Genomic DNA, 288,358 nt, shown 5'->3' with positions numbered 1-288,358 from the left:
TTATTGTCAATTTCTTCCTTTATGTCTGTTAATATTTGCCTTATATATTTATGTGCTCCTATATTAGGTGCATATATATTAACCAGTGTTATGTCCCCTTCTTGTATTGATCCCATTATCATTATATAATGATATATTGTCTTTTGTTATATACTTTGTTTTAAAGTCTACTTTGTCTGATAGGAGTTTTGCTACCCCAGCTTTCTTGTCATTTCCATTTGCATGAAATAATCTTTTTCTATCCTCTCACGTTCAGTCTGTGTGTGTCTTTAGCTCTGACATGAGTCTCTTGTCTCTTATAGCATATAGATGGGTCTTTTTTTTTTTAATCCATTCAGCCACCCTATGTCTTTTGATTAGAACAATTATTTTACTGACATTTAAAGTGATTGTTGATAGTTATATATTTATTGCCATTTTGTTACTTGTTTTCTGGTTGTTTTTGTAGTTCTCTGTTCTTTTCTTCTTCTGTTAGTTTCTTCCCTTGCAGTTTGATGATTTTTTTTTTTTAGTGATATGCTTGTGTTCCTTTCTCTTTAGTTTTTGTGTGTCTATTGTAGGTTTTTGATTTGTGGTTACCATGGGATTCATATATGTTGACCTATATCTACTTGTTTTAAACTGGTACTCATTTAAATTCAAACACATTCTAAGAGAGCTACATTTTTTTACTCCCCTTCCCCATGTTTTTGATGTCATAGTTTGCATCTTCATGTTTATCTCTTCACTGTTTATTTCAGTTATAGTTGATCTTATACATTTTTTTTGTCTTTAATCTTTGTATTACCCTATTTCAGTGGTTGATCCATAGCCTTCACTCTATATTCACTTTTAATAGTGGGATTTTTCCTTTCTTATAGATTCTTACCTCTTGTTGTAGTCTTTTCTTTTCCACTTAGAGAAGACCTCTTACCATTTCTTTTAGGGTAGGTTTAGTATTGATCAACTCTTTCAGTTTTTGCTCCTCTGAGAAGTTATTTTTCTCTCTTTCAATTCTAAATGATAATCTTGCTGGGTAGAGTATCATAAGTTGCAGATTTTTCCCTTTCAGCACTTTAAATGTATCATTCCATTTCCTTCTGACCTGCAAAGTTTCTGCAGAAAAATCAGCTGATAGCCTTATGGGTGTTCCCTTGTATATGACTCTGTCTCTTTAGAATTCTGCTGCCTTTAGAATTCTCTTTATCTTTAACTTTTGCCATTTTAATTATGATATGTCTTGGTGTAAGTCTGTTAGTTTCATCTTGTTTGGGACCTTCTGTGCTTCCTGTACCTGGATATCTGTTTCCTTCTTCAGGTTTGGGGAGTTTTCAACCATAATTTCATCAAATAAATTTTCAACCCTCTTCTCTCTCTTCTCCTTCTGAGTCCCCTATAATGTGAATGTTGGTAGTTTTGATGTTGTCAGAGAGGTCCCTTAAACTATTCTCATTTCAAATATTTTTTTTCTTTTTGATGTTCTGATTGAGTGATTTTCGTTTTTCTGTTTTCCAGATGACTTATGCATTTTTCTGTATCACCAAGTTTGTGGTTAATTCCATCTAGTGTGTTTTTTATTTCACTTATTGTAGTTATTCTGACTAGTTCTTTTTTATATTTTCCAGTTTCTTGGTAAAATTTCACTGTGTTCATCTATTCTTTTCCCTAATTCAGTTAGCATTCTCATTACCAATGCTTTGAGCTCTTTATCTGATATATCACTTATTTCTCTTTCATTAGTTATTTTTTTCAGGTGTTTTCTCTAGTTTTTTTATTTGAAATAAATTTCTTTCTCTTCTCATTTTGCTTATTAACTTTCTCTGACTCTACGAAACTAGGTGAAACAGTTGCCTATCCCAGTCTTAGTGGTGTGTCCTTGTGTGGGTGCATCCCTATGCAGTCAACATGTGCTTGGTGTTTTTGGTGAGAAAGTAGGATCTGAAGTGAGCATGGATCATGTCTTCCCCCAGGGTGTGCTGGCTCTTCCTTGGTGTGAGTTAGGGCTGGAGATGAAGGGATAAGAGCCAGAACCAGGTATGAGCTAAGGTTTCTCCTATCCTCAGTGGCTGGCATTATCTTATTGGGGTCAAGGGCAGGTCCCAAGTTGCTGGACCAGAATCCCTGAGGTTGGGTCCAAAGTGGTTCTGTTCCCTCTAGATGTGCACTCTCCCCCCCTACTAGCAATGGCATCTTTGTCCTAGAAGGGAGCAGTGCTGGAGCAAGATGGGCTGGAGTGGGCACTTTGTATGGGTCAGGATGCATACTATGCAGTCTTGTCACACCAGTCAGAGCTCCAGAACTTTCCCCATCTGTCACCTCCATGAACACCAGTAATGGCCACTTTTGTCCCATTTGGATGTTGTGCCAGGTCCCATATGGCTCCATCCTCCACAACTGGGCATTCCCTTGGCATCACCAGCCTTCACCCTAGTGTGGTGAAGTCACACCAGTTAAAGTCCTGGACTGCTTCTGATTCACTGCCTCCTTCAGTGCCAGCAATGGCTGCCCTAGACATGTTCAAATGCTGGCTCCATCCCTCACAACTATGTACTCCCGTTGACTGCAGCACCCCTCACCCCAATGTGGAGCTGTGTGTCAGAGCAAGAGGAGAAGAAGGGGCACTCTGCTCAGGCTGGGGCATGCACTGGGGCAGTCCAAGAAACTGGCCTGAGACCTGGACAGTTTCAGTCTGCTTCCTCTGCCTTGTTTCAGTAGTAAGCAAGCATGTGTGTGCTCTTCACAAGCGGAGTCGAGATTTCTTACAGCCCTGCTTTCAGTCCCACTGGTTTTCAACCAGCTAAGGGGACTCATTCTCACAGTGTTGGACCCCACGGCTCAGGTGCCCAATATATGGTTCATGCCACTTACTACCCAGGGAGGATCTCAAAGCCGTGATATTTCCCTCCACTTTTGTGTCACCTCCCAGGGGCACTGGCCCCAACCTAATCACGTCTCCACCCTTTCTGCCTGATTTTGTGTAGCTCTATCTCATACCCTTGTTGTATAAGTCTTTCTGCCAGTCTCAAGTCTGTTTTCAGTGAGAATTGCTGCACATGTAGATGTATTTTTGATGTGCTCATGGGGAGGGAGATGAGCTCCACATCCTCCTGCTCTGCTGTTTTGCAAGCCTCTCCCTCTTCTGTCAACAATTTTTTTTAATGTTTTGTAAAAGCCCAAGGTATTTATAAATACCCAGGTATTTATAAACAACAGAAATGTATTTCTCACAGTTCCAGAGGCTAGAAGTCCTAGATCAGGGTGCCAGCATGGCCAGGTTCTGGTGAGAAACCTCTTCTTGCTTGCAGACTGCCGACTTCTCCTTGTAACCTCGTAATATGAAGAGCAGAGAGAGAAAGCAAGCTCTCTGGTAACTCACTAATTCCGTTCATGAGAACTGTGACATCATCTAATTTTAATCACTCCCAAAGGCCCCACCTTCTAATATCATCCCTGGAGGTGGGGGGATGAGGGCATTGGCTTTCAGCAGATGAATTTGAAGGGGACACAAACATTCAGTCTATAACATACACCATTTTTTAGGAAAGCACAGCTACTCACTAGCCTGATGTCTCAAGTTTTTGTTTTGTTCTTGATACTGAGGTAAAATGTTTAGCTGTACCCAAATAACCTGTTTTGCTCTTCTCCATAACTATAACACTGGCCCCATGCAAAATTATGAGGTAATAGAGGTTTTATTTGGTGCCCCTGTCCTTTCCCAGATACCCTATGCTTGCTTGTGCTTAAGCATATTCTTTTGCAGAAGAAGAATCAAAGGACATCTGAAGCCACGGTATTCAATGGCAAAGCTTCAGAACCCAGTAGCTGGGTGGCAGAGCTTTCCCCTAGTGTGGTGAACTCAGGGCATGGCAGTAATCACCTCAGCTGTATTTGCTGTCAGTGAAGTTACTAGGATAGCTGTATTTGAAGTGTGGGGGTGGGGATGAACTCCAGCAACTCTCACGTCTTTGACAATCACAGCAAATCAAGGCATCATAACGTGACAGTAAGAATTAGCCTGTGGGATGTTAGTTCTGCACCATGCTCTCTGCTCTGTGTTTCTTTAAGAAGCTCACAGAACATTTTCCACGTGGCATCCTTCTGTGTGGCTTCCCTTCCTGCTGTATCATAACTGGTTGATATAGCTCATGCCTTTCAATTTGCTGTTGCTCTTTGCTTTGTAATAAAGATTGTTGCTTTCTGCTTGGTTAGGCTCCTGTTCTTGTGTTATTCCTGCAGGCTTTTGGCATCTCTTGTTTAAAGCCCACATTTTTTAGATTCTTCCTAGTTATTTCTGCTCCAAATTCACAGCTATGTTGGTGCTAAAGCCATTTATAGAGAGACAGGCTGCTCCTTTGCTTAGCTGTAGGAAACCACGCTGGATAGACAGGGTTTCTATGCTGGGATTCAGTAACCATTCTCTTCATATATCACCCACTCACGCTGCAGCCTAGGATCCCAGCAATCACTTCTGCAGCTTGTCTATGCAGGCCAGCCTTTTGGGCTTCAGGACTATATCTTTGCAGACAAGTACTTGATTCAGTGTTTTCCAAACAGATGCCAACAAGGAAAGCAGGCATATAAATTCTTATTAGGATTTTGGTGGGTGATTATGAGTAAATATGCCATCAGTTCTATAGCAGGTACCTCCTAAATTTTCTCACTTTTTGTCTTTCCTTGGGGCTCATTTCATATGCCCACTGAGACTGGCATAATAGATCATTTTAGTCAATGAGGAGGCTTTCTGGCGTCCTTCCAGTGGTACGACTGGCTCGTTATTAGAGTAGTCCTTCCCCAAACAACCTTGTGATAGTGTGACTTGGAAACTAGCGGTGGGAAGAGAGAACAGGACTACAGTCTTCCATGTCATTGACTTACTTGTGGAACCTGCATTTTGGGGGACTGGAAAGTGAGAAAGAACCACACACACAGATAACCCTAAGATTAGACTTACTTCACCATTTAATTCTTCACAGGTAAAATATTCTAATGGAAGTGAAATGACACATGGGGCTGGAACAAAAATGACATATTTTAGCAGAGCTTTCCTCAGTTTCAAAGTCCCCAGTGTGGGCATGAAGCTGCAGTGGCATTGCCCACACAAAGTTAGGGTCTTACCAAAGGTGAAACACTCTATTCTTGCTACACCAATGTCTTTTATATTTGAGGCTTACATCTCCATCTAGAAGAAATTACACTTAATTTATTCACTACAATTTAAAGGAATGTTTTAAAGCATTAGGATCTTGCAGTTCTCCAAATAAACGCAGAGGCAGTGAGGCCACATGACAGCTAAGGTGCAAAAGCAGATTCAGTGTCCAAGTGTTTCTGAACATACCTCTACGTCTAATTTCTCAGAATTCTAGAACATCTACTTCCCCCAAGAGAGAAAATTTTTCCCACATCCAAATGGTGACCATAGTTTTTTGTTCCTCATCAAAATACTCACAACTGTGACCTCTGAGTTCTCAGAGAATTATACATTCAGTTTTTCACTTATCTTTATAAAAGTGAAGGAAAGGGATATACCAGCAGTCACTCTGTAACCCTCTCAGTGGTGTTGATGCTATGGAATTTAAATTAAAATATAATACTTACTAATAGAAGCAGCAAAGTAGAATGGATGGAAAATTCCACAGCAGTAAAATACGAAGTAACGTGGATGATAAATTCTACAGAGAGATATAAACTTGAACTCTGGATCCACCAGAAAAAGTCTCAGTTCCATTGCCTTCTCCACAGATACTCTTGCTTTCTTATTCCCTTCCTCTTTTTCCTTCCTGTTCCCTACATCGAAGAGACTATTTGATCAACACTTACTGGTGAATCTCTACGAAAACTTAATAGCCCTTATCTGTTTAAGAAAATTTCTTTTTTTTTTTTTTTAAGAAAATTTCTTTCAAAGATGATTCTCTACTTCCTTGAAAGGTGTAGCAGATTCAGTGGGGATTGGCTTCTCCAGAGCCATTCCCGTATTATCCTTGAGAAAAGCAACCTAATCTGTTCAGAGAAATAATATTCACAGCCTCAGGCAGTGGCTCATGAATCAATCCTCTTCTCATCCTTTTGAGCCTCCATTACAGTGAGGGATGGCCATGGGATCCAGTTCTATTCAGTGACATGTCTGCTGAACTAGAGGTGGGGCAGTGTTTGGGGAAAACTTTTGCTTATGCTTTCCTAACTAAAGGGACAAAATGCCTTACTTAAAACCCTTTTCCCCTTCCCCTTCTTTCTGCTTGAATGTGGACATTAAACTAACACTACAAGAGCCATCTTGTGTTCATGATGTGAAACAATAAGAGATGGCTAGATTAATCACAGAGATGCCAGCCAGCTCTGATGTCCTAAGTCTAGTCCCCAAAACAATGCAATCAGCAGCATCCCTGGAGACATTCTGCATGTAGAAACAGCCTTCATTATTTAGTGTTAGTAGCCAAATGGTTCCTGAATGATACAGGATGCCTTCTATTTAAAGGATTAAACAGATAATAATATACACCCATTAGTGAACACCCAGACTGGATAGGGATAAACGTGATCAGAAACAGAGCAACTCAAGACCCTCTCAAGAAAGTTGGAATTTAAATAAATGAAGGGAAAGATTGGTTTGCCTATCTAGAGTTATCTGTCTCATAAATAATTTGTCTTAGAATGGGCTCTTTAGGGCAATTATTACCTGAATTAGGCACTTAAAATATTCCATTATTTTAGAATTAGCCCATGAAGGTCCCAGAGTTTTCTAGGATTTGTGAGGAGAAGTAATGAGCAGTGTGCCTAGCTTGTTATTCCAAAGATGTATGACCCCCTGCATTTTGATGAACTCAATATGGGAGAAAAGAAGGGGTTCCTACTGGGAAGTTAATTCTTTTGTTTCCCCTTTGTCTCTCCCAGACTACAGGTGAGGAACTAAGCTGTACTTTTGTCACATTTCTCACCATGACTTCCTGCTTTTTCAGTTATTTGCAAAAGATCATCAGTTAGAGGTGAATGTGGCAATAAAGTGAACATTCACTGTTGGCCTCCCTGCCTTTTACCCTTTGCTCAAGAACTGGATGGGGACAGAGCATGAGAACAACGATTAAAAAAGTCAGGAGAAACCTGTGTAAAACAGGAAATAAGTAAGGGGAAATGATGGGAGGAAGAAGAAAGTGAGGAATTATAAGGTCTGCATTTTGGGGAGGGAGAGTCTCCAAAGAGTTTTATGAAGATAAAGAATTGAAGAGAGGACAAGGGGTGTTAAGAAATATTTCATGAACTATTTGTTTGGAGAATCTCTTAGTCTTGAGGCTTTCAAGAAAATATTTGAGTTACTTCTAAATTTGGAAGCTAGACTGTTTTCCTTAATGCAACACCATCTGATATTGAATTACATGGGCTTATAATGATCCATTCATATTTTTAAATCCAATATCTAGATATATACATGAAATGGTAATCAATGGCCCAGGCCAATAATTAAGTATATATGTAAAGAAAATCTCTAAACAACTCACAGAGAAATGCAGAAACTAACCACTAGTGGCAACATCAAGAACTAGAGTCTTCGAATGTCACAGATGAAGGGATGATATTGGTTAACATGTGCATTGTACCAATAAAGAAGCTGAGGCCAAAATAGGTTAATGGACTTGTTCAAGGTTACTCCCAAGTTTTGTCCCCAGTTCTATGTCCTAGTCTTCTTGAACTGTTGCTGCAATAACCTCAGATAGGTCAGCAATTCAAGACTCAGGCTTGGATTTTATACACTTTAGACGAATGGGAGCTACAAGAAACCATGAGTGACATTTACTTCAAGAAGAACAGAAGTAAATTACAAGGAAAATACAGTTGAACGTGGCTAACAACACCTGCCAGCAGCAAAGGGAGCATGCCCTCCTCTGCCCTGACACCAGGAAATGAAACTAAAATGAAAGACATTAGTGTTCTCCGGGTGCTGTCATCCAACCTGGTTTTCCAGGGCACAAAAATACTGACTGTACAAGTCTGTGACTGCAGCAGTGTTGCAGAAGTGAAGAGTGGGCCTCCATTTCTAGCCTTTATAGACCCCCAAACTTGCACCCTGTATAAATCTCTAGATGCAGTAAAATGTTGGGATAGACTAATAGGAAAATAAAACATTTGTCTGCTGAGAAAGATACTGGTAAATGAGAAGGGAATCCTAATTCCCTGCAATCTGGACATATAGCACCACACTCTGTGTACTGTAACACTCAAATAAAGGGCAAATCCAGAACAAAAACTGAAGACACACAAGCCCTAAAACCTGTTTCTTTGATGCTAGGTAAGTTGAATAAAGCAAAGCCTCCACACTCATAATAATCACATTATGACACTATGAACATTAAAGAACGGTAAGATCGCTCTAGCACTGCTGACTTCATGGGAGCAGAGACCTAATTTACTTCAGATGAAACCACTTAGTGTCAGAGAAGTTAAGTAACTGCCCAAAGCTGCACAGCTTCACATGAAGAGGTGAAGAAAGAGGTTGTCAGAGCTAAGAAAGTAACTCCGATAGCCGGTGTGTTCACCACACTGCTTCTCTTTCCTAGTGACTTCATGCACTGAGGCTGGTATTTAGCAAGTGCATTTATAGAATAATCAGTCTTCATAAAGATTCCAACAAAAAGTTTTTTCTTTTAAATATTGGAGCTTGAGGGCTTCCCTGGTGGCGCAGTGGTTGAGACTCTGCCTGCCGATGCAGGGGACACGGGTTCGTGCCCAGGTCCGGGAAGATCCCACATGCCGCGGAACAACTGGGCCTGTGAGCCATGGCTGCTGAGCCTGCACGTCCGGAGCCTGTGCTCCACGACGGGAGAGGCCACAACAGTGAGAGGCCCGCGTACTGCAAAAATATATATATATATGTATTGGAGCTTGAGAAACAGTAAATTTCTGTTATCTTTAAAAATCACTTCTGTGGAACACCTCATACTCTTAGGAAATGAGGCAAATGTGCTGTTGTTGTATGCTAAATTTTTAGCTGCCACGGACAGATAGTTCACCCATTTCTTGCTCCTTTCGACTAATCTCGATGGGCCTCTGTTATGGAAGAAAATGAGATGGAGAATTTGTGACTGAGCAGTGCACACTTTGGTCCTCTGAAATGGATGGAGGTGACTTAATTTTCTCACAGCAGTCTGGGGGTGTCGATTAGAAATGAAGGAAAGGTCCAAGTGAGAAAGTAGAAATGATTAAAATAAAGGGAAAATTAACCTGAGTGCCAGAGACTCATCACTGAAGCTGAAAAAGAAAGTAGGCTGAGTGGAGGAGAAACAAGATGGGAATCACATTAATATTAAATAGGAAGAAAATACGGGAGGGCAGAGTGTGGAGGAGGAAATGAATCCCAGGAAGTGCAAAATAAATTAGAAAAGCTTAGATTCTTTTCTGCATAACTGTAACTATTATAAAGGCATTAGGAATTTTAAAAGGAAGGGAGGGAGGGAGAAAGGGAGGGAGGAAAAGGAAAGTAGCTATTGTTTTCCCTTTGAACAGTACATTTTCTAGACCTACCTCTGAGCAATTTCCCCAAGGAAATCGCTTTTCTAACCTGCTTCTCTCCAAGCCCCAGGCCCCTTGCCCTGCCTCACCATCTGGATTTCAGGCATTAGTGAAATGACTCTGTGGTCAGAAGTGTCATCAGAAGTCAGAATATCTGCCCAAGTGCTCTGGTTCTGGTCAGCTCTCCTGCTTTTTTTCCATAGTTCTTACTTTCACTAGAGGGTCACATACCTAAAACTCAAGCTGCAGGCAGGGCCACTGACAGTTATCAGGTTAAGTTGGAGTGTTAAAGCCCTAAAGGAAGGTGCAGGGAGAGAGTGAGGGGGGTGCAGGAGGAGAAACTCAGATCCTACACCTTCAGACCATAGGTATAAGTGTTCAAATACATGAGGTAGACTTGATTAAAATCAATCCGCTGTTAAAAATAGTGTAATTGTTCAAACTGATGAAAGTTCTATGGTGATCAATCTGTCTTCCTCTGCAGTTTTAATTTCTCACTCTCTACCCTCAGGTTTATTCCATCCTGGATTATCTCCTATATAAAAAGGGAAGAAAAGGGCTAACAACTTTTCTTTCCTCCTTTTAATGCCCTGCTTCCCTGGAAAACTCTCCAAAAATGTATCCAGTTTCTCCTCATGTTCTACATCCATGTTCTAACTCCTTTTTAACTTCTCAAGCCTTAACAATTGAGTTTCAGCACCATGATTCCACTGCAACTGCTTTTGCTTCAGATTGTATAGTCTCTTCGCAGACCTCAGTTGACCAACCCCTTCAACAGCATGATGATATCTGCCATGCCCTTTTTTCTTGAAGCTTTTTCTTTCTTACTTTCCATACTTGTCCTTTCTTCTGACTCATGTCCTGTCTCTTTGATTGACATTGCTCAGTCACTTCTAGAACTCCTCTTTCACACCACCTGTCAGTGTTGAAGTTCTCTAGAGTCTGGTTCTTTGCTTTCTTCTCTCACTTCATTCTCTCAGTGCTGAACAAATTCTTTGGGGTAACTTCATCCACATTGTGATAGAAAGATGATTCAGAAATTTCAAGTTCCACATTCAGTTAGGACAATGTTCAGAGGAAAGAGAGAACCATCTTTTCCTGCGATGCTTTTTCTTTCATATACTTTTTTTTTTAATTTTTATTGAAGTATAGTTGATTTACAACTTTGTGTTACTTTCAGGTGTACAACAAAGTGAATCTGTTATACATCTAGTCTTTTTTATTAATAAATTTATTTGTTTATTTATTTTATTTTTGGCTGCGTTGAGTCTTCGTTGCTGCGAGCGGGCTTTCTCAGTTGCAGCGAGCGGGGGCTGCTCTTCATTGCGGTGCATGGGATTCTCATCGCGGTGGCTTCTCTTGTTGCGGAGCACAGGCTCTAGGCTCACGGGCTTCACGCAGGCTCAGTAGTTGTGGCTCGTGGGCTGTAGAGTGCAGGCTCAGCAGTTGTGGTGCATGGGCTTAGTTGCTCCACAGCCTGTGGGATCTTCCCGGACCAGGGCTCAAACCTGTGTCCCCTGCATTGGCAGGAGGATTCTTAACCACTGCGCCACCAGGGAAGTCCCTATACACTCTTTTTTTTTAGATTCTTTTCTCATATAGGCCATTACGGAGTATTGAGTGGAGTTCCCTGTGCTATACACCAGGCTGTGATGCTTTTTAATGAGTGTATAAACTTTTCCCTGGAAGCTAATTAGATTTCCTATCCCATTTAATCGGCCAAAATTGGGTCACATGTCAACAAATATTTGTTGGATCAATGACGGAAAAGAAACATGGAATTTCTGTGGTGGCTAATACTAATCATCTTGAGAAGGGATGATTAGTATTATGAGTTGTCAGGGTCCTAGCAGGAGAGATTAATAAAGGACATTTTGCTTAAATGTGGCTAAGATGTAGGGTAACCACAAGGAATACTATAGTTCCCTGGGTTTCCCATGAAGGAGGCAGGAAGGTTTGCCATACTTAGATGTGAGTGGGAAAAAGGAAGAGAGCTGGGGAGGAGTGGGGTGGAATCCCTGAGTAGATATGTAGTCTTTGGCACAATTGTTTTTGATGCAATTTGTTGATATTTTGTGTGTTGATTTTTTTTATTGGCGTATAATTGCTTTACAATGTTGTGTTACTTCCTGCTGTACAGTGAAGTGAATCAGCTGTATGTATAAATATATCCCCTCCCTCTTGGACCTCCTCATCCCACCCATCTAGGTCATCACAGAGCACCGAGCTGAGCTCCCTGTGCTATACAGCAGGTTCCCACTAGCTATCCATTTTACACATGGTAGTGTATTTATGTCAAACCTTATCTCCGAGTTCACCCCACCCTCCCCTTCCCCGCCATGTCCACACATCGATTCTCTACATCTGCGTTTCTATTCCTGCCCTGCAAATAGGCTCATCTGTACCATTTTTCTAGATTCCACATATATGCATTAATATATGATATTTGTTTTTCTCTTTTTGACTTACTTCACTCTGTATGACAGACTCTAGGTCCATTTACATCTCTACAAGTGACCCAATTTCATTTCTTTTTATGGCTGAGTAATATTCCATTATATATGTGTACCACATCTTCTTTATCCATTCATCTGTCGATGGACATCTAGGTTGTTTCCATGTCCTGGCTATCATAAATAGTGCTGCAATGAACATTGGGGTACATGTGTTTTTTTGAATTATGGTTTTCTCGGGGTATCTGCCCAGTAGTGGGATTGCTGGGTCATATGGTAGTTCTTTATTTAGCTTTTTAAGGAACCTCCATACTGTTCTCCACAGTGGCTATATCAATTTACATTCCCGCCAACAGTGCAAGAGAGTTCCCTTTTCTCTGCACCCTCTCCAGCATTTAGTGTTTGTAGATTTTTTGATGATGGCCATTCTGACTGGTATGAGGTGATACCTCATTGTAGTTTTGATTTGCATTTCTCTAATAATTAGTGATATTGAGCATCTTTTCATGTGCCTCTTGGACATCTGTATGTCTTTTTGGTGAAATGTCTATTTAGATCTTCTTCCCATTTTTGGATTGGGTTGTTTGTTTTTTTGATATTGAGCTCCACGAGCTGTTTGTATATTTTGGAGATTAATCCTTTGTCTGTTGCTTCATTTGCAAATATTTTCTCCCATTCTGTGGGTTGTCTTTTCGTCTTGTTTATGGTTTCCTTTGCTGTGCAAAAGCTTTGAAGTTTAATTAGGTTCCGTTTGCTTATTTTTGTTTTTATTTTCATTACTCTAGGAGGTGGGTCATAAAAGATCTTGCTCTGATTTATGTCAAAGAAAACAGAAATATAGATCAATGGTACAGTATAGAAAGCCCAGAGATAAACCCATGCACCTATGGTCGCCTAATCTATGACAAAGGAGGCAAGAATATACAATGGAGAAAAGACAGCCTCTTCAATAAATGGTGCTGGGAAAACTGGACAGCTACATGAAAAGAATGAAATTAGAACATTCCCTAACACCATACACAAAAATAAACTCAAAATGGATTAAAGATCTTAATGTGTGTTGATTTTTAAAGTGATCTTGTATCCAGCATACGGATGGACTCTAATTTTTGTTTTAATAGTTTGTAGATTTGTGTGTGTGTGTGTGTGTGTGTGTGTGTGTGTGTCATTACATCATCAGTAAATAATCACACACTGTCTCATGCTTTCAATCTACTGTACCTTCTTTTTCTAAAATCACTGAATTGACCAGAATCTCTGCACTATGTTGAAAAGTAGCAGTGATAGCAGGTACCCATGGCTTACCCCAACTTTAAACGGAATGCATCTAAATTTTCTCCATTATATTTGCTATTTTCTGCAGGTTTTTATTAGATAACCTCATCTCCTTTCTATTCCCAGTGGCTCTTCTTAGTTTAATCCCTCATTATCTCCCCGCAGTATATTGCAGTAGCCTCCTAACTAATTTATCTGCCTCCAGCCTCATCCCCCACAAATTTATATTCTGCATTGTGATCAAGGTAATATTTATGAAGTGTAAATCTGATCATGACTGTACATGCTTAAATTATTCATTAACCCTGCAAAATATATAGAACACACAAGTCTAGGTTCCTGATGAAAAAAGTCAACTCTCCTATATTAAACAGAACTTCATCTTATATAACTTCCTGTTAGTTAGAAGAGTATATGGTCTCAGCAAAATAAAAGTACCTTAATGTTTACCACACAAGTCCTGTGCCTCTTCCACGTCTAAATTGTCACGACCCTTCACAGATAACCTTCTGAGGTGGGCTTTCGTTAAGATTTCTCTCCACAACTCTTCCCAAGAATCTCCCTACCCCCGCATCATGTTATACTTGCATCACCAATGTATCCTCAAATTTCTACTCCACTGCTGACAAAATTCAATTCTCAAAGGATCTTATGTTGTATCCTTATATAAAAGAAACTCTGTGATTAATTTTCTACAGTCTTATTGAGATATAATTGACATACAGCACTGTATAAGTTTAAGGCATACAGCATAATGTTTTGACTTATATATATTGTGAAATGATTACCACATTAGATTTAGTTAATATCCATCATTTCATATAGATACAATAAAAAGGAAAAGCACATAAAAGAACAAAAAGGTTTTTTTCTCCTTGTGATGAGAGCTCTTAGGGTTTACTCTCCTAACAACTTTCGTATGTACCGTAGAACAGTGTTAACTATAGTCACCATGCTGTACATCACATCCCCAGTACTTATTTAGCTTATAACTGGAAGTTTGTACCTTTTGACCAGAAAGTCTGTGATTTTGATGTGCAAAGGAATTGAAAAGTGATTGCATCCCAGCCATGAGCTGGTGAGATTTCCCTCCTTCCTACCTTGGTAAGCAACATAGCTTTAAATTCTATGTCTTTGGTCTTATTTTACACAACACCCTCTTTTCTAGCTTAAGCTATTTTCACAATCCTCTTTTGCATGTCAAGCTTCTATAATGTCAACATATGGATATTTCCACAACAAGCTATGTTTGGTCAGGCCTCCTGTATTTTCATATGTGTGTTTCCCATGCCTGAACTATTCTTCCCTCTAAAGCCTGTTCTCTTTCAAACCTCAGTTCCTATGTCATTTCTTCCAGGATCTTACAACCCCAGAGACTAAGAGTTCCTGTCTCTGTGTAATTTCTCTGTTTTACACATTTCACTGGACTTCTTCTCTGAGACTGTCACACACAACTTGGCCCAGAGGTGGCTTGCAATAGATTTTGATGAATAAATGAAGAATGCATGGATATCTCAACGAGTGTTTCTGAGGCACAGACCCGGCAGAGTTCTTGACACATGATCAGTATTCTGTACATGTTTCCTTCCCCTTGGTTCCCTGGGCAATAGCAGCAGGCTTCTCTCAACCAAAGCTATCCAGGGAAGACCACCAAGAGGACCTTCAGAGGCCAAGCAGCCTCAGTTACTCAGGGACCTACCAAACTGGGTCATGGAGACATTCAATTCCTCATCAGTCTGTGCATTGCCGGCATCTTTATTACTCTGAGGAATGAGAATAAGGCGGCTCAATTCAGTCCTGATGCTTTCACCACTGCTGAGGAGCTCTCATTTTGGAATCATCCAGTTGCAGGAGGTAAGAGCTCAGAGCAGAAAATGCTACCTGGCCTGAATATAGGGCTGGAGGGTGTCCTGAGCAGCACTTTGTACGGGAGGGTGTGGAGGCCTGGAGAAGCTATCAAGAGCTAAGAGAGAAAGTTTCTAAGTACACTAGCTTTGAAACAGGAGAAGCAAGCCAGGCATTTTACTAGATGAAGTGTGCGAAAGTGCCTCATTTAATTATCACAAGAGGCCTGCAAAGTCAATATTATTCCCATTTTATAGATGAAGACCCTAGGGCTGAGTGAAGTTAACTCATTTAATGAAGGTTATATAGATGGTAACTTTCTAGGCCAAGTTACAAAATTAGTTCTGGTCTTATTTCAAAGAATTCATTGTTTGTTTGTTTTTGTGGGTTTTTTTCTGGTACACGGGCCTCTCACTGTCGTGGCCTCTCCCGTTGCGGAGCAGAGGCTCTGGACGCTCAGGCTCAGCGGCCATGGCTCACGGGCCCAGCCGCTCTGCGGCATGTGGGATCTTCCCGGACCGGGGCACGAACCCGTGTCCCCTGCATCAGCAGGCGGACTCTCAACCACTGCGCCACCAGGGAAGCCCTTCATTGTTTTATAGTTGTCATTTTCTTAACTGTTTTGCAACATACTTTTGTCTGAGAGAAGAAGTGGCTTCTGTTCACACCATCCTCACGGCCACTCTACTCCCCAGTGTACCTTAGCTGGCAGCATATTACAGTGTGATACATAAGCTATTTCTATAAAAGAGGGAACTCAGCAAGCATTTAATGTCAGATGTCATACAAACTGACCACCCACCTCTCACATACCAAGAAGCACAAGAGCAATTACACTCTGATGACTGATGTAAAACTACAGAAAAGAGGCAAGAGGTGGTGCGATACTTTTTAAAAAGGATAGCTTTAGTTTAAAAACAACATGAATCAGATTTAAGCAAAACTGTAATTTCCATAATTTGGTGAATAAAAAAGAAATTAAACTTGTATCACATCTAGTTCAAAAAGGTCTTGATTGTCATAGTATATTTTTATGTTGCATAGGAATACAAAATTGCTAATTCATTCCAGATTTGCAATAGCAATTTGAAGCTCTCATGTGAAAGAGATATTTGATGTGTTTTGCTTGATCCCAGTGGCAGAACTAAGACCAATGAATGGAAGCTTCAGGGAGCATGATAAAAGAAAACATTCTGGAATAGATAGAGATGCCCAAAGATGGAATGAGTTGCTTCCAGTGAGATTGTCTCCTCAAAGACATTCAAGAATAAGTGGGACAGCACTTACTGGGGGTATTTCAAGATCAAAGACCCTAGTGAGGCTGGATCAAATGATCTCTGAGGGTCTCTCCCAACCAGTACTTATTTGGTTCTGGAACACTTGAAAGGATTTCCACTTTCCCTGGTATTGGTTTAGTATCTTACCTTTATTTGGAAATGCTGTAATATTATATCAGTAATTTATCTTTGCATGTATCCAAGTGCTTTGTTTGTGTCTACACTCTCCCTCCATCTTGCCCCTCATTAATGTTACATGTTAGTAGAAGGTCTTTGGACCAGTGCTTCCTAGCTGCACTTGATTTATCATGTATTATGGTGAGCTTTAACCATCTTGATGAGCAAGTCTACAGCTAGGCTTTACAAAATATTTATAATATACAAAGTCAAACTTGAAGAATCCAGGAATAAAGTTCTTCTTTAAAAAAAAAAAACAAAAAACGCATGGTACTTCTATTTTTTGACAGAAATTTGAAATTTATTTCTACTCCCATATTATTGTACATCACCCCAATTCTTATCTTATTTTTGAAAATCTCTGTTTACAACGTTTACAATTGATAAGACTTAGATTCCTCCTTGTTGTTTATTTTCATAGATTCACATAATGTTAAATCTGAAGAAACATAAAACTTTCTTCATCCTACCTTTCATTTGTACAGATGATAAAATTTAAACCCAGAGTATTTAAATGCCATATATAAAGCCATACTTTGCTTTTTAAGCACAGAATGTCATATAGAACGCTATTTTCTAGTTCTTAGTTCATTACCCCTCTCTCCCTCCCCATATTATATATGTCATACATATATACTTATTTATTCTTATAAATTATAATTGACATATCAATTGATATAAATGAAGAAAGGTCATAATGACTACAAAGGTTGAGAATTTGGGTCTCTTTGTACATTTGTTTTTATTTTATGTTTGCTAGATAATTTTAGAAATATTCAATTCTATTAATGTGTATTTAAGTTTTATTCTGATTCTTTGGGCTTAATTATCGGCAAGGCAAACATTTCTTCTGTTTTAGTTGAGCTTCTAATGTAGAGGTGAAGACAGACAGTTTCAATACTAGTGATAAGCACTATGATAGAGGAAGTAGAAGTACATTAAAGAGTTACCTAACATGGGGTTGGGAAGGTTGCGGATGGTGCAAGGAAGGCTTCTGGAGAAAGTGATGGCTAAGTGGAAGACTGAAAGGTGAATAGCAGTGACCCAAAGAAAGAGGGCTAGAGGGAAGGAGAAAAGCACTCCAGAAAGCAAAGCATATGTCTAGTCGCAGAGGTGAGATAGGGAAAGGAACATTCAAGGAACTAAAAGAAGTTAAGTGTAAGTCTGTTAGGGGATTAAGGAAGCAAAGCAAGTGGGCATGAAAATGTATAGAAAGAAGTGAGGCTGGAGAGACACTCACATAGAATAATAGTAAACAAGCAAACAAAAAATAATGGGGTCACAAGATTTGCACCACAGTTTAAGATTCCTATTGAATTTCATATGCAATTCTTATGTGGCTATGCTCCCCCAACTAACCTCAACCCAGCTAGCAATTTTTTATGTTTTTCTGGCTCTGTGGATGCTGCTGCTCTCTACCCAGTTGCTCAGGCAAGAATTCTCTGCTTAATTCCCACACCTGATTAGGTCACCAAGACCTTTTTTTTTTTTTTTTTTGTATCTTCAAATTTTTTACATCTCCATCATCACTACTTGCTTGGTTTACCCTGGTTTATTGCAGCAGCCAGGAGGTCTTCTTGCCCTTCATTTATCCTTTCCCTCGCCAATCCACTCTCCACATAGCACCCGCCTCAGCTGGAGCAGAATGGTGCAGTGGGGAGAACACTGGGATTCAAAAGTGTAGAGTGAAAGATTTGCCACCAAAATTCTGATATATGGTTTAGGGACCAACTTAATATTTAAATATGATTGATGTACCCAGCCGAGTACCATATAGGAAACATGAAGACACTGTCTCCCTGATATCTCTTTCCCTCCCTTCAACAGCTTACCCTGCTCCCCTCCACACATACACATATTCTTCTTTCTAGAAATGCTTGTTGCCAGGACACAGCTTTGAGAAAGAGCCCAAGAACAGCGACTTTTGGCATTGGGTTTAGCAGCAGGAGTAACCTAGATCCTCTCTGTCATTTCTTCCCTATGCTGCTGCCAAACCATCCTAATCGGCTGTAAACATTGTTAGGAAACTGTCAGCAACCTGGAATTGCCAGCTTTCCATAAGTGAGACTGTACTGAAAACAAGGAATGCCCATTGTCCCCTTTGCATTCTAGGACCTCTGGAACCAAAAATGGCAACTAGGAGTTTAAAGAAGATATCAGGAAGATTATTCACACTTTGAATTCCCAGAGGTGCTATTAAGATACACTTTGAATTTCTCATCCTTAAAACAATTGTCAAAAAAAAAAAAAAAAAAGCTTTGAGAATAGGTTGATAATAGCACTAGTCAAATGATTGCCTTTTGAGCTCTATTTGTCTCTTAATATAGACAAGTTATTTTCTGTGTCTCATGTTCACCCATTCAAATATCAACAACTGAGTTCTTTCTCCCTTTCTGACTCAGAGGGAGGACAGAAGACTAAAATAACACTCTGAAACAACTTCTTGCAGAAGCACTTTGTAACCATGTAAGGTACATTCAGCAAGTAGGATATCATATAAGAAGCTGGCCTCTACTTAGAACTGATCTGGGAACTGTGTTATTTGAAGCCCCACAGCCCATTAATAATTTCAGTGGGAAGACGTTTTACTCTAATTGAGTCATAAGACTGAGTCTAAGCAGATCTTAGTGTTTCTTGAGCTTTTTAGTGCCTGTGCCAAAGTATAAGCCTAGTTTCCATTCTGTGTCTTCATGTTTAATGGATTTTATACTACTGCAGTTTCTGTAATCATACTTGCCACTTTGCCAGAAACAGTACTAGGAAGAAAATTATACTTCCCCCAGAAAATAGATTCTGAGCGTGTAAAAACACATTCTCAATACATTGTTTTTAAAATTTGCAAAATCTGCCCTTTTAAAGTGTCTGAGTTCATGACTTTTGTCAAAAATATAGCTATGGTATTGCTACTACAGTCAGGATACAAAATATTTCCTTCATCCCAACAAGTTCTCATATGTACCTTTGAAGTCAATTGTCTCCTCCCACCCACTGAACCCTGGCAGCCACTGATCGGCTTTCCATCACTGTACTTTTTCCCTTTCCTAGAATTTCATATGAATGGAAGTATAGGACGTGTAATTGTTTGTCTTCCTTTACTTAACAAGATGCTATCGAGGTTCAGGCATGGTATAAATATCAGTAGTTTCTCCCTTTTTATTGCTGAATTGCATTTCATTTTATGGATATTCCAAAATTGTGTGTCCATTCTTGAGTTGATAAATATTTGGGTTGTTTCCAGTTTTTGATTATTATGAATAAAAACCATGAACATTCCCTTACAAGTCTTTGTGTGGGCATATATTTTTATTTTCCATGTGTCAATATCTAGGAGTGAAATTGCTAGGTAGTTTGAAAAGTACGTTTACCTTTGCATTCCCACTAGTTCCAAATCCTTGTCAGCACTTGGTATTGTTAATCTTTTTCATTTTAGTTATTTTAATGGGCATGTTGTGACATCTCATTGTGGTTTTAATTTGTATCTCCCTAATGACTAATAATGTTTAGCATCTTTTCGTATGCCTATTGGCCATCTCTATATTTTAGTGAAGTGTCTGTTCAAATTTTTTGCCACTGTTTAATTGGGTTGTTTTCTTATTGATTTGTTCCAATTGATTTTTTTTTTTTTTTTCTGGTTTGAAAAATAACCGTCCTTGAAATGCTCCCATCAAGGTTTAAGAAACTAGCTGGTGCAGCTTTCCAGGCTAAGCAGTAACACAGCAGCCACCTACAAGAGTGAAGGAATCAAGAAAAGCGCCATCTTCAACAACTGAAAGCCGTCAAAAATTCCAGTTTGTGGAGAAAGGTTCTACTTGGAATAATCTAGAAAGCCCCTAAGGAATAATTAGCATTTCCTAAAGAGCAAGTTTGTTTTTCAAGCAGACTAAATGATAACTTCACAAAACCACGGAACCAAGCTGAACTGCTTTGTAGCAGGATTGACAGTTCCTCATGAAGCTCACTTAATTATACTCTATAACACCTTATAGTAATTTCTAAATAATAAAGTGACTTTTTTTAAAAAAAGTTATGTTGAAAGTATCTAGTTTTCCCAAAATTTCAGCGTTCAGAGAACAGATCTAAAAATTCATCATGCTTCAAGAGCTTTCAATTTTTAGACTACAAAAAACAATGAGAAAAAGAAGTCCTTGCAGCCTAAAAAACACACGCTGGAAATAATACACTACTGAAAACATGTAGAACAAAAAGAAAGTAACAGATAACCCATTATCAGTTAAGAAGATACAGCTTTTTGTTTCGGGCAGTTCCACCAACCAGAGTTTTACATTTCTATTCCATACTACCTACATGCTAGCTATGAAAAATATATGCGAACTCCCAGAACCCCAGAAAACCTCAGCCCACGTGGAGGAAGAACAAGGCCAGATGTCGGGGATATAGGTCCTGGTTGTGGGGAGGATGGACAAGTGCTTGGGGTCGGAATGGGCCTCCGGGTCTGGGTCCTGTGTCCTGCTCGTGGCTAGGACCAGGTGGAGATCGTTGGCCGGGGGCTGGGTCCTTGCCACGGGCCGTACCTGGAGGGGCTGGTCAGGGCCCGGATCTGGGTCCTTCTGGTCGTAGGTGGGGGTAGGGGGTCGTGGGTCACGGTGGATCGCAAGTCGGTTGTCCGGGTCTTGGGACGGGCCGTGGTCGGGGTCCGGGTCGCGACGGCCAGGCCACACCCCCGCCCCCCGGCCCCGGCCCCACTCAGACGCGCCGCAGCTGCAGCGGCGGCGCCCAGCAGCTTTGGAACACGCCGTCCACGCACACGCCATTCTTGCCGAAGCAGCTCAGGTAGAAGTCGCCGCCCGCGTCGGGCCCGGGCTGCGCCGACGGCCCTGGCGCCGCCCCGCCATGGCCGCCGCCGCCCGGGGGCGTGAAGATCTCGAGGTGGCGCCGCGAGATGAAGTTCGAGTGGCCCATGCTCACGTCCGCCGAGCCCTGCGACGAGTTTCGCCTGATGGTCGCCGAGCGCTTCTTCACCAGGTACTCGAACTCGCGGCCCTCGAGGCGCGCCACTGCCCAGCCGCCCGGCGGGGACCCGCCGCCCGCGGAAGGCCCGCCCGCGCCCGGCAGCGCCGCAGCCGCCGCCATGGGCCTGCAAGGGCCCGGGCCGCCTTCCAACGCCGCCGCGGAGCTGAGGGCCGAGCGAGGCCGCCGGCCGGCGAGCAACGGGGCCCCAATTGATTTTTTAAGTTAAAAACATGTATGTATACATGTGCAATTAGATTTACTTTTTTAGATAAAATACAAGAATTTGAGTCTTAAATGATTACTGGATAACCCTGTTTTTCAATCACTGTCATGTTACTTATTTGTATTGCATATCAAATTATTTTTAGTATTTATTGTAGGAAATTTAAAACTTATAAGAAGTAAACAGAATAGTATAATAGTAGAGTGAAATCTCTTGGACCCATTAGCTACAATTATCAACACCCGCCATTCTTACTTTCTCTATGCTGTCATTCATTATCTGTCCACCACTTGATCAGTAGTAGTAGTAGCAGCAGCAGTAGTAGTGGTAGTAGTAGTATTTTAATTTCTTTTTCGTTGAGGTAAATTCATATACTAAAATATATAAATATTAGATATACAGTTCTGAAAAATGGATAAAACTGAGTAATCCACAATCCACAGCTCTATCATAATGTGGGGTATTCCTGTCTCCCTAGAAATTTTTGTTGTGTCCCAGTCCAGTCACATTCCCTTCATCCCAACCCAGGCAAATAGTATTCTGATTTTCTTCTCACTTTACGTAAGTTTTGCCGGTTCTAAAACTTAACATAAATGCAGTCATTCAGCATGTACTGTTTGTATATGTCCTTCTTTCTCTCCGCACATTATTTGGGAGAGTCATCCATGTTACTGAGTGAATCAACAAGTCATTCATTATTGTTGAGTAGTGCTCTGTTTTATGGCTATACAATAGTTTGTTTATTTTTCTGCAGATGTACATTTGGACTTACAGTTTTTGGCTAATGTGATTAAAGCAGCCGTGAACATTTTCGTCTAAGTCTTTATGTGGACATATGTGTTCATTTTTCTTAGGTAAATACCTAGGAGTGGAATGCTGGGTCAAAGAGCAGGCAGTTTAAAAGAAACGGCCAAACCTTTTTTCAAAATGGTTATACCATTTTACATTTCTGCCAGCAATGTATGAGAGTTCCAGTTGCTCCAGGTCCTTGCAATCTGTGTTGTTAGTCTTTTGTATTTTAGCCATTTTGCTGGGTATTTAGTGATATCGTTTTAATTTACATGGCCCTGATCATTTTCCATGCCGAATACTTTTTCATGTCTTTATTGACCATTTGGTAACTTAATTTGTGATGTGTCTGTTCACATCTTTTGCCCATATTTTTATTGGGTTAATTTTGCTTTATTATTGAGTCGTGGAATTCTGAATATATGCTGGATACAAGTCCTTTGTCAGATATGTTTTGTGAATATACGTTTTTGAATATTTTTCTCCTATATGTGGCTTGTCTATTCATGTTCTTTATGTTTCTAACAGTAATGATAATATTCTTGTATGTAGTCTTCTAAAAGCTATGTAGGTTCAGTTTATTTATTTATTTTTGGCTGTGTTGGGTCTTCGTTTCTGTGCGAGGGCTTTCTCTAGTTGCAGCGAGCAGGGGTCACTCTTCATCGCGGCGTGCGGGCCTCTCACTATCGCGGCCTCTCTTGTTGCAGAGCACAGGCTCCAGACGTGCAGGCTCAGTAGTTGTGGTGCACGGGCCTAGTTGCTCCGCGGCATGTGGGATCTTCCCAGACCAGGGCTCAAACCTGTGTCCCCTGCATTGGCAGGCAGATTCTCAATCACAGCGCCACCAGGGAAGCCCCCTAGATTCAGTTTTTATGTTTAGGTCTATGATCCATAACAGATTAAGTCTTATGTATGATGTGAGAAAGGGGGGGGTGGATTTTTGTTTATTTTGTTTCTTGTGAATATTCAATTGTCCCAGCACCATTTGTTGAGAAGACTGTCCTCTCCTCATTGAATTGAGTTGGCACCTATATTGAAAGTCAATTTTCTATATAATGTGGGTTCACTTGGACCCTCTATTTTATTCCATTGATCTATTGTCTGTCTTTATGACAGTGCCATGCTATCTTGATCAATATAACTTATAGTAAGTCTTGAAGTCATGAGTACAAGACTTCTAGCTTTTTTGCTTTTCTTTTTCCCAAGATTGTTTTGAAGATTCTAGATTCTTTGCATATTCATATACATTTTTGTACAAGTTTATCAATTTATATAAAAACATCTGCTGGGATTCTGACTGAGATTATATGCAATCTATAGATTAATTTTGGAGAAATGGACCTCTTTAAAATATTGCATCTTTCAAGATATAGATACGTCTCTTCATTTCTTTCAGCAATGTTCCATGGTTTTAAAAATAAAGGTTTTTGGGCTTCCCTGGTGGTGCAGTGGTTAAGAATCTGCCTGCCAATGCAGGGGACACGGGTTTGAGCCCTGGTCCGGGAATATCCCACATGCTGCGGAGCAACTAAGCCCGTGTGCCACAACTACTGAGCCTGTGTTCTAGAACCCATGAGCCACAACTACTGAGCCCACGTGCCACAACTAACGAAGCCCGCACGCCTAGAGCCCATGCTCCGCAACAAGAGAAGCCATGGCAAGGCGAAGCTCATGCACCGCAAAGAAGAGTAGCCCCCTCTTGCCGCAACTAGAGAAAACCTGCACACAGCAACAAAGACCCAACGGAGCCAAAAATAAATAAATAAAAATAAAGGTTTTGTGTGACTTTTAAAAATATATTCCTATGCACTTTATAAATAGTTTTATATAATTGTAAAAGGAATTTAATTGTTTTTTTTTCTTTTCCAGTTGTTTGCTTCTAGTGTATAGAAATATAATTGTTTGCATATTGTCTTGGTAACCTCAGGTCTTGTGAACCTCACTTATTAGTTTGAGAACCTTTTTTTATTGCTATTAATTCCTTAGGTTTTTTTGTTGTTGTTGTTGTTTTTACAAAAAGCTATCAGATTGTCTCTGAATAGGATGGTTTAACTTTTTTCCATTCCAATCCATATGCATTTTTTCCCCTTTTTTCTTCACTTATTGTGATGGCCGGGTCCTCCAAAAAATGTTGAATAGAAATGCTAAGAGCCATCATGCATAAATCCCAATCTTAGGGAGAATATTAGGTATGATTTGAGTTGCAGATTTTTCATGGATGTCATTTCTCAGAATGAAGAAATTGTGGTTTATTCCAAGCATCCTAGCAGATTTTCTTTTTCTGTGTCATGAATGGGTTTTATATTTGGTCACATGTTTTGGCTTTATGTATCAAAATAATGATATTCAACACATCACAGGATTTTCTTCTTTTATTTGGCACTATAGTGGATTTCATTGATTGCTTTTAAGTGTTAAAACAATCTTGAATTACTTGGATAAATACCACTTGGCCATGATACATTATCATTTTTCAGAAAATATTGCATTTTCTTTACTAATATTTTGTTAAAGATTTTTGCACTATGTTTATAAGGGCTGATGCTCTATAGTTGCTTTGTAATGTCTTTGTAAGATTTTCCTATCAGGATTGTAATAGTTTCATGAAATTAGTTTGGAAATATTTTCTCCTCCTCTATTATCTGGAATAATTTAAGATTAGTATTATTTTTCACTGAATGTTTCACAGAATTCATTAGTGATATATTGATACAGAGAGTGGTTCTATCAGAATAAAATTTTAAGGATGAATTTTCTAAATTTGTTCTGGAGTTCCTGGAATTGGCTCTCTAGTCTGATTAGATTTAAAGACATTAATAACTCTATTTCCACTATTGAAGTGAGTGTTGATAGTTCATGGTGTGATCTGGTTGTATAGGTATCACTGTTGAATACTCCTAAAAAGAAAAGGATGAGATCAGGGATTCAAATTCCCAGCTCAAGTGTTCACAGATGACCTGAAAGCTTCTATCTGTTCCCTAAAGGAGACCCTTATCTCTTATAGCTGAGGGCTAAAATTTCTGAAAAATCAAACCCAAAAATCTCATCCTGCAACTGACTGAATTACAATACAAGGGTGTCTACAATTAAAGTGAGGACTTTGATTGGGATGGGATGGTATTGTGAAAGTTGGAATAGGCTATATTGGGAGACCCTGATGAAGTGGAAACATTGAGCCCTAAATTCTGATGAATCTTCTCTGCCAGTGGAAACAGTCTTTCCAGCCATGGTGGAAGTGGCCTCTCTACCCAGCCTGAAAGGATTAACTCCAGATTGCCTGAGGAGACCATAATGGCCTCCCCTGAGGCAGTCTCCATGCAAAACAATGCTGATTCTCCTCAGGATACACCCCTGACACCTTTCTTTTCTTCTAGACCTAACTAGACTTAAGTCCCACCAGGCCCCTAAAGGGGAGGTACAAATTGTGACCTGTGAAGAGGTACAACACACTCCAAAAGAACTGCTTGAGTTTTCTAACTTAAACAGACACTAGCTCTGAGCTGATATTAATTCCAGGAGACCCAAAATACCACTGTGGTCTCCTAGTCAGAGTAAGGATTATGGAGGTCAGGTCTACTGCACAGTGGGCAGGCATAACGTGACCCTGAACCCATCCTGCAGTTATTTTCCCAGTTCCAAAATGCATAGTTTGAATAGACATACTCATCAGATGGCAACACCCCCACATTGGTTCTCTCATCTGTGGAGTGAGCACTACCCTGGTGGGAAAAGCCAAGTGGAAACCACTGAAACTGCCTCTACCCAGGAAAATGGTAAGCCAAAAGCAGTACTCTGTTGCTAGAAGGATTGCAGAGACAAGCACCACCATTAATGCACCGGTAGCGATTCCTACCACATCCTCATTCAACTTGCCTATGCAGCTGATGCAGAAGACAGACACATTTTGCAGCATAACTGTAGATTATCATAAACTTAATCAGATCATGACTCCAACTGCAGCTGCAGCACCAGATGTGTGTTTTTTTTTTTTTTTTTACAACACAGGGAATATAGCCAATGTTCTATAATAACTTTAAATGGAGTATAATCTATAAAAATATTGAATGATACACACAGAAAAGAATATATCTACTGCTCAATAAAGCAAATGCCATTTCCCCCTTATGTTTTTATTTATTTATTTTTTACACCTTTATTGGAGTATAATTGCTCTACAATGGTGTGTTAGTTTCTGCTTTATAAAAAAGTGAATCAGTTATACATATACATATGTTCCCATATCTCTTCCCTCTTGCATCTCCCTCCCTCCCACCCTCCCTATCCCACCCCTCTAGGTGGTCACAAAGCACCGAGCTGATCTCCCTGTGCTATGCGGCTGCTTCCACTAGCTATCTATTTACGTTTGGTAGTGTATATATGTCCATGCCACTCTCTCACTTTTTCACAACTTACCCTTCCCCCACCCATATCCTCAAGTCCATTCTCTACTAGGTCTGTGTCTTTATTCCGGTCTTACCCCTACATTCTTCATGACATTTTTTTTTTTTCTTAAATTCCATATATATGTGTTAGCAAACGGTATTTGTCTTTCTCTTTCTGACTTACTTCACTCTGTATGACAGACTCTAGGTCCATCCACCTCATGACAAATAGCTCAATTTCGTTTATTTCTATGGCTGAGTAATATTCCGTTGTATATATGTTCCACATCTTCTTTATCCATTCATCCGATGATGGACACTTAGGTTGTTTCCATCTCCTGGCTATTGTAAATAGAGCTGCAATGAACATTTTAGTACATGACCTTTTTTGAATTATGGTTTTCTCAGGGTATATGCCCAGTAGTGGGATTGCTGGGTCATATGGTAGTTCTATTTGTAGTTTTTTAAGGAACCTACATACTGTTTTCCATAGCGGCTGTACCAATTCACATTCCCACCAGCAGTGCAAGAGTGTTCCTTTTCTCCACACCCTCTCCAGCATTTATTGTCTGAGATTTTTTGATGAAGGCCATTATGACTGGTGTGAGATGATACCTCATTGTAGTTTTGATTTGCATTTCTCTAATGCTTCATGATGTTGAGCATTCTTTCATGTATTTGTTGGCAGTCTGTATATCTTCTTTGGAGAAATGTGTATTTAGGTCTTCTGCCCATTTTTGGATTGGGTTGCTTGTTTCTTTGTTATTGAGCTGCATGAGCTGCTTGTAAACTTTGGAGATTAATCCTTTGTCAGTTGCTTCATTAGCAAATATTTCCTCCCATTCTGAGGGTTGTCTTTTGGTCTTGTTTATGGTTTCCTTTGCTGAGCAAAAGCTTTGAAGTTTCATTAGGTCCCATTTGTTTATTTTTGTTTTTATCTCCATTTCTCTAGGAGGTGGGTCAAAAAGGATCTTGCTGTGATTTATGTCATAGAGTGTTCTGCCTATGTTTTCGTCTAAGAGTTTGATAGTTTCTGGCCTTACATTTAGGTCTTTAATCCATTTTGAGCTTATTTTTGTGTATGGTGTTAGGGAGTGATCTAATCTCATACTTTTACATGTACCTGTCCAGTTTTCCCAGCACCACTTGTTGAAGAGGCTGTCCTTTATCCACTGTACATTTCTGCCTCCTTTATCAAAGATAAGGTGACCATATGTGTGTGGGTTTATCGCTGGGCTTTCTATCCTGTTCCATTGATCTATATTTCTGTTTCTGTGCCAGTACCATACTGTCTTGATTACTGAAGCTTTGTAGTATAGTCTGAAGTCAGGGTGCCTGATTCCTCCAGCTCCGTTTTTTGTTCTCAAGATTGCTTTGGCTATTCGGGATCTTTAGTGTTTCCATACAAATTGTGAAATTTTTTGTTCTAGTTCTGTGAAAAATGCCAGTGGTAGTTTGATAGGGCTTGCATTGAATCTGTAGATTGCTTTGGGTAGTAGTAGTGTCATTTTCACAATGTTGATTCTTCCAATCAAAGAGCATGGTATATCTCGCCATCTATTTGTATCATCTTTAATTTCTTTCATGAGTGTCTTATAATTTTCTGTATACAGGTCTTTTGTCTCCTTAGGTAGGTTTATTCCTAGATATTTTATTTTTTTGTTGTTGCAGTGGTAAATGGGACTGTTTTCTTAATTTCACTTTCAGATTTTTCATCATTAGTGTATAGGAATGCCAGAGATTTCTGTGCATTAATTTTGTATCCTGCTACTTTACCAAATTCATTGATTAGCTCTAGTGGTTTTCTGGTAGCTTCTTTAGGATGCTCTATGTATAGTATCATGTCCTCTGCAAACAGTGACAGCTTTACTTATTCTTTTCCGATTTGGATTTCTTTTATTTCCTTTTCTTCTCTGATTGCTGTGGCTAAAAATTCCAAAACTATGTTGAATAAAAGTGCTGAGAGTGGGCAACCTTGTTTTGTTCCTGACCTTAGTGGAAATGCTTTCAGTTTTCCACCATTGAGGATGATGTTGGCTGTGGGTTTGTCATATATGGCCTTTATTATGTTGAGGTAAGTTCCCTCTATGCTTACTTGCTGGAGGGTTTTTATCATAAATGGGTGTTGAATTTTGTCAGAAGCTTTCTCTGCATCTATTAAGATGACCATATGGTTTTTCTCCTTCAATTTGTTAATATGGTGTATCACATTGATTGATTTGCATATATTGAAGAATCCTTGCATTCCTGGAATAAACCCCACTTGATCATGGTGTATAATCCTTTTAATGTGCTGTTGGATTCTGTTTGCTAGTATTTTGTTGAGGATTTTTGCATCTATGTTCATCAGTGATATTAGCCTGTAGTTTTCTTTCTTTGTGATATCCTAGTCTGGTTTTGGTATCAGGGTGATGGTGGCCTCGTAGAATGAGTTTAGGAGCGTTCCTCCCTCTGCTATATTTTGTAAGAGTTTGAGAAGGATACGTGTTAGCTCTTCTCTAAATGTTTGATAGATTTCGCCTGTGAAGCCATCTGGTCCTGGGCTTTTGTTTGTTGGAAGATTTTTTGTTGTTGTTGTTGGAAGTTTTTTTTTGTTTTTTTTGTTTTTTTTTTGTTGGAAGATTTTTAATCACAGTTTCAATTTCAGTGCTTGTGATTGGTCTGTTCATATTTTCTGTTTCTTCCTCGTTCAGTCTCAGAAGGTTGTGCACTTCTAAGAATTTGTCCATTTCTTCCAGGTTGTCCATTTTATTGGCATAGAGTTGCTTGTAGTAATCTCTCATGATCTTTTGTATTTCTGCAGTGTCACTTGTTACTTCTTTTTCATTTCTAATTCTATTGATTTGAGTCTTCTCCCTTTTTTCTTGATGAGTCTGGCTAATGGTTTATCTATTTTGTTTATCTTCTCAAAAACCAGCTTTTAGTTTTATTGAACTTTGCTATCGTTTCCTTCATTTCTTTTTCATTTATTTCTGATCTGATCTTTATGATTTCTTTCCTTTTTCTAACTTTGGGTTTTTTTTTTGTTCTTCTTAGTCTAATTGCTTTAGGTGCAAGGTTAGGTTGTTTATTTGAGATGTTTCCTGTTCCTTAAGGTAGGATTGTATTGCTATAAACTTCCCTCTTAGAACTGCTTTTGCTGCATCCCATAGGTTTTGGCTCGTCGTGTCTCCATTGTATTTGTTTCTAGATATTTTTTGATTGCCTCTTTGATTTCTTCAGTGATCAGTTCGTTATTAAGTAGTGTATTGTTTAGCCTCCATGTATTTGTATTTCTTACAGATCTTTTCCTGTAATTGATATCTAGTCTCATAGCGTTGTGGTCAGAAAAGATACTTGATACAATTTCAATTTTCTTAAATTTACCAAGGCTTGATTTGTGACCCAAGATATGATCTATCCTGGAGAATGTTCCATGAGCACTTGAGAAAAATGTGTATTCTGTTGTTTTTGGATGGAATGTCCTATAAATATCAATTAAGTCCATCTTGTTTAATGTATCATTTAAAGCTTGTGTTTCCTTATTTATTTTCTTTTTGGATGATCTGTCCATGGGTGAAAGTGAGGTGTTAAAGTGCCCTACTATGAATGTGTTACTGTCGATTTCCCCTTTTATGGCTGTTAGTATTTGCCTTATGTATTGAGGTGCTCCTATGTTGGGTGCATAAATATTTACAATTGTTATATCTTCTTCTTGGATCGATCCCTTTACCATTATGTAGTGTCCTTCTTTGTCTCTTCTAATAGTCTTTATTTTAAAGTCTATTTTTTCTGATATGAGAATTGCTACTCCAGCTTTCTTTTGGTTTTCATTTGCATGGAATATCTTTTTCCATACCCTCACTTTCAGGCTCTATGTGTCCCTAAGTCTGAAGTGGGTCTCTTGGAGACAGCATATATATGGGTCTTGTTTTTGTATCCATTCAGAAAGCCTGTGCCTTTTGGTGGGAGCATTTAATCTACTTATATTTAAGGTAATTATCGATATGTATGTTTCTATTCCCATTTTCTTAATTGTTTTGGGTTTGTTATTATAGGTCTTTTCCTTCTCTTGTGTTTCTTGCCTAGAGAAGATCCTTTAGCATTTGTTGTAAAGCTGGTTTGGTGGTGCTGAACTCTCTCAGCTTTTGCCTGTCTGTAAAGGTTTTAATTTCTCCATCAAATCTGAATGAGATCCTTGCTGGGTAGAGTAATCTTGGTTGTAGGTTTTTCCCTTTCATCACTTTAAATATGTCCTGCCAGTCCCTTCTGGCTTGCAGAATTTCTGCTGAAAGATCAGCTGTTAACCTTATGGGGATTCCCTTGTGTGTTATTTGTTGTTTTTCCCTTGCTGCTTTTAATATGTTTTCTTTGTATTTAATTTTTGACAGTTTGATTAATATGTGTCTTGGCATGTTTCTCCTTGGATTTATCCTGTATGGGACTCTCTGTGCTTCCTGGACTTGATTAACTATTTCCTTTCCCCTATTAGGGACGTTTTCAACTATAATCTCTTCAAATATTTTCTCAGTCCCTTTCTTTTTCTCTTCTTCTTCTGGAACCCCTATAATTCAAATGTTGGTGCATTTGTTGTTGTCCCAGAGGTGTCTGAGACTGTCCTCAGTTCTTTTCATTCTTTTTCCTTTATTCTGCTCTGCAGTAGTTATTTCCACTATTTTATCTAACAGGTCACTTATCCGTTCTTCTGCCTCAGTTGTTCTGCTATTGATTCCTTCTAGGGTATTTTTAATTTCATTTATTGTGTTGTTCATCGTTGCTTGTTTCATCTCTAGTTCTTCTAGGTCCTTGTTAAATGTTTCTTGCATTTTGTCTATTCTATTTCCAAGATTTTGGGTCATCTTTACTATCATTATTCTGAATTCTTTTTCAGCTAGACTGCCTATTTCCTCTTCATTTGTTAGGTCTGGTGGGTTTTTATCTTGCTCCTTCATCTGCTGTGTGTTTTTCTGTCTTCTCATTTTGCTTATCTTACTGTGTTTGGGGTCTCCTTTTTGCAGGCTGCAGGTTCGTAGTTCCTGTTGTGTTTGGTATCTGTCCCCAGTGGCTAAAGTTGGTTCAGTGTTGTGTAGGCTTCCTGGTGGAGGGGACTAGTGCGTGTGTTCTGGTGGATGAGGCTGGATCTTGTCTTTCTGGTGGGCAGGTCCACGTCTGGTGGTGTGGTTTGGGGTGTCTGTGGACTTATTATGATTTCAGGCAGCCTCTCTGCTAATGGGTGGGGTTGTGTTCCTGTCTTGCGAGTTTTTTGGCATAGGGTGTCCTGCACTGTAGCTTGCTGGTCGTTGAGTGAAGCTGGGTGTTGGTGTTGAGATGCAGCTCTCTGGGAGATTTTTGCCGTTTGACATTACGTGGAGCTGGGAGGTCTCTTGTGGACCAGTGTCCTGAAGTTGGCTCTCCCACCTCAGAGGCAAAGCACTGACTCCTGGCTGTAGCACGAAGAGCCTTTCATCCACACAGCTCAGAATAAAAAGGGAGAGAGAGAGAGACAAAGAGAGAGAGAGACAGAGAGACGGAGGGGGAGAAAGAGAGAGAGAGAGAGAGAGAGAGAGAGAGAGAGGAGAGAGAGAGAGAGAGAAAGAAAGAAGGATAAAAGAAAAGAAAATAAAGTTATTAAAATAAAAAAATAATTATTAAGAAGAAATTTTAAACAAAAAACGGACGGATAGAACCCTAGGACAAATGTTGAAAGCAAAGCTATACAGACAAAATCTCACACAGAAGCATACACATACACACTCTCAAAAAGACGAAAAGGGGAAAAAAATCATAAATCTTGCTCTAGAAGTCCACCTCCTCAATTTGGGATGATTCGTTGTCTATTCGGGTATTCCGCAGATGCAGGGTACATCAAGTTGATTGTGCAGATTTAATCCGCTGCTTCTGAGGCTGCTGGGAGAGATTTCCTTTTCTCTTCTTTGTTCGCACAGTTCCCGGGGTTCAGCTTTGGATTTGGCCCCGCCTCTGCTTGTAGGTCGTCGGAGGGCGTCTGTGCTTCGCTCAGACAGGACAGGGTTAAAGGATCCGCTGATTGGGGACTCTGGCACACTCAGGCCGGGAGGAGGGAGGGGTACGGATGCGGGGCGAGCCTGCGGAGGCAGAGGCCGGCATGACGTTGCAGCAGCCTGAGGCGTGCCGTGCGTTCTCTCGGGGAAGTTGTTCCTGGATCCCGGGACCCTGGCAGTGGTGGGCTGCACAGACTCCTGGGAGGGAGGTGTGGATAGTGACCTGTGCTCGCACACAGGCTTCTTGGTGGCGGCAGCAGCAGCCTTAGCGTCTCATGCCCGTCTCTGGGGTCTGCGGTTTTAGCCGCGGCTCGTGCCCATCTCTGGAGCTCCTTTAAGCAGTGCTCTTAATCCCCTCTCCTCGCGCACCGGGAAACAAAGAGGGAAGAAAAAGTCTCTTGCCTCTTCAGCAGGTCCCGGACTCCCTCCCGGCTAGCCATGATGCAGTAACCCCTTCAGGCTGTGTTCAAGCCGCCAGTCCTCTCCCTGCGCTCCGACTGAAGCCCAAGCCTCAGCTCCCAGCCCCGCCCGCCCTGGTGGGTGAGCAGACAAGCCTCTTGGAGTAGTGAGTGCCGGTCGGCACCGATCCTCTGTGTGGAAATCTCTCCGCTTTGCCCTCTGCATCCCTGTTGCTGCGCTCTCCTCCGCCACCCGCAGTCTCCTTCCGCGAAGGGGCTTCTAGTGTGTGGAAACCTTTGCTTCTTCACGGCTCCCTCCCACTGGTGCAGGTCCCGTCTCTGTTCTTTTGTCTCTGGTTTTTCTTTTTTTCTTTTGCCCTACCCATGTACGTGGGGGGTTTCTTGCCTTTTGGGAGGTCTGAGGTCTTCTGCCAGCGTTCAGTAGGTGTTCTGTAGGAGTTGTTCCACGTGTAGATATATTTCTGATGTATCTGTGGGGAGGAAGTTGATCTCTGCGTCTTACTCTTCTGCCATCTTCCTAGATCCCCAAATGTGGTTTTATTTCTTGAACAAATTAACACATCCCCTAGTACCTGATGTGCAGCTAATGATCTGGCAAATGGTTTTCCCCCATACCTGTTAGTTAGAATGACCAGAAGCAGTTTGCTTTCAGCTGACAAGGCCAGCAATATACATTCACTGTCCTACCTATCAACTCTCCAGCTCTGTCATACTTTAGTTCACAAGAATCTTGATTGCATTCCCTTCCATGCTGCAGTGGATTACATAATGTTGATTTGACTTAGTGAGCAGGAAGTAGCAATGACTCTAGACTTATTGGTAAGATATCTGCATGTCAGATGGTAGGACATAAACCCAACAAAGTTTCAGGGGCCTTACTCAGTGAAATTTCTTAATGTGGGGCACATTGAGATACCCCTTCGAAGGTGAAGGAGAAGCTGTTGTTCTCGTCCCTCCTACAACTTAAAAGAAAGAAAAAGAAAAGAAACACAGTGCCTAGTGGGCCCCTTTGGATTTTGGAAGCAATATATTTCTCATTGTAGTGTTACTCCAGCACATTTACTGAGTGACCTGGAAAGGTTTTAAGTGGGACCCAGATCAAGAGAAGGCTCTGCATCAGGTCCAGACTGCTGTGCAAGCTGCTCTGCCACTTGGGCCATATGATTCAGCAGATCCAATGGGACTTGAAGTGTCATTGGCAGATGATGTTTGGAGCCTTTGGCAGTCCCCTCTTGGTGAATCGCAATGCAGGCTCTTGGGGTTTTAGAGCAAAGCCCTGCAGTCCTCTGGCATCAACTACTCCCCTTTTGATAAACAGCTGTTGGCCTGCTACTAGGCCTTAGTAGAGCTTGAACTCTTACCCATAGGCCACTAACTTATCATGCAACCTGAACTGCTCACCATGAACTGGGTATTATTTGACCCACCAAGCCATAAAATTGGTCATGCTTAGGGCACTCCATCATCAAATGGAAGTGGTATATACATCATCAGGACCAAGCAAGCTCTGAGAGCGCAAGTAAGTGACATGAAGAAGTGGCCAAAATGCCCATGCCACTCCTGCTACACTATTTTCTCTCTCTCAGCCTGCAACTATGGCTTATGGGGGGTTCCCTGTGATCAATTAGCAGATGAAGAGAAGACTTGGGCCTGGTTTTCAGATGATTCTGCACCATATGCAGGCACCGCTCCAAAGTGGACAGCTGCAGCATTACAGCCCCATTCTGAGATATCTCCGAAGGACAATGGTGAAGGCAAATCCAGTGGCCAGAACTCTGAGCAGTGCACCTGGTTGGTAATTTTTATTAGAAGAAGAAATGGCTAGATGTACAATTTTACACTGATTTATGGGCCATGGCCAATTGGTTGGATGGTCAGGAACATGGAAGGAACATGATTGGAAAACTGGTGACAAGGAAATTTGGGAATGAGATATGAGATAGACCTTTCTGAATGAGTATAAATCCTGAAGATATTTGTGTCCCAAGTGAATAATTATCAAAGGGTGACTTCATAAAAGGAGAATTTTAATAAGCAAATGGATAGGGTAGCTCATTCTGTAGATACCAGTCAGCCTTGTTCCGCAGTCCCACTGTCATTGCCCAATGGGCTCATGAACACAATGGCCATGGTGGCAGGGAGGGAGATTATGCATGGGTTCAGCAACATAGATTTCTATTTACCAAGGGTGATCTGGCTATGGCCACTGGTGAGTACCCAATCCATCAACAGCAGAGACCAGCACTGAGCCTCCAGTGTGGCACCATTCCCCGGGGTGATCATCCAGCTCCCTGGTGGCAGGTTGATTACAACAGATGGCATCCGTCATGAAAGTGGCAGCAATTTGTTCTTACTGAAATAAACACTCACTCTGGATATGGATTTTCCTTTCCTGCATGCAGTGCTTCTGCCAAAGCTAGCATCCATAGTAATAGCATGATAGTGGATAACTTCCAAGGGGAAGTTGGACTACTGATCCATGTGGAGGAAAGGAAGAGTATATCTGGAATACAGGAGATCCTTAGGATGTCTCTTAGTATTACCAAACCCTGGAATTAAGGTCAGTGGAAACTATAACAACTCAATCCAGGTAGGATTACTAATGGCCACAGCTCTTTAGGAATGAGGGTTTGAGTACTCCACCAAGTAAAGAACTACATCAGCTGAGGTACTTGCTGAAGGCATAGGGAATACAGAATGGGTAATGGAGTAAATACCAAGTACAACCACATGACCAGTTATAGAAGCCTGTAATTGTCATGAGTACTTTTTCCTTATTTTCTTATGGATGTGTTTGTGTGTGTGTGTGTGTAACATCTTTGTTTTCTTTGCTATCTTATCCCCTTATCAAGTAATATAAGATGCATTGACTTCATATCATAGTATTTAAGTATCATTATCTTTACATCTTAGTATTTAAGTTACAGGATATCAAGGAGGAGGGTACACATCACTCAAAGACTTTTATCTCCTCTTCTGGGGAAATGGTTAATGCGTTTTAAGTTGTATGCAAGGCATTTTTATCACATTAAGCAGAATTATAACCTTGTTATTATCTTTATTAGGAGATTAAGTATGGTTTAAGTGGATGCATAAGGATGCCAAGTTGACAAAGGGTGGACTTGTGATGGTCAGTTTTATGTGCCAATTTGACTGAGCCATGGGGTGCCTAGATATTTGGCTAAACATTATTCTGGATGTTTCTGTGAGAGTTTTTGGATGAGATTAATATTGAGACCTTTAGACTGAGTAAAGCAGATTGAGCTCCCTAATGTGAGTGGGCTTCCAGTCAGTTGAAGGCTTGAACAGAACAAAAAGGCTAACCATCCCCTGAGTAAGAGAGAATTCCTCCTGGCTGACTGCCATCACACTGGGACAGTAGCTTTTTTCCTGCCTTTGGACTTTAACGGAAATCCCAGCTATTCCTGAGTCTTGAGGCTGCTTCCCTTCAGAAAGGAACCACAACATCAGCTCTCCTGGTTCTCAGGACTTTGACTTGGACTGGAACTAAACCATTAGCTCTATTGTTTTCAGCTTGACAGCTCACCCTGCAGATCTTGGGATTTGCCAGCTTCCATAATAGCATGAGCCAATTCCTTATTATAAATATATGTACATCCTTTTGGTTCCATTTCTCTGGAGAACCCTGAATAATACAGCCACAATGTGTTATCACTTTTAGACGTTATTGTATTTGATTTGTTAATGTTTTGTTAAGGATTTTTGCGCCATGTTTATGAGGGCTGTTGCTCTATAATTTTCTTGTAATGTTTTTGTAAGATTTACCTGTCGGGATTGTGTTGGCCTCATCAAATGAGTTCGAAAATATTTTCTCCTCTTCCATTACCTGAAATGATTTGTTTCAGATTGTTATTATTTTTCACCAAATATTTGATAGAATTCACTAGTGAAATTATTTAAGCCTGGAGTTTTCTTTGGAGGATTTTTTTTTTTTTTTTTTGCGGTACGTGGGCCTCTCACTGTTGTGGCCTCTCCCGTTGCGGAGCACAGGTTCCGGATGCGCAGGCTCAGTGGCCATGGCTCACGGGCCCAGCCGCTCCGCGGCATGTGGGATATTCCCGGGCCGGGGCACGAACCCGTGTCCCCTGCATCGGCAGGCAGACTCTCAACCACTGCGCCACCAGGGAAGCCCTGGAGGATTTTTTTTTAATAGCAAAATTATTTTCTTTCACAGGTATAAGTATACTCAGATTTATATTCTTGTTTCCTTTTTCTAGAGAGTTGTGCTTTGCAAAGAATTTCTCCATCATATAAGTTGTCAAATTTATTGGCATAAAATTGTTCATAATATTCCCTCATTACCTTTGTAATATCTTAATATATGCCCTGATAATTCCTCTTTTATTCTTGCTCAGATAATTCAGGTTTTATTCTTGGTTTATGCAATCAGTTTTGCCAGGTGTTTATCAATTTCAGTTAATAAATTCGAAGAATCAGTTTTGTGTTTTGTTAATTCTCTGTTTCTATATTATCTATCTTTATTGATATCTGTTCTCTTCTTTATTTTTTCCTGCTACTTATTTTAAATTCAATTTACTTGCTTTCTTAAAGTGGAAACTGATAGTTTATCTTAAACCTTTAAATATTTCCAATGTAAGTATTTGAAGCAAAATAGCAACAACAAAAAAATCATTTTAAATATTTTTCTTAGCTGAATCAAACATATTTTGTTATATTTAGTTTATTGCAATTTAGCTCAGAATATTTTATATTTTCTCCTACAATTCCTTCTTTACCTCATGGGTTAAAGTGTACTGTTTAACTTTCAAATATTTAGTGATTCATAATTCAACTCTATTATACTAAAAGAATAATTGTTCTATGATTTCAGTCTTTGAAATTTAATTATACGTGTTTTATAGCCAACATATGCCTTGACGAACAGTCCATGTGCATTTGAAAAGAGTGCATATTCTAAAGTTGTAGGATGTAGTTTTTTACTATTATCACTTAGGTCAAGATGGTTGATAATGCCACTTAGATTTTCCGTATCTTTTATATGTTCTTAATAATTTTTGACTTAACTGCTATATCAGTTATTGAGAGAAAACTACTAAAATATCCAGTAATGATTTTACTTTAATTGATTTCTTTCCTTTGCTGTTTCTCAGTTCTCTCAGGTCCCTTCTTCTACTTTGAAGTTGTTGTCATCAGGTGCAGAGTAATTCATAAATGCCATATCCTCCTGATGTATTGACCCTTTTATCATTATGAACTGCTCAGATTTATCTTTATTAATGTGCTTAGTCTAAATAGAGCCATTTTTTCATGGGCTATCTTCTTCCATCCTTTTACATTCAATGTATTTGTTTCTTTGTATTTAAAGAGTGTCTGTTGTAGATAACATGTGGTTGGGTCTTACTATTGTATCCAGTCTGATAGTCTCTGCCTTTTAATTGTAGTGTTTATTATATTCACATTTAATGTAATTAATAATATGATTGGATTTAAGTCAACAGTTAGGGAGGTTTTTTTTCCATTTATATCATCAATTTTTGTTCTTCTATTTATCCTTTTTTTGCTTTTGGGGGGGTTTATCCAAAAATGTAATATTCCATTGGCTTTTTAGCCATAGCTCTTTGCATTATTTCTATAGGTTGCTCTGAGTATTATAATATATTTACTTATAATAATTTACTTAGAGCTACCCCTGTACTAACTCAAATAAAATATTAGAATCTTGCAACAGTCTTGTTGCATTTATTGCCCCACCTCAATATTTTGTGCTGTTATTGCTATTATGTGAAATTATGCTTTGCATATATATGTACAAACATTATAAACTACATGAAAGAATGTGGTAATTTTCACATTAAACCATCTTAAGTCTTTTAAGGAAAGACTATCTATAGTCTATATTTATAAGACTATAGATAGATAGATAGAACTATATAGATAGCTCTAGATTTTATATTTATATATATATTTATGTATATTTATACACATATTTATACTTTAAAGAGGTATTCAGTCTTTCTCACAGATCCTACTTACTACTTGGTGTCATTTTCCTTCAGCCTCAACATCTTCATTTAGCATTTCTAGTAGTATGGGTCTCTTGGCAATAAATTCTCTTTTACTTTTTTAATTCTTTTTTTTTTTTTTTTTTTTTTTGCTGTATGTGGGCCTCTCACTGTTGTGGCCTCTCCCGTTGCTGAGCACAGGCTCCAGACGCGCAGGCTCAGCGGCCATGGCTCACGGGCCCAGCCGCTCCACAGCATGTGGGATCTTCCCAGACTGGGGCACGAACCCGTGTCCCCTGCATCGGCAGGCGGACTCTCAACCACTGCGCCACCAGGGAAGCCCTTTAATTCTAAAATACGTTTATTTCACTTTCATTTGTAAAGTGTACTTTTCTTATATATAATTCAGATTTAGCAGGGTTTTCTTAAACTTTTCCTTTAGTACTTTGAAGATATCATCAGTCTGTCTTCCCTACATTTTGAAAAGTTACCTTCATTTCTATTGCTTTACCTTATAGGTATTGTGTCTTTTTGTCTCTGGCTACTTTCAAGATTTTCTCTTTAGTTTTGGATTACAACAGTTTGACAAAGATGTACCTATGTGGGATTTTCTTTGTATTTATACTGCTTTCTGTCCATGAGCTTCTTCAACCTATAAATTGATGTTTTTCAGCAAATTTGAGAAGTTTTCAGCCATTATTTTTTCAATTTGTTTTGTTTTTGTTGTTCTATCCTATTCTCTCTTATCTTGCCTCCTGGGACTCAAATTACATGTATGTTAGACTTATTGCTATCATCTCACAGACAGCTGTGGCTTTGTTCAAGTTTCTTCTATCTCACTTCTCTTTGTTCCTTAGATTTAATAACTTCTATTAATCTTTCTTCAATTCCACTGACTCTTATACTATCTCAAACCTGTTTTGAAGCTCCTCCAATGACAATTTTATTTCCATTATTGTACTTTTCGTGTCTATAATTCCCATTTTTCTCTTTTACTAGTTTCTATTTCTGTGCTGAGATTCTCCATCTGTTCCTCCATTGTGCACATATTTATCTTTAAGAAGTTAAACATATTTATATGTTATTTTAAAGTCTTTATCTGCTCATTGCAACATCTGCCTCACCTTAGGGTTTTGTTTTCCATTGATTTTTCATGAGCTAGGGTCACATTTCCTTTTATTTTTACATATCTACTGATTTTTATTTGGATACTGGACATTATGAGTGATACATTGTAAAGACCCTAAATTCTGTTATGTTTATCTGTGGAGTGTTTTTTAAACAGATTTATTAAGGTATAATTGATATACAAAGAACTGTACGTATTCATTGTGTGTAACTCCACAAATGCAAACACCTGTGATACTGTCACCACAGTCAGTTAATAGACATATCCAGCAGCGTGATTTTTTTTTAAAATTCTAGCAGGCACTTAATTTGATAGTCAAACTCTCTTCTCTACATTGGCAGTTGCTGAACTCTCAACTGAGTAATTTCAGCTTCCACCATTTTTTTTGTTTCATTTTGTTTTTGTTTTTCTGGACCTCTCTGTTTCCCCTCCAGTTAGTGGTCAGCCAAATTACAGATTTAATTTGGGGCTTATCCTCTCTGTAGTTCCTTCCCTTTCAAGATTTCCTCCCAAATGTCCCAACTCTGACAGTACCAAACTGTAGTATCTCATACCTCAAGTGTGTAAAGTTGTGTCTTTCTGCTATACTTGACATTTTTTAGTCAACCACAAAATGGCAAGTTTCACCTCTTCAGGTCATCTTTCAAAAGTATTCTCTGCTCCAGTTTCTCCCATTTTTAGTCACTCTTCAATGCCTTCAAAGAGTTGGTTATTTGTTTTTTTAAATTTTAGGTTTGATAACTGTTACCAATGGGAGGGTTGGTCTAACTAATCTATCGCATAGAAACCAACCCCCAAAGCTTTTATTGTCACTCTAAAGGGTAACGATTCAAGAATCACAAGGGTCAACAGCATTTAACAAAAAGCGTATACCACATTTTTAACAAAACGTGAACAGCACAGGAGGAGTCTGAGGGACTTGGTTGTCTCTTTTTCATTAGTTTTCTTCAATCACAAACAGAAGAAATTTTACTGATTACTTTGTGTGTTTTTCCCTAGACATTTTGCTAAATGATTACGACAAATCTGATGAGGACAAATTTTTGTTGAAAGAAAAGTTTATGGGCAATGTATGAAATCCTGCCAAACACCAGTTACTCCCTACCCTCTATTTCCCAGGTGCAGGGAGTTAAAAGAATCAAAGTTACATAAAATTCAAGTCTGCTATTGTAATCGACAGGCATGACCTATTTCACCACTTTAAGTCCCCCAGTGTGTGGAAAAAGAATTGGGGCCAGCTGTCCCCTCTTTGTACCGAGGACCTAAAAGGAAGAAATAAACTGCTGCATTAGAGATTAAGATCGACCATATAAGAAAATATTTCTCAATGTTGAAAGTGATTAAACTCTTCAATGGGTAACCAATAACAGTGTCTGAGGGAATGTTTATGTGAGTGTATATGTGTGTGTGTGTGTGTGTGTGTGTGTGTGTGTGTGTGTGTGTGTGTGTGTGAACATGTGATTGACTGTATCTCTTCTGTATCTAAAAATGATAGTATATGCTTTACCTTATATGAGTTTGTAATCAAAGCTCTGTCATAAAAGGGTTGTTTTAAATACCTAAAAGATACCATTTAAAAATTGGCCTTATTTTCCAGGATGTGTAAGACCACCCAGTATAATAATGTGGCAAGGTCAGACATCTCAGTTAATTGGGACTTTGGATTCCTTCAGAAAAAGGATAAGTTCAACTAAGTGCCAATATTATTTCAGATCCTTCTCGTACTACCTCAAGCACTGTACTTACTAGTCACGTAATTAGTACTTAATACATACTCAAATGCCAGAATATTTAAGCCAGTGCAGTGAAAAAGTAAACAGTGGTATCAGGAGAGCTTGTTTCAAGACCCAGCTCTGCCAAAGAAAGGCAGGGCTATTGAAAGTTTATTCTCTGTGTTGTTACTGATCTGAGAGTCTCACTGTGAGTGGGTCTAAGGGTGTCCATGGCCATGGGTACCACAATGTCCAGTAGTTCCTAGGATTGAAGAACACTGAATGCTGCTCAGGCAGCTCTGTGAAAGTCACCCTTCTTCTGCTAGATACTCCCCATAGGCTTTCAGTCTTGTTACTAAATAACTAGGGCTAAATTACTTATGGAAATAGAGCTTGGGTCTATGGCTTTGACTGCTTTCCAGACATATGCTCTAAGAGCTTATTAAGACCTGTTTTTCCTCAATGCAGATTTGTCTGAGCCAATTAAAGGGGAAATAGCTAAATTAAAGATAGCTAACACCTGTACTTGTGCTCTGTGGCACTGTATTAGTCTGCTCGGGCTGCCATAGTATAATACCACAGATGGGGTGGTTTAAACAACTGAAACTTATTTTCTCACAGTAGTAGAGGCTAGAAATCTAAGATCAAAATGCCAGCAGGGTTGGTTTCTTCCGAGGTCACTCTTTCTGGTTTGAAGATGGCCACTCACTTGCTGCCTCTTCACATGGTTGTCCCTCTGTGCAGGTGCGTGTACCTCTGGGATCTGTCTCCATGTTCAAATATCGTCTTCTTTTAAGGATGTCAGTCAGATTAGATTATGACCCACCCTCAGGTACTTTAACTTAATCACATCTTTGAAGGTCCTATTTCCAAATACAGACACATGGGTTAGGGCCCATCCCAATGACCTCATTTAACCTTAATTACCTCTTTTAAGTCTGTACCTTCAAATAGAGTCACATCTAAAGTACTGAGGGCTAGGACTCCAACATATGAATGGGGGTGAAGGGGGGAGGACACACAGTAGGGCTCATAATAGGTGCCAAATCTATCACCAGCCATTTTGGCACATTCACAGACATAACAAAAGACCCATCAAAGAAAGACACTTACACAATTGAAACTATTGAGAAACTACACAATACAATATACTTTTCGCTTATCTGTCCTCTGCTATATCTTTTGAATCTTCTCTGCTCTTTCTTGCCACAGCAGAAATTTCCAAGCCAAGTTTGCAATATTGAAATGAATGAAGTTATATATTACCCAAATAATGGAATGTCAATAGCTTTTAAAAATCAAATTTTAAAAAATGATGTAGAAAAATGCAAACAAAACAATATTAAGTAAAATAAATACCAGACAAAACTATCTACATATTATAGTCCTACTAACAACCTTCTAAGGTTCATATGAGGATTAAATTAGTTATGTGTAAAACACTTAGAAGATTTTATAGCATTAGGTAAGTATTCAATATATAACTTTTATTATAGCTTTTTATTATTACTTGTATTATCATGTAGAAGAAGAATTTGAGATTTTTACTGTTCATCTGTTTGTCTTCCTCTGTACTACAGTACACGGCCTTTAGTTGTCATTCATACTCCACATTTCCTTGTATAGGCTCTGCTTTCATAAGCAACATCTCTATTGAGGCAAGAGTGTCACAGGTGAGTATGATGTTTTAAGTCTAGCCTACTTAACAGACTTGAGAATTTCCTTAGAGGTTGCTTTGTGATTGAAATTGAGAGGAATACTTTTCTTTAGCAGACACTATTAACCAGTCTGTCAAAAACACACTAGATACAAAGGACTTGAATTACAGGGTTGTTTGGGTAAGGCTCCTGCAGCCTGTAATATCATTAGTCAGGAAGAAGTGGTTCTTATATTAGTCAGGCCCCCTAAGGATGTTGACAAGGATAATAATTCTTTCCCAATGCTCTGATATTGTTTCATATTAAAACAAGAGAGGAAAAAGGCTTTGGGAAAGAATACACATCTTTAATAGAAGCTATAATTCTGTGTGAAGGATTATCTGAATAGTTTGCTCAAGAAATGAAATTATAGAACTTACTCCACTGATACAGCCATCGAGGAAACGAAGCCAAAGTCCTATCATTCTTTGTAGTAGAGGTTTGTAAGGACAGTTAGCCTTGTGAAACTTCTGTCCATAAGTCCACAGGCTTTTGCTTTGCTCTGAAAAGAACTGGTATTATTAACCTGTGCTTAATCTGACTACATAGCTTTATAGCCGCTGAATCCTTCAGGTATTAACATATATAGCTTTTAAAAATGACAAGTCACAAACATAAAAAAATATATAGCCTCGTGGATAACTTTCGCCACGTTGGGTATGGATGGTTAATAATAAATCTTAGTTTAATACAGTTTACTTGCCATCATCTTGACTCTATGAGATACATAAAATTCTGCCTCAATTTATTTAAACATATCAGAAATGTATAACTTTCCTGGGTAATTTTTGGTCCCTGCATTCTCCAGAAAATTACCAGAGGCTTGAGCGGGGTTGAGGTTTGTTGTAGGTGGAGCCCTCCAGGGGGCAGAACTATGTCTCCTTGTTTAACTCTAATTTTTTTGAGTACCTAGCTGTCACTGGATCTCATAGGGAAAAATATAAAATCCCCAATCAATTTAGAAATAGATTTAGACCCAGAAGATAGCCAATTAATGCATCTCAACTTTTCAGAAAGCCTGAGTACAAGCAAGTAGCCCCCAAGGCCCCAGGTAATGATTGCTATTTCCATCTTCATCCAGGAGAAAAAAAGCTGGAAACAGCCTTGATTCCAAGAGTGTTTCAGACCACTGATTTTTATCACCGAGGTAAGAGTTATTTGCAACTAATGTGTAGAATCATAGCCTCTTAGAGCTACAAGGATCCATAGGGAAAATCCAATCTAGTGCTCTCATTTTACAGATGAACAGACTGAGGCCTATAGAGGGTTAGGGACTTGTCTGAGGTCACATACTTGTTAATAGCACAGCTGGGCTATTGATCAAATGTACCGTTTCTAAAAGGCTTAATGGTGCTTGAAAAGCAATTGATTATCCTAAGTAACATAAATGCTTCCCCTTCAATGTTACTTGCACTATTGTTTGTAGAAAGTACAAAATTGTATTTCAGCCCAGCTCCCTCTTGAGATAAATGAAAATTAATACTAAAGCCAAAAGATTTTTGATTCGAATTTGATGCTGCTTCAAGTAAAGCAGGGCTTAAAACAACTCTACTGATGAGTGTCTCACGCTCACTTCTAGGAGCAAGAAGGATAGGAATGGGGAGAAAGATGCCTGCCAAGTTCATGGATAAAAGGGATTTCTGGGCCTTGAATGTTTTTCTCTCAGAAGCAGAGAGTCCCTTTCTCATTTTGAATAGCATGACTGCGACCGGGCTTGTTGGACTCAGGGGTACCTTCTCCCTAGTCTTCTGACTATGGCAGATCTGGGAGACTGTGGGTGGCACTCAGTGTCCAATCACTTCTTGTTTGTACCCCTGTTTAGGTTGCAGAATAATATAGCATCTGGATAGGAAAAAAATGGTAACTTGGTTGTTACCATTTAATAAATAACTATGGTATCTGGAGTCATAGCAATGAAATATCTGGGCATAATTAAATATATATATATATATATATGTAGATTGTATAAACCAGCATCTTTTACACAGCCTGGTTATAAATTGGTTGAGCCAGTTTGATTACTGGAGTCATGTTAGTAATGAGACTAGCAATATATTCTACAGATTTAGAGGCTGTTGATGAAGTGGGTATCTTGTAGAAAAGCAATGTATTGTAGAGTAATAGAGGTTTCGGCTTCTCTGTCCCATCTTTAATTGAATTAGAAATTTCGTTTGAGAAAGGAAGGTTAGAGTCTCAGTCTCACATTTGGTCTCAGGTAAGCATGGAAGCTGGAATGTTAGGTAGAATTTCACCATCATTGTTGCCATTGTCCACTGTCCCCTGAGCACACACTGCCATAGGCCAAAGGGAGGGCAGCTTATCCATGGTGAGAGGTCAGCAGTTTGCAGAGGAGGTGAGAAATTATTACAGCTGCTACATTGCATTGCTTTCTCAGCTGTAAATGAGGCTTCTCATTAATGAATCGTGCACACAGGCTGCCAGGGTCTCGGCATTAATTGGCACTAATGGGAACATCTTATGGTTGAAGGGAGAGCTATGGGAACCACTTTAAGTCTGATTGTATTTGGAAGGGAGCTTGGACAATTTACATTTTCCATGAAATTCTAGGGCAGCCTTACACAACACATTTTCATTCCAAACCACAAGTAGATCTGCAGAGAAGTGTATCGAATTCTTCATGAGAGACAAAGAATATCAACAAGTGTTTCAATGAGATTTTCCATTCTCTGTCAAGCATGGCACCTACAGAGAGTGTCTGAATCTGCTTTTTACTGCACCATGCATTCTAAGGCCTAATGCAGTGTATGTAATTTGCTTTATTCCTTTGAGATCATTCAGCAGGGATTCAGTGCAAGTTAGCCCTCAGGAAATTTTGACCAATAAATTTTGTTTAAAAAATGTGTCCTCCCATGATAATGTACTGTTATTCAACAAAATAGGCTGATACAGAAGTTTAATCTGAGCTGCCTAGAATGTTTTACCCCTTAAGTGGAACTCGTGTATTATTTATTTTTTAGCCCCCCAGAAAGAGCCCCTTGTAATTAGTTTTGTGATGTCTGGCATTGAGGAATGGATATTCACAATGTTGGTATAGGTCAGACCTTTTCAGATCATGCAGCAAATGGGTAAATCCTGCTTCCCGGAACACCTCACGCCCATACTACACCCTAGAGTGAATTGGAAAAAAGGCATGCCTGCCTTAAGGTGGATGCACCCACACAAAGGCACACTGCAGCCCCCACTTGCTCCTTCAGTTGGGTGCTCCGGTGCAGTGCACAACCTGTACAAGGTACAGCTACATAATAGCTTTGATATCATCCTTGTGAACGTTAGCACCTCTCTAACCCAGCAACAAGTCTGTGGGAGGGACCCAGAACAAGCAAGCTGATCTTATAAAGAAAAATATAGGGCCCAGAGAAGAAGACGTGGAACAGGTCTATGGGGAAGCCACAATAACGACATAATTTTTAGTGGAGGAGAATGTAATAGAAAGCTTGAGCTCCACATCCCTGAAAGCTATTTTTTTCACATGTTCAATTCAGTTTTTATATGTGTATATGTAAATAAACAATATAACAGCACCAAGGACCTCTGTAAAATTTCATCATACAGTTTCTGTGCAGGATGCTTCATCAATAAATGGCACTTAATGTGGTTTAAAAACATTTGATTTCAGAAAACTCTTTAAACTGTCCATCAGAAACTGGGTGGGATTTTCCAAAGACACTCCGGTACTCAAATCAATACGATCTGTCTTCTGAATATCAGCTTGAGTTACACAGGCTAAGCTGAGGACCCTTCACATAGTGTTGAAGATATGATGCAATTTGCGCTTAAATTGGCATTGCACTGCCTCAGACTTAGGCTGCCATCATCACAAGTATCTTTTATCCCTGAGATCAGCTACATCAAGATGGCTTATCATCTAAATCACATGGGTGAAAATACCTGCTAACCAAGCAGATTAATAAATTCAAATTCATCTTTGCTGTCCACTAAGAGCCTCACTTCAGAGCACCTTCTTGCAAGCTGCCAAATTAGTGAATGATCCTCAGGTAATAAAGGTTTTCCAAGAATAGCCAATAAAGCATAAAGTCATCATCCCAATTCTGTAATAATTCTCTTTCTCTAAGCCAGTTACTCATAAATTCCAAGACACTAGTTACTGTTGACTGATTTATTCTGCTAACAATAAGAAGCAAGGGAGGAAAACCAATCTGGGTATAATCCATCCCAGGACTTTAATTTGTAGCTGATCCAACAGCCCCTTCTGCATATAACATTTCACCCAGACAAAAGTTTTTACAGCTTTCTTCGTCTTCAGATTTTGGAAGAATGAAGGATATTTATCCCGGGAAAGGAGAAATAATTCCATAGTTGAAAGGCATGATCCTGTTACTACCCAACTGCTGAGATTTCCAGTGACTTCAGTATCTGTTCACGCTCTGTTGAACAGTTGAAAACGGTGCTACTTGTTGCTCTTGCCTCTGAAGTTTGGAGGAATATCCTTTAGGAACAGTTTTTATTCTGAAAGAGAAACATTCACACTTTGCTTCCTTTTCAAATTCTTTGGGTCGATGTGAGCTACCACATCTGGACATTGAGCTACTTCAATCTAGACTGGCCTCAGGGATTCCTGAGGCATCCTTGGGGATAGAGAGGGAGCTAAATTTTCTGCCAAGTTGCAGGGCTCCACTGGCAACATCTGAGGCATCAAGTCTTCCACTGCAGACTCCACTGGCACCTATGCCATGGTTTTCAACTCAGCCAGTTCCACCCAGCACATGTACCAAGTCTAGGTTGGTCACTGCACAGGCACACAAATAAGCACTTTTGGCAGAGAGATGAGCAAGAGATAGGCCTTAGGGGGCTAAATTATGTATGAGTAAGCCTGTTGATTGTATCAAAGTTAATGGTGTAATGAAGATTTTGAAGTTAGTTCTTTGCAGGAGTAGTGATCAACATCCCCCAAAGGTATTTTTATTTTTAACCAATACAACCTTAGAGTAATTTGTTCTACAGTTCATCCATTGTCAGAAGTAAATATTTTCTTTAGGATCGAGAAATTTATTGCTGGAAAATAATGTAGGAATCTTTTAATCCTACCCTTTCATTTCACAGATAAGAAATCATGTGTACAGTTCAGTGATACATAGCTAGTTAATAATGATGGAGAGTGGCCTAGAATCCAGGTCTCAGGACAAGAAGTCTATTTCACATTCCATCTGTGCCATGCTAAATGCCCCAAATACACGCCCATGTCCCAGGCTCAAGAGGTGCTTTTAAGTCTGATATTCTGCTGTTGGGTGACTGCATCTGATATAGCCTACCCATACCCTTCCCACATTAATACTTTTGACTTCTCTGCTCTCTGTCTTCATCTTTGCAAAATGAGGAATGATAATCTTCTGAACTATCCTTTTGAGGATAGTTGATACTCACAGATGACAATGGAAATGGCATTCCCCTTGGTTTAGGGAGTTGTATTAGCTGACCTCTAAGTTTCCTTTCATCTTCGGATCTAGTTTTGCCAGCATGGCAACCTCTTTCTCTTTTGCTTATTTAGTTACCTTTCCTTCTCTACTCTTATGTCTTTCTTGAGGGGCAATACCAAGACCTGTTATGGTACAATAAACAAGGTTAAAATAATGTTTTCAGTCCACCACGCTGCTCTCACATCCCCATCCCTTCTCCCATTTTACACATTATACACACATACCCTTGCTTACATATAATATTGTGCTGATATATTGGATGTAACGGTATATTAGAATTAGTCCACTGTGGCTCCTTAAATTAAGTCTAGTAGATCCAATTAGAATTTGGTGCTGCTTTAGTAAAGCTGTGCTTAAAATTACTCTACTGATGAAGGTCTCATACTTACCTTTGGGAGCATCTTCTATTTGTGACTGGACCACTCATGAAATTCTGAGCAACTGGCAGACCTACAGGCCTCTTCTGGGAAAAGCTGCCAGGGCAGGTCCTTATTGCAAAGGTAGCTAAGCTTTTTGGAATGTGACTTTAAGAATCTGGTCACAACTCACTGAACCAAGGATTGTTCATCACAGGAATATATTTAGTGACTGAACATTGGACTAGCAGCCTTTAAGATGACCAATAAGGTTTCTCTGTATTTTATAGTGAATAATAAGGTCTTCTGTCTAGAAGAGAGTTCATGCAAGATACACAAGGAGAAGTGGTAGATACCAGCATTAGAGTAAAAATAAAGAAAGCAGAAAAGTCACATAAATAACCTATTTGTCCCAAACATTTTGTCTCCAAGTCATGATGGTCAAGTAGGAAATATTTGGGTTTTAGAGTTAGGTAGATTTGGATTCAAACACTTCATGTCTTCTTTGAGCCTCAACTTCCTTATATTAAAAATGAGAACAGTAATACCTGCTTCAAAGGATCATTAAAAATATTAAATGATAAAGTATTTTAAAAGGCAGGACATAGTATATATATCAAATAGGTAAATAACTAACAAATGGCAGCAAATAAGGGAATAGCTCATGAATTTCTTGAAAAGATTAAATGAGGTAACATGTGCTGTGCTACAGACACAGCATAGGCATCTATTTATAATAAGTGTTCCCTTTGTCCCATGTGATTCCAGGAAGTATAAAGACTTCCTTTAAATATCAAAGTAGACTTGAATTTCTGGTCTTCATTTGTTCATGTACTCGAGAAATGTTTAGAGAGCATCTGCCATATGCCAGACTAGAATAGAAAGATAAATCAGAAAGAGTTCCTGATAACTGGGAGTGTGTAGTATGGGTTTCAGAGAGAGAGGAAAATAGGTAAATGACATTTTAATGTGGTGAGTGCTATTACAGGGTGTTATGGTAGTATGCATGGTTATCCGAATCCTTGAAGATTAAAATCAATACATCAAGAAGCATAAATTCCTCTCCCAGAAACCAATCAGAAGGATATTCAATGCCTGGAAACGCAAACCAACTACTGCATGCAAGAGGTACGTAAAAGAAGACCACAGTGTCTGTGAATGCCGAGAAGAGAGGAAACATGTCTGGTTAGCAAAATTCAAAGGAGATGCCCATCATCAAGAAAACAAAAGCTTTCCTCCAACACCATCTGGCGTAAGAAAGGTCTGAGTTAATAGTAAAATAGCATTTTGTGCATTTTAGCTTCCATTATGATGTTTCCTGTGTTTCTCCTCTTTTTAGATGAGACTGAAGTGAGAATATTAGCTGCATTAATCTATCCATTCATCCAAATCCTCACTCCCTGTAAAGCATGCCATATGTGAAAGAAAAGCTTTAAAAATACATAATGCTTCTATTTTGATCTCCTTCCAGAAATAAGCACTATAAATCATGCCCAGCCACCAAGTAATATTGAGCATCTGTTCATGGCATTTAAATGTCTAAAGGAGCTAAGGTTGTTTAGCCGAGAAAGGAGAAAACCAGAAGTAACATTTGTGACAGTCTATTATTCAAAGGGCAGTAAACAACTATTTATCATACCCTCTAAGGAATGAATAAGAGAAAAGAAGCTTGCAAGTATAAGTATAATTCAACTTCTTGAATATAAAGTTTAAAATGAAACAGTGAAATAGTTACTTCTACTTATCTATAATTATATTTATACATGTATACCTATATACATACAGAATTATAGAACCAGGATGTCCCAAATTTTATATCAAAGGCAAAAATTGGGGGAGGACAACCAGAAAGCTGTTTGAGAACCATGTTACTTCATAAATATATATTTTTAAAAGTTATCTACAAACCTGTTTTCCTCAATCAGCAAGTACTCATTGAGTAAATAAAATGTTATCAGACCAAATATTTTGAAGGATTACAAAAAGTCTAAATTGTAATCCCTACACTGAAGGAGTTTATAGTCTGGTTGGGAGACAAAGTGAGTAGATAAAGCAGTAGAAAATATAATGTTATTCATGATTATATCCTGTATTGGTTGTGTAATGTAGATGGCAATATTGCACGTGTTCTGAAGATGACAGACTTAGATTTGGAAGTCTTATATTAGCGTGGAGGCAGGGAAACTTGAATTGATACAGTTTTTAAAAGTTTTAAATTTTTTATACAAATTTTAAGGTTACACTTCATTTACAGTTATTATAAAATATTAGTTATATTCCTCATGTTGTACAATATGTCCTTGTAGCCTGTCTTACAACCAATAGTTTATACCTCCCACTCCCTCACCCCTATATCACCCCTTCCCATCTCCCTACTGGTAACCACTAGTTTGTTCTCTGTATCAGTGGGTCTGCTTCATTTTTGTTATATTTACTACTTTGTTTCTTTCTTTTCTTTTTTTTAACATTATATTGCGGCAGTCTTGGCACATCTTTGTTTTTATAAATTTATTTATTTATATTTATTTTTGGCTGCATTGGGTCTTCATTGGGGTGCGCGGGCTTCTCATTGCAGTGGCTTCTTTTGTTGCAGAGCACGGGCTTTAGGCACGCGGGCTTCAGTAGATGTGGCTCGTGGGCTCTAGAGTGCAGGCTCTGTAGTTGTGGTGCACAGGCTTAGTTGCTCTGTGGCATGTGGGATCTTCCCAGACCAGAAATCGAACCTGTGTCCCCTGCATTGGCAGGGGGATTCTAAACCACTGCGCCACCAGGGAAGTCCCACTAATTTGTTTTTGTTCTTTTTAGATTCCACATGTAAATGATATCATACAGTACTTGTCTTTCTCTGACTTATTTCACTTAGCATAATGTACTCCAAGTCCATTCATGTTGCTACAGATGGGAAAATTTCATTACTTTCTCTGGCTGTCTAGTATTGCGTTGTGTGTGTGTGTGTGTGTGTGTGTGTGTGTGTGTGTGTGTGTGTGTGTGTATACATATATATACCATCTCTTCTTTACTGATCTGTTAATGGACACTTACGTTGCTTTCCTATCTTGGAAATTGTAAATAATGCTGCTATTAACATTGGGGTGTGTGTATCTTTTTAAGTTGGTGTTGTTATTTTTTTCAGATATATACCCAGGAGCGGAATTGCTGTGTCATATGGTAGTTATATTTGTAGTGTTTTGAGAAACCTTCTTTCTGCTTCCCCAGTGGCTGCACCAATTTATATTCCCACCAACAGTGTATAAAGGTTCCATTTTCTCCACATCCTTGCCAGCATCTGTTATTTGTGTTCTTTTTTTTTTTACATCTTTATTGGAGTATAATTGCTTTACATTGGTGTGCTAGTTTCTGCTTTATAACAAAGTGAATCAGTTATACATATGTTCCCATATATCCTCCCTCCAGCATCTCCCTCCCTCCCACCCTCCCTATCCCACCTCTCCAGGTAGTCACAAAACACCGAGCTGATCTCCCTGTGCTATATGGCTGCCTCCCACTAGCTATCTATCTTACGCTTGGTAGTGTATGTATGTCCATGCCACTCTCTCGCCTCATCACAGCTTACCCTTCCCCCTCTCCATATCCTCAAGTCCATTCTCTACTAGGTCTGTGTGTTTATTCCTGTCTTAACCCTAGGTTCTTCATGACATTTTTTTTCTTAAATTCCATATATATGTGTTAGCATATGGTACCTGTTTCTCTCTTTCTGACTTACTTCACTCTATATGACAGACTCCAGGTCCATCCACCTCATTACAAATAGCTCAATTTCGTTTCTTTTTATGGCTGAGTTATATTCCACTGTATATATGTGCCACATCTTCTTTATCCATTCATCCGATGATGGACACTTAGGTTGTTTCCATCTCCGGGCTATTGTAAATAGAGCTGCAATGAACATTTTGGTACATGACTCTTTTTGAATTATGGTTTTCTCAGGGTATATGCCCAGTAGTGGGATTGCTGGGTCATATGGTAGTTCTATTTGTAGTTTTTTAAGGAACCTCCATACTGTTCTCCATAGTGGCTGTACCAATTCACATTCCCACCAGCAGTGCAAGAGTGTTCCCGTTTCTCCACACCCTCTCCAGCATTTATTGTTTCGAGATTTTTTGATGATGGCCATTCTGACTGGTGTGAGTTGATATCTCATTTTGGTTTTGATTTGCATTTCTCTAATGAGTAATGATGTTGAGCATTCTTTCATGTGTTTGTTGGCAGTCTGTATATCTTCTTTGGAGAAACGTCTATTTAGGTCTTCTGCCCATTTTTGGATTGGGTTGTTTGTTTTTTTGTTATTGAGCTGCATGAGCTGCTTGTAAATTTTGGAGATTAATCCTTTGTCAGTTGCTTCATTTGCAAATATTTTCTCCCATTCTGAGGGTTGTCTTTTCGTCTTGTTTATGGTTTCCTTTGCTGTGCAAAAGGTTTTAAGTTTCATTAGGTCCCATTCGTTTATTTTTGTTTTTATTTCCATTTCTTTAGGAGGTGGGTCAAAAAGGATCTTGCTGTGATTTATGTCACAGAGTGTTCTGCCTATGTTTTCCTCTAAGAACTTGATGGGTTCTGGCCTTAAATTTAGGTCTGTAATCCATTTTGATCTTATTTTTGTGTATGGTGTTAGGGAGTTAGCTAATCTCATACTTTTACATGTAACTGTCCAGTTTTCCCAGCACCACTTATTGAAGAGGCTGTCCTTTCTCCACTGTACATTCCTGCTTCCATATCAAAGATAAGGTGACCATATGTGCGTGAGTTTATCTCTGGGCTTTCAATCCTATTCCATTGATCTATATTTCTGTTTCTGTGCCAGTACCATACTGTCTTGATTACTGAAGCTTTGTAGTATAGTCTGAAGTCAGGGAGCCTGATTCCTCCAGCTCCGTTTTTCATTCTCAAGATTGCTTTGGCTATTCAGGGTCTTTTGTGTTCCCATACAAATTGTGAAATTTTTTGTTTTAGTTCTGTGAAAAATGCCAGTGGTAGTTTGATAGAGATTGCATTGAATCTGTAGATTGCTTTGGGTAGTAATTTTCACAATGTTGATTCTTCCAATCCAAGAACATGGTATATCTCTCCATCTATTTGTATCATCTTTAATTTTTTTCATCAGTGTCTTATAATTTTCTGCATACAGGTCTTTTGTTTCCTTAGGGAGATTTATTGCTAGATATTTTATTCTTTTTGTTGCAATGCTAAAAGGGACTCTTTTCTTGATTTTTCAACATTAGTGTGTAGGAATGCCAGAGATTTCTGTGCATTAATTTTGTATTCTGCTACTTTACCAAATTCATTGATTAGCTCTAGTAGTTTTCTGGTAGCATCTTTAGGATTCTCTATGTATAGTATCATGTCATCTGTAAACAGTGACAGCTTTACTTGTTCTTTTCCGATTTGGATTCCTTTTATTTCCTTTTCTTCTCTGATTGCTGTGGCTAAAAATTCCAAAACTGTGTTGAATAAGAGTGGTGAGAGTGGGCAACCTTGTCTTGTTCCTGATGTCAGTGGAAATGCTTTCAGTTTTTCACCATTGAGGACGATGTTGGCTGTGGGTTTGTAATATATGACCTTTATTATGTTGAGGAAAATTCCCTCTATGCCTACTTTCTGGAGGGTTTTTATCGTAAATGGGTGTTGAATTTTGTCAAAAGCTTTCTCTGCATCTATTGAGATGCTCATATGGTTTTTCTCCTTCAATTTGTTAATATGGTGTATCACATTGATTGATTTGTGTATATTGAAGAATCCTTGCATTCCTGGAATAAACCCCACTTGATCATGGTGGATGATCCTTTTAATGTGCTGTTGGATTCTGTTTGCTAGTATTTTGTTGAGGATTTTTGCATCTATGTTCATCAGTGATATTGGCCTGTAGTTTTCTTTCTTTGTGACATCCTTGTCAAGTTTTGGTATCAGGGTGATGATGGCTTCGTAGAATGAGTTAGGGAGTGTTCCTCCCTCTGCTATATTTTGGAAGAGTTTGAGAAGGATAGGTGTTAGCTCTTCTCTAAATGTTTGATAGAATTCACCTGTGAAGCCATCTGGTCCTGGGCTTTTGTTTGTTGGAAGATTTTTAATCACAGTTTCAATTTCAGTGCTTGTGATTGGTCTGTTCATATTTTCTATTTCTTCGTCGTTCAGTCTCAGAAGGTTGTGCACTTCTAAGAATTTGTCCATTTCTTCCAGGTTGTCCATTTTATTGGCATAGAGTTGCTTGTAGTAATCTCTCATGATCTTTTGTATTTCTGCAGTGTCACTTGTTACTTCACCTTTTTCATTTCTAATTCTATTGATTTGTGTCTTCTTTTTTTTCTTGATGAGTCTGGCTAATGGTTTATCAATTTTGTTTATCTTCTGAAAGAACCAGCTTTTAGTTTTATTGATCTTTGCTATCATTTCCTTCATTTCTTTTTCATTTATTTCTGATCTGATTTTTATATTTCTTTCCTTCTGCTAACTTTGGGGTTTTTTGTTCTTCTTTCTCTAATTGCTTTAGGTGCAAGGTTAAGTTGTTTACTCGAGACGTTTCCTGTTTCTTAAGGTAGGATTGTATTGCTATAAACTTCCCTCTTAGAACTGCTTTTGCTGCATCCCATTGGTTTTGGGTCGTCGTGTATCCATTGTCCTTTGTTTCTAGGTATTTTTTGATTTCCTCTTTGATTTCTTCAGTGATCACTTCATTATTAAGTAGTGTATTGTTTAGTCTCCATATGTTGGTATTTTTTACAGATCCTTTCCTGTAATTGATATCTAGTCTCAGAGCGTTGTTGTCGGAAAAGATATTTGATACAATTTCAATTTTCTTAAATTTACCAAGGCTTGATTTGTGACCCAAGATATGATCTATCCTGGAGAATGTTCCATGAGCACTTGTGAAAAATGTGTATTCTGTTGTTTTTGGATGGAATGTCCTATAAGTATCAATTAAGTCCATCTTGTTTAATGTATCATTTAAAGCTTGTGTTTCCTTATTTATTTTCATTTTGGATGATCTGTCCATGGGTGAAAGTGGGGTGTTAAAGTCCCCTATTGTGAATGTGTTACTCTCAATTTCCCCTTTTATGGCTGTTAGTATTTGCCTTATATATTGAGGTGCTTCTGTGTTGGGTGCCTAAATATTTACAATTGTTATATCTTCTTCTTGGATCGATCCCTTTACCATTATGTAGTGTCCTTCTTTGTCTCTTCTAATAGTCTTTATTTTAAAGTCTATTTTGTCTGGTATGAGAATTGCTACTCCAGCTTTCTTTTGGTTTCCATTTGCATGAAATATCTTTTTCCATCCCCTTACGTTCAGTCTGTATGTGTCTCTAGGTCTGAAGTGGGTACCTTGTAGACAGCTTATATATGGGTCTTATTTTTGTATCCATTCAGCCAATCTGTGTCTTTTGGTGGGAGCATCTAGTCCATTTACATTTAAGGTAATTATCGATATGTATGTTCCTATTCCCATTTTCTTAATTATTTTGGGTTCGTTATTGTAGGTCTTTTCCTTCTCTTGTGTTTCTTGCCTAGAGAAGTTCCTTTAGCAGTTGTTGTAGAGCTGGTTTGGTGGTGCTGAACTCTCACATTTTGCTTGTCTGTAAAGGTTTTAATTTCTCCATCAAATCTGAATGAGATCCTTGCTGGGTAGAGTAATCTTGGTTGTAGGTTTTTCTCCTTCATCACTTTAAATATGTCCTGCCAGTCCCTTCTGCCTTGCAGAATTTATGCTGAAAGATCAGCTGTTAACCTTATGGGGATTCCCTTGTGTGTTATTTGTTGTTTTTCCCTTGCTGCTTTTAATATGTTTTCTTTGTATTTAATTTTTGACAGTTTGATTAATACGTGTCTTGGTGTATTTCTCCTTGGATTTATCCTGTATGGGACTCTCTGTGCTTCCTGGACTTGATTAACTATTTCCTTTCCCCTATTAGGGACGTTTTCAACTATAATCTCTTCAAATATTTTCTCAGTCCCTTTCTTTTTCTCTTCTTCTTCTGGAACCCCTATAATTCGAATGTTGGTGCGTTTAATGTTGTCCCAGAGGTCTCTGAGACTGTCCTCAGTTCTTTTCATTCTTTTTTCTTTATTCTGCTCTGCAGTAGTTATTTCCACTATTTTATCTAACAGGTCACTTATCCGTTCTGCCTCAGTTATTCTGCTATTGATTCCTTCTAGGGTATTTTTAATTTCATTTATTGTGTTGTTCATCATTGCTTGTTTCATCTTTAGTTCTTCTAGGTCCTTGTTAAATGTTTCTTGCATTTTGTCTATTCTATTTCCGAGATTTTGGATCATCTTTACTATCATTATTCTGAATTTTTTTTCAGGTAGACTGCCTATTTCCTCTTCATTTGTTAGGTCTGGTGGGTTTTTATCTTGCTCCTTCATCTTCTGTGTGTTTTTCTGTCTTCTCATTTTGCTTATCTTACTGTGTTTGGGGTCTCCTTTTTGCAGGCTGCAGGTTCGTAGTTCCCGTTGTGTTTGGTGTCTGTCCCCAGTGGCTAAAGTTGGTTCAGTGGGTTGTGTAGGCTTCCTGGTAGAGAGAGGTAGTGCGTGTGTTCTGGTGGATGAGGCTGGATCTTGTCTTTCTGGTGGGCAGGTCCACATCTGGTGGTGTGTTTTCGGGTGTCTGTGGACTTATGATTTTAAGCAGCCTCTCTGCTAATGGGTGGGGTTGTGTTCCTGTCTTGCTAGTTGTTTGGCATAGGCTGTCCAGCACTGTGGCTTGCTGGTCGTTGAGTGCAGCTGGGTGCTGGTGTTGAGATGGAGATCTCTCGGAGATTTTCGCCATTTGATACTATGTGGAGCCGGGAGGTCTCTTGTGGACCAGTGTCCTGAAGTTGACTCTCCCACCTCAGAGGCCCAGCACTGACTCCTGGCTGCAGCACCAAGAGACTTTCATCCACACGGCTCAGAATGAAAGGGAGAGGAAAGAAAGAAAGAAAGAAAGGAAGGAAGAAAGGAAGAAAGAAAGAAAGAAAGGAGGGAGGGAGGGAGGGAGGGAGGGAAGGAAAGGAAAGGAAGGAAGAAAGAAAAGAAAGGAGGGAGTAAGGAAGGAAGGAGGGAAAGAAAGAAAGAAAAAGAAAGAAAGAAAAGAAAGAAGGAAGCAAAGAAGATAAAATACAGTAAGATAAAATAAGGTTATTAAAATAATTATTAAGGAAAAAAAAAACCGGACGGATAGAACCCTAGGACAAATGGTGAAAGCAAAGCTATACAGACAAAATCTCACACAGAAGCATACACATACACACTCACAAAAAGACGAAAAGGGGAAAAAATCATAAATCTTCCTCTCAAAGTCCACCTCCTTAATTTGGGATGATTCCTTGTCTATTCATGTATTCCACAGATGCAGGGTACATCAAGTTGATTGTGGAGCTTTAATCCACTGCTTCTGAGGCTGCTGGGAGAGATTTCCCTTTCTCTTCTTTGTTCGCAGAGCTCTCGGGGCTCAGCTTTGGATATGGTCCCGCCTCTGCGTGTAGGTCGCTGGAGGGCGTCTGTTCTTTGCTCAGATAGTACGGGGTTAAAGGAGCAGCTGCTTCGGGGGCTCTGGCTCACTGAGGCCGGGGGTGGGGGAGGGAGGGGTACGGAGTGTGGGGCAATCCTGCGGCGGCAGAGGCCGGCATGACGTTGCACCAGCCTGAGGCACGCCGTGTGTTCTCCCGGGGAAGTTGTCCCTGGATCCCGGGACGCTGGCAGTGGCGGGCTGCACAGGCTCCCCAGAAGGGAGGTGTGGATAGTGACCTGTGCTCTCACACAGGCTTCTTGGTGGCAGCAGCAGCAGCCTTAGCGTCTCATGTCCGTCTCTGGGGTCTGCGCTTTTAGCCACGGCTTGCGCCCGTCTCTGGAGCTCCTTTAAGCAGCGCTCTTAATCCCCTCTCCTCGCGCACCAGGAAACAAAGAGGGAAGAAAAAGTCTCTTGCCTCTTCAGCAGGTCCAGACTTTTCCCCGGACTCCCTCCTGGCTAGCCGTGGTGTACTAACACCCTACAGGCTGTGTTCACGCCGCCAACCCCAGTCCTCTCCCTGCACTCCTACCGAAGCCCGAGCCTCAGCTCCCAGCCCTGCCTGTCCTGGCAGGTGAGCAGACAAGCCTCTCGGGCTGTTGAGTGCCGGTTGGCAGCGATCCTCTGTGCAGGAATGTCTCTGCTTTGCCTTCCGCACCCCTGTTGCTGTGCTCTCCTCCGCGGCTCCGAAGCTTCCCCCTCCGCCACCCGCAGTCTCCGCCCGTAAAGGGGCTTCCTAGTGTGTGGAAACCTTTCCTCCTTCACAGCTCCCTCCCACTGGTGCAGGTCCCGTCCCTATCTTTTTGTCTCTGTTTATTCTTTTTTTATTTTGCCCTACCCAGGTACATGGGGACTTACTTGCCCTTTGGGAGGTCTGAGGTCTTCTGCCAGCGTTCAGTAGGTGTTCTGTAGGAGTTGTTCCACGTGTAGATGTATTTCTGGTGTATCTGTGGGGAGGAAGGTGATCTCCGCGTCTTACTTTTCCGCCATCTTCCCCTCGTCCTTGTCTTCTTTTTGATGATATCCATTCTGACAGGTGTGAGGTGATATCTCATTGTGGTTTTGATTTGCATTTCCCTGATGATTAGGGATGTTGAGTATCATTTCATGTGCCTGTTGGTCATCTGCATGTCCTCTTTAGAAAAATGTCTATTCAGTTCCTCTGCCCATTTTTAACGGGGTCTTTTGTTTTTTTGATATTGAGTTGTATGAGCTGTTTATATATGTTAGATATTAACCCCTTATCAGTCACAGCATTTGCAAATATTTTCTCCCATTCTGAGGGCTATCTGTTCATCTTGTTTATGGTTTCCTTTGCTGTGCAAAAGCTTTTAAATTTAATTAGGTCCTATTTGCATATTTTTGCTTTTATTTCCTTTACTCAAGGAGACAGATCCAAAAACATAATGCTGCAGTTTATGTCAGAGTGTTCTGCCTATGTTTTCCTCTATGAGTTTATAGTGTCCGGTCTTACATTTAGGTCTTTAATCTATTTTGAGTTTATTTTTGTGTATTGTGTTAGAGAGTGTTCTAATTTCATTCTTTTACATGTAGCTGTCCAGTTTTCCCAGCACCATTTATTGAAGAGACTGTCTTTTCTCCATCGTGTATTCTTGCCTCTTTTGTCATAGATTAACTGACCTTAAGTGCATGGGTTTATTTCTGGACTCTCTATCCTGTTCCATTGATCTATATGTCTATTTTTGTGCCTGTACCATACTCTTTTGATTACTGTGGCTTTGTATTATAGCCTGAAGCCAGGAAGCATGATTCCTCCAGCTCTGTTCTTTCTCAAGATTATTTTGGCTACTTGGGGTCTTTTGTGTTTCCATACAAATTAAAAATTTTTTGTTTTGGTTCTGTGAAAAATGCCATTGGTAGTTTGATAGGGATTGCATTGATTCTGTAGATTGCCTTGGGTAGTATGGTCATTTTAGCAATACTGATTCTTCCAATCCAAGAACACAGTATATCTTTCCATCTGTTTGTATCATCTTCAGTTTCTTTCATCAGTATATTACAGTCTTCAGAGTACAGGTCTTTTGCCTCCTTAGGTAGGTTTATTCATAGGTATTTTATTCTTTTTGATGCAATGGTAAATGGGATTGTTTCCTTGATTTCTCTTTCTGATATTTCATTTGTAGTGTATAGAAATGCAACAGATTTCTGTATATTAATTTTGTATCCTGCAACTTTACCAAATTCTTCTATGAGCTCTAGTAGTTTTCCGGTGGCATCTATAGGATTTTCTATGTATGGTATCCTGTCATCTGCAAACACTGACAATTTTACTTCTCCCTTTCCAATTTGGATTTCTTTTATTTATTTTTCTTCTCTGATTGCTATGGCTAGGACTTCCAAAACTATGTTGGTAAAAGTGGTGAGAGTGGGCATCCTTGTCTTCTTCCTGATCTCAGAGGATATGTTTTCAGCTTTTCACCATTGAGAATGGTGTTAGCTGTGGGTTTGTCATATGTGGCCTTTATTATGTTGAATTATGTTCCCTCTGTGCCCACAGATTGGCCAAGATGGTGGAGTAGAAAAACCCTGAGCTCACCTCCTCTCACGAGCACATCAAAATCACAGCTGTCTGCGGAACAACCATTGATGAAAAAGACTAGAACCTACCAGGAAAGATCTTCTACAACTAAAGACATAAAGAAGGAACAACAACGAGACAGGTAGGAGGGGCAGACTCACGATATAATTATGTCCCATTCCCCTGAGTGGGTGAACCACAAACTGGAGAATAATATTGAAGAGGCTTTCCCACAGGAGTAAGAGTTCTGAGCCCGACATCAGGCTCTCAGGCAGGGTCCTGCCCTGGGAAGATGACCTCCCAGAGCATTTGGCTTTGAAGTCCAGCGTGCCTTTCTTTTGGGAAACCCACAAGACTGGAGGAAATAGAGACTTCACTCTTAATGGGCACACACAAAATCTCATGTGCACCAGGATGCAAGGCGAAAGGACTAATTTGATAGGAGCCGGGGCAAGCCTACCTAGTAGTCTTAGAGAGTCTCAGGAGAGGCAGGGTGTGGCTGCAGCTCACTCTGGGGACACTGGTGGCAGCTATATTTGGGAACATTCTACTGCATGAACACTGCTGGTGGCAGTTGCCATCTTGGGATCCACTCTAGCTCATTAGTGCCAAGACCTGGCCCCACCCAACAGCCTGTAGGTGCCAATGCTGGACACCTCAGGTCAAACAACTAACTGGACAGTGACAGCCTCACCCATCAGCAGCCAGGCTGCCTAAAGACTTTCTGAGCCCACAGCCACCTCTAGACACAGCCCTGCCCACCAGAAGACCAAGACCCAGCTCCACCCATCAGTAGGCAGGCTCCAGCCCTGCTCTCCAGAAAGCCAGCCCTAGCCTCTGAACCAGCCTCACCCACCAGGGGGCAGATACCAGATGCAAGAAAACCATGATTCTGCGGCCTGCAATTCCAGCCTCCCAGACCCTATCCAGGGACAAGCTGGGCCCTTGCTCCATCCACTAGCAGGCCAACACAAGTTTGGAAAAACCCAGACCCCATACCCAACTGAGCTGATTTCTGAAGAATCATATTTTATAGGTGAACAAGAAAAGGGAAAAGAAAAAACAAACAAAAAAGGATATTGTGAGAAAAGACAGTGAAGTAGAGATTAATAAGGTATTTTCATGGAGTGAATAAAAATATAAACCTAAAAAGAGGAAAAGGAATGTGTTAGAAGGTAGTGGGGAGAAAGTTCCAGCATGTAGAGTGGGACAACCCAACAAACTGTCTTCCATTCATGGCCAGGATAATGCCCACACACCCTATTTGTCATGTGCCTTCTAGTCATTTGTAGTCCAACTGAACATTCTGTTCTCATCAACCTCATTACTAACCTGTATTCTCCCAGAACAGCACACATATCCAATCACATGGTCCACGTAGGATGACACTAGCATCAAAATCAATGTAGTTTTCTGATAAGATTGTGCTTTATCTTACCTTGTATTCTCAAGGTAAGCGCAGACGAGCTCTTTGCAATAGTACATCCCTTCTCATCATTATTTACTTCTCCTTTCCATTTCTTTTTCTTGTTCTTGGTGCTCATTTGTTCATTATTAATTCAACAAGCATGTTACTGAGCTTCTACTCACCCTCACGCTCTGGGCCAGACCCTGGAAATACAGACATGTGTAAGACTCTTTTTACACTTAAGAAACTTTTAGTCTAGAGAGAGGTACAGATAAGTCAAACATGCGACTCCAGTAGAGTTTGATGCATGCTCTTGGTTGCAACACCTCACCCAGCTCTCTGAGGAGGTTCGTCTAAACTGAACACTAAACAGAACAAGTAGGTAAAGGTGGGTGGAGAATGGGGTCTGCTTCAGTCAGAAAGAACAGTATGTGAAACTTGAAGTGAGAAAACACAGCACACTTGGAGGACCACAAGAAATATGACATGAGCTACAGCTTGATAGAGAACAGATGAGTGACAGAACAACGCTGCAGTAAGAGCCCCATTATCATAAGTCTTTGATAATTTCATTTAATCATTGATTCACTGGGCACACACTTAATGAGTACTCATTGTGTGTCAGGAGTTGTGCTAGAGACTAGACACAGAATTCCGCACAAGACCCAGACCTGCCTCAAAGGAGCTTTCAATCTAGCTGAGATGTTATAGCACTGGACTGGCAGTTTATGAGGGTTGTGATGGCTGTGGAGGAGCACGTGACTCATTCCAGATTCATTCTGTAACATTCTTTCTGCCTCTGATCTTTTCTTCTCTTCCAGACTCATTTTTAAAAATTTTTATTTATTTTTTTGTGAGATTTGTTAAGTTCTCCTGCTGTACTCTTTATTTTGTTCTTACTCCTTTTGTTGTTTAAATAACCAAAATGGACATCTCCATTAATATTCAGAAATATATCCTTCCAAATAAATCACATAGATGCATGTACTCAGGTTCATTTTATTGTTAAATTTGCTGAGAAATCTGTAATGGATTTTAAGCCTAATTTTTATCTAAACCTTTTATATTTTTAAATAAACTAGAAAGCAAGAATTAGAAATAAATGTAAGAAAGATAGTGTAAGTATTGTTCTCCTTCTGTCTATACCAAGCCAAATTAAAATGTAGAAATTAAAAAAATATTGAATTAAGGAAATAAACTTAATAGAAAACATTACAAGAGCACAAAGAGTTTATCTCTATAATTTAATTCAGCATTTCTTGAAGGAGGCAGGAATTTGTCAATAAGCAAGTTGTCACTAACAGTAAGTTCCTGGGGAAGGTTGAAGAGCTGGCTGAAACAAATAAAACAATAATAACACTACAGAGAAAAGGTAAATAGGATGCTGGAGCAAACAGTAGTAAAAAGGAATGAGATAGGGAAGAATAAATAACAGAAACACTGAGAAAGCAATGTTTTGGGATTGAACATAACAACAAGGAAATTAAATTCAGAGAGATAGGACATGAAAAAAGAGAATAAGCTTAGTTTTCGCTCTCCTGCTTCTCTATCCAAGAGAAATAACTGTCGGCTACAGATCATAAAGCTTTATGGACTCATGACCTCTGACCTCTGACCCTGTGATTTATTTTCTCTGAGCAGAGGTGCAACCCCTCCTCCTTCCAAGAAAAATGAGGCAACATGGCTGGGTGGCTTCTCCCCATCCATCAGGCAATGAAATGTGTCTGGGTCTCAATTTTCCATCAGCACTCTTGCTTCAGGCCAACTCAGGACCGGTTTACAGACCAATACAAAGAATCAGCAGACACATTTTATTTAAAATATATATTCCACTTATAAATCCTTTCTACTGAACCACAGAAGGCAAGCAGTTCCCAGTTTAATTAACACACTTAAATTGCTGAGAGTCAGCAGAACCAGTTCATAATTGGCCAGAGCTGATCTGCCCCCTTTGCAAAAAAAGTTAACTCAGTGTAAAGGAAGAAGAGTTCCTTCATTTGCATTGGCCTCTTCTATTTGATAAGTAGAGGTGTCCATTTGTAAATGGGTACATTTGCACATACAGGCCATCAAAAAGGTATTTCCAGAAGAGCAGTAATAATTAGAGTACACATGCCCTCTTTGATGCCATTTGAAGCAGCAAGGAGACTGATTGGAGTCGGGGTGGGGTGGGGGAGGAGACCTGGGGTAAAATGTTCTATTGTGAAGCGAAGACTGCTGGTAGCCAGAGTTGGCTCTGGCTTTTGGGGGCAAAGGAGACTGAGTCATCTTCCTTCATAGAGCTGATTTGTTGAAAGGGCACAAGAAATTCCCAGGGATTTCATGCTGCTTTGAAACAACCTGCATTTCAAATGGATGGGAAAGGGGGTGGGAAAAATGGGTTTTGTTGCTAGGTCTCCCTAAGACTTGCCAAAATTTTGCCTCTTTCTTTGTAAACCCAGTAACTGCCCCAGCTGGGCTCCCCATTACTCTAAACAGGAAAGGGATGAATATGCCCTGTCCTTTTCAGCTTGCAAATGTGCTTTGGTGAGGGCAAACATGGCCATGTTTGTTCTCCCTGGGGAACAAGTCAGGCATGAAGTCCCTTTTGTTCACGCTAAGAACAACCTTCTCTTATTTCCAAGTCTCAGAGGGGCTGGTGACTTAATCTGGAAATATGAACATGAATACTACCTGGAAAGGGAAAGGGCTGCACTCTCTGAAATTGTCTAGGAGTTGGTGTCTGTCTGAAGCCCCAGGAGATACAGAAATGTGGGTGATTCCAGGGAGAGTCCCCCTTTAGTTGGTGTACAGGTCCATAAAGGGAGTTTCCCTGATATGCAGGAGAACACAGAGCTGATCCTACAGTGTCTCTAGTCTTAGTTTACAAAAGGGCTATGAGCTGAAGGAGTGAGACATCTTAGATACCATAGGAATATAAAAATATAGCCATGATTAGTGTATTAGTGTATGTTTCCTAATGAATATATGCAAAGACGAGAGCAGAGGGATGGATGTTTCAGCAGTGAGTTCATGAGACCTTGCACATTACGTTGTGTGTGTGGTGTGTGTGTGTGTGTGTGTGTATATATATATATATATATATGTCCATGTATAAGGTGCTTGGGTAGGTTGATAATAAAAATAAGCCATCATCCTTATCTTCACTGAATTTACAGGAAGAAAATAAAAGGGTATTAGAGTCTTATTATGATTAAAATAAAGGGCAGGTACAATATGGTACTGATGTGTACCATATGAGAGAAACAAAGAACTCTGGGGGTTTAAGAATGAGAGATATCATATTTCATCAAGTGAAATCAGGGAAGGCTTCATGTAGGACGCAGCCTCCAACATGAAACTTGATGCACGAGGAGGCCTCCAACATATGGTGGGTAGAAAGGAGGGTATTTCACTAATGGGGAGAAAGTGATCAAGAGTGCCCAGGGAAGAAAGTGTAGGACTTCCTGGTAGAATGGTGTGGTTTTACTGCAGCATCCCATTCTTATTGTGAGCAAGAAATAGTAAGAAATAAAAATAAACAGCCAGATCAGTGTCATATTATTGAAGGCCTTAAAATGTTAGGCTATTTGTTTGTTTAACTAGATAAAGAATAGGGACTATTTGAAGATTTTGAACAAGGAAGTGATATAATTGGAACTATTCAGAAATTAATCTAATAATGGGATATATCAGAAGAAGATTGGAGTTTGAAACCCACAAGACTGTCTATTTTAGTAATCTAGTCAAAATGTACCAAATCTTTTATATTAGAACTGTGGAAGCAGGAATAGTGAAAGAGAGAGATTGGAGAGACTTTGAAAAAGTAGATTCTACAGGCTTGTCAACTCATTGATGTGGCTGGCAAGGGAGAGAGAAGAGCCAGAGATGATGCCAGGGTTTGGAGTCCAAGGGATTGGAATAACAGTGTTGCCATGGAGAGAAAAGATAATCTGGAGTTTTGGAGGAAGTGGATTTCAGTTTGGGGTATATCGAAGCAAAGGTACTAGCTAGAAACAGTTAGAAATGCTTAGCAGGCAGCTATATTATAGCAAACAGGCCAGGGCTAAGACATAGAATTAGGAGTCATTGATTTAGCAAATTGTTGGGGAGAAACTACTCTGTGCCAGGCACTGTGTTAGGGTACTGGGGTTACTGAGATAAATAAGGCCAATGACTTCTGGTGTCACAGAGTTTATAGTCCAGTCAGGAATAAAGACAGGTAAATCCACAGCCCCCTGAAAAGTGATAACTTGTATGAGGGAAAGGAGGGAAGCACAGGGTGTGATGCAACAGGAAAAGTTCCAAAATACCTCACCTAGACTTCGGGAGTCAGGAAAGGATCCTAGAAGAATGTGACTTATAACAGGCACAAGACTGGGGGCAGGGAATTAGGATGAACATTTCCATGAAGTATGAAAGTCCTGCTTAGAAACTGTTGCCAAAGAAGCGGAGGAAAAGCAAAAGAGATCTGTGTATTCGAATAAAAGAGAGGAGGGTTCAAGATAGCGGCATAGGAAGACCCTGAACTCACCTCCTCCCAAGGACACAACAAATCTACAACTATATATAGAATAATTTTCTCTTCAAGGGACCTGAGAACTGGATGAACACAGTCTCTACAGCAAAGGGTACAAGGACAGTGTTAGAGGGTAGGAGAAACAGATACACGATTACACCAAGGAGAAACACTACACCCTAGCTGCGGTCATCCACAGTCAGGAAGATTCACAAAGATACAGTTATTTTCCCTGAGGAGCGAGGGATTTGAGCTTCACATCAGGCACCCAAACCCTTAGATCTGCACAGGAGAAACCAAATCCCAAAACATCTATCTTTGAAAACCAATGGGGAATATGTCCAGGAAAATTATAGAACTACAAGGAATGGAAAACCTGCTATTAAAGGACTTGTGCACAGACTCATTCAACCCAAAAAACAGTGCCAAAACACCAGATTGAAAAGTGCGCAGATATGGTCCATGGGTCCATGGTCCTTTGCGGTGAAGGGGACCTACTTACTAATCTTGAAGCATCTTCCCAAGAATCAGGAACCAGCTGGAATTCTCCCTGGAGTTTGAGACACTGGGGAGAGCCATTTGTGCAATTTCAGGCCACCTTGCTAATATCAGCTTTGGCAGGCGCCATTTTGGAAATCTCCATCTAACCCGTTAGTGCAAGTGGGCAGCTTAGACCCCCACCCACCCAGACATCTCCGCTAGATTTCACAGCCACCTGGGCAATAATCCCTTCCACCAGCAGATGGTAGCCACTGCAGATGAGCCCTGCAGTCGTGCCAGGGGCCAGTCCTGCCAACCAGCACCCACCAGCCTCCTCAAGCTCCTACCACCTTCTGGTGTTGATTTTCATTGTCATTTACTGATAAGCACCTCGGTCATTAGAAATAATAACTGTTCACAAAATGTTTTAAATAGCCTGGTAGCAGAAGTAGCTTGGCATCCAGGACCATAAATAGACTCTGGGTTCTGAGATTTAGATAACCTCCCTGAAAGTAGACAAGACATAAAGTAGACATGCTTTATGCACGTCGTGGCAGAGCAACCATAAAGATGCATAGTTCCAAGTTAGGCCCACAGGCTCACAGGATACAGAACTTCCCTATGGACAGTATGGTGGTTGGTAAGGAGGTTAAATACATAGATTTTTTTGCTGAAAAAAAAAATGCATACAGTTGTCCTTCATTTAAATATAAATAAATATCTTACTAGTTCTAATGGTTTCTTTCTTCTCATTATTAGCTTCAGGGACAAGAAGCAAGGCATCTTAGTTTTCAGAAGCTCTCACATTTTGAATTCTCAGTAAATACTAAGAAAGCAATCCAATATGTGAAAATAAAAAGCCAGAATAAATCTGCCTCCTTTCTTGAATGCTTAACCTTTAAGCACTCAGCAGGGAAGAAGAATATTTCCTAATATAGAAATAGAGAGTTGTTTGTTACAAAAAGGGAAAAAATCCAATTAAAAAGTGGGATTTGTGAGGCCCCTGCTTTGGCATGAACCACAAAGCAGAGTCGATACATCAGCTCTAATGCCAAAGACACGAATGCCTGATACTGGAGATTATAAGCCAGTTTCCAGTTTATTGGCTTTCTCATCGTAGAAGGTGGTTGAATGTTCTGATATCAGTACTAAATATTACGGAATAAACTTAAGAAATAAAGCTTAAACTTCTTTTGCCTTAAATGCCTACATAAAATGACTAAAACTTGCCAAAGTGTTCAACTAAAACATGAAAAATTGTCATACTGGTTGTTTTATATCACACAGAACAAAAATGATCATTTTACTCAATGATCTATCATTTAAGCCCATTGGGTCCAGTAAGACCATTTCCAATGACACCTATGTCACTCTTTAAGAAAAATAAAATAATGCAATGAGTGCTTTTGGAGCAGACACCTTCAGTGTTCTGCCCACATCCCCTCCGATCCCTCTGCTATTCTCATATACGCCTGCTACCAGAGTGCTCATGCTCCCAACAGCCAGCACCTGCCTCTCTGTTGGAGAGCTTCCTTGATGCTCCTGGATACTGCTTTGCCTGCAGGCATTGAGACCCATAGGTGCCCTACCAATAATACAGAATGTTTACTGATTGTTTACTATATGCGGGACCTTGCATTAAGCAGTTTATCTGAATTATTCCATTAAATTCTCACAGTAAGTCTGCATGATATAAATGAAGAAATTATTGACTCAATAATTTCCTTTCCATAAAATTGCTATTCTAGTATTATTATACATGTATACTATGATGTATGTACAAAGTTGTTCACTGTAATAATTTTTTTTTAAAAAAACACTGACAACCTAAATTTTCATCAACAAGGGACCAGTCAAATAAATGTTGGCGCATCCCTAGAACAGAGTCCTATGCAACCAGGCAAAAGAATGAGGCAGCTGTATGTGAACTTAATGCGATGTATTGTTAGGTAAAAAAACAAGATGCTGAACAGTCATACATACATAGATTATGAGTGTGTGCTGATTATTTCTATAAAGAGAATAAGAAACTGGAAGAATTTAATGGGAAGATATACCTTTGGAGGTGGGGTTGGAGGTCTGGGGTAGGAGGTAGGCTTATTTTTTTTTACACTCTTCTTTAACTGGGTGCTTATAATTTTTTCAATTTGAAAATAAATAAATACAAAATTAAGTGCAGAATTCAGACAGAGAAGGAGTGAGAGAAGCTGATAAGCTCTCTCAGAACTTGTTTAGAGATCAGATATTTCAAATACATATATTTATTAATGATATTTACCCAGAAGTAAATAAGATTTACTTAGAAGTGGGGGTGTTATTATTTCCATTTTAAGGATAAGGAACTGAGACTGAGAATTAACTAAATTGCTCAAGTGCACACAGCTAGTGAATAGCAGAGCCAGGATTTCAATCTAAGACAGTTTGATTTCTAAACCCTGATCTTTTACTCTATATCATTTTGCTTTCAAAATCCAAAATAGACTAATGAAACTATTCAGTAACCTTACAAAAATGAGCTAAGTTTTAACAACAGAGAAATGCAATTGTAACTTTTTAATTTAATTATGATAAAATCTACTTGCTTTAAACAAAATTTAGTATAAATACAAATTCAGTCACAGGAAAACGTTTCTCTTTAAGTACTAGTAAAATTATAATTAATTAATTTCTAATGAAAATATAACATAAATTGACTAGAAAATATGGGAAACAAATGGAATGATAGCTATATATATATATATATATATATATATTTCTTTATCATTTTTTCCCAAAAGAAATAGGAAATTTATTTACTGGGTAAAAGAATAATTTCCCTGAAAACCTCAACTCTTATGTCTCACTTAGAAACTTTTTATAAAGACAAGTCATAAAACCAAAGCGGCACAGAGAGACCCAACCAGTGATATGCTGTAGACACTGATACAGTCTTACAAGAGCTAAATTTTTAGGAACTTTGATAATCAATTATTAAAGACAGCTGTTAATTTAAAATTAATTATATGAACTATAAAGAAAATAAAGGTAATATACATTCAAAACTCATTAATTCCTACTTAATTTAATATTTCCTATAAAAATATTGAGGTTACTCATCTATATGGTGGAAATATATATTATGGTGTGCCGCTACGACTCTCATCCCAACTCCATGTTTCATGACATCACATTGGTAGTTTGAAATCAACCTTGGTGGGAGTATTTACACTATTGCTTAGCAAAGGCTAACAACTGGGGCTTTTTCTTTTACATAAAATCAATTTTTAAACAATTATGAACGCATCACTAAATTCCACTCCCATTATTGGCATAAATGTATAAAGTTTGCTATTTATAGCCTTTTAGGAGGAAAAAAAACCCTCATGACTTTTGCAGTAAAAGATGACTATTAAAACATCTAGTGATGAGATTTGGCCAGTCATTCTCATGGTTGATCCTAGAAACTATTACCAACTATCATTTATCAAATGTACCCTTCTAAGTTCCTTTTAAAAAAAAGAAATCAAAAAGAAAAAGTAAAAGTCAAAATATTTCCTTCTTTCAGTAGGAATTGTGGTTCTAGATTCATAATCTCTTCTTTAGAAATTGTGTATGAGTCCATAGAATTGAGGGCCTATAAATGGACCTATTCTCTATCTTATTCATGTTTATAGGTCTTAAAAAAAGAAAATGTTTTTCTACTCATAAAGGCAATTTCTTTTCATATTTTCTGAAACACAATGATAGACAAAGACACCAATAATTGAAATGATCTTGAAACCCAGGAAACAATAATAATGGAATCCAATCTAAATTGAATGATGAATCTTCAAGGACAGTGATCTATAAGATGCTATAATGCATGGCTATCATATCTGCAAGGTATGTGGGGATGATTTCTAATCATCTATTTGTTAAAGATTTTGGATATTAAAATTTTTTTAATAATTTTTATTGGAGTATAGTTGATTTACAATGTTGTGTTAGTTTCAGGTGTACAGCAAAGTGAATCAGCTATTGATATATATATATCCACTCTTTTTTATTTTTTTATTTTTCCCATATAGGTCGTTACAGAGTATTGAGTACAGTTCCCTGTGCTATACAGTAAGTACTTATTAGTTATCTATTTTATATATAATAGTATGTATATGTCAATCCCAATCTCCCAATTTATCTCTCCCCTCCCCGTTTCCCCCGGTAACCATAAATTTGTTTTCTATAAACTTGCTAGAAAAATCAGTAAGTCATAAATACATAAAGTAAATGGTTTTATTGATACACCTCAGGTTTCCACATTATTTTTAGAGAAAAATCTAAGTTTGACCAATGGAGGGACCTGGTTTCTCCTCCATAGAATCAGCTTGCAACTCACTGCCCATAAGTCATTTGTTTTAAGAGGGCACTGTTACATATACTTATATATTTTAAACCATCTTGGCCTTTTGCACACACAAAAAGGAAGTTTCCAGTTAAAGTATTTGATTGCTCTCCGAGAACAATAATATGTATTGAGAGGCATAGTTAGAAGACACTGGATTAAGCTGATAGTTATCTAAGGATAACTCCCTAGTCAATCAGTTATGTTTCTAGAAGTTGTTCCGCTGACTAGGGTTCACTGATCTTATTAAACAGAATTCTAACTTCTTTCTTTGTAAGACGACCTAAAGGGAGCAGAGCTGAAGCTTCTCAGTTGGAAAAAGCACTTGTTCATGATTACCGGGCATGCCAGCTTAAGCACAATTAAATTTGTATTATGTATGCAAAACCAGCCCCAACCAGTTAGGCAGCTTGGTAGTCACCTGCATTATGTGATAGCAAGGAACACAAAAGAATTCCTTTAAACAATTGTTACGTACTTCAGCCTGTTGTTCTTAAAATTCCCACTGTTGGGGGCTTCCCTGGTGGCGCAGTGGTTGAGAGTCCGCCTGCAGATGCAGGGGACACGGGTTCGTGCCCCGGTCTGGGAGGATCCCACATGCCACAGAGTGGCTGGGCCTGTGAGCCATGGCCGCTGAGCCTGCGAGTCCGGAGCCTGTGCTCCGCGACGGGAGAGGCCACAACAGTGAGAGGCCCGTGTACCGCAAAAAAAAAAAAAATTCCCACTGTTTAAATTACTGCATTGGATGAACCATTGTCTCCAGAGGAAAGTCTTAAGAACAAAAGGAAAGCTTTAAATGCATATTTAAATAAAGAAAAAAATGAAGACTGGAGAAAATAAGTTAAGAATTCACCTTAAGAATCTGGAGGAAAAAGGACAAAAGATAAACACAAAGAAAACAGTAACAAGAAAATACAAATAGAAAAAGAAAAATTAATGGAAAGAAAGTTGGAAAGATACCATCACTAAGCTATAAAAGCAAATGAAAACTGGAAAAATATTTGGAACTCATGTCATGATGGGTTTATTTGCGATTAGCAAAGTGCAAATTGAAACAAAATGTTGAGTTACCATTTTATATCTTTCACGTTGACAAAATTTTAAAGTCCTGATAATAACACGTTTGGGTAAGGATGTGGGATAATATAAAAGTTCATACACCACTATATAAATTGTACAAACACAATGGAAGCAAGTTTTTGATCTAATAAAGTCAAAGATGCCCTTCTCAGCAACTCAACAATTCTTCCTCTAGTCAAGTTCCATAGCATATTTTTTGCATATGTGCACAAGGGGACATGTACAAGAATAATCCTTGCTTGATTGATTAAAAGAACAACAGATGTGGAAATAAGTGTCTATCAGTTTGAGAATGGACAAAGATAAAATGTTATACTTTTACAGTAAATCTTATATAGCAATTAATTCACTAGAGCTATCAATATAAATATGTATCAATGTAAGTAAATCTCAAAGACATAATTTTAAGCAAAGAAAGATATGTATGGAATGACATTTACAATAGGATTGTTATTTGCATAAAGTATAAAAACATGCAGATAAAGCATTATATGTTTAACATGATTAAAAAGTGCAAAATCATGAACCGAAAGGATACAAGACTTCAGGACTGACTACTTGTGGGGAGATAAGGACGGAAATGAGTTTCTGAAAGAGCATACAGGACCTCCTACTAAAAATATAACATTTTTTTAAGTTAATATGGTTAAATGGTACATTTAACTAAATCTGATAATAGCTGCAGGACATTTGTTTTATTTTTTCTGTGGACATTTTGTGAGTTTTAAATAGGTCATAATAAAAAAATTTAACAGAATAATAAAATGCGCTCTTTAGAGTGTCTCCTAAAATCATTTAAATCAGCAATTACTCCTCACTACTTTGAAAAAAATTGGAATAATTTTAGTTGATTTTGTCATGAATTTCTACATATTGTTAAATTCCTGTTTTTAAAACAAAATGTTTGATGTGATAACAGATCCTACTTTTGTCCTTAAAAGGACTTTAAGCAAGTTGCCTTTTCCTCCAAAGAAATATATTTATCAATTTTATTTGTACAGATCAAGAGCACACTTGAAAACACATATACATAACAGTCTTACATCTATGTAAACAAAACAGACATACATACACACATATGTACATACACATGCTCATACACATGTTCATTCACATATACACACATACTTCTAATTTCCCATAGTATGTGGTATTACTGTATTTGATTGTAATAAGATTGAATAACTGTCATGCTTTTATTTTTTAATTGATATATACATATTTGAGTTTCTTCATATTTATGCTATAGAATCATGTTGTAAGACATAAGTACCATAAGGTATGTCTCTGGCATTACTGGAACATCTGCTTACAGTTAAAACACCATTGGCATCTTTCACAATTTTACATTTGTTCGTGTAATTCATATTTAATCTGAAATCTCTTAGATTTGAATGAGTTTTGGAGGTCATCTGGGCTGCCACTTTTCTGATAAGTGGTTTGTCTTCTAATATTACAGTTCAATTTATTTCTTTTTAAGCATTTCTATAATCTATACTTACTACTCATTTTTAGCATTAACATACAGTTCCTTTTTAGAGAGGAAGTAAATAAACTACCCACAATGATTAATGACCTTAGAAATTTGCATATGCTGCATTAAGAATCAGTTTTAATAACAATATTCTCATGATAACATTCCATTTATGTTTCATACAAAATATGGCAGTAGTTCAATTTCTGTATGTAAACACAGTTTGAAATTTAGCAGAAAATTAAAGTATTAGGAAATGAGCTTTACTCCTTTTGTAAAATGGCCATCTAATAAGACCGATTTGTGGAACTGATATTGTGTTTAGTGATTAAGTTTTAGTGTTGCCTGAAGTGTTTCTCTTATGGCGAATGACAGAGAAAATAATTATAATGGTCTATGTCTTTGACAGAGTCTATAATCACTGAAATGGCAGCACATGGTTAAATTTATGTTTAGATTGTAGAAATCATTGCTTCTTCAGAAGAGGACAAGTGTATTGATCTTCAAGAGTGAAATAAGGCAAGATGAAAGGAATAATTAAATCTGGCGGTATTGGTGTTCCCATCAATAGAACTTCAGTTATACAAATTACATCTTTCCTCACCTTGCCCCTCCTTCCTCTCTTCCTTAGGTTTTAAATTTAAGTCCCCCTGAGCAAAGTTGTGAAAAGGATTTTGTTTTCTTTTGCCTCGCCAAATCAGCCTCTTTCAACAGAGAAACACTCTAGTCTGGTCCCTGAATAAGGTAATCTTGTAATCCCTGTTTGGGATGGAAATGTATACAGTGCTTAAACCTATTACAGTCTTTGAGCATACATCCTCTTTGGCCCTAAAAAGCCTGTGAGTAATCTAGGTGTTTGGGAAGGTAAACAATGAACTCATTTAGGCCAGAAAATACAATTTAATGCCAAGGCAGTCACTGAGGTACCATAGGGTAGGGGGAAACAACTGGGGCTATGATCCTTCAAGATGAAAGAAAGAAATCCTTATGGCTTCAAGCCAAACCTTGTTTGGGATGAAAAACTTAGCATCTCTTTCCAGCAACTCTCATCTATTGGATTTCACCTAAAATGTCTGGGAGTGACTTAGAATATATGAGGAATTCTAAGAGGTGAGTATTTTTTTTCCTAGGATTCCTTTTGATTGGAAAAAAATGACTAAATTTAAAGGGAATCAGGAGTTACAGAGCCAGAAGAGAGGTCAGCAGGCAGCAGCTTGACTTCTACGTTTGAAATTAACCCCTTGATTGGAACCAAGATGGCGGAGTAGAAGGACGTGCTCTCACTCCCTCATGTGAGAACACCAGAATCACAACTAGCTGCTGGACAATCATTGACAGGAAGACACTGGAACTCACCAAAAAAGATACCCCACATCCAAAGACAAAGGAGAAGCCACAATGAGACAGTAGGAGGGGTGCAATCACAGCAAAATCAAATCCCATAACTGCTGGGTGGGTGACTCACAGACTGGAGAACACTTATACCACAGAAGTCCACCCACTGGAGTGAAGGTTCTGAGCCCAACGTCAGGCTTCCCAACCTGGGGGTCTGGCAACGGGAGGAGGAATTCCTAGAGAATCAGACTTTGAAGGCTAGCGGGATTTGATTGCAGGACTTCGACAGGAGTGGGGGAAACAGAGACTCCACTCTTGGAGGGCACACACAAAGTAGTGTGTGCATCAGGACCCAGGGGAAGGAGCAGTGACCCCAGGGGAGACTGAACCAGACCTACCTGCTAGTGTTGGAGGGTCTCCTGCAGAAGCGGGGTGTGGCTGTGGCTCACCATGGGGACCAGGACACTGGCAGCAGAAGTTCTGGGAAGTACTCCTTGGCGTGAGCCCTCCCAGAGTCTGTCACTTAGCCCCACCGAAGAGCCCAGTAGTCTCCAGTGTTGGCTTGCCTCAGGCCAAACAACAAACAGGGAGGGAAACCAGCACCATGCATCAGCAGTCAAGCAGATTAAAGTTTTACTTCAACCTGATACGTTTTGCTCTATTACAAAGCTTATCATACTTTTCTGAAATGTAATAGTAAGAAGGTCTAGTAGTGGTCATTTGTCACCTGCATCTAAGCTCTCTTTCAATGTTTAGGAAATGCTTCATCTTATAAGACTTGGTGGAATAAGAGCTCATTTCTCTGTTATGCAGTAGACCAGCTGTGCCCGCAGTGTTTTTGGAAGATTTGGATATGCTTGGATCAATTCTCCCTCAAAAGAGACTCTCAGGGAAGTTCTGCAGGTTAGGGGAATGAAGCCACACATATTTGGGAAAGTGGTTAGACTCTTGTATAGTCAGCTTTTATTTTTGTAACTAAAAATCTGACCATGGATTAATTGGTGACCATATGATCTGAGCAATTCATTGTAAACTGGGTTTTATCTAATACGCTAGCCCATACAATTTGGCAGACCCTTAATCACTCTATCATCAGGTGGAAGTGTACATAAAAGTTCTAGCTTTAAGCAAGTCCTGAAAGCACAGCTATTTTACATGAACATGAAACTTTCACTCCAGTGCAGCTAATCCTACAACATAGCCAAACTTCCTTCAACCCCTACCTATGAGTCAGTTCCTAGACTAGTTGATTGAGAAGGAAAACACTTGAGCTTCATTTACAGATGGTCTCACAGCTTAGGTTCTCCAGAAATAACTAGATGGAGTTTGTAATGCAGACCATTTATTAAGAATCAACACCTAAGAAAGGGAGGAAAAGCAGGATTGAGCAGAGGAAGAAGTCAAATGGTGATGGAGGAATAACAAAACTTGGTCAGCCCCATGGGGAACTCTACAGCATAGTGAACAGCATTGCACTGCATTAGGCTAATGGCCAGGACTCTATACTTCCATCTCAATCAATCACTGGGTATGTGCTGCCCTGGGAAAGTTATGCCCTCAGGGAGGGTGGCTTTTGCAACTGAGGCGAACCCTCAAGGAGCCAACATCTGGGGCCTATCAGGTGATGGATGAGGCAACTAGTCTTTCCTTACAAGATTAAAATAATCCTCCTTGTAAGGCTGAACTTTAAGTGGTATATCTGAGTGTTCACTTTTCCTTGAAGGAAATATGACCTTGTAAAGAAGACTCTTCATAGTGGGATAACAAAATTGGAAGATTGTTGTCAAGGAGCTTTGATGAAGCATGGGTGGACATTTTGGGATTGGCTCAAAATGGAAGAACTTTGGTTCCAATGCAAATGTTAATAAAAAGGCCTCCTTGATGGGGAAGGCTTTCAATAATCGGGTGGACAAAATGACTCTCTTTGTGAATGTTGGTCAGCCTCTTTCCACAGTCACTCCAGCCTCTGCTCAACAGGCTGAAAAACAAAGTGTCCTTGGTGTCAAGAATAAAGTCATTCAGGAGCTCATTATGGACCACACCTCCCCAAGGCTGGCCTATTTACTTCCAGTGAGGAGTGAGCAGTATGTTAGCAGCAGGAACCAATGTTGGGTGACCGACTCTTCCCCATCCTAATATGGGATAATATCTCAGGGGAGCCAGCCAACCAGTTGAAGTCCAATTATGCTGGATCCTTACCATCATGGAAGGAATGTCAGTTGGATATTGGTGATAGGTTTGCTTTCCCTGCTCATATCAGAATTACAATCTGAGGAATCAAAGAATACCTTATTAAACATTACAGTGCTCCCAACTAATGAATAGTCACTTTATAGAAAAGAGGCAAAGGCAATGGACTTAGGACTGCATTCACTAAAAGCAGTTGGACATGTAAAATTATGGTATGGCCTATTAAAGACTCAGGCACTGCTGCGGAAGCAAATTCTCTGAATTGTATCTCAATATATAACGCTATTTCTTCCATCACCAGAATATATGGGTCTTGGAAACAAAGGTTAAAAGTGGGAGAGTCTTCTGTTAGTGTTAGACCTAGTCATCTAATGATCCACTTGAAAATTTTTGCTTTCCTTGCCCTGAAGCTTTGGTTTAGAGTTCTCAATCCCTAATGAAGGAATGTTTCCATCAGCACATGGAGCGCTTATCTTGGCTATCAATAGGTTTGCTGCTGCAAAATGGGAAAGGGGGGAGAATGGACAGGAACTGTAGAATTCCACATAATTATTTTTCCAGTGGCAAAATTTAATGCAGATCTGTACAAGAGTACCACAAAGCACTCAGATCCTTCAGTGATGACAGCTTAGTCAGAGAACCCTACTCAAGAGAGGTGGTGGCTGATAGCAAATGCCACGCAGAAATATTAATAAAGAGGGAAATCACACAAATTATTGCCTCCAAACCAACTTCAGAGATAACAACTATGGCTCTTACTCATATTTCTTTATTTGTTCTGTGTTGTATGTAATTATAATTTTTTTTTTTTTTTTTTTTTGCGGTATGCGGGCCTCTCACTGTTGTGGCCTCTCCCATTGTGGAGCACGGGCTCCGCGTCCATGGCTCACGGGCCCAGCCGCTCCATGGCATGTGGGATCTTCCCGGACCAGGGCACGAACCCGTGTCCCCTGCATCGGCAGGCGGACTCTCAACCACTGCGCCACCAGGGAAGCCCTGTAATTATAAATTTGAACTTATTTTCTTCTTTCCTCTTCCTCTCCCCACTATCTTGTATAGATGTGCTAGTCAGCGGTGAACCTTCCAGTCTAGTCCATACATTGTAGATAGACTCGTGACAGAACTAAGGGAGAATGGGACATCACACAGTCACACATGACTTGTCGCTGGCACCAAAAATTGTGAATTTTACTCCTCTTGGGAAGAGGGTAAGAGTGTGTATGGCTGTGTGAGATTTTTTGCATCATGTTAATGAAAGCACTTTCTAAAGTTTGTGTTTCTACTGTAGCATATCTACATGTTCCTAGAAACCTCATGTCCTGAAAAATCTTTTACAAATAGTTACAGGGCTTATCAGAAAAAATAGATTGGAGCAAGCATGTAAAATCTGTGCAATTTTGTAACCAGAGCAATAACAAGTACAACAGCTATTCTAGCCCAGTTTTTTTTAAGATGTTGTAATTCCTAGTAAATACCACAGAATATCTTGGACTTTATTTTTTTTTAATGGATTGTATGTAAGAAGAGGGTTGAGGCTGCTGATATCTGGAGACAAGGGCAAATGTACAAAGATTGGGCAGAAATCACACAATGAGCACTTGTTGAACAGAGTGCATGCCCAGAATAAACAGGAGGGAGCATGTGAATGGCCACCATGTACAGTTCGGTGCTCCTCCACAGCCTACTGTGTTCAGCTGTGTAAACAGTCGCTAGTTATCAGCTGATGACACGAAACATTTGTACTCTGAGAAAAATCAAAAGCAACTTCTGTGTTATGTTGACATCATTCTCTTATCAGTAAATCCTGTAAGCTCATTTCTTTATAAACATTCCAGAGCAGGCTGTGTAAATAAGGAAAGAAAAGCACAAATTGATTTTGGGTAACCAAAATCGGGGACTGTAATGGACATCACTGTGGTTGTCCTGCGTGCCAATATCATTCTTAAATTTGGAAAATTCCACTACAGAAGCTGAACATGGCAGATACTCACTTTGCTGACTTCTCTTTTTCATAGGCCCAGGCACACAGACCCACAGGACCTTTTAAACCAAGATTAATAATGCAAAGAAAGAAGCAGAGACTGGGAGGAACTCTTTCAGGTGATTATGACAGCAGTTGAAGCAATGTCAGGTCACCTAGGGCAGGCAGCAGGAGTAGAGGTGAAAGTGCCAGCCTATAGTGCCTGGTACCAGATGTGTTTCCAGGGCAAGCTGCAGGGTCTAGTGTTTGTGCCTGCAGCACAGACGCCCTTGCTGCTTCTATAGTGGTGTCATTTTGGACATTGTTTCTGGCGTCTATTGACTTGAATTAGATTCTCTTTCTTTCTGGATGATTCTTTGAACTATTTTGTGTCCTTTAATGAAATTATTTCCCTGCTTAACTCAGAGAGCAAAGCTTTTGTAGCTTGCAACTGAGAGGAGCCCTGACTGTCACAGCCGACTAGACTCTGAACAACTTGAGAGGAAGGACTGTGCCTCTTACCACTGAATCCAGAGTGTGTAACTTTGGGCCTGGAAGGCAGGAAGTGCTCAATAAATGCTTGTTGTATGAATAAATGAAGAGATGATGTGAGTGTAAGAAATAGATTTGCCCTAAAAGCAATGAGATCCAAGTAATTAAGATAACTAATATATTAAAACTGGAATAACATTAAGATACTAATATGATCTTAATTATTACAATAAACACTTTTTCTAATATTTCTACATAATAGTAATCCCTTGCACAAATGACAGGGATTACTGCCATTTTACCTTAGATAACATTTCATATTAGCTCTGTAGTAAGAAAAGAAAACTTGGTATCTTTTTGTTTTTCCTGCCTGATGCTAAGATGTTTATCATAGTTACCTTCACTATGCTCTCAGCTTCCCAGCATTCCCTTGGGAATTTTTCTAACTATTCAGACTATAAACCCCATCAAATAAAGAACAGTGATTCACTCTGAATTGTACAGTGTTCTGTGCAAACTAAAATCTAAATATCCTTAATACTTCAACCTTACATCTGATATTTTCAGAAAGGTAAAACAACTTAAAAAAGTAAGGGAATTCATAATAATTACAGAAGAAGAAGGAAGTAAAGAAATTATAGGTTATTGGGAGTTGATATTTACATGCAAGATTTCCTTGTCTTTTAAGTTTAATGACTGATTAAGCAAATTATTATTATTTTTTTTTTTTGGTACGCAGGCCTCTCACTGTTGTGGCCTCTCCCGTTGTGGAGCACAGGCTCTGGACAGGCAGGCTCAGCGGCCATGGCTCACGGGCCCAGCCGCTCCGCGGCATGTGGGATCTTCCCAGACCGGGACATGAACCCGTGCCCCCTGCATCGGCAGGCGGACTCTCAACCACTGCACCACCAGGGAAGCCCTGATTAAGCAAATTTAATTCAAGATATCTAATGGCTCCAGTAGCCCTTCCTCAGTATTCCAACCAGAAGAGTTTGGACAAGCTTTAAAAAGCCAGCCTTTCAGATCTCTAGACCAGAAAAGGTCAAGGTAAGAAGGCAGAGTTAGAAAGAACTGTGAATGGAGTCTGGCTATAAAGATATATGCTGACCTGCTCTTTTGCATTAGCCAACAGCAGATGCCCAGATGCCCCTTGATTAGCTCTTTGTTTCACAAAAAGGAAGTTGTTGTTACTGTTTTAATCTTGACAGCGGACAAAAGGGGAGATCATATATATTAGCAACATACTTTTCTCCAAGATTTCTTCTTTTCCCTCAGAAATGGTACAGTGATATAAAGGAGGAGATACATGTATAAATACAATGCATTCATTTTGAATTTGGATTCAGAAAAATCAACGGACGTCACTTTGTTCCTACCAGCCTAGGCTGAAAGGTGCTTTAGTTAAGCAATTTCCCAGGGCTCCTTCTAAGACATGTAAATGTCTTAGATTGCTATCCATCTGTGAAAAAATAGAAAAATGAAAGAAGTAAAAGGAGTCTCCTCACATGGCCGACAGTCAATTTTCTACTACACTTTTCATTTTAAAAAGGTTTTATTGAGCCAGTTTCTAGTGCATTAACTTGGGAGACCTATTACATATGAACAGGTTCCATGCTGGCAAACTGCATTTTGGAGTCACCAAGGATCCCTTGATGCTTTACCATCGGCTGACTAAATTAGTCTCCATTCCTATGGTTTTACACTTGGATTGACAGATGCACTACCTCATACTCTTGAACTACAGGAATTGTTGTAGACTCTAAGAAATAGCATAGGGTTCATATTGGGAGTGCATTGGGCCCCAGGCTGCACTTAAGCAGATACTCATATGGTAAGGATCTTCCCTGGACTTTGGTAGGTTCCTCAGATATAAAGGAATCTCAAGGAGGTAAATTGGTTTGAAATTCTTCCTAGAGATACAACATTACTTGGGGGAAAAAGTGTTTCCTTTCTGTGTGCCAGAAAGTAGGCTAAGCACCAAGGAACACTTAAAAGAAGCACAGGTTCACTGTGAATGGCAGACAAAATAACTCACAGAGAATTTTAGAAAACACACCAGTCCGGCTGCAGCAGGTTCTACTAGAACCTGTCATTGTTCCATCCAGATCCCCTAGAATACCCATCATTCTGTGCATCCAAACCCCAGGTTCTGTGTGGTTTGCATTTAATGGTTTCTACCTGAAACTGTCTTCAGAGGATTGGCCATGGGCCACTGGAGTGGCTTGGCCTGCTGGTGCAGAAAATCAGAAGTGCCTAGTAGTTTTGCACCATCCACACCTTCCTCCTGGGAAGAGCCAACAGCCAATGATTGATTGGTGTGGGAGAATGAAAGTCCACCTCCCTTGCATGGAGGCAGCACAAACTTGAGGTAAAATTAGCACTCCAGAACTCCCCATAGGATTGAGCTAGGGCTTGAACCCTTGTTTGGCTTTTCCTCTCCCCTGTCCTTCTTCTCCCACTCTCTTGCTAGTTTTTCCTGAGTATACTTCTTGATAAATTACTTGCTCAGGAATCCTTGTCACAGGGCTTGCTTCTGAAGAATCTGACCTAATACACCTTATTGAGGAGTCAGGACTTGCTTTTGCCTGAAGGGGAGATAGTATTGGATTTGGAAGTGAAGAGGGAGAAGCATTCTATCCCTAAGAATGCAGAATGAACACAAGAAAAAGACCAGGCTGGAGTTTGGAATTGGCATGATATATTGGAGTGCAATGAAGAGAAAATTATAGCTGGATTAAAAAGTTATATAAGGGAAGATGGAGAAATGTTCCTTCGCCTCAATTCATTTTTCACTACCTGCAAGAATACACTTTTTAAAAACAGAATTTCCCTTCCTAATACTCATGATTTGATTTGTTTTTTTCTTCCCAGAAAACCTGGGAGATAAAATCACAAGTACTCATCTCAGGTTTAAATATGTGCAAAATTAATTATATTAGGAGACTAAGAGGAAAGAATTTCTCCCTGGCCCTTACTGTAGTGTGGACAAGAGATTGTTCTACGGACAAGAGATTGTTCTTCAGACAAGGGGACATAAGCAAATTAAAACTCTCTAGATTTTGTTATGCACATACCTGATATTGAATGCTAAAAAAAAATCAATGTTAATTTTTTTTAATTAAAACCCATAATTGTTGTTTAATCCTTAGCATGGCGTGCAAGGGCTTTCACAGTCTGGCCCCATGCTGCATTTCAAGCCTTCTCTTCTGCTGTTTCCTTCATTCATGTAATTGCTTGGTCCTTCACTGAGCTGCTTGCCATTATTTGAGCACACTATACTATTTCACATTCTCATGCTTTGCTCTGCTGCTCCTTGAGATGCCCTTCTACCTCTTCTCTGCCTGATAAACTATTGTTCATATTTCAATACCTAGCTCAAATTTCACATTCTCTGTTACCTTATCCTGCCTTTTTAGGCAGTTTATCATTTTTGTGTCTGTGTTGACCATACTTGGAATATACCTTCACTATAGCACTTAGAATATTACCTTTAAATGCAAACAAGTCTATAGGATCCTGGAGAAATGTGTTTATTCCATTTTTGTTTCTTCTTCCCATTGTAGTGACTGGCACACTCCTAGCTCTCCATAATTGTCTGCAGACTTTGAAATGAATTGAATAAATTTGAGTGGATAAGGTAGAACCAAATTGTAAGACCTCTTGGATGGTAACCTAACTTGAATTGTAGCCTAAATATAGAGTGGAACATTTAGAATTCTTTGATTAAGAAATTATTTGATTACATTTTTTGGTTTAATGAAAAAATGTGTGAGATAATAAAACCATCACTATTTGCTCCATGCCTGCAGCCTCTAGATCCTGCTGTGTGTTTCCAGCAGCCAGGAAGAGAGGATACCCAAACTGGTCAACACAATTGTGACTAGTTTAAGCATTTCTTATTTCATATATTCAACAACAGAATTGAGAATATAAGAGGATTCCTAAAAGTATGGTGGTTAAGAACAAGGAGTTTAAATCTGAGAGATTTAGATGGAAATACTGACATCGGCAGTTACAACTGTATAACACTTTGGGCAAGTTATTTTTCATTAGGGAAATAAGGATAAAGCACTGACCTCATACAGTTGTAAAGAATAGTACTCTGCCTCAAATATTAGGTGTTATAAATGTCAGTATTATTGAGGCTTTCTCTAACAATTATTTCTCCTTTTTTTCAGGAAGGATTTTCCCAGGATGCCCCATTGAAAACGTACTAGCATTGTTATTCCTCTAGGAGATGGGAATTCCAGATTGAGGGACCAGCCATATGGAGGCATAAAAGCACGTGGTATGTTCACACAGTGAGTCTCATGACTCACTTTTCTGCTCCTACCCTTACATCCCTTCGCATAGACTGAAGCAGTAGCTAACCTAGGTCTGAATGCCTCAGGCCTCAATGTCTCCTGGAAATATTATGGGCTTTCTGGGCCTGACTTAGCTATCAGAATAGCCTCAAATCACTGACTGGTTTTCAACTCCTCCTCTACTCGGCTGCAGAGACCTGGCGGTAAGTTCTGATTGCCCTAGGCAGCAACAACATGCCCGGTCCTTTTGTGACCTATGTAACATCTAGGCATTTGTAATCACCATAGGATCATATGTATTTCTTTTCAAAATACTGTACTCTTAGGACATGGAATCTCATCTCTTCTATTTTTAATTTTTATTATCTACAGAGATGAATATTACACAGCATAGCCAGGAATTTTTAAATGTGAGGAAATCTCTTGATTCAACCATTCTGATCAAGTGACTAACAGGGGCCCCAGGTTTTCCCAGAAGGCTTATCTATTTCTCAGAGTCTTCCACATTAGGAAAGAAGCTTTAGCATAGCCTAAACTTTTATGTTCCTCTCTTCTTCTTTTCATGTACTTTCCATCAATTTAAGGCCAAGGCTCTTGGCTGTTGAGAAAACAAAAGTATTATTCTGGTTCCCAAGGCTCTCCTTTATTTTATGTAAAAATTGTTTTCTGTTAAGGCCCAGCCACACACTAGAGTGCTTTCACCTACTTCTGGTCATAGAATTCACCTGTGACCATGGAGCTCCATGTCCTCAGTTGCTTCACCTCTTCTTCAGCAAGCCCATCCTGCACCTTAGGGCCTGCACTCATCATTGCTGCAAAGGCCAGCTCCACCTCCTAGACTCCCCATCTGGGATTTCCAACTTCTCCTCGAGCAACATGGACAGTGACCCGCCCTCCTCAGTAAACCACTCCTCTGGATACTCATTTCCTAATATTCTCTCTCTCTCCCTCCCCCCTCTCCCTCCCCCCCTCCCTCCCCCCACCTCTCTGTCTCCCCACCGCCTCCCCACACACACTCATATAAACACAAATATCAAACACGTGTGAATGACCCCTCCACCGAGAGCATATTTTTCCCATTCTGTCACGACCATAGAGCAAGATTCACAGTGTTTTTTTATTTACACACACAAAAACTCTATACTTGGATTGATGAGAAATACAAATTTAAAATCCATAGGGGTTATGGGATATATATGGAATAGTTGTATTATAACACATTTGCAACATTTCACCCACAAATTAATCATTAGGTATTTCTATATTTATCCACAAGTTCCCTCACCTGCCACTCACTACCACTACTTAATCTGTCTCCTTATGAGAGCTTCCAAAGCTCCCCTGACCACAGTCCTTTGCACCTTTCTTCCTTCCTGACCTCGCTACAGCACTTACCATTTCTTCCTCATGTATTTCCCTCCTCCAAACATGCATTCCCAAGCCCTCTTTTAATAAAATGTTTAAGTTTGCAAAAGATCCTCCAGTTACTAGGATGCACCTGCCTTAGAAAACAGATAAGAAACTATAAATGGTACATTTTTTGTATTGAAATTATTTTTTTCCTGTCGCACAAAGACAGATGACTGAGATTTTAGTACACATGCAGATAAACTAGTGAGTAAGGTATCCAGAGGTTCAGGGAGTTGTCAACAAGTGACTGAGGTGGGTTTTTTTCCCCAATTTCTCCAACTTTCTCCAAATTTCCCCAATTGATTTGGTCATTTCCATCTAGAATTAGCTTTATAACATTGAATGTCAAATTGCCTAAAACTGAATTTACCCTCTTCACCCAATTTGCTCTGCTAATCAGTTCCCATTTATAACATTTCCATTTTCCTTGGTCATTCAAGCTTGGAAGTGGAAAACAATCTTTGGCTCATCTCTATTTTTTATTTTCTATACCCAATCTGTCACAGGTTAATTCTTCCTAAATGTCTCTCAATATGAAATCCTTTCCATTTTCAGTATGCTGGGCTATTTAAAACCCTCAACACCTTCTACCTGAGAATTATAAACCCTACTAACATGTCTACCACCCTCCAGTTCCAGTTCTTCCTGCCCATTGCTGACAGATGAATCTTCTGAAAAGATCACTTTCTTGATGACATTTCTCTGTTCAAAAATCTCCAGTGGCTCCCCAGTGCCTACTTGTTACATTAGTAAGAACAGTTAGTATCATTAATTACTGACTCTGATTCAAACAAAGGAATGGGAGTTAGAAGTGGGTTTGGCCCATTACAGGAACCTGGAGGTATCACATGTTGCTCACATACTAACTGTCTTCAGAAGTACTTGGTCAAACAAGAAGAAAAAGGAGAAAGGTATATGGAAGGGAGAAAGAAGAGAAGGAGGGAAGAGAAGAAAAGGGACAGAAGGGGGATGGGAATAAGAAAGGAGGGACAGAATTTGGATGAGAGGGAGAAACTCACCTACAGATAATACATAATTGCTTTTTTTCCAGACTGCTTTCTTCCTTTCAACATCTGGATTTCTCTTTCTGTGTCTGGCCAATTTTTAATGAAAAACAAGTTTGTTCTAAGTCAAAAAAAAAAAACAAACAGTAAAACTCATGAGACTAAAGAAAAAACACGTGATTTGCCTTGATTTTTATGCTTTTCTGGGAGATATTAATCTGAGATAGCTCTCTCTATTCCAATTTTCCAATTTAGATGGGGGAAGTGGAAAAGTATTTTTGTGGCTTTCTCTCATAAAAGTCAGAACATCCTGTATATTTGAACCCTACATGGCTCAGATGTGGTGCTTAATACTTTTTTTCTCTTCTTTTAAGATTTTTTTCTACCACCTTTGCTTATGTGTTGATTAGTATGTCAAAGAGAATATTGAGATTGAGAAATGGTAGTCTGTGTTTAAGATGCTCTATTGGCACAAGATATAGAAAGTAAACAATTTTAAAACCAGTAAATAAGCTTTCTCAATTAATCTATGCTTTTAAGAGTGAATGCAGAGGCATAACTGAGAGAAGGATATTAACGATCAAAGTATCCTTTGACCAAAAACAATTTTGTTATAAAGAGGAAGAAACAGGCCTTCCCTGGTGGTGCAGTGGTTGAAAGTCCGCCTGCCGATGCAGGGGACACGGGTTCATGCCCCGGTCCGGGAAGATCCCACGTGCCGCGGAGCGGCTGCGCCCATGAGCCATAGCCGCTGAGCCTGCGCGTCCGGAGCCTGTGCTCTGCAATGGGAGAGGCCACAACAGTGAGAGGCCCGCGTACCGCAAAAAAAATAACTAAATAAAAAAAAAAATAAAGAGGAAGAAATAACAAGTAATTGCTGCTAATTTGAATACTGAGCTTGGTTCTTTAAGTCACCCTGTAGAAAATCCATTGGGAAGTAGACCCTTATGTGAAGGAATTGAGTTAAGGTCTTTTAATTGAATTTAACCCATGGGAAAGAGCATAATTAGCTGTTTTCTAACGCATTTGACCTGAAGATGCTTGAATCAGCAGATAATTGAATGTATTAAAAGAAGTAGCAAATTCTGAGACTTAGTTGTTGGAGTAGGGGGAAAAAAGAAGTTATTTATCGTTTATTCAAGAGAGTTCATACAAATGTAGAAGAGGGGAGAGGAGCAGGCAATTACCAACCATCTCAGGTGCAAAACTGTGCATCTTCACATGGTGGCTCTTAGGAAGAGAACTGGGCAGCTCAGGACTTGAGTCTATTTTGTTACTCCCACACAAGATCTCCATCTGAATGCCAAATAAATTACCACTGAAAATAGAGTGAAGTACTCACAGCAGTAGAACGTACCAGCTGGACTGATGCCTGCATCACAGATTAACTCTGATATATTGGGCTTTGGTATGTTTCTGTGTTGTTTCTGAGGGCACATATATCCAAATCTAAAGGCTAACAAGCTGTGCTCAGATGAAGTGCTACTGAATAAGTACTTGAGTCATATGGTGCTTACACAAATCTGAGTAAGGCATGGTCTCCTTTCAAAGGAAAATGTCTCATGAACTCCAAGTCCAAAATTACTTTATTATTATGTTACTTCAGTGTTAATACATGTGAAATCTATGAACTTAAATATATATTCTTATGCTTATCAATTCTTATATAATTTAAAAACCAAAGTAGTTTATAAAATAAATATGAACAATGAATCAATAAAATTCAAATTAACAAAATTTAATGTGATGGATGATACTGTTTTGCTGAAAATGAATCTGCACTCCAAACCCAGATATGCTATTACTACTATGACACAGATTCTATTGAGTTTGCCATGCCTAAACTACTGAGTGCCTTGTGGCCGTTCAATTCTCTGTCACTCCTCTTTATTTGAATTAAAGCAACACTGACCTTCCTATTATACGCCATGAAGAGATTTGGCTTGCATTTCCATTACTACATCATTTAAGTATTAAGTCAACCTTTTCTTCTCTCTTATTGGTTCTGGATAATTAATGTAGTAATATAGATCTGAAAAAAACTAAAACAAACATAAACATAGATGCTGAATATGCTGTGTAGTATGTTTTATTATTTTGTGCTCTCAGCAGATATAGGAAATAGTTTCACTCCTCATTCATTTATGCATTCATTCATTCAACAAATACTGTTTGCTATGTATTTACTGCAAATGATGATGATGATAAATGATGAGAATGATGAAAACGATGATGATAATGAGGATGAGGATGATGATTAAAACCACACAATTCCTAGTCAAGAAAATTAAAAATCTAAAACTAAATATTCAGCAATGAATATATCCAAAGAATTACAATTTTAGGCTATGTTAAAGTCATTAGAGCAGTGCATGTATAGGGTTAAGAAAGTTTGAAAGTAGCAGAGCACATGGATTGGAAAAGGAAATAGGGCTCAGAATTAAAAATAATTTAAACAACAATGATGATGATGATGACAATGTTTTACGCAAACTATTGAGTGTCTATCAGGTTCCAGTCACTGGTTCATCGTTATCTTATTTAACCTTCACAGCAACCTACTGACATAATTATTATTTTCATTATTTTATACATAAGGCAATAGATACCCAAACACAGCTAGTAGTGATAGGGCTAGGATTTTAACACAGGCAGAAGAGTTCCAAAATGTGAGTGCTTAACTATATTTCTACATAAAATAGTTGGTATTTCAATTAGACATTTTTAGTAATTAACAAATATGAACTGAGCACATATATTGGGTGGCCTTGGATGCCAGTTTAAATAGTTCTCATAATAATATATGATACAATGTTTAATAAATTATGTCACATACACATTTATATATTATAAAACATCATTAGTCATAATCTATAGTGTTATAAATTTAATAATAGTGTAATGGTTAATTGTATGTGTCAGCTTGACTAGGCCACAAGGTGACCAGATATTTGGTCAAGCATTATTCCAACTGTTTCTGTGAGTTGAAGAACAAACTAGAATCTTGAAAGGCATCTGGTTTGATGACAAAGATATTTGCTGAGTTCCAGTGCTGGGTGAGACTCTGGTTAGCTGGGCCAAATTTTCTACAAAAAGGGAGAGTAAAATCTGCTGCAATTGCTTTGTGCTTTGCCTTCCTGAAAAACCTGTGTTTAAGTCCATCTTTAAAAACATTTGCCGTATTTGAAGGCTCGCTGGGCAGGAAGCTAAAAAGCTTGGCTGAGAATCTCTGAAGAGCAGACCTACATTCTTGACAGCCTTCAGGACTGAGAAGAAATATGTGAAATCTCTTAATACATATTCCATGAGAGACATAACTAAAGATGAGGGTGAACAAGGGTTAGACTGAGTCTTTCTAAATCTTCAACCTTGCATTGACTCAGCTCACTTTCTTGTTGAGTTCAGATGATCTGCCCCTCATCCTATCTTCTTAACATAGAAAGGGGAAACTCTCACTGGTAATATAACATCACTGGGATTCCCTAAGGCTCTCCAGTATACAATGTCCAGTGTATAATTTTTAAAAATTAGAAATAAGAAGAGACAAGAAAATATCATAGAAAAAGAAGAAAAACAACAACAACAATATAAACAGACTCACAAATGATCAAGATAATGGTGTTAACACACAAGAACTCTAAAATAGCTATGATTTATATATTCAAAAAAAGAGACAAGATGCACAAAATAAATAAAAAGGTTGAGAGTTTCAACATAAAATTGACACCTACAAAATAATCAGATGGGTATTCTGGAACTTAAAAATTAAAAATATATACATACAAAAGTAAGTAAGAACCATATTAGATGGGTTTATCAGAGATTGAAGACAGCAGGATTAGTAAAATGGAAAACATTGTGCAAGTGAAATAAAAACATGGGACAAATGGGAACATCTCAAAGGCACTTACAGTTGGAGTTCCAGAAGAGAGGAGGGAAAGAATGAAGCAGGAACAATATTTGAAGAGACAGTGACTGAATATTTTCGAAAACTGATAAAAGACATCAACCCAAAAAATTCCAGTGAAGAAAAACTCAATTCACAGGAGGAAAAACACAAAGACAACAACATCTAGGCATATCATAGTAACAATGCAGAATATCAAGGACAAAAAGAAAATCTAAAAAGTGACAGGAATTTTAAAAATATATATTACTTTTAAAGTAGTAACTGTAAGACTGGCAGCTGAATTCTCAACAGAACTGTCACAAGCCAGAAACAATAGAGTAACATCTCTAATCACTGAAAGAAAATAACTCCAACTTAAAAATTCTACATGCAATAAAAATTTCTTTCAAAAATGAAGGTAAAATAAAGCCATTTTCAGATGAAAGTCTAAGAGAATGTTTTTTGCTAGATCTATACTAAAAGAACATCTAAAGGGAGTTCTTCAAACAAATGGAAATTCATCCCAGTTGAAACCTTGACAAGGAAAAAGAGAAAGAAAAATATTTTGCGTCATTTTTAAGGAATATTTACTATACAAAATTATAATTATAATGTCTTTTGCAGTTAAAATACATGTAGTACTAAAATACTAAACAAAAATTACTCAAAAGGCAAGAGGGGATAAATAGAGCTTCAAGGTCCTGAGGTTCAAGCAGAATCATGTTTGGGATAAAAGTAATAATTTGTATTAGATTTTAGTAAGTCAAGAATGAATTATTACATCTTGGCATCTTGGCTATCTGCTAAAATGGCATAAAATTAGTCAACAAAAGTGAAAATGCTGTTACCAGCCATTTCCTAATTTTAATACAATTGAGAAAATATGAAAGGCAATAGGCATAAATGCCCAATCAGATGCTTATTGGGCCTCAGCTTATCAACTGGTCAATTGGACCCAAAAAGAATAAAATTTAAAAAGACAAGAAAGTCTCGGTATATATTATTGGAAATTATCTCTAAAACATAAGGTTTGTAATGAGACTTTATAATGTATTTAGCACTCTGGGGAAAAAGAACACATGTCATCTTTTCAGCATAAAAGTCACTCAACTTCTATGTGCATATTCAAAGATTCATAAAGAAAACAGTACTGCTAGTAGTCAGAATACAGAGTGCATAATGAAAATAATAAAAACTTATAAAACTTCAGAAAAGGGAAGTTTTATGTTAGAATTATCAGGGAAATCTTTAAGAGATAGGTGGAATCTAAACTAGGTACTGAAATATGACTGGAAAACATGTTTCATTTTTTGATGAAAATATACTATGAAGAAGAGAAGGAAATACACCTTCATATAATCTTTGGCTAGAAGTGGAAAATGACATGTAACACTAATAATCAAGATCTGAATTTGGACACTTATCTCACAACAATATTAGTTTCTATGAATGAGGACCTGGGATAAGATGAATGACATGGAACTGAAGATATCCCATTTGGAAAACAGACCTTCTTAAAGTTTCCTCTCACTTTATACTTTGCCACAAGTAGAGGATGCAAGTTGGGAAATCTGAGAGCAAGAAGATAAGAGGACTGAGTACCAATCTGCATAGTGAAATGATTAAAAGAGTAAAAATATCCATGCAGAAGCCCTGAAGTATCAGAGCTATGTCTCCATAAAATGGCTTTTTACTCTAATAAAGTTTTGAGGGTTAATTATCTTACCCAACCTCAGAGGTCAAACTATAATTATTTTAAGCAGTGATTATTAATGTTAACAATTAATAAAAAAGTATAGAATTGTACTTAGGTGTCTTTATTTTTTCTAGCCTTGCACTTAAAATACTATCACTCTTCATTATAGATTGGTTCACAGTAATATTTTGTTGTTTTAAAGTGCAATTTTTTGTTGTATTTATAAAAATTGTAAATGAAAGTGTGAGTTCTAACACGTGTCAGTTAACCACGGCTATACCTGTTTCCATACTTTGGCCCGTGAAGTTACTATACAGATATCACTATGTACATAGTGATAATTTACCTATGTTGCAGATAGTTCATGGAAAGAGAGAAAAGTAATTATATTTATTTACTTGGAAAACCCCAAACTCTGAGGAAATATCATTTGTCCTTAATAAAACACAAATGCTATGGCTGGATGTCCAGCATAATAATATAAGGAAATAGGTGATCACCCAAGGCCCCTGTGACTCATAGGACTATGAGAGATAAATCTAGAGGTGAGATATATGTCGCTGAATTGGATCCTCTAGGGAACATTTAACAACTCTAGCTTAATTATGCAGTGAGACTTGGAGTGGCAGCTATGGAATAACAATCACTTCCATTTTCAACATTTGGCTGTCTTAAAACCAACTTTTTCTGATCTCAAATGTCTGAGAGTCTCTATGAAAATGTTTAACATATTTTGAACATAGTAACTTTACAAATACTTGATAATTTAAACTAAATTATGAGCTTCAGATACACTTTGTAACTCCATGGAAACAGTTTTGCTCCTGAAACAAATCCTTAGTGGCTCTGAATCCCAAATTATGTCTGGTTTTGTTTTAGATCTCATCTGAATTTTTAAAAAACACTTTCATCATTTTGAAGTAAAATAATTAATGAAATTTACACAAACAATATTCTCTCAGGCATCGCTAACCAGTCACCAAGGACAGCACACAAAATGTTTCTTAGAAGTGACATGACAGCACATTATTCTAAATTTGGTTACTCCCAGTGAGTTTAAAGGAACATTATCAAAAGATATGGCTGGATGATTATGTAGCCTCAAGTAACTGAATAATTAAGCTATGGTTTAACCCAATAATATCACTGTCCTAATTTACTATAGATTGTGCAGTTTTCCTGTCTATATGGAAGATCTAAGGTACATGAGACAAATCTGAAGAAGCAGTTTTCTCTAAAGCATATTGTCCCAGACCTAGAAGCCAAATTCCCCCAAAATTCAGTACTTATTTTAATAAAGTGAATCCAAGATGCTAACATCCTCCATTTTAAAAATCGTGTAACAAAACATCAATAAGCACATGATAAATTACAAGATAGCAAAATATTAATGCCAAGGCCAAATTATTATAATAAATTATGAGTATTTCTAATATCAATACTCACTCTTGTGTTTTGCTAGCCTTGTACATTATGGAATGATTGTTACACGGCTATTATGTTAACCCTAAATGTCCTGAAGATTCTTAAATAATTGGTACTTAGAACTCAATCAGGGTTGATACTAGGGTATCAGACAAACATAGTGTTACCACAGAAATGGAGCTTAAGTGTCAGGGGAACCAGCGGTAAAACTAAGTTCATGTTGAACCGATGAGCAGCTTCCACAGATGTTTGTTGCTCCTGCCCAAGCCTAGGATTGTCCTTAAGGTCTGCTTGGGATAGTAACGGAGACCCAATTGCCAAGGTTACAGAGATGTGCTCAAGTGGAGTTTGGCATTTGCAAGGACCAACTCTGTCAGTTCTCCCCAAAATTTCAGCTGATCCCATCCTCACTCCTTATCCTGATTTGTCTCATTGTGCCCAATCCTTAGGTGAGTGTAGCAAAAGGCAACAACTGCATGACAGCATCAAAATTATTTATGTCTGAATAAACATTCACAGCCTCTGCTTCCTTCTTAATGCCTAATTGGCATTTCATTCTTTTCTGATTTTAATCAGAGGTGAAAAAATATTGAGAAGAATATTAAAATGTGAGAGATAGAAAGAGAGGCTTTGGAGAGGCTGAGCAAGTTGAGAGATGTAGAGGGAGGGAAGCAATGGGGTGCAGAGATGTGCTGCATTGGAGATTAGACGTTCTTTCATGTTCTACAAGAGAAGCAGCAAAAAGTGATTATTGGAGTTGTATTAAATACTTTTGGTCACTTGACTCTGCTTCTTTTTGAATGTGACACCTCACCAAGACTGGAGTTTTCAGGCATAGCCCACAGCGTTAGCAGAACAATGGGCAACAAAGGCAGGAGCAAGGCCTGAACTTCAGGTTTGGGAGGAGCTTATGAGGACAACTGAAGAGACATAGGTTGGCTGGAGAATAGAACAAATATAAGCAAGAAAAATTCAAGATGATGATGACCAGTATTCAGAAATGAATCCATTTTAAATTTGAGTGGGACAATAATTATACAATATTTTTTATTATAAGGTATGCATTTTTCACACAACATATTTCTGAAATCATGATGTACCTTAAAATTAATATATAGTTTAATGTGTATCATTTCTTATTTTCCCTGAAAAGCTATTATTAAACCAATGGTGAATCATAACCTATTGTAAGCTCCATGAATGTAAGAGAAACATATCTATATTTTATCATTATTATGATTTTTAGTAACTATTTATCCAGCACAATCTATTGTGCACTGTTGTGCACAAAGCTGTGACATTATAAGTGCTCAGTATTGATTGAATGATCAGTAGTATCTTAGAATTGAAGTAAGTGATCATATTTTTAAAAACAGCTATTTTTTTTCCTAGAAATGTTTACTTTTAATATGTTCCAGTTGGGGTAGATCTGTTACAAATATTACTGCATTTAATCCTCCCTATACACTACATTATAGATCGTATTATGTTAATTTCACAGGTGAGGAAACTGAGTCTCGAAAAACTTGATGAAAATTCTGAACAAGGAAAGAGATGGAGCTGCTTTCAAACCCATACTCAGGTAACTCAAAAGCACAAGGTCTAAGCAGAAGGCCTTTGCACTACACTATGTTGTTTCAAAAGACGAATTTAGTAGACAGTGAAAATTTGAAGGAGGAAAGGAAAAGAAACAGAGTCCAAGAACAGGGTCTAAGTGGAGGGGTTATGGTTATGGAGTCAAAGAGCAACAAGAAAACAAAGAGATCACACAAGGGACTGCACCTAACCTGAGTTAAATATCTGACAGAGTGGTCCCCTGACTATTAAAATCAGCATTTTCATCACCATTCTTTTATCCATATAACACTCTATTCTTGATTCTTCAGGAAGAATGTATAATACTGCTACCTCAAGTTTCAGATTTGTGTAACCCACCAACTTGAACTTATTACATAATATAATTTAAGGCATTAATTTTGCAAATAATGAGTTATTCATTCAATGACCAAAAGAAGTTCCCCAAAGTGCTTAATATACTCCAAAAGAGTAACTTGTTATACTGGAGGAAAGTAGAAGAACTTTTTTCTAAATCAGTGTGACTCACAGACATACATATTTTGCATGTATATTACATGAGCTGAAAGATCATGCTGCAGTTCACAGGTGCTGTTTACATAAACAAAGGGAATCGATACCAGTCCATTCCTGCTAATGTACAATAAGCACAGAATAACAGAGAAGACAATGGCCCATATTCAGCAGCCCCCAAACCAATTATAAAAGACTGAACAGGAGGAGTGGGGCTTGGTGTTGGGAGGTTTGCTCTTCATGGACAGAAGTTTTCCTCATCATTATTTGTAATACCATCTAAAACTTGTGTGATTGGGGAGCAGATATCACTTCCTGTCTGCATGCTGTTCTGTACTGCAATTCCATTCATTTCATGGGGCCTCTCCTGGTAAGCTATGAGCCTTCTTTCTCCTGGCTACAGTGCATCCTAGGGTTGATGACAAATTGTAGCTGTCTCCTAGCCTATTATATCTTCTCAAAGACCAAGGCAAATCCATGCTCGTGTAAATGTGCCTTTTCCTTGGTGGAAAATGAAATCAGTTACACACAGTTAATCATACCATAGTCTCACCTATATAGTCAGAAACTGATATTAAGTCTCTCATTAGCCTGCTCCAAACTCAATAACCCCAATGAGTTCAATGTTTCCTAGTCAACACATTAATCGGTTTTGGTTTTTTATTAATTCTCATTTCCTCTGGACCCTATCCAGACTCTCTATTTCTTAGATCAATAATAGGATTAAAATGAATCTCACTACAGTAGCAATTAAGACTAGAACCACATGAACTATACTGGGAGAATCACTTCATATTTACAACGCCTGCATTTGAGAGCTTGATTTGAAGTGGTGAGCACGTGTTATTGACTTGTTACCTTGTAACCTAGGCTGTTTTCAACTATGTTTATAGAATCTGACTGAAAGAATCACATCAGCTAATATTCAAGTTCTACCTTCTTTCCCCAAAACAGTGTTCAGGTTTTTTCTTATTTCTTCCTGAGTGAATTATATGGAACATGTAATTTGAAATATCTAACTCAATAATTTATGCAGTTTCTGGGGAAATCTGTATTTTAATTTCTGTAGGATCATGGTCTAAGTTGTAATATCCACATTAAAGCATATATACACTTTATATATATTCCTTATTTTATAGGTACACATATATGTATAAAATATTAAATCCATTAAAAAAACTTGAAAAAATAGCCAATGATCATAGTACCATGGAATCTTAGAGGTGAAAGTGCATTATGTCAGATTCTATTCCTTCAGAGGCACCAGCTTAGTTACCTTGATTTTCAAAAAAAGTGTGAAGAAATGAATAAAATGGAGTCATTAATGCCAACAGAACAGTAAAATGAAGCCAGGAGGCCACTGGGAAAGCAGGGCCTATGCACATCTCCACCCAGATGGAACATGAATTTGAACTGGGCCACAACATCTTTAAAGAATGCTTGCACATCGAACTCTCTCAGAGTGACAGCCTTAGCAACCAACCATGTACAGATAAGAATGTCTCCAGTCTTCCAACATCAATCATAATTCTTGCAAAACAATTTATGTAAGCTTCCTCCTTTTTCCTGTTAAAACTTTTTGGTTTTTAACTCTTCTTGAAGCACATTTGGGTTTCTACCCAAATCTGTGTCTTCTGAATTGCTGTTCCTAACACCCCCAAATAAGTGAGATGTTTTCCCTTGTCTTACAGCAATGGTCCTATTTCTAGGTCAACAAAAGGAAGATGGTAATCTTTGAATTTACAATCCAGCCCACCTCCAGGAATGTGAATTCTAGTGACATAGATACTATAATAAGGAAATAATAAAAAATGCATTCAAAGATTATTCAAAAGATACATCAAATATATTCATCACAGAATTGATGAGAGAGGAAATAATTATAAATTCCCTAACTAAAATTCCAAACACTAAACGTATGATTAAATGCTTATACTGGAGTTGGCCATTTTTTTAAACTTAATTGAGGGAAATCCTCCATATTTAATTTTAGTGCAGCTTTTTGGCAACATGTTTCCTTCCAGAACACAGGTGCCATGGAAACCACCACTAAATCTAAGCCAAGATGGGGAAAGAAAAGACTCATATTAACATCAACATCATTGCACACATAGATTCAGGCAAGTCCAACACTCCTATCCATGTGATCTACAAATGTGGTAGGATTGACAAAAGAACCAATGAAAAGTTTGAGGAGGAGGCTGCTGAGATGGGAGAGACCTCCTTCAAGTATGCCTGGGTCTTGGGTAAACGGAATGCTTAATGAGCTTGCTATCACCATTGATAATTCCATGTGAAAATATGAGACCAGTAGTACATGACAGTCATTGATGCCCTAGGACTCAGGGACTTTAACAAAAACATGATTATAGGCACATCTCACACTAACTCTCCTATACTGATTGTTGCTGCTAGTATTGGTGAATTGGAAGCAGGTATCTCCAAGAATGGGCAGACCCATGAACATGCCCTTCTGGCTTACATACTGGTTGTGAAACAACTAATTATTGGCGTTCATAAAATGGATTCCACTGAGCTACTCCTCAGCCAGAGGGATAATGAGGAAATCGTTAAGGAAGTCAACACCTACATTAAGAAAATTGGCTATAATCCAGACACAGTAGCTTTTGTGCTGGTTTCTGGTTGGAATGGAGAAAACATGCTGGAGCCAGGTACAAATATGCCTTGGTTCAAGGGAACAAAAGTCACCCATAAAGATGGCAGTGCCAGTGGAACCACAGTGCTCAAATCTCCAGATTGTGGCCTGCGCACCAATTCTTCTAATTGGCAGGCCTTTAGGTTTGTTCTTCCACGACATCTACAAAATTGGTGGTACTGGTACTGTCCCTGTGTGTTGAGTGGAGACTGGTGGTCTTTTTTTCTTTTTAAAGATATGTTTAAGTTCTAAACCCCAGTACTTGTGAATTGTTACCATATTGGAAAGAGACTCTTTTTTAAATTAATTAATCAATTAGGTGTGCCAGATCTTAGTTGCAGCAGGCGGAAACTGGTGTTCTTAAACCTGGCATGGTGGCCACCTTTGCTCTAGTCAACATGACAACTGAAGTAAAGTCTGTTGAAATGCACCATGAAGCTTTGAGTGACGCTCTTCTGGGGGACAGTGTAGGCTTCAGTGTCAAGAATTTGCCTGTCAAAAATATTCATCCTGGCATTGTGGCTGGTGATAGAAAAAATGACCCACTATTGGAAGCAGCTGGCTTCAGTGCTCAGGTGATTACCCTAAACCACCCAGGCCAAATCAGTGCTGGCTATGAACCTGTGCTGAATTGTCAGGCAGCTCACATTGCTTGCAGGTTTGCTGAGCTGAAGGGGAAGATTGATCACTACTCCCGCAAGAAGCTAAAAGATGGCCTCAAATTCTTGAAATCTGGTTGCTGACACGGTTGATGTGCTTCTTGGAAGCCCACGTGTTGAACTCTGGCTATCCTCCTCTGGGTCATTTGGCTGTTTGTGACGTGAGATACACCATTGCCGTGCGTGTCATCAAATCAGTGGACAAGAAAGCTGCTGGAGCGGGTAAGTTCACTAAGTCTGCTCATAAAACTTAGTAGGCTACAATAATATTATCCCTAATACCTGCCATCCTAGTCTTAATCAGACTCGTGGTAGAAGGTCTCAGAACTGTTTCTCTCAACTGGCCACTGAATAGCAAAATTTGGTTAATGATAACAAGGCAATTCAGAACCTTCAGAGGGAAAAGAGGATGTTTTGTGGATCATTTGGCTTTTTTCTGTGGCAATTTTAAGTTGTTAGTTTTTAAAATCCATACTTTTTAATGGAAAAAACTTGACCAAAAATCTTGAATTTTGAGACTCTTTAAAACAAAGTTTAATGAGAAAATTCAGGGTAAAAAACAAAATACAAAACTATACCTATAAGATCATCTCCCAAAATCAAAAGAAAATGAAGATATGTAGATACATGGATAAATATATATACATTTAGAAATGTAGAAAAATGACTGAAGGGCTTCTCTGGTGGCACAGTGGTTGAGAGTCCGCCTGCCGATGCAGGGGACACGGGTTCGTGCCCCGGTCTGGGAGGATCCCACATGCCGCGGAGCGGCTGGGCCCGTGAGCCATGGCCGCTGAGCCTGCGCCTCCGGAGGCTGTGCTCCGCAACGGGAGAGGCCACAACAGTGAGAGGCCCACGTACAGTAAAAAAAAAGAAAAATGACTCAATTCTCTGTTTTCCAACTTTTTAAACAATGCATGTGCATTACATCTCTAACTTGAAATTAAGGTACTTTTTAGAATTTTGTGAATCTGTAAAATTAATCATTAGTCTTATTTTTGGATTCCTTAGCCTGATTGCTTTCAAAATAAAGTATTTGATTTCATAGATAACCCGAGTCACTAGTTAAAAGCAATAAACAGGGCTTCTTTGGTGGCGCAGTGGTTGAGAGTAAGCCTGCCGGTGCAGGGGGCGCGGGTTTATGTCCCGGTCCGGGAGGATCCCACGTGCCGCGGAGCGGCTGGGCCAATGAGCCGTGGCCGCTGAGCCTGCGCATCCGGCTCCGCAACGGGAGAGGCCACATTGGTGAGAGGCCCACGTACCGGAAAAAAAAAAAAAAAAAAAGCAATAAACAAAACACCCTCTACTCTTAAAATTGCAGTTTCTTCATGGATGACATCAGACAAATATCTGGCATGCAAAAAGACAAAAAGATACGTAGGAAATCTTGGAAATGTGAGGAAAGTGAGCTGATTCAGGGTTTGGAGAGGCTAAACTTAGAAAGTCCAAGGAAGCTTCTACATAATCCTGATTTGGTCAAGGTAAAGGGTACATAAAAATCACAGGGATTACAGTGAAGAAACCTGAAAAACACTGCCTCAGTCAGGTGATCAAGATAAACATCAACAGGGGTAAGTCCGATGGCATCCACTCTATATAATGTGATGAAAGTGGCACTTCACTCTAGTCTTCTTCCCAAAACCAATAGCCTCAGGCTAATCATGAGGAAAACATCATACAAATCCCAGTTGAGGGACATTCTTCAAAATACCTGACTAGTACTCCTCAAAACTGTTAAAATCATTGAAAACAAAGCCTGAGAAACTGTCATAACAAGACAAGAGGAGCCTGAGGACACATGATGGCTAAATGCAACATGGTATCCTGGATGGGATCCTGGAACAGAGAAAGGATATTAAGTTAAAAAAAAAAGGAAATTTGAATATAGTATAGATTTTAGTTAAAAATATAATTAACATGTCAATATTGGTTCATTAGCTATAATATTTACCATAATAAAGTAAGATGCTAATAATAGGGAGAACTAGGTGTGGAATATACCAGAAGTCCCTATACCATCTTTCATAACTTTTATGTAAATCTAAATCTACCCTAAAATGAAAAGTTGATTTAAAAATTATACAGACACCTTGCAAAAACAGTGTTTTTCACCACTGCTGACACCATTGACACCCCTCCTTGAGTACAAGCTCTTGAAACAAGGATACTGTTTTATTGATCCTTGTATTTTCTATAACTACTTAAACCATGCCTTTTACACAATCATTACGGGATAAATGTCCTTGGAACTGAAAGAGAAGAGAATCCAAAGCCTGGCGCTCAGCTGACTCCACGAAGTTAGGATATACTTTTCCCATTCCCAGCAATTATTGCAGAATTTATTCTTACTTTGAGAGAAGGACCTATAATGGTGGACTGAAGTTGAAAAAAAGAAAAAAAAAATGAACACAGGTAACAGCCGTCACACTCATGTCCACACATATGAATCTCATAGAACCTGTAGGCATGTTAATTTAGAAAATTACCTAAAACATCATTAAAAAAACATGCTTAAAGCTTGAAAGTCAAAACAGGGAGAACACATTAAAGAAGATAACACATAAGACCTGCATTTTGAAGGTTGTTCTGAGGATTAGATAAGAAAAATATATGTGAACGCCTTTTAAAATCACCATACAATCAAATAGCAGTGCTTAAATTTCCTCAGGTGTGGAGCATCTGAAAGTCAGTGTTCCTTGGAGATCACAGTGAACACTGATGTGTTGAATTTCATCAGGGGAACCGTTTTTTTTCTTTTCTTTTTTTTTTTTTTGCTGTACGCGGGCCTCTCACTGCTGTGGCCTCTCCCGCTGTGGAGCACAGGCTCCGGACGCGCAGGCTCAGCAGCCATGGCTCACGGGCCTAGCTGCTCCGCGGCATGTGGGATCTTCCCGGACCGGGGCACGAACCCGTGTCCCCTGCATCGGCAGGTGGACTCTCAACCACTGTGCCACCAGGGAAGCCCAGAGGAACCGTTTTAATAGTAGAAAACTACAATGTAGTGTAGAATAAGATTACAACTGTAAGTACACGCAACACACACAGAACTATTAAACTCAGCTCAGTGTTTCTTGATGATTTCTTCCGTTATTATTCATATGTTACTTTGCACTGTTCTATTTCCTGCATCTACTTGTAAATTATATGTTTTCACTGAACTGTAAGTAAGCATGTATAACTTATTAATGCTTGTATCCTCAGAATATTAGAGTTTAGCACATAATAGAAGTTATTTATTCAACAAATATTTCTGGAGCATTTACTAGAAGATGTGAAGTACAGAAAAAGTCCAAGATTTCTGTTCTCATGGTATTGACATTCTAATTCTAATGAGTTAAAATGCTGGAAGGTAATCGGTGTAATGGAAGAAAGGTAGAACAGGTTAAGAGGGAATGGGAGTTGGAAGGGTAAGCAAGTTGCACTACTAAGCAGGGTGGTTGCATTGAGAAGGTGGCATTTGAGCAAAAGCTTGAAAGAAATAATGATTTCAGGCAAGCAGATATCTTAGGGGCAAAGCATTTCAGGCAGAAAAATAGGGCACTGGCTCTAAGGTGTGAGTTTACCTGGCATGTTCAGAGAGCAGCCGGGAGGCCAAAGTGCCTGGAGCAGGTTGAAGGAAAGGGAGAGGGGCAGGCAAAGTCAGGATGGCCAGGCCATGGAAGGCCTTGTAGCATATTATAAAGACTTGTGCTTTCCTCTGCAATGAGATGGGGAATGATTGCCGAGTTTTGAGCAAGTGTCATCATTGGACCTACATTTTCAAAGGCTCACTCTGGCTGCTGTGTGGAGAATAGACTATGTAGTAGCAAAGGCAGAAGCAAAAAGATCTGTTAGGAGGTGATTGCCATAATCTTTGGTGGTTCAGCCCAAAGTAGTGTGTCCATGATGAAAATTAGTTGAATGCTCAATATCTTAAAGTAGAATCAACAGTTTATCATAGAGTCAACAAATAATTTAAATAAAGATTGGCCAACATTCCTTAGTAAACGTCATCAAGTGTCAAAGGCTTTATAAACATTTATGGGCAAAGAAACTTAAAATAAAACAAAGACCATATCTGCTACATTAATGTTATGTCTATTACATTTCTGGTTTGTCAAGAATGACTAATTATTGGACTTCAGCCTTAGAACATTGGCACCCAGCTTGCAGGCTCCCAGGGTTTTTTAGGGACAGAGTTTGAGAACCACTAAGCTGTCCAAATTTGAGGAATGATGTTGCTGACATTGAAACTGCTTTTTCCCAGGCATTAGGAGGGGCACCTCACCTGTTAAAAGGAACATCATTTTCTGATTTCAGCCTGACATTGGGGAGTGCATCTGAAGCCAGGCAGGTAGAAAGGCTCACAGTACTGAGTCCTAGTTCTGGCTCTGCTTACCAATCGATACCACTTCCTGGTGCTCATTGTTTTGATAAAGATATTAGCAAAGCAACAGTAAATATTAAAGTGCTGCATAATCCTCAGCACCCACCATTAACTTCTGAAATATTATTGCACGTTAGCTTTTACTGTTACTTTACAAAAGCACTTACTGAAAGGCAGAGAAGCCAAAAAGAGAAAAAAAAAATCTGCTGCTGGCAGTAAAGGGGAGGATGATTGTCTCTTTACAGATTGCACCTTCCCCTTTCCCAAAGCAGCAAGGGGCACAGAGATCTGAGTCTCCTTTTTGCTGAACTAGGCAAGAAACTGGTAGATACCTTCTAGAGTGTGTGGGGGGGCAGAACATGTCCCTCCAAAGATCAATATGTGGGTGGGATGTGTCTCCTGTTTTCCTTCCTCACTGTTCCTTTCTTAGGTCTTTCTTCTCTCTGCTTTCACTGGTCCCCCAGGGATCCAAGCCTGCTCATAGGAAATTAACTGAAATTTGTTATGTACGTTTCATTTGCCCTCTGTCCAGGGGATACACATTAAGTTGTAGAATATCAGAGTTTGCCCACCTCCTATCCATCAGGTGGGGACATTGTTCTATTTATGCAGGTGGTATAGGGAGCATGGCATATTTCCTCAGGGTAGAGAGGAAAGATATTGGTATTTGAGGCATGTTCAGCTCCCTAAATCAGCTACCCAGCAGCAGCCCGTTTAATTCCATGCTTAATTCCAGGTCATGCTGAGAATGTGAGGCCCCAATCTTTCTCTTTACAAAATTCTATCACTCTGTATACACTTTGCCTCACAGGGCTTTTCTGAAGACGAATGAAATAATGTCATCTGTTCAATACAAGCCTGTCCCCTCACAACTCAATGAAAGATGCTATGTATTATTACCAAGCTTTCTCTTCAGCTGAATTTAGAAACTGCAGCTTACAGTGCTTCCTATGTTTATTCACAGTGGTATCTCATTTTGCACAGGAAAGTGGAGGCCCGGGCATTTGCATTTCTCCCAGTGGTTCCACTCTCCTGGCCAAGAAACACATGAAGAAGGGTCTTCACTGGCCCAGAGCCCCTGATAGGATTCCGTTCATGCCCGCCACTCACTGACAGAGAAAGCCCCCCACAAGAAGGCTGGGCTCTCATAAAGAGCTCTGCCAGATTCAGGAAGACGTGGCTTTTTGTTCAGTACCATAGGACCCTGTGTGACACTCCACGGCCTGGGCTAGGGGCTGTCACAGCAGCCTTTCACAATTCAAAGAGAAAGGGAAAATAGCTTGCCTTTGAGCATCAGAGATGTGGGAGAGGCAGGAATCAAATCATGAATAAATAAATAAAAACACCAGCAGCTGTGATATTTAAAACAGACAATCACTATAACAGCAAATGACAACCCCGCAGCCTGCAGAATCTGCTAATAAACTGTCTGCTGTGACTGTTATTAAAGATAAACTTATGAGCCATGATTATTCAACCATTAAACCTAAGTGGAAATCAAAGGAAAATCTGTCTCAGATGATATGTGTGGTGCCGTGTGGCCTAGGAAAATTACTCAACAAATTTGAATCCTGATGTCTCTGTCCTCTAAGGATTGGCCCCTTGAAATTTGGGTACTATTTATGCAGAAGCTTTCCTTCTTTTTTCTTTTAATTATAATTTTAGTTTGCTAAAATGTGGCTTTTTTATTTTTTATACATTGCTATAATAAGCACATCTCGCCTCATTATCTATGGAATAACAGAAATGCCATTCAATTCAGCAAGGGCACAGCTAGTAGCGCAAGAATCTAAGACCTTCCTCAGATCCACCTGCTGACCAGAGCACCTTCAGCTCTCAGGCTGATGTTGAAAAAGCTACCAAGAAGTCTGGATTGTGGGTAACTTCGTCAATGTATTAGCTAATTTCACCTAACAAGGATCCAGTTCCAATTCAGACATCACCCGATTCACATTTCACTTGGATCTCAATCACTGCCATTGATATTATAGTCTGTGACATGGTTAATAGGAAGAGTGGCCTATTATGGCAGAAACAACATTATAGAATAAGATTATAATATGAGCATGCCATTTTGAAGACATAACAGGATGTTCCAGATTGAAAATAATCTTCAGTTAATGTCCTATATTATTATTATACACAGGCTGCAGCAGAGCAAAACAGAGTCAGAGCTATTCAATCTGGTAGGGTTTTCAAGGATTGCCCTTCAAGTTTCTGCTTGATATTAGTATTTCCTAAGAGCTTTGAATTAGGAATTTGAATTAATCTCCAATAATCAGGGTAATAGTCTTTAATTAAAAAAAAAAAAGAAACAATACTAACTACTAAATTTGCACTACCTAAAGTGCAAAAGTATGTGACAGGTTAAGGGGATAGTCAATAAAACTTCACCTTTTTTATATCCTGCATTTTTTGTTTTCTTTTTGCCCTTTCCACCTCACCTGCTTTTATGTCTCCATTTAATGCTTTCTTCTTCAGAGAGATTTATTGTAGTTGGGGGTCCCCATCCTTTGTGCTCGAATGTCTGTAATAAAATGTACCTGTTTGATACATATTATATATTCAAAATGTTTATATACATTTTGAAAGAATAAGTTAATAAATGACCTAAGAACTTGGATACAGGCCTAATTCTCAAATTATCCCAGGTTAAGACACACATAAGGGAAATAAACATGGTGTTTATAGTACATATGAAAGTCAAGCTTCATTCAAACACAATGAGTAGGAAAGGGGCCAAAAAAAGTCTGGACTGGAGATTCAAAATGTTGGTGCTGGAACTTCAGGGTGACAATCACATAAGTAACATTTACTGTGAATTCATGGAGCGCTTCAAAAAACTGTAAGACAGAATTCAGACAGAATTCTCATGCATGGCTGGGTGTTAGAATCACCTGGAAAGTTGTGTTTGTTTGTTTTCCTTTTCAGTCCAAATTCCCAGGTCACCTCCCAAAACAGAAAAATAAAAATATCTGGGAAGAGCACCCATGAATAGTCTTTATTTTTGATAACAGCTACTGAATGGGCAGCTTAGCCTCCCCTCGACTTTCATCTATTCTGTGAGCCACTCTGTGAGAGGAATGAAGGCGCTTGATGTAGCCATTATTTCAACAAAACCACGGTTAACCTAAACATTACCTACTAAGACAACTGAGGTAATATGCGGAACGATAGAACTAGATCATATGCTCAATCCCTGAATATCACAAAATGAAAGTGAAGCTAAAATAAACCTCTTTGGATTCAACAGGTAAATGATACAGTATGATCTAGGAAACAGAAAAGAGCTTTTCTTTTACTGGACATTTTTATAATGAAAGTTTATGCGGGAGAAGTAAAGCCACATGCTGCATCTAAAGAGACCCTTCTGCTCCCAAAGACCCAACAGTAATCTGAAATACTGTTTTCATTTTCCTGATGTGAGAGCAGAATTTGCCTGTTCTTGAGATAGATGTGTTCCTTATAAGTTGTGCAAACTTGAAATTTTTTAAGTAGTTGAAATTATGAGCTCCCTATTTAAAGAAAACATGAAATGAATTTTTTTTTGTATTACAAAGTATTTAGAGTTTTAAAAACAACCCCTGAATGTGTTTGTTTTATACTGTAGAACTGTATAATAACTAACTTATTATTACGTAGGCTTGGGTATTATGCTAAACTCTGAAACACAAAACCACATATGACAAAAGTCTGCTGCAACCTAGCTAGAAATTACTAGAAAACTGGTTGTACCAAAATTTGGGGAAAAAAGGACATATCTGCTTTATGAAAAAACCATGTTACTAAAAACATAGTTTAATGATTACTCTTACATGCTAAAGTCAACAGTTCTTAATGTGGATACACTATCATTTTGAAAGTGGAAAAGAATATAATGTGCTGTACCTTATGCCAGATTTTCAAAAATGTGTGTGTTCCTTAAAGTGAATCACACCTTTGGAACTCACATTTATATGAAACTTTGTATTTTCCAACTTTTATTCATATGAACCATTTAAATGTATCCTTGTCATTAGTGAGACTTTTTAAAAATTATGTATAGGAAACTAAGCAATGAAGCAAATATCCACTATTGTTGTTGTCCCCATTTTACAGATGGAGAAAATAGATTCAGGGAAATTAAGAGTTCTGTCCAAGGTCACACATGGAGCCAGTGATAGAAATGGAAATTCAATTTGCACTTTCTGCCTCCCAGCTCACTTTCATCAGACCACAGATATAAAGAAACAGCTTGTAAATGTTAATGAACAATTTTCCTTTGTCTCCTTATAATGTAGAGACAAAATGTCACTTTGTAGGACCCAGAAATGAATTCTTGGCCCAAAATAGGGTTGCCATCAATTTTCATCCAAAATTTAGAGTGTATTTAGACAAAAAATCCAGCAATAATGGCCTTTTTTTCCACAGTGGTTAAAAAAGAAAAGAAAAAAAGTTTCTCAACAAGTCTATCCTTTGCTTTGAGCTGGTTCATAAGTCAGTTGGTCTTTGGGTGAAAGGAAATGAAACATTCATCACCTGTGATGACCAACTATTCATATAAAAGACCTCAAAGTAAAGAAGCAATTATACTATTTATGTGGTAAGCCCTCATCTAAAGCTATAAGTAAACAAGTTAAGTATCAGATTCTCCTCACAGAATACCTTGGGAAGGTGGGGTAGGAAGGTGAGTAGGAAAGAACTGAAGACCTACACCAGAGCCTGGCACCTTACAGGAGGTATGTGGTACAAGTTTTGAGGGGAAATGCTTATTTTCCACCTCTTCTGTTTCTTTTCATATGGATGACTATGACAATGTAATGTGTTAGCAGTGCAATCCTGGTCTTCCTACATCCCCTCATTCACTCTACCCTCACTAGTGAGTTTGGAAGGAGAAACTGGCAGGTATAGTTGGAGCCTTCCTCTTCTCTGTTTTTTGAGTGAGTCTGTCTACGGAGATCATGGGCTCCTAATTATGTTTTACCATGCATAAGCCTCTCTACTGAGAGACCCTGTCCCCTTATTGGAGATGTCTTAAATAATTCTCCGAGAAGCAGACTCTGAAATAGAGATTTGCCTTCTAGAGTTGAATGGGGTCCTCTTTCCTAATTTGGAAACAAGGCCAAATTTTTATGTCAATTTCTAAGGCCATCAAACTTACACACAAGAAATTAATCCATCCATGTTCCCATAAACATTCACCTAGAAATTAAATAGTATATTTAAAGCTTTTTGGAAGAATTTAGTAAAGGGTAAGTATGTGCTCAAACCTGTATGGTGACCATTAAAACACATTTGTGTCTCTGGGGCCAAGATAATTCAATGGGAAAAGAATAATCTATTCAACAAACGGTGCTGGGAAAACTAGATGTCAACATGTAAAAGTGTGAAGCTGGACCCTACCTCATCCCACGTACAAAAATTAAGTGAAAATAGATCATAGGTCTAAACATAAAAGCTAAAACTATAAAACTCTCAGAAGAAAATATAAGAGTAAATCTTTGTTACCTTCGGTTAGGTAATGGCTTCTTAGATATGATACTAAGTGCACAAATGATTTTTAAGAAGTGGATAAATTGGACTTCATCAAAATGTAAAACTTGTGTTTCAAACGACACTATAGAGAAAGTGAAAATATAATCCACAGAATTGGGGAAAATATTTGCAAATTATTTATCTGATAAGGGACTTATATCCAGAACCTATAAAGAACTCATACAATTCAAAAATAAGACAAATAACCCAATTTTTAAAATAAGCAAGTAATTTGAAGACATTTATTGAAAGAATATACCAATGGCAAAAATAAGCACATGAAAAGATACTCAGAATCATTAGTCATGAGAGAAATGCAAATCAAAACTACAATGTACCACTCTAACACACTATCATGGCTAAAATGAAAAGCAACCAACAGTTACAAGTTTCAGTACAGATATGAAGAAAATCAAACCCTCAAATATCGTACATTGTTGGTGGGATTATATAATAGTACAGCCACTTTGGAAAACGGTGGAAAGTTCCTCAAAATATTAAAGAGTTAACATGACCCAACAATTCCACTCCTAGTTCTATACCCAAGAGGAATAAAACATATGGCCAAAAAAAATGTGTTCATGAATATTCTCAACAGCATCATTCATAATAGGCAAAAAGTGAAAGCAACCCAATGTCCATCAACTGATGAATGGATAAGCAAAATGTGGTGTATCCAGTCAGTGAAATATTATTTGACCACGAAAAGAAATGAAGTACTGTTAAACCTTGACAACAGTATGTTAAGTGAAAGAAGGCAGACACGAAAGGCCACTGTGATGGTTAATTTTCTGTGTCAACTTTACTGGCCTAAGGGATACCCCAACAGCTGGTAAAACACTTTCTGGGTATATCTGTGGGGTGTTTCTGGAAGAGATTAGCATTTAATTCAGTAGACTGAGTGAAGAGATGCACCCTCACCCATGTGGGTGGGCATGATCCAATACATTGGGGGTTCTAATGGAACCAAAAGGTGAAGGAAGGGTGAATTCCCTCTCTTCTTGAGCTGGACATCTATCTTCTGCCTTTGGACATAAGTACTCCCTGTTCTTAGGCCTTCAAGCTAACCCAAGTTTATCTACCAGTTTCTCTATTTAATATCCTTTGTTTAGAACTGTATTACTCAGCATTTCACCCAAATCCATCTGATTCTTTACCTCCTTCTTGTCCTTTTACAGTCCCTAAAATGCCCTACTACCTTATCTCTTTATAGGTTGATTCTACCTATCTTTCAAAGCTCTTATAAAATGCGGTCTTCTCTGTGGAGCCAATGCTGATTTTCTCCAATTAAATGTACTTCCCCCCACCCCCTGCCTTGCTTTGCAGTTGACTCTGCTTTGTATTAGTTATCTATAAGTTTATATTGTCTTCTTTCCTTCTAGGGCCATCGCAGTGGCCATCCACTGAGTGAGTGACAGCAGAGACTGTACATCACTCCACTCTATGACATTTACAGCATTCAAACTTGCCAGTGGTAGGGATTCAAATATTTGCTGATTGGATTGAATTATCTGTCAAGTGCACAGTTTTTCAACTTCATATGCATGTATAGAGATAAAACATTACATTATTGCTCAACATTTAAAAAATCAGAACTTTAACCTATTAAACTATCCCTTCATGTTGAATGTTCTGACATGGGAAGCAGCTGCATAGCACGGGGAGATCAGCTCGGTGCTTTGTAACCACCTAGAGGGGTGGGATAGGGAGGGTGGGAGGCAGACGCAAGAGGGAGGAGATATGGGGATATATGTATATGTATAGCTGATTCACTTTGTTATACAGCAGAAACTAACACACCATTGTAAAGCAATTATACTCCAATACAGATGTTAAAAAAAAAAACTCATGCCCCCCCCCCCAAAAAGGAACATCGTATATATTTATATATTTATACTGTGATTTTTATCTTAAAATTTAAAAGCAAGATGAAAGATGAAATATGTTTCCTGGTATAGTAACATCCGATTTTATTCTTATGAAAGAGAACTTTCCAGATGATAAAGGCTTACCTTTTCAAGTTCCAGAATTTTAAATAATTTTTATGTATTTAGGAATGAAAATTTTACTGAATTATACTGTGTATATTAGTATATGACAAGAGGACTACTTAATTGGAACATTTTGACCTTAAGCTACAGTTTATTGAGGAGTCATCCTCAAAATTATAATGTTATATTAAGCAAAGAACCTCAATTATCACCTTACACCTAAGTTGACTAGCATCTCTGAACTGAAAACTGAGGCAAGTCCAGTAAGCTGCATTGCCATGAGCTCTATATCCCATTTGCCATGTATTTCTTCTTCATAGAATGCCTTCACTCTGAGAATAGGGACTGTGCCTTCTATTTCTCTGTGTCAATTTTATTATGTTTTCGTGTGTGCAGGAAACCAGTTATTGCTGACTTTCATTTTATAAAAAGAAATAGATTACCCTTTAAAAGGAGAATCCTGCTTTTCAAAAGGGTGAATAAAATAGTAGTTTTTTACAGCTTTAAATAAAAATCCAGCTGGTTAAATTAAAGCCATTGAAAGAAGCTTAATTGAGGAATATTTTTTGGCTCTGAGCCCACTGTTTTTTCATTTGATTGTAAATTGGATACGTTTGATTCACTTCAAACTCTTGTCTTTCAGTATTTTATTTTTCTGAGACCAGTAAATAAGTGTTAATAGCCATGTTGAGCTCAGTTAGACTACTTTCTTCACTTAATTACCCATTTTGGCTGTATTATTGCCAGCCAGGCTTTTGTTTGTTGACACTTGTATTGAATGTTTGTGCAAGAAATGTTGGTATCTTCATATATTGTTTTGACCCTTCACTAACCCTCTTTGTCGGTTATTTCTTTCATCTGAAATATCTTCTTCCCCCATGCTTTTATTATCCATCTATCAAAGCATGTCCTTTTTTCTTTTATAAAATGATGCCAACTTGAGTCCTTCAGGAACCTCTCTAGAGGATGTCACCTCTTATTTTTAAGCCAAGAAGACCCTGGGTTTCTATGATGGCAGAGAGTTTTATCTTTCTTTGCCACAATGATGTGCTGTCTTTTAGAGGGAGAGGAGGACAAAATTGGTGAGGTGTGGAAATGTTTGAAAGCCATGAAGGACTGCTTGTAGAAAAAATTGCCTTTTCTGAGGCCTTATTGATGATTTGTGCTTTGTTAATACAAGGTATCTGCTAAGTTAAGCAACTTTCAAGTAATGTCAACAATTGAAACCTGATTCTCATGCCCATACTCTTTCCCCTACAATTCCCAGCCTCATTTCTGCCTAAGTTTACAACCTTGGAGCCACATTAAAAACTTAAGCCTCTTTGTTGCTCTTATCTAGTCTTTTTTCATATTCACATACTCATATATTTGGACATGTACTGTGAGGCAAACAATGTGAAGATACAATGATATACACGTTGGAGATATATTCAGTTGGCTGAATGAAAAGGGAACACAGCACAAGAGTGGGTCAGGATGGGGAGAGGATACTTTTAGACCGGTTGAGCTTGAGTTTTCTTTTAGGTATTCAAGTGGAGATAACCAAACTGCAGATGGATATACAAATTTTGGTTCAAATAAATAGATTTTGATAGACATATACTAATAGCTAACATTTGTTGAGTACACACTTTACTACTATATGATGCTTTTCCTGTTTCTGGATAAGAGTTATAAGCCTGTTGATGGTAAATGACATCATTCCAATGGATATGATCACTTAAATAGTGGAAGAAGAGTACCTAAGACGGAAACCTAAGGAATACCAAATATACTGATTCTTCCCTGTAGTCTTTAGGATTCACCTTCTATTCTGGCAGTTCCTGGGAATCCATGTCTGTATTCCAGCATCAACCATTTTAGCAGCTTCTCCTTATCCAACCTATCTTAAAACAAATCCAGGAACTGAAGTTCCAAGCCTGCCTTCTGAGAACGTGAATGGACTTTAATTTGCACTTTGACCACATAAAAACTCCTGGTCATAAGCGTGAAGATTCTACCCATTATTAGACCTTTCTTGCCCCTGCTACTTTCCATTATATACTCTTCTCTAGCCACACAAACAAAATTAATGTGACATCTGTTTCCAAATCTCATTTTTTTCTAAAATGCTTCTACCCACCTTTAGCTCACTGTGCTCCAAAATATCTCCCACCTCTCCAGTAAAAACGTACTCATCTTCTTCAGATAGCCTTTTTATATAAACTCCTGCTTAACCCACTTCCATCTCACTCCCATTATAAATCACCATGATTGCTCAATATGCATAGGCAGTTCTGTGCAGATGTTGCTAGAAGCAAATGTTTATCTGTTTCTCTAATTTTGTTTATAAATGATCAGAGAATGGGCTACTCTAGTTCATCACAGGTTCAAGTCAATAGAGATATGTAACATACACTGCATGAATGGCCCATTGTGTAGTAGTATTAAAATTCAGTAATAGCCTCAAACCTAAACGACACTGAAAATATTTTAATCTTCCTTTAATGATTCTGAAAGCACTTTAGGGTTTTGCAGAGTCTCAAGGTTATCATTATCATCATCCTATATATGTAGGGAAATAAGAAAGATTTCCAGTTCATACGTTATCAGTTTGATCAGCTTTTACTGCATTTCTTTAGGTTTGCCTTACCTCCCCATTACGTTCTAAGATCTTTAAGAGCCAAAATCGTACCTTTATTTATTTTGCATTTCACACAGACTTTACACAAATGGGTGCAAAATTCATATTTGTTATCGTTAGATTAGAGTGCACAGGGAGACTTTCATTTGAATAATTTCCTATCTTTTCCCTTTCCTATATTGTTCAGGTCTTACCTACTCCCACAACTAGAAGAAAAGGCAAACAGTGGCCAATTTACCCTCTGTTATTAACTGACTAGTGACCATAATCCTTTAACTAAACCTCTATCATATAAAACACTGTAGGAGCGAGTACTTTTCACCAATACCCGGTTCTCCCCTACTTACAGGCACATGGGGCATATATCCCTGTCAGGAAATGAAGCAAGGCCATACAATTTATTTGAATAATGAAATGAGTGGAAGTGACAATTATCACTTCCTGGTGTGATATTTAACTCTGATGCTGTACTCTCTAGCTCCCTCTTCCTCTGTTATGATTGATCTTGAAATCACCTGTTGTTGTGGGATTGTCATAAGATTAAAGTAGCTAGAACAGTGAACCAACATGTGGAGGGTGCCTACCTTCTAGAGGCACTCTGCCCCACAGCAGGCAATGCATGAGAAGCAAATAAAAATGTGTTGTGCACAGCCTCATAGGTTCGAGGGTTGTTGTTTTACTACTACATAACTTAGCATAACCTGATATAGTACTTACTTTATAAACATCTTATTATGTATTTCTTTCCTTAAACAGTACATTCCTTAAGGGCAGAGGCCATATCTGAATCATTTATTTACCTATAGTATCTTGCCAAGACAGTTTTTAGTAGGCTGTCAAATAGTATTTATAGAATAAATAAATAAAAAGTAAATAATCTTAATTTCCATAAAAAGTATGATAATATTCTTCACTTGACCATTTTTTTTACTCCTATCTTTTAGAATTAAGTTTAGCCTGAGAAATATTCAGTCCTACTACAGTTTTGTCAGTCTGAAGTTTCTTCCAGCTGCTAAGTAATCATAAATTGGCCTTGGGTAAGAATTCTCCTCAAACCTAAAGTCTGCACAGTCCCGTCTTGGCTTACTTTGGACCCCTTTCTTCTTTTTCTGAAGCTATGTTTTCTTCTGCTTTTTAAAGTTATTGTTTGTGCTATTGTTTAGGTTATTTCCCTCCAAGTCTACCACCACAGTAGGAGACCATTTTCTCAGTTCCTCTGCTGCCTTAATCCATTAAAAAAGCCTTCTGGACTATCTCATGGGAAATGCTTCCCACTAACTCTTATGGAAATAGACTGGGAGTGACAGATGTAACTACTGTGGTGAAGCTACAGATATCCTTGAAGTTTCCAAAGCTCTCAGGTCTCCTAGTTTATAATTCTTAGTTTTCTTATTAAGTGATTCAAGGAAGACTTCCTGGGATCCTTCTGAAATCTGATAAAAGCAGTTTAAAGTGTAATCCAAGGTAGATTTTCTTCCCCCATCCAAGTTCTTTTATTTATTTATTTATCTACTTATTTGCATATTTTTGAATTAAAGTATAGTTGATTTACAATGTTGTGTTAGTTTCAGATGTATAATAAAGTGATTCGTGTGTGTGTGTGTGTGTGTGTGTGTGTGTGTGTATATATTCTTTTTCAGATTCTTTTCCCTTATAGGTTATTACAAAATATTGAGTATAGTACCCTGTGCTATAAATTAGGTCTTTGTTAGTTATCTATTTTTATATAGTAGTGTGTATATGTTAATCCCAACCTCCTAAGTTATCCCTCCCGACTTTTCCCCTTTGGTGACCATAAGTTTGTTTTCTATGTCTGCAGGTTTATTTCTGTTCTGTATATAAGTTCATTTGTATCTTTTTTTTTTTTTTACATTCCACATGTAAGCAATATCATATGATATTTGTCTTTGTCTGGCTACTTCACTTAGTATGATAATCTCTAGGTCCATCCATGTTGCTGCAAATGGCATTATTTTTATGGCTGAGTAATGTTCCATCATATATATATATTTTTTTTTTTTTTTTCTTTATCCATTTATTTGTTGATGGAAATTTAGGTTGCTTCCATGTCTGGCTATTGTAAATAGTGCTGCTATGAACATTGGGGTGCATGTATCTTTTCCAATTATGTTTTTCTCCAGATATATGCCCGGGAGTGGGATTGTAGTATCATATGGTAGCTCTGTTTTTAGATTTTTAAGGAACCTCCATACTGTTCTCCATAGTGGCTATACCAGTTTACATTCCCATCAGCAGTGTAGGAGGGTTCCTTTTTCTCCACACCCTCTCCAGCATTTATTATTTGTAGACTTTTTCATGATGGCCATTTTGACTGGTGTGAAGTGATACCTCGTTGTAGTTATGATTTTCATTTCTCTAATAGCCATGTTGAGCATCTTTTCATGTGCCTTTTAGCCAACTGTATGTCTTCTTTGGAGAAATGTCTGTTTAGGTCTTCTGCCCATTTTTTGATTGAGTTGTTTGTTTTTTGATATGGAGCTATATGAGCTGTTTATTATCTTGGAGATGAATCCTTTGTCAGTCACATCATTTGCAGATATTTTCTCCCATTCTGTAAGTTGTCTTTGTGTTTTGTTTATGGTTTCCTTTGCTGTGCAAAAGCTTTTAAGTTTAATTAGGTCCCATTTGTTTATTTTTGTTTTTATTTCCATTACTCTAGGAGGTGGCTCCAAAAAGGTATTGCTGTGATTTATGTCAAAGAGTGTTTTGCCTATGTTTTCCTCTAGGAGTTTTTATAGTATCTGGTTTTACATTTAGGTCTTTAATCCATTTTGAGTTATTGGGTATGGTGTTAGAGAATGTTCTAATCTCATTCTTTTACATGTGGCTGTCCAGTTTTCCCAGCACCACTTACTGAAGAAACTATCTTTTCTCCATTGTATATTCTTGCCTCCTTTGTCATAGACTAATTGACTATAGATGTGTGGTTCTATAAGATGCTGATGAAAATTGGAGATGGCACAAACAAATGGAAAGATATTCTGTGTTCTTGGATTTGAAAAATCAATATTGTCAAAATGACTATACTACCCAAAGCAATGTACATATTCAGTACAATCTCTGTCAAATTACCAATGGCATTTTTCACAGAATTAGAACAAAAAAAATTGTAATTTGTATGGAAATATGAAAGACCCTGAATAGCTAAAGAAATCTTGAGAAAGAAGAGTGGGGCTGGAGGAATCAGGCTCCGTGACTTCAGATATACCACAGAGCTACAATAATCAAAACAGTATGGTACTGGCACAAAAACAGAAATATAGATCAATGGAACAGGATAGAAAGGCCAGAAATAAATTCAAGGTAGATTTGAGATGATCCTTACTCATCTCCTACCTAGCTGGGAGCACATGGTATTAGGAAGAAACCAAGCAAAGGTCAATGCAGGGCACCAACCCTGATCCAGGTAATATGACCAATGCATCATTCTCTTTCAGCTCAACGAGACAGAAGTTATTGGCAATTAGGCAATATTTCAGCGTTATAAGTAGACACAGAAAGCTAATTTCATGTATTGGAAATAATATGGGTTTGCGATTCTGATGAACCTGGATTCGGGATTCAAATCTACCACTTAATTGCTGTGTGGCACAGTGGAAAAATTGCTTATATGAGATAAGAATTTTTCTTTTTGGGAACTGTTTCCTTTACATACACATGCACATACACAAAAAAATGCCTGATTTTAGTTGAACATGTACATGTATGTGGTACATCTTTCCATTTATTTCAGTATTTCCATTTTTTCTCAGCATAGTTTTATAGTTCTTATTGCACAGATTTTACACATATTGTATTAAATTTATTCCCAAATATTTTCTATTTTTAATGTGATTGTAAATGTTATTTTAAATTTTCTATTGTTAGACTAAGTATTCCAATCAAAAGGCAGATTTTGTCAGACTAGATCAAAAAGCAAGATCAAGTATATTCTGTCTATAAGAAATACACTTTAAATACAGACACTAGTTGAAAATAAAATAAACAAGTGTGTACAGTCCAGATAATAATATTGAGGTGGCAATAGTGATATTTCACACAATAAGAAAAGGAGAATCTTAATGTTCTTTATGGGAAAAAATGAACATCAATCCTTAACTCACATTATAAACAAAATTATCTAAAAATAGAACTAAATGTGGAACTAAAACTCTGCCACTTCTAGAAGAAATTATAGAGGAAAATTTGTGAGTTCAGAATAGACAGATTATTTAGGTAAAACCCAAAAAATCATGAGCCCTGAATTTGATAAATTCAACTTCATCAAAATTAAAAACTTTTGCTTTATAAATATTATGGTTAAGAAATCAAAAGGCAAGCCAAAGAATGGAATATATGTGTATATCATACATATATGTGTGTATAGGTTATACATATATAATATATATAATATATATATATATAAAACCTGGAAACTTACATATGATAATGGACTGATATCCAGAATATATAAAGAATTCTTTCAATAAAAAGGAAAAAAATTTAATGGGTAAAAATATTTGGACAGACACTTCACAAGATATTCAAGTGGCCAATGAGTGCAGGAAAATGCTCAACATCATTAGTGTTAAGGAAATGCAAATTAAAACCACAATGAAAGACTACCGTCAACCTATTAAGATGGATAATACTAAAAAGGCAATAATACCAAGTGCTTGTAAAGATATAGAGCAACTAAGATGCTCATACAATTTTGGTAGGAATGTAAAATAATAAATCGCTTTTTTTTTAAAGTTTGGCAATTTCTTATAAAGCTAAATGTATACTTACTGTATGACCTAGAAAGTCTACTCCTAGGTATTTACTGAAGAAAAACGAAAGCATGTCTATACAAAGACAAGTACAAGAATAGTCTTAGCAACATTTTTATAATAACCAAAACCTGGAAATTACATAAATGTCAATAAATGGAGAGATGGATAAACAAGTTGTGATATACAGCAGAATAATACTCAAAAGAAGAATGAACTTCTGATACATAAAACAAGATGGATGAGCCCTGAAAAAGAAAAAACAAAATTTCCTGAGTTGAGAAATCCTGATGCCAAAGAATAACTACCCTATGATCCATGTTTATGAAAGTATAGAAAATACAAAAATAATCTATATTTATATAAAATAGATAAGTGGTTGCCTAGGGCTAGGGAACAGGAATTGGCAGCGAAAGGACATAAGGGAACTTTTAGGAAATGAAAAGTGATGGAAAATGTTCTATTTCTTGATTTTAGGAATCGATACACACTGCATAAATTTGTGAAAACTCATCAAAATATACAAATAAAATCTATGCATTTTTATACACAAATTGTACCTCTATAAAGTTAAATAAATAAAAATACATCTTAGAGATAGATTGAATTATATCATATTATATACCTGAGAATTGAGGATAAAAATGAAGTAGTTTCTCTCATTTCTAATGATGAACTGGCAAAGTGTTTTCACCCCAAACCCACAACTTTGTGTCTGCTGGTCCAGAGGGCTTAGTTCCCAAGAGAAGGATGCTTCCACCAGCGGACATAGCCATGGTTCTATTAAAACTGGAAGTTGATACTGCCACCAGGCCAGTTTGGGCTCTTCATGTTGATTCCAATGAATTGACAGGCAAAGAAGGGACTTATCTTCTTGACTTTCAAGGGGCAAATGGGCTGCTATTCCACAAAGGGAATATGAATGAGTATGTTTGGAATACAGGTAATACCCAGAGGAGCATCTTAATAATTCCATGGCCTATGATAAAAGTTAATGTAAAACTACAACAATCTAGTAAAAGCTGAACTTCTACTGGTTTGTACCGTTCTAGAATTAAGTCTTGGGTCACCCCACCAGGCAAGGGACCACTATCAGCTGAGGTGCTTTCTGAGAACAGAATGCATAGTAGAAGATAGTTTCAAACACCAGCTAAGACCATATGACCAGAGATAGAAACAAGAACTGTAATCTTTATTAATGTTGGCCTTATTTTGATATGAACAAATGTGTGGGTATAGTCATCATTTTTCTTCTTTTTTTCCATGTCCCTTAAGATAGATTAAAAGTAGTTAATCTTATATCTCAGTAGTTAAATACAAGTATGCTCAGTTAGAAGAGGAAAAAACATCTCCCAAATATTGATAGTTATATCTTATTTTTTGGGAGAAGGCTAGTGAAGAAGTTAAGTATGAATAAAAGAGGTGCACATGGATACCAAATTGACGAGGAGTCTACTCTGATGGCCTTATGCTGTGTCAATGTAGATAAATTAGAATCAAATGCCCCAGAATTTTCTTCCTTGTATAATTCTGGGTCAGGATTGGACACTTACCTCATGTAAAAATCTTGCGTAAAAACTTACATAAGGCTTAGCCATTTACCTTATATAAATAATCTATACAGGATTAGGAAAGCAGATGTGAAGAAGCAGTAATTGTTATGTTCTGAAGGCTCGTGCAGAACTCTAGGCAGTAAGGCCATTCATGCACATTTTCATTATCTACTGGCTTACTTTATGGGTAGTACCCAAACCTACAACTCCTCAATCTCCCCCCAGATCTTTTTCCTTAGCTTCTCCAAGCCCTGGTCCAGATGCACATGTAACATTGTATCATAAGACACTAGCTTCTCCCATAGGTCACCAGCATCATGAGGCTGGAAGTGAAGAGAGACAGATGTGGGTTCCAGTTTGCCCTCATGGTTTCCTGCTTCTCTTCACTCCCTTCACTTCACATCCAGCTTTCCCTCCTAACTGCCAACCCAGCTGACCTAAAATGTCCCTCTATCATCAATATATATATTTTTAATCTAGGGACCTGCTGTTAATAATGTAACAATTTTATTAATTTAATTATATAGTAAAAACACTTTTTTACAGCCAGGAAGAGATTTCACAACTCTCTGATGTCATTTATCATTTGAAAAATTGGCATGCATTTAATGTGTTGCAATATAATCTTTGGATAAAAGATAGTTTAAAAATAGTTAGAAAAGGAGAGAGCAAATGTGGGAGAATACTTGATATTCTGCTCTGAAGATGGGAGACATAGGACAAGTGATAAGTGTCACTAGGGAAGAGTGACCACAGGGCCACAACTATGGTGAAACATCTAGAAATCAAATCACTACATGCTATAAAAATTGGTATTGCATTTGCCATGTTTATATAGCTAATGGTATTTACCAATACATGAGTCTATGACTATTTGAGAAGATGCACTCAAGAAATAGAATTGAGACCAAAGTCCAAGGGGAAAAATGTTTATTTTCAGAAACTTACATCAATTTTTTCCTTAAAAACAAAAATTATGTAATGAAACATATCTCCATTTCTTTTGCTCTGGTCACTTTGAAGCACTAAGTCACTTTTTAAAATTAATTTTAGAAAACATTTTTCTCCGTTTTATATTTTCCTGGTCTTTTTATAGCAATGAATTATATTTTTCCAAACTATGATATAAGCTACCAGAAATATTTATTTTAAAAATTGAAAAAGAAAGAAATTGATATATGAATGAATGAATGAGTGAAAAGCAAGCAAATTTAATAGACATTTTCCCAATGAGTATTCCAATATAAATGACTTGATTTATACTGTTACTAATACTAAATATATATATCTGCTCACTAAATGTATTATTAGTAAAGAATCTTAATCCCTTGAGACCATCTTATCTAATCTTTTTCACTTAGAACAAAGTATTCTAAAAGGCATGATAAAATTATATTTGATAGTAAATATATATTTAACACTCAACCTTTTCCTATATCAACAGTCTATGTTCCTTTCCCATAGAATCATAAAAGAATTATTTCAACTAATAGATTATCTACATGAAGGTAAATTCTAGGCACTGACAATTTATGACACCATAGCCTTTACCTCATCTACAGCAAATTTAATTTATTTTAATTTTTAGGTATTACTCAGCTTTGGAATATTACATGATATGGTTTAAGACAATGTCTGAAATTGAGAAAAATATTAATATATAGTTTGGTCTTATTGTCAGTTCATTTCAATTCGCATATCAAGGTCATTGTCTGTTCCAGTGTGAAAATATTCTCATTTTCCACATCAGTGTTACTTCAGCACTTAAGATCTAACAAGAGACCTAGCACAGCCATTTCTGATCCCCCGCGTCCTGGTGCCATTAACATTCACGCTAAATGAATGCCATTTAAGTTAATAAGAAGTTCATTTTCTCTGTCCCTTTACTGCCCCTTTCAGTGCCTATTTTCCTTCCTAAACCTGCTGCAAGGCATGTGGGCAACAAGTAAACTGAGGATTTAAAAAGATTTTTACTTCATATTTCTGGAACTGAATTGCTCTTTATTGGGATTCCAGGTGTAGATGGGATCTATGGCTGTGTCACACTCTTAGGCTTCTTTCCTCACATCTTAGTAATGTCCATAATGTTCCCAGAAAAGTGGCTTATTCATTAATCTAATAATTTGAGTATCAACCTTTCAGTCCATTTGCTTTTTAATGAATTATTTGAATTTTTTTTGTTTTTTAGGAATGATGATACCATTGTCATGGCTGAAAGAAAACCATGGTGCATTGTTAATCTCAGGTACATGTTGTATTTAAGTATTTGAATGCCTTTTTATATTTATATGGTTGAAGTTCACAGTAAGAGAGCACAAATTCTAAGAAATGATGTGGCTGTTGAAATGGAGCTGCGATTTTCTAAAGTCTAACACCCATTCCTTGTGTGAATTTGTATTCAAGATGCTGAACTGCAAACCACAAAGAATGAGATATTGGCAAAGGAGATGCTATAGAAAGAACAAAAACAACCACAAAATCCTGATGGATTCTCTAATCGTATAAGTCACTGCTGAACAATAAAGCACTGTTAAGATTGCTTTAGAAATTAGGTCGTGACCTGACTTTTTGAAAAATAGCACAAAGTAAATTGAAAACATAAATGGATACATGTTTTTGAGAGAGGTTGGGAGAACTGCATTTCAGTGTGATGAAGATGAAGGATGTCGGTTGTATCAAAGACAAACTTAAAATAAATGACACCAATCCTAAAAGGGATGAATTAGTCAATTTTAGAGTATATAGCATATATTCATGTCACAGGGATGTACGCAAAGGGTGTGTCTCTACTCATAGAATAATTTGACTAAGATGAAGAAAATCAAGCCAGGAAAGCATTCAGCTCATTCAGAGTTTCATGTCACTGCCCTGACAATTTGAGATCACAAAGAAGCTGTGGTATGTCCATGACAGTTTGCAGACAGCGATTTTATCCTCTTGGGACCTGCACACAGTTTGTTATTCTCCTGAGTCTTTGCTTTCCTTTAGCTTCTTCACTTCGCTCAGATTTCTTTCCCTGATGCTGGTCCTCTCCTTTTTGGCCCTTTTCACCACCTATCTGGCTCCAGATTTATGGATGTTTTCTTCCAGTGCCAGCTTGAAACTGCTGAGCTAGCAAGACTCTCTGAGCTTTAATCTCAGTCGTTAAGATTCAGCACTGCTTACTTCAAGGGCCAACTACTGCATCATTTATTATTATTTTGAACATTTTTGTGCTTATTGCTATCTAAAGTTTCAGAAGCCAGACTGAAAACAATTCCTGACCCCTTGGGTGTTGCCATCACCAAGTGCTAGCAGGAGCCAGGTGCTTCAGTAGCAGAAATAGAGCAGCCTGGTGACTTCAGCATTTGCACGAACTAGATTCACAAGGAAAACACAAGTTAAAGAGAGAATAGTTTCAGTCAACAAACAAAAGTTAGACAATTTACAAACCAATAATATTCTGATGCACATGATGACAATTAAACCTAAAATTTTGAGTAAGAAGAATCACAAAATTGCCAGGCACACAGAATATTTATAAAGTTTACACTATTTAAACTTTTCTGGATAATTTGGCGTTGTGCACAGTGCATGGTTTTGTTGTTTAGCTTGGTTGATTTGTTTGTTTAAATCAGAGAGATGGCAGAATAATGAATCTGCCTTAGGACTCTGCCACTGAGAGCCTTCTTGATTAAGTCACTTAAACACCCTGAGCTTCAATTTCCACATCACTGAAACTGAAATAATATCTATGCTGCAGAGTCACTTTAAGTATTTAAAATAACATTAATACACTCGTATACCCTAGGCACTTAGTAATATATATACTATGATAAATCTAAAATTACTGCAGCATACTATATATGTAAGTATTCATGTATGTAACATTCTTATAATCACTCTGATTATATCTATATATACATATATATGTGTGTATACATACTGTATATGTGTATATATAGTATATGTATATATATAAATATATTTATAAATAGTATATATGTGTATATATAAGTATATAGTACTTATACAGTATACAAGTACTATAATTGGTGGTATTAAAGTAAGGTTTCAAATATAACAATGGACTTCCCCCCACAAAGACACAATGTCTGACATTCTGGCACTTTGCTTTATGTCCTCCTTCTCCTCTCAGCTCATAATAAGTTCCTCTATGTTCCCTTTGTTAAGGAAGCTGAAAGCCTATCTGGTTCCTCAATTCCTGTGAAGGAAGAGAGGGAAATAAGGAAATCTCCACCCTCTTTAATACATCCTGTTAAGTGGTGTGCGTGTATGTGAAGAATAATTATGTTTCAGAATATGTCATGTTCCTTCCAGGCTGTTTTTATTGAACCTAAAGTGATATTAACTTAGAAAGACCAGAGAGAGGTATCTTTTCACTTAAAACCATCTTTCACCCCTGACTAACCCTCACTTGAAATACTACTGTCTCTTTCTTTCTAGCAGTGTTTCAAACTTCACTCTGTCTTTATAGGTTTAGGCAGATTGTGCTGCCCCAGGGACAACTGTGCTCATATCAGTTCGTGCCCATCATCTGAATTCCTTGAAGGACATAACCCCATTATAAAATTGGAAAAATCAGGTAAAAGTTATCCTTGCTTTCCTTGCACTGATGGATATGTTTATTTCACAAGCCTATTAACTGTTATCCTCTCTACATCTTCCACAAGAGGACCCTTGTCCCCTCAATTTCCCTGTGCATGTTGGAATTTCCTGCTCAACTAACATCACTTCCAAGACTTTTTTAGTTGAATACTTTAATATTTTTAACTCATTTTAGATACTTAGTATACTGGGTATCAGTATATTTGCACAGTTTGAAATTACTGCAGATACAAATAGACCACAATAATAAAGTGTTTATGCAAATTGACTTATTTTCAAGATGATCTATCTAGGATCGCTTTGGCATTTCTCTGACAAAAGGAGTTGTATTTCCATACACATAAAGCCCCTTAAGACCCAACACAGCCAAAAATAAAAACAGATAAATAAATAAATTTTAAAAATAAGTAAATAAAAGGGCTTCCCTGGTGGCGCAGTGGTTAAGAATCCGCCTGCCAATGCAGGGCACGTGGGTCCAATCCCTGGTCCGGGAAGACCCCACATGCCGCGGAGCAACTAAGCCTATGCGCCACAACTACTGAGCCTGCGCTCTAGATCCCGTGAGCCACAACAAGAGAAGCCACGACAATGAGAAGCCCATGCACTGCAACGAAGAGTAGCCCCACTCACCGCAACTAGAGGAAGCCCGTGCACAGCAACAAAGACCCAACACAGCCAAAAATAAAAATAAGTAAATAAATAATTTTTTTTAAAGCCCCTTAAATCCAGATAGAATGAGAAAAAGTAGAAAACCTGACTATATCAAATGAGAATTTCAGCTTCAGGAGTTGAAACTTCTTGAGAGTGTGTGTGTGTGTGTGTGTGTGTGTGTGTGCACAGGCACACACACACGTGCGCACATCCCTCACACCCCCATAATCCATGACTCTATAACTCTTAACATAACAGAGGTTCCCTCTCCTTCCCCTTCTCCTCAAATACCAAATCAGAGTCTCAAGCTTTTTAATATAAAAAGACCTCAGAACTTCATGCTTCATCTCATTTATTCTTTTTAACAACAGTGTGAGATGGATTCTATTAGCTTCATTTTTAGAGGTGTGGAAACAAGGCTCAGAAAGTTAAATAACTTATCTCAGGTCAAATAATATCTAGCACAGTCAGGATTTGAACTGAGGGCTATCTAGAGCCAAAACCCACACTAATTCTCTAAAATACTATTTCTCCAGGGAATGTCATACAAAGGTTGATTATTTTCATCTAGAGAAGTCAAAAAATAGGAAAGGGGCTTTAAAGAGGAGATAATATTGACATTCACAGATGGAGAAAAATACATGAAAAAACAGAGTATGGGTGAAGAAACAGCTGTGGAAATGCTTGGTTATTTTGTCTAATGTGAGGGAGGGAAGTAGAAATATGTTTGGAAAAGGAGGCTAGGGATAACCTGGAGGACTCAAATGTGGGTTGAGGAGTTTGGACTTCATGTGTGGGCCATGGGGAACTAGAGGAGGCATTTGAAAAGAGAGATGTATTTCAAGAAAAGCAATGTGGAAGTGGTCACAAGGAGGAAACAGAGGGAAGGAGACTTGAGATAGGGAGACCAATCATCCAGGAGTGGTAACGAAGGCTTTTAACAGGGATGAAACCATGGGAAAGAAGGGAGGAAACAGCAGTAAGGCTGGAGGAAGATTAAACATGGACCAGGAGGTTATTCTGAAGGTCTTCTCACCTGTGTTTTCTTCAATAGCTCATGATTTGTGTGTAAGGCCTAGTCAATATACAGCAGTTGGAAAAAATAGAAACTATAAATTTGGGTCAGGAAGCATTTGGAAAGTTTGGGCCAATACTGTGAAGAGATGGTACCATTCTAACTCAAAACCACTGGCACTAAAAATAATTATTATTGTCCTGGAAAGATGAGGTGAGAAAATGAAGTTAACAGGTGAATCTACATAATTAGTTTGATATATTTTATGTTGAAATTTCATTATTGGAAGAAAGAAGAACATACAGTGGAAAACTTAAAAAGCTGTTTAGTGAGATATTTAGAAGGACAAGGAATCCAATTGCTCTTGGTTAGTTTAGGGGCTGTCTGCCAGCTGGTCACCTCATGCCATTAAAGATAAAATGAGGTGTAAATAAAATTGAAACAACACATATAAAGCAAATACATACAATTTAGATAAAAGGAGATAGCATAGTATAAAATGAAGAAGATGAAACAGCAAGCTAAAAATTCAGACTAGATACAGTAAAAAGATAGGACAATAAAGCAAAAAGATTAACGAAGTTTAAAGTAAATAGGTAAATATTGACTAAAAGAGTATACTAAGAAGGTAGACTTTTAAGCTGAAGAATTCAACTAAAAGAACACCCTTTTCAAAAGGGTAGAAAAATGAAAAAGTCCTGCAGAACTCAGAGTTAACCCTTGGGGCAAATCGAGCTGTATCGATTTCCAGCAGTCACCTGCTACACATCTTCCTTCCTGAGGCTGGGCTTCACTCCGGAGGGTCACCAGTGAGTACATGGCCCCAGGCTAATGTACTCGGATGAGGAAACCCTGAGAGATTTGTCCTTTAGGAAGAAGGCTTTCATTTCCAACACCTGGGCTTCTTAACATATTTGACAAACAGTTCCAATGGCACAATTCCAGCCAATTTTTCTACCTAGGTTCTACAGGTTAGCAAAGTCTCTCCTACACAAAATAAGGAGATGAATTCAGAATATTCAGCAGCTAATTGAATGTGGGGAAACAAAGGAATAAGAGAAACAAAGAAGGTTCCAACGTTACAACTTTTCATCCAAGGCTCTAGTAGGCACCAAAAGTCATTTTAAAATGTGAGATATTAATGGCTTCTTATTTGTGAAGCCATCAATACTGTAAGAGAGCAGCTCACAGATAAATCAGGCGGAGACAAATGAGCAAGAACCACTATTAGAGAAACATTTGTGTCTCTAGTTAATTTGATTATTGGAAAGAATCACACTTTCGACCAATATTACTAATACATCTCTTAGAGTCATTGATGAGCCAATGACTCAAAAATTCTGGTTAGTTATCAATCTTCCAATAAGTCTGTACCTTTTATATGGGCCAAAGGAAAACCAAAGGCAGTCAATGATATGGTAGCTAGTTTGGGTTATAGCCAAGAATGTGAGGTGTGCCTTTTGAGCAGCGAGCTGGACTTGCTGCATTTCTGCCATTTCCTAGCTGGACAATCTCCGGCAAGATACTTCAGCCTTCATGTACCTCAAGTTCTTTATCTGTCATATGGGGATAATGCCATAGGATTATTATGAAGAACAAATGCATTAATCCATGTAAAAAACTTAGCACCCTACCTAGCACATAAAATGTGCTCAGTAAATATTTGCTTTTACTAATATTCCAATAGCAATGGCTTGATGTTTGGAAAAGATGATAGGCAGAGTATCTTGAATTCTTAAAAGAAACTTTGAAATGCAGCACAGCATCTGGGTAGCAACTGTGAATCTAGGACACATTATAAAAAAATCTCAATCTTAAGATGACATTTCTAATACCAACACATAACCAATCTTAAGAAAGTTTTAACAAAATTTCAGTTAAAGATGAAGGGCACAAAAATAATGAGCTAGCATTTATCGCATACTTACTCTGAGCCAGACAACTGTTCTAAGCATTTTACATTTATGAGATTATTGACTCCTAATAATAATATTATGAGGTAGGTACTACTATAACCAACCCAGTTTTCTGACGAAAAGCAGAGTGGTTAAGTCATTTGCTTATACAGCTAATTTGTAGAGGAGCCAGGATCAAAAACATAGGCATGAAGTGGCAGAGGCTGCTTGTTTAAAAACTAAACCCTCTTAGAGAATTATGGTCTTCTAATGAAGTAAAATGTAAATTTCTCCTCATCCCAGAAGACCACACTTATTGGGGAGATAGTCTTTCCTATAACCTGTTTTCCTTTGGGCTTCATTAGTTGAAACTCTGTGTCCATGAGCTTTACTGATGGGACCCTTGGTTTCTTTCTTCCTCTCCCATTCTTGCACTCTCTCTTCTTGGGCTGCATGCCAGTCACAGTTGCAGTGAGTACCTAAGGGAGAGAGAAGGCTAAACCTGGATTAAGATCTACATACCAAAAAAGTGACCATCTTTATTTCAAAGCCTGTTAGATTGAAGCTTTCGTTTACCTTTGAAATGTATTTATATTTGAAATGTAATTGCATGTAATGGATAGATAGATAGATGATAGATAGATAGATAGATAGATAGATGATAGGGATTTATTACTATTCCCAGAAAATTACTATTCCCAGAAATCAACACCATTCCATTTAGAATGCATATTATGTTATCAATATTGTTCAAAAACAAATTCTGAGTGGTCAGCCACAGACTGAACTTGAGATTTCTTTCTTCTCTTTTTGACATTTTGAATAGTTGAACCCATTTGCTTTTCAGCCATCCTTAGCCTCTCCTGCCATCCCATTCTGTAGGCATAAAACTATAAAGTAAAACTCTCTGGTACAAAACACAGGGGAGATAATGGCTTCAGGTTGAGCAAAGAGCTATCAGCAAGATACCTTTAAGAAATGTAAAGAAAAACTGGATAAGCAGAGAATATGCCAATTTGGAATTAGATAATGGTGACTACATCACACAGATGGACTGTAGCACAGAAATAGCAACAGAATATTGTAATTACCATCCCATACATTGATTTATGGAGTCAGGGTTCCAGGGGCCCCATAGAACTAGTATCCCAAAGGCATAATGCAGCACTACCTAATCAATTCATAGGTGACGCCCCTGGCATCCGTCAGTGAAGGTTAGTAGTCATTTTTAATTCAACGTGAAAGAAGAGCTTTTAAGGAAGCCCTTTAATCAAATGTAATTCGTCTGGAGGGTGATGGAGGACCCATTTAGCCATGCCTATGTGAAGTAATATAAAGTAAGCCTAAGTAGGGTTGACCTTGGGGCATCTTATTTACCAAGTCAAATTTAGTTGATCTTATGCTTAGTTCAAAAAGGCATATGAGCAATGTCTTTCCTTTACCTACCTAACCTGATCCTGGCCCATTGCAATGACCAAAGAGGTCCCTGTGGTTTGCCTTTCTGCACTCTACCTTATAGTTACAAAGAGAAGCACAATTATTCTGACTAACAACATGTATCATTTTCTTTCTGATTCACTGTGATAAAAATAAGCTTGAACAATAGAAAAAACAACAACACTCAGCAAAACTACTGTTAATACTTTGATATCTGGCCTTCTTTTTTCTTGGCCTTTATGTAGATTGATAATAATTTGAGCTTTCCTTTCCTGTGCTTTCTTATTTTTCAGCCTTCCCTTAATTAGAGAAATCCACATAGCCTCCATTAGAATTGGGGTTCTTACAGCAGGAAGGGAAAGACACAGTCAACTAGCAAACTTTAGTCTGCTTGACCTATAAAACATGCAGTTAGAATGAAAGCAGAAGACCTGAGGGGAGCCAGGCATAGAGTTTATGACAAGATGATAGACTGAGGAGAGAATAGGTCTGAGTTACCCACCCCTTGGGAGACTCGGTCACTCGGGAGTGGGGCAGACATGAATTGGGACAAGTCATGGGTGGGATGGGATGGTGAGCAGATGACTGGATTGGAGGGACCATGTGCAGGGCAGTCATGTGAGGATCAAGGGACTACTGGGAACCATCCTGTCCCAGCACCTCTGAGAAGCTGAGCCAATGTCTGCAGACCTCCTGAGCCATCCAGTCATTGTTTTTGACCTCTGTGCTGATGAGACCTGTTAGCCAGTTTTGAAATTATTGAGAGAGCGGGTCTTTCAATCATACTAGAGAGCAGACTAGCTAGCCAACAGTATCCCCAAAAGTAAATGGAAAGCCTGCATTGTCAACCCCAAGACAAGGGTGCATAACTTTCATTTTCATATTTGGTTGTGGATTTTGTTCGGCTACCTAGATGTCTTTGTTGTTCCTGTGAAAAGACTTTAATCTCCTTTGAGTTCCTAAGAAAAATAAATCCTAAGTAGTCTCTTTCTAGCTGAGGTATTTTGAAATGTATGTATTTTCCTTATTTAAACCTAAGATCACTGGATTATGACTTTAATTAACACGAGAAAGATGACTCAGAATTTCACAGCTTTTTGCCACCATGATCATATTCTGCTCAGCATATTATTCTGAGAGCTGCAAAAAAGAATTTGAACATGTTTGACATATAGTAACAAACACTGGGCTGGCAGACATATAGTAAAAGATATGTATGGGTACATATGGAGAGAATCAATGGCATCATTTGTTCAGCTCCAAACCTCTTGGGAGCAGTCAGTTCTCCTTCAAGCTCAGGCACATTGGTGCTCCATGTGAGGAAAAAAGAGCTTCCTCCATCCTCATCCACATTGCTGTGGCAGTCACATCCATCATCTCCAATATATGTCCCTGCAGGATGCCCATGGGAGTGGAGGGGACTGTCATATTGCTACTCTGCTGCTTCCCAGAGGGCTGGGCTGGCAACGGGTTGCTCCCTAAGCATGAGAGAGCTTGCTTCTGGGGAGGTAAACACACTTATGCTCTAGTTTGAAAAAGCGAGAACCAGATTTTATTTTTTTGATATGTACTGGGAAATAAATACTACTATTTCTATTCTATCAATGATGGAGTAATAGCATCAGGTTTTCCAACTTGCCCATACAGAGCATTGGAGTCTGAACTCAGAAATGCCCAAAGCCTGGTTTCTGGTGCACATGTTGGGGCCTCCTGCCAGTTAGATCCATGGTCACCATCATTTATGTCCTTCTTTCACATTCCATTTCTTTGTAACCCTTGTACGTGGCAGCTGCTTTATGAATTTGCATTGACTACATAAATCAGAGTGTGGCCCTGAACACGCAGCTGTCTCTCTGAGACTTTTTTCCCCATCAGTAAATGAGGGGTTGGACTAGATAATTTTTAAGTTGCCTTCAAGTTCCAGAATCTCCTAAGGTTATGCCAGCAGCATTTTACCTGAATGACCTGGTTTTCTGTCTGAGCTGCTCTTTCCTGGACCAGCTAGGAGGGTACCCTTAGGTACCTAGGAGGGTTCATGAACCCCCAAACCTGGGACTTCAACTATAATATTATGCGTCCAAAGAAAGCATTTGCCAACTGAAGGAGGGGAGCAGTGCAGGACAAGGAAGCGTGAGAGCAATTATGACACTATGAACTAGGCCAGAGTGGAGGAGAGAAGCTCTGGTTCACGGGAGCAATGCAGTCATGAGGGATTGCTGTGGGTCAGGGTGCTTTCTCAAGGCTCTCTCTGGCTTACACAAAATAGCCACTTCCTTGGGCACTCATTCTCTATTTCTCCAATGTCCAGTTCTTATGACATTTATGTGACTTCCCAATACCAAGAAACAGGGTAGGTTGCTCTAATCAATGGAAAGGCATATTTTATGTTATCTGTTAATTAATTAGCATTCTCATTTAAACCCTGTGGTAGGCTGAATTATGGCCCCCAAGGATATCCAGGCCCTGATCCCCAGAACCTATGAATGTTACCTTATATGGAAGAAGTAGCTTGAAGATGTGACTAAGCTAAGGATAGTGAGATGGGGATATTATCCTTCATTATCCAGGTGGAACCTAAATGTAATTACAAATGTAGTTACAAGAGGGAAATGGGGAGAGATTTGACACAAAAGAATAAGGCAATGTGATGACAGAAACAAGACGCTATGCTGCTGGCTTCGAAGACAGAGGAAAAGGACCATGAGCCATAGAGGACCATGAATGCCAGCATCAGCCTCTGGAAGCTGGAAGAGACAGAGAATGGATCCTCCCCCTGGATCCTCCAGACAGAACCAGTCTTGATTAAACCTTGACTTTGACCCAGTGAAACTGATTTAGGGCTTCTAGAACTGTAAGAGAATCATTTGTGTTGTTTTAAGCCACTATATTTGTGGTAATTTGTTACAGCAGCAATAAGAAACTAATATACACCACCTTGTAATGTTAGTACTAGTGGTCCCTGGTCTTATAGTCTAATTGCTTTTAGCTAGCCTAAAAAATAAAACCCAAAAATCTAGTTTCTGGATATGCAGACCCTGGACCACACATAGCAAAAACCTTCCAAGAAACCCTGTTCACCTCAGGCAGCACCTTCCACTTTGATTCCCACCACCATTCAGACTGCAAAAGGATATGGTTTTCCCCACTATGGGGCCTCTGAAATAGACATTGGTTGGTTGATTTTGCATGTAACTATAAGGAATCTAATAGGGATTAACAAAAATAAGCCAAAAGAAAGTACCAAGTTTACATATTGGTAAGAGGTGCACCTACTCTCATTCAGATGCAGCTGTTCTCCCTCACTTCTTCATTACCGATGCCCTTAAATCTTCTATAGGCATCAGTGCCACCCAGCCCTGCCTGGACTGGCTGCTAGACTGGTATTTCTCAAACTTTAATATGCATAATATGCATAGGAATCACCTGGGGATCTTGTTAAAATACAAATTCTGATTCAATAGGTCTGAGGTAGGACCCAAATTCAAAATTCTAATAAGCTCCCAAGTGATGCAAGTGTTGCTGGTCTGCAGACCACACTTTAAGTAGTGAGGTGCTAAACCACATTCTGAAAGTTTGGGCCTAAGGTAGATTCAAACTGGCACTATCAATAACAAAGTCTTGTGGAATTTTCAAAACCTTGCAGAATTTGTTTTGAAATACCTTCTCTAGATGGGGTGCTCTAGCACACTCTCCCGGTCCTGGCCTATGCCTTTGGTAGTTCCTGTATGCCCTCCATCTGCATAACACCCCTTGGCCCCGTCCTGGCCTTCTAAAGAGTCTTTCCTTGTGGAGTAGGCACTAACCTTGCAGGAATCTCTTCTGCCCTTCCTAAAAGTCAGGACTTCTCCAGTTCCCTAGAATCTTACCTAAAATGTTCTGCTCTATCCTGTTCACATGCATCCCTAAGTTAAGACTTGCTCAGCCCTTAGATAAAGCATGTTTCTCTTGATTTGGGTTTATATCTAGGCCTAGACTCACTAGGGTCATGGCTCTCACAAGCAGTCATGGGTCCACCATCACCCCACAAGCTGGCTCTCCTTTGCAGGCTTCCCGCAATATCTGAGCCTGTTTTCATCTCTTCCTGTTTTAAAATTGCTACTCCCTATGGCATCGCCTATTGATTCCAGTTTCTCGTCTGAGTAATGACTCTGGCTTTGGTTGATTTAAGGAGCACAGACTCTGGCATACCCTGTGCTTCATGAAGGATCCAATATTTCCTCCTCCCCCTGCTACAGGTTCTTCCGCTCCTCCTGCTTCCTCCGTCCTCTATCAGAGGGCTTCTCAGCTCTCTGCTGCCCTCTCCTGGTCTCCTATGGCACTATGCTGACATCAGTTGAGCACCAAAAATAATTCCACAGCGTTACACACAGACCCTGAATGATCTAAGAGCCCTAGAAAGTGGATCAAACTAGTAAGATGAACTGGACATCTACTACCTTTATCAGTATTTTTTTAAATAAGGATTTCAACAGAGATATGGAAAGAGAACATCCCTAATATTCATTGCTAACAGAATGAAAATCAAAAGAACAAGAAGCATAGAAAGGGGAAACTTTGCCTCCACAAATACTAGCAAACAGAATCCAACAGCACATTGAAAGGATCATACACCATGATCAAATGCGGTTTATCCCAGGAATGCAAGGATTCTTCAATATATGCAAATCAATCAACGTGATACATCATATTAACAAACTGAAGAAGAAAAACCATGTGATCATCTCAATAGATGCAGAAAAAGCTTTCGTCAAAATTCAACACCCATTTATGATAAAAACCCTCCAGAGAGTAGGCATAGAGAGAACTTACCTCAACATAATAAAGGCCATATATGACAAACCCACAGCCAACATCATTGTCAATGGTGAAAAACTGAAACCATTTCCGCTAAGATCAGGAACAAGACAAGGCTGCCCACTCTCTCCACTACTATTCAACATAGTTTTGGAAGTTTTAGCCACAGCAATCAGAGAAGAAAAAGAAATAAAGGGAATCCAAATCGGAAAAGAAGAAATAAAGCTGTCACTGTTTGCAGATGACATGATACTATACATACAGTATCCTAAAGATGCTACCAGAAAACTACTAGAGCTAATCAATGAATTTGGTAAAGTAGCAGGATATAAAATTAATGCACAGAAATCTCTTGCATTCCTATGCACTAATGATAAAAAATCTGAAAGAGAAATTAAGGAAACACACCCATTTACCATTGCAACAAAAAGAATAAAATACCTAGGAATAAACCTACCTAAGGAGACAAAAGACCTGTATGCAGAAAACTGTAAGACACTGATGAAAGAAATTAAAGATGTTACAGGGGCTTCCCTGGTGGTGCAGTGGTTGAGAGTCCACCTGCCGATGCAGGGGACACAGGTTTGCGCCCTGGTCCAGGAAGATCCCACATGCCGTGGAGCGGTTAGGCCTGTGAGCCATGGCTGCTGAGCCTGTGCATCCGGAACCTGTGCTCTGCAACAGGAGAGGCCACAACAGTGAGAGGCCCGCATACCGCAAAAAAAAAAAAAAAAAAAAGATGATACAAACAGATGGAGAGATATACCATGTCCTTGGATTGAGAGAATCAACTTTGTGAAAATGACTATACTACCCAAAGCAATCTACAGATTCAATGAAATCCCTATCAAACTACCACTGGCATTTTTTACAGAACTAGAACAAAAAATTTCGCAATTTGTATGGAAACACAAAAGACCCTGAATAGCCAAAGCAATCTTGAGAAAGAAAAACAGAGCTGGAGGAATCAGGCTCCCTGACTTCAGGCTATACTACAAAGCTTCAGTAATCAAGACAGTATGGTACTGGCACAAAAACAGAAATATAGATCAATGGAACAGGATAGAAATCCCAGAGATAAACCCACACACATATGGTCACCTTATCTTTGATAAAGGAGGCAAGAATATACAATGGAGAAAAGACAGCCTCTTCAGTAAGTGGTGCTGGGAAAACTGGACAGCTACATGTAAAAGAATGATATTAGAACATTCCTTAACACCATACACAAAAATAAACTCAAAATGGATTAAAGACCTAAATGTAAGGCCAGACACTATAAAACTCTTAGAGGAAAACATAGGCAGAACACTCTATGGCATACATCACAGCAAGCTCCTTTTTGAGACACCTCCTAGAGAAATGGAAATAAAAACAAAAATAAACAAGTGGGACATAATGAAACTTAAAAGCTTTTGCACAGCAAAGGAAACCATAAACAAGATGAAAAGACAGCCCTCAGAATGGGAGCAAATATTTGCAAATGAAGCAACTGACAAAGGATTAATCTCCAAAGTATACAGGCAGCACATGCAGCTCAATATCTAAAAAACTAACAACCCAATCCAAAAATGGGCAGAAGAACTAAATAGACGTTTCTCCAAAGAAGATACATAGATTGCCAACAAACACATGAAAGGATTCTCAACATCACTAATCATTAGAGAAATGCAAATCAAAACTACAATGAGGTATCACCTCACACCAGTCAGAATGGCCGTCATCAAAAAATCTACAAACTGTAAATGCTGGAGAGGTTGTGGAGAAAAGGGAACCCTCTTGCACTGTTGGTGGGAATGTAAATTGATACAGCCACAATGGAGAACAGTATGGAGGTTCCTTAGAAAATTAAAAATAGAACTACCGTACGACCCAGCAATCCCACTACTGGGCATATACCTGAAGAAAACCATATTTCAAAAAGATTCATGTACCACAATGTTCATTGCAGCTCTAATTACAATAGCCAGGACATGGAAGCAAGCTAAGTGTCCATCGAGTGATGAATGGATAAAGAAGATGTGGCACATATATACAATGGAATATTACTCAGCCATAAAAAGAACAAAATTGAGTTATTTGTAGTGAGGTGGATGGACCTAGAGACTGTCATACAGAGTGAAGTAAGTCAAAAAGAAAAAATCAAATACCATTTGCTAACACATATATATGGAATCTAAAAAAAAAATGGTTCTGAAGAACCTAGGGATTCAGATGCAGACGTAGAGAAGGGACTTGAGGACACGGGGAGGGGAAGGGTAAGCTGGGATGAAGTGAGAGAGTGGCATGGACATATATACACTACCAAGTGTAAAATAGCTAGCTAGTGGGAAGCAGCCGCATAGCACAGGGAGATCAGCTCAGTGCTTTGTGTCCACCTAGAGGGGTAGGATAGGGAGGTTGGGAGGAAGATGCAGGAGGGAGGAGATAGGGGGATATATGTTTATGTATAGCTGATTCACTTTGTTATACTGCAGAAACTAACACACCGTTGTAAAAGCAATTATACTTCAATAAAGATGTTAAAAAAAATAAAGTTAGTTGAAGAGGAAAAAAAAGGGGGGGGGTGGGAAACTTTGGAGCATATTTAAAGAAGAAAGACAACCCCAGTTTGGCTATACCTGTGGCTCCCAGTCCTAGCTGGAAGGATATCAAGACATATTGTTTTCTGGGTGCCACTGCAATCCAACTAAATAAGAATCTCTGAAGGTGGTTCTGATTACTTATACTTCCTTCCCTGGTGATTTCAATGAATATTAAAAGTGCCTTGGTTAGACTGTAAAGTGTAAGAGAGTTGTGGACTAAAACCAGGGTCTTACTGTGGAAAATATTAAATGAGATATTTGTAATTTGTAGAGAATTATTGAATCTCTTTTAAGGAGCTGTCCCCAGCAGAGCCCATGCAGGAGTGTATACCTTCAGTTTCCAGACTAGTTCCTGAACCTTCCAACTGGACGTTGTTCTCAAGCCTGACCCTGTATCTCTGTACTTGCTCAACCTTCCACCACATTATGTGACCCACAAGGAGGATAAACATCCCTTTAGGGGCTGCCCCTCCATCTCAGCAGTGCAGTCTCAGACCAGCTCGGTCTCAGACCCCTCCAGCGTCGTGCTGTACAAGTAGCACGCCTCTCCCCTCAGCCAGTGTGCCCTGCTCTGTGGGCAGACTCAGATGGTGAAAGGTTGGGGTGAGAGAGACAAGTGGAGTTAAACTAACGAGCAACACAACGGGGCTCTGTGAACTATTGTCACCACTAATATTGTCCCCGTAATGTTACGATTCCATAAAAGCGATTGTCTCTCACCTCTGCCATGATCTTTCCCATCTTTCCTTTCTATCTTATGCAATATAATCATCACACTTTCCCCAAAGACTTTCCTGACCACCCCACCTCTTGCTCAAAGTCCCCTAGTGCTGCTATCATGTACCATTATTTTGCATTTAACGTGCTATAATTTTCTTTTCTTCAAGGTGCGTACGTTCTCTATCTTACTTACCATTTTGTATGTTTAGCTGTTATATTGCAAGGTTTTTGTGGGGGTTTTTTGCTGTACACAAGCCTCTCACTGCTGTGGCCTCTCCCATTGCGGAGCACAAGCTCCAGACACACAGGCTCAGTGGCCATGGCTCCCGGGCCCAGCCGCTCCGTGGCATGTGGGATCGTCCCAGACCGGGGCATGAACCCGTGTCCCCTGCATCGGCAGGCGGACTCTCAACCACTGCGCCACCAGGGAAGCCCAGGTTATCTCATCTTTACACTTCTTTATTACACTGGGAATGCATAGCAGGCTGCCTTGCACATAGTGGATGTTCAGTTGTAATTTGCTGATTGGATTTCCTCCAAGCATCCCTGGCTCAGCCCATGGATATAAAATCTAAACCCTGCTAAGCATCATTCTGGGGGACTTGATTTTCCCCCCTGATTTACCAGGGCTTATTCAGTCTCCCTTTACTCTTCAGAAGCCAGACTCCACGTTTCTTACCTCCTTCAGCACACACAATCATTTCAATTATCTGACCAGCCTCAGTCTACCTTTTCTCCTTCCCTGTATTTACTCTGCTTAGCTAGAAGATCACTGGCAAATTCAAATTTGCATTTTTAATCAGCATTGCATTGGATTTTTACTCTATTATTAGAGTTCCTCTTACATTTAAGCTACTACTTGGTGTATGGTGACAGCGTAAATGTAAATAAGAAGGTAATTTGCTTTTCTTCATCTTTAAAAAACATCCCTGGGCTTCCCTGGTGGCGCAGTGGTTGAGAGTCCGCCTGCCGATTCGGGGGACGCGGGTCTGTGCCCCGGTCCAGGAAGATCCCACATGCCGCAGAGCGGCTGGGCCCGTGAGCCATGGCCACTGAGCCTGCGCGTCCGGAGCCTGTGCTCCCCAACGGGAGAGGCCACAACAGTGAGAGGCCCGCGTACCACAAAAAAAAAAAAAAAAAAAAAAAAAAATCCCTAAGCCTTAGAGAATCTTATACGAAGCAATATTGCTTTTTCTTCCTTACGTGGAAACGTTACCATTTATTTTTAAGGTGAAAACAAAGGCTCTCCTAGGGTAAAACCCTCCTTATTCTAAGCACCTTCTAGAAACAAGCATCATTTAAATTCAGTTACAGCTTTTGCCCAGTGTACACTTCCAGAGGGAAGGGAAGCTGTGCACTTAATTTGCTCTGTTCCTCTCAGCTCCGTGATGCTCTTCCCCTGTAATTCTTGTCCATCATAATATGTCCTTGACCCTGGAATATGGTGTCTACTTTCTCTCTATGTGGATAAATCTGATCTTGGCTAAGCTGCCCAACTCGGGGAAGACCCAAGCTCTGTGATGGTTGCATGGAGCTGATATACCTTCCAGCTTTCTGTTACAATCTTACTTCCTGTAAGGAACGGCACCAAGAAACGGAGGAGAGCTTAAACAAGCTTTATTTGGGAACGCTCTGGGGCGAGGTTCATTGGTCCGAGAGAAAGGGGCCAGAGAAGTCGCGCCCGGGCGAGGGTTTGGGCAGAATTTATAGGGGAAGAGGGGAAAGGGGTGTGGCATATCCGGGAGGGCGCAGGGTATTCCTTATTTGGTGGTCTTTTCGGGTATCGTGGCAATATCTGGTGCTGGTCGCATCAGTCTTGGGACCGTTTGTCCCACCCCTCGAAAGGCGGGAAGGCTGGGCCGGGTGGAAAGTCCCCAGGTCAGTTCCTGGAACTGAGTGGTCCGGAAAGTCTCCAGGTCAGTTTCTGGAACTAGGTGGTCCGGAAAGTTTCGGTCTGATGCAACCTGTGAGTCTGATTGCGTTCCCCTGCCTCGGGCCAGTTGGCCTTACACTTCCTATGCATCAGGGTTCCCCCATCCCAAGTGTCAGGCTTCCCCTATCATCCAAGTGAACCGCACAACCAAGTGGACATCCTTAACCGTCCCCTGATTTAGGCTCTTTGTTGCCCTCTTCCGATGTTCTCTGACACTGACACACCACACCAGGAGCACTAGAAGTGAGCCTTCATCTCTCCCCTCTCTGCTTTCCCACTCCCAAGTCTGACAGCCCCTGAATAATCTTAAAATGAACCTGAGAATTTGATCATCTGAAATGGAATACAAATTATCTCTTCTCCTCAAATTAACTGAAAATGTAAAGTGACCCCAAACCATAAACATAAAGGCAATGGGATACCCAACAACGTGAGAAGTGGATAAAGGTCTGCAGGAAGTGCCTCTGCAGGGCAGCTGAGCGAGGAGATGAATTCTAAGGCACAGGCTCCACCAACTCTGCCAGCAACTCGTGTTATTTCCTTATGCCAGGTTATTTAGACACCAAGTCTCCATTTTTCACATCCACAAAGTAAGCATAATTATACCTCTAGACTATTTTAGTAAGCACGTAACAAAAATAATTAGCACTCATATTGTGCTAGGCGCTGTGCTGAATGTCACATATATTTCACCTTTTAATCCTCTTAATACCCACAGGAGATAGACACTATCCTAGCCCAGGTTTACAGATGGAAAAATTGATATGATGGCTATGGGGGCACTTTTTAAAATACTGCAGTGTGCTGTACTTGACTGAGATATTGACTTAGAATAATAGAAACTGAAGCCAAGGAAAATAACCACGTGTTGAATATGTTACAGGAAAAATAAAAAGAATGCAGCAAACAGGGCCAGGACTGGAGCCAGAAGGTCCTGAGGGGGGTGGGGAGGAAAGTGCTGGACAGTTGGGACAAACTGAAGCTCAGGAGAGGAAGCTGTGGGAGTCTTGGAGGGAAGGGCACGGATGTAGTGCTGAAGACACAGCTGTAGGCTCAGGCTTCCTATATTTCAGTCTGATTTTGGCCAATTATGAGCTGCCTCAGGCACTTAACCTTTATAAAATGAAGACAGTAACAAAGCCTACCTTGATGGATTACTATAGATAAAACACTTAGCAGAATGCCTGGTATACAGTCAGTGCTCAATACGTGCCAGCTATATTAATGACTTAACCACTTGTGAATCTGCACAGGTTTTCTCTCAGCAGGGAAGATCAAATGTCACAGCACCAGCAAATCATTTAACATGTAGATAACACTGGGATGACATTTTTAAGAAACCAAAGGAAATAGTCCGAGAGAAGCGCAGGTCAGAGTTCCGGGGGTGTAGGATGACATATTCATAGACACTTGCAGGTGGCCCCACGGGTGACCTTGGACAAAAGGAAAGTCCAAAGGAAAGAAAAGGGGAAAACTGCAGTTTCCTTTCTTTTCTGTCCTTTTCGCACACACACACACACACACACACACACACGATGGCATAGACTTTCTCCTACAACTGAACAGATTTGCTTCCCACCTCCTCCTTTGGGCTGTCTTCACATGCTAGACAGTGCTCTAACCTTTGACTGTACCTCAGAACCTGCCTAAGGTATCAAACAGCTAATAAACAACAGGTAAGGCCACCTTACTGGTGAACACGAGAGTGAATCAGCAGTTGCAACAGTGCATAGCACTGGATGGGAACCATCTATCTAGCAGGTAGAGTTTAATGGGACTGATTCTTAAAGCAAAATTTAGCATGCATCTTATGGCCCAGAGCTGGCTAGCTCCCCCTGCTTTTTTTTTTTTTTTTTTAATTTATTTTTGGCTGTGTTGGATCTTCGTTTCTGTGTGAGGGCTTTCTCTAGTTGTGGCAAGCGGGGGCCACTCTTCACCGCGGTGCGCGGGCCTCTCACTATCGCGGCCTCTCTTGTTGCGGAGCACAGGCTCCAGACACGCAGGCTCAGTAGTTGTGGCTCACGGGCCTAGTTGCTCCACGGCGTGTGGGATCTTCCCAGACCAGGGCTCGAACCCGTGTCCCTTGCATTAGCAGGCAGATTCTCAACCACTGTGCCACCAGGGAAGCCCTCCCCCTGCTTTTTACTTCAGAACAGGGACAGACACTATAACAATTTGAAGATTTCTTGAAGATTAACTTTGGTTATTTTTGTTACTCCCTAGTTGTTTTTCATAGTGTTTCACAAAAAACTCCTTAAAAAGAAAAGGAATAGTATGTTTATTGCATCATATAAAGGAAGAGCGAGGAGAGTGGTACATTTTTAAATCTACTTTACACACTGTCTGCTCCAAAACGGAATTCCTTAGAAAACATCTAGTGTCACGAACCAAAGAGTGTTGGTGGCCCTGTCTGAGGACTTAACTTACCTGAGGAAGAAAGCAAAGGTGGGTGTAAGGGACAAGGGAGAAACTTCTCTGTATGTGAACAGGGAAGATGGAGTTAGCTGAACTTTCTGTGGCCATAAACCAAACCATACACCAGATTGGGCTGTCTCTATTTTTCCTGCCTCCTTTTTTTTTTCAACTTCCAGATGGACAGGCACTGAAGTCTTGAGGAAATAGTTTCTCTTCTCTCCAGATCTCTGCTGGGCTGAAGCTATAAAGAAAGCTTGAAATTTGCATCTCTATCACTCTTCTCTGATGCCTTCCTCAAAAACCCTTGGAATCATTGCCTCTAGCTGACTTCTTACATTTCAGTTAGAACTTCATTTTAGAAAAGACCATCACTTCTCATGAATATCAGAGTTTGTTCTTTCTGTGTGTGTGCTCTTTTTTGACCTTCCCTGGCTGAACAACGTGTAGTTGACAGAAAGACTTCATTTTCCCTCCAGCTAAGTTAAATCATTAGCAGTAACTTCAAATTTAGAAAACCCCAATCCCTTACAATTTTTCAAATGATTGATTTTTCTGAGTGTTCTGAGTAAATCATTTTGTAAAGTCACTCAAGTTATGTTAATTCAAAACTGTTTCCTCTGGCTTTGTAGTTTTTAAACTATGTTGGACTAAACATATACCTCCAGGAATAGTAATGTCTTAAATATTAAGAGCAATTGTCTACTTCATGTACGGGGAGAGCCCTGAGCCAGGTCTTTGCCTCTCTGACTTTCCTCCCAGAGGCCCAGAGACTGCCTTTATTCTTTTTTTTTTTTTCCCACACACAAACACTGTATTTTATTTTTACAAGAGATAAATAAACTGACACCAAGCATTATGAATGGATGACCACAACAAAAGCAACAATGATTGCAATTACCAAACACGAAATACACCCATACTATGTCATAATATTGACATTCAGTCCAGGAATCCTCCACTGTAACAGCTCCTTTACTTTGCAGTGAAAATTGATTTGCATATTTTTTGCCTCTGAGTCCTTGTGGGATTTTTTTTTTTATTCAAACAGAAAATCACAAGAATTATAATCATCCGCATCAGTTCACTCAGTCCCATGTAATTAATTATTTTTTTTATCTTGATCTTTTGTTAGCACTTTTATGAATTCATCAGTTTTCCATTAGAGTTCTGAAAATGCTTATTTATTCAGTTCAGCAGTATAGCCAGTTACCAGAAACCTGTACTTGTCAGAGTCTTTTCCATGAATTCCTTGAAGATGAAACCCTTTTATAGGAACAGATTTGCAAAAGCATCAGAGTACACCCAGAACTGTCTGTAAATAACAAAAGACTTAAAAATGACCACGGATAAAGATTTGATGAATGTTCATAATAATGCAATTGACAAGGAAATTTAGTTATTTCTGAGATATGCATTTTAAAGTAATAACTAGAATTAGGACTTATAACATTATACCAGAACATATAAGATTTTTAGAAATTTCATGTAATGTCTGAAACATTTATATTAACATATTTACATACAAATAACCCAAAGAAAGTTTAGTATTAGTTGTTTGTTTGTTTGTGTGTTTTATACTGCAGGTTCTTACTAGTCATCAATATTATACACATCAGCGTATACATGTCAATCCCAATCGCCCAATTCAGCAACTACCATCCCCACTGCACCGCGGTTTTTTAGCCAGACTCATAAAAAAAAGGAGGGACAGGACTCAAATCAATAAAATTAGAAATGAAAAAGGAGAAGTTACAACAGACACCACAGAAATACAAATCATCCTGAGAGACTACTACAAGCAACTCTATGCCAATAAAATAGACAACCTGGAAGAAATGGAAAAATTCTTAGAAATGTATGACCTTCTAAGACTGAACCAGGAAGAAACAGAAAATATGAACACACCAGTAACAAGTAGTGAAATTGAAACTGTGATAAAAATCTTCCAACAAAGGTCCAGGACCAGGTGGCTTCACAGGTGAATTCTCCCAAACATTTAGGGAAGAGCTAATGCCCATCCTTCTCAAACTCTTCCAAAAAATTGCAGAGGAAGGAAAACTCCCAAACAAATTCTATGAGGCCACCATCACCCTGATACCAAAACCAGACAAAGATACTACAAAAAAAAAGAAAAATTACAGACCAATATCACTGATGAATATAGAGGCAAAAACCTCAACAAAATACTAGCAAACAGAATCCAACAACACATTAAAAGGTTCATACACCATGATCAAGTGGGATTTATCCCAGAGATGTAAGGATTCTTCAATATATGCAAATCAATCAATGTGATACACCATATTAACAAATTAAAGAATAAAAAACATATGATCGGGCTACCCTGGTGGCGCAGTGGTTGAGAGTCCGCCTGCCGATGCAGGGGACATGGGTTCGTGCCCCGGTCTGCGAAGATCCCACATGCCGCAGAGCGGCTGGGCCTGTGAGCCATGGCCGCTGAGCCTGCGCGTCCGGAGCCTGTGCTCCGCAGAGGGAGAGGCCACAACAGTGAGAGGCCCACGTACCGCAAAAAAAAAAAAAAAAAAAACATATGATCATATCAGTAGATGCAGAAAATGCTTTTGACAAAATGCCACACCCATTTATGATAAAAACTCTACAGAAAGTGGGCATAGAGGGAGCCTACTTCAACATAATAAAGGCCATATATGAGAAACCCACAGCAAACATCATTCTCAATGGTGAAAAACTGAAAGCATTTCCTCTAAGATCAGGAACAAGACAAGGATGTCTACTCTCACCACTATTACTCAATATAGTTTTGGAAGTCCTAGCCACAGCAATCAGAGAAGAAAAAGAAATAAAAGGAATACAAATCGGAAAAGAAGAAGTAAAACTGTCACGGTTTGCAGATGACATAATAGTATAGATACAGAATCCTAAAGATGCCACCAGAAAATTACTAGAGCTAATCAATGAATGTGGAAAGGTTGGAGGATACAAAATTAATACACAGAAATCACTTGCATTCCTATACAATAATGATGAAATATCTGAAAGAGAAATTAAGGAAATACTCCCATCTACCATTGCCACAAAAAGAATAACACACCTAGGAATAAACCTACCTAGGGAGACTAAAGACCTGTATGCAGAAAACTATAAGACACTGATGAAAGAAATTAAAGATGATACCAACAGATGGAGAGATATACCATGTTCTTGGATTGGAAGAATCAATATTGTGAAAATGACTGTACTACCCAAAGCAATCTACAGATTCAATGCAATCCCTATCAAATTACCAATGGCATTTTTTAAAGATCTAGGACAAAAAAATCTTAAAGTTTGTAGGAGACAAATAAAACCATGAATATCCAAAGCAGTCTTGAGGGAAAAAAATGGAGCTGGAGGAATCAGACTCCCTGACTTCAGACTATGCTACTAAGCTACAATAATCAGGACAATATGGTACTGGCACAAAAACAGAAATATAGATCAATGGAACGGGATACACAGCCCAGAGATAAACCCATGCACCAATGGCAAACTAATCTATGACAAAGGAGGCAAAGATATACAATGGAGAAAAGACAGTCTCTTCAATTAGTGGTGCTGGGAAAACTGGACAGCTACATGTAAACAAATGAAATTAGAACACTCACTAACACCATACACAAAATTAAACTCAAAATGGACTAGAGACCTAAATGTAAGACCGGACACTATAAAACTCTTAGAAGAAAACAAAGAACACTCTTTGACATAAATCACAGCAAGATCTTTTTTGATCCACCTCCTAGAATAATGGAAATAAAAACAAAAACAAACGGGACCTAATGAATCTTCAAATCTTTTGTACAGCAAAGGAAACCATAAACAAGATGAGAAGACAACCCTCAGAATGGGAGAAAATATTTGCAAAAAACTATTGAACAAAGGATTAATATCCAAAATATATAAACAGCTTATGCAGCTCAATATTAAAAAAGTAAACAACCCAATCCAAAAATGGGTAGAAGACCTAAATAGACATTTCTACAAAGAAGACATACAGATGGCCAAGAAACACATGAAAAGCTGTTCAACATCACTAATTATTGGAGAAATGCAAATCAAAACTACAATGAGATATCACCTAACACCAGTCAGAATGGCCATCGTCATAAATCTACAAAAAATAAATGCTGGAGAGGGTGTGGAGAAAAGGGAACACTCTTGCACTGCTGGTGGGAGTGTGAATTGATACAGCCACTATGGAGAACAGTATGGAGGTTCCTTAAAGAACTAAAAATAGAATTACCATATGACCCAGCAATCCCACTACTGGTCATATACCCTGGGAAAACCATAATTCAAAAAGACACATGCACCCCAATGTTCATTGCAGCACTATTTACAATAGCTGGCACATGAAAGAAACCTAAATGCCTATCGACAGACGAATGGATAAAGAAGATGTGGTACATATATACAATGGAATATTACTCGGCCATAAAAAGGAATGAAATTGGGTCATTTGTGGAGACTTGGATGCATCTGGAGCGTGTCATACAGAGTGAAGTAAGTCAGAAAGAGAAAAGCAAATATTGTGTATTAACGTATATATTTGGAACCTAGAAAATGGTACAGATGAATCAGTTTGCCGAGCAGATTGAGACACAGAAGTAGGGAAAAAAACCTATGGGCACAAAGGGGGGAAAGTGGAAAGGAGTGGGGATTGTGGTGTGATTAATTGGGAGATTGGGACTGACATGTATACACTGCTGTGTATAAAAAGGATAACTAATAAGAAAAAAAAATAGCTAGTGGGAACCAGCTGCATAGCACAGGGAGATCAGCTCAGTGCTTTGTGGTCACCTAGAGGGGTGGGATCGGGAGGGTGGGAGGGGGATGCAAGAGGGAGGAGATATGGGGATATATGTATAGCTGATTCACTTTGTTACAAGGCAGAAACTAACACACCATTGTAAAGGAAATATACTCTAATAAAGGTGTTAAAATAAATAAATAAATGAATTAATGAAAAAATATAATATACAAATAAAATGTTCTCTCCATGAATGTTAAAGCTCCTAAGGGCCAAAATTACTTGCTGTTTCAGAAACATCTTTATTAAGGCATATCTGCCATTCAATAAATTATACATATTACTCCCTAAAAAATAAAAAAACAATAGAATTAGAAATGAAAAAGGAGAAGTAACAACTGACTCTGCAGAAATACAAAGGATCATGAGAGATTACTACAAGCAACTCTATGCCAATAAAATGAACAACTTGGAAGAAATGGACGAATTCTTAGAAAAGCACAACCTTCTGAGACTGAACCAGGAAGAAATAGAAAATATGAACAGACCAATCACAAGCACTGAAATTGAAACTCTGATTAAAAATCTTCCAACCAACAAAAGCCCAGGACCGGATGGCTTCACAGGCGAATTCTATCAAACACTTAGAGAAGAGCTAACACCTATCCTTCTCAAACTCTTCCAAGATATAGTAGAGGGAGGAACACTCCCACACTCATTCTACGAGGCCACCATCACCCTGATACCAAAATCAGACAAAGATGTCACACAAAAAAGAAAACTACAGGCCAATATCACTGATGAATATAGATGCAAAAATCCTCAACAAAATACTAGCAAACAGAATCCAACAGCACATTAAAAGGATCATCCACCATGATCAACTGGGGTTTATCCCAGGAATGCAAGGATTCTTCAATATATTCAGATCAGTCAATGTGATAAAGCATATTAACAAATTGGGGAAAAAACATATGATCATCCCAACAGATGCAGAAAAAGCTTTTGACAAAATTCAACACCCATTTATGATAAAATCCCTCCATAGAGTAGGCATAGAGGGCACTTACCTCAACGTAATAAAGGCCATATATGATAAACCCACAGCCAACATTGTTCTCAATGGTGAAAAACTGAAACCACTGCCACTAAAATCAGGAACAAGACAAGGTTGCCCACTCTCATCACTATTATTCAACATAGTTTTGGAAGTTTTATCCACAGCAATCAGAGAAAAAGGAATAAAAGGAATCCAAATCAGAAAAAAAGAAAACTGTCACTGTTTGCAGATGACATGATACTATACATACAGTATCCTAAAGATGCTACCAGAAAACTACTAGAGCTAATCAATGAATTTGGTAAAGTAGCAGGATACAAAATTAATGCACAGGAACCTCTTGCATTCCTATACACTAATGATGAAAAATCTGAGAGAATAAGGAAACGCTTCCATTTACAATAAAATTTACCCTTCCACTGCAACAAAAAGAATAAAATACCTAGGAATAAACCTACCTAAGGAGACAAAAGACCTGTATGCAGAAAACTATAAGGCACTGATGAAAGAAATTAAAGATGATACAAACAGATGGAGAGATATACCATGTTCTTTGATTGGAAGAATCAACATTGTGAAAATGACTATACTACCCAAAGCAATCTACAGATTCAATGCAATCCCTATCAAACTACCACTGGCATTTTTCACAGAACTAGAACAAAATATTTCACAATTTGTATGGAAACATGAAAGATCCCGATTAGCCAACGCAATCTTGAGAAAGAAAAACTGAGCTGGTGGAATCAGGCTCCTGGACTTCAGACTACACTACAAAGTACAGTAATCACGACAGTATGGTACTGGCACAAAAACCGAAGTGGGGGAACACTCTGACACTCATTTTACGAGGCCACCATCACCCTGATACCAAAGCCAGAAAAAGATGACAGAAAGACAAAAACAGAGGTGTTCTCTTCTTGTTTTCTCCTCCTCATCATCACTTGCTTGATCTATTTGAACACAGGCTTGGTCTCTCTTGGTTCACATTAGGTGGGTAATTCCAAGAGCAAAACAAAGCATTTTAATAGAACTTCCAGGCCACCATTTTAAAATGAATTTTTTTCTTATTTCTGAAAAATAGTCATAAAAAGTATCTTTGAACTTCATATCATTTTTTTACCATCTTTATTGGAGTATAATTGCTTTACAATAGTGTATTAGTTTCTGCTGTATAACAACGTAAATCAGTTATACATATACATATATCTCCATATCCCCTCCATCTTGCGTCTTCATCACACCCTCCCTCTCCCACCCCTCTGGGGGGACACAAAGCACCGAGCTGATCTCCCTGTGCTATGTGGTTGCTTCCCACTAGCTATCTATTTTACATTTGGTAGTGTATATATGTCCATGCTACCCTCTCACTTCTTTCCAGTTTACACTTCCCCCTCCCCGTGTTCTCAGGTTCCTTCTCTACGTTTGCCTTTTTATCCCTCTCCTGCCCCTAGGTCCTTCAGAAACTTTTAATTTTTTTTAGATTCCATATATATGTGTTAGCATGCGGTATTTGGTTTTCCCTTTCTGACTTATTTCACTCTGTATGATATTCTCTAGTTCCATCCACCTCACTACAAATAACTCAATTGAGTTTCTCTTTATGGCTGAGTAATATTCCATTGTATATATGTGCCACATCTTCTTTATCCATTCATCACTCGACGGACACTTAGGGTGCTTCCACGTCTTGGCTATTGTAAATAGAGCTGCAATGAACATTGTGGCACATGACTCTTTTTGAATTATGGTTTCCTCCGGGTATATGCCCAGTAGTGGGATTGCTGAGTCATATGGTAGTTCTGTTTTTACTTTTCTAAGGAACCTCCATACTCTTCTCCATAGTGGCTGTATCAGTTTACCTTCCACCAACAGTGCAAGAGGGTTCCCTTTTCTCCACACCCTCTCCAGCATTTACTGTTTGTAGATTTTTGGATGATGGCCATTCTGACCAGTGTGAGGTGATACCTCATTGTAGTTTTGATGTGCATTTCTCTAATGATTAGTGATGTTGAGCATCCTTTCATGTGTTTGTCAGCAATCTGTATATCTTCTTTGGAGAAATGTATATTTAGGTCTGCTGCCCATTTTTGGATTGGGTTGTTTGTTTTTTGGTATTGAGCTGCATGAGCTGCTTCTATATTTTGGAGGTTAATCCTTTGTCAGTTGCTTCGTTTGTAAATACTTTCTCCCATTCTGAGGGTTCTTTTTCATCTTGTTCATGGTTTCCTTTGCTGTGCAAAAGCTTTTAAATTTCATTAGGTCCCATTTATTTATTTATTTTATTTCCATTTCTCTAGGTGGTGGGTCAAAAAGGATCTTGCTGTGATTTATGTCATAGAGTATTCTGCCTATGTTTTCCTCTAGGAGTTTGATGGTGTCTGGCCTTACATTTAGGTCTTTAATGCATTTTGAGTTTATTTTTGTGTATGGCGTTTGGGAGTGTTCTAATTTCATTCTTTTACATGTAGCTGTCCAGTTTTCCCAGCACCATTTATTGAAGAGGCTGTCTTTTCTCCTTTGTATATTCCTGCCTCCTTTATCAAAGATAAGGTGACCATATGTGCATGGGTTTATCTCTGGGCTTTCTATCCTGTTGCATTGATCTATATTTCTGTTTTTGTGCCAGTACCATACTGTCTTTTTTGTTTTTTCATACTTTCCTGATTACTGTAGCTTTGTAGTATAGTCTGAAATCAGGGAGCCTGATTCCTCCAGCTCCGTTTTTCTTTCTCAATATTGCTTTGGCTAATTGGGGTCTTTCATGTTTCCATGCAAATTGTGACATTTTTTGTTCTACTTCTGTGAAAAATGCCAGTGGTAGTTTGATAGGGATTGCATTGAATCTGTAGAGTACTTTGGGTAGTATAGTCATTTTCACAATGTTGATTCTTCCAATCCAAGAACATGGTATATCTCTCCATCTGTTTGTATCATCTTTAATTTCTTTCATCAGTGTCTTATAGTTTTCTGCATACAGGTCTTTTGTCTCCTTAGGTAGGTTTATTCCTAGGTATTTTATTCTTTTTGTTGCAATGGAAGGGTAAATTTTATTGTAAATGGAAGTGTTTCCTTAGTTGTTCTCTCAGACTTTTCATCATTAGTGTATAGGAATGCAAGAGGTTTCTGTGCATTAATTTTGTATCCTGCTACTTTACCAAATTCATTGATTAGCTCTAGTAGTTTTCTGGTAGCATCTTTAGAATACTGTATGTATAGTATCATGTCATCTGCAAACAGTGACTATTTTATTTCTTCTTTTCTGATTTGGATTCCTTTCATTTCTTGTTTTTTCTCTGATTGCTGTGACTAAAACTTCCAAAACTATGTTGAATAGTAGTGGTGAGAGTGGGCAGCCTTGTCTTGTTCATGATCTTAGGGGAAATGGTTTCAGTTTTTCACCATTGAGAACAATGCTGGCTGTGGGTTCATCATATATGGTCTTTATTATGTTGAGGTAAGTTCCTTCTATGCCTACTCTATGGAGGGATTTTTATCATAAATGGGTGTTGAATTTTGTCAAAAGCTTTTTCTGCATCTATTGAGATGATCATATGGTTTTTCTCTTTCATTTTGTTAATATGCTTTATCACATTGACTGATTTGCGTATATTGAAGAATCCTTGCATTCCTGGGATAAACCCCTCTTGATCATGGTGTATGACCCTTTTAATGTGCTGTTGGATTCTGTTTGCTAGTATTTTGTTGAGGATTTTTGCATCTATATTCATCAGTGATATTGGCCTGTAGTTTTCTTTTTTGTGTGACATCTTTGTCTGATTTTGGTATCAGGGTGATGGTGGCCTCGTAGAATGAGTGTGGGAGTGTTCCTCCCTCTACTATATCTTGGAAGAGTTTGAGAAGGATAGGTGTTAGCTCTTCTCTAAGTGTTTGATAGAATTCGCCTGTGAAGCCATCGGTCCTGGGCTTTTGTTGGTTGGAAGATTTTTAATCAGAGTTTCAATTTCAGTGCTTGTGATTGGTCTGTTTATATTTTCTATTTCTTCCTGGTTCAGTCTCAGAAGGTTGTGCTTTTCTAAGAATTCGTCCATTTCTTCCAAGTTGTTCATTTTATTGGCATAGAGTTGCTTGTAGTAATCTCTCATGATCCTTTGTATTTCTGCAGTCAGTTGTTACTTCCCCTTTTTCATTTCTAATTCTGTTGATTGGAGTCTTCTCCCATTTTTTCTTGATGAGTCTGGCTAATGGTTTGTCAATATTGGTTATCTTCTCAAAGAATCAGCTTTAAGTTTTATTGATCTTTGCTATCGTTTCTTTCATTTCTTCTTCATTCATTTCTGATGTGATCTTTTTTATTTCTTTCCTTCTGCTAAGTTTGGGGGTTTTTTTTTCTTCTTTTTCTAATTGCTTTATGTTTAAGGCTACTTTTTAAATTTGAGATGTTTCTTGTTTCTTGAAGAAGGACTGTATTGCTATAACCTTCCCTCTTAGAATTGCTTTTGCTGCATCCCATAGGTTTTGTTTCGTCGTGTTTCATTGTCATTTGTTTGTATATATTTTTTGATTTCCTCTTTAATTTTTTCAGTGCTCTCTTGGTTATTTAGTAGTGTATTGTTTAGCCTCCATGTGTTTGTATTTTTTACAGATTCTTTCCTGTAATTGATATTTAGTCTCCTAGTGTTGTGGTCGAAAAAGTACTTGATATGATATCAATTTTCATAAATTTACTAAGGCTTGTTTTGTGATCCAAGATATGGTCTATGCTGGAGAATGTTCCATGAGCCCTTGAGGGGAAAGTGTGTTCTGTTGTTTTTGGACAGAATGTGCTATAATTATCAATTAAGTCCATCTTGTTCAGTGTATCACTTAAAGCTTGTGTTTCCTCATATATTTTCATTTTGGATGATCTGTCCATTGGTGAAAGTGGAGTGTTAAAGTCCCGTATTATGATTGTGTCACTGTTGATTTCCCCTTTTATGGCTGTGAGCATTTCCCTTATATATTGAGGTGCTCCTATGTTGGGTACATAAATATTTACAATTGTTTTATCTTCTTCTTGCATTGATCCCTTGTTCATTATGTAGTGTCCTTCTTTGTCTCTTGTAATAGTCTTTATTTTAATGTCTATTTTGTCTGATATGAGAATTGCTACTCCAGCTTTCTTTTGATTTCCATTTGCATGGAATATCTTTTTCCATCCCCTCACTTTCAGTCTGTATGTGTCCCTAGGTCTGAAGTGGGTCTCTTGTAGACAGCATATATACAGGTCTTGTTTTTGTATCCATTCAGCGAGTCTTTGTCGTTTGGTTGGAGCATTTAATCCATTTACATTTAAGGTAAGTGTAGATATGTATGTTCCTATTACCATTTTCTTAATTGTTTTGGGTTTGTTATTGTACGTCTTTTCCTTCTCTTGTGTTACCTGCCCACAGAAGTTCCTTTAGCATTTATTGTAAAGCTGGTTTTGTGGTGTTGAATTCTCTTATCTTTTGCTTGTCTGTAAAGGTTTTAATTTCTCCATCAAATCTGAATGAGATCTTTGCTGGGTAGAATAATCTTGGTTGTATTTTTTCCCTTTCATCACTTTACATATGTCCTGTCAATCCCTCCTGGCTTGCAGAGATTCTGCTGCAAGACCAGCTGTTGACCTCATGGAGATTCCCTTGTATGTTATTTGTTGTTTTTCCCTTGCTGCTTTTAATATTTTTTGTTTTTATTTAATTTTTGATGGTTTGATTAATATGTGTCTTGGCGTGTTTTTCCTTGGATTTATCCTGTATGGGTCTCTCTTGGCTTCCTTGACCTGATTGACTATTTCCTTTCCCGTATTAGGGAAGTTTTCAACTATAATCTCTTCAAATATTTTCTCAGTCCCTTTCTTTTTCTCTTCTTCCTCTAGGACCCCTATAATTCGAATGTTGGTGCATTTAATGTTGTCCCAGAGGTCTCTAGGACTGTCCTCTATTCTTTTCATTCTTTTTTCTTTATTCTGCTCTCTGGTAGTTATTTCCACTATTTTATCTTCCAGGTCACTTATCCGTTCTTCTGCCTCAGTTATTCTGCTATTGATTCCTTCTAGAGAATTTTAAATTTCATTTATTGTGTTGTTCATCATTTTTTTTTTTTTGCTCTTTAGTTCTAGGTCCTTGTTAAATGTTTCCTGTATTTTCTCCATTCTATTTCCAAGGTTTTGGATCATCTTTACTATCATTACTGTGAGTTCTTTTTCATGTAGACTGCCTATTTCCTCTTCATTTGTTTGGTCTTGTGTGTTTTTACCTTGCTCCTTTATCTGCTGTGTGTTTCTGTCTTCTCATTTTTCTTAACTTACTGTGTTTGGGGTCTCCTTTTCACAGGCTGCAGGTTTGTAGTTCCCGTTATTTTTAGTGTCTTCCCCCAGTGGCTAAAGTTGGTTCAGTGGGTTATGTAGGCCTCCTGGTGGAGGGGACTGGTGCCTGTGCTCTGGTGGATGAGGCTGGGTCATGTCTTTCTGGTTGGCAGAACCACATCTGATGCTGTGTTTTGGGGTGTTTGTGACCTTGTTATGACTTTAGGCAGCCTCACTGCTAATGGGTGGTGTTGTGTTCCTGTCTTGTTAGTTGTTTGGCATAGGGTGTCTAGCACTGTAGCTTGCTGCTCGTTGAGTGGGGGTGGATCTTAGCATTGAGTTGAGATCTCTTGGAGTGCTTTCACCATTTGATATTACATGGGACCAGGAGGTCTCTTGGGCACCAATGTCCTTAACTTGGCTCTCCACCTCAGAGTCACAGGCCTGATGCCTGGCCAGAGCACCAAGTCCCTGTCAGCCACACAGCTCAGAAGAAATGGGAGAAAAATGGAAAGAAAGAAAGAAAAAAATAAAGGTATTAAAATAAAAAATTATTAAAAATAAAAAAATTGAAAGGTAATAAGAAAAAAGAAAGAAAGAAGAGAGCAACCAAACCAAAAAACAAATCCACCAATGATAGCAAGTGCTAAAAACTATACTAAAAAAAAAAAAGACTGGATAGACAGAACCCTAGGATAAATGATAAAAGCAAAGCTATACAGAGAAAATCACACAAAGAAGCATACACATACACACTCACAAAAAAGAATAAGGAAAATATATATATATATATATATATATATTACAAAAAGGAAGAGAGCAACGAATTCAATAAACAAATCTACCAGTGATAATAAGCTCTAAATACTAAACTAAAATAAATGTAAAACCAGAAACAAATTAGATGCAGAAAGCAAACCCCAAGTCTACAGTTGCTCCCAAAGTCCACTGCCTCAATTTTAGGATGATTCATTGTCTGTTCAGGTATTCTAGAGATGCAGGGTACATCAGGTTGATTGTGGAGATTTAATCCGCTGCTTCTGAGGCTGCTGGGAGAGATTTCCCTTTCTCTTCTTTGTCTGCACAGCTCCTGGGGTTCAGCTTTGGATTTGGCCCTGTCTCTGCACGTAGGTCGTCTGAGAGCATCTGTTCTTCACTCATAGTGGACGGGGTTTAAGTAGCAGCTGATTAGGGGGCTTGGCTCACTCAGGCCGTGGGGAGGGATAGGTACAGAATGGGGGGCAAGCCTATGGTGGCACAGGCTGGCGTGACGTTGCACCAGCCTTAGGTGTGCTATGTTTTCTCCTGGGGAAGTTGTCCCTGGATCACAGGACCCTGGCAGTGGCGGGCTGCACAGGCTCCCGGGAGGGTGGTGTGGATAGTGACCTGTGCTTGCACACAGGCTTCTTGGTGGCTGCAGCAGCAGCATTAGCATTTCATGCCCGTCTCTGGTGTCCGAGGTGATAGCTGTGGCTCGTGCCCATCTCTGGAGCTTGTTCAGTCGGTTCTCTGCCTTCTGTGGGCAGACAGGCAAGGAATCTCCTCTCCTCACATACCCTGAAACAATGGTCTCTTGCCTCTTCAGCAGGTCCAGGCTTTTTCCTGGACTCCCTCCTGGTTAGCTGTGGTGCACTAGCCCCCTTCAGGCTGTGTTGAGCCAACCCCAGGCCTCTCCCTGCGCTCCGACCGAAGCCCAAGCCTCAGCTCCCAGCCCCCGCCCACCCTGGCAGGTGAGCAGACAAGCCTCTCGGGCTGGTGAGTGCCGGTTGGCACTGATCCTCTGTGCGGGAATCTCTCCACTTTACCCTCCGCACCCCTGTGGCTGCGCTTTCCTCGATGACCCCGAAGCTCCCCCCTCCACCACCCACAGTCTCCGTCCACGAAGGGGCTTCTTAGTGTGTAGAAACCTTTCCTCCTTCACAGCTCCCTCCCACTGGTACAGGTCCCGTCCCTATTCTTTGTCTCTGTTTTTTCTTTTTTCTTTTGCCCTACCCAGGTACGTGGGGAGTTTCTTGCCTTTTGGGAGGTCTGAGGTCTTCTGCCATCATTCAGTAGGTGCTCTGTAGGAGTTGCTCCACATGTAGATGTATTTCTGATGTATCTGTGGGGAGGAAGGTGATCTCTATGTCTTACTCCTCCTCCGCCATCTTGAAGGTCCTTCCTAATGAGCCTACTGTACTATTTTTATAACCTGCTTTTATTGTTTACTCAACAATATTTCACACCCATCTTTCTAAGCCAGTAAATGTAGATCCTTACCTTCATGTGTAATGGTTGGATATGTCTGATTGTAAATATGTACTCATATATTAATCAAGCCTTTATTTGTGGACCATTGAAGCTGTTTCCATTAGCTTTCTATTATAAGCAACGTTATAATTGATAGACCTCATAGGGCAATTGCTTATTATTTGACTGTCTCCCCCAATGGCCTATGGCTTCTCCAGGATGTTGCCTTTACACACACTTCTTTTCTCCGTGAGGGAAGCTCTTTCTCATTTGCTTAGTAGTTTTTATGTCTTTTAAAACTCTTTTCCTACTAGATAAAAGTGGCATTCACAACCCATTAAAGCATATCCTTCATCCTAGACTGCCCAATTAAATCAAGGAAAGCCTTGCAATACTTTAGGGCAGTGAGTTTTAAACTTTTTTGACCGTGACCCTCATTAAGTAATACATTTTTTTAAATCATGAATCAGAACATACTTTTATATAACAAAAAGTTCACTAAATAATACTCTTACAGTATGTAACGTATTCTGACATTTTCTGTTCTATTTCATTTTAAATGTATATTTTAAATGACTATACTATTAAATTTATTTCTTTAAATCTAGATGTAGCCCTCTAATTGATTTCATGAGTCACTAACGGCTTGCTACCCACAGTGTGTAAAACACTCGTGTAGAGTACCAGGAGGACTGGTGAGGTGTGCAAGTCCTGCTGCCAACATTTTTTGGCTTTCCAACTTTGCTGTAAGCAGACAACTCTGAAGTAGTATTTTCTTCTCCTTGCTGCCAGAGATTTTATATTTTACATACCAATCTCTGCTATCTCCACTACCACTGCACAACCACCTACACATACATTCTCATTGACAGAAATGTCTTTTAGCAATGAACTTCTGAGGGGTATACACATATGCCAATTAAAATTATGGCATTGTATTTATACACACACACACACACACACACACACACAATCGTCCAGGCTAAGCAGAAACAGAGGCTTAGGAAATAGAATTCCTATCTATAAAGTGGGTACCATCTAATGGAAGAAAAAGGATAAACCAATTTCAGATAGGCTGAAACCCCAGATACAGTCCTGGGGATGTGTTTTGTGCTGATGTCAGAGGCTTCCTGTCAGGGTTCTAGTGCCCCAGGTTGGCAAAGCTTCCCTCCATCCAGCACAAAGGACAGTCATTGCTCAGGCCCACTTTTCCTTCATTATTAAGAATCGACCTCGCCTCCCTTCCACCCTAGCTCCTCCTCTATCAATTTCTCTTTATGAGGACACTGGGGTCTCCACGGGATGCCTCCTTCCCCTACCAACTACATGAACCTCTGATGGGACTCTCACTCCTTCTAGTTAGCAACTTTCCTAATCTCCTTTCTCACCTTAACTCGCCCCTCAGAACTTACTTTCCAGGAGAGGCATTTGAAAAAGTTGTGAGTGACAATCATATTTCCTTTTTGGCTTTTTCCTTTAGCTTTATTTTTGAATGATAGCCCTTGGAGGTGGGGGTTATAGATAAATTTATCATTCTTTTTAGTGTTATTCCATTAGATAACAGCATCAACTAACTGATATCTCACATACCCCTTTCATATCCTGGGTATGATCCTCAGAAAAGAGCCAAGATTCAGATGTTGGGTGACAGCAGAAGCAGTGAAACTTTGGGAGAAAAAATGCTATCCATTATAGGAGCTTTTAAATTTTTTAAAAAAAATTGTTTTTTTGGCTGATTTATGCTTGTTTTTGTCCAAGTTTAATCAGGTACATAGCTGATATGTATAACTTGATCTTTTAATGTAATCAATTGATAATTGAGTGTCTGCTGTGCTTCTAGTAGTTACAGGGCATAATTTGAGGTTCTATGTGGCATATGAAGAAATAAAGGATGTGTTCCTGGCCCTCAAGAAAAAATGGTTCTGTGGGAAAGACAGGGTACATGTATATGAAAAGAAAATGTGCAGCAGTTAAAGCTAAAGGCAAATTAAGTAATTTAGAAAAACATTTCCCCAGGAGTTCAAAAGCAAGTATTATATTACAAACATGGGTTCTATCTGGGGATGTAAAATTTTGAGATGGGTCTGAAAGATGAGTAGCATTTAGTCAACGGCCTGGAGAATATATCCTGGACAACTAAACATAGGCAAAGTGGCAAAAAGGGTAATTGGTGGGGTTTAAGGGAGCAGTGAATAAATCCTTTAGACAGGATTTATTCCAGACAAGCAGGGTTCCAAAACTACCCTGAAGGTCAAGTTGGGGGCTGGGCCAAAGCAATTTGTTCAAGGCCCAATATTGCCATATACTTAGGTTATAAAGACATAAATAAATCCTTTGAATTTGCAGTTTGTCATCTCACCCCCCATTTTTGATGAATTTTTCGAATGCGGTCTCTGAGCATATATTTCTAAAAGCTCTCCAGACAGCAATTCGTGTTCGTCTGGCTCAGCGTGGAGCATTCTGTGGAATCTACAGCTGATGAGTGACTGGAGAGCAAAGCTGAACAGTGATTGACTGTTCGTCATGTACAGGTTTGCTGATGCTGCTTCCGGGACCTGCGGTGGTGTTCTTAAATCCTTCAGCTTTTCCTCGATGAGCTGTTACACTATGCATAATATGCAGCCAATAGTCTGATTATGAGGATGTTTACCTCTTGTGTACTGTGAAGGGAAGCGCATCAGTGTAGGGATGGACTAGACTTGGATTGTGCAGCTAACTATCCGCACGACCTTGGGCAAGTCACGTACTCTCCCTGCGCCAGACAATCTCATCTATAAAATACAGACAGAAACATTTTGTAAACGCTCAACCACTGTGTACGTGTAGGGTACGATGGTTTTTGCCTCGTCACTACCAGGCTAGTTTGTTCAACTGCTAATTGGTGATGTTACAGAAATTCGTCGTTGACATTTTGTTTCGTCACACTCTAGTGCAGTGAATCTGAACTTTATTTGGTTATATTGGGTTGGCCAAAAATTTCGTTCGCGATTTTCCGTGACATCATGTGGAAAAACCCGAACGAACTTTTTGGCCAACCCACAGATATAGGTGAAAATAATAATAAGGAAAACAACAATAAGGATAATGACCGCTTGTTAGTGCTAACTGTATGAAAGGCACTGTTATATAGGTTTCACATGTGTTATATCATTAATCCTCACAACTCTATGAGGTAAGTACTGTTATTATCCCCTTTACCGATGGGAAAAATGAGGCTCAGAGAAGTTGGGCAATTTGTCCAATAAGAAGAAGAGCTGGGATTCCAACCCAGGCAGTCTGGTTCTAAAGTCCACGCTCTAAACCACACCTTCTTCCCTAAGTAAACACAAAATTTCATATTGTCCCTAAAGGTCTGTGGATTACAAATTTAAAACTCCCACTTTGGAGAAAACAATAGTCCACGTTTAGCATTCTTTAGAATGTATGACTCAATTATACATTTTTTCCCTAACACTGTAGCTATATTTCAAGAGGCACACATACAGAAACCCCAAATGGAATTTCCTATTCCTCGCTTTTACGCACCCCCCTTTTTACCCTATTTCTATGTGACCTGTGACCGGCTGTGTTTGAAAATGTTAAGGCTGGAGATCAGCACTCTCCACTCTCCCACCAGCCCGTGAGCCTTCCCTTCCATCACCCTGGCCAGGTTGCTCCTTGCTGAGAACAGCATGAACGTTCAGAATGTACTGCTGCTTCATTCTTAAAAGTGAGTCTGGTTTGGTGAATGTCATCCAACTTCAGAAATCAAAGAGCCTCCTCCAGAGCTGGCAGCTCAGAGCTCTTAGAAAGGAAATTTAAACCGCTTCCATAACCCACAGGGAAACCTGCTGCTGAAAGAGCTACACATGGGGTAAATGTAAAGCGTTGCTCAAAACGGCCATCATAGACAGCAATTTTCAGTCAGTGAGCACTCCTTGGAATGTTCCCTCCACAGAAAGGATGCTTTGGAAGGCACATCTGCAGGGACGTGACCGCGTGCCTGAGGTCAGTGCCCTGGAGGAGGCATGAGGCTGCTGGATGGTGCCAAATGGGGTCCTAGCCAGAGTAGGGATTCTGAGATCTTAACTTTCCTTCCAGAAGTTTTTGGGTTGCATGTGGCTCGTTCTTAAGTAGATTTTATGGATGCAGAAAAGGAGGGTTTCAGCAGCACACAACTCAACACTTCTCTTTCTATTCCCCATAAAGCTATTATGGAAGAAATTCCACACTCCATAGAGTGTCAGCTTTTTACCTTGACAACATCTCCCCAGGTAACGTTAAAACTATGTCATTTATAAAATCGAATGACATTTGTTTTAAATGTTCTTTCCTGTTCTCACTTTTTTCCATGAAAAATAGAGTACATTTAATTGTTTGGGGGAGGGATGTGTCATATCTGGCCTTGAGCAATACAAGTATGTGAGGCAGGTGAGGGAGAGATGGTAGCTGTACTCAGCAAGCCTGAGGGCGGGGAAAGCTACCATCATCACCAACATCATCATCTTTTTAACATCTTGTGTACATTATGTCATTTCATTCTCACCATAACCTTATCAAATTGTCACTATTAGTGTTGCATCCTGAGAAAACTGAATCACAGAGTCAAAATAGCTCGTCCAAAGTCACGTCGCTAGTTTTTAAGAGTTTGAGCCCAGGTATTCTGGTTCCACAGCTACTACTACACGCCACTCTCAAGATCACCTTACGGTTTCTTGACAAATATGTATTCATTACTTACTCTGGGCATGTGAAATGGAAGAGAAAAGGAACAAATCCTTTTTGCCTACCTACAATATTAACTTAAATTTAATGACATAGTTTATCCTTATTTTCATTCCTGTTTCATTGTTTTATTTGTAGAAATAGAAAGGCAGAAATTAAGGGATGTGCCCAAGATGACTCTGTTAGGAAGTAATGGAGTCAGCGTCTAGGGACCATCTGGGATATTGATACCAACAGAAACACAAGAGAAGGAGCCTCTTGATGCCTCCCTCTTTTTTTTTGAATAGCAGGTGGACATCCTCCTGGGAGAGGGCTGAGGTACAGGCAGCTGTGGCAAACATCTGGCAGGAGTCCATACAGTCCTCTGTTGCATTCTCTTGTTCTTATTGTAAGTTTAACTTTGATTATGAACTTGGACTTGCTTGGGCTGCCTAGCTTCCCCCCACCTTCCCTGCCAACCCAGTCCTCAGAAGGGCTAGCTCAGTTTGTGGCCTCCACTCACTTTTCTGGGTTCCAGATAGCCATGCTGATGCTGCCCACTCACTCAGGTTCCAGTCCAGCCCTGGGCCACTGCTCCTCCCTCACACTCCCTTCCCTATTCCAGGGCAGGGCAGAGAATGTGGTGTCTGAAAGTTGTTCCCTTGCCCTAAGAATGCCACAGTGTAACCAGGAATTCAAAACACACATTTGTGAAACAATAGATAACAACAGCAAGACAGCCTGTAAGCAGAGTGGGTGTAAAGACTGAAAAAAAAAGCAGCAGAGAGTGTAAAGGAATTCAACATATATGTATACACTACCAAACGTAAAATAGATAGCTAGTGGGAAGCAGCCGCATAGCACAGGGAGATCAGCTCGGTGCTTTGTGACCACCTAGAGGGGTGGGATAGGGAGGGTGGAAGGGAGAGAGACGCAAGAGGGAGGAGATATGGGAACATATGTATATGTATAACTGATTCACTTTGCTATAAAGCAGAAACTAACAAACCATTGTAAAGCAATTATACTCCAATAAAGATGTAAAAAAACAAAAACAAAAAAACATAAATCTGGGTTATTTTCTAGGAATTCTGGTGACGGCTGAGCATTCCTCGGGCTGCTGGTGTCCCAGAGCAATGCAGTCTCCCCAATGACCAGAGTTTTAACTTCTAATAGAGATCAACCAATTAACTACCAATGAACAGGTGTGTATGCTCTTAGCAGGTGGTATGCAAAAGAAGCCCACAGGGGGCTTAGCACCCAGCTGGGCAGTATCCCTCCCTATGATCTGTTGAGGGAAACAGTACAGTGTTTCTTTCTACAGGTGAAGATTCCTGACATGGCTTGTAACTCAAACTTCGCCAGGCCATCCCATCCCCTTCCTTTTCTAACCCCACAATCATTATCCTAAAAAGAATTTTCACTTTAGAAAGTGACCTTGGTGAGCTGAAGCTTGTAGTTTTAAAAGCCCCCCAAGGTTTCATTTTGAAAAGTCATCATGGACTTTCGATTGACTTTCTCTTGAAGGCTGCTTAAACCTTGTTCATTTGGGAGCACAAAAGAGAAGGTTTAGGAATCCCGAGGCTTCAGTTGCCAGCTGTGTCATTTCTCTGCTCACATTTTTTTCTCCTCTCCAGCAAGATTAAGATGAGTGAAATAATTTCTTTCTTTTAAGATATCATTGTAACATTCAAGTTTTCCATTACTGTCAATTTCTTGAAACTTGTCTCATTAGCATTTTCAGAACAGTTTTTTTTTTTTTTAAAAAAAGAAACCTTTCATCAAGGAAAAAAATGTGCATGATCTCTAAATGCAAGTAAGTTGTCACGGGATTTCATTGACATAAATTTGTCCTCTCTTGTCTTCATTTCTGCTTTCTCAGTTCCTCTTTTAATATCTTAGAGCCTGGGAATCATACCAAGTCTCTTTGATTTGAAGAGTTGGAAAGAAGCAGCGTAGATTACAAAGTAAAATGTCTTGGTCACAATGTATACAGAGGGATTGTGAGGCTGTTAGATTGTACCCCAAAGGACTGCTAAGAACAAAGGGAGAAATGCCAAAAGCCCAATCAAAGTAATGTAAATAACATTCTAGACGAAATCAACCCATGGCTCCAGAGTTTTCTGCAAGCTCCACATGTTTTTCATATTTTTAAAAAGCAGGGAAGGAGAGAGAGCAGGTTAGTGAGAAAACCTGAGGAGCCTTGGGTCTCCTTATGCCAATGCAACTAGCAGGTAAGAGCTCCCTGGTGTTACATCTCAGTGATGAAGACCTAATCAAGTCTTTATTTCTCCTAACCTGAAAGCACTTTTGCAAATGCACATGGATTAGCACTAAGGAGCTAATTATTTTGTGAGCTGAGATCACTTTTTAAAAGAGGAGAAACAGTCTCCCAGGATCAGGAGTAGCAGTGTCTTTTACAGCATTTCCTAGAAAACAGTGACATAGACTTGGAAGCAGCCTCCGCAAGTTGAGCACCTGTTCTCTCCTGGGAACTGGGACGTTGTGAGGTAGGAAATGTGGGTCTTATAAGTGGCAGTTGAAAGACAGAGAGAAAGAGAAAACATGCAGACTGAACTGCTTTCAAACCAGAAACTCGGGGTTGGCAAAGCCTAGAGTGTGTGGTCCTTATTTTCTATGTGATATTAGCTGTAAACTCAGGTTGTTGGAAATTGTATAGTACTCACAGGATGTGGAAGGCTTTGTTGTATTTTTAAAGGAACCAGCATTTCTACCGGCAATTTCTGCCCCAACCCCTCACTATAAAAGAGAGGGCAAAAGCCAAAGGCAGCATCACTTACAATCTGAGAAGGCACCATATTTCCAAATATGGTGAAAACTGAATGGAAAAGCATGCCTGATCTTAGGCCTCCATCATTTCAGAAACCTTTTACTTACTAACTCATCCGTTCGTGCGTTGCTTGTATTTTCTCTGTTAATCCACATCTTTTCCTTTTTCCTTTTTCCTTTGAGTTTAAGTAAAATCCCCTTTGAAGTTTTACCAAAGGAATTATTTTATCTGAAAAGTTTGAAAAAAGTTCACCTTCTAAAGTCCATCGTAGGCTTTTAAATTTTCTCCTTTATTAATTCAACAAATATTTATTAAGTGCCTACTACACTCCAGGCATGATTCAAGGAGCTGTGGAGTCATCCATTAACAAAATTAACCAAATCTCTGCCTTCAGGAAGCTTCTAGGCAAGGGCAAATAACAAAACAGATAAATTATTAAATTATGTAGTGTATCAGAAGGTAATCACAGTTACATGGACAAATGAAACCTGGAAGGAGGGGGATGGGCTTCACTTCAACTGGTATGATAAAAGACAGCCTCACTATAAAGGTAACCAAAGGAGGGCTTCCCTGGTGGCGCAGTGGTTGAGAGTCCGCCTGCCGATGCGGGGGACGCGGGTTTGTGCCCCGGTCCGGGAAGATCCCACATGCCGCGGAGCCGCTGGGCCCGTGAGCCTATGGCCGCTGAGCCTGCGCGTCCGGAGCCTGTGCTCCGCAACGGGAGAGGCCGCAGCAGCGAGAGGCCCGCGTACCGCAAAAAAAAAAAAAAAAAAAAAAAAAAAAAAAAAAAAAAACGAAGGAAGAGGAGGAAGGTGCTATGCAGGTCCCTGGGGGCTGGGAGGCTGGGAAGTGATCTAAACATTGGGAACAGTAAAAGATAATTGTCTTTTATCTTTTTAACAGGGGGGCAGGTCACATAGGGTTTTGAAGGTCATTGTAAAGACATTGACTTTTATTTGGAGTGGGTTAGAAATTCTTGGAGGATTGTAATCATGGGTGTGACATGAACTGACAGTATTTTGAAAGATGCTAGCTCTAATGTTGAGACTAGACTCAAGGGAGATAGAGATAAAAACAGGATTTGGGGGCTTGCCTGGTGTGCTCACTAAAGCACAAGCTCGGTAGCTGTGGCGCACAGGTTTAGTTGCTCCGCAGCATGTGGGACCTTCCCGAACCAGGGATCGAACCCATGTGCCCTGTATTGGCAGGTGGATTCTTAACCACTGCACCACCAGGGAAGCTCATAACTTCAAGGCTTTTTTCTTAATGCAAAAAAATTGTTAGTTTTAACTAAAAGTTTCTCCGAATGCCTAAGAAGATAAGCACTTTGAGAATGCTAGTTAATATTCTAACTACCTTTACAAGACAAAGTATCTTAAAGTGTTCTTGCCATTAGACATTCCTAAGACCTTAATCGTCTAACACATATAGTAGTGGACATACATGTGTGGATGGGAAAGTGACAGGGAACCCAGTAGGCACATCTCATTTTACAGATGGAGAAACAGGCCCAAAGTCACAAAGCTAAGAGGTAGCAGAGTTCGAACTTCAACTCTGCTCTGTCCAGGTAAAAGCCCTTTACTAATGTTTTCTGACTACACTGAGTATTCTGTGGCATATCCCATAGGAAGCATGTTTTAAAACATGTCAGAAATCTGAATTACCTTCTTCCATGCTCTATACTTTCTTAGAAAACAAACTTCTATTCCTCTCTTAAAAAAAAGAAAAAATAGGATGTTTGGTTGGCTGTAACCATGGGGAAAGGAGTTGGGAATAGAAAGGCTGAAGCATATGGGATTGGGAATTAAACTGGGAAGCCTATGACTGATGCCTGGGAGTTGTTAAATGATTCACATAGTCTCAGAAGGAGTGAATTGAAATAACCTCCTTCCTTCTGAAGTGAAACAAATTAGGAAAACCAAAAGACAGCCAGTTGCTGTGGATAGGGAGCTACAGGCCGTCAGAAAATAAATCGAACATTTACAAACAACTCAAACTACAAACCATTTCCCTCTGAAGATGTGCAGATATCCTTCTGGGTAAAATCAGTCAAACCTGACCTTTAAAAACAGAATGATTGGCTAATTGTTCTCCATTATTTAAAGTCAATCTGTCAGACAGAATCTGAACAACCTTCAGGATATTGTAAAAAAAAAAAAAAGAATTTAAATAGAAAATAATTACTTCAAAGAGCAACACTAGGAGAATTGGTGACGCTTTCTGCATGTGTTGCAACCTTGCATGAGACTCATTCAAGATCCTGGTTGTCCCAATTAGGGCACAAAGAATGCAAGCCCAGGCAGGCAGCTGCTGATTTGAAACAAGTCTCGCCAGGGAAACAAAGAAAGCTGAAAAGCTATCAGCAGCCAGGTTTCCTGGAGAGCTCTCAGAGAGAAGCACCCATCAGGACTCCAGGGGCTTTGCTTGAGAGAGGTGACCAGTCACCTGGGGGGGTTGGGAGGCAAGAGGCACCATATTGGAAACAAAGCTTTGAGGCTGTGGGGAGACAGGTTCAGGTGATGCTGAGAGGGAGCAGGTCCTCAGGAAGCTGAGCCTATAAATGCTGGTGGCACAGAGGCAACCCCCTCCTTTGGCTACTGCTACAGAAGACTTGCCTTCAAGGGGGATGTTTTGCACTGTCTGCACATAAAAATTATTCTAAGTAGGAAAAAATATGTTTATTTTCTGGGGAAAAAAATCTGGAATATTGATCTGTCTTCCCTGACTGTCCTCCACATGTACAAACTATTTTGTGTATTCACAAACTATTTGACCTTATATATAAAAAAAAAAGTCCCAAGGGAAAAATATAGTTTTTGTGTTTCTAAGGTTTGTGTTTTCTTACTGTTTGTTGTCATTGTTAAGCTGGAAAACTAGTGACCATAAATGAACTGGTTTATTCTGAGGATAGAGTGGATTAAAAAGGGAGGAGTTTATCAGGATTTGTATGAGGACACTGGGTGGCCTCTGGGCACCTCCAGAAGAAGGCATTCTAGAGATAGGGTATATTATATGTTTAAAAAACATTTCCCTAAATGTCAGAAGGAAGGGAGTGGAGGAAGAGTAAAGAGAGAGATAAGAACCAAAATATTCTAGAGCTGACAAATGTTTATTTTTACCACCCATCTCAGAGGTTAGCCGTTCTGTATTTACTTCCAATAATAAACATATGTATAAATATGTAAACAGACAAATGGAACTTCTTAAACTTAAAAATTTTTAATCACAAATAGATTTTAAGACAAACATGTTTTTGCTTTTAAAGAAAAGTCCCTTATCAAATTGGAAAATATAAAGTATTAACAATAACACCAAATAATGATGAGGATATAGAGCCCTCTCATTTTAATTAATGAAAATGTAAATTGTTACAATGCTTTTGAAAAGCACTTTTGTGAAGTATATCAACAACCTTAAAATATGCATCCCTTTAGTCCAGCAATACTACACTGGTAATATAACCTACGAAAATAACTTCAAATATACAGAAAATGTTATTTTTAAATGTATTTATAGCATTGCTCTTTAAAAAATAATAAAATAATTATTAATATAATATAATAATAAAATAATAAAAAATTAGGGAATGGCAAAGAAACTCCATTTGCTATTACAATAATGATTACAAATATTATGTGGAATACTTTTGATATAATATTGAGTGATTTTAAAAAAACCTGACTTCTGATTTGACTTCTGATTCTGGCAATATGGTGTACTGAGATTTTCTCCATAACCCTCCCAATGAAAACAATAAAAATGCTATGTATTGTTTTGATGAATCTTCAGATACCCAAAACAAGTAAAAGAGACAATCATTCTTAGGTAAGCCTATGGGTAGCCCAGAATTTGCTCTAACAGCATTTGCCAAATCCTGGTAACTTTGAGCTTCTGATTTAATAGCTGCTCAGGGTCACCCTGCATGAGATACAGGAAATAAAGCCTAAGACACACCTAAGGAGGAAAATGTAATGGAAGATTCCAGAATTAAGCTGGGAGCCCAAAGGTTGACATTCTCATTGTAAGGGTACATGAGAAACAAACTTACTATGCAGAAAAAAGCATAGCAAGGTAGAGGGTAAATCAGTCTCCCTTGAGAATATATAACCACAAGCCAGTTTTCACACAGGTTTATGGTCAGAAAAACTCAAGGTGAGAAATAGAAGTAATTTGCAGGTTGGTAGTATCCCAGCCAACATCAGAAGCAAAGACAACTCTTATCTGAAGAGACCCAACTTTAAACCACTTTTCAGATAATTCCTACAAATAAAGTTCCAAGGAACATGTACTTACAGTCAAGTATCACAATGTATCATGAGGAATTGCCAACCAGAAACAACAGCAGAATCAGTGTTGCAGAGAATTCAGATATTATCAAAGAGTATACAAAAGGCATGTTTAACATATCTAAAGAAATAAGAGAGGCTTAAAAATAGGAAAAAGGAACACAAAATAATAAAAAGCAACAAAACAGATATGAAAAGACCAAATAGAATTTCCTGAAATAAAAATATAATCATTGAAATAAAAAATTCAATGGATGGCTTAACTGATTGAACATGACTGAGGAAAAAAAAATCAGTAAAATGGAATACAGATCTGAATGAATTATGCATAATGCAGTACAGTGTTTAAAGGACAGAATATGAAGCAGGATTAAGAGACACTAAAGATAGAATGAGAAGTTCTAAAAGATGTCTAATTAGAGTTTCATAGGGAAATAATAAGGAGAATGTTTCATAAGGAAATAATAAAGAGAATGTATCAGAAGCAATAGTTCAAGAGATACACTAAAGTTTAAAAAACAACTGATCCTCAGATTTGAGAAGTCAAAAAAATTCCAGGCAATATCAATAAAAGGAAATTCTCATCTAGATATAAACTCCAGTGAAACTGTAAAACAATAAAGGCAGAAAGATCTGTAAAGCATCTAGAAAGTAAAGATGTTTCTACAAGGGCATTGTAAATAGCTTGATTGATTTTTTTTCCCCACAACAATAATGAAAACCAGAAGACAATGAATGATATTTTAAAATGCTAAGAAAAAATAACTATCAACTTACATGGAATACGTGGCGAAATTTCCTTTCAACAATAGGAGGGGAAGAAAATAACACATCCAGGCTAAAAGATACCAGAATTTACCACCTTCTTACTAAAGGTGATTCTCAACAGTGAGCTTCAAGTAGCAGTAATACCAAATGGAAAGGCACAGATGCAGAAAGAAATGGTGAGCAAAGACTTACGTAGGCAAATCTAAACAAATATTGGCTATATAAAATAATAATATATATTTTGTCAAATGAAAAGAAAAAAACCATATACTCTGAGAGAAGATTGATTTGATCTGAAGCATTCTGATGTCTTTTCATTTGAGAAGAGGGTAAAAATAGTGATTAACATCAGACTTTTGAAGTATCCATGTTAAAGTATCTGTGGTAATTACTAAAAGAATGGATATGGAAAATACAACCTCCAAACTCATAGAAGGCAAAATGAAAAGAAAATGAATCTAATCACCATACAAAACTTAACCTATTATAACTAGGAATATACATACATTTATACACTATATGTATACATGTACAGTCAGTCTTTCATATCCATAGGTTCCACATGCATGGATTCAATCAATCATGGCTCAAAAATATTTGGAAAACTTTTCAGAAAGTTCCAAAGAGCAAAACTTGATTTTGCCATGTGCTGTCAACTATTTACATAGCATTTACATTACAGTAGGTAATATAAATAATCTAGAGGTGGTTCAAAGTATATGGGAAGATGTGCGTAGGTTATATGCAAATGCACTACTTTGTATAAGGGACTTGAGTATCCTCAGATTTTGGTATCCTTGCAGGAGTCCTGGAAACAATCCCTTGCAGATACCAAGGGAGGACTCTGTGTGTGTGTGTGTGTGTGTGTGTGTGTGTGTGTGAGATAAAACTATTTTAGGGTATTTTATAGAGATAGAATTGGCATATAACAATAGTGTAAGTTTAAGTAAATCAACATATTGATTTTATATATTTAGTATTGCAGTGCGGTTGCCATTATAGCAGTAGCTAACACCTCTAATACATCACATAATTATCATTTCTTGTAGTAGTGGGAACAATTCAGAACTAGTCTCTTGGCAAGTTTAATATTTATAATACAGTTGTATTATCTATAATCACTAAACTGTGTATTAGATCTCCGGGATATATTTATCTACTAAATGCAAGTATGTATCCTTAAGCAACATTTCTCTTATTCCCTCATTCCCAGCCCTTGGGAACCACCATTCCACTCTGTTTTTTGAGTTTGTTTTTTAGTTACCACGTATGGGATATCATACAGTATTTGTCATTTTCTGTCTGACATATCTCACTTAGCATATTGTTCTCAAGGTTCATGTTCTCACAAATTGCAGTATTTCCACTTTTCTCATGGCTGAATAGTATTCCATTGTATTACACACACACACACACACACACACACACACACACCATCTTCTTTTATTTTGGCTTCTGAAATATATATTTTTATTTATTTTATTTTTTATTGAAGTATAGTTGATTCCCAATATCCTATTAGTTTCAGGTGTACAGCATAGTGATTCAAAAATTTTATAGATTCCATTTAAGATTATTACAAAATAATGGCTGTATTTCCCTGTGCTGTATAATATATCATTATGCTTATTTATTTTATACATAGTAGTTGTATCTCTTAATCCCATACACCAATCTTGCTCCGCCCCCCTTCCCTTTCCCCACTGGTATCCACTAGTTTGTTTTCTATATCTGTGAGTCTGTTTCTATTTTATATAAATATTCGTTTGTTTTATTTTTTAGATATCACACATAAGTGATAACATACCTTATTTGTTTTTGTCTGACTTATTTCACAAACCATAATACTCTCTAGATTCATCCATATTGTTGCAAATGGCAAAATTTCATTCATTTTTATGACCAAGTAATATTCCATTGTGTGTGTGTGTGTGTGTGTGTGTGTGTGTGTGTGTATGTGTGTATACACTTATTTATGCATTCATCTGTGGATGGACATTTAGGTTGCTTCCATGTCTTGGCTATTGTAAATAGTGCTGCTATGAACATTGGGATGTATGTATCTATGGAGAACAGTATGGAGGTTCCTTAAAAAATAAAAATAGAGTTACCATATGATCCAGCAATCCCACTCCTGGGCATATATCCGAAAAAGACGAAAACTCTAATTTGAAAAAATACATGCATCCTATATTCTAAGGAAGCTCATACTATTTTCCATAGTGGCTGCACCAATTTACATTCCCACCAACAGTGTACAAGGGTTCCCTTTTCTCCACATCCTCTCCAACATTTGTTATTTGTGGTCTTTTTGATGATAGCCATTTTGACAGATGGGAGGTGATATCCTATCGTGGTTTTGATTTACAAGTCTCTAATAATTAGTGATATTGAGCACTTTGTCATATGCCTGTTTAGCCATCTGTATGTATTCTTTGGAAAAATATCTTTTCAGGTCTTCTGCCTATTCTTTAATAGGATATTTTTAAATATTGAGTTGTATGAGCTGTTTGTATATTTTGGATGTTAACCTGTATCGGTCATATCATTTACAAATATTTTCTCCCTTTCGGTAGATTGTCTTTTTGTTTTGTCAATGGTTCCCTTTACTGTGCAAAAGCTTTTAAGTTTAACTAGGTCCCATTTGTATATTTTTTCTTTTGTTTCCTTTGCCTTAGGATACAGATCCAAAAATATTTGCTATGATTTATGCCAAAGCGTGTTCTGCCTATGTTCTCTTCTAGGAGTTTTATGGTTTCTAGTCTTAAATTTAGGTTTTTAAGCCATTTTGAGTTTATTTTCACATATGTTGTGAGGAAACTTCTAATCTCATTGTTCTACATGTAACTGCTCAATTTTCTCAGCACCACTTACTGAAGAGACTGTCTTTTCTCCATTATATAGTCTTGCCTATTTTGTCATAGATTAATTGACTGTTAGGTGTGTGGGTTTATTACTGAGCTCTCTATTCTGTTCTATTGGTCTTTGTGTCTGTTTTTGTGCCAGTACCATGCTATTTTGATTACCATAGCTTTGTAGTATAGTCTGAAGTCTTGGAGGGTGACAACTTCAGCTTTGTTCTTTTTTCTCAAGATTGCATTGGCAATTTGGAGTTCTTTATGCTTCCATATGATTTTAGAATTATTTGTTCTAATTCTGTGAAAAATGTCATGGGTATTTTGATAAGGATTGTATTAAATCTATAGATTGCTTTGGGTAATATGGACATTTCAACAATATGCTTTCAATCCAAGAACACAAGATATCTTTCCATTTCTTTGTATCATCTTCAGTTTCCTTCATCAATGTCATATAGTTTTCAGAGTACGGGTCTTTCACCTCCTTGGTTAAGTTTATTCCTAGGCATTTTATTCTTTACGATGCAATTGTAAATAGGATTATCTTGTTGTTTTGTCTTTCTGGTACTTCACTATTAGTGTATAGAAAAGCAACAGATTTCTTTATATTGGTCATGTATCCTGCAGTGTTACTGAATTCATTTATTCTAGTAGCTTTTTGGTGAAGACTTTAGGGTTTTGCATATATAGTATTGTATCATCTGCAAATAGTGACAGTTTTATTTCTTCCCTTCCAATTTGGATGCCTTTTATTTATTTTTCTTGTATGATTGCTCTGGCTAGGACTTCCAATACTATGTTACATAGAAGTGGTGAGAGTGGGCATCCTTGTCTTTTTCCAGATTTTCATGGAAAGGCTTTCAGCTTTTCACCATTGAATATGATGTTAACTGTGGGTTTATCATAAACAGCCTTTATTATGTTGAGATATGTTCCCTCTATACCCACTTTGAAGAGAGTTTTTTGATGAGTGGATGTTGAATTTTATCAAATGCTTTTTCTGCATCTATTGAGATGATCATGTGATTTTTATTCTTCCTTTCTTAATGTGGTGTATCACATCAATTGATTTGTGAATACTGAATCATCCATTCATCCTGGGAATAAATCCCACTTGATCCTGATGTATAATCCTTTTTATTTACTACTGGATTCAGTTTGCAAATATTTTGTTGAGGATTTTTGTGTCTATGTTCAGCAAAAATATGGGCCTGTAATTTTCTTTTTTTGTAGTGTCTTTCTCTTGTTTTAGTGTCAGGGTAATGGAGGCCTCACAGAATGACTTTGGAAGTGTTCAGTCCTCTTTAATTTTTTGGAATAGTTGAGAAGAATAGGTATTAGCTCTTCTTTATACGTTTGATAGAATTCCCCCTGTGAAGCCATCCATTCCTCCTGTACTTTTGTTTGCTGGAAGTTTTTGTTTTGTTTTTTACAAATTCAATTTCACTAGTAATGATCAGTCCATTCAGATTATGTTTCTTTCTGATTTAGTCTTGGCAGGTTGTATGTTTGTAGAAATTTGTCCATTTCTTCTAGGTTGTCCAGTTTGTTGGCATATAATTGTATAGAGAATTCCACATGCAATCTGATTAGAATTATATAACCAAAAATGTGTAAAGACAAAAGATTAAATATGACAAAATTCTTTAAAAATGCATTTAAGGGATAAGGCTGAGTAGGAGGTTTTTCCTTAATATATTTTTTAATGAATTTTATTCAATAAGAATCCACTAATTTTATGATTAACAAGTAAAAGATTGTTTTCTTTCATTCTATAGCCATGATGTCACTAAATCTAACATTTATAAAAATATATTTATTTTCAAACTATGAAAAAAGGTTTGCAAGAATAAGAGATTACCTAATGAGCTGCATCTCTGAGTAGCCTTTCTGAACATCAACAGTGATGGAGGCATACCCCTTCCCCATTGAAGGGTAAATGACTCTACTAGTTTTCCACAAAATGTTGACCTTAAGAGTCCATGCTACTCATGCCCCACAACCAATCCATGTGAGAAGTCTGACAGTCCATCTTTCATAATACCTCCTGCATCCATCCTTCCTCTCGATTCTTAATAATCCTACTCAGAGTGACCAGGTTAGTCTTTCCATTCACCTCCTTGAAAGTATGCTACGTTCCCTTATACAAATTCTTCCCAACTGTGAAAATAGTTTGAGTTATTCAATGATTCCAAAAGCATGCATGGTGCCTCTCCACCCCAATCCCTGTGCCGTGCATTTCCTACTAGCTCTTCTCCACATGTCTATTCTTCCAGAACCAGTTTAAACTCCACCTTTTCTGTAAATTCTTCTTACACCAACCCAAACTCAACTAGTTTCTCTCTCCTAGAACTTTCATTTTTGGCCTTTATCCTTTGCTGCTTTGTATTAAAAGCACCAATATTTATTCTAAGCTATTATTTAAATTGGACTTCACTTTTTATAGCAATTTTAGATTCACAGCAAAATTGAGCAGAAGGTACAGAGATTTCCATATACTCCATTCCCCCACACATGTATAGCTTCTCCCATCATCAATAACATCCACCATAGTGGTACATTTATTACAGTTAATGGGATTATACTGACACATAATTATCATTCAAAGACCATAGTTTACATTACAGTTAATTCTTGGTCTTGTACATTCTATGGGTATGAATAAAGGTCTAATAATATATATCTACCATTATAGCATCATATAGAATAATTTCATTGCCCTAAAAATTCTCTGTGCTCCACCTATTCACCCTTTCCTCCCTGTGATCCCTGGCAACCACTGATCATTTTGCTGCCTCCATAGTTTTGCCTGTTCCAGAATGTCCTATAGTTGGAGTTATACAGTATTTAGCCTTCTCAGATTGGCTTCTTCCACTTCCCATGCATTTAAGTTTCCTCGTCTTTTTATGGCTTGATAACTCATTTCTTTTTAGCACTAAATAATATTTCATTATCTAGATATGCCACAGTTTCTTTATTTGTTCACCTGCTCAAGGACATTGTGGTTGCTTCCAAGTTTTGGCAATTATGAATAAAGCTGCTATAAACATTCATGTGCAAGTTTTTGTGTGGGCATAGTTTTCAACTCCTTTGGGTAAACACCAAGGAGGGTGATTGCTGGATCATATGGTAGGAGTATGCTTAATTTTGTAAGAAGTTGCCAAACTATCTTCCAAAGTGACCATACCATTTTTGCATTCCCACCAGCAATGCATGAGAGTCCTGTTGCTCCACATCCTGACCAGCATTTGGTGTTGTCATAATTCTGGATTTGAGCCATCCTAATAGGTGTGTAGTTGTATCTCATTGTTGTTTTAAATAGCATTTCCCTTGTGACAGGATATGGAACATCTTTTTTTTTTGCAAGCTTATTTGCCATCTATATGTCTTCTTCCATGCTATTTTTAAAGTACCTAATTTTTTGTACCAAATTTTGGCTATCAGCCTCTAAGCATTCAATTCCATCTGTCTATCCACAATTCTCAGCCCAGCTAACCTATAGGTTTTTGCCTTTCATGTTTTAGAATGGCATTTCTACAACCATCAGGAGAATTTTTGAGATTCTGAGGTTTCCTGTAAGATGTAGTTCAGTTCCAGGTTAGCCTTTAAAAGTCACTTACATACTATTTGTTCTATTACTGGGAACAGAATGAAGACAAGTATAGAGGACATAGCCTTGACTTATCGAGGGAGTGAGGACCATAGGAGACCAGCCCAAAGGATAGCATGACAGAAAAAAATGTGGTATAAAAACGATTAGATTTCAGGATGCCTAAACATTCCCTTATTTGGGCTCTTGCAAAAGTGCCTATTCATTGAGCTAGCTGCCCCTCCTCAGCAGAAGGCAGAAAGCAGTAGTTTCCCCTATCAGAGTTAGCCCTGAGCAGCTGCCCCTTTTGTCCTGTTAATAGCAGGAATTGGCTCATGTGACCTTGCAAGAACAGATTTAGCGCAATAGCCTGAATTAATTGTTGTCTATGTTAAAGAGGAACAAAATACTTCCCCCAAATATACTAATAGCTCACTTTGGAGTTCAGTTACAGCCAAGAAGACTGAAGGGGTTTGGCCATGGCTGGGTCATACCTTAAACTACTGATAGCTAACTCTTACCAAGAAATGGACTTGAGTGATAGCCAGCTAAGAAAATTCAAAGTGCCTATCATCTGAAACAAGGGAAATAAATGAACTGGTATAAAATCTCTTCAGGCAGTCAGATAAAATGTTTGAATTGATGACTTAATAAAATATTTGGTGGTAGAATAACCTGTTCTGATAAAAAAACCAGTGGTTGTCAGGATACTGCACCCTGATCAATTCAACACCACCTTCATATACAGCTGCACACCAGAGCATGCATAGATCTTCAGGGGAAAGTTATACATTCCTGTTTCCCACCCTTTAGTCAAAGAGCATGTTAGAGTAGACATAAGGAGAGGGGGAGCCCTCTGCCATTCTCTTTTAAATAATTAATGACATAAATGTATCTGCTATTCTTGGATAACCCTGTACCCACTAAAAAGCACCTCAGCCTCCTCCTTTCACTGTTCTGCGACCTGAGAAAGGAAGAGCTGAGAGTCATTTGCTGTCTCTCATGTCATTGTATCTGAAACAGCCTGGAGCTGTCAAGCCAGTAGCTCTCCATCACAGTACTGCAGTAGGGTCACAGCTGTCTTTGTTCAGTAGAGTTAATTCTAGTCCCTGTCTGTAGTTCAGGATTTTATTTTATTTCTATTTTTGGTATAATATATAACTTTATCAAATTGTTATACACAAACCAAGTTGCTTTTAAAAATGATGATTGACTGACTAGAAGGAAAATACGTTGCATGGCCTTGCTAATCTATACAAGTCTCCTTGTAGCACACAAAGCATGCCTGCCTTCTGCATGTAAAGGATTGGGCCTGAGTGCTCTGACTTCTGCCAGGCATTGTGCCTGAGTCACTGCATAAGGCGTGAATTTTCACTGAAGCATAACAGACTCAAAAGGAGGCAGGACAGTACCATGCTAGGATTAGCTATAATAACAACCTTTTTGTCCATTTTGCTTGCTTCTACTTCTCACCAAAAGCACTGTTTATAAATTTGAGCAGAAGTTACCAGTCAGGAAGAATAATTTAATGGGAAGATAAAGGTGTCCTTTCTAAAATCAGTGTCAAGGAATGTGTGTGTTTGCTAATAAGAAGTTTATTAAAAGTCTTTCACATCCATTGTCTCCTTTACTGTAACCATCCTGTGAAACAGGTATTATATGTTCTTTTTTCAAATGAGAAAACTACGGTAATAATAACTTGCCCCAAATCATACAAAATAGCTCGTGACGCAGGCAGATTCCATCCTAAATTTTCTGACTCTTGACCCAGTGCTTTTCAACTAGAGCATCCTGCCTCTCTGTACTTTGGATTCTCTCAAATATGAATGTGAATCTGCCACCTGTGAATTTATGCAAACACTTTTATACTATTGGAACATACAGCATAATCAATCCATACCAACTTAGAGCAACCAGTTCCATAAGATTACTTTTCACTGTGGAAAGCAGAACTTTTCTCCTCCCTGGCCCCCTCCCTACTTTTTCCTTCCCTCCCTTCATTCTTCCCTTTTCATCTGGAAAGGATGCTAATGAATTGCTCAAAGGAGACCTTCCCTGTTTCTAGCACTTCTCTATTTCTCCCTTTGGGAAAGAAATTTGTGTTCAACCTGTTCCACTTGTCATTATGAATTTTGGTCACATCCTTTCTTGGGCTCTGGCTTTCCACACTGTTAAGGTTTTTACTTAATCATAGCTCCTGCCCTCCCACATCTAGTCCAGGGCAGACTTTGCTTAGATTGACAACACCTGCAAGATAGTTCATTAACATTGGCCTCTCCACTACAAGAAGCTCGGAGTTAGCTCGCCCCAGGCTCAACACACAGAGCACTTCTACTTGCCTCCTCCTTCATGTATTCTCTTGATATAGATACAGTCTCCTTTCTCTGTTTAATTATAATCTCCTGATGGATAAAGATAAAGTTGTATTTCTTTCTGCTTCTCCTTACAGTACCTAGCTCAATGTCTAAACCTGAGCTGCTAAAGGGTAAACATTTTCAAAATGAAGAATTCTCCCCTTGCTTGTACTGAGATTCCTCCATTTCTTTCACCATTTTAATGTCCCTTTTTCATTCTCCAGTTTCAGGGTCTAGAACTTTACGGTACCCTTTAGCTGAAGATTGTTTTTATTTTGTCCATCAGTATGGGTGCTATATTCCAACTTCCTTTCAAATCCTACTGAAAATGTCTGGCATCTTACTGGTCTTCATAGGTTTAGTTAGGTTCATAGTTATATGATTAGCTCCCTGGGGTGTGGTTAGTAGATGAGAGCTTTTCGAACTTTAATGTATGACTACACAAATAAGTATTTTCTGAAGTGCCTTCCAACTCTTGTTTTCCCAGAAGTTTGTATGCTATTTATCCTCTCATTCCCACAGCCTATGAGATTTTCTTACCATATATTGCAGCATCCTGATGTTTCACTCCACCAATGAATGTGATATATGTAAACATATAAATCATAAAGCATTTCTGCCTACAGATAGTAAAGAAAAATTCTAGATTCCAGGTAACATCAGGGCTCACATTCCCCCCCTAAAGCACCCATTTTTCTCTCTCATTTACTTGAAACTTAGGCAGATGGGTTGGCTCTGACCCCTCAGAAAATAGTAGCTTCAACCTACCCTAATTTTAAATACCCAAATACAGTATACCTATTATTTTATCCTCACATTAATTAAAGACAGTTCTATTTTTTTTCTCGTGTTGAGTAAACAGTCCTATTGATTTAGATTTACAGAAAGTTCTTCTTAACTACTCACGACCAAATCTTCACGATAGAGAATGTATCTGATAATTGTTAGTGCTATTTTTGACAGATGTTCAATATGTAATAATGATCTGCTGCTTTGACTAATCCAGCCAAATCAACAGCTTTACACAGAATCCAAAGGCCGATTTGGGAGCACTGCCAATATCTATTCCAAGAGATTTTAACGTAAATCCTCAAGTAAAAAAAGATAGAGATGTGAATCATTGGACTATTCCCCCCACACACCGAAAAAAAAAAAAAAAAATCCAAGCAGAAAAAAAGCAAAATAAAACTGTGGCTAGTATAATAGTTCGTAGGTTCAATATTTACCAGTTTGTGTACCATCTGAGCTATTTCCTTTAATCAACCATGCACGTGGCACTTTTATTCTCAGGGGACATTATTGCCATGACAACTTTATCAGACTAAACACTGAAATGCAGCTCTTGGAGCAATCTCAATTTGGGTACGGTTTAGAATATTATGTTATTCTTTTATCAGCATCCTTGGTGTGCCAAACAGATGAGAAAAATTTTTAACTGACTATTAAAATCACAATAAAATGTAAAAACTTTACAAAGAGAAAAGGAGTAAGCCATTAGGCTGAAAAATGGGCAATCAAAGGAGCTACTGCGCTCGGCAGATGGAAAAGCAGCAGGTGCCATGGTGTGATGGGACCTTGCTTCCCATCATGCATGCTCTACAGTGATGCAGGCTGACAGGGAAGGGAATTAACGTGTCAGAGCAGGTACTTTCTGTCCATTAGCTGATTCCCAATACATCTTCACAGACTGCTACCCATGGCTCTTTGATAAAATGGTTTGCAATACGTGGCTCTAAAAGTTGTAAAGGGAAGGACAGCTATGAGTGACCCTCTTTCAATGCCTCAGCTTAACAGAGTGTGAGTGACCAAGTAAACACGCTCCAGCCCAAACTGGGATTAGTGATTTCAGTCTGTGAATAAATTACTTGGATATAGATGCTGTGCATACATCAAAGTGACAAAGGGCTACAGGCTCTCAGTGCAGGGAATGGAAGGGGACACTGATGAAGAGAATTCTCGAGGTAACAAATTAGCTCTCAAACACATGAGTCTCAGGAAGGCTCTGAGAGTACAAGCACCTCTCTGCTTTCAGAGAAAAACTGCCAAATTATGAAGGGGCAACCTGAACTGGCAGGTCAGCGTAGACAGACATAGCACATTAGGCATGGTAAACACTGATGCTCTGGGGCTTTGTCATGTGTCAGGCTGGTTTCTTTCCCTTCCCTTCCCTTCCCTTCCCAAGCCTGAGTTTATGTTCCAAATCTTACCTGTGAAACCTCAAAAACAGAGTGAAACAGAAACAGAGTTTTAAATTAAATTTGTGCAATTGATAAGATTAGCTTTTTCCACATCTTTGTCCGATAAACTAATTGAATTGCACAATTGTTTATTGGCTTTGGCTGTTAAGACAACGATTAGATTAAGAAATAGTAAACCTTTTTTTTTTTTCTGTCCATTTTCATGACTGCATTGGAATACCAAAGCTGGCTGTCACTCATTATGTATAGTCATCAAAGGCAGGAAATGAGTGTGGGCTGCATTTATGTTAAAACCTTAGAAATTATGTGCATATCAAAGGGGCATTAATCTAAGGATTCAATTCAAGCCTTCCTCATCCCCTAGTCTAAGTAAGGGACATGTTATTCTATTTCAAACCATCTGTATTTTTTCTGCACACTTATCACATTGGCATTTATAAATAATTTTCATTTAATGTCTGTCAAACCTCACTAAATTCTAAGTGACATGAGGGAAAAAAACGATGCACCTTGCCTCAGCACTTAGTAAGATACCAGCCACATGGTAGCTCAGTAAGTATCTGCAGAAAGAAAAGGAGATGGAAGGAAGAAGATAAATAATGCAGGAAGAAAAGAAGGAAGAGGTCAGGAGAGGATCCAGAAGAGGAGAAGTAATCTTCAGCACCTTTCTATATCTGTATGTCTTCTTTAGAAGCCTCCATGAAAGCTTTAAATTTATTGAGATGCCTAAACAAATTATATACTAAGTAAAAATGAGGAGGAAGAGTGTACGACTGTGTTGACAGCAATGGGATGGATATCACTGAACGATGTCCAAGGACATTGGAATAAACAAGTATGCATATCCTTGGTCTTGAAATTAATTTCATAAAAGAGACAATGAAAATGGAAATATCTCAGTCAGAATAGAGTGAGTTTTACCCTATTCAGAGGCCATATCCAGAGAGATTAAAATTACCCTTGTAGGTCTTGTGGTTCTTATCCCAAGTGTTTGGAATAAGAATCTGTATTTGGTAGTACAGGACATTTAACTTGGATCAGATCATTCTTTTATTCACATCCCTCCTTAAATCAAGTATGAGCATACTGACTATGCAGGATTATACAAGGCAATAACTACATATTTTTTAATGTAAAAGTAAAACAGTGAATACAGTGAATCCTTTGGAAATTATGACGACCAGTTATAATAACACCTGAAGTGCACAGCACCTGAGTTTCCAGAATGATTTAATATTACATTATTTAATGATGTAATATTACATTATTTAATCCTTAACACAATTAGTTTATACTATTATTTAACCCTTAACAGGATAATTAATCTGGAAGTGAGGATTTACTAATCGTGCAACATTCATAAAGTAACTTCTCTATTCCTTAGTTTTCTCTTCTAAAACGATCCAAAAAGGTTGATTAAAATTAAATAGGATAATGAGTGGAAAATACTTTGCTCAATAAATGCTATTATTGTTATTATTATTCAGTAGCACAGATATCACTAACTACAATTTACAGATCATAAAAGAACCTCAAAAATTTAAATTATTTCATTGCTTGTGAAGTGGTGGCCCCAGAACTCGTATTTCTAATTCTGAAATCGTCACACTCTGTACTATGCCAATCTTATCCTGAGCTGCAGTTGACTTTAAGACCTAAGTTTGAGGATGTGTGGCCCCTTTGGAACACCCACTGCAGGATCCTAGGGACAGCAACTTGGTGTGGAGCCAGTGCACCAAGCCAGCAGGATCAAGGTCCTGGAACGCCAGGCCTGCTGAAGAGATCAGTCAATATCAGCTGCTTCCCAAGGCCTCCAGAGAACCTGACATTTTGGCTTTCCTTCATTTTAGTTCCTGTCAATTTCAAAAGAGACAAGCTTCTAGGGCTGAAATTGATGTGTTTGTGTGACTATTCCAGGCTGCTGAAATTGACAGAAGCGGAAACTGATGAAAGTAACCAATTTGTCAATTTCAGCAAAAGGAGGGCTTTGAAGGTGGAGATTGACTAGTCTATCCTTTTCCTGCCTGATCAGAAAATTTAATTTCCCCCTAACTTTAAAAAGTATTGTGTTTACTCTCAGAAATTATTTTGGACTGTCCTCTAGATACAACCTGAATTGGCCTGACAAGTTAAACAGACGTCAATGCCATCAAAATCCAATTTGGTGTATTGTTTAGCAGAATATTGTTTTACATTGGATTGACTGACCAATTTATTTTAAATGGCTAAAAAAAGTTATTAAAATGCGGAATCACTCTAAACCCTGCTGCTTGTGAGTTTTGATGCTTCCCATGAAAACAACTTAGCTTTAACTGATATGCAGTCAAAAACTCAAATCAGTTCAGAAACTCTATTGCATCTGTTAACTATCTGGTTTTCATAATTTTGCATGATTAAATCAAAATGATTTGTAGAGGGCTTCCCTGATGGCGCAGTGGTTGAGAGTCCGCCTGCCGATGCAGGGGACACGGGTTCATGCCCCGGTCTGGGAAGATCCCACATGCCGCGGAGCGGCTAGGCCCATGAGCCATGGCCGCTGCGTCTGTGCGTCCGTAGCCTGTGCTCCGCAACGGGAGAGGCCACAACAGTGAGAGGACCGCGTACCGCAAAAAAATAAAAATAAAAAAGATTTGCAGAGACTTAAAATTATACTAGAGGTGTTAGAAATCTTGAGTTCCAGTTCTGCTATTTACCAATTATGTGATCTTGTCCACGTTACCACCTTTGATTCTCAGCCTTCCCCCTATAAAATGAGGAGGTTGGACTACAGCAGCATTTTCCAAACTGTGTTCTTTAGAAAAGAAAACTTCCTTTCATAGGACATTAATAAGTCTAACAAAAAATACAGGATTAAATAACTCTGGAAAACATTAGTTATATATGCTTATTGACAGCAGGACTTCACAGATTCTTTATTATCTTAACATGTTTAACAGTTATGAATCTCAGTCATAAACCCTAGTGTACAATAAAATAACTATATTTTCTAGATCCTATCGTGCCAAACTGCTGAGAATCTTCTCTTTAGTTGTGCTGGGGGTCTTGGTTCCCGGAATCTCCATAGGCAGAGGATATGGGTGGCCCATCTTATCCTAAGTCACCAATCCACAAAGTCTGTTTCTGGGACTCTCTACATGAGGAGATTAGCAAGCTTTTTCTGTAAAGGGCAAGATAGAAAACATTATAGGCTTTGCGGACCTTTCAGACAGTTGTAATGACTCAACACTGCCACTGCTCACTTCTGTCACTGTAGTGCAAAAGTAGCCATACACAATATATAACGTGTACAAAACTTTCTTTTTTAAAAAATGTAAAAACCAATCTTAGGGACTGTATGAAAAACAGATGGTGGACTGTATTTGTCTTACAAGCTGTAGTTTGCAATCCTCTGGTCTAACTGACTGGCTCCTGGATGCTTCTGTGTACATTTCTTGTTCTGAACTCCCAGTATCTGAACTCCCAGTATCTGGTTTTTTGATTCACTTTTTATTTATTCATTCAATATTTATTGAGTGCCTACTAATTGTCTGGGTCTGTGAGAGGTGTAGTGTATACAATGGTGAACAAAAAAGACATGGTTCCCACCTCCTTGGACCTTAATGTTTAATTGGGGATATAGACATTCCACAAGTAAATGAACAAAAATATAGTTCAAAGTAAGTTCTACAAGTAGGGTAACCAACCATCCTGGTTGGCCTAAAACTTTCTTAGTTTTAGTACGGAAGGAACTGCATCCCAGGAATCCTCTGATTCCTGGTGATCAGGGTGGCGATCACCCTACAGGGGTAAAAGCTGGTGCTATAAAAGAGAATAACAAAAAGGATATACTTTATACTGTATGTATAGTCTGGAAATCTTTCTGAGGCAGTAACATTTAAGCTGAGAACTGAAAGATAAGAAAAAAGACATTCATGAAAGAAGCTCAGCCACACGAAGAGAGGAAGGAAAGGGAAGTTTAGGCAAAAGAAGTCATTTGTTTACAAAGAGCTTGGGGCATTCAGGAAACTGTAAAAATCTATTTTTAACTAGGGCATATTAAACAAGGTAGATGGCAGGTTGAGATAAAATTAGAGATGTAGGAATGACTCATATCATGTTCCATTGTAAGAAGTCTGGGTTCTATTCTAAATGCAGTAGAAAACTATTGTCTAATTCATAAAAAAGGCTTTTCAAATATTTTGTGCCTAACCCAGGGATACAGAAACATCAACCATAATCGGTTTTTCAAGACATACATTGTCTATCGGTTACCTCAAGGATGGTCTTACCTATCTGTAATACAGAGGATGAGCGCTAAAGTGTACAGTGGGTGTACAGTGAGGAAGAGAAGTTAAAAAGGAAAGGAAAGCCTTAACTTATTCTTTCCAGCTGGGGAATTTCTCAGGCTCTCCCTCCTACCTTCTGCTTCATATTTCTCCAATAGTCATTTGATTTCCCCATCTGTATACGATTATTTCATATTTCCACATGTTTGCTCTGTCAGCGACCTTATAGGCTAGTGATTAGGGTATATGATCTCTCTGGAGTTAATTTGTCATTCTCCCCAGGTACTGCCTTTTTGTTGGCTTCTCTTGACCTCACCTACTGCAGCCAGGGCAGTAAGAGATCCCCTCCTATACACCCTAGGACTGCATCCAGGACAACAGGTCATGTTGCTTGGGGAGGGGAAGCACTCTAAGACAATGACTCAAAACATTCATTTTGCATGTGCAGATACAGCTGCAGCCCGTCCACATGTTAAAGTATGGAAGGCCTTCACAGAAATCTGTAAGAAATGCCACAGGCTTTGATTTCTGGCCGATGTCTCATGCAGAAATAGTGCATTTCATCGGCTTGCATTAACAACTCTGGTAATGAGAATGGAGTTATTGACATTTCCATTTCATGGTGTGAACACTCCATCATAATGAGGGGGAGTGTGGCTGTTAACTGCTGTGTTGTTAGGACAGGAAAATGAAAATTATTGTTCATCCTTTGTCCCGTGTGAAAAATGCCCTCATTTAAATGTCCTGAGATTGCTCCCTATCAAGTCCAAGGATCAGACTGGTCTGCAAATTTGCTTCTGGTTAGTATGATAATGAGACTTCAACTACACACCAAATAATTATATTTATTTAAATTTATGATTGTGCATTAGAGAGCTCAGTAGTATTCAGGAGGTCTTAAAGCCATAACTTACAGCCTCAACCTCACCTTCTTCTATACATTTTACTTTTAGAAACTGCTGTTGAAATGCAGATGGCTATATAAATTTCCACTCCTGACCTGAAATATATCCAGCAATGTATGCCACGATTAATTGGCACTTCAGACCTCCTCTTTTCCCCCCAGGGATCATCTGTTTTGCAGCCTATGAGATAAAATGATAGGATCCTCTCTGTTAATATACATTCTCTCTGCAGCTCTCAAAGACTAGCATCTAGCAGCAATGGTGGAAATTTAATCTTGATCTTCTATCACAGCTTGTTTAAAAATTACATCCCATAGCCAGCCAGTGTGTGAAGGCCACTCTCCCTGAGTTCAGAGTTTCTCAGTCACTTTCTTTCTTTTTTATTATTAAAGGCCAAGCTCAGAATCCCTATGTTCATCACTGCTGAGTGTTGACAAGCTGCAAACACTGCCACTGACAGTAGTTAAAAATGCAGCTGGGTTAATGCTGACATATTGCTATCTTCTGAGGGCCAGTTGATGTGTGTTCATTTATAGTCTAATTGCATGTCCACTTTAAAAAAATCAGCTCCCAGTCTGGAATGGATAAAAATACAATTACCGAATGATATGTGTAATCATTCAGTGCTGTTAGTCCCCAAAGGTGATATTTCAGTGACATTGAGAAAATTAGATCTATTCTTTACAATTATATGGCTATACTTTCACTCTAATGCCATTCTAATTGGAAAGGAGCATTGAAATGTGAAGCTGTGTGCGTTTCACTCTCTAATTATCACTGAACAACTCATTCTTAGGATAGGTTTCTGGAAAAGACAGTTGCCACAATGCTTTGATAATCCCAGATATTCATTGCTGCTTTCATGTCAGATAAAACTTGTTTTCCTTCAGTAAAATTTAGATTGCCACTGAGAGCTTACTAGAAATAAAGATTTGGGTGAATGCCTGTAATTTTTATAGTCCATTCATGTTTCTGAAAAGAAAATTTCTATATGGATATACTCCCCCCAATTTTTACTTCCAAATGGACCTTCAAAATGTGAATATTTGCCCCCCTATTTTACAGGGTGGTTGGGAGGCTCAAATTTCATAATAAAAGTACAAGTTATTTTGTAAGCTTTTAAGATATATACAAACATGAGCTATTACTCTTATAATTGCTGCTGCTGTTATTATTATTATTATTAATCATCTGTCAATATATGTCAGGACCTGATTTAGTCAGTTGTTTTGGGGCCACTGCCTATAGAAATTATGAAGTCAAATTAATATCTCTGGCCTTAATTCAGTTAGATCCCTACTGTACAAGTCAGCGGTGTCTGGATATCTGTGTATTTATTAAGGACCCTCGTCCATTCCCTATTCTCAGAATCATAGATTTATAGAACAAACAGTACAGCTAAAGTGACATTATACCCCACCAACTATGCTATTATTAGACTACAAACTCTAAGAAGGCAAGAACTGTCTCTTCATAGAAGGCATTGAATAGTTACAATCTGTCTGAAGAAGTGAATGAATACCTCTATTTTATATTTCTTCATTCTTTATAAGCATATATTCCTTTATGTTATTGAGCATAATTACAATAACTGCTTTAAAATCCTTGTCTATGAATTCCAACATCTGAGTTATTAGTTATCATAGTTTCCGCTGATTGTCTTTTCCCTTGAGAATAGATCAAATTTTCCAGATTTTTGAATTTTGGATTGAATTCTGGATATTATGAGTGCTGTTGTAGAGACTCTGGACTATGTTATGTTCTTGCAAAGATTACTGATTTTTTATTGTCTTAGTGGGTAATTTGACTTGTCTCAAACTGAAAACTCTCTTTTGGACAGCAACTCAGTTATTTATTGGTAGCTAGGCTGCTTGCAGTCTGCCCTATGTTTGTGTGGTGCAGGGGTCAGTTAGGGATTTATACAGACTGTATATACAGAACATGTTGCTTACCTTCTCTGGCTCTTCTTCTGGGATTTTCCCCCACACTTTCTAGTGGCTGTCATTGGTTCTTCATGCCAGAAAGATTGCAGTTTTTTATAGGAGTTTTAGCTGCCCCAAGTATGCTGACTGCATTCTGACCTTGAGCTAAAATCAGTAAAAAAAAAAAAAAAAAAAAAAAAAAAGTGGGGAACTCATGCCATGTCATTTTCTTTATCCAACTGTCAACATCTCTTCAGAATCTGCCTAAATTTTGTTCACTCCTCAGGGTCTTGTATTTTCCACAATTTGTAGTTTTTATCTGTTGGAGGATTTCTTTTATATTCTACATGATGAAAATTAGGTTCAGAGAGCTAGTAAGGCTTATCTATTAAAACCATAGAGCTGGTTTTAATTCTTTAGTCGTGACCATATAAACAGAGCCATGCCCATATTGTCTTTCTTGATTCTAATCCAGGACTTTTTTTATCCCAGATTACTGTCCTCTCAGTCAATGTAGCACACCATCAGTTTAGGTCAACACTCAAAGTTTAAAGATGTCCCAATGAGGTACAGTTGCATTAAATATACTTCCCTTTGTTACTGAAGCTTAATTCGGAGTTTTTTCGGTAAATGCAATGCTCAACCAACAATTAGTAGCTACCTAGGATGAAGAGATGGTGATATTAGATGATAAATCCAAAGGACAAACAACAGCAAGAACAAAACAAGCTTACATCCACCTTCTAATTAAAAAAAAAAAATGTACGGGCCTATGAAATCATTGCATATCATCATAGTAATTTTACAGGATTAAATTTCTGCTTTATAAATTGAAATTGTTGTATTAAACCATCTCTCTGGGCTCTTGTAGCCCAATGATCTTATTCAATTATTTTCACAAAGACACTGATTACCATTTAGATTGTCAATATCCATTCAGATTGCAGGTCGGGAAACTTAAGGGAAAAAGAGACAGCAAAAGTGAAAGTTTGTGAACCCTTTGAAAGGTGTACTGAACTATTAGGATGATCAACAAATAACCTGCTTCTTAATTTTCCTGTTTTCAAAATGCCTTGGGGCTACTGGAGGTATATTCTGTGCTTGGAATTCTAGTTATCTTATTCTCAAAACAACCTTTGAAGTAAAGGGCACTGTCATCTCCAGTTTGCAGATGAAAAACTTAAAGAGGATTTGTAATTTGTCCAACACTATTTGTCTAGTCAGGATCAAAGCCAGGAAGCAAATCTCAATTTGTCTGTTTCTAAGCCTATATACCCATTTTCCAATTGTTTACAAGGCCTCTCAGAAAGCTACAACCAAAAATGCCCCCAAAAGGAAAGTAACAACAATAGGGATTAATTTCTATAAATCTAGAAAAAGAGGAGTTAAATGGGCCAATGAGCATTTATCAGACTTTTTTAAGGCCCCAATATCACTCAATTTTATTCAATCTTTTTTGCACTAATTCTTTGCAGTCCAACTCTGAGACTCCAAATTATATGTCAAGTCTTCTTCTACATCACAGGAAAATTCATTAAAAAGAAATGTATCCTGGGGCTTCCCTGGTGGCGCGGTGGTTGAGAGTCCGCCTGCCGATGCAGGGGATGCGGGTTCGTGCCCCGGTCCGGGAGGATCCCACATGCCGCGGAGCGGCTGGGCCCGTGAGCCATGGCCGCTGAGCCTGCGCGTCCGGAGCCTGCGCGTCCGGAGCCTGTGTTCCACAACGGGAGAGGCTGCAGCAGTGAGAGGCCCAGGTACCGCAAAAAAAAAAAAAAAAGTATCCTTTCTTTGCAGCTTTTGGTCTTCACCCTATAATGTTGTTGAGTCTTGGAGTCTATTTCCCGGAATGTTCTAATCTCAGCTATGGCATATATTTCCATCACTCCTTAGGAACTGATGCCAGACTCTGCCCCTTTCATCTTAACTTGAGCTCCAATTCACAGTTATCCTTCTGATGGCATGCACTTCCAGCCACTGGAGAAAACACCCCAGCCTGACCCAGGCCTACCCAGACCAGTCCCTGAGACTATACCTGCAGTGTCATGTCCACGGGGCCAGACTAATCTTCCTTAAACATCAATCTTATCTTGACCTCTAGGCTTGTCTCCTCATTTGTAGAACAAGATGTTTGAACTAGATGATCTCTAAGATCACTTCTTGCTCTAAAACGATACAAATTCTTGTCATGTACAAGTACGCATATTATTCTAGTATTCTCCAGAGAGTGGAGTGAGACACAAAACTATGTTCTTTTAGCATGCTTTCTTTTCAGAAAAGTTTTACAGAAATAAAACACTTTTCATTCAAGGTGTCAGTTATTAAAATCTGTTACAATACAATTTGAATACAGACTAGTTAATCACAGAATTACTTTTAAGTGACCTTGTCATCCCCACTCCATTTGATTTGTTATAATTTACATCCTTTGTACTAAAAAAAAGAAGTGTTTTTTTCTCTGAAGATGTTTCCTGAGCTTAGAGAACCCTTGGGAAATGTAGAATTCCTTGTGAAATGCAAACACTGTTTCCTTTACCAGTGTTCCATTTTGTTTCAACTTCAAGGTTACCCAAGTGACAGAATGTCCCCCAAATCTTGCTGTCATTATGAAAGTGGCATTTTATTTCAAGGAGTAATAGCTAAAATAATTTCACAAGGATAATGTGAATCTGATTTCAAGGTTTTATAGAAGCTGTCCATCTTTTCTTGGGAGTCAGGTTACCCACATTGTCAGCTACCTTCAGCTGAGGATGTTTTCCTGGGAGTGTGCATTGTTGGATAGGCTTAAACTTCTTCAACCTAGCACAGAGGATGTTTACCAAGAGCTGATTTAGATATCTTAAGCAGCAATTTTTTTTTTTTTTTTGGCGGTACGCGGGCCTCTAACTGTTGTGGCCTCTCCCATTAAGGAGCACAGGCTCCGGACGCGCAGGCTCAGCGGCCATGGCTCACGGGCCCAGCGGCTCAGCAGCATGTGGGATCTTCCCGGACCGGGGTACGAACCCGCGTCCCCTGCATCGGCAAGCGGACTCTCAACCACTGCGCCACCAGGGAAGCCCTTAAGCAGCAATTTTTAAAATAATTTTATACTAGTGTTAGTGTTCTTCTTTGAATTAGATTATTATGTATGATTCAGTGATAGCATGGACCAACCATCAACTAGTCAATCTTATTAATGGTCCTATGTCTACATAGTTGACAAATCCAGCCCTAGTACATACATACATATATAACATTAGTAATATAAAGAATCACTTTCAATCACTTGATATAAGCCATTCTCCAAATAAATTCACTGAGGGTCTCATATAGAATTCAATTAGTGAACTTAGTTTTTAAGTATCATCATCCGTACCCTCTGGATTATGCATCACAAGGTAAATTTTAGAGACCTGGGATATCCGTACTCAAGATATAACTTATGAAATAATACATACCTATATAAACTGGTTTGAAGAATTGCAAATAATTAAGTCAGGTGGTGTTTTTTTTTCCTTTATTGTTTTTCCCTTCTAAAACTACTTGATGCTGTTTAGATATTTGACTGAATGCAATACTCAGCTTTATTTCATTAGTTTGCTTACTTTTGTTAAGTTACTTTTTCCTCCATCCTATTTCCTCATCTCACCCTTGTCCCCTCACCTCTCAGTGCCCTCTGTCCACCTCTTAGCCTATTGTAATCCTATTTGATTGAGCTAAAATCCCATCTTTTTTTTTTTTTTTTGACGCTTCCCTGGCCAAAAGGCAGATCCCACCTATGAACTCTGTCTTCCCTGGTAGTTTGGCTATTTTGTCATGTTTTGATATTTTCTCTGTCTCATTAGACTATAAAGTACTTCAGGACAGTACCTCATACTGTAGGAAGGGGGTAGGAAGGGTACCTCTTCCTACCCCCCCCCATTGGCACAAAGCACAATGCTTGTGTTTCTGAGAGGTACCTAGAAAAATTAATGTGTGGAGAAGTTAGAGATTGAGAGTTGGAGGGAGGGGTGGGTTATCATAAGCTTTCTTAATGCAACCACGTCGACCAATAATATCAGGCATCAACCAATCACATCGTGATGAACTACAGGGTTTCAAAAAAAAAAGGACCAGCACCACAGGACGCACATGCAGACACACACACACACACACACACACACACACACACACACACACATCCCTGGGCTCCCACCAGCCACAGATCCCACCTGCCATCTCTCCTGGAGCACCCTAGCCCCATCCTATGAGCACCCTCCATTCCTCCCACTGACCTCCCTAAACACCCCTCCCACCCCCTCTCTGATAGGCTTCAGCTCCCTGCACGACCCCTGTGCACGTGCTGGTGTGGTAGGGCTGAAGATGCCCTGTTACTGTCTCTTTGGGGACACAGTCAACACGGCCTCAAGAATAGAGTCTAATGGGGAAGCCCTGAAGATTCACTTGTCTCCTGAGACCAAGGCTATCCCGGAGGAGCTTGGTGGTTTCGAGCTGGAGCTTCGAGGGGATGTAGAAATGAAGGGCAAAGGCCCAGTTCGGGCCTACTGGCTCCTGGGGGAGCCAGGGAGTAGCACCTGAGGCTGACCTGCCTCCCCTCCTGGCCTTCCACACCTCCCTTCCCTGAGCCAGAGGTGACAGAGAGGCGCCAGGCCTCAGCCTCGCCCACAGCAGCCCCACCATTGCCAAAGAAGTGGTTTGAACAGCTCAGATGTGCTGACCACAGTGGAGATACCAGATATTACCTCTGAAAGAGGACTGGTGTGGGGAAGAACTTGGAGCTCACAGGACCGGACCAAAACTCACAGTCATGCCCAGTGACACACACACATAGGCACATGCACTCACTCTCCACCCTGACTCAGGCCGGGCCAGGCTGGGATGTGGATTCCTAGATCCTCCTGCCCCTCCCTGTGCCCTCTTCCCTCAACCTTGTTACAGTGTGACTTTTATGAGGAGGGGGGAGGAGCCCCCTGAGGGGGAATAGGAAAAGGGACTATAGGTGAATCTAGGGGACGGGGGAGTCCACATCTAGGCCTAGACCACATAAGCCACGTACACACCCCTGTCCCCCAACACCCAACACTGGATACAGTGCACAGGGGAGAAAGGGGAGGCATGGAGGGCTGTGGACCTGTATGCTTTGCTTCTCCTGTGAGTAGAGACCATTAAAATCTTCATTCAAAGAAAAAAAGAAAAGACATGTAATTTAGCCACTGAAGAAAGGAAAACTTCAAGACTCAAATGAGAATATTCCCACTATTCAGATTAAATCTTCTAGGAGTCCCCTTACTTTTCCCAGACTCATTCACCTGACCCTCAGTGATCCATTTTCCTGAAGTGGTGACTTCAGAAGTGGGGTCTTACTTCACATTGGTTTATTTAATCTAAGGTGCATACATATCAAACAGAGGTCAATTGGGCTGAGAAACGATCTTGCTTATATTAGAAATTAAATATTGCTATGGTCAAGTTTTATAGATTAGTGCATGCTTAGTTTTGCTTATTTTACTCTGGTGCACATTTCTAACTTTATTTTAAAAATCTAGATTTTTTTTTTCTTATTTCTTTTTTTTTTTTCTTATTTCACAAGATGTGATAATCTCAAATAAGGTTTAAAGAAATTTCCCCCTGCTACAGTAGAGGATTCCTGGACTGAATGTCAATATTATGACATAGTATGAGTGTGTTTTGTGTTTGGTAATTGCAATCATTGTTGCTTTTGTTGTGGTCATCCATTTACAATGCTTGGTGTCAGTTTAGTTATCTCTTGTAAAAATAAAATACAGTGTGTGTGTGTGTGTGTGTGTGTGTGTGTGTGAAAAAAAAAAAATTTCCCAAAGACCCTAGTATTTGGATGTATTCAGTAGTATGTACTCATTGATTGATTTATACTATTCTGCATGTTATTTGTTATATTTGCTTTCGGTAACCTCAGTATTAGACACTTGTAACAAAAATAGAATGAGTTCCTGACTTAAAGGATTTTGTCGTCTAAAAAAGAGAAATATGAGCAAATAAGTAATAGCAATTCAAATTGCTGTAGTCTATAAAAAGAAAAAACAATTTTTTATTGAAAGGTTTGTCAAGGAATGTTTGAATAAAAGTTTTGAAAATATTAAAGTATATCATTTTAGAAGTTTTGACAAATATATATCCCCTTGAAACTATCACTACAACCAAGATGACACATCCATACGCCCCAAAGTTTCCTCTTTGTGAGTCCTTCCTCCCACCATTCCAAACCCCACCCTACCCCCACAAGCAACCAATGATCTGATTTCTACCACTATGGGATACTTTCCATTTTCCAAAATTTTATATAAATAGAGTTATGCAGTATGTATATTCACATCTTCCACTCAGCATAATTATTTTGGGATTCAGCCATGTTGTAGCATATGTTCATTTTCTTATTGATAAGTAATATGTCATTATATGAGTATATCTCAATTTTATTATCTTCTTATTGATGGACTTTTGGGTTATTTCCAGTTTGGGGCTATTACAAACAAAGCTATGAACAAGTCTGTGTATAAGAATACCATTTCATTTCTCTTAGGTAAATACCTAGAAATAGAATGGCCAGGTAATATGGATCACTTTTTAAGCAACTGCCAAACTCATTTCCAAAATGTTTGAAACCATTTTACAATCCCAGTGTATGAGACTTCTAGTTGCTCTAGTTGGTCAGTGTTTCTAATTTTAGTCATTCTAGTAGCAGTACACTGGTATCTCTTTGTAGTTTTAATTTGCCTTTGAATAATAATGTTGGCAGCAACTTTCCATGTGCTTATTTGCCAACTGTATATCTTATTTGGTGAAGTGTCTGAGCAACTATCTTGACCATTTTAAAATTGTCTTCTTGATTGCCCTCTTATCAAGTTGTAAGAGTTCTTCATATATTCTAGATACAGATCCTTGGTTGGATACATGTTTTGCAAAAATATACTTTCCCAGTCTGTGGCCTGCTTTTCATTTTCTTGTCCATGTTATTTGAATATCAAAAGCTCTTAATTTTTATAAAGTTCGTTTATTGACTTTTTCCATTTATAGTGAAGGTTGTATAATACTTAAGAAATCTTAGCCAAGAAAATAGGTAACTAAGATATTTTTCAAAACTTTTAAAGTTTTAGCTCTTATATTTAGGTCTGTGATCAATTTCAAGTTAATTATTGTATGTGGTCCTATAAAGAACATTTTTGCATATGTTCAAGCACAATTTATTATAAAGATCATCCTGTTCTCACTGAATTGCTTTGGTAAATTTGTAAAAAATGAATTGAACATATATGTGTGTCTTTATCTGAACACTCTATTCCAATGAACCATCTTCTTTCTTTACACTAGTGCCATAATGTTTTGATCACTGTTTATTTATTTATTTTTAAATTAATTTTTATTGGAGTATAGTTGCTTTACAATGTTGTGTTAGTTTCTACTTTACAGCAAAATGAATCAGCTATACATATACATGTATCCCCTCTTTTTTGGATTTCCTCCCCATTTAGGTCATCATGGTACATTAAGTAGAGTTCCCTGTGCTATACAGTATGTTCTCATTAGTTGTCTATTTTATACATAGTATCAATACTGTATATGTGTCAATCCCAATCTCCCAGTTCCTCCCACCCCTCATTTCCCTCTTGGTATCCGTACATTTATTCTCTACATCTGTGTCTCTATTTCTGCTTTGCAAGTAAGATCATCTATACCATTTTTCTAGATTCCATATATATGCGTTAATATACGATATTTGTTTTCCTTTTTCTAACTTACTTCACTCTGTATGACACTCTTTAGGTCCAGCCACATCTCTACAAATAACCCAATTTTGTTCCTTTTTATGACTGAGTAATATTCCATTGTTTATATGTATTCAAATAAGTCTTGAAATAAGTTGTACAAGACCCCAAATTTGTTCTTCTCTTTTAAAATTATTTTGGCAATTCTAAGCCCATTTCATTTTGATATAAAGTTTAGAAAATTGCTTGGCAATTTCTACAAAAAAATCCTGAGTGAATTTTGTTTAGAGTTACATTGAATAGGTAGATCAATTTAAAGAATATTGTTATCTCAACAATACTGAGGATTCCTATCCATGAATAAAGCATATCTCTCCACTTATTTAGGTCTTCTTTAATTTTTCCCAGCAATGTTTGATAGTTTGCAGTAGATAGGTCTTGTGCATAATTTGACAAATTTATCCCTAAATATTTCATATCTTATATACTATTGTAAACAGTGTTGTATTTTTTATTTCAATTTCTAATTTCTCATTACCAGTACACAGAAACACATTAATTTCTCTATATTAATCTTGTATCCTGCAAGCATACTAAAATCATTTATTAGTTTTAGTAACGTATTTATAGATTCCCTAGGATTTTCTACATGTATGATCAGGTAGTCTATGAATAAAGATAAATTTACTTGTTTTGTTCCAACCTAGATGTCTTCATTTCTTTTCTTGTCTTGTTGAACTATCTAGAACCTTGAGAACAGGGTTGAACAGAAATGGTGAGAGCAGACATCATTGCCTTATTCCTAATCTTATGAAAAAATCATTTTGTCTTTCACCATTAAGTATGATTTTAGAAGTAGGATTTTCCTTGATGCTCTTTATCAGGTTGAGAAAATTCATTTCTCTTTCTAATTTCTTAAGAGCTTTCACAAGGGAGCATATTGGATTTTGTCAAAATGTTTTTCTATATCTTATTTAAATAATGGTATGTTTTTGTTTTTAGTCTGTTAATATGGTAAATTACATTGATTTATTTTTACTAGTCTTTAGTTTTAGAACAGTTTTAGAATTACAGAAAAAATTGAAAAGATAGTAGAGTTCCCAATGTGCCCCATATCCAGTTTCTGAGGTTATTAATAACATATTACTAGTATGATATATTTGTTAAAATTAATAAACTAGCACGGTTATGCTATTATAAACTAAAGTCCATAGTTTAGTTAGATTTCCTTAATTTTACCTAGTGTCCTTTTTCTGTTCCAGGATTCCATCCAGCTTATCATTTTACATGCAGTTGTCATGTCTCTTTAGGCTTCTCCTGGTTGTGGTGGTTTCTTGGACTTTCTTTGTGTTGATGACCTCGATAGTTTTGAGGAGTACTGGTCAGGTGTTTTGTAAGAATCTCCCTATTTGAATAAAATGATGTTTTTTTCCTGTGACAAGATTGAATTTATGGGTTATAGAGAGGAAGAACACAGTGGTAAAGTGCCATTTTTATCACATTTTTCATCATTTTTTAATCAAATCAAAGGTATGTAATATCAACATAACTTATTACTGTTGATATTAGCCTTTTTTCCCACTAATAAATCTTTTTTTAATTGAGATGTAATTGACATGTAACATTGTATTAGTTTCAGGCATATAACATAATGATTTGATATTTGTATATATTGCTAAATGATTACCACAATAAGTCTGGTTAATATTATCACCACATACAACTTTTCTTTTTTGTGGTGAGAAATTTTAAGATCTACTCTGTTAGCAACTTTCAAATATACAATCCAATATCATCAACTATAGTCAACATGCTGTACATTATATTCCTATTACTTATTCATTTAAAGTTTTACCTTTTGAACCACTTCATCAATTTCGCCCACCGCCACCCCCCCTGATGTTAACCTTGATCACCTGGATGAGAAAATATTTGCTAGGTTTCTCCACTGTAAAGTTACTCCTATTTCCCCTTTTTCTTATTGTACTTCTTGAAATAAGTCACTATGCACAGCCCACACTTAAGGAGTGGGGAGTTATGCCATATCTTCTTGAGGGAAAAATATTTATATAAAATTATTTGGCATGCTTCTGTACGTGTCTTTTCTTCTCCATTTAGTTATTTATGCAATCATTACTTTTATCAGTATTGACTCATGGATATTTATTTTATACTTTGGGTTATACTCCAATGTTATTTTATTTTCTTGCTCAAATTATTATGATTTTGGCTACTGAGGACACTTATAGTTGGCTCCTGTCTCCTTTGACATTCTCCCATCATTGTATTTTTGTTTTGTTTTGTTTTGTTTGTGTCCTTTACTTCCTGGCACTGCAAGATACTGTAGGCTCTTCTTGTATATTTCCTGCCTAAGTCCTAGAATAAACTATTTCTCCAAAGATCCCTGGTTCTTTTTCTTGGAAACTGGTATTAGAAATCAAGATCTGAATGTTAGGTGTGCATGTTACATCCATTCTTTTTTTTTTTTAATTTTATTTTTTTAAACAGCAGGTTCTTATTAGTCATCCATTTTATACACATCAGTGTATATATGTCAATCCAAATCTCCCAATTCATCACACCCCCACCCCCACCCCCCGCCGCTTTCCCTGCTTGGTGTCCATACGTTTGTTCTCTACATCTCTGTCTCAATTTCTGCCCAGCAACCTGGTTCATCTGTACCATTTTTCTAGGTTCCACATATATGCGTTAATATATGATATTTGTTTTTCTCTTTCTGACTTACTTCACTCTGTATGACAGTCTCTAGATCCATCCACGTCTCTACAAATGACCCAATTTCATTCCTTTTTATGGCCGAGTAATATTCCATTGTATATATATACCACATCTTCTTTGTACATTCGTCTGTCAGTAGGCATTTAGGTTGCTCCCATGACCTGGCTATTGTAAATAGTGTTGCAATGAACATTGGGGTGCATGTGTCTTTTTGAATTATGGTTTTCCCAGGGTATATGACCAGTGGCGGGATTGCTGAATCATATGGTAATTCTATTTTTAGTTTTTAAGGAACTTCCATACTGTTCCCCATAGTGGCTGTATCAATTTATTCCCACCAACAGTGCAAGAGGGTTCCCTTTTATCCACTCTCTTCAGCATTTGTTGTTTGTAGATTTTCTGATGATGCCCATTCTAACTGGTGTGAGGTGATACCTCATTGTAGTTTTGATTTGCCTTTCTCTAATAATTAGTGATGTTGAGCAGCTTTTCATGTGCTTCTTGGCCATCTGTAAGTCTTCGTTGGAGAAATGTCTATTTAGGTCTTCTGCCCATTTTTGGATTGGGTTGTTAGTTTTTTAAATATTGAGCTGCATGAGCCGCTTATATATTTTGGAGATTAATCCTTTGTCCATTGATTCATTTGCAAATATTTTCTCCCACTCTGAGGGTTCTCTTTTCATCTTGTTTGTAGTTTCCTTTGCTTTGCAAAAGCTTTTAAGTTTCGTTTGATCCCATTTGTTTATTTTTGTTTTTATTTTTATAACTCTGGGAAGTGGATCCAAAAAGATCTTGCTGTGATTTACGTCAAAGAATATTTTTCCTATGTTTTCCTCTAAGAGTTTTATAGTGTCCAGTCTTACATTTAGGTTTCTAATCCATGTTGTGTTTATTTTTGTGTATGGTGTTAGGGAGTGTTCTAATTTCATTCTTTTACCTGCAGTTGTCCAGTTTTCGCAGCACCACTTATTGAAGAAGTTGTCTTTTCTCCATTATATATCCTTGCCTCCTTTGTCATAGATTAGTGGACCATAGGTGAGTGTGTTTATCTCTGTGCTTTCTATCTTGTTCCATTGATCTATATTTCTGTTTTTGTGCCAATACCATATTGTCTTGATTACTGTAGCTTTGTAGTATAGTCTGAAGTCAAAGAGTCTGATTCCTACAGCTCCGTTTTTTTCCCCTCAAGACTGCTTTAGCTATTCAGGATCTTTTGTGTCTCCAAACAAATTTTAAGATTTTTTGTTCTAGTTCCATAAAAAATGCCATCGGTAATTTGATAGGGATTGCATTGAATCTGTAGATTGCTTTGGGTAGTATAGTCATTTTCACAATGGTGATTCTTCCAATCCAAAAACATGGTATATCTCTCCATCTGTTGGTATCATCTTTAATTGTTTTCATCAGTGTCTTATATTTTTCTGCATACAGGTCTTTTGTCTCCCTAGGTATGTTTATTCCTAGGTATGTTATTCTTTTTGTGGCAGTGGTAAATGGGAGTGTTTCCTTAATTTCTATTTCATATTTTTCATCATTAGTGTATAAGAATGCAAGAGATTTCTGTGCATTAATTTTGTATCCTGCAACTTTACCAAATTCATGGATTAGCTCTAGTAGCTTTCTGGTGGCATCTTTAGGATTCTCTATGTATAGTATCATGTCATCTGCAAAGAGTGACAGTTTTACTTCTTTTCCAATTTGTATTCCATTTATTTCTTTTTCTTCTCTGATTGCCATGACTAGGACTTCCAAAACTATGTTGAATAATAGCGATGAGAGTGGGTATCCTTGTCTTGTTCCTGATCTTAGAGGAAATGCTTTCATTTTTTCACCATTGAGAATGATGTTTGCTGTGGATTTATCATATATGGCCTTTATTATGTTGAGGTAGGTTCCCTCTATGCCACTTTCTGGAGGGGTTTTATCATAAATGGGTGTTGAATTTTGTCAAAGGCTCTTACTGCCTCTATTGAGATGATCATATGGTTTTTCTTCTTGAATTTGTTAATATGGTGTATCACATAGATTGATTTGCATGTATTGAAGAATCTTTGCATCCCTGGGATAAATCCCACTTCATCATGGTGTATGATCCTTTTAATGTGTTGGTGGATTCTGTTGCTAGTATTTGTTGACGATTTTTGCATCTGTATTCATCAGTGATATTGGTCTGTAATTTTCTATTTTTGTAATATCTTTGTCTGGTTTTGGTATCAGGGTAATGGTGGCCTCATAGAATGAGTTTAGGAGTGTTCCTTCCTCTGAAATTTTTGGAAGACTTTGAGAAGGATGGGTGTTAGCTCTTCTCGAAATGTTTGATAGAATTCACCTGTGAAGCCATCTGGTCTTGGCCTTTTGTTTGTTGGATTACTTTTAATCACAGTTTCAATTTCATTACTTGTGATTGGTCTCTTCATATTTTCTATTTCTTCCTGGTTGAGTCTTGGAAGGTCATACCTTTCTAAGAATTTGTCAATTTCTTCCAGGTTGTCCATTTTATTGGCATAGAGTTGCTGGTAGTAGTCTGTTAGGATGCTTTGTATTTCTGAGGTGTCTGTTGTAACTTATCCTTTTTAATTTCTAATTTTATTGATTTGAGTCCTCTCCCTCTTTTTCTTGATGAGTCTGGCTAAAGATTTACCAATTTTGTTTATCTTCTCAAAGAACCAGCTTTTAGTTTTATTGATCTTTGCTATTGTTTCCTTTGTTTCTATTTCATTTATTTCTGCTCTGATCTTTATGATTTCTTTCCTTCTCATAACTTTTGGTTTCGTTTGTTCTTCTTTCTCTATTTCCTTTAGATGTAAGGTTAGAGTGTTTTTTTGAGAGTTTTCTTGTTTCTTGAGGTAGGCTTATATAGCTATAAACTTCCCTTTTAGAACTGCTTTTGCTGAATCCAATAGGTTTTGGATTGTTGTGTTTTCATTGTTATTTGTCTCCAGGTATTTTTTTCTTTCCTTGTTGATTTCTTCAGTGTTCTCTTGGTTATTTAGTAATGTAGTGTTTAGCCTCCACGTGTTTCTGTTTTTTACATTTTTTCCCTGTAATTGATTTCTAATCTCACAGCATTGTGGTCAGAAATGATTCTGGATATGATTTCAATTTTCTTAAATTTACTAAGGCTTGATTTTTTACCCAAGATGTGATCTATCCTGGAGAAAGTTCCATGCGCACTTGAGAAGAAAGTGTAATGTGCTGTTTTTGGATGGAATGTGCTATAAATATCAATTAAATCTATCTGGTCTATCGTGTCATTTAAAGCTTCTGTTTCCTTATTAATTTTCTGTTTAATGATCTGTCCATTGGTGTGACGTGTTAAAGTCCCCCACTATTATTGTGTTACTGTCGATTTCCTCTTTTAGAGCTGTTGGCAGTTGCTTTATGTATTGTGGTGCTCCTATGTTGGGTGCATATAGATTTATAATTGTTATATCTTCTTCTTGGATTGATCCTTTGATCATTACATAGTGTCCTTCCTTGTCTCTTGTAACATTCTTTATCTTAAAGTCTATTTTATCTGATATGAGTATTGCTATGCCTCCTTTCTTTTGATTTCCTTTTGCATGGAATATCTTTTTCCAACCCCTCACTTTCAGTCTATATGTGTCCCTAGGTCTGAAGTGGGTCTCTTGTAGACAGCATATAGATGGGTCTTGTTTTTGTATCCATTCAGCAAGCCTGTGTCTTTTGCTTGGAGTATTTAATCCATTCACGTTTAAGGTAATTATCAATATGTATGTTCCTGTTATCATTTTCTTAATTGTTTTGGGTTTGTTTTTGTAGGTCCTTTTCTTCTCTTTTGTTTCCCACTTAGAGAAGTTCGTTTAGCATTTGTTGTAGAGCTGGTTTGGTGGTGCTGAATTCTCTTAGCTTTTGCTTGTCTGCAAAGCTTTTGATTTCTCCATCGAATCTGAATGAGATCCTTGCTGGGTAGAGTAATCTTGGTTGTAGGTTCTTCCCTTTCATCATTTTAATTATACCATGCCACTCCCTTCTGGCTTGTAAAGTTTCTGCTGAGAAATCAGCTGTTAACCTTATAGGAGTTCCGTTGTATATTATTTGTCATTTTTCCCTTGCTGCTTTCAATAATTTTTCTTTGTCTTTTATTTTTGCCAGTTTGATTACTATGTGTCTTGGCATCTTTCTCCTTGGGTTTATCCTATATGGGACTCTCTGCACTTCCTGGACTTCGGTGGCTATTCCCTTTCCCCTGTTAGGGAAGTTGTCGACTGTAATCTCTTCACATATTTTCTCAGGTCCTTTCTCTCTCTCTTCTCCTTCTGGGACCCTTATAAAGCGAATGTTTTTGTGTTTAATGTTGTCCCAGAACTCTCTTAGGCTGTCTTAATTTCTTTCATTATTTTTTCTTTATTCTGTTCCACAGCAGTGATTTCCACCATTCTGTCTTCCAGGTCACTTATCCGTTCTTCTTCCTCAGTTATTCTGCTATTGTATTCTTCTTGCGTATTTTTCATTTCAGTTATTATATTGTTCATTTCTGTTTGTTCTTTAATTCTTCTAGATCTTTGTTGAACATTTCTTGCATCTTCTCGATCTTTGCCTCCATTCTTTTTCTGATGGCCTGGATCATCTTCACTTTCATTATTCTGAATTCTTTTTCTGGAATTTTTTCTGTCTCCACTTGATTTAGTTATTTTTCTGGGGTTTTATCTTGTTCCTTCATCTGGTACATAGCCCTCTGCCTTCTCATCTTGTTGTGGTTATTGTTCCACAGGCTGCAGGATTGTAGTTCTTCTTGCTTCTGCTGTCTGCCCTCTGGTGGATCTTCTGTTCTTAATAGATTCATAGAATCATTGCTTCTATTCTATTTCAATTGACAGAACAAGGAAATACTAATGCATAAGTTAATCTGTTATATATGTTTTTGTATTATGTAGACATATGCATAACTATGTTTAACTACCTGTATCTATGTTAAGCTAAACATGAGTTTATACTGATGTCTCCAGCTCTATTCATTATTACCACAGAGATCATTGTAGCTTCCCCCACTTTCTTACCTGTAAACTCACTCTAACAGTAAGAAACCTGATTCCCACCATGAAATATTCATTTACATTACTGCCCAATTCCAGTATACATGTATTGCAGTATCAGAATTTTTAACCTGTGCTGTAGGAGACAACTTTATAAACCCCAATACAGTTGCTCATGGACAGTTGTTTTTGCTTTTAATCTTACAGGCTCCACTCATTTCCAAAGTTAATAGGTCAGTGCCTTTCCCCTGCCCCCAACTCCTTCAGTTAGGTTGTTTCATACATTTGTGACACTGACTGTCTTCTCACAGTTCACAGTCCTTCCTTGGATCCTTCAATCTCCTAAATATTTTTTTTAATAACTGCACACATTAAGATTCAATGTTTGTGCTGTAAAGTTTTATGGATTTCGAAAAATGTATAATGTCTTGTAACCACTATTACTATGTCTTACAAAATAATTTGACTGCCCTAAAAATCTCCTGTGCCTCACCATCTCCTCTCCCCACACCCTCTACTAGCTGCTGATCATTCTACTGTCTAAATAGTTTTGGCTTTTTCCAGAATGTTATATAATGGGAATCATACCATATTTAGTCATTCAGAATGGTTTCCTTCACTCAGTAATATACACTTAAGGTTCTTCAATGCATTCATGGCTTATAGCTCATTTTTATCACTAAATAATATTCCATTATATAGATATACCAGTTTGTTTATTTGTTCACCCATTCAAAGAAGTCTTGGTCACTTCTTATTATTGCAAATATGAATAGACCTGCTATAGAAATCTGTGTGTAGGTTTTTGTATGACATAAGCATTCAGATGGACACATACATAGCAGTGTGGTTGCTGGACTGCATTGTAAGAGTATATTTACTTTTGTAGGGAGCTGTCAACCTGTCTACCAAAGTGGCTGTAACATTTTTCATCCACACCCATCAGGGAACAGAGTTCTGTTGCTCCACATCCTCACGAACATTTGGTATTGTCTTTTTTGTTTCAATTTTCTTTTAGAATTTTGGCCATCCTAATAGATGTGTACTGATATCTTATTTTCATTTTAATTTGCAATTCCCTATGACAAGCATTGTTGAACATCTTTTCATATGCTTATTTGCCACCTGTGTATTTTTTTGGTGGGTATCCAGATCCTTTGCCCATTTTAAAATTTTTGTTCGTTTGTTGTTTTCTTACTGTTGAGTTTTAAGAGTTCTTTGTATACTTTGGATATAAGTCCTTTATCATATGTATCGGTTTACAAATATTTTCTTCTGGTCTGTGTCTTTTGATTCTCTTAGCACTGACTTTTGAAGGGCAAAAGTTTTAAATTTTGATGATGTCCAGTACATCAATTTTTTCTTTTATTGCCTCTGCTTTTGTTGTTAAAAACTCATTGCCAAATTCAAGGTCGTGTAGATTGTCTCCTGTGATTTCTTCTAGAAGTTTTATAGTATTACTTTTATATTTAGATCTGCGATCATTTTGAATTATTTTGTGAAAGGTATAAGTTAGCTTCTGCTGCTGCTTCTTCTTCCTCTTTTTCCTTCTCCTTCCCTTTTTTTTTTGTGTATGGATGTCTAATTGTTCAGCAGCAATTTTTTTCATCCCCAGAAATTGTTAATTTTATAACTAGCAGTTTAGCATTTGTTGAAGAGACTGTTCTTTCCCCAGTGAACTGCCTTGGCTCTTTTGTCAAATATCAATTAACTATTTTTGTGTGGATCTGCTTCTGGGCTCTCTATTGTATTCCACTGGTTTATTTTTATTTATTTATTTTTGTTTTCATATATGCTCCTTTCTAGCTTTATTGAAATAGAATTGATACACAAAAATTGCACACATTTAGTGTATACCTTTTGTTGAGATTTTACATATACATACCCATATGATACTACCACTACATTAAGGCACTAACCATATTGACCACCTCCAGAAATTCCCATGTTCCTTTATAGTTTTTTTTTAACATTTTTATTTGAGTATAATTGCTTTACAATGGTGTGTTAGTTTCTGCTTTATAACAAAGTGAATCAGTTATACATATACACATGTTCTCATATCTCTTCCCTCTTGCATCTCCCTCCCTCCCACCCTCCCTATCCCACCCCTCTAGGTGGTCACAAAGCACTGAGCTGATCTCCGTATGCTATGTGGCTGCTTCCCACTAGCTATCTTTTCTATTTTTGGTAGTGTATATATGTCCATGTCACTCTTTCACTTTGTCACAACCTACCCTTCCACCTCCCCACATCCTCAAGTCCATTCTCTAGTAGGTTTGCGTCTCCATTCCCATCTTACCCCTAGGTTCTTCATGACCTTTTTTTTTCTTGATTCCTTATATATGTGTTAGCATACGGTATTTATTTTTCTCTTTCTGACTTCACTCTGTATGACAGACTCTAGGTCCATCCACCTCACTACAAATAACTCAATTTCGTTTCTTTTTATAGCTGAGTAATATTCCATTGTATATATGTGCCACATCTTCTTTATCCATTCATCCGATGATGAACACAGGTTGCTTTATAGTTTTTTTGAAATGAACACTTCATGTAAACTCCATTCCTTTAACATATTATAAAATTCACAATTCCATATTGTTAGCCGTAGCTTTATTCACCTTGAGTAAAAAAACTTTATACCCACTGAAGAACAGTTTCGCACTTCCCCCTCCCCCCAGCCCCTGACAACCACCATCATTCTACTCTCTGCTTCTATGACTTAGCCTGTTTTAGAAACCTCATGTAAGTGGAATCATGCAATATTTGTCCTTCTGTAACTGGATTATTTCACTTATCACAATGTCTGTATGCTTATTCATGTTGTCCCAAATGACGGGACATGCCTCCACTTTAAGACCAAACAATATTCCATTTGTAAGCAAGACAAATACAGAATTGGATCTGTAAAACACCTCAGAGAAATCAGGGGAAAACTTTTTTGACATTGGTCTTGGCAATGATTTCGTAGATATGACACCAAAATCACAGGTGACAAAACCAAAATAGAAAACTGGGACTATATACTTCACACTCAAAAGCTTCTACACAGCAAAGGAAATAATCAGTGAAATGAAAAAGCATATATGTTCCTTATCAGGGTGAAGTTCCCTTCTATTGCGTGTTTATTGAGCATTTTAACCATGCAGGGTTTTTGCATGTTAACAAACGTTTTCTTCTCCATTGACATAATTGTGTGGTTTTTAGCTTTCTATCTATTAATATGCTATATTATTTAATTAAACCAATTTTGTGTTTTGGGGATTAATAATGCTTGGTTGTGTTTATGATGGTTTTATAGTTGGTATATTTAGTTTGTTAGTATTTTACTGGGAATTTTTGTATCTACATCTAAGGAAACTGGCCTGAAACAATCAACAAAATGAAAAGGCAACTATGGAATGAGAGAAAATATCTGCAAATCATACATCAGATAATGAGTTTAAATTAAAGTACACACAAAAACTCATACAACTCGATAATAACAACAACCCCCCCCCAAGTAATCCAATTAAAAATGCAGGGAGGAACAAAACAGACTTACTTCCAAAGAAGTCATCCAGAGGGCCAACAAATATTTGAAAAGATGCTCAACGTCACCAATCATCAGGGAAATTCATCAAAACCACAGACACCACCTCACATCATATACAATGACTAACATCAAGGATACAGGAGATAATGTGTCATTGAGAATGTAGAGAAAAGGGAACCCCTTATACACTGTTGGTGGGAATTCAAATCATTGTAGCCTCTATGAAAGACAGCAGAGGTTCTTCCGCAAAACTAAAAATAGAACTATCATGATTTACAACCCCACTTCTGGGTGTACATCTGAACTAAACTAGAACAGTATATTGAGGAGATAAATGTACTCATGTGTTCATTGCATTATCAAAATAGCCAAGACATGAAAACAAACTAAGTGGCTGTCAATGGATGAATGGATTTTTTTTAAAAAGCAATATATATACTATATATAAATAAATAAATAAATAAATATATATTATATAATGGAATATTATATGGCATGGAAAAGAAGAAAATCCTGCCATTTGTGACAACATGATTGGACCTTGAGGACATCATACTAAGTGAGACAAGTCAGCCAGAGGTAGACAAACACTGCATGATGTCCCATACATGTAGAATCTTATACAGCCAAGTTTATGAAAACAGAAATTAGAATGGTTGTTGCCAGCAGCTTGGAAAAGGGGGAATTAGAGTGACATTATTCAAGGGCACAAACTTGCAACTATACATATATACGTTTTAGAGATCTAATGCACAGCATAGTGACTATAGTCAACAATACTGTATTATAAACTTCAAAGTTGCTTAAGAGACTAGATTTTATTTTTTATTTATTTTATATTTATTGGAGTAAAACTGTTTTACAATGTTGTATTAGTTTCTGCTGTACATTGAAGTGAATCAGCTATATGTATGCCTATATCCCCTCCCTCTTGGACCTCCCTCCCACCCCACCCCCATCCCACCCATCTAGGTTGTCACAGAGCACTGAGCTGAGCTCCCTGTTCTATACAGGAGGTTCCCACTAGCTATCTATTTACACATGGTAGTGTATTTATGTCAAACCTAATCTCGCAATTCGTCCCACCCTCCCCTTCCACCCCAGTGTCCACATGTCTATTCTCTATGTATACATCTCAATTCCTGCACTACAAGTAGATTCATCAGTACCATTTTTCTAGATTCCACATATATGCGTTAGTAAATGATATTTGTTTTTCTATTTCTGGCTTACTTCAATCTGTATGACAGACTCTAGGTCCGTCCACATCTCTACAAATGACCCAATTTCATTCCTTTTTATGGCTAATATTATATTGTATATATGTACCACATCTTCTTTATCCATTCATCCATCGTTAGACACCCAGGTTATTTCCATGTCCTGGTCATTGTAAATAGTGCTGCAATAAACATTGAGGTAAATGTGTCCTTTTGAATTATGGTTTTCTCAGGGTATATGCTCACTAGTGGGACTGCTGGGTCATATGGTACTTCTATTTTCAGTTCTTTAAGGAACCTGCATACTGTTCTCCATAGTGGCTGTATCAATTTACATTCCCACCAATGGTGCAAAAGGGCTCCCCTTTCTCCACACCCTCTCCAGCATTTATTGTTTGTAGATTTTTTGTTGATGGCCATTCTGGCCAGTGTGAGGTGATACCTCACTGTAGCCCCAATCCTCATTTCCCTAATAACCAGTGATGCTGGGCATCTCCTCATGTGCCTCTTAGCCATCTGTATGACTTCCTTGGTGAAATGTCTTTAGGTCTTCCACCCATTTTTTAACTGGATTCTTTGTTTTTTTGATATTGACCTCCATGAGCTGTTTGTATATTTTGGAGATTAATCCATTGTCTCTTGTTTCACTTTCAAATATTTTCTCCCATTCTAAGAGTGGACTTTTTCTCTTGTTTGTGGTTTCCTTTGCTGTGCAAAAGCTTTTATGTTTAATTAAGTCCCATTTGTTTATTTTTATTTCCGTTACGCTAGGAGGTGGGTCAAAAAAGATCTTGCTGTGGTTTATGTCAAAGAGTGTTTTTCCTATGTTTTCCACTAAGAGTTTTATAATGTCTGGTCTTAAATTTAAGTTTTTAATCCATTTGGAGTTTATTTTTGTGTATGGTGTTAGATAGTGTCCTAATTTCATTCTTTCACATGTAGCTGTCCAGTTTTCCCAGCACCACTTATTGAAGAGGCTGTCTTTTCTTCATTGTATGTTCTTGCCTCCTTTATCATAAATTAGGTGACCATATGTGTGTGGGTTCATCTCTGGGTTTTCTATCCTGTTCCATTGATCGATATTTCTGTTTTTGTGCCAATACCATACTGTCTTGATTACTGTAGCTTTGTAGTATTGTTTGAAGTTGGGGAGCCTGATTCCTCTAGCTCCGTTTTTCTTTCTCAAGATTGTTCTAGCTATTCTGCATCTTTTGTGTTTCCATACAAATTGTGAAATTTTTTGTTCTAGTTCTGTGAAAAATGCCAGTGGTAATTTCATAGGGATTGCATTGAATCTGTAGATTGCGTTGGGTAGTATAGTCATTTTCACAATGGTGATTCTTCCAATCCAAGAACATGGTATGTCTCTCTATCTGTTTGTATCATCTTTAATTACTTTCATCAGTGTCTTATAGTTTTCTGCATACAGGTCTTTTGTCTCCTTAGGTATGTTTATTCCTAGGTATTTTATTCTTTTTGTTGCAGTGGTAAATGGGAGTGTTTCCTTAATTTTTCTTTCAGATTTTTCATCATTAGTGTATAAGAATGCAAGAGATTTCTGTGCATTAATTTTTTATCCTGCAACCTTACCAAATTCATTGATTAGTTCTAGTAGTTTTCTGGTGGCATCTTTAGGGTTTTTTATGTATAGTATCATGTGATCTGCGAACAGTGACAGTTTTACTTCTTCTTTTCCAATTTGTATTCCTTTTATTTCTCTTTCTTCTCTGATTGCTATGGCTAGCACTTCCAAAATTACTTTAAAAAGTAGTGGCGAGAGTGGACAGCATTGTCTTATTCCTGATCTTAGAGAAAATGTTTTCCATTTTTCACCATTGAGAATGATATTTGCTGTGGGTTTATCATATATGGACTTCATTATGTTGTGGTAGGTTCCCTCTTATACCTACTTTCTGGAGGATTTTTATCATAAATTGTTGAATTTTGTCAAAAGCTTTTTCTGCATCTATTGGGGTGATCATATGATTTTTATCCTTCAGTTTGTTAATGTGGTGTATCACATTGATTGATTTGTATATATTGAAGAATCCTTGCATCCCTGGGATAAATCCCACTTGATCATGGTGTATGATTCTTTTAATGTGTTTCTGGATTCTGTTTGCTAATATTCTTTTCAGGATTTTTGCATCTATGTTCATCAGTGATATTGGTCTGTAATTTTCATTTTTTGTGATATCTTTGTCTAGTTTTGCTATCAGGGTGATGGTCACCTTGTAGAATGAATTTGGGAGTATTCATCCTCTTCGATTTTTTGGAAGCGTTTGAGAAGGATGGGTGTTAGCCCTTCTCTAAATGTTTTATAGTATTTGCCAGTGAAGCCATCTGGTCCTGGACATTTGATGTTGGAAGACTTTTAACTACAGTTTCAGTTTCATTACTTGTGATAGGTCTGTTTATATTTTCTAACTGTTCCTGGTTCATTCTTGGAAAATTCTACCTTTCCAAGAATTAGTCCATTTCTTCCTGGTTGTCCATTTTATTGGCATATAGTTGTTTGTAGTAGTCTCTTATAATCCTTTGTATTTCTGCAGTGTCAGTTGTGATTTCTCCTTTTTCATTTCTAATTTTATTGATTTGTGTCCTCTACCTTTTTCTTTTTTTATTTATTTTTTTATACATCAGGTTTTTATTAGTTATATATTTTATACATATTAGTGTATATATATGTCAATCTCAGTCTTCCAGTTCATCCCACCCCCCGCCTTCACTTTCCCCCCTTGGGTCCATATGTTTGTTCTCTACATCAGTGTCTCTATTTCTGCCTTGAAAACCGGTTCATCTGTAATATTATTCTATTCCACATATAGTCGTTAATTTACTGTATTTGTTTTTCTTTTTCTGTCTTACCTCATTCTGTATAACAGTCTCTAGGTCCACCCACTTCTCTACAAATGACAAATTTTCATTTGTTTCTATGGCTGAGTAATATTCCATTGTGTATATGTACCACAACTTCTTTATCCATTCATCTGTTGATGGGCGTTTAGGTTGCTTCCATGACCTGACTATTGTAAATAGTGCTGCAGTGAACTTTGGGGTGTCCTTTTGAATTATGGTTTTCTCCATGTATATGCCCAGTAGTGGAATTGTTGGGTCATATGGTAATTCTATTTTTAGTTTTTTAAGCAACCTCCATACTGTTCTCCATAGTGGCTGTATCAATTTACATTCCCACCAACAGTGCAAGAGGGTTCCCTTTTCTCCATATCCTCTCCAGCATTTGTTTGTAGATTTTCTGATGATGCCCATTGTAACCAGTGAAGGTGACACCTCATTGTAATTTGGATTTGCACTTCTCTAATAATTAGTGATTTGAGCAGCTTTTCGTGTGCCTCTTGGCCATCTGTATGTCTTTGGAGAACTGTCTATTTAGGTCTTCTGCCCATTTTTGGATTGGGTTGTTTGTTTTCTTAATATTGAGCTCCATGAACTGTTTATATATTTTTGAGATTAATCCTTTGTCCACTGATCCATTTGCAAGTATTTTCTCCCATTCTGAGGGTTGTCTTTTGGTCTTGTTTATAGTTACCTTTGCTGTGCAAAAGCTTTTAAGTTTCATTGGGACCCATTTGTTTATTTTTGTTTTTATTTCCATTACTCTAGGAGGTGGGTCAAACAAGATCTTGCTGTGGCTTATGGCCAAGAGTGTTCTTCCTATGTTTTCCTGTAAGAGTTATATAGTGTCTGGTCTTACATTTAGGTATTTAATCAATTTTGAGTTTATATTTGTGTATGATGTTAGGGAATGTTTTAATTTCATTCTTTTACATGTAGCTGTCCAGCTTTCCTAGCACTACTTATTGAAGTGACTGTCTTTTCTCCATTGTATATCCTTGCCTCCTTCATCAAAGATTAGTTGACCATAGGTGCATGGGTTAATTTCTGGGCTTTCTATCCTGTTCCATTGATCTGTATTTCAGTGTCTGTGCCAGTACCATACTGTCTTGATTACTGTAGCTTTGTAGTATAGTTTGAAGTTGTGGAGCCTCAATTCTCTAGCTCCATTTTTTTTCCCTCAAGATTGCTATGGCTATTCAGGGTCTTTTGTGTCTCCTTACAAATTTTAAGATTTTTTGTTCTAGTTTTGTTAAAAAAAAAGAAAAAAGAAAAAAAATGCCACTGGTAATTTTATAGGGATTGCATTGAATCTGTAGATTGCTTTGAGTAGTACGGTCATTTTCACAATATTGATTCTTCCAATCCAGAGCATGGTATATCTCTCCATCTGTTTGTGTCATCTTTGATTTCATTCATTAGTGTCATAGTTTTCTGAGTACAGGTCTTTTACCTCCTTAGGTAGGTTTATTCCTAGGTATATTATTCTTTTTGTGGCAGTGGTAGATGGGAGTGTTTCCTTAATTTCTCTTTCAGATTTTTCATCATTAGTGTATAGGAAGGCAAGAGATTTCTCTGCATTGATTTTGTATTTTGCAACTTTACCACATTCATTGATTAGCTCTAGTAATTTTCTGGTGGCATCTTTAGGATTCTGTATGTATACTATTATGTCATTTGCAAACCGTGACAGTTTTACTTCTTCTTTTCCAATTTGTATTCCTTTTATTTCTTTTTCTTCTCTGATTGCCATGGCTAGTACTTCCAAAACTATGTTGAATAATAGTGATGAGAGTAGACATCCTTGTCTTGTTCCTGATCTTAGAGGAAATGCTTTCAGTTTTTCCCCATTGAGAATGATGTTTGCTGTGGTTTTGTCATATATGGCCTTTATTATGTTGAAGTAGGATCCCTCTATGCTCGCCCACGTTCTGGAGAGTATCATAAATGGGTATTGAATTTCGTAAAAAACTTTTTCTGCATCTATTGAGATGATCATATGGTTTTTATTCTTCAATTTGTTAATATGGTGTATCACATTGATTGATGTGTGTATATTGGCGAATCCTTGCATCCTTGGTATAAATCCCACTTGATCATGCTGTATGATCCTTTTAATGTGTTGGTGGATTCTAGTATTTTGTTGAGTGTTTTGCATCTATATTCATTTGTGATATCATACTGTAATTTTCTTTTTTTGTATTATCTCTCTCTGGTTTTGGTATCAGGGTGATGTTTGTCTCGTAGAATATGTTTGGGAGTATTCCTTCCTCTGCAGTTCTTTGGAAGAGTTTGAGAAGGGTGGGCATTAGCTCTTCTCTAAATGTTTGATAGAATTCACCTGTGAAGCCATCTGGTCCAGGACTTTGTTGGAATATTTTTAATCACAGTTTCCATTTCATTACTTGTGATTTGTCTGTTCATATTTTCTATTTCTTCCTGGTTCAGTCTTGGAAGGTTACACCTTTCTATGAATTTGTCCATTTCTTCCACGTTTTCCATTTTATTGGCATTAATTTGCTTGTAGTAGTCTCTTAAGGTGCTTTGTGTTTCTGCAGTGTCCATTGTAACCTCTCCTTTTTCATTTCTAATTTTATTGATTTGAGTCCTCTCCATTTTTTTCTTGATGAGTCTGGCTAAAGATTTACCAATTTTATTTATCTTCTCAAAGAAGCAGCTTTTAGTTTTATTGATCTTTGCTATTGTTTTCTTTGTTTCTATTTCATTTATTTCTGCTCTGATCTTTATGATTTCTTTCCTTCTGCTAATTTGGGCTTTGTTCTTCTTTCTCTAATTGGTTTAGGTGTAAGGTTAGATTGTTTGAGATTTTTCTTCTTTCTTGCAGTACAATTGTATTGCTATAAACTTCCCCTTTAGAAGTGCTTTTGCTGCATCTCATAGGTTTTGGATTGTCATGTTTTCATTGTCATTTGTCTCTAGGTATTTTTTGATTTCCTCTTTGATTTCTCCAGTGATCTCTCAGTTATTTAGTAACGTGTTGTTTAGCCTCCATGTGTTTGTGATTTTTACGTTCTTTTAATTACGTTTGTAATTAAATTCTTATGTCATAACATTGTGGTCAAAAAAGGTGTGTGATATGCTTTCAGTTTTCTTAAATTTACCAAGGCTTGATTTGTGACCCCAAATGTGATCTATCCTGGGGAATATTCTGTGTGCACTTGAGAAGAAAGTGTAATCTGCTGTTTTCAGATGGAATGTCCTATAAATATCAATTAAATCCCTCTGTTCTATTGTGTCATTTCAAGCTTGTGTTTCCTTATTAATTGTTTGTTTGGATAATCTGTCCATTGGTGTAAGTGAGGTGTTAAATTCCCCCACTATTACTGTGTTACTGTTGTTTTACTCTTTTAAAGCTGTTAGCCTTTGCCTTACGTATTGAGGTGCTCCTCTGCTGGGTGAATATATATTTATAGATATATTTATAATTGTTATATCTTCTTGATATAACAATTGATCATTATGTAGTGTCCTTCCTTGTCTCTTGTAACATTCTTTATTTTACAGTCTATTTTATCTGATATGAGTATTGATACTCCAGCTTTCTTTTGATTTCCATTTCCATGGAATATCTTTTTCCATCCCCTCACTTTCAGTCTGTATGTGTCCCTAGGTCTGAAGTGGGTCTCTTGTAGACAGCATATATATGGGTCTTGTTTTTGTATCCATTCAGAGAGCCTCTGTCTTTTGGTTGGAGCATTTAATCCATTCACGTGTAAGTTAATTATTGATATGTATGTTCCTATTACCATTTTCTTAATTGTTTTGTGTTTGTTTTTGTAGGTCCTTTTCTTCCTTTGTGTTTCCCAGTTAGAGAAGTTCCTTTAGCAGTTGTTGTAAAGTTGGTTTGGTGGTGCTGAATTCTCTTAGCTTTTTCTTGTCTGTAAAGGTTTTAATTTCTCTATCAAATCTGAATGAGATTCTTGCTGGTTAGAGTAATCTTGGTTGTAGGTTCTTGCCTTTAATTACTTTAAATATACCATGCCACTCCCTTCTGGCTTGGAGAGTTTCTGCTGAGAAATCAGCTGTTAACCTTATGGGAGTTCCCTTGTATGTTATTTTTCATTTTTCCCTTGCTGCTTTCAGTAATTTTTGTTTGTCTTTAATTTTTGCCAGTTTGATTATGTGTCTCAGCAAGTTTCTCCTTTGGGCTTATCCTATATGGGACTCTCTGTGCTTCCTGGACTTGGGTGGCTATTTCCTTTCCCATGTTAGGGAACTTTTCAACTATAACCTCTTCAAATATTTTCTCTGGTCCTTTCTCTCTCTCTTCTCCTTCTGGGACCCCTATAGTGCGAATGTTGTTGCATTTAATGTTGTCCCAGAGGTCTCTTAGGGTGTCTGCATTTTTTTTCATTCTGTTTTCTTTATTCTGTTCCACAGCAGTGATTTCCACCATTCTGTCTTCCAGGTCACTTATCCGTTGTTCTTCCTCAGTTATTCTGCTATTGATTCCTTCTATTGTGTTTTTCATTTCAGTTATTGTATTGTTCTTTGTTTGTTTGTTCTTTAATTCTTCTAGGTATTTGTTAAACATTTCTTGCATCTTCTTGATCTTTGCCTCCATTCTCTTTTTGAGGTCCTCGATCATCTTCACTATCATTATTCTGGATTCTTTTTCGGGAAGGTTGCCTATCTCCACTTCATGTAGTTGTTTTTCTGGGGTTTTATGTTGTTCCTTCATCTGGTACATAGTCCTCTGCCTTTTCCTTTTGTCTATCTTTCTGTGAATGTGGTCTTCATTCCACAGGCTGCAGAATTATACTTCTTCTTGCTTCTGCTGTCTGCCCTCTCATGGATGTGCCTATCTAAGGACTTGTGCAAGCTTCTTGAAGAGAAGGACTGGTGGTGGGTAGAGCTCGGTGTTGATCTGGTGGGCAGAGCTCAGTAAAACTTTTATCTGCTTGTCTGCTGATAGGTTGGGCTGGGTTCCTTCCCTGTTGGTTTTTTGACCTGAAGAGACCCAGCACTGGAGCCTACCTGGGCTCCTTGGTGGGGCTAATGGCTGATTCTAGGAGGGCTCACACAAAGGAGTACTTCCCAGAGCTTCTGTTGCCAGTGTCCTTGTTCCCACCGTGAGCTGCAGCCACTCTCTGCCTCTGCAGGAGACCCTGCAACACTAGCAGGTGGGTCTGGTTCAGTCTCCAATGAGGTCACTGCTTTTTCTCCTGGGTCCTGATGCGCACACTACTTTGTGTGTGCCCTGCAAGAACGGAGTCTTTGTTCCCCCCAGTCCTGTTGAAGTCCTGCAATCAAACCCCACTAGCCTTCAAAGTCTTCTTCTCTAGGAATTCCTCCTCCTGTTGCCACACCAGCAGTTTGGGAAGCCTGATATGGGGCTCAGAACCTTCACTCCAGTGGGTGGACTTCTGTGGTATGTGTTCTCTAGTTTTTGAGTCAGGCATCCAGAAGTTATGGGATTTGATTTTATTGTGATTGTGCCCCTCCTACCATCTCATTGTGGCCTCTCTTTTGTCTTTGGATGTGATGTATCCTTTTTGGTGAGTTCCAGTGTCTTCCTGTCTATGATTGTTCAGCAGTTAGTTGTGATTCCGCTGCTCTTGCAAGAGGGAGTGAGCACACGTCCTTCTACTCTGCCATCTTGAAGCATTCTTCTCTCATCCTCTCCCTTTTTTTTCTTGATGAGTCTGGCTAAAGCTTTATCAATTTTGTTTATCTTTTCAAAGAACCAACTTTTAGTTTTATTGATCTTTGCTATTGTTTTCTTTGTTTCTATTTCATTTATTTCTGTTTTGATCTTTATGATTTCTTTCCTTCTACTGAAGTCAGGTTTTCTTTGTTCTTCTTTCACTTGCTGCTTTCGGTGTAAGGTTAGATTGTTTATTTGAGAATTTTCTTGTTTTTTGAGGTGAGATTGAATTGGTATAAACTTCCCTCTTACAACTGCTTTTGCTGTGTCCCATAGGTTTTGGGTCATCGTGTTTTTGTTGTCATTTGTTTCTAGATTTTTTTAATTTGTCCTTTGATTTCTTCGTTGATCTCTTGGTTATTTAGTAGCACACTGTTCAGCCTCCATGTGTTTGTGTTTTTACTGTTTTTTTCCTGTAATTGATTTCCAGTCTCATAGCGTTGTGGTCAGAAAAGATGCTTGATACAATTTCAATTTTCTTAAATTTTTCAAGGCTTGATTTGTGACTCCAGATGTGATCTATCCTGGAGAATATCCGTGTGCACTTGAAAAGAAAGTGTATGCTGCCACTTTTGTGTAGAATATCCTGTAAATATCAGTTAGATCTATCTGGTCTGTTTTGTCATTTAAAGCTTGTGTTTCCTTATTTATTTTCTGTTTGGATGATCTGTCCCTTGGTGTAAGTGAGGTTTTAAAGTCATCTGCTATCATTGTGTTACTGTCAATTTCCCTTTTTATGGATGTTATCATTTGCCTTATGTATCGAGGTGCTCCTGTGTTGGGTACATAAATATTTATAATTGTTACATCATCTTCTTGAATTGATCCCTTGATCACTATGTAGTGTCCTTCCTTATATCTTGTAGCAGTCTTTATTTTAAAGTCTATTTTATCTGATATGAGTATTGCTACTCCAGCTTTCTTTTGATTTCAATTTTTATGGAATACCTTTTTCCATCACTTCACTTTCAGTCTGTATGTGTCCCTAGGTCTGTAGTGGGTCTCTTGTAGACAGCATATATATGGGTCTTGTTTTTGTATCCATTCTGCCAGTCTGTGTTTTTTGGTTGGAGCATTTAATCCATTTACATTCAAGATTATTATTGATATGTATATTCCTATTACCATTTTCTTAATATTTTGTGTTTGTTTTTGTGGGTCTTTTTTCTCTTGTGTTTCCCACCTAGAGAAGTTCCTTTAGCATTTGTTGTAAAGCTGGTTTGGTGGTGCTGAATTCTCTTGGCTTTTGCTGGTCTGTAAAGCTTTTGATTTCTCCATCGAATCTGAGTGAGATCCTTGCTGAGTAGAGTAATCTTGCTTGTAGGTTTTTCTTTTTCTTCACTTTATGTATATCCTGCCACTCCCTTCTGGCCTGAGGAGTTTCCGCTGAAAAATCAGCTGGTAACCTTATGAGAATTCCTTTGTATATTATTTTTTGCTTTTCCATTGTTGCTTTTAATATTTTTTCTTTTAGTTTAATTTTTGTTATTTTGATTAATATTGTCTTGGTGTGTTTCTCCTAGGGTTTGTCCTGTATGGGACTCTCTGCACTTCCTGGACTTGCGTGGCTATTTCCTTTCCCATGTTAGGGAAGTTTTCCACTATAATCTCTTTGAATATTTTCTCAGACCCTTTCTTTTTCTCTACTTCTTCCTGGACCCCTATAATTCGAATATTGTTGCATTTTGTGTTGTCCCAGAGGTCTTTGAGATTGTCTTCAATTCCTTTCATTCTTTTCTTTATTCTCGTCCTCGGCAGTTATTTTCACCCTTCTGTCTCCCAGCTCACTTATTCGTCCTTGTGCCTCAGTTATTCTGTTATTGTTTCCTTCTGTTGTGTTTTGCATTTCAGTTATTGTGTCGCTCATCTATATTTTTTTGTTCTTTAGTTCTTCTAGAGCTTGTTAAACATTTTTTGTGTTTTCTCAATCCGTGTCTCCATTCTATTTCCGAGATTCTGGATCATCATTACTATCGTTACTCTGAATTCTTTTTCAGTAGGTTGCCTATTTCCTCTTCATTTATTTGGCCTTGTAGGTTTTCACCTTGGTCCTTCATCTGTGACATATTTTTTTGTTGTCTTTTTTTTTGATGGGTGGGTTTGTGTTCCTGTATTACTGGTTGTTTGACCTGAGGCTTCCAGCATAGCACTGGGTCTTGGCACCAAGATGAGAACCTCTGGGAGACCTCACTCCAATAATTATTCCCTGTGGTCTGAGGTTCTTTGTTAGTCCAGTGGTTCAGACTCGGATCTCCCACCACAGGAGCTCATTCCTGACCCCCAGCTTGTGAACCAAGATCCTGCAAGCTGTGTGAGGCAGGAAAAAAAAAAAAAAGAAAAAAGGAGCAGAACAATAACAAAGAGTAAAAAATAAAATAAGATTAGAAAAATAACAGATATGTGGGAAATAATAAGTAAAAATATAGATGAAACCACAACTGGAAGGTAAAACAAGCCCACAGTAGTAAAAAAGAGGAGAAAAAAAAAAGACTGGGAAAGTTCTTGGCTGTGAGGGGCAGGGCTTAGGCAGGGTTGGGGTTTAGGTGGTGGGCGGAGCCTATGCTTAGGACCCACAGGGCTGGAAAATGCCCTGGGGGCATGAGGGGTTAGGCTTATCCTCAACACAGCAGGAAGGGCCCAGGAGTGCCTCTGGCCTTAGAGGGCAGAGCACCAGGTCAGGTCCCCAGCAGGCTTACTGGGCCCGAGTGGGCAGGGGAAATGCTAGGCATGTTCCCCCCGATCTTCTGATCTCAGAGGGCCCCTCCCCATTGTCCTCTCTTCTTCTCCCCCCTACCATGACCCTAGGACCCATGTGGCCAGAGGGGGCGCTGGACGGCAGAGGACCAGACCCAGAAGCCCAATGGGCTTCCTGGGGCTGAATGTGTGTGGGAAACACCCACCATGCCTCCCCTGATGCATTGGTCCTGGAGGGCTCCCCCACTTCTGCCTTTCCTCCTCTTCCCCCGTCCTCACTCTCTCCCACATCCCCAGGACCCACAAGGCCAGATGGGGCCCCAGAGAACAGTGAACTAGGCACGGGAGCCCAGCAGGCTTTCCAGGGCCCAGGTGGATGGGGGAAATACCCACTGTGCCTCCCCTGATCCTCTGGTCTTGGAGGGCCCCTCCTGTTCACCTCTCCTCTTCTCCCCCCCACCTCCCTCCTATGCCCCTAGGACCAACATGGCCCAGAGTGGGCCTCAGAGGGTGGTGGACCCTGCCTGGGAGCCCAGCAGTCTTCCCAGGGCCCAATTGGGAGAGGAAACACCATGTGCACTCCCTCCTCATCCTCCAAGGCCCCAAGGGTCCCTCCAGGCATGGGAACCCCTCCCCCCTCCTAGCTACCCCTAGGGCATCAGTCCTGTCTGGCCTCTACTTCTCCTCCCCCCTCACTCCCCCCCATATCCTACCTTGTCATTCAGGGGTTCCTCCCATCTTCTTGGTCGTCGAGATCCCCCACCAGCATCCGGCAGGTACCCTAGTTGGGAGGAGACACAAACTCCATGTCCTCCTTCGCTGCCATCTTCAAGAGACTATTTCACTGATTTATAAGGTTTTTTTTTTTATATAATACCACTCTATCTTCATAACTGTGGCTTTATAGTAAGACTTGAAGTGTCAGTCCTCCAACTTTGTTCTTTAGTATTTTGACCATTCTAAGTCTTTTGCCTTCCCTAAAACTTTAGAATCAGTCTTTCAATATTCATAAAATATCTTGTTAGGATTTTGATATTATCATGATTAATCCCTGTTGATGTGAAGGATTACATTGATGTTCAAGTGTTGAACCAGCTTTGCCTACCTGGAATAAATCCCACTTGGTACTGTTACATAATTCTTTATACATTGTTGGATTTGGTTTGCTAATATTCTCTTGAGGATTGTACCATCTATGACCATGAGAGAAATTGCCCTGTAGTTTTCCTTCCTTGTAATGTCTTTATCTGGTTTTGTTAGGGTAATGTTGACTGTATAAAATGAGTTAGGAAGTGTTCTGCTGCTTCTTTTTTCTTGATATTGAAGAGAATTGGTATCAGTTCTTTAAATCTTTGGTAGAACTCACCATTAAAACCATCTAAACCTGGTGTTTTCTTTTTTGAAATATTATTAATTATTGATTCAACGTATTTAATAGATATAGACCTATTTGGACTATCTGTTTTTCCTCATGTGACTTTTTGTAGTCTGTGTCTTTTAAATGATACATTACATTTGTTATCAAAACTGTAGGCATAAAATTTTTCATAATGTTCATATATTATCCTTTTGATATCTAAGGAATCAGTAGTAAGGATACCTCTTTCATTTCTAAGATAGGTAAATTGTGTCCTCTATTTTTTTCTTGGTTAATCTGGCTAGAAATTAATCAATTTTATTTATCATTCTAAATAGCTGGCATTTTGGTTCTGTTGACTCACTCCAGTGAATCCATTTTCTGTTTTCAACTTCACTGATTTCTGCTATAATTTCTATTATGTTCTTCTGCTTGCTTTAGGCTTAAATTTCTCTTCTTTCTCTAGTTTCCTAAGGTGGAAGTTAGACATGAGCTATTGATTGTTTAAAGACTTTATAGAAGTCCCCATGTATAATAGTGGATTTGTTTATTTTTCATTGCAAATCAGTTTTTGCTTCCCATATTTTGACACACTATTGTTTGGTGCCAAAATATTAAGGATTGTTATATCTCCTAAGAGAATCGACTCCTTTATAATTATCTTCTTTATCTCTGATAATTTTCCTGTTCTGAAGTCCGCTTTGTATGAGATTAATATAGCTATTCCAGCTTTCTTTGATTAGTATTAGAATATGTTTCTCCATCCCTTTACTTTTAATTTATCTGTGATTTTAGATTCAAAACAGGTTTCTCATAAACAACATATATTTAGATCTTGCTTTGTTTATCCATTCTGATAATCTCTGTCTTTTAGTTCATGTATAGACCATTCATATTTAGTGATTACTGATATCATTGTTTTAATATTTACCGCATTTATAACTGTTTTCTATTTGTTGTACTTTGTGTTTCTTTTTTTCTTCCCCTCATTTTTTGCCTTTTTGACTTTAATTGAGCATATTATATGAATCCATTTTCTCTCTTCTCTTAGCATATCAATTGTACATTTTTTAAATTAGTGGTTGTCCTGGAGTTTGCTACATATATTTGCAAATAATTTAAGGTCACTCTCAAAAAACACTATACAACTTCACAGGTAGTACAGGTACCTTATTCTGGAGCATTCCTAATTCCTGCCTTCCATCTCTCACTGTTATATAAATGAGTCAAAGATGGCCTCTGTGAAATGTCCTCTAAAATTGTTTATTTTTTCACTGCATGCTGAGATTCATTAGCTTAAAAGCCCACAGGTGCCAAACTCAAATTTTTACATATGCAATTATGTAAGCAGATTTTTAGACATTTAGAGACTGACTACTTTGTATATCCCATGAAACCTCACCCACATCTGTTGGTTAGTGATAAAATAGAGACTTGTTTTGAGACCCAAAGCTGCCAGACATTTTAGATTTCTCTGACCTAGAGTCTCCCTTCCTTGCTGCTTAGTAACATCACCCAAACAGTTAATCCCCTCTCCAGTTCTCCTTTGTCCCCTCCTCTCCTAAGTAATGACTCCTATGCTACAATCTCTGAACAGTCTCTTGATATGAGACTTTCTTCATATTCAAACCTGTCAAGGTGTCACCCGTTAAAGCTTATATAAGTGATAGCCCTTCATGGTCATATTGTTTTCCTAGATCAGGCCTGGAGTCCCTTGAATTCCCTATACTTATAACATTGCTGTCATTCATTCCACTTATCTATATACTATGATGGCCCAATACATTGTTACTATTATTACTCTGAACATTTGATCATTGGGGAATAAGAAAAAGAAAAGATTTTATTTTACCTTAATTTATTCCTTCCTAGATGTCTTTCCTTTCTTTAGGTAGATCCAAGTTTCTAACCTATATTATTTTCCATCTCCCTGAAGCACTACTTTTAGTATTTCTTGCAGGGCAGATCTGCTTGCAATAAATTCCTTCAAGTTGTGTTTGATAGAGTCTTTATTTTTCCTTTACTTTTGAAGGACAGCATTTCTTTCAGCATTTTAAGTATTTTACTATATTCTCTTTTTGCTTGCATGATTACTGATGAGAAGTCTGGTATCGTTTTCATCTTTGTTTTTCTAGAGTTAAGGCGAAACCCCTAGCTGCTTTCAAGATTTTCTCTTTTTCTTTGGTTTTCTGCAATTTGAATATGATATGCCTAGGTGTGGAATTTTCATTTTTTATCCTGCTTTGTGTTTTCTGTGCTAAAGTTTCTACTGACATTTTCCTCAAACTCACTGGTTCTTTCTTTGACCGTGTCTGTCTACTGATAATCCTATCAAAAAGATTTTTCATTTCTGTTAGTTTTTTTTATTTCTAGAATTTCCTTTTGATTCTTTCTAGTGTTTTTATCTCTCTGCTTATATTACTCATCTGCTCTGGCATATTGTCTACTTTATCATTAGAATTCTTAACCTAGTAATTATAGTTATTTTAAATTATCTGATAATTCTAAACTCTGTGTCATATCTGATGCTGATATATTTGATTTGTCTCTCCAGGCTATGTTTTTGCTTGCCTTTTAGTATGCCTGTAATTTATACACTATGTATCACATAATAGGATCTGAAATAAACAGGCATTTAGTGTCATATCTTAAGTTAATCTGGATAGGAGATAGGCTTTGTCTAATGTCTGCTATAGCTGTAGATGCCAGAGACGTTTTTAATTGAAGTATATTTGATTTACAACGTTGTTTTAATTTCTTCTGTACAGCAAAGTGATTCAGTTATATATACGTTTTTAAAATATTCTTTTCCATTATGGCTTATCTCAGGATATTGAATATAGATCCCTGTAATACCCAGTAGGACCTTGTTTATCCTTTCTATATATAATAGTTTGCATCTGCTAACCCCAAACTCCCACTTCATCCCTCCCCCACCCCGCCTCCCCCTTGGCAACCACAAGTCTGTTCTGTATGAGATGCCAGAGACTTTTATTTCTTCTGGTGTTTTTGTTATTTGCTGCACTTCTGTCTTTGGGCTTCCCTAAAAATTCTCTCTTAAGTAGAGTCTGAGCCTTGGAACTCTTTCACTCTAATCCACTATTATTATACTGGAGGCCTATTGTTGTGATGGTAAGGTGAAGCAGTCTATAATCCTGTAATTAAGTCTCAGTCTTTAAGTGGGCCTGTGTCACTGGGTGTGATATTCACAAGTATTTTCTCAGCTTTTCTTTTTCTTAAGTGAGATAGAAAGGCTTATAGGTGGCTGGAATTGAGTGATTTTTATTTCCACACCTCAGATAAGGTTCTGGTAGTGTTTTCCTTTATTGAGCAGACCTTTCTAATAGAGAATTTTCTGGTCCTTTTTCCCTTCCCTGACAGAAACGTGAGTGTTTTTTTTGTGGTTCTTTACCATGAGTACCTGATTATGTCCAAGTAAAATCCACAAAAGTATGGCACTTCTGCTGCCCCCAGAAATTTCTCACTCTCATACTAGACCACACTTAGCCTCCAGCAGTTCATTGAAGTTACCGTTTAAGTGTTCTTACCAGTTTATTATACCAGCAGCTCCTGTTCCATTTAGGCTGGTCTCAGCTGTGATTCTCTGTATTCACCTGTCTCCAGATTTCAGGATGCAGTTTGCCCTGAGAGCTCGATTCTCTGAATGATCCAAGAAAAGTCATTAATTTTCAGTTTGTTCAGCTTTTTCTTATTGAAAAGACAAGAATGATGATTTCCAAGCTCTTTATGTGTCAGAGCTGAAAATGTAAGTCCCCTTGATTTATTTTTGAATGTTAAAGTAACCATGAGTTTCATGGATAAAGCTCATTGATTATGATGTATTATCATTTTCACATATTGCAGGATTAGATTTACTAAAATTTTGTCAATAATTTTTACATTTATGTTCATAAGAGATATTAGTTTGTAGTTTCCTTTTTTAATAATGCCTTCTATTCTTTTGGTATCATGGTAATGTCTCACAGAATTATTTGGAAAGTATGCCCTCCTCTTTACTTTTCTGAGGAATTGGTGTAACGTTGGTACTATTTCTTCCTGAAATGTTTGGTAGAATTCGCCAGTAAAGCCATCTGGGTATGGAGTTTTCTTTGTGGGAAGTGTTTAGCTATAAATTCCATTACTTTTATACATGTAAGACCATAGAAGTAATCTATTTCTTCATGAATAACCTTTGGTATTTTGTGTCTTTCAGTGAAGTTGTACATTTCATTAAAGTTATTGAATTTATTGGCATTAAGTGGTTCATAATATTCTCTTACTACCTCTTTAGTATCTGTAGAATATTTATAGATGTTACCCTCTCTCTCCTGATAACGGTCATTTTTTACTTCTCTTTCTCTCTCATGTATATATGTAGAAATACATGGATGCATATAGCTATTTGTTCCCTGATCAGTCTGACTAGAGATTTATCATTTTATTGAATTTCTCAAAGAACCAGCTTTTGGCTTCATTGATTTTATCTACATTTTTATTTAATTAATTTCTACGCCTACCTTTATTATGTCCTTCCTTCTGCTTACATTTAGCTTAATTTTTCCTTCTTTTCTATTTTCTTAAGGGGGAAGCTAAAGTCATTGGTTTGAGACATTTCCTTTCTTATGTGAGTATATTTAGTGTCATAAATTTCTGTACTGCTTTAGATGTCTTGTATACATTTTAATATATTATGTTGTCATTTATCTTCTATTCAAAATACTTTTTAATTGCTCTTTTGATTTCTTATATGAAGTAGGAGGTATTTAGAAGTATTTTATTTTATTTCCAGATAGTTGTAGATTATCTAGATATCTTTGTTATTAACTTCTTATTTAATTCCCTTGTAGTCAGAGAACAGAGTTTCTATGAATTGAATTCTTTTAAATTTATTGAAACTTGTTTTATGGCTCAGAATAAGGTTTGTCTAGATAAATGCTCCAAGTAGACTTGTAGCATATTTATTCAGATGTTTTAAGTGGAATGTTCTATAAATTTTAATTAGCTGTAGTTGGTTAATAGTGTTCTTCAAACCTATATCCTGAATGATTTTCTGCCTACTTGTTCTGTAAATTACTGAGAGAAGAGTGTATAATATTTTACTCTAATCATGAATTTGCCTATTGTTCCTTATAATACTACCAGATTTTCTTTCATGTTTTCAATCTCTGTTATTAGGTGCATACACATCTAGGATTGTTATGTATTCTTGATTAGTTGGTCCTTTTGTCATTTTGAAAAAGCACTCTTTACCTCTGGTAATATTATTTTCTATAAAATCTATTCTGCCTGATATTAACATAGCCACTTGAGCTTTCTTTTGATTAGAGTTAGCATGGAATAGCTTTATCTTTTACTTTTAACCTATTTTGCCTTTATATCCAAAGTGAGTTTCTCATTGGCAACATGTAATTGAGTCTTGCTTTTTTATCCAATATAATAATCCCCACTTTTCACTTGGGGAGTTTAGACCATTTATTTAACATGATTATTTTGACAGTCATGTTTAAATCTACCATCTTGTTAGCTATTTTCTATGTTTTCCATCTGTTCTGTTACTTTTTTCCTCTTTTTCTGCCTTCTTTTGGTCTTTTTGCTTCTGTTAGTTTCAAAGCTATAATTCTGATTTTGGTTTCTGTTTGATTGCTTTAAGTTTCATAATATACAGATTTATCATATGGTGTACCTGTATGTGAAGTAGTATCATATTACTTATAGCAATATACTTTCATTTCCCTCTCCCTAGAATTTAGGCTATTGTTGAAATATATTTTATTTCTACATATGTTATAAACACCACAATACAAAGCTATTGATTTGCTTTAAATAGGCAATTCCCTAATAAAGAGATTTAAAAATAAGAAAAACATGGGAGATATATATATATATATATACCCACACATTTAGCATTTTCAGTGCTCTTCATTTGTTTAAAGAGATCCAGATTTCTATCTGGTATCATTTCCCTTATGCTTGAAGGACTTCTTTTACACATCTTATAGTACATAACGACTAGTGGTGAATTCTGTTTAGCACGTATTATTATTTTTTTTAATGTGTGTGGAAAAAACTTTTATTTCACCTTTCTGTCTAAAATACGTTTTTGCTAGGTATAGAATTTTAATATGGTCGTTTTCTTTTCCCAGTACTTCAGGACACTATTCTTTTGTCTCCTGATTAACTTTTTTTCAGACAGGAAGCCTGCTTTCATTCATATCTCTGTTTATATCTACTCTGCCTTTTTTATCTGGCTACTTTTGTTGTTATTGTTTTGTGTTTGCTTTTTCTTTTATTTATTTATTTTTATTGAAGTATAATTGATTTACATGTTGTGTTAGTTTCAGGTGTACTCACAGTGATTCAGTTAAACATATTACATATATATATATATATATATACACACACACACACACACATACACATATATATTCTTATACATTCTTTTCCTAATTCTTTTCCCTTATAGGTTATTATAAAATATTGAGTGTAGTTCCCTGTGCTATATACAGTAGGTCCTTGTTGGTTATATATTTTATATATAGTAGTGTGTATATGTTAAACTCAAACTCCTAATTTATCCCTTGCCCCCACTTTCCCCTTTGGGAACCATAAGACTTTTTCTATCTGGGTCTGTTTCTGTTTTGTAAATAAGTTCATTTGTATCTTTTTTAAAAAAATTCCACATATAAGCAATATCACTTGATATTTGTCTTTCTTTGTCTGGCTTACTTCACTTCGTATGATAATCTCTAGGTCCATCGATGTTGCTGGAAATGGAATTATTTCATTCTTTTTTATGGCTGAGTGATATTCCATTGTATATATACACCACACCTTCTTTATCCATTCACCTGTCAATGGACATTTAGGTTGCTTCCATGTCTTGGCTATTGTAAGTAGTGCTGCAGTGAACATGGGTGTGCATGTGTCTTTTTGAATTACAGTTTTCTCCATATATACGCCGAGGAGCAGGATTGTAGGATCATATGGTAACTCTGTATTTAGTTTTTTAAGGAACCTCCATACTGTTCTCCATAGTGGCTTTACCAGTTTACATTCCTACCAACAATGAAGAGGATTCCTTTTTCTTTACACCCTCTCTGGCATTTATTATTTGTAGACTCTTCGATGATGACCATTCTGACTGGAGTGAGGTGATACCTCATTGTAGTTTTGATTTGCATTTCTCTAATAATTAGGAATGTTGAGCATTTTTTCATGTGCCTGTTGGCCATCTGTATGTCTTCTTTGGAGAAATACTTGTATCTACTCTCTCCATGTATCTATCTCCCCTTTCTTACTCTGCCCTCTTTAAGTGTAGTGTAGCTGCTTTATTTCCTGGGAATCCTAGCCCCATCTTCTCACCCAAGAAGCCTGTTGGACTCTCTCTCTCTCTCTGTGTGTGTGTATATGTGTGTTTGTGTATGTGTGTGTGTGTGTGTGTGTGTGTGTGTGTGTGTATTTTTTTTCCTGACGTGCCACCTGGAGACTCTAGGAAGTAAGGTAGGAATAATCTTAGGACGTACATTATTTGTTTCTCCTCTCAGTGGCCACTGCCCTGGGCTGCTTAAAGTCCAATGTCTGAAACTGGTCCCTCTTTACTCCATTTTGGCTCAGCACACTTCTCTTTGTGCATAAACTTAAGTGAGCATCTGACTCTGTTATAAAATTTATTCATCTCACTTTTTTTCTCCTGAGAGGAAAACATTCGACAGAAACACAGTAAAAATAGATTTTTTATTCCCCCATCTCAAGATAGTTCTGCAGACTGGTAATAGTCACAGAACTGGGCTTAGGAAGGCATTTTCCCATCCCCCTTTCATCTCCATCAACCACCTACCACAATTCTTTGATATGACAATTAATCTATTGTTGATCTTATTTTTTATTGTTTGAAGTCATTAACTTTTTTTCTTGAAATACAGTTGATTTACAATATTAGTTTCAGGTGTACAACATATTTATTCAATATTTTTATAGTTATACTCAACTGAAAGTTGTTATATTAGGTGTATTCCCTGTGCTGTACAATATATCCTTGTAGCTTATTTTACACATAGTAATCTGTACCCCTTAATTCCCTACCCCTATTTTGACTCTCACCAATTCCCTCTCCCCACTGGTATCCACTAGTTTGTTCTCTATATCTGTGAGTCTGTTTCTGTTTTGTTATATTTACTAGTTTGTTTTATATTTTACATTCCACATATAAATGATAATATACAGTATTTATCTTTCTCTGTCTGACTTATTTCACTATGCACAATGCCCTCCAGGTCTACCCATGTTGTTCCAAATGGCAAAATTTCATTCTTTTTATGGCTGAGTACCCATTGTATTTATCCATTCATCTGCTGATGGATGCTTAGGTTGCTTCCATGTCTTGGCTATTGTAAATAAAGCTGCTATGAACATTGGGGTGCATGTATCTTTTCAAATCAGTGTTTTCATATTTTTCAGATATATATCAAAGAGTGGAAATGCTGGATCATATAGTAGTTCTATTTTTAGTTTCTTGAGGAACCTCCATACTGTTTTCCACACTGGCTGCACCAGTGTATACATTCCCACCAATGGTGTTCAAAGGTTCCCTCTTCTCCATATCTTCACCAACATATGTGATTTGTGGTCTTTTTGATGATGGACATTCTTAAAGATGTGAGGTAACATCTCATTGTGTTTTTTTAAAAAGCATCTTTATTGTAGTATAATTGCTTTACAATGGTGTGTTGGTTTCTTCTGTATAACAAAGTGAATCAGCTGTGCATATACATACATCCCCATATCTCCTCCCTCTTGTGTCTCCCTCCCACCCTCCCTATCCCACCTCTCTAGGTGGTCATTGTGGTTTTAATTTGAATTTCTCTGATAATTAGTGATGTTGAGCATCTTTTCATGTGCTTGTTGGTCATCCTATGTCTTCCTTGAAAAAATAAGATGCACAGACATTTATCTGTCCTTTTTTTTTTTTTTTTCGGTACGCGGGCCTCTCACCGCTGCGGCCTCTCCCGTTGCGGAGCACAGGCTCCGGACGCGCAGGCTCAGCGGCCATGGCTCGTGGGCCCAGCCGCTCCGCGGCATGTGGGATCCTCCCGGACCGGGGCACGAACCCGTGTCCTCTGCATCGGCAGGCGGACTCTCAACCACTGCGCCACCAGGGAAGCCCCTATCTGTCCATTTTTAATTGGGTTGTTTGGGGTTTTTTTTTTTTTTTTTTGATATTGAGTTGTATGAGCTGTTTATATGCTTTGGATGTTGCAGATATTTTTCTCCCAGTCAGTACGTTGTCTTTTCATTTTGTCAATGGTTTTCCTTTGCTGTGCAAAAGTTTTTTTTTTTTAATATTTATTTATCTGACTGTGCCAGGTCTTAGTTTCAGCATACGTGATCTTCATTGTGACATGCGGGATCTTTAGTTGTGGCATGCAGGATATTTTTAGTTGCAGCATGCAGACTTCTTAGTTGCATCATGTGGACTCTTAGTTGTGGCATGGATGCAGGATGTAGTTCCCCAGCCAGGGATTGAACCCAGGCCCCCTGCATTGGGAGCGCAGAGTCTTACCCACTGGACCACCAGGGAAGTCCCAAAAGCTTTTGAATTTAATTAGGTCCCATTTGTTTATTTATGCTTTTGTTTCCTTTGCCCTAGGAGACATCCAAAAAATATTGCTACAGTTTATGTCAAAGAGTGTTATGCCTATGTTTTCTTCTAGGACTTTTATGGTTTCATGTCTTACATTTAGGTCTTTAAGCAATTTTGAATTCATTTTTGTATATAATGTGAGGGAATATTCTTATCCCATTGTTTTACATGTAGCTGTCAAGTTTTCCCAGCACCACTTATTAAAGAGAGTGTCTTTTCTCCATTGTATATTCTTGCCTTCTTTTTCGTAGATTAATTAACTGTAAGTGCATGGATTTATTTCTGGGCTCTGTATTCTGTTCCATTGATCTATGTGTCTGTTTTTGTGCTAGTACCACACTGTTTTGATGACTGTACTTTTGTATATTCTGAAATCAGGGATTGTGATACCTCCAGCTTTATTCTTTTTTATCAAGATTTCCTTTGCTATTCAGGGTCTTTTTGATTCCATCTGAATTTTAGGATTATTTGTTCTAGCTCTGTGAAAAATATCATGGGTATTTTGATAGAGCAATTGCATTAATTTATACACTAAGTCCCCTAAATACAAATGAGTTCTGTTCAGAGAGCACATTCGTAAGTCCAGTTTCTTCATAAATTCAACAAAGTTAGCTTAGGTACCCAACTAACACAATTGGCTATATAGTACTGTACTGTAATAGGTTTGTAATACTTTTCACACAAATAATACATAAAAAAGAAAAAAAGTAAACATTTTAAATCTTACAGTACAGTACCTTGAAAAGTACAGTAGTACAGTACAACAGCTGGCATACAGGGACTGGTAGCAGTACCAGCTACATCACTGCTGCTTTTACGCTTGATTCCAGACATCCTGGGCTTCAAATAAAGATACTGCACTACTGTACTCTATACAGTACTGCACAGTAAAGTACACAAAAGCACAACCACTTGTAGAGGATGCATGCATGTGACAGTGTATGCCAGACACATGAACTAACTTACGTGATTGGACATGTGAATGCATGTTTGCATCTTTGGAAGTTTGCAACTTGAAGGTTCATATGTAGGGGACTTACTGTAGATGGCTTTGCTTAGCATGGACATTTTAACAATATTAATTCTTCCAAACCATGAACATGGGATATCTTTCCATTACTTTATATCATCTTCAATTTTCTTCATCATTGTCATGTAGTTTTCAGAGTCTTTCACCTCCTTGGTTAACTTTATTTTTATATCTATTCTTTTTGATGCAATTTTAAATGAGATTGTGTTCTTGTTTTCATTTTCTGATAGTTCATTATTAGTATAAAGAAAAGCAACAGATTTCTGTATATAATTGTATCCCACAACTTTACTAAATTCATTTATTAGTTCTAATAGTTTCTTCGTGGAGACTTTAAGGTTTTCTATAAATAGTATCATGCCATCTGCAAATAGTGACTGTTTTACTTCTTCCCTCCCAATTTGGATGCCTATTATTTCTTTTTCTTGTCTGATGGCTGTGGCTAGGATTTTCGATATTATGTTAAATTGAAGTGGTGAGAATGGGCATGCTTGTCCTGTTCCTGATCTTAGAGGAAAAGCTTTCAGCTTTTCACCATTGATATTAGCTATGCACTTGTCATAAATAGCTCTTATCTTGAGATATTTCCCCTCTAAACACACTTTGATGAGAGTTTATTTTTTTAATTTATTTAAAAAAAATTTTTAAATCTTTATTGGAGTATAATTGCTTCACAATACTGTGTTTCTGATACACAAAAAAGCAAATCAGCCATAGGCTTACACATATCCCCATATCCCCTGCCTCTTAAGCCTCCCCCCCATCCGCCCTATCCCACCCCTCTAGGTCATCACAAAGCACCGAGCCAATCTCCCAGTGCTATTGTGCTGCTTTCCGCCAGCCAACTCTTTTACATTCAGTAGTGTATATATATCGATGCTACTCTCACTTTGCCCCAGCTTCACCCTCCCACCCCATTTCCTCAAGTCTGTTCTCTACGTCTACCTCTTTATTCCTGCTCTGCAACTGGTTTCATCAGTAGCTTTTTTTTTTGATTAGATATATATACGTTAACATATGGTATTTGTTTTTCTCTTTCTGACTTAATTCATTCTGTATGACATAATTTAGGTCCATTCACTTCACTACAAATAATTCAATTTCATTTCTTTTTATGGCTGAGTAATATTCCATTATATATATGTGCCAGATCTTCTTTATCCATTCATCTGTCGATGGACATTTAGGTTGGTTACATGTCCTGGCTATTGTAAATAGTGCTTCAGTGAATATTGTGGTACATGACTCTTTTTGAATTATGGTTTTCTCAGGGTAAATGCCCAGTAGTGGGATTTCTGGGTCATATTGTAGTTCTATTTTTAGTTTTTTAAGGAACCTCCATACTGTTCTGCATAGTGGTTGTATCAATTTACATTCCCACCAACAGTGCAGGAGGGTTCCCCTTTCACCACACCCTTTCCAGCATTCATTGTTTCTAGGTTTTTTGGTAATGGCCATTCTGACTAGCATGAGGTGATACCTCATTGTAGTTTTGATTTGCATTTCTCTAATAATTAGTGATGTTGAGCAACTTTTCATGTGCCTCTTAGCCATCTGTATGACTTCCTTGGTGAAATGGCTATTTAGGTCTCCTACCCATTTTTTAACTGGATTCTTTGTTTTTTTGATATTGAGCTCCATGAGCTGTTTGTATATTTTGGAGATTAATCCATTGTCTGTTATTTTATTTTCAAATATTTTCTCCCATTTTGAGAGTTGACTTTTTATCTTGTTTATGATTTCCTTTGCTGTGCAAAAGCTTTTACGTTTAATTAAGTCCCATTTGTTTATTTTTGTTTTTATTTCTGTTACTCTAGGCGGTGGGTCAAAAAAGATCTTGCTGTGGTTTATGTCAAAGAGATTTTCCTGTGTTTTCCTCTAAGAGTTTTATAGTGTCTGGTCTTAAATTTAAGTCTTTAATCCATTTGGAGTTTATTTTTGTATATGGTGTTAGGTAGTGTTCTAATTTCATTCTTTCACAGGTAGCGGTCCAGTTTTCCCAGCACCATTTATTGAAGAGGCTGTGGTTTCTCCATTGTATGTTCTTGCCTCCTTTGTCATAACTTAGATGCCCATATGTGCATGGGTTTCTCTCTGGGCATTCTATCTAGTGCCATTGATCTATATTTATGTTTTTGCCAGTACCATACTGTCTTGATTACTGTAGCTTCGTGGTATAGTTTGAAGTTGGGCAGCCTGATTCCTCCAACTCCTTTTTTCTTTCTCAAGATTGCTTTGGCTATTCGGGGTCTTTTGTGTTTCCATACAAATTGTGAAATTTTTTGTTCTAATTCTGTGAAGAATGCCATTGGTAGTTTGATAGGGATTGCACTGAATCTGTAGATTGCTTTGTGTAGTATAGTCATTTTCACAATTCTTCCAATCAAAGAACATAGTATATTTCTATATCTGTTTATGTCATCTTTGATTTCTTTCATCAGTGTTTTATAGTTTTCTGAGTAAAAGTCTTTCACCTACTTAGGCAGGTTTATTCCTAGGTATTTTATTCTTTTTTTGCAGTGGTAAGTGTAAGTGTTTCCTTAATTTCTCTTTCTGATTTTTCATTGTTGGTGTATAGGAATGCCAGATATTTCTGTGCATTAATTTTGTATCCTGCAACTTTACCAAATTCATTGATTAGTTCTAGTAGTTTTCTGGTGGCATTTTTAGGATTTTCAATGTATAGTATCATGTCATCAGCAAACAGTGATACTTTTACTTCTTCTTTTCCAATTTGTGTTGGTTTATTTCTTTTTCTTCTCTGATTGTTGTAGCTAGGACTTCCAAAGCTATGTTGAATAACAGTGGCAAGAGTGGACATCCTTGTCTTGTTCCTGATCTTAGAGGAAATGCTTTCAGTGTTTCACCATTGAGTATGATGCTTGCTGTGGGTTTGTCATATATAGCTTTTATTATGTTGAGGTAGTTTCCCTCTATGCCCACTTTCTGGAGAGTTTTTATCATAAATGGGTGTTGAATTTTGTCAACAGCTTTTTCTGCACCTAGTGAGTTCATCATGTGGTTTTTATTCCTTATTTGTTAATGTGGTGTATCACATTGATTGATTTGTATATATTGAAGAATCCTTGCCTCCCTGGGATAAATCCCACTTGATCATGGTGTATGATCCTTTTAATGTGCTGTTGGATTCTCTTTGCTAGTATTCTGTTCAGGATTTTTGCATCTATGTTCATCAGTGATATTGGCCTACAATTTTCTTTTTCTGTGATATCTTTTTCTGGTTTTGGTATCAGGGTGATGATGGCTTCGTAGAATGAATTTGGGAGTGTTTCTTCCTCTGAAATTTTTTGGAAGAGTTTGAGAAGGATTGGTGTTAGCTCTTCTGTAAATTTTTGATAGAATTCACCTGTGAAGTTATTATCGCTATGTGTGTTCCTATTGCCATTTCTTAATTAAAGCTGGTTTGATGGTGCTGATTTTTCTTAGCTTTTGCTTGTCTGTAAAGTTTTTGATTTCTCTGTCGAATCTGAATGAGATCCTTGCTGGGTAGAGTAATCTTGGTTGTTGGTATTTCTCTTTCATCACTTTAAGTATATCCTACCACTCCCTTGTGGCCTGCATAGATTTCGCTGAAAAATCAGCTGTTAACCTTATGGGGATTCTCTTGTATGTTATTTGTTGCTTTTCCCTTGCTGTTTCAATATGTTTTCTTTGTATTTAATTTTTGATAGTTTGACTAATATGTGTCTTGGTGTGTTTCTCCTTGGATTTATCCTGTATGGGACTCTCTACACTTCCTGGACTTGATTGACTATTTCTTTCCTATGTTATGGAAGTTTTCAACTGTAATCTCTTCAAATATTTTTGAGTCCCTTTCTTTTTCTCTTCTTCTTTTGGGACTCCTATAATTCGAATGTTGGTGCATTTAATGTTGTCCCAGAGGTCTCTTTGACTGTCCTCAATTCTTTTCATTCTTTTTTCTTTATTCTCCTCTGCAGTATTTATTTCCACTATTTTATCTTCCAGGTCACTTATCCGTTCTTCTGCCTCAGTTATTCTGCTATTTATCCCTTCTAGGGAATTTTTAATTTCATTTATTGTGTTGTTCATCATTGTTTGTTTTCTCTTTAGTTCTTCTAGGCCCTTGTGAAACGTTTCTTGTATTTTCTCTATTCTATTTTCAAGATTTTGGATCATCTTTACTATCATTACTCTGAATTCTTTTTCAGGTAGACTGCCTATTTCCTCTTCATTTGTTAGGTCTGGTGGGTTTTTACCTTGCTCCTTCATCTGCTGTGTGTTTCTTTGTCTTCCCATTTTGCTTAACTCACTGTGTTTGGGGTCTCCTTTTCGCAGGCTGCAGGTTCATAGTTCTCGTTGTTTTTGGTGTCTGCCCCCAGTTGGTAAGGTTGGTTCAGTGGGTTGTGTAGCCTTCCTGGTGGAGGGGACTGGTGCCTGTGTTCTGGTTTATGAGGCTGGATCTTGTCTTTCTGGTGGGCAGGACCATGTCTGTTGGTGTGTTTTGGAGTGTCTGTGAATGTAATATGATTTTAGGCAGCCTATCTGCTAATGAGTGTGGTTGTGTTCCTGTCTTGCTAATTGTCTGACATGGGTGTCCAGTACTGGAGCTTACTGGTCATTGATTGGAGCTGGGTCTTAGCATTGAGATGGAGATCTCTGGGATAGCTCTTGCCAGCTGATATTTCATGCGGCCAGGAGGTCCCTGGTGGACCAATGTCTTGAACTCCTCTCTCCCACCTTAGAGGCTCAGGCCTAACCCCCTGCCAGAGCACCAAGACCCTGTCAGCTACATGGCTCAGAAGAAAAGGGGAAAAAAATAAAGAAAAGAAGTAATAATAAAATAAAAAATTATTTTAAAAAATTTTATTAAAGTTTAAAAAGTAAAAAAAATAGAGAAACCAAACCAATAAAGAAATCCATCAGTGTTAAGAAGCACTAAAACTATACTAAGATAAACATAAAAATCAGAAACTAGTCAGTTGCATACAGTAAACCCCAAGTCTACAGTTGTTCCCAAAGTCCATTGCTCCAATTTTGGGATGATTCACTGACTAATCAGATATTCCACACATGCAGGGTACATCAAGTTGATTGTAGAGATTTAGTCCACTGCTCCTGAGGCTGCATGGAGTAATTTCCCTTTCTCTTCTTTGTCTGCACAGCTCCTGGGGTTCAGCTTTGGATTTGGCCCCACCTCTGCATGTAGGTCGCCCTCTGGCACCTGTTCTTCACCCAGACAGGTGTGGGTTAAAGGAGCGGCTGATGGTGAGCTCTGGCTCACTAAGGCCGGGGTGAGGGAGGGGTACAGAATGTGGGGCGAGCCTGAGGCAGCAGAAGCCATCATGACTTTGCAACAGCCTGAGGTGTGCCATGTGTTCTCCCCGGGAAGTTGTCCCTGGATCATGGGACCTTGGCATTGGTGGGCTGCACAGGCTCCCGGGAGGGGAGGTGGGGATAGTGACCTGTGCTTGCACACAGGCTTCTTGATTGCTTGGTTGCTGCAGCAGCAGCATTAGCGTTTCATGCCCATCTCTGGTGTCCGCACTGATAGCTGCAGCTTGTGCCCATCTTTGAAGCTTGTTTAGGTGGTGCTCTGAATCCCCTTTTCTCGTGCACCCTGAAACAATGGTCTCTTGACTCTTAGGCAGTTCCAGACCTTTTCCGAGATTCCCTCCCAGTTAGTTGTAGTGCACTAGCCCCCTTCAGGCTGTGTTCACACAGGAAACCCCAGTCCTCTCCCTGGGATCTGAACTCCAAAGTCCAAGCCTCAGCTCGCAGTCCCAATCCTCCCTGGCAGGTGAGCAGACAAGCTTCTCAGGCTGTTAAGTGCTGGTTGGCACCGATCCTCTGTGCGGGAATCTCTCTGCTTTGCCTTCTGCACCCCTGTTGCTATGCTCTCCTCTGTGGCTCCAAAGTTTAACCCCCCACCCACCATTTCCACCATTGAAGGGGCTTCCTAGTGTGTGGAAACTTTTCCTCCTTCACAGCGCCCTCTTAGAGGTGCAGGTACTGTCCTGATTCTTTCATCTCTGTTTTTTCTTTTTTCTTTTGCCCTACCCAGGTACGTGGGGGAGTTTCTTGCCTTTTGGGAAGTCTGAGGTCTTCTGCCCACATTCAGTACGTGTTCTGTACTAGTTGTTCCACATGTAGATGTATTTTTGATGTATTTGTGGGGAGGAAGGTGATCTCCATGTCTTACTCCTCCACCATCTTGAAGGTCTCTCCTTGCTTATGCCTGAATTAAATTTTTGTTAGTTTGATTAATATGTGTCTTGGTGTGTTTTTCCTAGAGTCTATGATATATGTGAGTCTCTGTGCTTCCTGGACTTGGGTGACTATTTCTTTTCCTATGTTAGAGAAGTTTTCCACTATAATCTCTTTAAATATATTCTCAGACCCTTTTTTTTCTCTTCTTTGTTCTTTTTTCTGCTCTTTGGCAGTTATTTCTACCATTTTGTTTTCCAGCTCACTTATTCGTTCTTCTGCTCAGCTATTCTGTTCTTTATTCCTTCTAGTATATTTTTCATCTCAGATATTGTGCTCTTCATCTCTGTTTGTTTGTTCTTTTGTTCTTCTAGATCTTTTTAAAATATTTCTTGTATTTTCTCAATCTATGCCTCCATTCTGTTTCTGAGATTTTGTATCATCTTTACTATCATTACTCTGAATTATTTTTCAGGTAGATTGCCTATTTCCTCCTCATTTATTTGGTCTTGTATGTAAAACCTTGCTACTTCATCTGTGACAAAGATTTTTGTCGTCTCTTTTTTTTTTTTTTTTTTTGAGTGGGATTGTATTCCTGTCTTACTGGTGGTTTGACCTGAGGCTTCCAACACCGGAGTTTGTAGGCTATTGGATAGAGCTGGGTCTCGGTACTGAGATGAGGAACTCTGTGAGACCTCACTCTGATGAATATTCCCTGGGGTCTGAGGTTCTCTATTACTCCAGTGGCTTGGACTCAGAGCTCCCACCACAGGAGCTTTGGCCCCATTCTGGGCTCATGAACCAAGATCCTGAAAGCTGTCTGGGGAGGTAAAAAAAAAAAAAAAGAATAACAATGTAAAAAATAAAAATAGACTAGGAAACTAACAAATATGTTAGGAAAAAAATAAAAGTATAGATTAATCAACAGCCAGAAGGTGCATAAGTATCACAATAGTAAAAAAGAGGAGGAGGGAAAAGAAAAAAAAGTGTGGGGGGAAAGGCCTTGGCTGTGAAGGGCAGGGTCTAAGCAAGGGTGAGGTTTGGGCAGTGGGCAGGGCCAATGCTCAGGACCACAGGGCTGGAAAAGGCCCTGGGGACTGTGACGGGTGGGGTTTAGGCTCAAGGAACAGAAGGGGCCCAGGCGTGCCCCCCACCCTTGTCTCAGAGGGCAGGGAACCTCACCTGGGAGCCCAGCAGGCTTCCTGGGCCCAAGTGGTCAGGGCAATCGCCCTCTGCTCCTCTCCTGCTCCTCCCAGTGGGCCCCTCCCACTTGCCTCTCCTGATTTCCCTGGCCTCCCTCTTATGCCCCCAGTTCCCATGCAGCCTGGAGGGGGCTTTGGAGGGTGTTACCAGCCTGGGAGCTCAGCAGGCTCCTGGGCCTGAGTGGGTGGGACAGTCACCCTCTGCTCCTCTCCCACTCCTCCTGCAGGGCCCCTCCCTCCTGCTTCTCCTGATCTCCCTGGCCTCTCTCCTATGCCCTCAGCATCCTGGTGGCCTGAATGGGGCTTTGGAGGGGCGTTACTGGCTTGGGAACTCAGCAGGCTTCCTGGCCTGAGTGGGCCAGGTGATTGCCCTCTGCTCCTCTCCCACTCTTCCTGGAGAGTCCCTCCCACCTGCCTCTCCTGATCTCCCTGACTTCAGGGGTGCCACTCCTCTCTGGCCTCCACTTCTCCTCCCCCTTCAGTTCCCCTATGTCCTACCAGTTCACTTTGGGGTTTCTCCTATCTCCTTAGGCATCAGAGTCTTCCTCCAGCAGCCGGCAGGCCCCCTACTTGTGGGGAGATGCTAACTCCACATCTTCCCACACAACCATCTTGACTCCGCCTTCTGATGAGAGTTTTTAAGATGAATGGATGTTGAATTGTGTAAGTGCTTTTACTGAGATGATCATGTGATTTTTATTCTTTCCTTTTTAAAATATGGTGTAACACATTGATTGATTTGCAGATATTGAACTATCCTTGCATCTTGTGAATAAATCCCACTTTGTCATGCTGTATGATTCGTTTTACCTAATATTGAATTCAATTTACCAATATTTTGTTGATTATCTTTTCACCTATATTCATCAGAGATATTGACCTGTAATTTTCTATTTGTAGTGTCTTTGTCTGGTTTTGGTATCAGGGTAATAGTGGCCTATTAGAATGAATTTGGGAGTGTTCTGCCCTCTTCAGCTTTTTGGTGTAGTTTAAAAAGAATAGGTATTAGCTCTTCTTTATGTGTTTGGTAGGATTCCCATGTCAAGCTTTCTAGTACTGGACTATTGTTTGCTGGGAGTCCTTATATTACAAATTTAATTTCATTTCTAGTGATCGGTCTGTTCAAATTGTCTGTTTCTTCTTGATTCAATCTTAGCAAGCTGTGTGTTTCTAGAAATTTGTCTATTTCTTCTAGGTTGTCCAATTCATTGGCATACAGCTGTTCATCGTATTCTCTTGATTTTTGTATCTATGTGATATCAGTTGTTATTTCTCCTCTTTCATTTCTTATTTTGTTTATTTAGGTCCTCTCTTTCCTTGGTGAGCCTGGCTAAAGGTTTGTCAACTTTGTTGATCTTTTCAAAAAACCAGCTCTTGGTTTCACTTATCTTTTTCTATGTTTTTTAAAAAAATTAATTAATTTATTTATTTTTGGCTGCATTGGGTCTTCGTTGCTGCACGCGGGCTTTCTCTAGTTGTGGCGAGTGGGGGCAACTCTTCGTTGCGGTGCACGGGCTTCTCATTGCAGTGGCTTCTCTTTTTGCGGAACGCAGGCTCTAGGCACACGGGCTTCAGTAGTTGTGGCACGCGGGCTCAGTAGTTGTGGCTCACGGGCTTAGTTGCTCCACAGCATGTGGGATCTTCCCGGACCAGGGCTCAAACCTGTGTCTCCTGCATTGGCAGGCAGATTCTTAACCACTGCACCACCAGGGAAGCCCCTCTATTGTTTTTATGATCTCTTATTTCTTTCCTCTCTGCTCTTCATTATTTCCTTTCTTCTGCTGACTTGGGCTTATATGGTTTTCTTTTTCTAATTCTTTTAGATGATAGATTAAGTTGTTTATCTGAGATTTTTCTTATTACTTGAGGGAGGCCTGTATCGCTATGAACTTCCCTCTTAGAATTCCTTTTGCTGAGTCCTGATTTTGGAAAGTTGTGTTTTTATTTTCATTTGTCTTGAGGTATTTTTCTGATTTTCTTTTTGTTTTCTTCAGTGACCCATTGTTTTTCTGTTTTTTTTTTTCTTTTTTTAGTAGCATGTTGTTTAGTCTCCACGTGTTTGTGTTTTTCCCATTCTTCTTGTAATTGGTTTTTTCTGTCATAGCACTGTGGTTGGGGAAAATAATGCTTGATATAATCTCTATTCTCTTAAATATGTTGAGACTTGGTTGGGGGCCTTTTATGTGATCTATCCTGGAAAAATTCCATGTGCACTTGAAAAGAATATGTATTCTGCTAGTTTTGTATGGAGTGTTCTGAGATAGCTATTAAGTCCAACTGGTCTATTGTGTCATTTAACTACTGTGTCATTTTTTTTCCTGTCTGATTTGTTCATTGATGTATGTAGTGTTTTAAAATCCCATAATATTATTGTATTATTATCAATTTCTCCCTTTATGTCCCTTAAAATTTGCTTTATATATTTAGGTGCTTCTTTATTAGGTGCACATATGTTAACAAATATTACCCTCTTCTTGTGTTGATCCCTTTATCATTACAAGATGCCCTTTGTTGTCTTTTGTTATAGACTTTGTTTTAAAGTCTATTTTGTCTGATATGAATATTGTTAACCAGCTTTCTTATCATTTCCATTTTCATGAAGTATTTTCTTTCATCCACTCACTTTCAGTCTGAGTGTGTCTTTAGCTGAAGTGGGTCTCTTGTAAGCAGCATATAGATGGGTCTTTTTTTTTTTTTAATCCAATCAGCAGCCCTATGTCTTTGATTGCAGCATTCATTCCATTGACATTTAATGTGATTATTGATAAGTATGTATTTATTGTCATTTTGTTACTTGTTCTGGTTGTTTTTGTATTTATTCTCTTTTCTTCTTCTTTTAGTTTTGTCCCTTGTGGTTTGATCATTTTCTTTAGCAGTATGCTTGTGTTCCTTTCTCTCTACTTTTTGTGTATCTATTACTAAGGAGTTCATAGATGGTGACCTATAAATGTATCTACTTGTTTTAAGCTGATAGTCACTTAAGTTCAAGCACTTTCTAAAAGATCTACATTTTTTACTCTCCTTGTCCACATTTTGTGCTTTTGAGATCATATTTTATAACTTCACTTTTATCCCTTAACTGTTTATTGTACTTATAGTTGCTTTTTAAATTTTTATCTTTTATACATTGTTCTAGCTTATTTAAGTTGTTGATCTGCAGCCTTTACTATATATTTGCCTTTACTAGGGGATTTTTCTCCTTTCTTTGAAATTCTTACTGATTGCTGTAGACATTTATTTCCCACTTAGAGAAGCCATTAACATTTCTTTTGTGACTGGTTTAGTACTGAGTAACTCATTTAGTTTTTGCTTGCTTGACAAGTTCTTTATCTCCCCTTAAATACTGAATGATAATCTTTCTGGGTAGAGTATCTGAACTTGTAGATTTTCCCCTTTCAGTATTTTAAATATACCAGGCCACTCCCCCGGGCCTGTGAATCTTGTAAAAAAATCAGCTGATAACCTTATAGGGGCTCCCTTATATGTGTCTTTTTGTTTTCTCTTGCTGTCTTTTTTTTTTTAACATCTTTATTAGAGTATAATTGCTTTACAATGGTGTGTTAGTTTCTGCTCTATAACAAAGTGAATCAGCTATACATATATATATATATATATATATATATCCATATCTCTTCCCTCTTGCATCTCCCTCCCATCCACCCTCCCTATCCCACCCCTCTAGGTGGTCACAAAGCAGCGAGCTGATCTCCCTGTGCTATGCGGCTGCTTCCCACTAGCTATCTGTTTTATGTTTGGTAGTGTATATATGTCCATACCACTCTCTCACTTTGACCCAGCTTACCCTTCCCCCTCCCCATATCCTCAAGTCCATTCTTTACTAGGTCTGCATCTTTATTTCCATCCTGCCACTAGGTTCTTCATGACCTTTTTTTTCTTTTTTAGATTCCATATATATGTGTTAGCATACTGTATTTGTTTTTCTCTTTCTGACTTACTTCACTCCATATGACAGTCTCTAGGTCCATCCACCTCACTACAAATAACTCAGTTTCATTCCCTTTTATGGCTGAGTAATATTTCATTGTATATGTGTGCCACATCTTCTTTATCCATTCATCTGTTGATGGACACTTAGGTTGCTTCCATGTCCTGGCTATTGTAAATAGAGTTCCAATGAACATTGTGGTACATGACTCTTTTTGAATTATGGTTTTCTCAGGGTATATGCCCAGTAATGGGATTGCTGGGTTGTATGGTAATTCTATTTTTAATTTTTTAAGGAACCTCCATACTGTTCTCCATAGTGGCTGTATCAATTTACGTTCCCACCAACAGTGCAAGAGGGTTCCCTTTTGTCCACACCCTCTCCAGCATTTATTGTTTGTAGATTTTTTGATGATGCCCATTCTGACTGGTGTGAGATTATATCTCATTGTAGTTTTGAATTGCATATTTCTAATGATTAATTACGTTGAGCATTCTTTCATTGTTTGCTGGCAATCTGTATATCTTTGGAGAAATGTCTATTTAGGTCTTCTGCCGATTTTTGGATTGGGTTGTTTTGGGGTTTTTTTGATATTGAGTTGCATGAGCTGCTTGTAAATTTTGGAGATTAATCCTTTGTCAGTTGCTTCATTTGCAAATATTTTCTCCCATTCTGAGGTTGTCTTTTCATCTTGTTTATAGTTTCCTTTGCTGTGCAAAAGCTTCTGAGTTACATTAGGTCCCATTGGTTTATTTTTGTTTTTATTTCCATTTCTCTAGGAGGTGGGTTAAATAGGATCTTGCTGTGATGTATGTCATACAGAGTTCTTCCTATGTTTTCCTCTAAGAGTTTTATACTGTCTGGCCTTACATTTAGGTTTTTAATCCATTTTGAGTTTATTTTTATGTATGGTGTTAGGGAGTGTTCTAATTTCATTCTTTTACCTGCAACTGTCCAGTTTTCCCAGCACGACTTACTGATAAGGCTGTCTTTTCTCCGTTGTATATTCTTGCCTCCTTTATCAAAAATAAGGTGACCATATGTGTGTGGGTTTATATCTGGGCTTTCTATCCTGTTCCATTGATCTATATTTCTGTTTTTGTGCCAGTACCATACAGTCTTGATTACTGTAGCTTTACAGTATATTCTGAAGTCAGGGAGCCTGATTCCTCCCGCTCCATTTTTCTTTCTCAAGATTGCTTTGGCTATTCGGGGTCTTTTGTGTTTCCATACAAATTGCGAAATTTTTTGTTCTAGTTCTGTAAAAAATGCCAGTGGTAGTTTGATAGGGATTTCATTGAATCTGTAGATTGCTTTGGGTAGTATAGTCATTTTCACAATGTTGATTCTTCCAATCCAAGAACATGGTATATCTCTCCATCTGTTTGTATCGTCTTTAATTTCTTTCATCAGTGTCTTATATTTTTCTGAATACAGGTCTTTTGTCTCCTTAGGTAGGTTTATTCCTAGATATTTTATTCTTTTTGTTGCAATGGTAAATGGGAGTGTTTACTTAATTTCACTTTCAGTTTTTTCATCATTAGTGTATATGAATGTGAGAGATTTCTGTGCATTAATTTGTATCCTGCTACTTTACCAAATTCATTGATTTGCTCTAGTAGTTTTCTGGTAACAACTTTAGGATTCTCTATGTATAGTATCATGTCATCTGCAAACAATTACAGTTTTATTTCTGATTTTGATTCCTTTTGTTTCTTTTTTTTCTCTGATTGCTGTAGCTAAAACTTCCAAAACTATGTTGAATAGTAGTGGTGAGAGTGGGCAGCTTTGTCTTGTTCATGATCCTAGGGGAAATGGTTTCAATTTTTCACCATTGAGGACGATGTTGGCTGTGGGCTTGTCATATATGGCCTTTATTATGTTGAGGTACGTTCCCTCTATGCTTACTTTTTGGAGGATTTTTATCATAAATGGGTGTTGAATTTTGTCAAAAGCTTTTCCTTCATCTATTGAGATGATCGTATGCTTTTTATTCTTCAGTTTGTTAATATAGTGTATCACATTGACTGATTTACACATATTGAAGAATCCTTGCATTCCTGGGATAAACCCCACTTGATCATGGTGTATGATCCTTTTAATGTGCTCTTGGATTCTAGTTTTGTTTGCTAGTATTTATTTGAAGATTTTTGCATATATGTTCATCAGTGATATTGGCCTGTAGCTTTCTTTCTTTGTGACACCTTTGTCTGGTTTTGGTATCAGGGTGATGGTGGCCTCGTAGAATGAGTTTGGGAGTGTTCCTCCCTCTGCTATATTATGGAAGAGTTTGAGAAGGATAGGTGTTTGCTCTTCTCTAAATGTTTGATAGAATTCACCTGTGAAGCCATCTGGTCCTGGGCTTTTGTTTGTTGGAAGATTTTTTAACATAGTTTCAATTTCAGTGCTTGTGATTGGTCTGTTTATATTTTCTATTTCTTCCTGGTTCACTCTCAGAAAGTTGTGCTTTTCTAAGTATTTGTCCATTTCTTCAGGTTGTCCATTTTATTGGCATATAGTTGTTTGTAGTAATCTCTCATGATCCTTTGTATTTCTGCATTGCCAGTTGTTCCTTCTCCTTTTTCATTTCTAATTCTATTGATTTGAGTCGTCTCCCTTTTTTCTTGATGAGTCTGGCTAATGGTTTATCAATTTTGTTTATCTCCTCAAAGAACCACCTTTTAGTTTTATTGATATTTGCTATTGTTTCCTTAATTTCTTTTTCATTTATATCTGATCTGAACTTTATGATTTCTTTCCTTCTGCTAACTTTGGAGTCTTTTGCTGTCTTTCAAATTCTTTCTTTAACTTTTTCCATTTTAATTATATGTCTTGGTGTGGGTCTCTTGGGTTCATCTTGTTTGGAACTCTCTTTGCTTCCTGGACCTGGATATCTGTTTCCTTCTTTACAGCCATAATTTCATGAAATACATTTTTTACCACCTTTCTCTCTCTTTTCTCTTTCTGGCCCCCCTATACTGTGAATTTCAATATGATTGATTTTGTGTCAGTGTCCTTAAAATGTTTTTTTTATTTGATTTTCTTTTTGCTCTTCTGATTAGGTGATTTCCATTATTCTGTCTCCCAGATCACTTATCTATTCTTCTGTGTTCTTGTCTGCTGTTAATTTCTTCCAGCATGTTTTTAATTTCCATTATATTTTTCAGCTCTGGTTCTTTTATATATTTTCTAGTTTCTTGGTAAAATTTTCCTTCTGTTCATATATTCTTTTCTCTAGTTCCGTTATCCTTTCTGTTACTAATACTTTGACATCTTTATCTGGTAAGTTATTGATTTCTGTTTAATTATGTACTTTTTCATGGTTTTTCCTTGTTCTTACATTTTAAGCAAATTTCTCTGTCTTCTCATTTTGCTTAACTTTCTCCTTCTCTGTGAAATTAGGTGAAACAGTGACTTATCCCAGTCTTGAAAGGATGTCTTTGTGTGGGAGCATCTCTAAACATTCTATGTGTGCCTTGTGGCTTTCATGGGAGAGCTGTATCTGAAGTAAGCATGAATCATGTCTTCCCGCAGGGTTTGCTAACGGCTGTCACCTTGGCGGGAGGTCAGGCTGGAGATCGAGAGTCTAGAGGCCAGAACCAGTTGTGAGCTGAGACTTCTCCTGTGCTCAATGGTTTTCACCTCCCTATGTGAATGGGGTTGGATCCCAGGATGCTAGAGCAGAGGCCCTGAGGGTCAGGTCTGAGCTGGTTCTGTTCCCTCTAAGTGTGTGCTCTCCCCTATTCCAGCAAAGATACCTTTGCTCCAGAGGGGAGCAGCACTGGAGCAAGAGGGGCCATACTGGGAACTTGGCATGGTCCTGGGTATATACTAGGGCATTCCTGGCATACCAGTCAGAGCTCCAGACCCTCCTGATCTGCCACCTTTGCAAATTCCAGGAATGGTCATCCTTGCCCTGTTTAGATACAGTTCAGGTCCTAGCTGGCTCCATCCCCACTGACTGTGCATTCTCTTTAGGAACAGCAGCCTTTAGCCTAGTGGGGAAATGCACAAATGCAACCTGATCACTTCCTTCTGTTTCATTCCTACCCAACTCTGTGTGGACCTTTCTTTACAGCTTTGGTTGTATAAATCTTTCTGCCAGTCTGCAGTCTGTTTTCAGTGAGAATTTCTCCACATATAGATGTATTTGTGATGCTGTTGTGGGAAGACATGAGCTCAACAACCTCCTGCTCTGCCATCTTGATTTCCTCCTTATCTTATTTGAATAACTAGCTAAAAACAGTGCTAAGTTCTACCCCTAGCACTTCCCTACCCTCTCTTTCAACACTGTGATTGCCCATGAGACTCTCTTCTGTAATAATTCTTTCTCCACCACCTTCAGCAGAAATCTATTAGTCCTTGGAAGCCACCTGAATGGTATGTGACATATTTAAAGACATAAAACTGGTTCTAGGGGCTTCCCTGGTGGGGCAGTGGTTGAGAATCTGCCTGCTAATGCAGGGAACATGGGTTCGAGCCCTGGTCTGGGAGGATCCCACATGCCACAGAGCAGCTAGGCCCATGAGCCACAACTACTGAGCCTGCGTGTCTGGAGCCTGTGCTCCTCAACAAGAGAGGCCGTGATAGTGAGAGGCCCATGCACTGTGATGAAGAGCGGTCCCTGCTTGCCACAACTAGAGAAAGCCCTAGCACAGAAACGAAGACCCAACACAGCAAAAATAAATAAATTAATTAATAAACTCCTACCCCCAACATCATAAAAAAAAAAAAAACTGGTTCTAGTAAGTTACCCATTGATCTTGGATGGAGGATCTTAATTAGATGCTTGGGGAGCAATGAACTGAATGTAAATGCATTCTTTGCAACCATGTACTAGGGTATATGTTTTATAGAGTGATGTGATTAACATGTGCTTCTTTTGTGAAGAGGTTGTTACTTTTTGTTTTCCTTAGTACTCAGTAGCATAAAGAGAGTCTGAAAGCAAAGAACAGCATGGGCAGTTTTTCACTTTAAGGGCAACTTCCAAACAAAGCACATAGATTCATTTTACCCTTGAGTTTTATTTCATGTGGTGTCATGAAAGAATTAACACCCAGATTTGGAGAAACGTTGACAACCCAGGAGCTATCTTTTTATTTTTACAACTTATGAAGAGCTAAATGAGGGATAAAATAAACAGATTAAGGATGAGTAGAATTTTCTCCACAGGAGTCACAAGCCCTCCATGTGGTCACCTTGTGGTGTTCAGGAACATTGCCAGGTCTGCTGTTCATCACAGTTTGCCCAAAGGAGAATGCTCATCTCCTCATTTGTTTCATCTGTTTGCACAGGCACATTCTCAGGGCTAATAATGATGAATACTGATATTAGGAGCTCCAATTTTCATTTGAGCATGGATCTTAGTGTCCAAGTTTTACGTATTCTTGACACTTTTCTTCACAAGAAAAAATACTTTCTGATTTTATGACACAACTGTAAGCATCTTGAAAACAGCTACCTTTCTTTATACACATCTGTACTACTTGCAGTGCTTACCAAGTGCTTTGAACATGGCTGAATTAATTGCTAACCAAATTATCTTACTGTGTCAAGTTTGAAATTGTTAGACTTTTACTTCAGTTTTTGCTGAAGTTTTTGAATGTGTGTGTGTGTTTAAGTGTATGTTTCTTTGTGTGTACTCAATAAATAAAGAATCAGATGATGACTATCTTAAATATCTTCCATTTGACTTTCCTGATCCAATTTCCACTCTTCTTCAGAATGCTCTCTATCCCAGAGGGATGCCTGTTTGAATTACATCACCATGTTCCTTCTGTGTTCCCATTAACATCTATTTGGATTTGGCTAATGGAGATCCTCAGCAGGAGATAGGAGACTGATCCTAGGGACTCACATGTGGACAGCTGAAGTAAGAATAGAATGTATGTGAGGGAGGATAATTAGGTCTTAGAGTGCTTTGGGGAAAGAAGAAAACCCCTTACCACTGCATATTGCTGTTGAAATATCTTGTGAAATTTTTAAAGGTAACAACAGAGAGATTATCTCCTTGACCCTTGTATGTGGATATATAAAGTAGAGGTCAATCAGTCAATGAACAAGTGTCAAATTTCCTTCCACTCTGGGTGTACCACCATGTTGAGCTGAGGTTCTAGGAGGGAAACTGAAGCAGATTCTTTCTCATACTAAATTTTGTTGGAGGTCTTAGTAAAACCCATAAAACTTTTTGAAGAAAAACTGCCCAACATTCAGTATACTATCCAAAGACTTTAAAAAAATTAATCTACCTTTTGTACTTGTGTACTTTGGAGAGTTTTTTTTCCATTGTCAACCAAATGAAAATTTATTTTTTAGGTGAGTTTTAGGTGAATAAAAATATTCCTTTTGAACCCAAAGAGTATATATAATAACAAATAATAAAAACATTAAGGTCAAGAAAGAGCTTACAAACAATTCAGAAAAAAAAATACCAAGAAAACCAAACAAGTTAGTTGAAGGATTTTCTTCTATAAGACAGATCAGAAATGAGAAAGGAGCAGAGGCAATCAGAAGCAGAAGTTTTGTGATAATGGTGACAAGGAGAATAGGTGAGGGTTTTATGAATTGGCCAAAGATTCTTAAGACTCATGAGTCTAGCACAAGGCTGGAAAATGCACTGAAAGAATTTGTATCCTCCCTCCAATTACTTAGTAGCACCCCACACACAGTAGGTGCCCAATACAGATACAGTAGGTGTTTGTTAAATGTCAAAAATGCTAAATTTGCCTGCATGAGGTTCAAATGTTCAGTGCCTGGCAGCAGAATGAGCTGTCCAATGGCAATCTCTTCAGCTGAGCTCTGACCCCCTGCTAGTTCTAGGTGAGAATGTGCTATTATTCAGATCAAGATGGATCACAGGACCTAGTGAGTTTCTCGGTATGCCAAGAACCTGGCATATTAGTTCTGCATATTAAGGACTTGTATAATATTTCCCACATTTACCTATCACTTAAAACTTCTGTCATGCTGTAAAACTAGAAAAAGTACACATCTTCCTCCAGTATCTCAGTTCCCACTGGGCTAGGATCAGAGAGGAAAAAGAATAACAGTGTGAGAATGATGCTTAAGACAGAAATCAGGATGGAAGGGGAGAGGAGAAACCAGTTCATCCTGGTTTAAAGATTTCTTTAACATCTGATTTCCTTCTTACCTGCAGGCAGTTTTCCGAAGGTGCACATTTAACTTCTAGGATAAATATGAAACTTGAAACTTGAAACCACTGGCACTCTGGCATAAATTAAATAAGGGGAAAATGGAGAGTGATTTGTTTTTCTCTGGAATAAGACCCCAGTACTCCTCCAAGGCTGTGTGAAAGGCTGAGGAATCTGTGGTACAAAGAATTCAATTAGCTGACAGCATGTGGGGTGAATTACATTTGATCTCTGTTCAAGATGCTTGTATAAAAAAGGACTTGTTTCATTTTTTAAAGGATAATGGATGGATGGAGGAGGATGATAGCTTGAGAATTTATTAATTTAAAACAGTGATCACAATACTGTTCTGAAAAGTAGAATATAACATGAAGAACGTTGTAGAGAAAGTATGTAGGCGTCCCCAGCCTCTGGGGATTCCTTGTACCTTTGCCCTTCTCCCTTGTTGTGAAGCTAACATCTCTCCATCAAACAGCTACATAACTTTTGGCCCTTGTCATCTTTTGCCAGCAAGAATGTGATAGTCTCTTAATTGGTCTCTCTGCCTTGGGTTTTATCTTCTTCCTTCTTCTGTCTACCAATCTACAGCCAGAGTGTTCCACCAATAATGATAATGTGACTGGGCTCTTCCTTATTTGAAAACCTTTCAATGCTGCCCCACAAGATAAACTACAAGATTCACATGGACTTGAAATGCCTTGGCTGACTCTCAGCATCATCGTCCTCTACTCTCTGTCTTGCACATTATGCCTCAGTAGCACCTGATTACTGAAAAGTCCGTGATGAAATCACACTTTTTCTCTCCAAATTTCTGCTTATGCCATCTCATATCCAAGGATGTTCTTTTCCTCTCTCCTGATCTTCCCCAATTTTTGTATTTGTCCTTTAAGTAAACTAAGTCATTACTTCTTCCCACCTTCCCACCTTCCTCCTATCTGCATGAGCTGCCCCTCATTGATGCCTCCATATGATCCTGTAAGTAGTCTATCAAAGCAGTTCTCCCACTATCTTATAAGTGTCTATGAAAAATTCCCCATTAGATGGTGAGTTCATTAAGAACAGGCCCTGTGTTTATTCAGCCTCCAGCCTCTAGTACAGGACATAACAGGTGCTCATTAAATGTTTGTTCAATGAATGAGTGAATGAAAATATGTTTTCTTCTATTGGTTCAACAATATTATATATAGTACAAGTAACATTTTACCAAATATTCAAGTGAGGCAGGTGTAAATAAATCACACACTCACACATGACTAACATTTGTGGAGTGAAATGCCACAAAAAATTAAATTGCCAAGAAAGAGACTTGGACACATGTGCTATCCAATGTAATTGCATGTATGTAACATTTCACTTAATTGTAGCTATCATCCAGAATGTGTCTTTGTCCTACCTGTATTACGGTTTAGAGAACCTGGCCACTTATCTAGTCACATTTAAAGGAGAGGAAGGTACCTTGTCCAAAGAGATGTGACTCTAGCTCTGAGCTTCTCAAACACTATTATACATCTATATCTTGGCTATTGTAAATAATGTCACTATGAATATTGGGGTGCATGTATCTTTTTGAATTAGTATTGGATGGACCTAGAGGGTATTATGCTTAGTGAAATAAGTAAGACAGAGAAAGACAAATACTGTATGTGATCACTTATATGTGGAATCTAAAAAATAAAATAAAAACTAGCAAATATAACAAAAGAGCAGACTCACAGATACAGAGAACAAATTAGTGGTTACCCATGGAGAGAGGGAAAGGGAGAGGGGCAATATAGGGGTAGGGGATTGAGAGGCACAAATTAGTATGTATAAAATAAGCTACAGGGATATATTGTACAGCACAGGAAATATAACCATTATTTTTAAATAACTTTAAATGGAATATATTCTGTAAAAATACTGAATCACTCTGTTGTACACCTGAAACTAACAATATTGTAAGTCAATACTTCAATTAAAGTAATACTTCAATTAAAAAAACCCCACCATTTTGCAAATACCCAAATAATGCTGATGCTACTGGTTCTTGGCCCTTACTTTGTGTGGCAAGGATAGAGAGCACCTCAACTCCATGTAGAGTAAAATGGCATGCAGGGAATTTAATGTCAAAGTATTTTATTTTTGTGCACATAACTAACCTGAGAGTTTCTACCACTTTGTGTTAATATCTAAGTAGATTTCAGCTGATATTGTTGACCCATAGTTTGATGATCAAGTATTTTTCATGATCAAATTGAGTTCTGAATATTGCAAGTGTTTTTCTCATAACAACTTCAGAAATTTTCATTTTCTTATTTTTATTGTTTTTATGTTAGATTATTTCGCATTGCTTAATTTTTTTGGTACCAAGCCCAGGTTTTTGAGTCACATAGGAGGCCTCTCTAGATTTACAAACCATATAGATGAATCAAAATAGCAGTGTTTTGGGAAAGGTCCTGTTCAGTATAGAAACTTGGGAGGAAATGACCAAAATGTGATCATATTCCAGATCATAAAGGAAAGGGGAATTCAATGAGATTAAAATAAATTAACCTGAGGAAATCTAAACCAGATCCAGATAAATCAAAATGAAAAGAAACTATTGGAAAAGAAGTCTAAGAAGAAAATAAAATACAAATGTTTAGAAGGTGTCTGTTCTAAGATAAAAATACTCAAAATTATATGTGAGGAGAAGAGCCAAGCAAAAGAATAAGACACAAATTAGGCTAACCCTCAAATTTGACAGAATTTAAAACCAAAGAGAATAACCTTATAAAGTAGGTGTGCCACCACCATCAGGCACAGAAGCCTTTCTAAGTGCATTATCTATCTTATCTTACTTAATTTTCTCAACAACCCCATGGGGTAGGCCCTTTTATTAAAGCCATATGACTAGAAAGGAATAAAATTACAATGCTATTTAACAAGCTCTTAGGAACTAAGTGGTGCAATAACCTACTTTTTAAAATATAGCCCTTTCTGAGATTCTGTAATAAAAATAAGAATTACTCATTTCGTTAACATTTATTGGGCAAGTAATAAGAAGGCATATGTGAAAGGATATTACATATATTATTTAATTTTAATAACAAGCCTATGAGTTAGGAGCTACTCTTGTTTAAATTTTACTGATGAGGGAATTGAGATTTAGTGAGGTTACATAACTATCCAAAATCACCCAACTGGTAAGAAACAGAACCAGGACTCAAAGTTTTCCTGACAGCAGTTGGTTTGTTTCCCGTTTTGTAATATTTTTTTAAAAGGCTGTATCCTTATGCACATCCTGGTGAACAAAAGTTCCTTTAGGTATATAAGTTATATTGATAGAGCATAGGAAATATACATGTTCAACTCTGCTATGAAAAGCCAATCCACATTTCACAGAAATTATACAATTTACACTCCCTTCAAAAGTGAATCAGAGTTCTACATTCTTGCCAATACTTGATATATTCTGACAGTTTAATTTTTGCTAATTTTGTGCTTTTACTTGTCTTTCCTCTGGTTAATAATGAGATTGAATATTTTCAAATGTTTTTAGATCATTTATGAGGTTCCTATTGGTTCCACCCGCCCCATTTTTCTCCTGGGGTTTCTTTTTCTTTTTGATTCACAGTGTTTATACATACTATACACTAATTATGTGTTGTTTACATGTATTGCAAATATCTTCAAGTTTGTAGCATTTTTATTCATTCTCTAAATGGTCTCTTTTAACAAAGAGAAATTGTTGAATGTTTTCTTTTTGCATTTCCCTACTCACTGACTTATTTCCTGAGATCACCTCCCAAGTAAATAATGTCCCCAAATTCTTGGTTCAGGTTTGGTTTTGGCTATAACCCAAACTGTCCTACAAAGCGTACCCTCAGGATGAGATCTAAAACTAGATCACTTGCTAGTCATATGGTGGAAGGTCTCTGTTACTGGTAGTAAGTAGGGTGACGATGATCATTTGTATGCTGCAGCATCATACTTACTAAGACTCTTGACTATGACTTACTGGGAAGAAGCACAGGTGAAGGAAAAAAGCCTGGCTTGTATATAGTTCCAGCATTTGAAATATATATGGGTAATGTTGATCAGTATAATGAAGTTGGCTGGACTTTGTTAACTATCTTGGAAGCATAAAAAAAAAAGAGAAGTCCGTGTCACTCAAACATTAACTTAGGGATTGTTGTTAGAGGCAGATGGCCTCTGTTGAATATTTAAAGAGACCCTCATGTCCTGCAGGTCGAGGGCAGAATGTACTGAAAATCGGGATTAATATTAGATTGCACAGATGGCAAGAGTTAAGAAGAAGATGAATTAATAGCCATGACAAATCTCCTATGCTAAAAACAGTATCCTGATAAAGAGGAGATAGGACCATGAATTCTGGGGTGGAGATACTTGAAAATCCTGAGCTCCTAGATTGCTCTAAACCCTATGGGCCAGCAGAAGAAGCCGCCTAGCTCTTTGTGAGAGTAGATCAGACTTAAATGGCTTAGAAACCATGAAAACGCAATGATTCACAAGATGAGCTTGTTCTCCTTAATACAAAACAATTAAATAAAATCAATATAATACAATAAAATCAATGTCTCACCTCATTGATTGTATTTAGACTCTTGGAGCCAGTCCTGATACACTGCTGGAATGATACCTTGCAGCTTGGAAATGATGCTTCCATAGATCCTAGAAACCCTTTCAGGGAGTTAACAAGGTTAAATTATTTTCATAATAATACTAAGATTAATTTTAAATATTCTGTTTTGTTGACATTTCCACTGATAGTTCCAAAGCAATAGTGTATCAAATTCCTGGTGTCTTAGCAAAAATCAAGGCAGTGGCACCAAACTGTTCTAGAATTCTCTACTCCCAACTTTAAAAGTCAGTTTCCCAAGAGATGGTCTTGATGAAGCAATCAAAATTGTTAATCTTAAAAATCTTGATACTAGAGTACATGTCTTTTAAATACTCTATGTGACAAAATAGTAAGTATGCATAGAGCTTTTGTTGCATACCAAAGTATGATCATTATATCAAGGAAAAGCACTTCTGCAATTATTTCACTTGAAAGCTGAACAAGCCTCTTTAAGGGAACAGCGTTTTTCCTTGAAATAACAACTGACAGGCAAAAGATAGTCATTCAGACTTTGTTATTTTGCAGTCATTTTCTCAAAAATTAACTAAGTAAGACTGCCATTTCAAAGAAAACAACTGACTGTATTTGTTGCCAATTATGAAATTTTAAGTTTAAAGTAAAAGTTATAATTGTGGGAAACTTGTTATATTACATCTTGATCTTGAACACTTCCCAATACTTCAAGACTTTTTGAGGAGATCAGGGATTTCATTAAAGAATGTGATTTTATTAATATTGTGTAATTAAATGAGTAAACATTTAGAAGATCTGCTCAACTCATTGAACTAATATTTTCTAAATGGGTCAGTGTATGATGTTTCAAGATCATGTATGACAAAGATTTATTTAAAAGTTCACAGTGAGCCAATGAATTTTAATGTAACAGAGGATGAAAAGTTCTTGGAAATTATTTCAAATTCCACATCACAACTATATTTTAAGAAACTACTGCTTGTCAAGTTTTAGTATAGTACTAAAGGATATTCACAACTATCCAAAAAGGCCATTATACTCTTCCTCCCTGTTCAAACTACATATTTTGTGAAGCTGGATTTTCTGTATACGCTTCAACCAAAACAATATATTACTACGGGTTAAACCCCAAAGCATAAAATGTAGCTATCTTCTACTGAGTCAGATATCAAAAAGATGTAAAAATAATTCCACTATCCTCACTACTTTTTTTTTTTTAAGTGCTTCATCACTCCCCTCCTTTGGGCTAAAGGTCCTAGTGTAGGGAAGAAAAAAACACTTCAAAGGGAACAGAGCCATCTAGAGCAGGACCCTCAGGGCTTGTGCTCCAGGAACTCGGGAGCAGATCCTGCCCCTGATGGAGTGGTAATGGCCACTGAGCAGAGAGGAACTCCCAGCTCACACCCTGCACAGGCTCTAGCTCCTCCATCTCCAGTCACACCCCCAACCAAGGTGATAGCTGCCAGCACACCATACAGAAAGAAGTGACTGGCATCAACATTAAATCCAGCCCTCCCACCAAAGGCATTGGGGGCACACAGTCTGCATAGGGACACTCCCATGTAAGAACATGCCTTCAAGACCGTAATAGGTAAATGTTTCACCTAAACTCATAGAAGCAGAAAAAGTTAATTAAAATGAAGAGGCACTAATTCAATTGAAAGAGCAAGAGAAAACCCCTGAAAAAATAAATAATGAAACAAACAATTTACCAGATAAACAATTTTAAACATTGGTAATAAAAATGCTAACTGAATTAGGGAAGAGAATTGATCTAAACACAGATCATTTTAACAAGGAACTAGAAAAGATAAAAAATACCCAATCAAAAATAGATAAATCAGTATGTGAATTTTAAAACACTCTATAAGAAATAAATAGCAGACTAAGACACAGAAGAACACGTAAGTGATCTGGAAAATGGAATTATGGAAATCACCCATCATAACAGCAGACAGAAAAATTTTTAATTTTTTAAAAAAGTAATATATGATTTTTAATTTTTTAAGGAACCTCCAGATCTCTGGGAAAACATTAAATGTGCCAACATTTGCATTATGGAGGTTCCAGACAGAGGAAAGAGGAGATTGAAAATGTATTTGAATAAATTATGTCTGAAAACTTCCTAAACCTAAAGAAGTAAACAGATAGCCAGGTACAGGAAGCACAGAGAGTTCCAAACAAGATGAGCCCACACACATGCATACCAAGACATATAATAATTAAAATGGTAAAAGTTAAAGATAGAGAATTCTAAAGCCAGCAAGAGAAAAACAAAGAGTCAGATATAAGGGAATCCCCATAAGGCTATTAGCTGATTTCTCTGCAGAAACTTTGCAGGCCAGAAGGGAGTGGCATAATATATTCAACACACTGAAAGGGAAATACCTGCAACCTAGGATACTCTAACCAGAAACATTATCATTTAGAATAGGAGAGATAAAGAACTTCTCAGACAAGCAAAAACTAAAAGAATTCATCAATACTAAACCTACCCTAAAATAAATGTTGAAGGGTCTTTTTTAAATGGAAAAAAATAAGAATCTGTAGGAAAGGGAAAATCCCATCAGGAAAGGCAGATATATGTTAAGGATTGAAGATCACTTAAATAATCCAGTAAGTAGATTAAAAGACAAAAAAAATATATAAAAACAACTATAACTATAATAAACAGTTAAGGAATAAGCATGAAGAAGTAAAATAGGAAATCAAAAACAAAGTGTGGGGGAGGGGAATAAAAAATATATCTTTTAGTATGTGTTTGAACTTAAATGACTATCAGTTTAAATCAGGTATATATAATTGTGGGTCAACATATGAACCCCATGGTAACCACAAATCAAAAACCTACAAAAGATACATCAAAGCCAAAAAGCAAAGAACCCAATACTACTGAAGAAAATCATCAAACCAAGATGGGAGAAACAAAAAGAAGAAACATAGAAAAACTACAAAAACAACTGGAAAACAAGTAATAAAATGGCAATAAGTATGTATCTATCAATAATTACTTTAAATGTCAATGGACTAAATGCTCCAATCAAACACATAGGGTGGCAGATTGGACAAGATAACAAGACGCTTTAATATGCTGCCTACAAGAGACTCACTTCAGGGCTAAAAACACACACAGACTGAAAGTGAGGGGATGGTAAAAGATATTTCAAACAAACAGAAATGAGAAGAAAAATATGGGTAGCAATACTCATATCAGACAAAAGAGACTTTAAAACAAAGGCTATAAAAAAAGACAAGGGCATTATATAATGATAAAAGGACCAATACAAGAAGAGGATATCATACTTGTTAACATATACACATCCCAAACAGGAGCAATTAAATATATAAAGCAAATACTAAAAAACATAAAAGGAGAAATTGACAATAATACAATAATAGTAGGGGACTTTTACATCCCACTAACATCAGTGGACAAATCAGACAGAAAAATACAGTAAGTGGAAAACAAAATATCTCAAGACAAATGAAATGGAAACAACTTTCCAAAATCTATGGGATGCAGCAAAAGTAGTTCTGAGAGCGAAGTTTGCATCAGTACAGACCTTCCTCAAGAAAAAAGAAAAATCTCAAACAACTTAACATACCACCTACAAGAAATAGATAAAGAAGAACAAAGTCCAAAGTCAACACAAGGAAGGAAATAATAAAGATCAGAGAGGAAAAAATAAAATAGAGATTAACAACAACAAAAAGGTTCCTGAAACCAACAGCTGGTTTTTTGAAATGATAATCAAAATTGATAAACCTTTAGCCAAGATCACCAAGAAGAAAGAGAGAGGACCTAAATAAAATAAGAAATGAGGAGAAATAACAACTGATACCACAGAGATTAAAAAATCATAAGAGAATACTATGAAGTTATATGACAACAAATTTGACAACCTAGAGAAATGGACAAATTTCTAGAAATATACAGCCTGCCAAGAATGAATCAAGAGGAAACAGACAATTTGAACAGACCAATCAGTAAAAGTGAAATTAAATTTGTAGTGTGAAAACTCCCAGCAAACAAAAGTCTAGAACCAGACAGATTCACAGGGGAATTCTACCAAACATATAAAGAAGAGCTAATACTTATCCTTCTTAAACTATTCGCAAAAACTGAAAAGGATGAAACATTCCCAAATCTATTCTACTAGGCCACAATTACCCTGATACAAAAACTAGTCAAAGACCCTACAAAAAATGAAAATTACAGGCTAATATCTTTGATGAATATAGATGTAAAAATCTTCAACAAAATATTAGCAAGCTGAATCCAAGAATATGTAAAAAGGTTCATACACAGTGAAAAAGTTGGATTTATTCCAGGGTCACAAGGATGCTTCAACATTCACAAATCAATCAATGTAATACACCACATTAACAAAAGGAAGGATAAAAATCACATGGTCATCTCAATAGATGCAGAAAAAGCATTTGACAAAATTCAACATTCATTCATCAAAAAACTCACATCAAAGTGGGTTTGGAGGGAACATATCTAAACATAATAAAGACATTTACAACAACCAACAGCCAACATCACACTCAATGGTGAAAAGCTAAATGCCTTCCTGCTAAATTCAAGAACAAAACAAGAATGCCCACTCTCACCACTTCTATTTAACACAGTATTGGAAGTTCTAGCCACAGCAACCAGACAAGAAAAATAAACAAAGGTATCCAAATTGGAAGGGAACAGGTAAATCTATCACTATTTGCAGATGACGTGATACCTTATCTAGAAAAACACAAAGTCTCCAACCCCAAAATATTAGAACTAATATATGAATTCATCAAGATTGCAGGATACGAGATTAATATACAGAAATCTGTTGCATTTCTATACACTAATAATTAAATATCAGAAAGAGAAAGTTAAGAAAAGTTCTGTTTAAAATCACATCAAAAACAATAAAATACCTAGGTATAAACTTAACCACAGAGGTGAAAGACCTATACTATGAAAACTGTAAAATACTGGTGAAGGAAAGTGAAGATGATACAAAGAAATGGAAAGATACCTAGTGGCTTGGATTTGAAAAATTAATATTATTAAAATGTTCATACTATCCAAAGCAATCTACAGATTTAATACAATCCCTATCAAAACACGTTTTTCACAGAACTACAACAAATAATCCTAAAATTCATATGGAACCACAAAAGACCCCTCATTACCAAAGAAATCTTGAGAAAAAAGAACCAAGTTGCAGGTATCACCCTCCCTGACTTCAGTCTATACTACGAAGACACAGTAAGCAAAACAGTGTGGTACTGGCACAAAAACAGACATATCGAGCAATGGAACAGAATAGAGAGCCCATAAATAAACCCATACACCTATGATCAAATAATCCATTGATAAAGAGACAAGAACATACAATGGAGAAAAGACAGTTCCTTCAACACGTGGTGTTGGAAAAATTGGGCAGCCACATGTAAAACATTGAGATTAGAACATTTCCTATATATACATTTCCTATATTCTTATATAAAAGAATGAACTCAAAATGTTTTAAAGACCTAACTGTAAGACCTAAAGCCATAAAACTGGAGAAAAAGAAATCCTTGAATGCTGTTCATGGGAATGTAAATTGTTGCAGCCACTATGAAAAGAGTATGGAGGTTCCTCAAAAAACTAAAAATAGAGTTGCCATATGATCCAGCAATTCCACTCCCAGGTGTATGTCTTGAAAAGATGGAAACACTAATTCAAAAAGATACATGCACCCCTACGTTATAGCAGCACTATTTACAGTAGCCAAGGCATGGAAGCAACCCAAGTGCTCATCAACGGATGATTGAATTAAAAAGGTGTGGTATAGATATACAATGAAATATTACTCAGCCACAAAAAAAAAGAATAAAATTCTGCCATTGGCAGCAATGTTAATAGACCTAGAGAATAGTATGCTCAGTGGATGTCAGACAAAGACAAATACTATATGATGTAACTTATATGTGGAATGCAAAAAATAATACAAATGAATGTGTATGTAAAACAGAACCAGATTCACAGATGTAGAAAACAAGCTTCTGGTTACCAAAGGGGAGAGGGTAGAAGAGAGGGAGAAATTAAGGATTGGAACTAACAGATATAAACTACTACGTAGGGCTTCCCTGGTGGCTCAGTGGTTAAGAATACACCTGCCAATGCAGGGAACACGGATTCAAACCCTGGTCTGGGAGAATCCCACATGATGCGGAGCAACAAAGCCCATGCACCACAACTACTGAGCCTGCGCTCTAGAGCCCGTGAGCCACAACTACTGAGCCCGCATGCCACAGCTAATGAAGCCTGTGCACCTAGAGTCCATGCTCCGCAACAAGAGAAGCCACTGCAATGAGAAGCCTGTGCACTGCAACTAGAGAAAGCCCTCATGCAGCAATGAAGACCCAATACAGCCAAAAATAAAATAAAATAAAATAAAAAACAAGCAAACTATGTATAAGACAAGTAAGCAACAAGGGCATATTGCATGGCACAGGAAATTATAGCCAGTATCTTATAGTAACTGATAATGGAGTATAATCTGCAAAAATACTGAATCACTATGCTGTACACCTAAAACTAATATAGTAATTCAGCTATACTTCAGTAATAAACTAACAAGCCCTCTGTATGCTGTAGTGGGTGATAGGAGACATCATTATTGAACTGGGCTCTCTAGTGTCATAGGGATGATAGAATTCCATAATAGCAGAGTCCAAATGGTGACACGTAATAATCAGAGGAACAGTGGAGATAATTACCTAATGGTCATCATGAATGAAATGGCAACCAGAGGCCTTGATTCACTGGGATCTTCACTGTGGCTAAGAGCCCATGGTATTTGCAGGTGGGAAATATATAGGAAGATGATGAAATTATTTATTATGGAATTTTAAAAAAAGATTTCAAGATAGAAAGCAGAAGGCTGCTGTCAGTGGTTCAATGTAAAATCACAAACCCTCACCCAATTTCCAGACTTGAGCCAATTCTCAGACTCAGAGTCCACCCACTGAAGGACAGGTCAGACACTTCTAAGGGAGGACCCTACATTCCTACTGAAAGTATGTACAAAATATTCCCCCAATACTTCCTCAAAAAGATCTACGTCCATTAACTCAGGTAACTATATACTGGGGAAAGGGGAGTGCTCAGAGCTTTTGTGGGCTATTGAATATAGTGTCTGAGGTGACAGGAATACCAAGGTGCAAAAATGCCAGCCTTGCCCCCATTATGGTGGGGCAGCATGGAGATCAAGTGATAAATGGAGTCCTAGACCAAGTATATATAAGTATCTCACAGAGGGTCCATTGGATCTGCAGACTACTCTGAGTTCACTTCTCTAGTCCCTGCATGGAATAAATATACTTAGCATCTAACGAAACTCTTCATTTTCCAACCTGTGGAGTAAAAGCCTTTATAATAGAAAAGGCCAAATTGAAACAATCGAAACTGCACTCCCCTAGCCAAAATATTAAATTGTAAGTGATATCATAACCCAGCTGAAACTTCAGAGAATTGAAGATTTAAAGGATAAGGGATGATAGTCCCCAACGTGTCTCTCTTTAATTCACTAGTATGGCTCTGCAAAAAACCAGATGGACATGGCAGATGGTGATAGACTGCAGTAAATTTAGAAAATGGTAACCCCAATCATAGATGCTGTGCTGAAGATCGTATCTTTGCTAGAGCAGATGAACTCAGCCTCTGATTTGTAGTAGCTATTGATTTCTTTAATGTGTTCATTTCAATACTCATCAGGAAAGAGAATCAAAAACAGTTTGCACTTACCTGGGATAGATGGCAATATATTTGCACCATCTTGCCATATGGTTCTCCTAGCCCTCCTCCTATCTGCCATAATATAATACAAAGACACCTATATCATCTCAATACCCTATAAGTCATTACACTGGTCCATTATATTGGTGACATGTTAAAATTAGACCTAGTGATCATGAAAGCAGCATGTGTTCTAGATGGCCTGGTAAGATACATGTATGCCAGAAGATGGGAAGTAATTCACAAGAGATTCAGGGAGACTGTTGAAGAGTTGAGAGATCTTGTGGCAGTCATGAATGTACCATTCAGGTCTCCTTTAAGAGAACTGGCTGCAGGAAGCATAATTGCCTGAGAATCTCAGCTGCTACCACTGGGAACCACCACTGCTTTTGTGCCAATATCATGTTTCCCCCACGTTTTTCCTAAGTCAATAATTGAGAACTGTGGAGGTATAAATGCTGACCCATTCCTATGGTATGTGGGCTGACTGCTCTAATGGGTAACTTTGACTCATGACTTATATAAGCCTGGCAGCCACAATTTTCTTAGAACTGTGCTTCAGTCTAATAGTTTTCCTTCCCAGTCCTCCTCCATTTCCCTTCTTTTATCACAGATGTCAGACTTGCATCATGGTCTGAAGGCCTGCACTGCCCACTCCAGCTTATTCCCCTTTACCTTCCACTAGTATTCCCTCCCCCAAGTAAATCTCTTGCATACCTAATCCAGTCGTAGTGTTTGCTTCTAGGAGGACCTGAGCTAACACAGGGTCCAAAGATCTGGAGCATACTAGGACATATTCTTCAATCTAAAGGACAATTTATTGCAACTTGTACTTCCTGCCACTCTAAAAGGAGTGTATATTTTGTAGGATTCTTTGGATTTTAAGAGAGTATATACCACACATGGGAATGATCTTCCAAATCATGCCAAATGAAGTAGAATGCTGCCAGTTTTGAGTGTAGCCTCAAGCAACCACTGAGTGTCCACCCACCAGAGTTATTATAAGCTGAGTATTGTCAGGTCCATTAAGTCTTAAGATTGACTTAGAGCAAAAGCAATCTAGTATATGATGACAACAGGACATTTGGAGTCCTAAGGGAAAAAATAAGTTACACAAAGATGTAATCCAAACCCCACTGTTGCATGGGTGTCTTCCTTCAGCTTAGACTTATGGTCTCATTGGGGTTTCCTAATGGCCAGCTGATATACGAAGAAAAAAACCTGGATCACTTACAGATGGGTTGGCTCTATATATTAGTCCTAGTTTAAACTGGACATCTGCTATACTGCAGTTTCATTCAGGGCATGGCTGGCAAAACAGTTGTGTAGGGGAATCATTATGGGCAGAAACTTAAGTACTGGAGTTGATTTTCACTTTATGTGAAGGGATAAGTGTTAAGAGCTAAGGACTCTTGGATAGAAAGTTCTACAAGGACGGAAAGTCCTTGGACAGAGAGGCTACATGGACTCTTGGACAGAAAAAAAAAATGGATTAGCTACATGGTCAGGGTCTAGAAAGAACAAGATTAGAAAATCAAAGACAAGGAATTCTATGGAAGAAGGATGTCAAAGAAGGATGTGGACACTCCAAAAAGAGTAAGCACAGAGTGTGAGGATTTTTTAGGTTAATGGCTACCAGATAATGCAGAGGAGGGACTGAAAAATAAGGTAAAAAGTGTGACCCATCCAGTAGAGATCAGTCAACCTCTATCTTTGGCCACCCACAATGGGATGATGAATGGAATAGTTAAGGTGGTAAGGATAAAAGGTAGTACATGGATTCATCAGTATGGACACCCTCTCGCCAAGGCTAACATAGATATTATCACTATTGAATATCCAACTTGTAAGCAGTAAAACATATGTTGACCTCTCAATATGATGCCATCTTATGAGGAGAAAAAGTTAGCCACTTGATTACATCTGAACCTTTTCACTCTGGAGATTGCAGTAATTTATCCCAATTGGAATTTGTATGTGTTCTGGGTGAGTTTGTATTCCCTGCTCATAGCAGCTCCATCAGTATCTGAGGACTCACATAATTTCTAATTTATTCATAAGGAATCTTATACAGGATAGTTTCAGAAAAAGGACACATTTTATATCAAAGGAGATGGAATAATCATACTAGCACAAGATCCTCTATCTATCCACTATGATAGATGTTTCAGAAAAAGGACACATTTTATATCAAAGGAGATGGAATAATCATACTAGCACAAGATCCTCTATCTATCCACTATGATAGATGGGTATATCTATGATATGCCATATCACCTGGAAGCTGCAACCCTGATAAAATTTTATAGTGGCTTTTTTAATACTCAGTTAAGGTACTAGCTTGGGGATAACACTCTGCAAGTTTAGAGTGTTATCCTTTAAAGTGTGGTATATATGATAAACCAATTGCCTTTTTATTTTCTGTGTCCCAAATATTTAGATTATATGGGCCCAGAAACCATAGGTTATAAATAGGATTAATCTTCCTTACCATCAGTCCATGTGATCCAGTTGGCAAATTTGTAATTTCCATACTCACAACTTCAGGCTCCTCTAGATTAGAGGTCCTGGTTCCCATGGGTGTAATATTTCTACTAGGGTGAGAGTAAGTATTTAATTGAATCTAAAAAATGACCACCATCTGATCATTGTGGGCTCCTCTTGCCAGTGGACCAACAGGCAAAAACAAAGAAGAGTTCCCATACTGGCTAGAGCAATACAGCCAGTGAATATAAATGAGGAGCTGAGATTGCTTGAGATTGTCCCCTTATACTAGGGACAGAGAGAAACATGCTTCGAATGCCGAGGGTTCTCTCGTGTACCTCTTGGATCTTGCATGCTTGGTGATAACAGCAAATGGATATGATTAAGCAGAGGTTCAGGCCTTCTGGGGATAAAGATCTGTTTCACTCCACTGAGCAAGCAACCTATAAACGTAGAAATCCTGGATGAGGGTAAGGGAAGGGGAGATATGAATATTAATTTCATCCTCAAGTTTGACTGAACAAGAGCGACTACTCTGTCTCACTGAATTCCTGTTTTAGGGTTTTTGTTTTTTTTTTTTTTTTGAGGTTGTGAAAGGCTAATACCTTTAAGAACCAGAGAAAGGACATGGTGAACTTAAAGTGGGGCAGAAGGAGCTCTGAATGATACACATGATGAAAGGCAATGTTGTTGGAGCCCTGCTCATACCATTGTTCCTACCCCAGAGGTCATTTGCAGCTTAGTTGGATAATTTCTATACATACCAACAATGGCATACCTCAGACACCTGCATCTCTATGCCTGAGATTTTTCTCTGGTTGTGGGGACATATTTATCCTATAGACACAGGCAGGACAGAAATTCCAGAGAGGTAATACTAGCTGTATTTAGTTCTAAAGATAGCCACAAATTCTTTGACACTCCTCCCATCAAGAGGTGGGGTTTCTTCCACCTCCCTTGTATCTGGGCTGGCTTTGGTGACTTGAAGTACATGTGATGCGGCATGCTTTCTGAGGCTAGGTTAGAATTTAACATGAAGATTCTACCTTTTTTCTTATTCTTGGGACCTGAGCCACAATATAAAAAAATCCAACTACCTTTAGACTTCCAGGATATGAGGAAGCCATATAAAGAGACTGCAAAGTATTCTGATTGCTAGCCTCAGCTGACACCATCCTTTGATTCATCCCAGAGCAAGTCCAGATAAGATGAAGGAAGCTTCCAATGTTTCTGGTCCCTTCTGTTTGATCACAGTCAGTCATTTGGGGCTTCTTAGGTAAGTTTCCAGGCATTGTGGAACAAAGACAAGCCATCTCCAAATTTGTCCTGTCCAAGTTCCTGCCCACAGAACCCAAGAACATAATAAAGTGCTTTTTTTTTCCAATGCCTCTAATTCTTAGGGTTGTTTGTTTCAAGCAACGAACACCCATTACCTGGCCCTAGGATCAACATTTAACGAATGAAAGATAGGAGCTTATCAATAAATACCCAGCTTCCTATATCCTTTAAATTTTGTAGTGTTCTACACAGTATCTCAGGGATTTCTCAGCAGAATTGAGTCCTTCTTGTCCAAAGAAGCAACCAATTTATAAACATACCTTTTGCTTTGATCTATTCCCTGCTTTTCTTTCTCAATCTCTGACTCTGAATCCTGGGATTCATCTCTCAAATAAACTACTTGTACTCAAATCCTTTTCTCAAGGTCTGCTCTTGCAGAAATTCAAACCAAGAGTGCATCAGTTTTTCCTTTGCTGTTTTTTGGATTTTTGCTTTCTGTACAGACCATACCTGTCCTCCATGTCATTTACTGAAAACCCATTCTCTCCCCTTTGGCCAGTAGTACCACTTCTGTTACAAATCAAGTGTCTACTTATAATTATGTATTTTTCTGGGATGACTATTCTATTCCATTGATGTATTTATCTATCCCTGCACCAGTATGAAACATTCATATCTGTTAGAGCCAATCCTCTCATCTCTCCTTCCTTATTCAGGAAAATAAGAGAATATTCATGTTTACATATACATATTATAATAAGTTTGTGAGGTTATACCATTAGCCAGACTCATCAGGAAAAAAGGGGAAAAGCTCAAATCAACAGAATGAGAAATGAAAAAGGAGAAGTAACAACTGACACCGTAGAAATACAAATGATCATGAGAGATTACTACAAGAAACTACACGCAATAAAATGGAAAACCTGGAAGAAATGGACAAATTCTTAGAAAAGCACAACCTTCTGAGACTGAACCAGGAAGAAACAGAAAATATAAACAGACCAATCACAAGCACTGAAATTGAAAGTGTGATTAAAAATCTTCCAACAAACAAAAGCCCAGGACCAGATGGCTTCACAGGTGAATTCTATCAAACATTTAGAGAAGCGCTAACACCTATCCTTCTCAAACTCTTCCATAATATAGCACAGGGAGGAACACTCCCAAACTCATTCTACAAGGCCACCTTCACCCAGATACCAAAACCAAAGATGTCACAAAGAAAGAAAACTACAGAACACTATCACTGATGAACATAGATGCAAAATTCCTCAACAACATACTAGCAAACAGAATCCAACAGCACATTAAAAGAATCATACAACATGATCAAGTGGAGTTTATCCCAGGAATGAAAGGATTCTTCAATATACGCAAATCAATAAATGTGATAAACCATATTAACAAATTGAAGGAGAAAAACCATATGATCATCTCAATAGATGCAGAAAAAGCTTTCAACAAAATTCAACACCCACTTATGATAAAAACTCTCCAGAAACTAGGCATAGAGGGAACCTACCTCAACATAATAAAGGCCATATATGACAAACCCACAGCCAACATCGTTCTCAATGGTGAAAAATTGAAACCATTTCCTCTAAGATCAGGACCAAGACAAGGTTGCTTACTCTCACCATATTGTCTTGATTACTGTAGCTTTGTAGTATTGTCAGAAGTCAGGGTGTCTGATTCCTCCAGCTCCGTATTTTTCCCTCAAGACTGCTTTGGCTATTCGGGGTCTTTTGTGTTTCCATACACATTTTTAGATGATTTGTTCTAGTTCTGTAAAAAATGCCATTGGCAATTTGATAGGGATTGCATTGAATCTGTAAATTGCTTTGGGTAGTATAGTCATTTTCACAATATTGATTCTTCCAATCCAAAAACATGGTATATCTCTCCATCTGTTGGTATCATCTTTAATTTCTTTCATCAGTGTCTTATAGTTTTCTGCATACAGGTCTTTGTCTCCCTAGGTAGGTTTATTCCTAGGTATTTTATTCTTTTTGTTGCAATAGTAAATGGGAGTATTTCCATAATTTCTCTTTCAGATTTTTCATCATTAGTGTATAGGAATGCAAGAGATTTCTGTGCATTAATTTTGTATTCGGCAACTTTACCAAATTCACTGAGTAGCTCTAGTAGTTTACTGGTGGCATTTTTAGGATTCTGTCTATATAGTATCATGTCATCTGCAAACAGTGACAGTTTTACTTCTTCTTTTCCAATGTGTATTCCTTTTATTTCTTTTTCTTCTCTGATTGCCGTGGCTAGGACTTCCAAAACTATGTTGAATAATAGTTGTGAGAGTGGACGTCCTTGTCTCGTTCCTGATCTGAGAGGAAAAGCTTTCAGCTTTACACCATTGAGAATGATGTTTGCTGTGGGCTTGTTGTTTATGGCCCTTATTATGTTGATGTAGGTTCCGTCTATGCCCACTTTCTGGAGAGTTTTTATGATAAACTGGTGTTGAATTTTGTCAAAAGCTTTTTCTGCATCTATTGAGATGATCATATGGTTTTTCTTCTTCAATTTGTTAATATGGTGTATCATATTGATTGATTTGTGTATTTTGAAAAATCCTTGCATCCCTGGGATAAAACCCACTTGATCGTGGTGTATGATCCTTTTAATGTGTCATTGCATTGTCTTTCCTAGTATTTTGTTGAGGATTTTTGCATCTTTATTCATCATGGTATTGGTCTGTAATTTTCTTTTTATATAGAATCTTTGTCTGGTTTTGGTATCAGGGTGATGGGGGCCTCATAGAACGAGTTTGGGAATATTCCTTCCTCTGCGATTTTTTGGAAGAGTTTGAGAAGCATGGGTGTTAGCTCTTCTCTAAATATTTGACAGAATTCACCTGTGAAGCCGTCTGGTCCCGGACTTTTGTTTCTTGGAAGATTTTTTTTTTTTTTTTTTTTGCCGTACACGTGCCTCTCACTACTGTGGCCTCTCCCGTTGCGAAGCACAGGCTGTGGACACCCAGGCTCAGCGGCCATGTTCATGGGCCCAGATGCTCTGCGACATGTGGGATCTTCCCAGACCAGGGCACGAACCCGTGTCCCCTGCATCAGCAGGCAGACTCTCAACCACTGTGCCACCTGGGAAGCTCCTGTTGGAAGATTTTTAATCACAGTTTCAATTTCATTACTTGTGATTGGTCTGTTCATATTTTCTGTTTCTTCCTGGTTCAGTTTTGGAAGGTTATACCTTTCTAAGAATTTGTCCATTTCTTCCAGGTTGTCCATTTTATTGGCAGAGTTGCTGGTAGTAGTTTGTCAGGATGCTTTGTATTTCTGTGGTGTGTGTTGTAACTTCTTCTTTTTCATTTCTAATTTTATTGATTTGAGTCCTCTCCCTCTTTTTCTTGATGAGTCTGGATAATGGTTTATCAATTTTGCTTATCTTCTCAAAGAACCAGGTTTTAGTTTTATTGATCTTTGCTATTGTTTTCTTTGTTTCCATTTTATTTACTTCTGCTCTGATCTTTATGATTTCTTCCCTTCTGCTAACTTTGGGGGTTTTTTTGTTCTTCTTTTTCTAGTTCCTTTAGGTGTAACGTTAGATTGTTTACTTGAGATTTTTCTTGTTTCTAGAGGTAGGCTTGTATAACTAAACTTCCTCTTAGAACTGCTTTTGCTGCATCCCATAAGTTTTGGATCATCGTATTTTCCTTGTCATTTGTCTCTAGGTATTTTTTGATTTCCTCTTTGATTTCTTCAGTGATGTCTTGGTTATTTAGCAACGTATTGTTTAGCCTCCATGTGTTTGTGTTTTTTATGTATTTCCCCTTGTAATTCATTTCTAATCTCATAGCATTGTGGTCAGAAAAGATGCTTGATATGATTTCAATTTTCTTAAATTTACTGAGGCTTGATTTGTGACCCAAGATGTGATCTATCCTGGAGAATGTTCCGTGTGCACTTGAAAAGAAAGTTAATCTGCTATTTTTGGATGGAATGTCCTATAAATATCAATTAAATCTATCTGGTCTATTGTGTAATTTAAAGCTTCTGTTTCCTTATTTATTTTCATTTTGGATGATCTGTCGATTGGTGTAAGTGAGGTGTTAAAGTCCCCCTCTATTATTGTGTTACTGTCGATTTCCTCTTTTAGAGCTGTTAGCAGTTGCCTTATGTATTCAGGTGCTCCTATGTTGGGTGCATATAGATTTATAATTGTTATATCTTTCTCTTGGATTGATCCCTTGATCATTATGTAGTGTCCTTCCTTGTCTCTTGTAACATTCTTTATTTTATTTTATTTTATTATTATTATTTTTTTACCATGGACTTTTATTTAGTATCCCTTTAATATGTGATGGCGTCTAATTCAGTGATACATGACAAACAAAATCATGATAATAGTTCTTTAGTTCATTTGCAGCATTATATTTTTGCAAGCACCTAAATCATCTACGACAGAACAATAATAAATACAGGATATGAAATATGAATTATATATATAATATGTTCTTTAAATTGTCACATTTTGCTGACTACTAAAGTTTTAGTAATATTTTAAAATTAAAATTGCTTTAAAAGTAATTTATGTATGTGGTTAACGTATTTTTAGACCTTACAAGAAGGTATAAATTGAAAGGCAAGGCCTTTTTAACCCCAATTCTGTTTCCTAGGATTATTGCCGTTAAGATTTTGCTTCAGTTTCTTCTGGTGAGTGACATTATGAGTTTTAATAATTTTGTATCAGTGTTTCTTGATTTATCAACTTTTAATAACTTTTAATATTGAGATGATGTATACTTACAGAGAAATTGCAAAAAAAAATCAGACGTCCCATATACCTTTCACTCAGCTTTCACTTATATTATCATCTTAAATAACCAGAGAACAATTATCAAAACTAAGAAATGACATCTGTGCAATATCATAAACTAAACTAGAGAGTTTGCTCAGATTTCACTGGATTATTAACTAATATCATTTTCTGCACCACGATCTCATGCAGGATTTATTAACTTTTAACAGAATCAATAGATCCTTCTCAAAGAAACGTGAGATTAGTGCACTTTCCATTTTCTTTCCCCTTGGCATCCCTATAATTTTTCCTCACATATTTTTGTCCTTTTAGTGGTGTGATTATAACTCCCATGTGTTTTTTTTTAACATCTTCATTGGGTATAATTGCTTTACAATGGTGTGTTAGTTCCTGCTTTATAACAAAGTGAATCAGTTATACATATACATATGTTCCCGTATCTTTTCCCTTTTGCGTCTCCCTCCCTCCCACCCTCCCTAGCCCACCCCTCTAGGTGGTCACAAACCACCGAGCTGATCTCCTTTTTCTATGTGGCTGCTTCCCACTAGCTATCTTATTTTACATTTGGTAGTGTATATATGTCCATGCCACTCTCTCACTTTGTCACAGCTTACCCTTCTCCCTCCCCATATCCTCAAGTCCATTCTCTAGTACGTCTGTGTCTTTATTCCCAACTTACCCCTAGGTTCTTAGGAAACCCAGAGATAAACCCACGCACATATGGTCACCTTATCTTTGATAAAGCAGGCAAGAATATACAGTGGAGAAAAGACAGCCTCTTCAGTAAGTGGTGATGGGAAAACTGGACAGGTACATGTAAAAGTATGAAATTAGAACACTCCCTAACACTATACACAAAAATAAACTCAAAATGGATTAAAGACCTAAATGTAAGGCCAGACACTGTCAAACTCTTAGAGGAAAACATAGGCAGAACACTCTATGACATAAATCACAGAAAGATCCTTTTTGACCCACCTCCTAGAAAAATGGAAATAAAATCAAAAATAAACAAATGGGACCTAATGAAACTTAAAAGCTTTTGCCCAGCAAAGGAAACCATAAACAAGACCAAAAGACAACCCTCAGAATGGGAGAAAATATTTGCAAATGAAGCAACTGACAAAGGATTAATCTCTAAAATTTACAAGCAGCTCATGCAGCTCAATAACAAAAAAGAAACAATCCAGCTTTCTTTTGATTTCCATTTGCATGGAATATCTTTTTGCATCCCCTCACTTTCAGTCTGTATGTGTCCCTACATCTGAAGTGGGTCTCTTGTACACAGCATATATATGGGCCTTGTTTTTGTATCCATTCAGCAAGCCTGTGTTTTTTGGTTGGAGCATTTAATCCATTCATGTTTAAGGTAATTATCAATGTGTATGTTCCTGTTATTTTCTTAATTGTTTTGGGTTTGTTTTGTAGGTCCTACTCTTCTCTTGTGTTTCCCACTTAGAGAATTTCCTTTAGCATTTGTTGTAGAGCTGGTTTGGTGGTGCTGAATTCTCATAGCTCTTGCTTGTCTGTAAAGCTTTTGATTTCTTCATCGAATCTGAATGAGATCCTTGCTGGGTAGAGTAATCTTGGTTCTAGGTTCTTCCCTTTCATCACTTTAAGTATATCATGCCACTCCCTTCTGGCTTGTAGAGTTTCTGCTGAGAAATCACCTGTTAACCTTATGGGAGTTCCCTTGTATGTTATTTGTCATTTTTCCCTTGCTGCTTTCAATAATTTTTCTTTGTCTTAATTTTTGTCAGTTTGATTACTATGTGTCTCGGCATGTTTCTCCTTGGGTTTATACTGTATGGGACTCGTTGCACTTCCTGGGCTTGGGTGGCTAGTTCCTGTCCCATGTTAGGGAAGTGTTCGACTATAATCTCTTCAAATATTTTATCTGGTCCTTTCTCTCTCTCTTCTCCTTCTGGGACCCCTCTAATGTGAATGTTGTTGTGTTTAATGTTGTCCCAGAGGTCTCTTAGGCTGTCTTCATTTGTTTTCATTCCTTTTTCTTTAGTCTGTTCCACAGCAGTGAATTCCACCATTCTGTCTTCCAGGTCACTTATCCATTCTTCTTCCTCAGTTATTCTGCTATTTATTCCTTCTAGTGTAGTTTTCATTTCAGTTATTGTATTGTTCATCTCTGTTTGTTTGTTCTTTAATTCTTCTAGGTCTTTGTTAAACATTTCTTGCATCTTCTCGATCTTTGCCTCCATTCTTTTTCCGAGGTCCTGGATCATCTTCACTATCGTTATTCTGAATTCTTTTGCTGGAAGGTTGCCTATCTCCACTTCATTTAGTTGTTTTTCTGGGGTTTTATTTTGTTCCTTCATCTGGTATATAGCCCTCTGCCTTTTCATCTTGTCTATCTTTCTGTGAATGTGTTTTTTGTTCCACAGTCTGCAGGATTTTAATTCTTGCTTCTGCTGTCTGCCCTCTGGTGGATGAGGATATCTAAGAGGCTTGATGGGAGGGACTCATTTTTCTGTATTTTTATATTTACTGGTGAGAACTATATTTTTGTATATTCTTGTGTTGAGTAGCATCCTTTTGCTTCAACTTGAAAAAACCCCTTTAACACTTTTGTAAGGCAGATCTAGTAATTATAAATTCTTTCAGTTTTTGTCTGTCTGGGACAGTTGTTTATCTCTCCTTCATTTCTGAAGGACAGCTTTTACAGGTATAGTATTATTGGTTGGCAGGTGTTTCTTTTTCTTTCAACATTTTGAATATATCATCCCAGTCTTTCTTGGCCTATAAGGTTTCTTCTGAGAAATCTGCTTAATAATCTTATGGGGGTTCCCTTTTATGTGACAAGTTATGTTTCTCTTGCTGTTTTAAAATTCCCTCTTTGCCATTGACTTTTGACAATTTAATGCATCTTGATGAAGACTTCTTTAGGTTCTACCTGGTTGGATTCTTTAGGCTTCCCAAATCTATATGTCCATTTCCCTCCGTATATTTGGGAATCTTTCAGCCATTATTCCTTTAAATAATATTTGTGTCCTTCTCTCTCTTTCTTCTTCTTGCTCCCATATGTGTATACCGTTTCATTTAATGGTATCTCATAAATTCTGTAGGCTTTCTTCACTCTTTTTAAATACCTATTTTTTATTGTTGCTCTGACAGTTTGATTTAGAATGACCTGTCTTCAACTTTGCTGATTATTTCTTCTGCTTTATTCAGTCTGTTGTTAAAGCTCTCTTTTTGTTTGTTTGTTTGATTGATTGATTTTAGTCTAGTCATTGTATTCTTCAGTTCCAGAATGAACTTCTCATTTGGTTCATGAACTGTTTGTTGTTGTTGTTTTTAGTTGTCTGCTTGTATTCTCTTGTAACTCACTAAACTTTTAGAAATAATTACTTTTAATTCTTTGTCAGACATTTCACAGATTTCTGTAGGGTCTCTTTCTGGAGATTTATTTTGTTCCTTTAGTGGAATCATGTTTCCTGATTCTTCATGATCCTTGTAGCCTTGTGTTGTTATCTGCACATTTGAATAAGCAGTTACTACTTCCAGTCTCTATAGAGTGGCTTTAGCAGGGAAAGTCCTTCACCAGCCACCCTGGCCAGAAATTCTGTGCAGGCTTATTGGTAGAGTCCACAGGTGGGCCAACTGGAGGGGTCTGCAGGGGGCCCAATGCCAGGGTCTGTGGGTGTGAAGACCAAGTGCTAGGGTCTGTATGTGGACAGTTATGGTGCCAAGGTCTGTAGGCAGGTGGTCCATGGGCAGGTATATCTGCTACCAGAGAGCCACAGGCCAGTTGTTGAGACCCATATGCTAGTTGAGAGCCCTCACCCATTTTTGTTTGTTTTTTAGGTGCCCTCAGGCACCCTACCTATTCCAATTTCCTCAACGTTCTGGGTGAGGCACAACAGAAGTAGGCCTCTCAAGTAGCAACCCAAAAGGCTGAGGAAATCAAATGTTCATTTCACTTTCTCTTTCCCCCGTGGGAGATCTTGTGGGCTAAGGGGAGCTCTCTTGGTGCTGTGCTGTTCTACTTTGGGGGAGGAGTGACATTGGTAAAGTGAAACTGTCCATCTTAAACTTTTTATGCATCTTTTCTCATTTCTGTGCTCCACTCAAGTGCCATAACAATCTCCTAGATTCCAGACTGCTCATGAAAATATTTTCATCTCTGTATGTTTGTTAAATTGGTGTCTTGTGTGGGACAAGGGTTAAAACTCCAATCCCACAGTCTTGATGATATCACTCTTAATTTAAAGATATTTAAATCATTCGAAGTATCTTCTTTGATCTCAGTGGGAGAAAACTAAAAATCTATAGCCAGAAAGAAAACTGGAAAATTTACAAATACTTGGAAATTACGTAACACACTCCTAAATAACCACTGGGTTAAAGAAGATTTCACAAGTGAAATCAGAAAATACCTTGAGACAATTTTTCTTTTAAATTGCAACATACTAAAGCCTAAGGGATCCTACAAAGGCAGTATTCAGAAGGAAATTCATCACTGTAAACACCTATGTTAAAAAAGAGAGGAGAAAATATCTAAATCAATTACCTAAACTTACACCTTAAGTAACTATAATAAAGTAAAACAAACTAAATTCAAAGCTAGCTGAAAGAGGCAATAATAAAGATTAGAATTCAGATAAACAAAATAGAGAATAGAAAAACAATAGAGAAGATCAATAAAACCAAAAGTTGTTTCTTTGAAAAGATAACAAAATTGACAAACATTTAACTAGACATCTGCTTCCAAAATGTACTGCTCCATTTGGAGGCTGGATTGGCTGCCAGTTTTGTTTAGAAAGTCTTCATAACTTTCTCTCCAAGTGATGTGCTTGATTTTTTTTCCCCTGAAAATGCCCATTTAGGTAGCAGATGGACACAATTTGATGTATGGCCCATTAGCATCAGTTTGTAGATTTGGAGCAGGCATGCTTCATGGACAGGGAGAGAGACAGAAGAAACCAGTGTTGCAAATGACTTCTTTATTCCCTAGCTACAAAGGATAGAAAAACAAGGTAAAATTATGGCCCTATGAGTTTTCTAGAAACAAACTGTAAGTATCCTAATGGCAGCTTCTCCAAAAACAAGTTCTCTGATCTCCTATGGAGAGGGAACAGAGGGCTGGTGTCCCTGCCACCCTTACTTATTCTCCTAGCAGCCTGCAAGTAAGTACATGTGCACCTTATGGCGAGGAGAGACCGTCTAGAAGTATACACGTGTTACACCTTCTGTGAGGGCTTCTCAGTGCAGTAATACCTCAGGAGCACTGCAGTTGTTTTTTTGGAAATGGGTGTTGGATAGCTTAATGAAAGAATCTGGGAGGAGTGAGACTGTTTTTAACTTTCTTAACATAGTCTGCTACAAATTTCTGAATTGCTTTAGGACTATTTTAGTATAACTTACTACATTTTTGGAGGGGTCATGCCTTTGGCCCAACATGATTATTTGATCTTGGCTGATATGTGAGAGAAGCAGCTTCTGCAGAATAAAATTATTATATAACACAATGCGAGAGAAATAAATGAGAAAATGGAACAAATTGGTGGATGGCCTCCCAATTAGGATCCTCTCTGGGGCTATTCAGAAAACAAAGGAAATAGGCCATTTCACCTGCTGAGAATATTTCCAGCAAGATCCCATTGTCTCCCTGTTCCAAAGCCAAAATTGCCAGTTTTCAGCAAGAGACCATTATAGAGGAATATATTATTGACTTCTATGCCTCTGCAAATGATAGTCTTTGCATTTAAGTAGTCTGTTTCCTGAACCATCTGACAAATGATGTTGATTAGCTGGCACATATGAAAGTTGGGATCTTTTATATATAGATGTTTGTTGAGACTGCCGCCCTCACATCACTGTAACAAACTGATCAGACTGTCTGAAGAGCAAAATTTTCATGGTTGGGTTTACTCAGAACAGCTGGAACACCTCTGGCTTTGGGTCTCAGCATTCAGGATCTTTACTGCAATATGTCTGTGCCACTTTCCCTTGTATGAAGTTCCATACAACTTAATCCAGTGTCAGTGGAGAGCATGACTTCATTGGTTCTGTTTTCCAGTCATAGTTTGAATCTCTGACCATATGGACAAATTTATTTTTCTTTTGGTGATTGATTCTGTTCTTGTTCCCTGTGCTTGCACAGGGGTCTTGACTGAGACCAACATATTAGGCTCATTCTTAGAGCTAATAGACATGGTCGAAGATGAAGACAGTTGATTCACTGTGTCTTTACATTGCAATCTCTTTAATCCCACTATTCACAGTCAAACAGGTGTTAACCAAATAAACCTAAGGAGTGAAGGTCAAACTCTGCGTCTGGGAAGCCTCTGGGAAAAGATTTGAGTGTTGAACATGAAGGCATGGGCTCTAGACTATCCAAAGGGTACCTGAAAAATAAACACTCATCTGATACATTGTCAAAGAAAGTCGTGCCAATAAGCCTATATTAACAGTTATAGAATTTGAGTAATAAGAGCTATTACTCAAGTTTGTACACACAATATATATAGACCAGTATAGAAACACAGGGTATAGACTGGAGAACACCTTATACTCTTCCTAAAGATCTCATTTGCTTACTAGTTTAGGGTCAAGTGAAGGAGGTGGTATGCTCTGAGAAAGAGTGTTCACAATATTTGTAACCATAGCTTGACATAGAAACCAAAATATCAAGAAGTATCTGACAAAGGTGACAAAAGGCAATCTACAGGAGCATTTTCTGAAAAAAGCTTTGCATTGTGAGGGAAGCATGATCCAAGAAAGCTACTTGAAGTTTCTCAAAGAGGCATCATCAATGTTTCAGTATAAAAGAATTTTATATACCTGTGTTTGCGGAAAAAGTTGGAAACTACATAGCACTCTGGTTGTAGGCCCTTTGCTTTGAGACCTTACAGAAGATAATCCTGCAAGCCAATGCCATTCAGCACAGTGACCTCCATTCTCTGATTATTTGTCAAGGAAACCCAGTTAGTGCTACCTACCATTATGTGCAGTAAAATTGTTTTTTTTTTTAACTTTCTTACCATTTTTACCTTTTGTGTCAGGAATAACAGTGCTAAAACTTCCCTTTGAGTATTCTTAACATAATTTTAAGATAAAGGAATGATAATTCCAGGTTCTATTACCCTTCTCCATATTTTCTACAAGCCTGCTTCAATATTTTATCCAGGTAGATGGCTAACATTTTTTTTTAACATCTTTATTGGAGTATAATTGCTTTACAATGGTGTGTTAGTTTCTGCTTTATAACAAAGTGAATCAGTTATACATATACATATGTTCCCATATCTCTTCCCTCTTGTGTCTCCCTCCCTCCCTTCCACCCTCACTATCCCACCCCTCTAGGTGGTCACAAACCACCCGGCTGATCTGCCTGTACTATGTGGCTGCTTCCCACTAGCTATCTATTTTACATTTGGTAGTGTATATATGTCCATGCCACTCTCTCACTTTGTCACAGCTTACCCTTCCCCCTCCCCATATCCTCAAGTCCATTCTCTAGTAGGTCTGTGTCTTTATTCCCGTCTTACCCCTAGGTTCTTCATGACTTTTTTTTTCTTAGAATCCATATATATGTGTTAGCATATGGTATTTGTTTTTCTCTTTCTGACTTACTTCGCTCTGTATGACAGACTCTAGATCCATCCACCTCACTACAGATAACTCAATTTCGTTTTTTTTATGGCCGAGTAATATTCCATTATATATATGTGCCACACCTTCTTTATTCATTCATCTGTTAATGGACACTTAGGTTGCTTCCATGTCCTGGCTATTGTGAATAGAGCTGCAATGAACATTTTGGTACATGACTATTTTTGAATAATGGGTTTCTCAGGGTATATGCCCAGTAGTGGGATTGCTGGGTCGTATGGTAATTCTATTTTTAGTTTTTTTAAGGAACCTCCATACTGTTCTCCATAGTGGCTGTATCAATTTACATTCCCACCAACAGTGCAAGACTGTTCCCTTTTCTCCACACCCTCTCCAGCATTTACTGTTTCTAGATTTTTTGATGATGGCCATTCTGACCAGTGTGAGATGATATCTCACTGTAGGAAAGCGAAGTGTTACAGCATGCAGATAGGAACTCTGCCTTTTCATTCTCCATGCTTCTTTTATTGCTATCAGGGTACCAGGAACTTAGGGGGTGTCTGTTCCATGCGTTCTGGTGGTGAATGATATACCTTTGTGGCCTGCCACACAAATGGCAGAAGACTGAAATGAGGGGAAGGAATGAAGGTTGATCAGGTCTATTTCTGGGACTGTAATCAGCAATATTCCCTTCAGGTACAGCAGATATTACTGGGTCCACTATAGAGACAGGAGCTAGGTCCTTCACCTGGAGGTTTTCCCTCAGAATAAGTGCCATGGGCTAAGGCCTTGTACTTGTCATTAGGCTTCTGTGGAACACCTTATTCTCTTTGTAAAGAGTTCCTTTGCCACTTGTTTGGGGCCATGTGACACAGGTAGTGTGCTCTAAGTAGGAGGATAAGAGGACATTAAGGAATGTAAATTCTCTCACAGGGAGGAAGATGACCTGTTCTCCTAGAAGCAGTAGGTCTATCCTTCAAAGCCATTCAATGTAGAGTTTCTCCCTTCTGTCTAGGGAGATATCCAGTAGAAAAGTGTATCAGAATCTGGGGGCATTTTGCAGCCTTTTTAGTAATAAAACAATCAGGAGCTCTTGTTCCAGCTCACATGGCTGTCACGAGGTTGAAGGGAAATACATTACCCTAGAAATACAATACATGAGAACTAGGATTGGATGGTAGGGATGGTATCAAAGAAGGCATTGGCCACACTGGAATAATCACAAATTTCAGAGCCTCGGTGTGTCTTGGGAGGACACAAAATAGAGGGAGGAGGTCTTGGAACATGGCTGAAAAAAGGCTTGAATGCTGAACATTCATTCCCGTGCTTTAAAACCATCAATAGCATCTTTTTAGACAGTAGTTTTAAAAAGAGTACCTGATAATAGTAACCTGACTTCCACCACTCACCTTTCTGCCTTTTATTTACACCCTGCTTCTAGGTATGACATTATTTTCCTGTTCTCATCAGTAGGGCTGTCCTTTAATCATCCCACCAAGCTTACTCTACTTCTCCTCTCTTTCCTTCTCTTGCCCATACCCTTAGTAAAGGAGGAGGGTCTCTAGGGTGAGGTCTTCAAAAAGACACTAAGTCACTCATGAGAAGGTTGCCTTCTCCAGAACTAGAATAGAAGTCACAGTGGAACGTTGCTGGAAATTGCTGATCCCTAGCCCAGTCAGTTGTCCCAGTCAATAGATGGTAATGTATCACTTTCTGGTGTAGTGGCTCAGTGGGTGCTGAATTATCGAGTAGAGCCTTCAAGGAGAAGAATTAGAATCGGAAAGTTTGTTCTAACTTGACATGGCTTTCCAAATTAGTGCCACTCAAATACAGTAAAAAATAAAAGTTATGAGAGTTCAAGGATTTGTCCTGATAAGGTTTGGGCCATACAGCACTCTGGGACTGGGTCAAAGCCTTTCCTGTTCTGTAATGCTATTACCACATTCTAAAATTTGTCTGTAACAGACAGCAAGGACTCCCATCATATACCCAGTGTGGCTCAGGTAATAGAAAAAAACTATCTGTCTCTTGTTTTGGGAATATTCAACTCCATCCTAATTTACATTGGGCTTAATCCGTCACTAAGTTATTGAGATCTTAGAGTTGGATTTGTTTTTGTGGAGTCTAAACTAAATATCTGGACAAAGATCACTACATTCAGTAGTTCAAGATCAATAGCCTGATCTTTATTGCCTAAGATCCTGTCACTTTCCTCTATACGTCCTGGCTATGTTATCTTCATATACAACAATCTCTCCATCATGAAGGTGCTTTTAGAGGCTATTTGTTAGACAGTGGGTCTTGTTGATATCCTGCTGACTTCAAAGTATGGCACTCTTGGGAGTTCCCTGGCAGTCCAGTGGCTAGGACTCCATGCTTCCACTGCAGGGGGCACGGGTTCTATCCCTGGTTGGGGAACTAAGATTCCAAAAACCCATGGCATGGCCAACAAAAAAGAAAAGAAAGAAAGAAAAAGCAACTCCAAAGTATGGCTCTCTATATTGAAGTGTCCCAAACTATAGATTATCCTTCTCTTCAGGTTTTTAAATAAGAATAGTTCTACCAAGGCTTCTATTCTTCATAGACACTTCATATTATGGACATGTGGACTTGAAAAACACGTGGTCAGTGCTAGTGGCCCCTGCCAGCGCTATCATTAGACAGTGCTTTTGAATGAAAGGTTTAGATAGAACGTTTGTCCTTGATTCTTTGACTTGTCTGGCTCAGTCCTAAGAGAGGTTAGAAGACTTAAAAGAAGACAGCGACCCAGTTGATTTGACACCATGAGACCCCCTTACAGGCAGCAGCAATCCATTAATACTGGCATGATCATTGGCTAACCTTTGGAAGCAGTGGAATATGGTGGTTAAGAATAAGAGTTCCGGAATCAGGTAGTCAGAGTTGAAATTCTAGGTCCACGTTTTTCAGCAGGTTATATAGCTTAAGTTAACCTTTGTTCCCAATTTTCTCTTCTGCCAAACTAGTAGTACCTAGTTTCTATGCTTCTTAAGATTAATGAGATAATTAATATGATGTCTTTTGCCTAGAATAAAATAGTCATCATATTGGCTAGGTTCTATTAGTATTGAGTCCAGCAAGTGTTAAATTTTACAAACCAACAGATTAATATTGGTTAATCTGTTAACCAGTTGGTTAATATTTTTTGATTTGATACTACCAAGGCTTGGATATCCAGATGAGATCCAACATCAATAGCTTAAGAGAAGAAGTACACATCCAATCAAATGTGACTGTGGAGAGTGAGGGAATATGCGTAGCTCTTACCAACATTACCTTTTGAAGTACTTTCTGGTAGCAGATATGAAGGAAAGTCAAACAGTGTTCAAATTTCTCTGTAACATGAGATCAGGTGAAAATATGTCCTCTTGGGCAGTGGGGTTGAGACCCAGCCTTTCCCTTCTTTCTGAGGAGCCCTTTTGCTGGAACTGAAGGTAGAAGAAAATTCTCCATTCAGCTGAGGCATTCCCCTACTTCAGACAAACTTCAAGCAGCTGACTAAAAACCCCATAAGTCATGCTGAAATGTATACAGAAGGCTACATGTTTCTGTGTTGCTAAGATTTTAGAATTCACTAACAGATGACTTTGATGGGATGAAGTAGAGTCATTAACTTGGCTATAGAAATCTAGCTTCCCCAGGATAAGGTGCCATTGTATATGGAAAGGATTGATAATGATAAAACTGGCTTTTTTTCAAAGAGCTAAAGTTGACCTATTGAACAACAGGAAAAAAGCCTAGTAGTTTTTCATTCCATGTAAAACTTGATACACTTGGTATGTTCTTCCATATATGTTATATAACAAACCAATGAACCCAACATCCAAACCAAATTTCAAATTTTTCATATTTCTGTTTTTCATTCCTACCCATGCCTCTACTTCCATCCTCACATTGTACCTGATAGCCATTCTCTGAATTATTTGTTTTAAATAACTATCACCTGTAAGCCTTAATACATCTAGCTTTGCTTGTTTCTGTACTTGCTAAAATTGTCATGGTGTAGTTTTCTAGGACTTTTTTTCACTTGATGTTGTTAAGAATAATTTGTGTACTTTTTTTTTTTTTTTTTCGGTACGCGGGCCTCTCACTGCTGTGGTCTCTCCCATTGTGGAGCACAGGCTCCGGACGCGCAGGCTCAGCGGCCATGGTTCACAGGCCCAGCCGCTCCGTGGCATGTGGGATCCTCCCGGACTGGGGCACGAACCCATGTCCCTTGCATCGGCAGGCAGACTCCCAACCACTGCGCCACCAGGGAAGCCCAATTTGTGTACTTTTGCTTGCATCTATCATTCATTCATTTTTACTGCCTTATAACATTCCTCAAATGTTTTTTCTTCTGTATTTGGGAAGTACTTTATTTAGTTTCCTTGTAGAAATGGTAATTCTGAGAAGGGAAAAGACTGACTGTATTTAGTTCTAAAGGCAAAGCAAATCCTGCCAAACAATTTTGCCCTTCTGTTTGACATTTTCACACCAAAAAACAAAACAAAACAAAACTCATTTCTGCTAAGGCTGAGGATATTTTTCTCTGCTTAGGCACCATAGTCTGGAGTTATTTAATATGAACTGTTGGAATATGTCTTGGAAGCTATATTCTCTAATTTTATATGGCTCCAACTAGACTTGGCAGCACATGAAGACCTAATGTGATCTGTACCACAGTTAATTACAAAATGGGTTGGGAACCTACCAAGTCAGAGTCTGATAGAAGAGTGTGAATAGACTTGAAGAAGGAAACAGCTAGGAGGAGGGCCATAAAATTCTGTATGGTTGAGTTTGTCCTGAATACAGTCTCAAAGCTCTGTGTTAACTCAAAGTAAGCCCAATAGAAAATCTCTTATGTTAACAGCCAAGCCAGGTAACCTAAGGAGTGCTTCCATATATGGTCTTGGTGCTTCTCCTTGGCTTGCTGAAGCTCATCTTTGAGCTCTTTCCATGTCACATCTTGGCCACTGATCAGTAGCTATTACGGTAGCAGAGGAAACAATATATTAAGAAAACTAAGTCTGTTAACAGTGGAAGAGACTTTTTTTAGTCGGAGAGGGAGGAGTTGTATGCTAATTGGGCTGCAAAAGTGTTTATGTGAAAATTTAACTCACACTGGCACTAAATGCATAAATTAACTCTGGTTATCTTGCACTAAGAGGTTTTTCCTTATATGTCTGATCGGCAGGTATCATAAAATAGTGAACAGATAAAGTAGTTAATTTAAAGATGAATTTTGACATTATATGACACCATATTTTGGATTACCTAGATCTCTAAGGTTTAGAGAAGTTTATATTAAACTCATCCAAATTAGGTATATGCAACTTGAATACTGGTTCAGCATTTGAGCCATTGTCTATGTCACCTGTATAGACTGGATTAACCAAGAGAAAATTAGGATTCATACAAACCAACACACAAATTCTCCTCTTCTTGCCCCTGCAATACAGTATCTTATTCTTTTGGGGGTAATATTCAGGTTGAAGTTATTTCAGGGGATTCAGTTCTAACAGGTACTTCTCACATGCCAGCCCAAGGTGGATGTGCCTAAGGTACTTCAGACCACTGGAACTATAAGGTTAAACCTAATGGTGACTAAAGACATCTTTTTGCCACATAGTACTCTACACATTCTTTTAATTGTTTGCTTTTTTTAAACATCTTTATTGGAGTATAATTGCTTTACATTGTTATGTTAGTTGCTGCTGTAAAACAAAGTGAATCAGATATACGTACACATACATCCCCATATCTCCTCCCTCTTGCGACTCCCTCCCACCCTCCCTATCCCACCGCACTAGGTGGTCACAAAGCACTGAGCTGATCACCCTGTGCTATGTGGCTGCTTCCCACTAGCTATCTATTTTACATTTAGTAGTGTTTATAAGTCCATGCCACTCTCTCACCTCGTCCCAGCGTACTCTTCCCCATCCCCCTGTTCTCAAGTCCATTCTCTACATCTGCGTCTTTATTCCTGTCCTGCCCCTAGGTTCTTCAGAACCTTTTTTTTTTAGATTCCATATATATGTGTTAGCATACTGTCTTTGTTTTTCTCTTTCTGATTTACTTCACTCTGTATGACAGACTCTAAGTGCATCCCCCTAACTACGAATAACTCAGTTTTGTTTCTTTTTATAGCTGAGAAATATTCCATGGTATATATGTGCCACATCTTCTTGATGCATTCATCTATTGATGGACACTTAGGTTGCTTCCATGTCCTGGCTAATGTAAATACAGCTGCAATGAACATTGTGGTACATGACTCTTTTGGAATTATGGTTTTCTCAGGGTATATGCCCACTAGTGGGCTTGCTGGCTCGTATGGTAGTTCTATTTTTAGATTTTTAAGGAACCTCTATACTGTTCATCATAGTGGCTGTATCAATTTACATTCCCACCAACAGTGCAAGAGGGTTCCCTTTTCTCCACACCCTCTCCAGCATTTATTGTTTGTAGATTTTTTTTTTTTTTTTTTTGCGTTACGCGGGCCTCTCACTGCTGTGACCTCTCCCGTTGTGGAGCACAGGCTCCGCGGCCATGGCTCACGGGCCCAGCCACTCCGCGGCATGTGGGATCCTCCCAGACCGGGGCACGAACCCACGTCCCCTGCATCGGCAGGCGGACTCTCAACCACTGCGCCACCAGGGAAGCCCGTTTGTAGATATTTTGATGATGGCCATTCTGACTGCTGTGAGGCGATAACTCATAGTACTTTGACTTGCATTTCTCTAATAATTAGTGATGTTGAGCATCCTTTCATGTGTTCGTTGGCAATCTTTGGTAATCTTCTCTGGAGTAATGTCTATTTAAGTATTGTGCCCATTTTTTGGATTGGGTTTTTTTTTAACATATTTATTGGAGTATAATTGCTTTACAATGGAGTGTTAGTCTCTGCTTTATAACAAAGTGAATCAGTTATACATATACATATGTTCCCATATCTCTTCCCTATTGTGTCTCCCTCCCTCCTACCCTCCCTATCCCACCCCTCTAGGTGGTCACAAACCACCGAGCTGATCTCCCTCTGCTATAAGGCTGCTTCCCACTAGATATCTATTTTACATTTGGTAGTGTATATATGTCCATGCCACTCTCACACTTTGTCACATCTTACCGTTCCCCCTCCGCATATCCTCACGTCCATTCTCTAGTAGGTCGGTGTCTTTATTCTCATCATACCTCTAGGTTCTTAATGACTATTTTTTTCTTAGATTCCATATACATGTGTTAGCATACGGTATTTGTTTTTCTCTCTCTGACTTACTTCACTCTGTATGACAGACTCTAGATCCATCCACCTCACTACAAATAACTCAATTTCGTTTCTTTTTATGGCTGAGTAATATTCCACTGTATATATGTGCCACATCTTCTTTATCCATTCATCTGTTGATGGACACTTAGGTTGCTTCCATGTCCTGGCTATTGTGAATAGAGCTGCAATGAACATATTGGTACATGACTCTTTTTGACTTATGGTTTGCTCAGGGTATATGCCCAGTAGTGGGATTGCTGGGTCGTATGGTAGTTCTATTTGTAGTTTTTTAAGGAACCTCCATACTGTTCTCCATAGTGGCTGTATCAATTTACATTCCCACCAACAGTAAAAGAGGGTTCCCTTTTCTCCACACCCTCTCCAGCATTTATTGTTTCTAGATTTTTTGATGATGACCATTCAGACAGGTGTGAGATGATATCTCGTTGTAGTTTTGATTTGCATTTCTCTAATGATTAATGATGTTGAGGATTCTTTCATGTGTTTGCTGGCAATCTGTATATCTTCTTTGGAGAAGTGTCTATTTAGGTCTGCTGACCATTTTTGGATTTGGTTGTCTGTTTTTTTGTTATTGAGCTGCATGAGCTGCTTGTAAATTTTGGAGATTAATCATTTGCCAGTTGCTTCATTTGCAAATATTTTCTCCCATTCTGAGGGTTTTCTTTTGGTCTTCTTTATGGTTTCCTTTGCTGTGCAAAAACTTTTAAGTTTCATTAGGTCCCATTTGTTTATTTTTGTTTTTATTTCCATTTTTCTAGGAGGTGGATCAAAAGGATCTGACTGTGATTTATATCATAGAGTGTTCTGTCTATGTTTTCCTCTAAGAGTTTGATAGTTTCTGCCCTTATATTTAGGTCTTTAATCCATTTTCAGCTTATTTTTGTGTATGGTGTTAGGGAATGTTCTAATCTCATACATTTACATGAACCTGTCCAGTTTTCCCAGCACTACTTATTGAAGAGGCTGTTTTTTCTCCACTGTATAATCTTGCCTCCTTTATCAAAGATAAGGTGACCATATGTGCGTGGGTTTATCTCTGGGCTTTCTATCCTGTTCCATTGATCTGTATTTCTGTTTTTGTGCCAGTACCATACTCACTTGATTACTGTAGCTTTGTAGTATAGTCTGAAGTCAGGGATCCTGATTCCTCCAGTTCCGTTTTTCATTCTCAAGATTGCTTTGGCTATTCGGGGTCTTTTGTGTTTCCATACAAATTGTGAAATTTTTTGCTCTACTTCTGTGAAAAATGCCATTGGTAGTTTGATAGGGATTGCACTGAATCTGTAGATTGATTTCGGTAGTAGAGTCATTTTCACAATTTTGATTCTTCCACTCCAAGAACATGGTATATCTCTCCATCTATTTGTATCATCCTTAATTTCTTTCATCAGTGTCTTATAATTTTCTGCGTACAGGTCTTTTGTCTCCTTAGGTAGGTTTATTCCTAGATATTTTATTCTTTTTGTTGCAATGGTAAATGGGAGTGTTTTCTTAATTTCACTTTCAGATTTTTCATCATTAGTGTACAGGAATGTCAGAGATTTTTGTGCATTAATTTTGTATCCTGCTGCTTTACCAAATTCATTGATTAGCTCTAGTAGTCTTCTGGTAGCATCTTTAGGATTCTCTATGTAGAGTATCATGTTATATGCAAACAGTGACAGCTTTACTTCTTCTTTTCCAATTTGGATTCCTTTTATTTCTTTTTCTTCTCTGATTGCTGTGGCTAAAACTTCCAAAACTATGTTGAATAACAGTGGTGAGAGTGGGCAACCTTGTCTTGTTCCTGATCTTAGTGGAAATGTTTTCAGTATTTCACCATTGAGGATGATGTTGGCTGTGGGTTTGTCATATATGGCCTTTATTTTGTTGAGGAAAGTCCCCTCTATGCCTACTTTCGGCAGGGTTTTTATCATAAATGGGTGTTGAATTTTGTTGAAAGCTTTCTCTGCATCTATTGAGACGACCATATGGTTTTTCTCCTTCAATTTGTTAATATGGTGTATCACGTTGATTGATTTGCGTATATTGAAGAATCCTTGCATTTCTGGAATAAACCCCACTTGATCATGGTGGATGATCCTTTTAATGTGCTGTTGGATTCTGTTTGCTAGTATTTTGTTGAGGAATTTTGCATCTATATTCATCAGTGATATTGGCCTGTAGTTTTCTTTCTTTGGGACATCTTTGTCTGGTTTTGGTATCAGGGTGATGTTGGCTACATAGAATGAGTTTAGGAGTGTTCCTCCCTCTGCTATATTTTGGAAGAGTTTGAGAAGGATAGGTGTTAGCTCTTCTCTAAATGTTTGATAGAATTCTCCTGTGAAGCCATCTGGTCCTGGGCTTTTGTTTGTTGGAATATTTTTAATCACAGTTTCAATTTCAGTGCTTGTGATTGGTCTGTTTATATTTTCTATTTCTTCCTGGTTCAGTCTCAGAAGGTTGTGCACTTCTAAGAATTTGTCCATTTCTTCCAGGTTGTCCATTTTATTGGCATAGAGTTGCTTGTAGTAATCTCTCATGATCCTTTGTATTTCTGTAGTGTCACATGTTACGTCTCCTTTTTCATTTCTAATTCTATTGATTTGAGTCTTCTCCCCTTTTTTCTTGATGAGTCTGGCTAATGGTTTATCAATTTTCTTTATCTTTTCAAAGAACCAGCTTTTAGTTTTACTGATCTTTGCTATCATTTCCATCATTTCCTTTTGATTTATTTCTGATCTGATCTTTATGATTTCTTTCCTTC

General features: G+C 38.2%; 2 pseudogenes across 2 annotated transcripts; one reads left to right on the top strand and one right to left on the bottom strand.

Moving 5' to 3' along the window:
- Positions 1–47,678: 47,678 nt before the first annotated feature.
- Positions 47,679–48,104, bottom strand: LOC309968893 (gem-associated protein 2-like; annotated as a pseudogene). Its single transcript has one exon. The product of its transcript is annotated as a gem-associated protein 2-like (transcript).
- Positions 48,105–98,823: 50,719 nt separating this feature from the next.
- Positions 98,824–100,327, top strand: LOC309968887 (elongation factor 1-alpha 1-like; annotated as a pseudogene). The gene is made up of 2 exons: positions 98,824–99,607; positions 99,750–100,327. The product of its transcript is annotated as an elongation factor 1-alpha 1-like (transcript).
- Positions 100,328–288,358: the final 188,031 nt, after the last annotated feature.

The sequence above is a fragment of the Leucopleurus acutus genome (genome assembly GCF_964270905.1).
Source record: "Leucopleurus acutus genome assembly, chromosome: 1".
NCBI lineage: Eukaryota > Metazoa > Chordata > Mammalia > Artiodactyla > Delphinidae > Leucopleurus > Leucopleurus acutus.
The sequence above is the reverse complement of the archived record's forward strand: the minus strand, read 5'-3'. Positions and strand labels throughout refer to the sequence as shown.